At 42.3% G+C, this 288,358-nt stretch overlaps 1 protein-coding gene across 1 annotated transcript; it reads left to right on the top strand.

Annotated features, from left to right (window-relative positions):
• Positions 1-7,641: 7,641 nt before the first annotated feature.
• Positions 7,642-224,617, top strand: LOC149282318 (FERM and PDZ domain-containing protein 3-like). The gene is made up of 15 exons (XM_089498372.1): positions 7,642-7,765; positions 16,929-17,031; positions 37,752-37,797; positions 38,127-38,231; positions 81,856-81,972; positions 140,643-140,774; positions 142,116-142,235; positions 143,007-143,143; positions 147,339-147,462; positions 152,624-152,713; positions 182,081-182,260; positions 201,137-201,281; positions 221,132-221,971; positions 222,183-222,452; positions 222,825-224,617. The coding sequence occupies exons 1-15, from the start codon at positions 7,642-7,644 to the stop codon at positions 224,615-224,617; spliced, it is 4,326 nt and encodes a 1,441-aa protein (XP_089354498.1).
• Positions 224,618-288,358: the final 63,741 nt, after the last annotated feature.

A 288,358-nucleotide genomic window follows, 5' to 3' on the forward strand; every position in this document is an offset into this window, starting at 1 on the left:
CTCCCACTGCCAACCATGCCCCCAGTTTGTCAACTTACCTGACTGAAGACACACGGTCTGACAGTTTCCGCTGCCAAACTTGCTCCACCCACCTCACTGAACGGGGCTGGCATCGCCCACAAAGGTCATTGAGCCGTGCTGGCACCACCCATGAAAGTTATTGAGCGGCGCCGCCTGACTCAATTCTATTTCAAATCGACAGGGGCGTCATTTTAAGAAGCCGTCCCCGTCGATCCAAAATAGATTTGAGTCAGCTGTCCAGCGCCACTCAATGACATGCGTGGGTGGTGACAGCCCCGTTCAGTGAGGAGGGGGGAACCGCCAGAAGCAGCAGGGCTCTGGATCCTAACCCTGCTGCTGTAACTATGGGGTACTTACCTTTCGTCCCCCCGAACCTCCATTCTACTGAAGCCCCTCGCTGCCTGTAGTCGCTGGCAGGTTTCCTGAACGCAGACTGCATGGACTCTGGCTCTCTACACACGCGCGCCACCGTGTGGCCTCTTATATAGGCACTACACTTATGCGTTCCAAGCCTCCGTTTCATGCGGGGTGGGAAATACAATTAGTATGTCTATTTAACTCCTTCGTGACAGGCTGATTTTACTTTTTGTACCCTTCGGGACAATAGATGTTTTAACATTTCTGCGCTGCTTGTGTTTAGCGGTAATTTTCTTCTTTCTCGTTTACTGAACCCACACAAGTTATATATTGTTTTTTTCAGGAAAGAAGGGCTTTCTTTAGATGACATTGTTTTGATTATATCATATTATTTACTATTAAAAAGGTATAAAATATGGTGAAAAATTTAGAAAAAAAAATGACTTTTTCTAACTTTCAGTTGAAAAATCTTTTACTCATCTATAAAAGGTAATGTAAAAACCTGCTAAATAGATTCTACTATTTGTCCTGAGTTTAGAAATACCCAATGTTTTTTTGCTTTTTTCTACATGTTATGGGGCAATAAGTATTTGCTATTTCAAAGCCATTTTTTCCAAATCTGTTAATTTTTCCCCCCATGTGCCATTTCGGGTGTCTTTGAAGCCGGCCAATGCAATTTACCCCATCAAATCGTATATTTTTGAAAACTGGACACCCCAAGGTATTTCAAATGCTAGTATTTTAACTCTTTCCATGCACCATATCTACCATCAGTCTTTGTCAAACTTTGTGGTAGTCATTTTTTTGTATTTGTTTTTTCACACACATTTTACTTCAGGTATGAATAAACAGGTTCTGGTATATGTCACTATCATAAAACACCCCAATATGTGTTCAGCAACATCTCCTGAGTACAGCGATACCTCACATGAATGATTTTGGCTGGCTGTTTGGGGGCAAAAGGGCCACATTTGGCGCATGCGCGTTTTCAATGTTTAACTTTGGCGTTTGGTGATCAACTGCCCATGCCCTATTTGGTACATCTTTGAGCTGGGCCATTTCAGTGTGCCCAATAAAACTATATATTTTTGAAAACTAGACACCCCAGGGTATTTTAAATGCTGGTATTTTAACTCTTTGCATGCACACATTTTACCACCAACATTTTTTCAAAGTTTGCAGTAGTACCGTATTTGCTCGATTATAAGACAAGGTTTTTTCAGAGCAACTGCTCTGAAAAATACCCCTCGTCTTTTAATCGAGGTCGTCTTCTAAACAGACCTAAAAAAAATGTCCACTGGGGCCAGGCTGCTTACCAGTGCTTTGGTCGCGAGCAGCGTCTCTTCTAGCAGCAGGAGAACAGGAAAGTAGCAGAGTGTCACATAATTCTGCCTCCCCCCTCCTTCCTCTGGGGGCGGGGCCAGAGAAGTTGCTCCCACAGCCGGGCCCCTGCAGAAGACTTTGAGTGAGAGATCTGCAGTTCAGGTAAGGGGGTGGGGTAGGGTTTTTGTAATTAATGTGTGAAGTATGTGTGATTAATGGAATGAATGAGTATTTAAATGTTTGTGAATGAGTGTGTGTGTGATAGCATGGATGTGTAAGGTGGGTGGTGGTGGTAGCATGGCATAGGGAGGCTGTACACACACACTCCTATCATCCCCAGGTTCCAGCATGTACTAGCACTTATATATATACCTCCAGAAATGCCTTTTAACCCCCTATATGCCACTCTGGCATATAGGGGGTTAAAAGGCATATCATGGGGCAGAGTGGCATATAGGAGGGTATAAGACATTTCTGGAGGCAGAGTGGCATATAGAGGGTTAAAAGGCACATCATGGGGCAGAGTGGCAAATAGGGGGTATAAGGCATTTCTTGGGGCAGAGTGGCAACCCTGGGGGCAGATGTGCATAACTGGGGGGGCAGGTTGGCAAATAATTTTTACTAGTAAAACTTTTTTTCCTATAGGGTAGTCTTATATTCAGGCTTTTTGTTTTTTTCCTAAATTAATATTTAGATTTTGGGGGGTCGTCTTATAATCAGGGTCGTCTTATAATCGAGCAAATACAGTATTTTTTTGTGTGTATTTTTCTCCCACACGCCTACTTTATGTATGAATTTACAGCTCCTGGTCGCACGACACCCCAATATGTGTTCAGCAACATCTCCTGAGTACAGTGATACCCCACATGCATGGGTTTGTCATTTTTTGGGGTAACTAAAAGGCCACATTTGGGACGTGTGCATTTTCTAATTGGAAATTAGATGTGTGGCCATCCTTCCCCCCTCCCGTGTTAATTGGGACATTGTTGAATCCGGCCAATTCAATTTACCCCATCAGATCATACATTTTTTAAAAGTAGACACCCCATGGGCATTTAATTTGCCAGTATTTTAACTCTTTCCATGCGAGAATTGATTTAAGCTAATGTGCTAATTTTAGGACTTGCTTACAAAAATATATTTTTTATATATATATATATATATTATTTTTTTTTTTGCCTTTTTTTACATTTTTTTCAACTTGAAGGTTCCCCTGATAGTGACATCAGTGGGAAATAATTTTTACATTTTACAGTTTTTTTTAACTTTTTTTCTAATTATTCATTTTATTTATTTTTTTATTTTTTTTACTAATCACACTGTGATTAGAAAGCTGGGCTCCATTGACTTGCATGGTTGGATGCAGTACCTGTATTCAACCTGCAAGGGTCTGGAGACCATCTAGCGAACTATTTCATCTTTATTATTTTTTTTTTCCGGGCGGCCGCCATCTTCCGGATGGCGAAGATTACTTGCAGCTGCGGCTGTGACCGTCCTGGGGTAAGTGTTTGGTGTCGCTGAATGCCTCCTGATCAAGGCATTCCAGCGACACCATTTAAGTTTAGGAGGTGATCGTTGATCGCCTCCTAAATGCTTTCAAAACGGGCGCCCGCCGCCATACAATGTATGGCGGATGTTGACGCCCCGGGGAGGGGCCAGACATGGCCCCTAGTGCCAATCGTGGCGTTGCTGAATGCCTCGAGGTCGAGGCATTACAGCAACACCATTTTGGGTGCAGAAAGTGAACGTAGATCGCTTTCTGCACCCGTTTAAAGTCATGACGGTCCTGGCACGTCAATTGTCGTTAACCGTTCGTTTTCGGGTGAAGTGCCCGGACCGTCAATTGTCAAGGGGTTAAACCTGGCTGTTTCACTAGCTCATTTCCTGTGATAGTGCCTTCTGCATGTTGGCTGTGCTTATTAAATTCCTTACTTCGTGATTTTGGCTTTTGACGTTGGCTTGTTTTTGACGTTCCTGTCTATCTCCTGTGCTTGACCCTGCTTGTTTTGATTATCATGTCCTCGCCGACTCCTGACCTCGGCTCCGTGTGACGACTACTCTTTTGCCTGTTGCAACCAGTATACTGCTCTGCTCCTGTACCGGTGGATGGTACCAAGTTCCTGCACTGCTGGTCCTCTAGTCGTGACAGCTGCTTGGCTGCAACCCGACTGCGCTTGGGGCCCCCCTGACTGGCAGAACTTCAGGGCCCGGTCGCAGTCGCGACCTGTGCGACCCTGGATGTTCCACTGCTGCCCCTGATTATTTTTACATGTTACCACATTAACTTTTTTTCTTTCGCGTTGTGATTAGTAAGCTGGGCTTTATTGACTTGCATGGTTGCATGCAGTACCTGCTCAAAAAAAAGGTTCTTAGGGGGATCTGGACAGATACTCTTGGGAAGTTTATTTTTTTTTCTTGGGCGCTCCTATTTTGTGAAAGGCAACATCTCTTACTATGGTGCTTGTGGTTGCTCTCTGGAACAGTCAATATGTCCTGCGGTGGTTTTTCAGTGTGTCTCAGAAAACTTAGCCAGTGTTGTTGAAGTGCCTCGATCTAAAAAAAATAAAAAAAAAGTCAGGGGCCCCAAAGCTCATAGGTGCTTTAAAAATGCCATGTAAAAGAGGCATGCTGGATGCGGTATAAATGTCCGCCAATATGGAAAAAATTAGAGATAGAAAAAAGACAGAGAAATGGAGTGCTATTGGTGAAAGCGCTTAAAAGGAAAAGAAGGTGATATTGCTATAATTAGGGCTGAAACAACTAATCGATACGATCAACGATTTTCATTATCGATTAATCGAATAGATTTTTATCGATTAAAAAAAGAGGTTTTTTTCAGAGCAAATGCTCTGAAAAACTCCTCTCCTTATATAATCTGACCTCAAACAGAGATCGGATTATAACACTAGAATCCAGATCCCCCGCAATGCTGCAGGGGACCTGGATTCTCCTCACTGTCGGCCGGTCTCTCACTTCCATCTCTCTCCCCCCTCCCATCTGCCTCCTCCCCCCTCCCATACATCACTCTGCCTCTCTACCCGGCTCCATTACTGACAGGCACTTTCCCTGCAGCTTCATAGAACCCTCAGTGTAAGTGAAGGGCAGTAACGGAGTCTGTCTGTGCGATGCAGACCCCCACCGGCTGACAGAGGATGATCCTCTCTGTCAGCCGGTGAGGGTCTGCATCGCACAGACAGACTCCGTTACTCACCTTCACTTACACTGAGGCTTCTATGAAGCTGCAGTGAAAGTGCCTTCAGTAACGGAGCCGGGTAGAGAGGCAGAGCGGTGTATGGGAGGGGGAGGAGTCAGAGGGGTGTATGGGAGCCACCCTCCCATACACCACTCTGGCTCCTCCCCCTCCCATACGGCACTCTGCCTCTCTACCCGGCTCCCTGGTGTCTTGTCAGCAACGGAGGTTCACAGGAGGCAGAGTGGAGTATGGGAGGGGGGGGAGGCAGAGTGGAGTATGGGAGGGGGGAGGAGGCAGAGTGGTATATGGGAGGGGGAGGAGCCAGAGTGGTGTATGGGAGGAGGCAGAGTGGAGTATGGGAGGGGGAGGAGGCAAAGTCATGAATGGGAGGGGAGGAGCCAAAGTCATGTATGGGAGGGGGGAGGAGGCAGAGTGGAGTATGAGAGGGGGGGAGGAGCCAGAGTGGTGTATGGGAGGGGGAGGAGGCAGTGGTGTATGGGAGGGGGAGGAGCCAGAGTGGTGTATGGGTGAGTTATAGTGGTGTATGGGGGGTATTATGAATTTCAGGGCATATAGGCATATCAGGGGGCATAAACATATCTGGGGGTAAAAGGTATCAGGGTGCTCAGTGGCATATAGGGGGTATAAGGCATATCGATATTAGGCATATCAGGGGGGCATAAAACAAATCTGGGGGTAAAAGGTATATCAGAGGGCTCAGTTGCATATCACTGGCATATAAGGAGTATAAGGCATATCAGGGGCACAGCGGAATCTGGCATATAAGAGGTATAAGGCATATATGGGGGCAGAGTGGCAAGCTGGGGGTCAGATGTGCATAACGGGGCAGTTTGGTAAATAAAAAAAATGTAAACAAGGCTTTTTTCTCAGTTTTTATTAAATATGAAAAATAGTTAACATATGAATTAATATTTACTAATAACTTTGTATTAAAACCTAGTTTGAGAAACACTGTGTTTGGGTTCTTGTAGCTTTTATTATTATGTCAGTAAAATAAGAAGGTGAATAGAGAGAGGCCATTGCAATAAAGAGATGAAAGTGTAAATTGTACGTTTTTTATTGCAATTTTTCTTCAATTTAAAATAATGTATTTTTTTATCCGATTAATCGATTAATCGACAAAATAATCGGCCAACTAATCGATTATTAAAATAATCGTTAGTTGCAGCCCTAATACAATTTAGTGAAGAATCTCTGATCATTAAAGCTGTCTGTACTACTCTCCCCAAGTTTGGCACATTTGCCTTGGCATTGACACACTCAGTCCTATACAGGAAGCCCACCCATTCTAACAAAATTCAGCACATACATTGTGAAAAAGTTTCTTCTTTTTGGAACATATGTTCTCTCCCCCATTACTACCCTTCACACACCAACAGTAGAGTGTACTCTGCGAGCTGGGACCCTCTGAGGAAGCCTGACAGCAAAACGCGTCAGGGCCCCTGTGCCACAATAGGGCTTCACCCATTTGGTGTATTTGTTTTTCATACATCATATTTTAACACTGTCTTGTATATTTATTATTGTTTTAGATAGCCCTTTTATTTCATCTACTTGCCTCTTTTGTATTGTACTATAGCAGTATCACCTTCTTTTCCTTTTAAGCACTTTCACCAATAGTACTCCAAAAGAGGCATGCTGCATCTCTCAAGATGGTGCTGCCCATTCAAAATAAGAGTTCCCAGAGGTTCTGTCCAGACAGGTACTGCAGCCAGTCATGCAGGTCATTACAGCCCTAATCACTATATGATGCGATAAATATGTATATCCGACCGACTACCTCCGCTGACTTGTGCTCCCTTAGCCTGGGACAACACGCTTCTTCCCCGGTTTCCCAATGACTAGCCGAGACTCAGTGTAAGGTATAAACAAAATGAAGACTACTTTATTTTTCACACACACATTAACATAAATCAAGATATTGGGACACAATAGGTATACAACCGCCCCCCTTTAATCTGCCTCCCAGAGACAATAGAGTCAGTAAAGGGTTATTGGTAAATGTCTGTAGTGGTGGAACTGTGTGTGTGTGTGTGTGGGGGGGGGTGTGACTGATTTATACAACATATTATATACGGGCATTCCTTAAGGATTTTGGTCTGGTTTAAAATGAGACTTATGTTACAGAAAAAAGCTGTAATTCTGAGAAGGCGTTCTGCATCTGAACAGCTAATTAACTGAATTTACTGAGATATTCGTCAAAGGGTTCTTCAAGAGCTTGACAAAGCTATTGTATTGATTTGTATGGTTTATATTCAGGGACACTGTCCTCTGGCTCAGGATTCTATACTACATACTAAATACTATATTTTGACCTCCAAATGTAATAGTTTAGTAGTAATAGATAATATATTTTCATATATACATCTCAGGGGACATCTCTACCAGACAGATCAGACAACATATCATGATAAGGTATGATGCATTAAACAGAGAAGAGCATTTTTACAGTAAGGATGGTAAAGTTCTCAGCTGCTTTATATTTGGAGGTAAAGTAGCTTTTTGAATGAACTAGATTCTCACCTGGCATGTACGGGCATTTATTACTTTGTATTTTAAAATAAATAGTGGTTGATGCAGGGATTTCGTTTGTATGTTTTCGCTTAGACCAACGCAGTTAGGGGTATGTTTGAACTTAATAGATTTAGGTTCTTTTTAGCCATTACCCTAAATGATGCCATTCATGTATTTTCTTTCTACACAGTCATGTGACGCGAACGGGTGCTATGGAATGTGGTCAACTGACCCCTCAATCTGTACGTCAAGTCATCCTTCAGCGGCATCCAAGGGCTGGCTTTGGATTCATAGCAGGCAGTGGACAACCAGTTGTGGTGCGATCTGTTATTTCAGGTGACAACTGGAAACACCTATACTTTGCTGAACTTAAAATTACTAGAACATAATGAATGTATACATTACAGTTAGGTCCATGTATATTTGGACAGTGACACAGTTTTTATGATTTCTACTTTGTATGCCACCATAATGGATTTGAAATAAAGCAATCAAGATGTGAATGAACTGCAGGCTTTTAGCTTATACTTGAGGGTAAGCTGTTTCATTCCCAGGTGTGGGCTGTTTCATTGGCAATGAAGTGAAAAGGCTCTGGAGCTAATTCTGCATCTAGAATTTGCATTTGGAAGATGTTTCTGTGAACTCTAAATATATTGTCCAAGAAGGTGTCAATGGAAGTAAAGCAGACCATTATTACGCTAAACAACAAAACAGAGATCTAGCTGATACAAGTAGGAAAGGCTAAATCAACAATTTGGTACATTCTGAAAAGAAGAAAAACACTGGTGAGCTCATTCACACCAATATGTGGACAAACAGAAGGTAGGAGTGTCATTGTCTACAATCAAGAGAATACGTAAATACAGAGGGTTTACCACAAGGTGCAAACCACTGTTAAGTAGGGCTGCAACTAACGATTATTTTCATAATCGATTAGTTGGCCGATTATTTTTTCGATTAATCGATTAATCGGATAAAAAAAATGAATGTAAATTTTTCATTTATTTAAAATAATGTAATAAACAAATTATATTAAATACAAACAGCATAATAAAAAAACTTTGATAAAATGCATTTCTTGCCTTTATTTCGCAACCAGCCCCCCCAATTTATGCACGTTTGAGCCCAGGCTTGCCACGCTGCCTCCCAGACATGCCACGCTGCCTCCCACATATGCCACTCCACGCTGCCCCCACATATACCACTCCACGCTGCCTCCCACATATGCCACTCCACGCTGCCTCCCACATATGCCACTCCACGCTGCCTCCCACATATGCCACTCCACGCTGCCTCCCACATATGCCACTCCACGCTGCCTCCCACATACGCCACTCCACTCTACCCCCAGATACGCCACTGTGGCCCCAGATCTGCCTTATACACCCTGATACACCACTCCATCCTCCCCAGACATGCCACACTGCCCTCCCCACATATGCCACTCCACTCTACCCCCAGATATGCCACTGTGGCCCCAGATCTGCCTTATACACCCTGATTCACCACTCTGTCCTCCCCAGACATGCCACACTGCCCTCCCCACATATGCCTTATATACCCTATATGCCTTATACCCCCAGATATGTCACTCCGTCCTCCCCAGATATGCCTTATACCCCCCAGATATCTAATAGTCCCCTCATAGAGTCACAGACCATACTTTTATAAATAAGTACTGGGTTAATCTTCACTGCCCCCAGGATTTAGATTCCCCTTAGTTTGCCCCCCTTTATCTCTAACTGCACCTTAAGTTAACTTTAATAAATTAATAAAATTAACCCTCAGTCCTCATCATTAAATTAACCCTAAACACCCCATTAACCATAACTGCCCCTAAATTAACCCTAAAGACCCCATCAACCACAACATCCCCTAAATTAACCCTAAAGACCCCATCAACCACAACAGCCCCTAAATTAACCCTAAACATACCATTAACCAAAACTGCCTCAAATTAACCCCAAACACCCCATTAACCACAGCTGCTCCTAAATTAACGTTAAACACACCATTAACCATAGCTGCCCCTAAATTAACCCTAAACACCCTATAACCATAACTGTCCCTAAATTAACCCTAAACACCCCATTAACCATAACTGCCCCTAAATTAACCCTAAACACCCATTAACCATAACTGCCCCTAAATTAACTCCCACCTCCCCTAACTTTCAGTAGCCCAAATATTAATTTTATACTTACAGTTAGATGAGTGTCACAGCCATGTGGTTCTGGCCTTCTGGGAGAAGGAAGGGGGCGGGGCCAGTTGTCACAGTGATTACAGGGAGGGACTGGTAAGTAGGAGCTGCTGCTGTGAGTCACTAAAACGGATTATATAATGAGGGGTATTTTTCAGAGCGTTTGCTCTGAAAAAACCCTCATTTAATAATCGATAAAAATCGATTCAACTAATCGATAATGAAATTCGTTGGCAACGATTTTCATTATCGATTATTATCGATTTTATCGATTAGTTGTTGCAGCCCTACTGTTAAGCCTTGAGAATAAGAACGCCAAGTATCAAGGTTTCCACTGCCTGCCTGTACAGTGTCTATTGCATGCCTACTGCCATTGCTATTGCAGCCACTATTGGCTGCCCTTCCCTTTCAGGAACACCCCCATTACTTATTATTCGGGGCAGCCGAGGCATGTTGTCTGGATTGCTCTAGCTTGTGCCGTTCCATTTTGACGTATACAGCTCTGCTGTTTCTCTGTTTCCTGGCCCTGTGCTGTTCTGCCAAATTTTACCTGTTTTGACCTGACTTGCCCTGCTCTCGGCTTCCAATTTGGCCCTTGTTCCTGTGATCTTCTGGTGTTGACCTGGCTTGCCTGACTACGTGTGCCCTGCCTCAGGGCTCCCTGCCGTGTGCCCTGCCTAGAGCTTCCAGCCATCTTCCAACTGTCCCGTGTCAGGGGAGTTTCAGCCTTGTGTCCTGTCTGTTCCACAGTCCGTTATCTGAAGTCCGTATACTGACGTGGTGCATCTGTCTTTGTGCCCCAGTCCTGTTTCACCTGTTCTACCAGCACACTTTAATATAGACTGTTTCCTATATACATCCTCGTATATATAGCCTTGTCTTTTTTTTATTTTTTTTATTTGCTTTTTAATTGTATTAATTGTCTGTTACTACCTACCAGTCATGATGCATTGTGGTATACAGTCAGAGTCCCCGGTATCCCCTGCAACTAGGCTCCTACTCAACCTGCTTGCCTGACAATAAGACTTTGCCAGATAACATAAAAATGCCTGCCGAGACAGATGAAACTAGGATTAACTTATAACAGAATGATGGGAGGAAGAGAGTATAGAAAAGGGAAGGAACAGATCATCTTCTGAACCCTACAACATCAGTTGTAAAACATCGTAAAGATACTGTAAAAGGATTAGAATGTGTGGCAGTCGTTCCATTGGAATTAGGCCACTCCGGTTTATTGATAATATGGCTGCTGACAGAAGCACCAGAATGAATTCTCATAATCGGCCAAATGCTGCAAAACCTATAGGATGGTGCTTGACAGTATAGACAATGACACAAAATGTATGGCAAAAGCAACCAAAGAGCTTTTCAAGGCAAAGAAGACAAAACTGAAGACAAAGACCCGCAAACAAGACCTTTGCATTAAATGCCTGGCAAAGCAACTGAGTTTTGTGATGTCCGTGTTCCAGACTTCAGGCAGCCATAACTGCAAAGGATTTTTACCAAGTGTTAAGAATGATCATCTTGTTTTATGATCATGTTGGTTTATTCATTTACTTTTGCGCTCCTGAAAATGTGGAGTATATGAAAATTGCTCTAACTCATAAACCATTCACACAATTTGGATGTAAACACCCTCAAATGAAAACTGACAGTCTACAGTTTAATCACTTATTAATTGCTTATTTCAAATACATTGTGGTAGTGTACAGAACCAAAATTGTGAACATTTTGTTACTGTCCAAATATTTACAGACCTAATTGTAAGTGGAGTATCTCCCCAAACTTTGTAACAAACTTAATGTAGCATCTTAAGTCTAGGCCAATTGTAGAGATGAAGAGCAGTGCAGTAACATTAGGGAAATTCCATGTAAAAGTATATGTACTTTATTTTTAGTAACACACTAAATCATCACTAACATAATTTTTTGTCCAAAAAGAGGGAATAAAACCATCTTTACAATTTTTAGTATAAGTGGATTGATTGAAACTACCTATAACTAGTGTTTTAAGTTTTCATTTAATGTAACTATTTTAGAGATGCACTATATGGACAAAAGTATTGGGACACCTAAGCATTACACCAACAGGGATTTTTATGACCTTGCCTTCTAAATACTTAGACATTAATATGTAGTTGGGTCCCCCCCCCTTTGCAGCAATAATAGCTTCAAATCTCCTGGGAAGGCCTTCCCCTAGTTTTTGGATTGTTTCTGTTGGAACACGCCAAACTAATCCAACCATGCCTTGCCTTGTGCACTGGGGCACAGTGATAGAAATAGAAAAGGGCCTTCCTCAAACTGTTTTCGTAAGGTTGGAAGCATAGCATTGCCCCAAATTCTTCCAAATTGAAGGTGTTTTTCTTCTTGTAAGCCCCATTAATATTTAAGACTGCCCTGTAGGCATTTATTCATACAAATGTAGTTACACAGATCTTTTATTTGTATTTTTTAGTAACTTGTTAATTTAGCTTAACCCCTTGATGACAATTGATGGTCCGAGCACGTCATGCACTAACATCCGGTTAGTGACAATTGATGTGCCAGGACCGTCATGGCTTTAAACGGGTGCAGAAAGAGATCTTTTCGCTTTCTGCACCCAAACGGTGTTGCAGTAATGCCTGGCCCCTCTCCAGGGCATCAAGATCTGCCATACACTGGCGGCGGACGCCCGTTTATAAAAGCGTAGCTGAAATGCCTCAATAGTGAGGCATTCACTGACCCCGAAAACCCACCCTGTGGTGCGCTGCGACCGCTCCGGAGAGCAGTCACAACCGCCACTACGAGATGTTGCCACTCGCAAGATGGCAGCACGTCCTTCACAAAAAATAAGTTGAAAAGTTTCCGAGAGGGTTTCTCCAGACCCTCCTGAGAACTGTGGCTTCACTTGCAAGTTGAATTCAGGTACTGCATTCAACCATCACAATGCTATTAGTAAAATAAATGAAAGCAAAAAAATAAAATACTATAAAAATAATTTCCCACTGAAGGGCCCTCACAAAATAAAATGTGTGTGTGTGTATGTATGTATATGTATGTGTGTATATATATATATATATATATATATATATATATATATAATATATACCGTATTTGCTCGATTAGACAAACGTCCGCTGCAGCAGGAAGGAGGTGAGGCTAGCAGTGGGGGTTGTCTGCTTCCATCGCGCAGACCTTCCCCGGCTGTCAGAGATCAGAGTTCCCCGCACCGGTGCGGGGAACTCTGATCTCTGACAGTCGGGGAAGGTCTGCCCGATGGACGCAGACAACCCCCGCTACTAGCCACGCCTCCTTCCGGCTGCAGCGTAAGTGCGTGGGATCTACACGCTGCCCCAGCTACATGACAGGGAAGTCAGAACCACCGGTACGTTTGGGGGGGGCGGAAGTGTTAAATGGAGGGCATAAGGCATTTCTGGAGGCAGAATGCTCTGTGAAATGCCTTTTAACCCCCTTAATGCCACTCTGCCTCCAGAAATGCCTTTTTAACCCTCTATACGCCACTCTGCCTCCTGAATGCCTTAAACCTCCCTATATGCCACTCTTCCCCATAATATGCTTTTTAACCCTCTAAATGCCAGAGTGGCATATAGGGGTATAAGGCATTTCTGGAGGCAGAGTGGCACATAGGGGGTCAAAAGGCATATCATGGGGGCACAGTGGCATTTAGAGGGTTAAAAGGCATTTCTGGGGCAGATGTGCATAACTGGGGGGCAGGTTGGAAAATAGAAGGAATTTTTCTCAATCATAGCTTTTATTAAAAAAAAAATAGTTTAGATGAATTAACATTTACTGGTAAAACTTTTTTCCTATAGGGTCGTCTTATATTCAGGCTTTTTCTTTTTTTCCTAAATTAATATTCAGATTTGGGGGGGTCGTCTTATAATCAGGGTCGTCTTATAATCGATAATATAACATATAATCATATATATATGAAAATATGTTTTATGAGCAAGTCTTAATATTAGCGCTTTATCTTTACAATTCATACAATTCTTGCATGGAAAGAGTAAAAAATGTATGATTTGCTGGAGTAAATTGAATTGGCTGGGTTCAACAATGTCCCAATTAACACACGGGGGAAGGATAACCACGTCTAATTTCCAATTTGAAAAATGCACATGTCCAAACAACCAGATATGACAGTGACATATACTAGGAGCTGTAAATTCATACCTAAAGTACATGTATGGAAAAATACACACAAAAAATACAACTGCAAACTTTGACAAAGGCTGGTGGTAAAATGTGTGCATGCAAAGAGTTAAAATACCAGCATTTGAAATACCCTGTTGTGTCTAGTTTTCAAAAATATGTTTTTTTGGGCACATTGAATTGGCCAAGAATTGGCAGCGGATCACAATTGAAAATGCATGTGTCCCAAATGTGGCCCATTTGCCCCCAAACAGCCAGGCAAACCCATGCATGGGTGGTATCACTGCACTGTGTTACTACTGAACACATATTGGGGTGTTGTGTTACAGTGACGTATACCAGGACCTGTTAATTCAAACCTGAATTCAAAACACAAAAATATGACTACCTCAAAGTTTGACAAAGACTGGAGATATAATTAGTGCATGGAAAGAGTTAAAATACTAGCATTTGAAATACCTTGGGGCGTCTAGTCTTCAGAAATACCGTCTTTAGAAATATTTTGGTTTTATTTCCTTCTATTTTCCAACATGCCCCCCCAGTTATCTGCCCCAGAAATGCCTTATACCCCCTATATGCCACTGTGCCCCATGATATGCCTTTTAACCCTCTAAATGCCACTGTGCCCCATGATATGCCTTTTGACCCCCTATGTGCCACTCTGCCTCCAGAAATGCCTTATACCCCTATATGCCACTCTGGCATTAAGGGGGTTAAAAGGCATATTGGGGCAGAGTGGCATATAGGGAGGTTTAAGGCATTTCAGGAGGCAGAGTGGCATTAAGGGGGTTAAAAGGCATTTCATAGAATACTCTGCCTCCAGAAATGCCTTATGCCCCCCATTTAACAGTCCCTGCCCCACCCTCCTCCAAATTTACCGGTGCTTCTGACTCCCCTGTCATGTAGCCGGGGCAGCGTGTAGAGCTCTACGCGATTCTTGTAGACAACTTACGTTGCAGCCGGAAGGAGGTGTGGCTAGTAGCGGGGGTTGTCTGCGTCCATCGCGCAGACCTTCCCCGACTGTCAGAGAGAATTCCCCGCACCGGTGCGGGGAACTCTGATCTCTGACAGCCGGGGAAGGTGTGCGCGGTCGACGCAGCAACCCCCGCTACTAGCCACCCCCCCCCCGACCCCGATTATAAGACGAGGGGTATTTTTCAGAGCATTTGCTCTGAAAAAAACCTCGTCTTATAATCGAGCAAATACGGTATATGGTTTGATGGGGTAAATTGCATTGGCCAGCTTCAAACATACCCATAGTGCATGGGAAAGAATTACCAGATTTGGAAAAAACTGGTTTTGAAATACCGAAATGCTCTTTGTACTTATTGCCCCATAGCATGCAGAAAAAAGCAAAAAAACATAAAAACATTGGGTATTTCTAAACTCAGGACAAATAGTAGAATCTATTTAGCAGGTTTTTTCATTAGCGTTTATAGATGAATAAAAGATTTTTCAAGTAAAAGTCAGAAAAAGTATTTTTCTTAATTATACACCATATTTTATACTTTTTTTTTAATAGTAAATGATATGATACAATCAAAATAATGACATCTAAAGAAAGCCCTTCTTATCCCCCCAAAAATAGCCCAATATATAACGTGTGTGCGTTCATTAAACTGGAAACAAGAAAATTACAGCTAAACACGTGCACCACAGGAATGTTAAAAAGCCATTGTCACGAAGGGTACAAAAAAATAAAATCAGCCATTGTCATGAAGGGGTTTAAGTTTTCACATGGATTTGTGTTATAGGAGAATAATAAAATATAACAATGCTTTCATAGAAATATATACCCTTCATTCTTTATATCTGTGGCTTTGCATTTTGCATGTTGGAAATCAGGGCATTCTAATTTAGCTTAGAAAATTATTTATCAAGCTCCTTAGGGGATGGGGTGTGAGCCCAATGCCTCTCCAAATTGTTTATTAAACTCCCTCCTTTTTCATGTTTAGGTAACACGTGCCCCCTGGTTTAATAGTTTAATAACGTTGCTTAATTTTTCTTTGGTAAAGTAGGAATTGATGCCGTGTTTGCACTGTGTAGAAAATGTGCACACACACAAAATAGATACTGATAAAAACTTTTTGCACATTGAAACATTTTATTTCCAAGAGTTTCAAGATTAGCACAACCCTAATGTATCCATTTATAATCACTTAATTTTTTCCTGTTGCATGTTTTATTACCCAATATGCTCGATTATAAGACAAGGTTTTTTCCTTTGTTTTATATTCCAGGTCATCTTCTAATCAGACCTCAAATAGAGGTCTGACTACAAGACTAAGATCCAGATCCCACGCAGTGCTGCAGGGGACCTGGATCCTCCTCTCCGGCAGCCGGTGGAGGTCTGTGCGATCCCTCTGGGGCTTCTATGACATCACATCACCTTCCGGTGCTCATTCATAGAAGCCACAGAGGAAGCGCCGGCAGCAGCGGCAGCGGTTGTCTGCGCGCGTCGCAGACTGCCCCACTAGACACCAAGGATTCTGATGCACAGGGAAAAGTCTAGGGATGCACTGGTCAGGGAAGGGTGAGAGTGGGAATTGGGGGGTTAAAAGGAATATCAGGGAGGCAGAGTGGCATATGGGGGGTTAAAAGGAATATCAGGGAGGCAGAGTGGTGTATAGGAGGTTAAAAGGAATATCACAGAGGCATAGTGGCATGTAGGGGGTTAAAAGGAATATTGGGGAGGAAGACTGACATGTAGCGGGTTAAAAGGAATATCGGGGAGGCAGTGGCATGTAGGGGGTTAAAAGGCATATCTGGGGCAGAGTGGCAAATAGGGGGTCAAGTGGCATATCTGGCAGCAGAGTGTCTTATGGGGGGGTATAAGGCATTTCTGGGGGGCAGATGTGCATAACTGGGGGCAGGTTGGCAAATTAAAAGGAAATTAAAAACAAAACATACATTTTTCTCAATAATTTTCTTTTATTAAATATGAAAAAATAGTTTACATGTGAATTCATATTTACTAGTAAAACTTTTTTTTCCTATAGGGTCGTCTTGTATTCTGGCTTTTTCTTTTCTTCCTAAATTAATATTCAAATTTTGGGGGATCGTCTTTTAATCAGGGTCGTCTTATAATCGAGCAAATAAGGTATTTTGTTCCTGCCATTGCATAAATTTTCCTAATGCCTCATTGCAGGAGGTCCATCGGAGAATAAACTGGTCTCAGGAGATGAGATATTGGCAATTAACAAAGAAGATGTGAGTGAGGCTTCAAGAGAGAGATTCATTGAATTGGTGAGGTAAATATTTTTAAATGGACTGTAGAGTTGTGCAGATTTCAGATGTGAAAACCTATGCATTTTATGGGTTGTTTTTTTTTTTTTGCAATTTTAAATTCTTTTAAACCAATAAAATGCAATGTTTAAAAGGCTACTATGGTATTCTATAGGGCTGAAACAACTAATCGATAAAATCGATAATAATCGATAATGAAAATCGTTGTCAACGATTTTCATTATCGATTAATCGAATCGATTTTTAGCGATTATAAAAAGAGGTTTTTTTCAGAGCAAATGCTCTGAAAAACTCCTCTCCTTATATAATCCGACCTCAAACAGAGATCGGATTATAATACTAGAATCCAGATCCCCCGCAACTCTGCAGGGGACCTGGATTCCCCTCACTGTCGGCCGGTCTCTCACTTCCGTCTCTCTCCCCCCTCCCATACACCCCTCTGACTCCTCCCCCCTCCCATACATCACTGCCTCTCTTCCGACTCGTTACTGACAGGCACTTTCACTGCAGCCTCAGCGTAAGTGAAGGGCAGTAACGGAGGCTGGCTGTGCGCATCGTGCAGACCCCCACCGGCTGACAGAGAATCATCCTCTCTGTCAGCCGGTGGGGGTCTGTATCGCACAGACAGCCTCCGTTACTCACCTTCACTTACGCTGAGGCTTCTATGAAGCTGCAGTGAAAGTGCCTGTCAGTAACGGAGCCGGGTAGAGAGGCAGAGCGGTGTATGGGAGGGGGGAGGAGTCAGAGGGGTGTATGGGAGCCACCCTCCCACACACCACTGTGGCTCCTCCCCCTCCCATACGCCACTCTGCCTCTCTACCTCTCTACCTGGCTCCCTGGTGTCTTGTGAACCTCCGTTGCTGACAGGAGGCAGAGTGGAGTATGGGAGGGGGGAGGAGGCAGAGTGGAGTATGGGAGGGGGGAGGAGGCAGAGTGGTGTATGGGAGGGGGGAGGAGCCAGAGTGGTGTATGTGAGGGGGAGGAGCCAGAGTGGTGTATGGGAGGGGGGAGGAGCCAGAGTGGAGTATGGGAGGGGGGAGGAGGTAAAGTGGTGTATGGGAGGGGGGAGGAGGCAGAGTGGAGTATGGGAGAGGGGAAGAGGCAGAGTGGAGTATGGGAGGGGGGAGGAGGCAGAGTGGTGTATGGGAGCGGGAGGAGGCAGAGTGGTGTATGGGAGGGGGAGGAGCCAGAGTGGTGTATGGGTGAGTTATAGTGGTGTATGGGGGGTATTATGAATTTCAGGGCATATAGGGGGTATAAGGCATATCAGGGGGTATAAAACATATCTGGGGGTAAAAGGTACATGGGGGGCTCAGTTGCATATCACTGGCATATAAGGAGTATAACGCATATCAGGGGCACAGTGGCATATCAGGGGGCACAGTGGAATCTGGCATATAAGAGGTATAAGGCATATATGGGGGCAGAGTGGCAAGCTGGGGGTCAGATGTGTATAACCAGGGGCAGTTTGGTAAATAAAAAAAAATTTAAACAAGGCTTTCTTCTCATAGTTTTTATTAAATATGAAAAATAGTTAACATATGAATTAATATTTACTAATAACTTTGCATTAAAACCTAGTTTGAGAAACACAGTTTGGGTTCTTGTAGGTCTTATTATTATGTCAGTAAAATAAGAAGGTGAATAGAGAGAGAGAGAGGCCATTGCAATAAAGAGATGAAAGTGTAAATTGTAAGTTTTTTATTATATTATTTTAAATTGAAAACAAATTGAATTTTTTTATCCGATTAATCGAAAAAATAATCGGCCAACTAATCGATTATTAAAATAATCGTTAGTTGCAGCCCTAGTATTCTAGGCATATTGTTTTGCTTTAAAAGTATTTCTACATAGTAAAGATTTGAATTGTTACTTGATTTGGGGAATGTCTTAATTTGAGTTGGCTAAATCCAAGTGTGTTAACTTGAAACCTTAGGAGTCTGGTAATGTCTGTGCCCATGCATGGCCTCCAGATTACCTCGCTGGCTATGATTTTTCAGTTGGATGATGTTGAAAGTTTGGAATTCTATCAGGTTCTGTTTGTTAGCAAAAACATCAACTAACAATGCAAGTACGGTAGTGGATGATATTTATTTTCCTCACTGTTTTGTCTGGGGCCCAAATAACTTGCTCCACCTCCTCACCTTGTATAGTTAGAGGTGGGGTAAGACAATGTCTCAACATGTCATACTGTTGACAAGTTAATACCTTTTCCCACCCTGCTGCGCACAAGGTGGGAGAACAGCAGGCAGTACTGGGCATTCCTCCTTCTGGATGGACCCTTTCCCCACCGTCTCTTGAATGGCGTGGGGAACTAGAAGGTAGCAGATACTAATTCCATGCTGATTATGGCAGGGGTTAGAACAGGGTGAACTTTGAGAGAAATGCAAAACTATTGCTTAACGTGCACAAATTCAAACTAGAATTAAACTTGAGAGCTAAAAAAACCATTCTTATTGTTTTGTTTATTTTAAATATCCAGCCTTCAGGTAGCCAACTCAGAATGCTCTTCAAGATGCGCTTAGTGAATACAGAGTAGCTTTTTATTATACATGTGCCTGCATTTTCATTAGAAAGACCAGGAATGGGATTAATTTGTGACAACCTGGCCTTTATTGAATAAAGTTATGTTTTTCTATTTCCTGAAATATTTGAGGTTTATCATAACATTTACTTTAATTTTATAGTATCAAACATTTTGTAATTACTGGATCAAATTCAAATACCCATATTTTTACAAATTACTAACTCCACTGCTCCATGGGTTTGTCGGGAAGATAAGTGATGTCTCTTGTAACCAGCCCAGCCAACAAAACCTCCATAGTATCACTTGTTCTTAAGAGTATGCAAGTCGAGGTCAGCAACAGGTTAACAGGACAAATACATAAGCTAGTTAATGACAATTGACATGCTAGGACACTCATGGCTTGTTGTTGAAATGTCTCGATAGCGAGGAGAGGGGTCAAAACCGTCACTGCGAGTGATTTTGCCACTCACAAGATGGCGCGCGTCCTTTCAAAAAATAGACCCTCCTCTGGCTCCACTGGAGAGAACTCTGGCTCCACTTGAAACCATGCAAGTCAATGGAGCCCAGCTTTCTAATCACAATGTGATTAGTAAAATAAATGTAAACAAATATATATATATATATCTTTAAAAAAATAACAATAGTTAAAAAGAAAATGTAAAAAATGGTAACATTTTACCAAAAAAATGTTTACAAAGAAAAAAGGCCAAAAATCAGTAATAAAATTTGCGCTTTATTTTCTCGCATGAAAAGGGTTAAACTACCGGCATGTTATATGCCCCGGAGGTGTCTATTTAAAAAAGAAAAAAATAATTCGATGGGGTAAATTGAATTGGCTAGGTTCAACAATGTCCCAATTAACACAGGGGGACGGATGACCACATGTCTGATTTTCAATTTTAAAAGATGCACACATCCCAAATGTGACCTTCTAGCCCCTAAACAACCCGGCAAACCCATGCATGTGCACTGTACTCAGGAGATGTTGCTGAACACATATTGGGGTGTTGTGTGACATATACCGGGAGCTGTAAATTCATATCTAAAGTACAACGTGTGTGGGGAAAAATGCACACAACAAATACTACTGTAAACTTTAACAATGGCTGGTTTGAAATTTGCATGTTTGCAAAGAATTAAAATACCAGCATTTGAAATACCCTAGAGTGTCTAGTTTTCAAAAATATAGGGTTTGAATTGGCCAGGCTCAAAGATGTACTAATTAGGGCATGGGCAGTGCATCACCAAATGTCAAAGTTGAAAAATGTGCATGCCCCAAACGTGGCCCTTTTGCCCCCAGCCAGGCAAACCCATGCGTGGGTGGTATCGCTGTACTCGGGAGATGTTACTAAACACGTATTGGGGTGTTGTGTGACATATACCAGGACCTGTTAATGCATACATGAAGTAAAATGTGTGTGTGTAAAACAAAAAAATTACTACCACAAAGTTTGACAAAGACTGGTGGTAGAATTAGTGCATGGAAAGAGTTTAAAATACTAGCATTTGAAATACCATGGGGTGCCTTTAAACATATATGGTTTGATGGGGTATTTGATGGTTTGATGGGGTATTGCATTGCATTGGCCAACTTCAAAGATACCCGAAATGGCACATGGAGGAAGAATTACCAGATTTGGAAAAAATGGTTTTGAAGTAGCAAAACGCTACTTGTACTTATTGCCCCATAACTTGCAGAAAAAAACATGAAAACATTGGTGTTTTTAAACTCAGGAGAAATAGTAGAATCTACTTTTTTCATAATGAATTATATGATACAGTCAAAATAATGACATCTAAAGAAAGCACTTAACTTATACCTCCCAACATTTTTAAATGTGAAAGAGGGACGCTTTTTTTTTTTTTAAATTCTCACGGAACTCACCGATACAAGCGATTGCACTTTGCAATGTCGCGCTTGTATCACCACATAAAACACGCTTCATTTTTGTCAGCACAGTCATGCATATTAAAAATAACGAACACATTGAACTGAATTCCCATGAGGCTCAGCCAGACATACTGCTTCTATGAAGCTGGCTGAGCGTCATGGGAAGTGCAGCAGTAAAGCTGCAGATGCTAGCTGTGAACTAAAATTCCCATGATTCTCAGCCAGCCAGGTGTTCACCATAATGCTGGCTGAGCATTATTGGAAGAGTAGTCCACAGCAGCAGAGATTTTTTTTAATTAAAAAAAGGCTAATGTTAGCCTCCCTCCCAGGACAGGATCAATGCTCCATCAAAAGGAAGCTAGGAGTAATACTGGTATATAAAAGTCTCTGATAACATGACTGAGCAAACCTAAGCAATGATCACAGGGGACATTGGGAGACAGAAACCGCAGCTACTAAAGACCCTCCTGATGGCAACGAGGGTAGGAGGTGATTCCTGACATTATTGATATTCTGACAATATGTATGCAGCCCTGGGTACATTAACAGGTGCCTTGGAACAACATAAGTGGCCTAGTCCTGACTTAAATCTGATTAAGATGCTGTAGCATGGCCTTCTGTCCTTCCGGGTGACATCGGCAGTGACGTGACCCGGAGGGAAACGCGCGATTAACGTTTAAAAATGTAACAGTTACATCAGATCGGGCAGCAGAAAGCCGGCGATGCTGGCTTTTGCTGTCAGGGGTTTCCAGCCTGATCTCCCGTGCAGTGGCAGGGAAGTGTCCCTGCTGCTGCAAGAAGGGCGTACCGGTATGTCCATAGGGGATTCTTGGGATGTGTTTTTTGGGGAATTGGCCAGGCTCACAGGATCACCATTAAAAAATGTGCATGTCCCTAATGTGGCCCTTTTGCCCCTAATCAGCCAGGCAAACCCATGCATGGGTGGTATCACTGTACCAAGGAGATGTTACTAAACACATATTGGGGTGTTGTGTGACGGTGACATATACCAGGACCTGTAAATTCATGCTTGAAGTAAACTGTGTGTGGGGAAACACCACCAAAACATGTAAAAATACATTAACATACCGTATTTGCTCGATTATAACACAAGGTTTTTTCCAGAGCAAATGCTCAGAAAAATACCCCTCGTCTTATAATCGGGGTGGTCTTATAATCAGACCTCAAATAGGTCTGACTGTGAGACTAAGGTCCAGATCCCCCGCAGCGATGCAGGGGACCTGCATCCTCCTGTGTTATGCCCCCCCCAACTTACCGGTGCTTCTGAGTCCCCGGTGCTTAGTCCGGGCAGCGTGTAGAGCTTTACGTGTAGAGTTCCAGCAAGGACAAATGACAGCCTAATCAAAATTAGATCTTGGCCCCTAGTATGGACACTAGACATACTTCCTATCATTAGATTTATTCCTTCTCTGTTCATCTCAAGCTTCAAAGATGACCCAGAGTTGATATATGTGGAGTGAGGACGTGCCTATCTCGACATTCTGAAGTTATTATAGTTTAAAGGATTTAAAGAACCCCGTACTACCGTTGTCCTTTAAAATGTCGAGATTCTGCTCCTCTTAGTGTAGTTTAAATAACGGCCGTAGCAACAAAAGAATTAAATCAATGAAAATGTTTGTATTGTGCACATTTTTTTTTTCTTTTGTTGAATGTTGTATTTGTTTGGTATTCAGTTGAATGGACGAAATGGTAAAATTTGGCACAAGTCTAATATTAAGAAATGGGAAAGCACACGCTACAAATAGAGTACAAATATGGCAATTAAAGCCGTTTAGATGCAATTGTCAAAGTCTGAGGTATTGAGTCATAAGTAGCAAGTGTAGCATATCTATCTATTCCAAATAATTAATAAATGCAAGAATTATCTCTGTGGTGAGCACAGGAGAGAAATAAAGATTCTCTTTTTGGACTGGTATTGTTCCACAACACAAGGGGGAGGTCACTTATGGGTCCTATAGGCACGCCCTCACTCCCCCACCCCCTTACCTGAACTGTAGATGTCTCACTTGCAGACTTCCGCAGGGTCCCTGCTGTTTCCGTTGCGAACAACTTCTCTTGTTGTCGTCCCAGGGGAGGAAGAAGGAATGGAACAGAGTCATGTGCATGCATTCATGTGACTCTGCAAGAGGCGCTACTCGCGCACTGTGCGACCAACGCACAGGTAAGCAGCCTGGCCCCTGCGGACGATTATTTTTAGCTGTTTCTTTTTATTTCTGCATTTTGCCGATAATGCCCTTTTTTGGCTACCGATATATCGGTGAATTCCTCGAAATTCTTTATAAATTGGGAAGAGAGTAAGAAACCCAGGGAATATATGAAACTCTAAGTGATGTAAATTGTAAGCCTTCTCATCAAACCTTGCCTCATAGAATATTACTTAATATAACACTGTTATGGCACCTCATACACTGATAACTTTGGATTCATCAGGTCCTTCAAGTCATCAACTAGTGCTGCAACAATGAATCAATAACATCGAGAATCGATTATGAAAATCGTCCATAATTTTCATAATTGATTAGTTGAATTGATTTTTATTGATTTATAAAATTAGTTTTTTCAGAGCAAATGCGCTGAAAAACTCCTTCTATAATCCGACCTCTAATAGAGATCGGATTACAACACTAGAATCCAGATCCCCCGCAAAGCTGCAGGAGACCTGGATCCTCTCTGCCACCCGGTGAGTGTCTGTGCAAAACGCGCAGACATCCTCCGCTTCTCCCCTCCACTTCCGCTGGGGCTTCTATTATTGAACCCGGCGTCACGTGACCTTCCAGTGCGGCTTCCATCATGGAAGCCCCAACGGAAGTGGAGGGGAGAAGTGGCTGCCTGCGTGCATCGCACAGACCCCCACCGGCTGACAGAGAGGATCTAGGTCCTGCAGGGGCGCTGCAGGGGATTTGGATATTAGTGCGCGATGTGCGCAACCTCCGCTACTTCCCTTCACTGCCACTTCCACATGCCCCACCAGGGGTTAATATATCAACAGAAGAAAAACAGGACAAGTAAGTACCACTGGGTAAGCTAAGCCTGGAGTATTATATTTATTTTTATGCTTATTTGCCCCGTGTTTCTTTTGTTGATATATTAACCCCTGGCGGGGCAGGTAGAATTTTTTCGGGATCTATTAATTATGTGCATTCTTTAATTTGTGTTTTGTATTTTTTGATTGCTGTAATATTTGATTTATTGTTTATATTGTCCATATATTTTTATATATTTATATTGTATTGTGTATTGTTTGTTTTTGTCTATTTATTAAAGCATATATTTTCATGCCTATTTTAGCGATGTCAGTTTTTCTTATATCGGGGGGGCATAAGACATATCAGTGGGCACAGTGGCATAAAGGGGCTATAAGGAACACCAGGGGGCACAGTGGCATAAAGGGGCTATAAGGCATATCAGGGGGCACAGTGGCATAAAGGGGCTATAAGGAACACCAGGGGGCACAGTGGCATAAAGGGGCTATAAGGAACACCAGGGGGCACAGTGGCATAAAGGGGCTATAAGGCATATCAGGGGACACAGTGGCATAAAGGGGCTATAAGGCATATCATGGGGCACAGTGGCATAAAGGGGCAATAAGGCATATCAGGGGGCACAGTGGCATTTTAGAATTTGCCATATTTATCCCCAAACAGCACAACACGAGTCAACTTTGTCCCCAAACAGCCCAGCCTGTGCCATCTTTGTCCCATAAACACCCTGCCTATGCCATCTTGGTCCCAAGGCTCAAACACTCTGTTTGTTTCCAAAATTATACATCTGATACACGCAAACACTTTTACAGTCACTCACTATTTACATAATTCATTCACAGAGTGGCCTATAGGAAGTATAAGGCATATCTGGGAGGTAGAGCGGCATATAGGGGGTTAAAAGGAATATCTTATTTTTGTTTATGTGAATTAATACTCATTATAGTTGTAGGTTTAGATAAGCTCAAATAAATGTTCCCCATGTATAAAGATTTCTCTTATGTGGTTATGTGAGGTTATAGTAAACTAATATTATGCATTATTAATATTTATTCTATTTTTAATTTATTTATTTTATGTGAATAAAGTAACAATCATTATAAATGTAGGTTTAGATAAGCTCAAATGTCCTCCTTATATAAAAATGACTATTAAGTGATTATGTGAGGTTATATATAGGGCTGAAACAACTAATCGATAAAATCGATAATAATCGATAATGAAAATCGTTGTCAACGATTTTCATTATCGATTAATCGAATAGATTTTTATCGATTAAAAAAAGTTTTTTTTCAGAGCAAATGCTCTGAAAAACTCCTCTCCTTATATAATCCGACCTCAGAGATCGGATTATAACACTAGAATCCAGATCCCCCGCAATGCTGCAGGGGACCTGGATTCTCCTCACTGTCGGCCGGTCTCTCACTTCCGTCTCTCTCCCCCCTCCCATCTGCCTCCTCCCCCCTCCCATCTGCCTCCTCCCCCCTCCCATACATCACTCTGCCTCTCTACCCGGCTCAATTACTGACAGGCACTTTCCCTGCAGCTTCATAGAACCCTCAGTGTAAGTGAAGGGCAGTAACGGAGTCTGTCTGTGCGATGCAGACCCCCACCGGCTGACAGAGGATCATCCTGTGAACCTCCGTTGCTGACAAGACACCAGGGAGCCGGGTAGAGAGGCAGAGCGGGGTATGGGAGGGGGAGGAGTCAGAGGGGTGTATGGGAGCCACCCTCCCATACACCACTCTGGCTCCTCCCCCTCCCATACGGCACTCTGCCTCTCTACCCGGCTCCCTGGTGTCTTGTCAGCAACGGAGGTTCACAGGAGGCAGAGTGGAGTATGGGAGGGGGGCAGGAGGCAGAGTGGAGTATGGGAGGGGGGAGGAGGCAGAGTGGTATATGGGAGGGGGAGGAGCCAGAGTGGTGTATGGGAGGGGGCAGAGTGGAGTATGGGAGGGGGAGGAGCCAAAGTGATGTATGGGAGGGGAGGAGGCAGAGTGGTATATGGGAGGGGGAGGAGGCAAAGTCATGTATGGGAGGGGAGGAGCCAAAGTCATGTATGGGAGGGGGGAGGAGGCAGAGTGGAGTATGAGAGGGGGGAGGAGCCAGAGTGGTGTATGGGAGGGGGAGGAGGCAGTGGTGTATGGGAGGGGGAGGAGCCAGAGTGGTGTATGGGTGAGTTATAGTGGTGCATATAGGCATATCAGGGGTCATAAACATATCTGGGGGTAAAAGGTATCAGGGGGCTCAGTGGCATATAGGGGGTATAAGGCATATCGATATTACGCATATCAGGGGGGCATAAAACAAATCTGGGGGTAAAAGGTATATCAGAGGGCTCAGTTGCATATCACTGGCATATAAGGAGTATAAGGCATATCAGGGGCACAGCGGAATCTGGCATATAAGAGGTATAAGGCATATATGGGGGCAGAGTGGCAAGCTGGGGGTCAGATGTGCATAACTGGGGGCAGTTTGGTAAATAAAAAAAATGTAAACAAGGCTTTTTTCTCAGTTTTTATTAAATATGAAAAATAGTTAACATATGAATTAATATTTACTAATAACTTTGTATTAAAACCTAGTTTGAGAAACACTGTGTTTGGATTCTTGTAGCTTTTATTATTATGTCAGTAAAATAAGAAGGTGAATAGAGAGAGGCCATTGCAATAAAGAGATGAAAGTGTAAATTGTACGTTTTTTATTGCAATTTTTCTTCAATTTAAAATAATGTATTTTTTTATCCGATTAATCGATTAATCGACAAAATAATCGGCCAACTAATCGATTATTAAAATAATCGTTCGTTGCAGCCCTAGTTATATAGTTAGATATTATTATGCATTACTGGAAATTATAGACCTGTGAGCTTAACTTCTGTGGCCAGAAAAGTATTTGAAGGGTTATTTGAAGTTATTCCCTTTGTAATTAGTGCCTTGCTACAGATTAAGAAAAAAAGAGAGGGGTGGCTGTTCAAAATAATTTGGCTGTTAAAACTAGATACCAAGAATTAGATGAACATGCTAGGTTTATTGTTCTTATTGCGGGAATCAACAAGTTATATACAATGTAATGTATAAGCTTCCACAAAACGTATCTCAAAAGATCTGGATAAGGCAGGTGGTTTTGGGGGACTATAACTGTGTTATGGATCCCCCAAGGGACAAATCTCCTCCTGGCTTGGTGCACACGGAAATAATATTATCTTTATGATATATTTAGAAAAATAGCCCAAAGTTTTTTTCTTTTTGACACCTGACTGATATTTCATTCTGTAGAAAGAGACTTTTTTTGGTAAAATACACTGCTCCTATTCCAGAATAGACAATGTACTAGGAGACCTAACAGTTGTCGAAAATGTAAAGATCTTCATAAAAGAACTTATTTGATCAGATCATAATGCAGTCTTTCTGGATATAAGCAAAGAATTTGATCGACCGAGGCCAGGCTAGAGACTTATTGACTCACTTATGGTAAAAAAAAAGAGCTATGTAAATAAGCAAATGGAAATCTGGAATATTTAAAAAAATAGAGCATGACAAGTTGCTTACGAAAAGAAAAAAAAAAACCAAATGATCTCTATCAAAAATATACAAAGAAGCCAATCTGGTCCAGTCTCCAGAAAAGTTCAGTCAGTCCTTTAATTCCTTTTATAGTAAGCTATATAATTTAACCCTCACGAGTAGATATATGCAGTTACCTAAAATTACCTCTGCCCAATTGGACTCAATAAACGTACCCCTGAACTTAGAGGAAGTAGAACGTGTACTTGAAAAACTAATGACCAGTAAAATGCCGGGCCCAGATGGCTTCAACTATCTGTTCTACAAAACTTTGAAGAATTATATTGTCAAAAGTCTGACCGTGGCTTTCAATTTCATTGTTAATAGGGCTAGAGCCCCAGAAGAATTGTTGAGAGCAAATATTACACCTATTTTAAAGCAGGGTAAGGATCCACTCAAAGTACAGAATTATAAAAATAAATGCAGTTGTCTTGGCCAGCAGATTTTTTAAAAAGTGATTACCTCAATAGTGGACCAGGACCAGGACCAGGCGGGGTTTGTCCCCAAAAGATTCTCCTTTAACAACATTAGAAGAATTTATAGATGCTCTAGATCTGAGCAACAAAAATAAGACCCCTTTCATGACACTCGCCTTAGATGCCGAAAAGGACTTTGACTGAATCACTTGGGGCAATTGGCTTTGGGAGACTCCTTTCAGATTCAGTGATGGCATTTATACACCTTACCATCAACACGAGTAAGGTGCTCGGGGTTTATGTCGGAGAGATTTAAAGTTTAAACGGTGTTGCTGTAATGCCTCGATGTCGAGGCATTCAGCAACACCGAGATCGGCATGACGGGCCATGTCTGGCCCCTCCCCGGGGCGTCAACATCCGCCATACATTGTGTGGCGGTGGACGCCCGTTTTAAATCACCTCCTAAACTTCAATGGTGTCGCTGGAATGCCTCGATCAGGAGGCATCCAGTGACACAAAATACTTACCCCGGAGAGCGGAAAAAAAGCCCCAAAAAAGCGCACTTCCCAAATGTGGCCTTTTAACCCCAAACAGCAGTCAAACCCATGCATGGGTGGTGTCACTGTACTCGAGAGATGTTGTTGAACACTGTTGTGGTCGAGGCCTGTTTTATGCAAAATTATGCTAATATTTAAATACACAATTTAGACAAAACACATCTAACAATACAACAATAAATTTGAATCAGGAATACAGTTAAATTATGTAAAGACGAATACCAACAGATGTTATGATATATAATGATATACTTTATTAATACCTCTAGCGGTAAAAACAATATATCGAAAAAGGTTACCATAACAAAGTTACAGTTAGTCAACAATTATATTCTAATAACATTGTAATAACATATGTACTTAACTTCAGAGAGTATCAGCATTTCAAATGACTCCTTTGGTGTTCAGTTTCCAAAATGGCTCTAGATACCAGGATCATATAGAAGACTTTAAAGGATTCTTTCAGTAGTTGTTTTCTAATTCTTAGTTACAATACTAGGCACTAAACTAGTCCTAGCTTCTTGGCACTTAACTAACCCAAGATGGAAGAGCAGCTTTCTATTTCATACTTTTCTCTGGCAAACTTTCACAGCTCCCTTAGCTTCTGCCATGCTGCTTCCTTCCTGTCCTTCCAGTCTCCTCTGCTCCTCCCCCTTCTTCCTGGAGTTCCTGATATCCCATTGTTCCAGGTATAGCCCACATGGCTTTTCATGTAGGTAGCCATTATCTATGGTCTTAGATAAACAACAGATGTACACATCATCACTCACTCTCTAGTGCTACCTGGTGGTAGAGTTAAGGCACTTCTTAAACAATAGAACTAATTGGTATTGTAATGTATGCCACAGTTAGGGGAGTGGTTTATCCAAAGGGAGATACAGATATTGCGTCTGTGACGTGAATCACTAATAATGGACGACACAATCCATGTCCACTACAAACACATATTAGGGTGCTGTTTGATAGTGACGTATACCTGGAGCTATAAATGTATACCCAAAGTACAATTTGTGTAAAAAAAAAAGTGTGGCAAAGGCTGGTGGTAGAATCTCATGCATGGAAAGGGTTAAAATACTAGCATTTGAAATACCTTGGGGTGTCTAGTTTTCAAAAATATATGGTTTGATGGGGTAAATTGAATTAGCCGGCTTCAAAGATGGTCCTATTAGGACATGGGGCAGAATGACCAGATGTAAAAGTTCCAAGTTAAAAAATGTGGACTTCCTAAATGTGGCGTTTTACCTCCCAAACAACCCGACAAACCCATGCATGGGGGGGTATGACTGTACTCGGGAGATGTTGCTGAACACATATTGGGGTTGTTTGAAAGTGATGTATACCAGGAGCTGTAAATCCATACCTGAAGAGCAATTTTAGTGATAAAAAACACAAAATAAATTACTACCACAAAGTTTGACAAAGACTGGTGGTAGAATTAGTGCATTGAAAGACTTAAAATTAGCATTTGAAATACCTTGGGGTGTCTAGTTTTCAAAAATATATGATTTGATGGGGTAAATTGCATTGGCCGGCTTCAAAGATACCAGAAATGGCACATGGGGGGAAGAATTACCAGATTTGGAAAAAATGGTTTTGAAATAGCAAAACGCTACTTGTACTTAATGCTCCATAACGTGCAGAAAAAATAAAAAAAACACAAAAACATTGGGTATTTCTAAACTCAGGACAAATAGTAGAATATATTTAGTAGGTTTTTTCATTAGCTTTTTTGGATGAGTAAAAGATTTTTGGGGTAAAAGTCAGAAAATGTGGGTTTTTTTACATTTTTCATCATATTTTATTATTTTTTTTATGGGAAATTAGATAATATGATTAAAACAATGGTATCTGAAGAAAGCCCTTCTTGTCCTGAAAAAAACAACATATAATTTGTGTGGGTTCACTAAATGAGTGAAGAGAAAATTACATCTAAACACGAACACCGCAAAAGTGTTAAAACAGCCTCGCTCCCAATGGTACAAAAGGTAAAACACAGCCTGGTCCTTAAGGGGTTAATATAGCGATCGGCACTCTGCAAGGATGCCCATTATCCCCCATTCTCTATAGCCTTATGATTGAACCTTTGGCTATTGCCATATGAAATAACCGTAAGACCAGGGGAATTGTAACAACACAGGCTGATGTCAAAATACATATGTATGTGGATGACATCCTGATAACCTTGGAGAACCCACTCAGATCAGTGAAAGAAGTACTAGAGGAAACTGGAAGATACAGTAGGGTGTCTAGTTATAAACTAAATCTAGAGAAATCAATAGCAATGACAAGACGTGCCCGCTGAAGATAAAACTAAAATTGCTCAATTGTTTGGTTTTCCAATTGGCAAAAAAAAAATAGTATGGGTGTCAGACCTTAATAAGGTTGTAGAGGTGATTTTTTTGCCCTTACTGAAACAATCTAACAAAAACCTGCACGATTGGAGGAAAGCAGAAATCTCGTGGTAGGGGAGGATAATTAAACATCCCCCCGCTCTGGCTAAAAATGGTTCAAATGTAATTTTCCAACTTTATATGGTTGGGCAAGAGACCAAGGATAAATAAGACTGATTTCCCTTGAGCCCAACCAAGGCTGGTTGGGTACACGGAATATACAGGAACTTTCACAGGCCAGTATGTTGTCACATGCTCTAATAAAACAAAAGACAACTATGAGATCAGAGAGATGGTACCATATAAAACAAGACATATATGAATGTGATAAAGTCCTAGCAGTCTTTTGAATGACAAAGACAAAACTTCAACAGGAAAGAAAGAAGTGTCCAAGATCTTGGATCATATACTTTAGGGATTCTCTCAGTTCAGGCAATTACAGGCCAGTAAGCTTAACATCGGTAGTGGGTAAATTATTTGAAGGGTTGCTAAAGGACATATCTTGATCCAGATCAAAATTAACAGTCTCAAGAATTTTGGAATCGTCTAAAATATTGTGCTGGGAAGCAGGTAGAGAACAGGCAAATTTCCAGATTAAAATGGAGCGAGTTATAACAGCTGAGAACACACTATCCTTTGATAAATATAAAAACTGGATGAACTGGATCATTACATTGACAGACACTTATAACCTAAATAATCTATACAGAATGTTTTATAGACGTTTCATACAGGCACAAAAAGAGGGATGGTGCTCTCCCCATTTATGTTTTCTTATGACCAATGTTATATGTTGTATGTTGTTATATGTTTGGTGCAGGGGTATATCCTTTTAATAAATGGTATAGACCCTGGATAATATAAGATTAAATGTATAGGAATTTATATTATGTTTTACTGGCAGATATAAGGACTTGATAGTTTCTTCTGTTTCACTCTTTAGTTTGTTTTATATGCTATGCCAAGTGGTATTTGATGTATGTCTTTTTTTAATTAAAATAAATAAAATACCACCAGTTGAAGTACCCTGGGGTGTCTTGTTTTCAAAAATATATGGTTTGATAGGGTAACTTGAATTGGTCAAGTTCAAATATCTCCCAAATAGGACATGGGCACAGGCTGACCAGGTGTCAAAATTCCAATTTTAAAAGAAATTGAGATGCGCATGTCCCAAATGTGGCCTTTTAGCCCCCAACAAACCTATGCATAAGTATCACTGTACTCAGAAGATGTTGAACACGTTTTGGGGTGTTGTCTGGCTGTTACATATACCAGGAGCTGTAAATTCATACCTGAAGTTCAATGTGTGGAAAAAAACCCACAAATTTTGACAATGGCTTGTGGTAGAATTCATGCATGGAAAGTTTTAAAATACCAGCATTTGAAATACCCTGGGGTGTCTAGTTTCCAAAAATATATCGTTTGATAGGGTAAATTGATTTGGCCAACATCAGAGATGTCCCAAATTGTATATGGGAACAGGCTGACCAAGCTGAAAGTCTCTTTCTACAGAATGAAACAACCCAACAAACCCATGCATGAGTGGTATCACTGTACTCGAGGGATAATGCTGAACACATATTGGGGTGTTTGGCAGTGACATATACCATGAGCTGTAAATTCACACCTGAGCTACAAATATTACCACAAATTTTGACAAAGGCTGGTGGTAGACTTAATGCAATTAATTAATTCCATTAATGAAAATGGTTAAATTACTTAATTACATTTGAAATACCCTGGGGAAGTTTGATAGGGTAGCTTGAAATGGCAGGATAACCAGCTTTAAAAAAAAATGGTTTTGAAACAGCCACTAGCTACTTGTACATATTGTACTATAACTTGTAAAAAGGGGCAAACAAACATAATATTTAAATTTCTAAACTCAGGAAAAATATAAAAATATATTTAGCAAAAAGCATTTAGAATTTTTAAAATAAAAGCAGACTTTTTTTTTACCATATTTAAATCATTTGTTAATTTTTAATATTTTTTTTAAAATAAATTAGATATGATCAAAATAATGTTGTCTAAGGAAAGTCCTTCTTGTCCTGAAAAACCCCCAATATATAACTTGTGTGAGCACACTAGATGAGAGAGAGAAGAACATTATAACTAAACAGCAACACTGCAAAAAAGCTAAAATGGCCATTCTCATGAAACGTACTACAAATAAAAAGTCTTTTCATTAAGGGGTTAATGTTGAAACAAAAATCTACACTCCTAATAGTTACCCTGTAATTACCCAAAGCATATGTAAATTAATTATTTTCAAAATCAAGAATTATTGTGGGTTTTTTTAAATATATTTTTATAATATACACTCACTGGCCACTTTATTCGGTACACCTTGCTAAGTACCAGTTTGGACCCATTTTGCCTTCAGAACAGCCTTCATTCTTCGTGGCATACTTTCTACAAGGTGCTGGCAACCTTCCTCAGAGATTTTGGTGTCACCCGCTCCCGCAGATCCGCTGTCCCCCGTCGCCCTGTGTCCGTCCGGCCGGCTCCCGGTTCGCCGCTACACTTACCTCGTGGCGAGGTCAGGAGGAAGCGTCGGCTGGGTGCTCGGCATGGCGGTCGTGCTCCCCCTGCTGGACACGCGCGCTACTGCAGCTAGTTTTAGCAGCAGCTGCCGCGTTCTGGCAGGTAGGGGGCGCATGTGACGTCAGTGTTGGGGGGCGTGGTGGCTACAGGCGCCAAATTAAAAAATCCGGAAGCCCTGTTACCTGTACCCTGGTGTGGTCTTTTGCTGTTAACCTGTTCAGTAGCGTTCTATGGTGAATCTGACCTTTGGCTTGTCCTGACTACCCTCTGATCTGTGATTTGGCTGTGTTCGTTCCTCCACGTGTATGACCTGGATCGTCTGACTACCCGCTTTGGATTTGACCCATCTTCTGGCTGACTACCCGTCCTGTGTATGACCTCTGGCTCGTCTGACTCTGCGTTTGATTTTGCTCTCCGCCATTCCCTGCACTTTTGTACCGCCTCATTTAGTGAATTGTGCCCTGACCAATTATCTTCGCTTTCCCTATTTTGTGTGGATCTCTCCAGCTATACCCAGAGACTATCTACCTACTCCGGGGCCTCCTCACTGTTGGGATCATCGAATACCTGGGGGTTGCTTCTCAGCGCTCTCCTCCAGGAGAAGAACTTCAGCGGTGAGTGCTCTGGTTTATGGTAGACGTGACATTTGGTCAATATGGACATGATGACATCACGCAGTTCCTGCAGATTTGTCGGCTGGACATTCATGATGCGAATCTCCCGTTCCACCACATCCCAAAGGTGCTCTATTGGATTGAGATCTGGTGACTGTGGAGGCCATTGGAGTACAGTGAAGTGACAATGGTCACTGTCACGGAGCTGGCTAGTCCGACCGACTACCTCTGCTGTCTTGTGCTCCCTTAGCCTGGGACACCACACTTTCCCCGGTTCCCCAGTCACTAGCCGAGACTCAGTGTAGGGTAAAACCAAACGAAGACTGATTTATTTTGGACACACAGAGCTGGATATATCCAGCAAAACACACATTTACATAAAACAAGATATTGGGACACAAACCGGCCCCTTAATCTGCCTCCCAGAGACAACAGGGGCAGTAACGGGATTAACAATACAATAGGGGGGGAGACTGATTTATACAACATTAAACTGAAAGAATGGTGGTCACTCCCTGGTGGCAGATCCTGGCTGTCTGCCGGAGATAATCCCCTCAGCCAGTGATGAGATGATACTGCTGGGGGTAGCCACAGAAGCCTTTACAAACCCAGGGCCCATAGTCAATAGGGAGGAGGCTGGCAGTCAGGCCTCTCCAGTGGTCCCAGTGATGGAGGCTTCCGTCACAGTCACGTTCAAGAAACCAGTATGAGATGATGTGAGCTTTGTGACATCGTGCAGTATCCTGCTGGAAGTAGCCATCAAAAGATGGGTACACTGTGGTCATAAAGGGATGGGCATGGTCACCAACAATACTCAGGTAGATTGTCACGTTTAAATGATGATGAATTGGTACTAAGGGGCCCAAAGTGTGCCAAGAAAACGTCCGAATGTCGCAGCTGGAATCAAGATAAATCAGACCAGGCGACATTCTTCCAGTCTTCCATTGTCCACCACTGTCCAATTTTGGTGAGCCTATGCAAATTGTAGCCTCAGTTTCCTGTTCTTAGCTGACAGGAGTGGCACCTATTGTGGTCTTCTGCTGCTGTAGCCCATCTGCTTCAAGGTTCGACATGTTGTGTGTTCAGAGATGGTATTCTGCATACCTTGGTTACTGTTGAGTTACTGTTGCCTTTCTGTCATCACGAACCAGTCTGCCCATTCTCCTGTGACCTCTGAAATCAACAAGGCATCTTCGTCCACACAACTGCCACTCAATGGATATTTTTCTCTTTTTTAGACCATTCTCTGTAAGCACTAGAGACAGTTGTGCGTGAATATCCCAGTAGATCACCAGTTTCTGAAATCCTCAGACCAGCCCGTCTGGCACCAACAATCATGCTATGTTCAAAGTCATTTAAATCCACTTTCTTATCCATTCTGATGCTCGGTTTGAACTTCAGCAAGTTGTCTTGACCACGTCTGCATGCCTAAATGCATTGAGTTGCTGCCATGTAAGCATGTGCTGCCATTTGTGTTAACAAGCAACTGAACAGGTGTACCTAATAAACTGGCCAGTGAGTGTATGTTGTGCTATAGTTGTAAAAACGGAATAAAAAGAAAGCCCTATTTTTCCTGAGGAAAATACTATATATATATACCGTATTGGCTCGAATATAGGCCGCACTTTTTCCCCCCACTTTAAGTCTTTAAAGTGGGGGTGCGGCCTATATTCGGGGTCTAGCGCCCGACGCCCGGGACATGCAGGCAGCGGGGTTAGGATACAGATCCCCCGCAGCGGTGCAGGGGACCTGCATCCTACTCCCCGATACGCTCAGACAGCCTCCCCTGCCAGCACTTCCCACGGGGGGGGTGCCGGCACGGGAGGTTGTCTGAGCGCATCGTGCGGACCGTCCGCACGATGCGTTTTACCTCTGCCCCCCCCCCCCCCCGACTTACCGGAGCAGACTCCCGAGTGTCTTGCGGGGCCGGCGGGGGAAATCTACGCAATACGCGTATACAACTTCCGGTGCCGGCACATCCGCTGAGTGCCGGCACCGGAAGTTGTATACGCGTATTGCGTAGATGTCCCCCGCCGGCCCCGCAAGACACCCGGGAGTCTGCTCCGGTAAGTCGGGGGGGGGGGCAGAGGAGGACAGTGGCAGCATATTCCGGGGGGGGGGGGGGGGACAGTGGCAGCATATCTCGGGGAGGGAGGACAGTGTCAGCATATCTCGGGGGGGGAGCAGGACAGTGGCAGCATATCTCGGGGGGGGACAGTGGCAGCATATCTTGGGGGGGGAGACAGAGTGGCAGCATGTTTTTTTGGTGCTTTTTTTTAAAGAAAAAAACTTTTTCTTTCAAAAAGCACCAAACTTTAAGGGTGCGGCCTATATACGGGGGCGGCCTATATCCGAGCCAATACGGTGTATATATATATATATATATATATATATTTGTGTGGGTACATTAAAAATAGACATGAAAAATCGCAATTGAACAAAGATATTATAAAGATGGCAAAAGGGCTCTAGTCGCCTAGGGGCTAAATGCCTCTGTAACAAGGGCGTTACGGGGCCACAGAGCAAAGAGCACAAAGAATGAGCATTTTAAGTGTTAAGTAATTTAAATGGGAACTTTAACCATCATAATTCCTTTTAAAAGTTTGTAATTTGATGCTTCAGTCAATGTACTACTTTTGTTGGTATTCAATTTAAACGGGCCAGAGAAACATTTTTAGATTCTAAAAAGAAATCCTATCCTGAAGTTACAACTTTTCACATCACATCAAATGTTGCTAAGTCTGTCTAAACTAATCAATAGGCAGAAAGTATAGGCAGAAAGTCCAAGGCAAATAGATGGTACAGGGTCAGCGGCAGAGAGAACGCAATCAGGATATTCCACGGTCGGGGCAGGCAGCACAGGATCAAAGTCAGTACACAAGCCAAGGTCGGGGCAGGCAGCACAGGTTCAAAGTCTGTAAACAAAGCCAAGGTCGGGGCAGGCAGCACAGGATCAAAGTCAGGAAACAAAGCCAAGGTCAGGTACACGTAAATCAATCAGGAACAAACAAATGAGCTATAACCCAGACCTACACGCAAGTGACTCTTTGAACGGGCACATAATGGGACAGGAGGTTTAAATAAGAACAAGGGCGAGAAAAAAGCACAATGAACCAATAGATAACGTGTGTGACGTCAATTATTTAGTGTACCAAATGTAAAATTTGGGAAAAGTGACATTTTATTTAATAGAAATTCCTATTTTTTCTGTGCTACAGGAATGCAAAAGATTCCATCACTCTGACAGTGGTTCATCCACATCAGGCAAGTACCAATATGAGCAATTAAAAGTAGTTGCACACATTATTGTCTTGAGATATTTATTTTCCTACCTCTTTTCTGATTGCTGTAAATGGTATATTTTCTTATCTACTTATGTAAGTTTGCCATCCCCTTTTCCTCATTACATCTATTTAACAGCCTTTCTGCTCTAGCTTTATTTTAAACATCCTCACTATCTGTCCCTTCCCGGATCCTCGTCCAATTATGTTTAATTTCTACTTTGTACCATTCTTCAATTAATCTAATTTGAAATATTATTTTTCTTTAATTCATGCTTGCACACCATTGATTCAACATTTTTTCTATGTTAGTCTCCAAAGTCAGCATTCATCACTGCGGCCAAGAAAGAGAAATTACGCTGTAACCCGGGCAGGGTCCGTTTCTCCGAACTGGTGTCTGTTGGAGAGACAGAAGCAGTGAGTATTATTTTAAAAGCATTTGCTTATTTTACAGATACCCACTCACTGCTACATCAAACTTTTAAAATGGTATGTGAATACAGATAAACACCTTTTTAATGTAACCAAAACACTCTAGATGATGTAGTTGTCAAATAGAACTGTTTATGCACCCCTGTGCCTCTCAACTTTGCTGAATTTCATTCTTGCCACATCCCTCAACAAAGGTGTCCCAATTTGGACAGCAGAAATGTTGGGGATATACAGTGGGGCAAAAAAAGTATTTAGTCAGCCACCGATTGTGCAAGTTCTGCCACTTAAAAAGATGAGAGAGGCCTGTAATTTTCACCATAGGTACACTTCAACTATGAGAGACAGAATGGGGGGAAAGAATACAGGAAATCACATTGTCTCCTCTGTCCTCCACACGTTACCTGTATCAATGGCACCTGTTTGAACTTGTTATCCGTATAAAAGACACCTGTCCACAACCTCAAACAGTCACACTCCAAACCCCACTATGGCCAAGACCAAAGAGCTGTCGAAGGACACCAGAAACAAAATTGTAGACCTGCACCAGGCTGGGAAGACTGAATCTGCAATAGGCAAGCAGCTTGGTATGAAGAAATCAACCGTGGGAGCAATTATTCGAAAATGGAAGACATACAGGACCACTGATAATCTCGATCTGGGGCTTCACGCAAGATCTCACCCCGTGGTGTCAAAATGATCACAAGAACGGTGAGCAAAAATCCCAGAACCACACGGGGGGACCTAGTGAATTACCTGCAGAGAGCTGGGACCAAAGTAACAAAGGCTACCATCAGTAACACACTACGCCGCCAGTGCCAGACGTGTCCCCCTGCTTAAGCCAGTACATATCCGGGCCCGTCTGAAGTTTGCTAGAGAGCATTTGGATGATGCAGAAGAGGATTGGGTGAATGTCATATGGTCAGATGAAACCAAGGTAGAACTTTTTGATAGAAACTCAACTCGCCGTGTTTGGAGGAGAAAGAATGCTGAGTTGCAACCAAAGAACACCATACCTACGGTGAAGCATGGGGGTGGAAACATCATGCTTTGGGGCTGTTTTTCTGCAAAGGGACCAGGACAACTGATCCGTGTAAAGGAAAGAATGAATGGGGCCATGTATCGTGAGATTTTGAGTGAAAACCTCCTTCCATCAGCAAGGGTATTGAAGATGAAACGTGGCTGGGTCTTTCAGCACGACAGTGATCTCAAACACACCGCCCGGGCAACGAAGGAGTGGCTTCGTAAGAAGCATTTCAAGGTCCTGGAGTGGCCTAGCCAGTCTCCAGATCTCAACCCCATAGAAAACCTTTGGAGGGAGTTGAAAGTCCGTGTTGCCCAGCGACAGCCCCAAAACATCACTGCTCTAGAGAAGATCTGCATGGAGGAATGGTCCAAAATACCAGTAACAGTGTGTGAAAACCTTGTGAAGACTTACAGAAAACATTTGACCTTTGTCATTGCCAACAAAGGGTATATAACAAAGTATTGATATGAACTTTTGTTATTGACCAAATACTTATTTTCTACCATAATTTGCAAATAAATTCTTAAAAAATCAGACAATGTGATTTATGGACTTTGTTGTCTCATTCTGTCTCTCATAGTTGAAGTGTACCTATGGTGAAAATTACAGGCCTCTCTCATCTTTGTAAGTGGGAGAACTTGCACAATTGGTGGCTGACTAAATACTTTTTTGCCCCACTGTATAACCTTAGGGAGTAGATTGTAGAGTGGCAGTGAGATGTCACTAAGTTTATGTTTTGCATGCAAAATGAGGTATTAAATAGTTTCCTCACTATCTACTGACCTTAATATTATCGAGCCACTCTGGGGAGATCTCAAATGTGTGATCCATGCAAGACACCAAAAATTTGAGGGCCTCATAGACAACCATTACAAAAGACTGTACACTGTCATTAATGCTAAAAGGGGCAATACACAGTATTAAGAACTAAGGGTATGCAAACTTTTTAACAGGGGTAATTTATTTTTTTTCTTTGTTGCCGTGTTTTGTTTTATGATTGTGCCTATAACCTACATTTGAATATGAATCCCATATTAATTAAAAGAAAAGTTTTGCCTGCTCACTCATGTTTTCTTTAAACCCTTCAGTCCCAGGGCTTTTTGGTACCTCAAGGCCAGGAGCGATTTTGCCATTTTTTCAAGGAGATAGAGGGCTTTCTTTTAATACCATAGTTAAATAATTAGCTGAAAATGTAGGGTGAGAAATTTAGTAAAAACTAGCGAAAATTAGACATTTTCTGAATCCTCACAAAAGGTAAAGTGATGGAAAATCCCCTTTAAGTTTATCAATTCAGGTGTCCTGATTTCAGAAATACCTCATTTATATATAATTTCTATACTTTCCCAGCACTTATAGGGAACATACTATAAGGGGTACATTATTCGTAGAATTTTTACATAAGGTATGATGATGGGATTGCAACTAAACCAAAAATACCCACACAAGTATATATTTCTGTAAATGTTTGTATTTGTTTAAAAATCTATTTGTTATCAGTGCAGTGTGGTTAGAGGACCTCTTGAACATGTTATTAATGCCAGTGATGTCACTATATATATATATAATATATATATATATATAATATATATATATATTATATATATATAATATATATATATATATATATATTATATATATATAATATATATATATATATATATTATATATAATATATAATATATATATATAATATATAATATATATATATATATTATATATATATATATAATATATATACGCGTTGGACATGCATTTTGAACTACATAATATACCTCTTTGAAGTAAAGACCTTAAGGACCAGGCTGTTTTTTATTTTTTGTACTATTTGGGACCAAGGCTTTTTTAACACTTTTGAGGTGCTCCTGTTTAGCTGTAATTTTCTTCTCACCCATTAAGTGTACCCACACAAGTTATATAGTATTGTTTTTTTCATGACAAGAAGGGCTTTCCACAGATACCATTTTTTTCATCATATTGGGTGATAATTATCGATAATGAAAATCGTTACCAACGAATTTCATTATCGATTAGTTGAATGGGGTCTTTAGGGTTAATTTAAGGGCAGTTATGGTTCATGGGGTCTTTAGGGTTAATTTTGGGGCAGTTATGGTTAATGGTGTCAGAGAATTTCCGAGAGAAATCAGACACACAGACAGGAGTGTACGTATAATAAGATCTCTGTTTATTACTGCGCATTATGTCTGTATTTAAATGCTTATCACAAAGACCGGAAATAACATCCTATTCTAATCCAATCATTTTACATAAAGTAGCAGAGCAAATGGGACCTCCCCTGTTAGCCCCCCCATATTAAGAATTTTTACAAAAGATCATTGCATTTGTTAGAGCTTAGTTAGATCAGGTTTGATCAACAGTTTTTTTCATTAGATCTACTCTAAAATTGGCAATATTAACAATCTTTTTCAGGGGGGGCTAACCCGTAGCCAGCCCCCCTCAACAAAAACTTCAACAAAATGTTACTGATTATGATAGCTCTACGTTAGATCAGGTTTGATCAGACAAAAGTTTTGTTAGATCTAGTCTAATTACTGAGATACATACGAGTTGGTCCCCCTTCAACTGAAATATGGATTTTTTTTAATGGATTTTGGTAGATATTCGTTAGATCCGGTTAGATCAACAGTTTTTTTTCGTTAGATCTATCACGCAGGAGGTGGTATTCACAATCCTATTTTGTGTGCGGGGGGATGGGTATACATATGGGCTGGCCCCCCCCTCAACAGAAATTTTGAATTTTTTTTATGGATTTTGGTAGATATTGGTTAGATCCGGTTAGATCAACTGTTTTTTTCGTTAGATCTATCGCGCAGGAGGCAGTAGTCACAATCCTATTTTGTGTGTGGGGGGATGGGTATACATACGGGCTGGCCCCCCCTCAACTGAAATTTTGAAAACATTTTTATGGATTTTGGTAGATACTCGTTAGATCCGGTAAGATCCACTGTTTTTTTCGTTAGATCTATCACGCAAGAGGCAGTATTCACAAACCTATTTCGTGTGTGGGGGGATGGCAATACACACAGTTGCCCCCCCCTCAACTGAAATTTGGAAATGTTTTAATGGATTTTGGTAGATATTTGTTAGATCCGGTTAGATCAACAGTTTTTTTCATTAGATCTATCACGCAGGAGGCGGTAGTCACAATCCTATTTTGTGTGCGGGGGATTGGAATACATACGGGCTGGCCCCCCTCAACTGAAATTTGGAAATTTTTCAATGGACTTTGGTAGATATTCGTTAGATCCGGTTAGATCAATTGTTTTTTTTGTTTGTTAGATCTATCACGCAAGAGGGGGTATTGACAATCCTATATTGTGTGCGGGGGGATGGGAATACATATGGGGTGGCCCCCCCTCAACTGAAATTTGGATTTTTTTTTATGGATTTTGGTAGATACTCGTTAGATCCGGTAAGATGAATTGTTTTTTTTTGTTAGATCTATCACGCAAGAGGCGGTATTCACAATCCTATTTTGTGTGGGGAGGATAGGTTTTATTTCCTAAATGCTCTATTTCCTATCTTTTAGCTTTGTATAGGGTTTCCAGGGCCGGCCTTAGGTGTTCAGGTGCCCTATGCGGACCACCCCCGAATTCCACGGAACAGAGGTAGAGCTCAGCGGGACATAAATTCACAAAGTTCAGTTGGAGGGGCAACCCATATGTATTCTCCTCCTCCTGCATACAAAATAGGATTGTGAATACCGCCTCCTGTGTGATAGATCTAACGAAAAAACTATATTGATCTTACTGGATCTAACGAGTATCTACCAAAATCCATTAAAAAAGTTCAAAATTTCAGTAGGGGGGGCACCCCATATGTATTCTCATCCCCTGCACACAAAATAGGATTGTGAATACTGCTTCCTGCGTGATAGATCTAATGAAAAAAACAAATATCTACCTAAATCCATAAAAAAAAATCAAAATTTCAGTTGAGGGGAGGGGCAACCTGTATGTATTCCCATCCCCCGCACACAAAATAGGATTGTGAATACCGCCTCCTGCATAATGGATCTAACAAAAAAACCAGTTGATCTAACCGGATCTAACGAGTATCTACCAAAATCCATTAAAAAAACGTTCCAAATTTCAGTTGGGGGGGCAACCCATATGTATTGCCACCCCCCGCACACAAAATAGGATTGTGAATACCGCCTCCTGCGTGATAGATCTAACGAAAAAAACAATTGATCTAACCGGATCTAACGAATATCTACGAAAATCCATTTAAAAGTTCCACATTTCAGTTGAGGGGGGGCCAGCCCGTATGTATACCCATCCCGCTCACACAAAATAGGATTGTGAATACTGCCTCCTGCGTGATAGATCTAATGAAAAAAACTGTTGATCTTACCAGATCTAACAAATATCTACCAAAATCCATTAAAAAAAATTCAAAATTTTAGTTGAGGGGGGCCAACTCGTATGTATACCCATCCCCGCACACAAAATAGGATTGTGAATACCGCCTCCTGCGTGATAGATCTAACGGAAAAAAAACAGTTGATCTAACCGGATCTAACAAATATCTACCAAAATCCATTAAAAAAAATCCAAATTTCAGTTGAGGGGGGCCAGCCCCCCCTCATTTAATATGCAATATCTCAGTAATTAGACTAGATCTAACAAAAATTTTGTCTGATCAAAGCTGATCTAACGTAGAGCTATCATAATCAGTAACATTTTGTTGAAGTTTTTGTTGAGGGGGGGCTGGCTACGGGTTAGCCCCCCCTGAAAAAGATTGTTAATATTGCCAATTTTAGAGTAGATCTAACAAAAAAACAGTTGACCTGATCTAACAAATGCAAGGATCTTTTGTAAAAATTCTTAATATGGGGGGGCTAACCAGGGGGAGGTCAAATGGGTGGGCAATGGATACTTGTTGTTGCATCCAAAAGAACCTTTTACCTAGTTCCAGAATAATACTGTGGACGTGCACTACATTGTATCTGTTCTCTGCAAAAAAAAACAAAAGTAAAACACAATTATCGCTTACTTAAAGCACATAATAATTCTGGTATATCTATTTGCAAAAGCTGTTTCGTTCATTATCTAGCATAATAATACTTTTCTCTACAGATAGTTGAGCAAACGTTCAGAAAATTAGATATACATTGAATACAAAAACATAAACATATGCTTATTGTAAGGACTTACCTGCCTCTCCGGTCCTGTGGCGCTTCCTCCTCAGGCGGCTTCCCGGGCAGAGAGTACCACCGCTACCCGGTCGTTGTCTTCACCGCATGGCCGACCACACGTCAAACAGGTAGCACAGCTACCATAATATGGTAAAACATAATATTACACATTACATCTGTAACGTGTTCTTATAACCCCGGGTGACCTTTTAATGCAGGACACGCTTCCACCTTTCCCTATTTAAACCTGGACTTCCTCTTCTGGGTCACCCTTGGTTGGTGTATTCTGCTGTTTTCCTTTGCGAGTTACTGTGACCGTTTATTCGTTTGACCCGGCTTGCTGACTTCGCTCCTGTTTACTGATTTGGCTCCTGTTCTCTGATCATTTGGTATTGATTCGGCTTCCCACTTTACTGGTTGCCAGACCTGATTCTCGGTTCCAGCTCTCCTGGCTCCTCCTGGTTCCTGTTTGCCTGGCTCACTCCGCCATCCGGGGTCCTCCTCCTCCTACACTTATACCTATTATAGCAATTATACTACTTAACAAAATATTTACCCATCCTCAATTGGGCAGCTATGCAAATAGCCAATCCCACCATCCTTGATCTGCATCTTGTTATATTTCTTAAAAAGTTTTGTATAATATTGTATAGATTTAGAATGGTCAGTTAAATTGAAACAGAGACCAGCAAAATATTCACAACCGCGTTTCAATAAAAAAAAATCATCTATAGCTGCTCTATTTTGCAATACAGCTTCTTGTGTGCCTTTCAAGTCTAACAACATTTCTTCCAAGGCCATTGATATATAATTTAACCCCTTCACCATAGCACAGACTAAAACATTGAAATACTGTATTTGCTTGATTATAAAACGACCGGATTATAAGACGACCCCCCAAAATCTGAATATTTATTTAGGAAAAAAAGAAAAAGCCTGAATATAAGATGACCTTATAGGAAAAAAGTTTTACCAGTAATTCGTGTAAACTATTTTTTAAAATAAAAGCTATGATTGAGAAAAATATTTTGTTTTTATTTCCTTGTATTTTCCAACCTACCCCCCAGTTATGTACATCTGCCCCCAGGCTTGCCACTCTGCCCCAGAAATGACTTATACCCCCTATATGCCACTGTGCCCCATGATATGCCTTTTAACCCTCTAAATACCACTGTGCTCCATGATATGCCTTATTCCCCTATATGCCACTCTGGCATTTAGGGGGTTAAAAGGCATATTATGGGGCAGAGTGGAGGTATAAGGCATTTCAGGAGGCAGAGTGGCATTAAGGGGGTTAAAAAGCATTTCATAGAGCACTCTGCCTACAGAAATGCCTTATGCCCCCCATTTAACACCCCCCCCCCAAACTTACCGGTGCTTCTGATTCCTCGGTGTGTACTAGTTGGGGCAGCAGGTAGACGTCTACGCGATTCACGTAGGCAACTTCTGCTGCAGCCGGAAGAAGGTGCGGTTAGCAGCGGTGGTTGTCTGCGTCCATCGCGCGGACCTTCCCCGGCTGTTAGCGAGAATTCCCCACACTGATGGACGCAGACAACCTCCGCTGCTAACCACACCTCCTTCCGGCTGCAGAGGAAGTTGTCTACACGAATTGCGTAGACGTCTACACGCTGCCCCGGCTTCACACCGGGGAGTCAGAAGCACAGGTAAGTTTGGGGGGGGCATAAGACGGGAGGATCCAGGTCCCCTGCAGCGCTGTGGGGGATCTGGATCTTAGTCTCATAATCAAAAACAAACCAATCCCGTTCCCAGGATCAAAGATACCCTTATTACCCCACCCTAAAACATAACTTTTATTAATATGTATGTTAAAAGGTATAACCAAAAAAAGATTTTTAAAAACACCAGTGTCACCAGTCCTACCATGAAAGGTATATGTCACTGTAACATAAGGGTATATGCCCACAGCTGTGTAACACTAATAATATTAGATAATATATATTGTTGATGGCTGCAGTCCTAACAACAGAAATAATTGAATTCTGACCAGTGACACAGGCTTATTAAAAACTCAGACGAATAGCCCCCCTGACATGTTTCGCTCCTCAGAGCTACATCAGAAGTCTGGGCTAATGGCCGTTATATGATCTAATATTATTAGTGTTACACAGCTGTGGGCATATGCCCTTATGTTACAGTGACGTATACCTTTCATGGTATGACTGGTGACACTGGTGTTTTTTAAAAATCCTTAATGGTTATACCTTTTAACATACATATTAATAAAAGTTATGTTTTAGGGTGGGGTAATAAGGGTATTTTTGATCCCAGGAACGGGATTGGTTTGTTTTTAGTTGGAACTTACCCTTGTCCCCACTGGGGCATTATTTTGGAATTGTAGTCTCATAATCAGACCTATTTGAGGTCTGCTTATAAGACGACCCCGATTATAAGACCAGAGGTCTTTTTCAGAGCATTTGCTCTGAAAAAAACCTCGTGTTATAATCGAGCAAATACGGTATTTGTGAAATAGTAGAACAAAGTCTGTTGGGATGCTGGTATAGCTTCAAGACGAATACATAATAAATGTCTGGCATCTGCCATATTAGATAAATAAAGATGATACATTAACCCCTTCAGTCCCAGGGGTTTTTGGTACCTCAAGTCCCGGAGCAATTTTACAATTTTTGTGATATGTCGGTTTAGAGATTATTCTCTTTTCCTGTGAATAGTGTACCCATGTAGACTATATATTGTTTTTTCAAGGAAAATAGAGCTTTATTTTGGTACCATAGTTAGATGAGAAGCTTCACATGAGTTTGACAAATCACGTTCGACCCTAGCCAGGGTCGCTCCTGTAGGATTTGATGATGTAGTTTCTGGGTACTATAGGCTGGCAATGAAAACACAGCAAATCCATATAAAAAAGAATTGAAATTATGATAACATCTTTTCTGTATCACCAGGTGCGTTGACTCTTTTGCAATGGCTAGCGTGTATCCAATTGTCCTTTCCCTCTAGTACAGGGGTGTCCAAGTTTTTTCTGCAGTGGGCCACTTCATCAGAATTGTATAGGTGCGAGGGCCGCACTCATTCTTCACTGTGAGAAAATATGGCCTTTAATAAAATATGCAGATTAAAATAAAGTGAATGACACAAAACCTTTACTTTTCCTCTCACTGATTTCTGGGATTTCTGGGCCTACAAATTCAGGATTCTGGATAAGTAAAAATAAAATAGTTCTATTTATTTTAGGGATGCACTAAAATGAAAATTCTGGACCAAAACCGAAAATTCAGGGTTCACTTAGCCGAAACTGAGAGTGACCCTCCCCACACACACACTTTTAATAAAAGTAAGTTACACACCAAAATTGTACAAAAAAATTATATATTATGATTGTTAACAGCAATCTCAGGCATACTCAGATTCCAGCATGTACTGGTTGGCTGGGCATTGTATTTTTTGTCCAATTTTAGTGTGTAACCACACTTTTATGAAAAGTAACACACCACAATTGGACAAAAAAATCAACAATATGACTTGGCATGATAGGAGTGCGATTGCTAACAGCAAACACACTCTTTTTATACCCAGGCAACCAGTGAATGCTGGAACCTAGGCATGATGGGACTGTGATTGCTGTTAGCAGATTGCTGTTAGCTGTTAGCAATCACACTCCTATCATCCCAAGTCAGCCAATACATGCTGGTACAGGGTGGCTGTAAGTGCAGACCCCATACTGCTGGCAGCATCAATACACAAATGGGGCAGCTAGCCAGGTTTCAGCATGTACTGGCTGACTTGGCTTCATAGGAGTGTGATTGCTAACAGCAATCACAGTCCCATCACGCCTAGGTTCCAGCACTTACACATCCATGCTATCACACACACACACAAATTCATTAATTCCCAGATTCATTCCCTCAATCAGACATACTCATTCAAACACACTCCCCCACCCCCTTACCTGCTCTACAGCTCTCGATGCCTCTCACAGACTTCAGCAGGGGGCACGGCCTCCCTCGTTCTCCCCACAGAGGAAGAAGGACGGAAGCAGAGAATAGACCCTCCCACAAGTAAGCAGCGGGGCTCTTGTGATCCTGGCTGCCGATCTCACGCGGGCCGCACCTCGAGGTTCCGCGGGCCGCATTTGTCCCGCGGGCCACATGTTGGACGCCCCTGCTCTAGTAGAACTGATGTAGAGGTTGTTAACAGCACTTGATAAGGACCATCAAATCTGGGTTCAATGCTTTTCCTTGTGTGTTTCTTTATCACGACTCAATCACCAGGTTGCAAATCATTCGTGGAATTGCTTAGATCTGGGTCTGGAATAGAATCAAACACACATTTATATACCACATTAAGCCTTTTCTGCAATGCTTGAACATAGGTTGTCATACTACTATGTTGCATAGTTAACAACTGAGGGAAATACAGCCCTATCCATGGGGCACTGCCAAATAGAATCTCAAACAGAAACATCCATGTCTTCTTTTGAGGACTATATCCGATAGAAAATAATGCCAGAATGTTTACCTTTAGCATTTGAAGCTTTCCCTGTCTCTGCCATCACCTTCTAAATCTTATTCTTGATTTTTCTTTTTACCGTCCCACTACTCTGGGGATGATGAGGGGTATGAAAGGCCTGTTCTACCCCTAATTGTGACAAAAATATGTTGCATTACTTCTCCTGTATATGCATCTATCACTTTCAATCGTTTTGGGTACACCAAATCTACATACCAGTTCTTTCAGAAGTTTACTTGCCGTAGCCTTTGCTGTTGCCTTTGCCACCGGATACGCTTCAGGCCAACCTGAAAAGACATCTACACACACCAACACATATTCATATTCCCTAGATTTGGGTAGCTGAATATAGTCAATCTGCAATTGCTGAAATGGGTATAAAGGCCTGGGTAAATGCTTTTGGGGTGTGGTAACAGTTTACCCCACATTATACCTTGCACAGATCTTGCACCCCTGGGTAAACTTAGCAGCAGCAACTGTAAATCCAGGAGCAATCCAAAGCTTCTGGACCAAATTGATCATAGTCATCTTAGAACAATGAGTTCTTCCATGAGTTACCTGTGCCACCATTTGGTATAATGACCGTGGCAAACATAGTTTGTTGTTCTTTTTCCACAATCCATCTTCTTCTGTAGCACCAAGTCGAACCCATGAGTCCCGTTCTTCCATACCTACTTGCTTTAGTAGGCTTTTCAGGATATCTAGGGTGACTGGTGTCTCGACTTCTTCCTTTATTTGGGCCAGCAGCGTCTGCTTGAAATGGTTTCCGTGCAGCAACTTTATCCGCTTTATCCGCACGCTCATTACCTTGAGATCTTGGATCATCAGCTTTATCGTGAGCCTTGACTTTAATTATTCCTAATGCCTTTGGGATCATCATAAGATATTGAACAGCTTTTGCATTCTTGATCGGTCTTCCAGTGGACGTCAAAAAGTATCTTGCCCGCCAAATTGGTCCCAAATCATGTGCAATGCCAAATGCAGACCTGGAATCAGTATAGATATTAGCACTCTTACCCTCGGCCAATAGACACGCCTCACGATAGCTTTCATCTCTGCCTCCTGTGCTGAGCAGTGAGGAGCGAGTGGTTCTGCTTTAACTGCTTTGTGTGCGGAGACGACAGCAAAACCGGCATAGAAGGCAACATCCATCTATAAAATACTCAAGATGTGGATTAGATAACGGTATTTCAGTAATGTGGTCAATACCTGCGGTTTTCTGTGACATAATTGCAACACAATCATGTGTTTCACACACTCCACTATCATCCTCCACCCTATCACTCCCCCTTTTGAATCTAACAGAAACAATATGGCTGGATTCAACGTGAGACATCTTTTGAGAGTTACATTGGATGGCATGAGAAGGGCACATTGCATACACAAATGTCTGGTAGTATGGAGATGCTTTGGCTGCACCTGATTGAATATATTGTGAATATCATATAATATAAATACAGTAACTGGGAAATCAAGAATTATTTCAGATGCCCTGTTTAGGAGAACTGTAACAGCCGCTACAGCCCGTACACAGGAAGGGGCACCTTGTGCCACAGGATCCAGTGTAACAACAGCATTTTGTTCCATGCAATACAATGCAAATGGTTTGTCATAATCAGGGAGGCCCAACGCGGGGGCCGTAGTCACCAACAATTTTAGGGTTTAGAATGCATCTTCAGCTTCAGATGTCAGTATAAACGGTTCCGTTTTCAAACAATCATACAATGGTTGCATATATTCAGAGATGGAACATATCCAAGGACGGCAATATAACACTAGCGCTAGGAACATTCGTAGTTGTTTAAGACTACGGGCTAACAGAATATTTTGGATAGCCATTTTACAATCGTCTGTGAGATAGTCGACACCTGCTGAACTACAATGTCCCAGTAAAATAACAAAACTGTAGCTACAGATTATCCAGGGACAACAGTAAAAAAACTAGAACTAAAAACACACGCAGCTGCTTCTTTCTGCGTCAGATAAATATCCATACCCCCCCCCCCCCCCGCACCACCTTAACAAACACCTAATTAAAATATTAACGCGGGGGGGTTACGGGGGACGAAGCTGCAAAATCTCTCCCTCATTATTATTCCTCGCACAGTGCAGGCAAACTTAAATCTTACAAAACCAAAACTCCAGTGCCCCAGCACACTAAAAAACATCAAATTACGAGCAAGCAAATAAATCGCTTTGCTCTTTAGTTGAGAACGCTATATTAATTCAGAATCCTAGATAGAACCACCATCAGCTGTAGATTATTCAATATATCTACTACTCTTTAATATATAACAATTCAGATACAAAAATCCAACATTTTAATTTAAATTCTTAATATTATTCTACATGTGCTCCTTAGATTGTTCGAAATTTTACGGAACACAGTCATTCTCAAATATATTAAATTTAATAACAATTCCCCTTTGGACATATACCGTATTTGCTCGATTATAAGACGAGGTTTTTTTCAGAGCAAATGCTCTGAAAAATACCCCTCGTCTTCTAATCGGGGTCAACTTCTAATCAGACCTCAAATAGAGGTCTGATTATGAGACTAAGATCCAGATCCCCCGCACCGCTGCAGGGGACCTGGATCCTCCTGTCTCCCCCCCCCACACACACTTACCGGTGCTTCCTGCTGTATTGCCGGGGCAGCGGGTTGACGTCTACGTGATCCGCGTAGACAACGTCCGCTGCAGCCGGAAGGAGGTGTGGCTAGCAGCGGGGGTTGTCTGCGTCCGTCGCGGATACCTTCCCCGACTGTCAGAGATCAGAGTTCCTCGCACCGGTGCGGGGAACTCTGATCTCTGACAGCCGGGGAAGGTATCCGCGACGGACGCAGACAACTCCCGCTGCTAGCCACACCTCCTTCCGGCTGCAGCGGAAGGAGACGTCAACCCGCTGCCCCGGCAATACGGCAGGAAATTGGAAGCACCGGTAAGTGTGTGTGTGTGTGCGTGTGTGTGTTAAATGGGGGCATAGGGCATTTCTGGAATGCCTTATACCCCTATATGCCACTCTCGCACTTAGGGGGTTAAAAGGCATATTATGGGGCAGAGTGGCATATAAGGAGGTATAAGGCATTTCAGGAGGCAGAGTGGCGTTAAGGGGGCATTTAATAGAGCACTCTGCCTCCTGAAATGCCTTATACCTCCCTATATGCCACTCTGCCCCATAATATGCCTTTTAACCCCCTAAATGCCAGAGTGGCATATAGGGGTATAAGGCATTTCTGGAGGCAGAGTGCTCTATACAATGCCTTTTAACTCCCTTAATTCCACTCTGCCTCCTGGAATGCCTTATACCGCCCTATATGCCACTCTGCCCCATAATATGCATTTTAACCCCCTAAATGCCAGAATGGGATATAGGGGTATAAGACATTTCTGGAGGCAGAGTGGCACATAGGGGGTCAAAAGGCATACCATCGGGCACAGTGGCATATAGAGGGTTAAAAGGCATATCATGGGCCACAGTGCCATATTGGTGTGCAAGCCTGGGGGCAGATGTGCGTAACTGGGGGACAGGTTGGAAAATACAAGGAAATAAAAACAAAAAAAATATTTTTCTCAATCATAGCTTTTATTTAAAAAAATAGTTTACATGAATTAACATTTACTGGTAAAACTTTTTTCCTTTAGGGTCGTCTTATATTCAGGCTTTCTCTTTTTTTCCTAAGTTAATATTCAGATTTTGGGGGGTCGTCTTATAATCGAGCAAATACGGTATCTCTATATTTATTTCCACTTTGAACATATACATTAGGCATTCTTGTGAAGGTGGATATTCCTTCTCAAATTTGATAATTACTAAAAATATAGTACCAAAATACCATAGTTAAACCAGAATTAAAATTAGTACTGATTTCAGGTGCAGCAACCATGAAGAACGCCTAACAGCATTCCAAAAATCAAATACAATAACTACAAAACAAAAACTATTCTTAAACATTGTGCACATTTAAAACAAAAATTAAGAACTCTTTATTTCTTTCGCCTTTCCCTTCTTATAAGGCTGACATTCTTGATTTTTGCAATTTAGAGTCTCCTATCCAAGGGAGGTGTCATGATTAACTCATATAATATAGTGGATGCATGGAAGGGTAACCCAGCAGAGGTTGTTAGTTTCTTTGTTTAAGCATTCATTGAGTTAATCTGAGATTGATTTAATGTGTTTCTTTGTGCATGCCCTCTGTATCTGTTCTGGCAAGAGGTGTCATCTTCCCAAAGGACCCCTGTGGTGATTCATGGCCTAACAGATAAGGACCCTAAGTTATAGGAATTCTATTCCTATCTTAAGTGGAGGGTTTTCCTTTACCCCACCATAACTTATTGCCACATCAAAGATGGGAACCAATTCTTGGAAAAGGTGTCATATAATTGGACATGTGGTCAGAGGGGCGTTTTCTTGCAAAAGAGTCTGATTTTGGGACAATGCAGCGACCTCAAAGCAGAACTTCATGATATACTCTGATCGGAACAACATCATAAGAAACCGTCTGGACTTAAGGAGTTCCCACAGGCCTACTTATTGGAGAAACTCGTGAGTGAGGGTTCTGTCTTTAAGTCCCTTTGTTTTTAAGAACTGTTTGCTGTTTTATTTTTATTTTGTATGTCTTGTTTTTTGTAATTGTGGCACTGTGTAATCTTTGTCTTTTTGCTATTAAAATATTCATAATCCAAGTCTGTCTTTGGGCTCTAGTATTGATATCCACAAACCCTAAGAGAGGATAACACGTTACCATATTGTTATTAAGTTCTACAGGATATATATATGTTGTATGCCCGGGGTGGGTTGGTATATATATATATATATATATATATATATATTATAGAGAGAGAGAGAGATAAATGTTCTAAATTCAGATTTCTCACGAATCCGGTATCAAAATCGTGAGTGGTGGCAGACTACCTGGGAGGATACAGGCAGGATTTGGGGGTTAATTTGGTATAACTGATACCTTGTTAAGGGGTGAAGTTAGTAAATCCAGAGGCCTTGTGCTATTAACCCCTTCATGCCCACGCCCTCCACACAGTCACGGCTTGGCAAGTAGTCCTGACCGTGACAGGAGGCATTTACTGATTTTTCTCTATTACTTTTCACATAGACTCCTGCATCATATGCGGCATGTTGTCAGACCCGGCGGGGACCACCTACCTCGCTGCGGGGTCCTTCCGCCCGGACCACGATCCCCGTCGGCCGGCCTCCTCGCGACAGGGCCGCACGGTCCCAGGACCGTGCGCCACGCCGAGTCTCGGGTCTCGCGTCGCGGGAACCGTCAGGCAGGAGGTCTACTCCTGCCCGCGGACCTCCCGATCACGGGAGTGCCGCACACGCGCCGCGCTCTCGGAGAGGGGGGGCGGGGCTTAGCCCCGTGATGCAACCTCCCTCTCCACAGCCACCAGAGGGAGGGGGAGGAGATAGACACGGCTCTGTCTACCTCCCCTCAGGTGTAGCACTTAGGGTGGGAGGGGATCAGGTGACAGGGGTGGATAACTCATTACCTGCCCCTATATAATCCCCACAAGCCTCTGCACCAATGCTTCTTTGTTAAGCTTCCTCATAGCGTATGACCTCCCTGTATTCTTTGAATCCCTGGTATCTTGACTATTTGGCTTTCGTCCCACGTTTATGCTGTCTGCTGCCTGCCTTGACCTTTGGACCGTGACCCCGACTCTTCTATTGGATTTGCCCCTCTTTGTACTGCGTACTGGACTTTGTGTAGTGGTGCCTGCGCCACGCTCCGCACCCCCCCACCTGACAAAACAAAGAAGCCAATATGGAGCCTGCAGGCGCTGCTGATGCGCTCCACACCCTGACCCAGCAGATTGCGGCTATGGCCCAAAACATGATGGACCTACAGGAGAATCAACTCCTGCTCCGCCAACAGTTCCAAGTCGTCCAAGGGGCCATACCCCAACCACCTCCAGTAGGTGTTCTTCCTGGACCCATCGGGGAACCAGTGGCGGAAGGGCCTGGGGCCCACCCCTGAACCCCTGTTCGTTTGCCTGCTGTCTTTGACGGAGACCGCACCAAGTACCAGGCGTTCGTGACCTCGTGTGAACTGTTGTTTGCGTTGAAGCCCCGCACGTACGCTACGGACTTTGTCAAGGTGCGTTCGGCGATCTCCCTCCTGTCCAATGGACCCATGATCTGGGCCCATCACCTGTTGCTCACGCAACACCCAGCCTTAGAGAATTGGGTACTGTTCCGCCAGGCCATGGACGGCTTATATGCAGACCCCCACAGAAGGGGGACTGCTGAGAACCTCCTCCATAACCTCAGGCAAGGACGCAAGCCGGTGGAGGACTACATTTCCGAGTTCCGGAGTCTGGCCACAGAGACACAGTGGAATGAACCCGCACTGCTTCATCAGTTCCGGCTCGGGTTGGCGGAGTCCCTCAAGGACGAATTAGCCCGGGTAGACCCCCTGGCCACTCTGGAGGCCATGATCCACGCCGTCACTCAATTGGATCGCCGTCGAGTCGAGCGGAGTCCTCAACCTCTCTCTCGTCCTGGCTTCACCAACCGTCCTCTGACGGCGACTCCGGGTCCTTCCTCTTCTGATGCCGTTGAACCCATGCAAATCGGTGTGGCAAGAGGACCCCTGTCGACAACAGAAAGAACCAAACGGAGGAACGAGAACCTGTGTCTGTATTGCGGGAAGCCAGGGCACCTGGTTCGTGTATGCCCCCTAGCACCACCTCGAGGTAAGGCCACGTCTTTGCGTACCTCTCTATGTCTCAACGGTGTGGCCTCTCACCTCTCCCTTCCGGTGTTGTTGCAGTGGGGCAATAAGTCCGTACCCCTACGCGCCATCCTGGATTCCGGGGCCAGCGAAAGCTTTCTGGACACTGACCTAGCGCACCGCCTACACACCCCCACACGTCTCCGGGACCAACCCCTCGAAGTACGACTGGTGGACGGGAGAACGATATCATCCGGACCGGTTACCACCGGGACCGTCCCTCTTCGCCTTACCGTCGGAACGGCACATCACGAGACAATGGTCCTCAACCTTGTACACACCCCCACGTACCCTCTCATCCTGGGTCTTCCCTGGCTCTGTAAACACGATCCAGCAATAAAGTGGTCGTCAGGAAAAGTCACGTTTGGTTCGGCCTTTTGTGTGCAACACTGTATTGCGGGTGCTACGCTCTCTCTTCTCGAGTCTTCGTCGCCTCCTTCTGCTGGGGCTCCTATGCTACCAGCCCAATACCGGTGTTTTGCCTCCGTTTTCGACCCTAAGGAAGCCGAACGTCTTCCACCACACAGACCTTATGACTGTCCGATAGACCTCCTCCCGGGGGCCCCCATACCGTTCGGTCGTATCTTTCCCCTCTCGGAACCCGAACTCAGGATCCTCAAGGAGTACATCGAGGACAACCTGCGGAAAGGCTTCATCCGACCTTCCACTTCCCCAGCCGGCGCGGGGATCTTCATCGGGAAAAAAGACGGAGGACTTCGACCTTGCGTCGATTACAGGGAATTGAACCACATAACCATAAAAAACAAGTACCCCCTGCCGTTGATTCCCGAACTCATGGACCGCCTTCGGGGGGCGCAAGTGTACTCCAAGATTGATCTCCTTGGTGCCTACAACCTGGTTCGCATCCGGAAAGGGGACGAATGGAAGACGGCTTTTCGTACCCGATACGGACATTACGAGTACAGGGTCATGCCGTTTGGTCTCTGTAATTCACCAGCCACGTTTCAGCGTTTCCTGAACGACATTTTCCAGGACGTGCTGGACTCATGTGTTGTGGTCTACTTGGACGACATCCTCGTCTACTCATCCTCACTCACAGAACACCGAAAGCACATGGCACTAGTACTGACTCGGCTCCACCAGAACCATCTATATGCCAAGCTGTCCAAGTGCACCTTCGAAACCACCAGGGTGGAGTTCCTGGGGTTCATAATCACCCCTGGGAAGATAGAGATGGACCCAAGGAAGGTGTTGGCGATCCAGCAATGGCCTATCCCGAACTCTGTCAAGGCAGTCCAAAGGTTCATCGGTTTCGCCAACTTCTACAGGCGGTTCATCAAGGGGTTCTCTCGCCTGGTCCTCCCCATCACCAGTCTGACCAAGAAACACACCACGTTTCGGTGGACACCACCCGCACAAAAGGCATTCGACATGCTGAAACAGCAGTTCACCACAGCCCCCATCCTCGTACTCCCTGACCCGCTGAAGGCCTACTGGTTGGAGGTAGATGCATCGGAATCCGCTGTGGGGGCCGTTCTCTCACAGCGCCAAGGAGCACAAGACCTACTTCATCTGGTCTCCTACTTCTCCAAACGACTTTCCCCAGCCGAGAGTCACTACACCGTGGGGGACCGGGAACTCCTGGCCATCAAGTTGGCCTTGGAGGAGTGGCGGCACCTGCTGGAGGGAGCACAGTACCCCATCACAGTATTCACCGATCATCGCAACTTGGAATACCTTCGTACAGCCAAGAGACTCTGCCCTCGGCAAGCCAGATGGGCGTTGTTTTTTACTCGCTTTCAACTCCATATCACCTACAGACCCGGGACCAAGAACGCCAAGGCCGACACCTTATCCAGGTTATACGACCCCGTGGAGGAACCCGTCTCGTCACAAGACGGTATCCTGCAGTCCGCACACTTCTTGGGCATACAGACGTCCCTCATGGAGGACCTCCGCAGACACAGCCGAACCCTACGCTCCGAACCAGAGACAGCGACTTGCAGGGCCTCTCAGGGCCTGTTCCTGAAAGATGGGTTGGTGTATGTACCCCTCCCGGCGAGACATACAGTACTCCACGCGGTCCATGACCTTCCTTCCTCCGGTCATGGAGGACACCGACAGACCCGGGACCTCGCCCAAAGATACTTCTGGTGGCCGACTATGTCGAAAGACATCGAGCAGTACGTCCACTCATGCTCTGTGTGCGCCCGATCCAAGAAACCCACCACCAAAACAGCCGGCCTCCTGCAACCCCTCGCCATCCCCGAGCAACCATGGCAAGACATCACAGTTGATTTCATCGTGGACCTACCACCCTCACAAGGCCACAACACAGTCATGGTGGTGGTGGATCGTCTCACAAAGATGGCACATTTCGTCCCCACCACTGCGTTACCCACCGCGGCCAAGACGGCCGACCTGTTTTTGCAATCCATCTACAGACTGCATGGGACTCCCCACACCGTGTTGTCGGACCGCGGTACCCAGTTCACGTCCCGATTCTGGAAGGCGTTCTGTAAGGGACTGGGTTCCGTCGCTGTTTGTCCTCCGCCTATCACCCCCGTACCAACGGCCAGACTGAACGGGTGAACCAAATCCTGGAGCAATACTTACGCTGCTACGTCTCGCATCTCCAAGACGATTGGTTCTCCTTGTTGCCACTGTCCATAGGGATGTCCCCCTTCAAAGCGGTTTATGGGTACAACCCGTCCTTTCTCTTCGACCTCCCATCCACCGAGGGGGTCCCTCCAGCCCGGGACCGTATCCAGCGCCTACAACAAACCGTCCCAGTCCTCAGAGCCGCGCTGCAAAAAGCCCAAGCACAACACAAGAAACAGTTCGACAAGCACCACCGGCCACATGCCCCTCTTCAAGTGGGCGACAAGGTGTGGCTCTCCTCCAAATACATACCCACGCGGACACCCTCCAAGAAATTGGGTCCCACCTATCTAGGACCCTTCCTCGTCACCGCTTTGATCGGTCAAGCGGCAGTCCGGCTCCAGCTCCCTGCCTCCTGGGGTCTTCATCCCACGTTCCACGTATCCTTGGTGAAGAAATGGGTCCCTCCCAGGGACGCCTGTGGAAGCACCCCTCCTCCTCCTCCGGTCCTGGTGGACGACGACAATGAATATGAGGTGGAAAGCATCCTGGACTCACGCATTCGCAGGGGTCGTTTCGAGTACCTCGTACTTTGGAATGGATTCGGCCCGGAGCAACGGTCCTGGGAACCCCTGGCCAACGTTCACGCCCCTGCTAAGATCCGATCCTTCCATCGCACCCATCCGGGTCGTCCCGTTCCCCGTCGCGCCCGGGGGTCGCTCGTACGGGGGGGGTATGTCAGACCCGGCGGGGACCACCTACCTCGCTGCGGGGTCCTTCCGCCCGGACCACGATCCCCGTCGGCCGGCCTCCTCTCGACATGGCCGCACGGTCCCAGGACTGTGCGCCACGCCGAGTCTCGGGTCCCGCGTCGCGGGAACCGTCAGGCAGGAGGTCTACTCCTGCCCGCGGACCTCCCGATCACGGCGCGGCCCTGCCTCGTGGCAGGCCGCGCTCCCGGCCTCGCGGTCTGCGTGCACGGAGTGCCGCACACGCGCCGCGCTCTCGGAGAGGAGTGGGCGGTGCTTAGCCCCGTGATGCAACCTCCCTCTCCACAGCCACCAGAGGGAGGGGGAGGAGATAGACACGGCTCTGTCTACCTCCCCTCAGGTGTAGCACTTAGGGTGGGAGGGGATCAGGTGACAGGGGTGGATAACTCATTACCTGCCCCTATATAATCCCCACAAGCCTCTGCACCAATGCTTCTTTGTTAAGCTTCCTCATAGCGTATTACCTCCCTGTATTCTTTGAATCCCTGGTATCTTGACTATTTGGCTTTCGTCCCACGTTTATGCTGTCTGCTGCCTGCCTTGACCTTTGGACCGTGACCCCGACTCTTCTATTGGATTTGCCCCTCTTTGTACTGCGTACTGGACTTTGTGTAGTGGTGCCTGCGCCACGCTCCGCACCCCCCCACCTGACACATGTATTTCATCACCATTATAGAACATAATTTTGTTTCTTTCCTCTTTTCTCCATACTGACTTTTTCTGCCTTTTTATTTTTTCCTCACTTTCGACGTACCAATTAAAATATTCTCATTGTTTTAAATTTCTTTCTTTCACTTGCTATTTCCCCATCTCACATCCAATAATCCTTCACAAAAAAAAGAAAATGTTTTAAACATCATTCTTGATATTACTTCATATATTTTTGTGGGTTGACCATCATTCGTCAGATACCAGATAAAAACATTCATACAAGACTCAGCCGCGTCTCATAACTTCCTTGCATTCACTTCTCAGAACTTCGTCAGACTCTCTCTGCCAAGCATTCGTCTTTGATTCCAGACCATGGTCTCTCTGCCAACTCTTATTGTTTCAATTGAACTTTTCCCAAATCAAAAGATCTAGACTAGCAGTGTTTGCAGTCTTGTTTTAACAAAAAAAATTTCAACACCTTTTCTGACTCCCTTCCCCTCTCTTTCACATGCTATCCTCATAGCGCTTTTTACAACGGGACTGCCCTCACGGCAGCTACCCAGCATGTTTCCCATTGCACCAGTTTGTCTCTGACTCAGGACGACGACGTCTTAACACACACCCCTGCAGAGGACTTTTCTTTGTGTCGGCCGGAGAAGGTGTAATCTGCAACAATTGCACCACAATAATCAAAACGCTTTTCCGTCAGCCGGGTACAGTATAACCTCAGTATTGTCACTTACCTATGCCCCGAAACTCCGAAAAAGCCGCAACTTCACCCTGATACCGAATGGGAAGGCCCAAAAAGGACACCAAGAAGAGATAATAAGCAGCCAGAAGGCAGGGTGTAGGCAATAAATATAGGCAGTCTCTGAGGAGTAGATGGCTGTAGCGTAGACAGTGTAGGTAGCACTGGATCTGCCAAATGGAGTATAGAAATCAAGCCAGGATTCAGTACATGGAGGAGTTAATCAGACAAGCCAGGATTCGGTACACTGAGGAGTTAATCAGACAAGCCAGGATTCGGTATACTGAGGAGTTAATCAGACAAGCCAGGATTCGGTACACTGAGGAGTTAATCAGACAAGCCAGGATTCGGTACACTGAGGAGTTAATCAAACAAGCCAGGATTTGGTACACGGAGGAGTTAATCAGACAAGCCAGGATTCAGTACACGGAGGAGTAATCAGAGTAGGAGCTAACCGCAGTTTTTCAGACACAAAGACCACACAAGGGTAAAGTGCAGCAGACCAGCAGGACTTTTAAATTTGGCGCCACACCAAGCCACGCCCCCAGGGCTGCACTGGAGATTGCCCAAGCAGGAACGCCCCCAGTCATCCCCCAGCCTGGCCGCGCCCCCTCCTATGACTCACACACAGGTTGCTTGGAGACGTGCGGTGAGAAGCAGTTACACTAAGTCTGCTGCTTTGCCGCAAATGCGAGGAACGGCGTCGGGACGAGGCTTCTCCGGAGAGGTAAGTTGTGACATTTCCCTCCCTCTGAGGGCCGACCGAAGGTCGAGATGGCTCAGGTGTAGTAGGATATTTAGCATGAAAGTTCTTAAGCAGAATAGTGGCGTGTAAATCTTTATTAGATATCCAGGATCTTTCTTCAAGACCATAAGCTTTCCAATGGACAAGGTACTGTAAGTAATTCCGAACTCTCCTAGAATCAATGATAGACTGAACTTCGAATTCAAGGTGAGAATCAACAATTACGGGTTTAGGTCGAGAGACTCTTCTTGTGAATCTGTTACATGTAAGAAGTTTGAGTAGAGAAACGTGAAACACTCTAGAGATCCGAAGAGAATTAGGAAGCAATAATTCATAATTCGTCCACTGGATTGATACTTTTTAGAACTCGAATAGGATCAATAAAACGAGGAGCCAGTTTCATAGATGGAACTTTCAGCTTGATATTTTTTGTAGATATACAATATAGGAACTAGTTCCGAGGCGGTACGTAATTTGGATAGTGGAATAAAATGTGCCATCTTGGAAAAACTATCGACTATAACTAAAATGACAGTATCTCCATCTGACGGAGGTAGATCTACTATGAAATCCATAGCCAGGTGAGTCCATGGGCGAGTGGGGATCTTGAGCGGATGAAGAAGTCCCTGAGTGTGAGATGCTTTGCTAGTAGCACATGGAATACAGGATGCCACAAAGTTGACGCAATCCGTCACCAAGTCTGGCCACCAAAAGTGTCTGGAAATAATGTCTCTGGTGCGGCGAGCGGAAGGGTGACCCGAGGTACGAGAAGAATGAGCCCATTGTAACACGTTCAATCTCTCAGAACTCGGAACAAACAAGGAACCGGTAGGCCATTTGCTGTGTTCAAGCATGCAAGCTTGGTTCTTTAGAATTCGTTTAAATAGCGGAAAAGATACTCGAGTAGTGACTGTAGTGACGATCCGAGAGGGAGAGACAATAGGTTCATGGTCAAGCATTTCATTAGTATTATTGAAGAACTGCCTGGATAAGGCGTCGGCTTTAACATTTTTAGACCCCGGGTGATAGGATATAATAAAGTTAAATCTGGACAAGAACAAGGACCATCGGGCTCGACGAGGATTCAGGCGTTTAGCCTTACTTAAATACGCAAGGTTTTTGTGGTCAGTGAGAATTGTAATAGGGTTTCTGGCTCCCTCCAATAAATGTTGCCATTCTTGAAGTGCTAAAATTATAGCCAGGAGTTCCCAGTTGCCAACGTCATAGTTGATCTCTGGAGGCGTGAATCTCTTAGAGAAATATGCGCAAGGATGCAGTTTACTCTGAAAGTCCTTTCTTTGAGATAATACTGCCCCAACACCGATCTCGGAGGCGTCTACCTCGATCATGAAAGGTTTGGACATGTCGGGATAGACAAGCACAGGTGCTGACGAAAACATACTTTTAAGCTTGTGGAAGGCCTGTATAGCCTCTTCAGACCAGTGAGAACAATCTGCTCCTTTCTTGGTCATAGAGGTCCAAGAGGAGCCACTATTTTGGAAAAGTCTTTAATGAATTTTCGATAGTAATTGGCAAAGCCTAAAAATGGTTGGAGAGGTTTCAGAGCACCAGGCTGAGGCCACTCAGAGATAGCAGTCAATTTGGCTGGGTCCATCTCAAATCCATGTGCCGAAATAATGTATCCTAAGAATGAAATACGAGGAACTTCAGACATTTCTCAAGTTTGGCATAAAGATGGTTCTGACGAAGGCGTTGAAGTACAATGCGTACAAGTTTACGGTGGGATTCTAGATCAGGAGAATGGATCAGTATGTCGTCTAGGTATACAATCACGAATTGTAGAGCAATGTCACAGACGATATCATTAAAAAATTCTTGAAATACAGCTGGGGCATTGCACAACCCAAATGGCATGACAGTGTACCATGTATCATAGTGACCCATACGTGTATTAAAGGCAGTTTTCCACTCACCCCCCTCATGTATTCTGATCAGGTTATAAGCACCTTGTAAATCTAATTTGGAAAATATAGTAGAATTGCGTAGGCAGTCAAAGAGTCCAGGGATGAGAGGCAGAGGATATTTATTTTTTACAGTAATTTTATTGAGTCCACAGTAATCTATACAGGGCCTTAAACCCCCATCTTTTTTAGATACAAAGAAAAAAACGGCCCACTCAGGAGATGTGGATTTACGGATAAAGGCCTTGTTTAGGTTATCCTTTATATACCTCCTCCAAGGCAAGTGATTCCGGTAATGATAATGGGTAAGTCCTGCCCCTAGGAGGAATCGTGCCAGGATATATTTCTATATGACAGCCATTAGGGCAGTGAGGGGGAAGAACGTCCGCTTGCTTCTTGTCGAAAACATCTTGAAAATCAATAAATGGAGTAGGTATGAGTTGCTGTTGCATGGATCCAATGGCTGTCCTATTGGGTAAAATTTTAGGATGACAATGGATTTGGCAGGTCTTCCCCAGGACCTACTGTCGGAGAATTTCCGAGTACTTCTATACCTTGGGGTTCCAAATTATGTAGATATCTTTATCGAGCGGCCTGAGAGAAATCAGACACACAGACAGGAGTGTACGTATAATAAGTACTCTGTTTATTACGGCGCATTAAGGCTGTATTTATATGCTTATCACAATGACCAGAAATAACACCCTAGTCTAATCCAATCATTTTACATAAAGTAGCAGTATGTCATTATAAGCAGCATATCTAAAAAATAACAGAGCAAATGGGTGGGCAATGGATACTTGTTGTATCCAAAAGAACCTTGTACCTAGTTCCAGCCAAAACCGGTGTTATCGGATAATAGTGTGGTAGTACACAGGAGAACAAAATATGGAATAGAGTTCATGCTGTATTCTTCCACAATGGGGTTGTTGGGGTTAATTTAGGGGCTTTTATGGTTGATGGGGTCTTTAGGGTTAATTTAATGCTGAGGACTGAGGGTTAATTTAATTAATTTAATAAAGTTAACTTAAGGTGCAGTTAGAGGTAAAGGGGGGGGAAACTAAGAGGAATCTTAATCCTGGGACAGTGAAGATTAATCCTGTATTTATTAAGTATTCTGTCAATGTGCTATGAGGGCACTATGGCATATCCGGGGGTATAAGGCATATCTGGGGGTGTATAAGGCATATCTGGGGGTATATGAGGCATATTTGGGGAGGACGCTGTTTTAATTGGGGGGGCACACGGAGGGGCACAGCATGATGTAGGGGGGGCATGGCTTCCTCTGCCCCCCCTGCCGACACCACTGAATTATAACACTAAAGTGTGGGCCAATAAATAAGATACATCTGCCTGGACTGTTGCATAATGATCCTTACGAAAAGACAGCCCTTGCACAATACCCAAAAGCTTATTAATATCATTCTGGATTCCAGAAGGTCAGCGTAACTAGGAATATTGATTTTTTTGATGCTCAAAAAAGCTGTGTGATGTAAGAGGCTATATATATTATGATTTCATTACTGTAGTCCCTTTCAGATTAGATGAAGCACCTTATTATTAGATATAATTTTATATTTATATGATATAGGAGGTCAATTATCACTCTTCATCCATAAATATACACACTCTATTTGAGGTGCACGTATCAAATATGAAAGGAAAATCACGTCTTATTTGTTTTCTAAATCTTCTTTTTTTTTTTTTTTTTTTTTTTACTTTGTTGTTACATATCGTTCCTCGCCTCTTTGAGGCTAGGTTTCCACTTGGGTTTTTGTCCTGCGTTATTTTCTTGATGAAAAACGCCACTGCATTTTCCTGCGTTTTGCCATTTTTTCTGGAGTTTTTTCTGGCGTTTTAGCCTTTCTGTAGAAATTGCTTTTTTGACCTTAGGCAGTTTTTCCAGCCTTTACATGTTAGAATTTTCACTGAGCTAAAAGGGATTAGGATAAATGGCAAGTATCAGCCCCCTGCTGATGTCATTTCCTTGGTAGAGTTCTACTTAAACACGCCCCGGCGGACCCTTTTGCCTCTTTTCTGTGGTTTGTAAGGCATGCTTTATTCCGAATGTCTGCTCCTCTAGGAAGATTGGCCCCAAGTGATGGTGCAAATTGTTTGCTGTTGCTTTTGGCACACAGGATCCAGTTGGGTATGTTTGTTTGTAATGGAATGTTTGTTCCAAATGGTGTAAAGTTCAATATGAACTTTGTTTTGTGTGAAACTGTTTCCAGCCTATTTCTCGTAGGACACAGATACTCGGTCCATCCTCTGCCTGTTACAGGGTCACCGTACCCAAGGCTGGGTCCCCCTGTTTGAGGGCTGAGGAATCACCAGTCAGTCCCTCATACGGATAGCACTCAGCTATCCACGGATCATCCAGACCACCATTCGTAGTAAACCAAGAAGAACTCTCTTTATTACAAACACACAGAATTTATATACAATCTCAATGCAATGTGTACCGAACCCAACCCCCAATCCCATCAGCCACATCCCATCACAAATCCCATCAGTATACAGGGGATGTATCAGGTGAGGGGATTACAGAATACAATGGGTTCCCCCACCTGTGTTATCCCCCCTGTAGTGCGGGTGCCGTCTGGGCAGACAGGGCTGTGCTGGCTGATTAAGAGCCCCAGCCAGATTATAGGATTGTCTCTTTGAAGGCTGGGGCTGAATCCACATCAGTCTCTGGGCCGGTTACACAATAAACACAATATAATATATTACCGGGTCATGGTATACGGAACCGGACACAAAAGTGCTCCGTGACCCAGCTAAACTTCATATGACATATGAGCCAGCTAGCCTGGCCCTGTCACAGATCTCCCCCTTGACCAACGGTCCGGCAGACCAGGCAGATCCACACGGGTCTGCTGCAGGCTGTCCGAGTGGACAAAGTTCAAAGGTGCAGGCCTTAGTTCATGGCCCCCTTTGTCAGAATCATCCATTGAAGGTGGGCCAGGGCCCTGGTTGCCCAAAAGGATAGTCAGTAGTCCTCTGTGAATTGGAGGACGGTCCCAGCTCAGCCGGGGGCACATGGCTATCCCCCTCACCGGGGTAACGGGCACGTGGAGACTCTTGCTCCCTAGTCTTGGGAACTGAGTCTGGGGCAGCTGCCAGGCCAGGGTGGTTGCATGGAAGGAAAACCCTGCTGACCGGGACACTGGAGTGACCTAGGGGACACTCTGGGACAGGAACAGGTGCCCTTACAGGGTTATTGGGCGAGCTAAGCAGCTCTGCGGGGTACTCTTTGAAGGCTGCGGCTGAATCCACATCAGTCTCTGGGCCGGTTACACAATAAACACAATATAATATATTACCGGGTCATGGTATACGGAACCGGACACAAAAGTGCTCCGTGACCCAGCTAAACTTCATATGACATATGAGCCAGCTAGCCTGGCCCTGTCACACTGCCCTTGTAACTGTGGTAAAAAAACGCCATAAAAAACGCCAAGGCAAAACCCACATGGCTTTTTCATGGCGTTTTTTCTCTCCCATAGACTTCTGTTGGAGAAAAACGCCAAGATTTCCTTGCAAAAAACGCCAGAGTGTCAACATGCTGCGATTTTGAAAAACTGCCACAGAGCCCAAAAAAGCAGTAAAACGCAAAAGAGGACTGAAAAAACACCAAACAGAAAAACGCCAAGTGGATATGGCATTGTGCGATTCCCTATTGAAGAACAGCTAACATCTGGCCGCAGCGTTTTTTCACTAATAAAACGCCGTGTGGCTGAATTGGCGTTATTGTGGGCGTTTTTGAAAAAAAAAAACCCAAGTGGAAACCTAGCCTTATGGCTGTACTATGATTTCAGAGACACATAAATGTTCTCTGTCTTTTCATGGTGCTTTGGGTTCCATAATTTGTGTTTGTATGAGTATGTGTGATAGGAAATTAAATATTAATATGAGCTCAAATATCTTACAATATAAATTTTACATGGATTATGAAGGAACTGATTAAATTTTCTACACTAAATGTCCAGGGCCTGAATTCCCCTCAGAAAAGATATTCTTTATTTGATTACATGAATAAACAACATATTGATGTTTGTTCTATTCAAGAAACACACTTGATAAATGGGGATATTAATAGATTGAATAATAAAAAATACACAGTGATAGAATACTCTTCATCACCACATAGAAAGAAACGAGGGGTGGCAATTTTAATTTCGAACAACATCAAATTTGAAATAATATACAAACAGAAAGATAACAATGCTAGGTATGTCTTCGCTGTCTGCAAATTGGATGATAGATTATACTCAATATTAAACGTATATGCTCCTAATTCAAATGGCACCCTACAAAAGATTCAAAAATACATCCAGGGAACATTTTTGTGCATGGGAGACTTTAATTGTGTTATAGACCCTGAATTGGACAGAAAAACTAACGTTAAATCTAAAAACTATAGCAATCAGATTGTTCTCTCAAGGGCGTTTAGGGAAACTCTGCGAAAATACAAATTATATGACATACGGCGAACTATAAGGTCGGCTGACAAAGATTATACTTTCTTTTCCCATCGACACAAATCCTTTTCAAGAATCGATCTAATATTGACTAAATCCGAGTCAGTTAAAAATTGTAAAAATATTTCAATCAATAATGTAGCTTGGTCAGACCATGACTCAGTTAATCTTGAAATGTCAAAGAAATATAAGTACGGGCCTTGATCGTGGAGATTACAAGATTGGCAAGGAAAGATATTTGTGAAAATCTCATTTTGAAAACTGAACAATATTTTCAAGAAAATCTGACAGAAGATATTAGTCTAGGAAATGTATGGGGAGCATACAGATGCGTAATGAGAGGACTTTTAATTAAAAAAACTGCCTATATGAGAACTAAGGGAAAAAAAGTCTGTCTGAATTGTATATCTCCCTGAGTAACTTAAAAAAAGAGTGCATGGAACATCCCAACTATATTTCTATTGCAAATATGATTCGAGTTAAGAAAGAAATTAAAGAAATTCTTATTTCTAAAGCAAGCTATAACTTATTCAAAATGAAACAAAAGTATTATTATGTCGGCAATAGAGCGGATAAATTACTCTCTAATCAATTAAAACAACGAAATTTAAAAGCTCGAATACTTAAAATAATAGATGGGGATAATCATTTGTATAGTCCGGAAGAGATAGGGAAAGCATTTGGCGAATTCTACTCAACCTTATATAATATCCCTGATCAAAACCAGGATAGGGAACATATTAGAGAACACCTATCGAAATCTAAATTACCAAAAATTTCAAAAGAATACGCAGAACAGCTAGACAAACCCTTTACAGAGGACGAAGTCTGGAAAGCGATAAAAGCAACAAAATTAAATAAAGCCCCTGGCCCCTGGCTTCACAGCTCTATTCTATAAAAAACTTAGCAAATTGTTATCTCCCCAATTAACAAATATATTTAACCATATTAAAAATATTAAGACCTTTCCTAAAGATATGCTAGAGGCATCTATTCTCCTAATATTAAAATCTGGGAAAGATGGTACAAATATGGCTAATTATAGACCAATATCCTATGTTGATACAAAAATATATTCTGCTATCCTTGCTGATCGTTTAAAGATAATTTGTTCTCAATTAATCCATAAGGATCAAACAGGCTTTATTAAGGGAAGGCAATCTAATACTCGTAAAATAATTGATCTTGTGGAATACGTATCTTCATGTGAAATTCCAACTATGTTCCTGGCCCTGGATGCCGAAAAGGCCTTCGATAGAGTTAATTGGATGCTCCTAGATGAATCACTACGTTGCTATGGATTAGGCGAAGGGTTCATTGATTCTGTGATTTCACTATATACAAACCCGACTGCTAGAGTATTAGGTCAAGGACTCAATTCAGATTGGTTCAATATCAACAATGGCACTAGGCAAGGTTGCCCATTGGCACCTCTGCTATATGTCCTTACCATGGAACCTTTGGCATCCAGGATCAGGAACAATAGAGATATCAAGGGAATTAAGATTGGAGATATAGAAAACAAAATTAGCCTATACGCGGATAACGTTATGATTTACCTTTTATGATCCAGTATTATCTTTAATATCACTGATGGGTGAAATATCAAATTTCCGCAAGCTTTCCAACTATAAGCAAAACACAAGAAAGACACAAGCAGTGATGGCAGGCATTACAGATTTGAAAAAAAAGAAACTGGAAGAAACATATGACTTTTCCTGGGAAATAAATAAGATCGACTATTTAGGAATCATTATTCCACTTAAGGTATCTGACATTATTGAAATTAATTATAACAAACTCCGAGTTGAATTGTTACAACAAATTTCAGCCTGGAAGGGATTGTGTCTTGGCTAGGCAGAATAAATATTATAAAATAATATATACCGTATTTGCTTGATTATAAGACGACCCCCCAAATCTGAATATTAATTTAGGAAAAAAAGAAAAAGCCTTAATATAAGACGACCCTATAGGAAAAAAGTTTTACCAGTAAATGTTAATTCATGTAAACTATTTTGGTTTTATTTCCTTCTATTTTCCAACCTGCCCCCCCCCCAGTTATGCACATCTGCCCCAGAAATGCCTTAAACCCGCTATATGCCACTGTGCCCCATAATATGCCTTTTGACCCCCTATGTGCCACTCTGCCTCCAGAAATGCCTTTTACCCCTCTATGTCACTCTGGCATTAAGGGGGTTAAAAGGCATATTATGGGGCAGAGTGGCATATAGGGAGGTTTAAGGCATTTCAAGAGGCAGAGTGGCGTATAGAGAGTTAAAAAGGCATTTCTGGAGGCAGAGTGGCATTAAGGGGGTTAAAAGGCATTTCATAGAACACTCTGCCTCCAGAAATGCCTTAAGCCCCCCATTTAACACTCCCCCCCCCCTCAAACTTACCGGTGCTTCTGACTCCCCTGTGATGCAGCCGGGGCAGCGTGTAGATGTCTACGCGATTCGCGTAGACAACTTACGCTGCAGCCGGAAGGAGGTGTGGCTAGCAGCGGGGGTTGTCTGCGTCCATCGCGCAGACCTTCCCCGACTGTCAGAGAGAATTCCCCGCACCGATGCCAGTGTCGCACCGGTGCGGGGAACTCTGATCTCTGACAGCCGGGGAAGGTCTACGCGAATCGCGTAGACATCTACACCCTGCCCCAGCTACACACCGGGGACTCAGAAGCACCGGCAAGTGGGGCGGGGAGGGGGAACAGGAGGATCCAGGTCCCCTGCAGCTGCGGGGGATCTGGATCTTAGTCGTCTTATAGTCAGACCTATTTGAGGTCTGATTATACGACGACCCCGATTATAAGACGAGGGGTATTTTTCAGAGCATTTGCTCTGAAAAAAACCTTGTTTTATAATCGAGAAAATACGGTAATCCCCAAATGGTTATACACGCTAAGAATGATACCTATTAATCTTCCGAATTATTGTATACAAATGTTCCAAAAAAATATAAAGAAATTTATATGGGCAGATAAGAAACCTAGAATCCCTAGGAAAATACTATATGCAAATAAAATAAAGGGAGGTCTAAATGTTCCCTCCCTGGGGAGATATGTACAGGCCAGCCTACTTCTACTTATCTTAAAAATTAAATATAAGCATAGTATCAATGAAGATTGGTTCTGTATAGAACAAGAACTGATAGGGATGGCTAATCTGGAATGCCTGCTATGGCTACATCAGGACAAGTTTCATAAAATTCTAGAGTCCCTTCCCATTTCGCTTAAAAGTTCAATGGAATTTTGGTACTCTTTTAAACATCGAATAGAACTGAGAAACAAAATTATTCCATTAGCCGCGATAGAAACATTACACAATAATATTTCTTATTTGAATCTTAAGAAATGGTGCAACTCTAGAAATAAGAGTTAAAGATATACTGATTGGAAATAAGATGAAACCCTTTACTCAAATTTCTGAGGACTTTAATCTTGGAAAACAGGAGTTTTTTAATCTAATAAGGATTTCTTATCAGATTAGCTAAAATTAAACCAAATTAATCTCCCATATGCTGGAGATGTAATTTAGCACAAGGCACATTGACATATTTGGTGGGACTGTAGTAAAATCATACAAACTTGGCATGAAGTATTTGTGTTAATCTCTGATTTTATCAATAAAGACATTCTACCATCTCCAGATAAAGCACTTCTTCATTTGAATATGGTTAATATGTCATTTAACCAAAGAACCTTTATGATTCTGGCCATGAACATAATTATAGCAAGGAATTGGCAACAAACATCAACTATTAATATTGAGAAGGTGATTAATCAATTAAAATTCCAGTGCTTAATGGAACATGGGTATTATCAAGCACATCAGAGATTACATAAATTTAATTCAATCTGGAAGCCCTGGATAGATAAATTTCCAATTAATAATGCCTTTTATACATTAAATTATTTAATATTTGAGCTCTGTAGTGTGTGTGCGTGCGGGGTATGACTGTAAGTGGTAGTCTCTTGCCAAGTTAGGCCTGGGGATAAAACGTTGAATATCCCGGCCTATCTTAACTTCTGTAATAGTACTTGATATGATGTATGACTTTATTACAGATTTTGTTAAATACGAAGATATATACAAATGTAAATATCCATGTTATTTTGAGATTTACAAGTATCCATATTATTGTGTTGTACTCATGTTTTGTTACTAAAAAAAAAAGCTGTTTTTAGAGGTGCTAGGGAAGTATAGTCTGCTGTCCACAGTAGTTACCTCCATGATGAACACAAAGAATGTACACAAATATTCGCCCGAACCGAACACAGGAACGGGCAAATATTCTTGGAATACGAAGAATTTTTTCCCCACAAAGATGAACAGGAAGAGTTGGCTGGCGCCCCTATAGTCATCCATCAGCGCAGGTTGATTTCTAATCTAATCACAATCTCCAGTGGAACCAGACAGGGTTCTCTATGATGTGTTGTCTGTGGCCATTCGCATTAGGTCAGACCCTAGTTGCAAAGGGTTCCTTATCCAAGACAACAAGGCCATTTTCAGTATTAATTCGACCCTGGGCAAGAATTCCCTGTGCCACCTTTGTCTCCAAACAGCCTCTCTGTGCAGTCTTTGTCTCCAAACAGCCTGCCTGTTCCATCTTTGTCTTCAAATAGCTTGCCTGTGCCACCTTTGCCCCATACAGCTTGCCTGTGCCACCTTTGCCCCCAGACAGCCTCTATGTGTCTACTTTGCTCCAACCATGTATGTAATATGGGTGCTTTATCATTATTTACAATCTGGAATTCCTAGAATTGCAGGTTATAGCCCTTGCTTTGCAGATAGAAAGGATTGCTGCTGGACAGCAATAGCAATTCTTAAAAGAATTTTAAGAAAACAGGAACACACATTCATAATAATCAGTACCAGCTTTTATATCATCCATTTATATGCATTATATTTTACATTCCCTGTACTTCTAGAAATAATAACGCCTAGTTGTGTTTGTGTCTATTTGTCACGGTCTGAAGTGAGAATAAGGTCGTTATGTATGACAAAACCAACATTATTGATCGAAATCTACATTTGCAGTTCTTAAAGGGACAGTTCAATGCCCCAGACAGCCTGTGCAATCTTTGGCACGTAACATGACCCTACTGCGTTTCTGTGGAAATGATTGCAGGGGTCGCATAGGCTACCTAGAGTGGCGAGCCCGGTCGCGGTGACGTGATCCAACCTCAGGACCCTGAGCGACAGTGTCGGAAACGGGAATAGTCGGCACGGTAGCCGGCCAGAGTTCCCCGGTCCTAAAAATGGGTAATAAAACCTGGGTTCCCAAATGAGCTCTCTCTCCGTAACCACCATCGAGTGTTGCCCACCACGAGCATGGTGTAACCACAAATGAGTCATATGGTGAGACAACAGGTGTCGATAGTGACACAGTTCCAATTGTCAGTGAGCATCTCCGTGGTTCATAGCTCCCACACAGTTCCATGGATTTGCAGCTAGGGCCAGGCGTATGGAGTGTTTCCAGCCATGTAGGGAGTTCTGGTCTCCCTGTGCCCCCCAATCTGCACAGGGTGACTTAGACATAAGATGGGGCTGGGCAGGCAAGGGGTTGACAGGTTCCTCGACTTCTATCTGCTGCTGGGACGCCAGGAGCAGTGTTGCCAGCATTTCAGCTGGGGCTAAGGGATCTGCCGACTCAGGTGCCATGGAGAGGCCACCTTCCAGCAGATGCAAGTAGTCAATCTCTATGTACCATTCCCTGTAGACCAGCCCATCCCATCCCATTTGGCTGCCAGGGTCAGATCCTTGGGAAGTGGCAGCATTTCCTTGCGGTTTGCATACAGGTCCCAGAATCTATAGCTCTCAGAGCCACTCAGCAAGCAAAGCTGGAGCTTTACCAGCTCCCAGAAGCACTTTTGATTCCATACAGTTATATGACAAGCATTGCCCACCCAACAAAAAGTCACTATTTTCAAGATGATCCTTAAGGAGCGGTATCAATAGAGAGCTTGGGGTCTGAGGATGTTAAGCTCCAAAAATTGACTTGATCTGACCTCAATACCCTAAGTAACAGCATTGGAAATGTCCCTGGGAATAGTCCACACAGTAGCTAGGCCAGAGTTCAATAGCTGCTGCTGGGTAAACCCCTAAAGATGGGTAATAAAAGCAGGGTTCCCAAATGAGCTCTCTCTCTGTAACCACCACCGAGTGTTGCCCACCACAAGAATAGTGTAACCCCAAAAGAGCGACGACGTGGGACAACAGGTGTCTGTAGTAATGCAGTTCCAATTGTGCGTGGAGCATTTCCGTCGTTCCTAGCCAACACACAGTTACATGGATTTGCGGCTAGGTCCCAGTCAGGTGTATGGAGTGTTTCCAGCCTTGTAGGGCCCCTGGAGCCGGCTAATTCATGAGAGTCTGGTTAGGGCAGACCAGACAGGATTTTTCAGTCACCCTGTGCCCCTCCAATGAGCACAGGGTAACTTAGACATAAGAGGGGGCTGGGCAGGCAGGAAAGGGGTCTCCCTAGGAATCCATCAGTGCCGGTTGATTCACTCCTCCTGTGTATTTGGTCCAATAGCGAAAGAGAGAGCGATTAGACCAATAGCAGAACAGAGGAAGAGAGGATTCCTTGCTGTTGTGAGGAAAGATCAAAAGGGGAAGAGGTTGTCTGCATGGATGTTCCCCCTTGTCACTGAAGTAGTGTGTGTACTAGGTGCTATCTGTCATTGAAGAAGGAGATATGAAGTGGTAAAGAGGAGACATTCAGTGAAGGAGACATGAAGTAGTTATTGGAGAAAGCCTCTGTTCCTTAGCTCTGTGTTGTAACTCAACCAATGTCCATACACAAGCCAATGTCTTGGTTTTGCAGGAGTTTAGCTAGGTTTTTTGGAAAGGTTGTTGCATTTTCCTATCCCATATTGTCTGTAATCAACAATAGCTATAGCAGTGGCCAGCTCCATCAATGTTTTATATTTTTTGAGTGATCTAATTGGTGGTTAAGGGATTTAGATGGTCTCATGGCGCATGATTATTATTTATTGTTTTATATAGCACCATCAAATTCCGTAGCGCCGTATAATCGGTAGACATAGGGCATAACGAGTAGTGCATAACATAACAATTTGACTTACAGAAACAACAGATGAGGAGGGTCCTGCTCAAACAAGCTTAGAATCTAGAGGGAGTTAGGGTGTATTATACAATATATAAAAGGTAAAAGCGCCATTGTTAGGGATGGACTAGCAGCACTGCTATAAGAATTGCAGAAGGACTAGGAAAGGTAAGCTAAAGAAACATGGGAGAGCGTTAATGTGCAATGTTGTAAGCGTCCTTAAGGAAGTGGGTCTTGAGGGATTTTTTGAAGGAACAGGGGGGAAAGACGGATGGCATTCCAGAGAATAGGGGCACCCCTTGAAAAATCTTGTAAGTGCGCATGAGAGCAACAAATCGGAAGAGAGGATAGAAGGAGATCATTGGATGAGCGGATGGCCCGGATAGAAGTGTATTTAGAGATGAGTGAGGAGATGTAAGAAGGGGAACCACTGTCAAGAACTGTGAAAGAGGCAGGATTTTGAAGTGAATCCTGAAGCGCACAGGCAAGACACTGACAGAGGGGAGAGATGTTAGTAAAATGATGGGAGAGGATGATAAGTCTGGCAGCAGTATTCATGTTGGATTGTAGAGGGGTGAGACGGGTAAGAAGGAGACCAGCTAAGACATAGTTACAATAATCATAGCAGGAGATATTAAGGGCATGGACAAGAGCCTTAGTGACATCCTATGTTAGGAAGAGACGGATGCGGGCAGCGTTTTTAAGATGGAGACGCCAGTTTTTAGAGACAGAGGTCAGAGTGAAGGGTGAGACAGAGACAGCGAGCATGAGGAGACGGGGAGATGATAGCACCATTAACCTCTCCAATCCCAGGAGGTTTTGCTATTTTTGCGCTATTTTTCAGTGATTATTCTCTTTTCCTGTGAATAGTGTACCCATGTGATACCATTGTTGGATGATTAGCAAAAATTTAGAATGAGAAACTTAGTAAAAACTAGTGAAAATTAGAAAAAATCACCTAATTTTCTTTAGGTTTTCCCTCTGAATCCTCACAAAATTAGGTAAAGTGATGGAAAATCCCCTCCAAGTTTATCAATTTAGGTGTCCTGATTTCAGAAATACCTAATTTATACAGATTTTCCATACTTTCCCAGCACTTATAGGGAATATACTAGAAGGTGTACATTTTATGTAGAATTTTTATGCTTAAGGCTTAACGGGTTTGGGGGTTGTGAACGGTTTGGAGAGATTGATTTTCAGGAAACGTGCAGATAGAGACAGTGCAAGGCAGTTAGTGACATTAGATGGAGAGAGATCAGGAGAGGATACATCAATCTGGGTGTCATCAGCATACAGGTGGTATTGAAAGCCAAAGGGTGAGATTAGTTTGCCAAGTGAGGAAGTGTAAAGAGAGAACAGAAGTGGTACTAGAACTGATCCTTGGGGGACCCTGACTAAGTGTTACTGGAGACGGAGACACTGAAGGTAGGATCAGAGAGGTAGGAAGTGAACCAGGACAGAACAGTGTCACAGAGACCAAGAGCATGAAGAGTTTGAAGAAGAGGATGATCCACAGTGTTGAAAGCAGCAGAACAGTCCATTAGGATTAGCATGGAGTAATGAACATTGGATTTAGCAGTGAGTAGGTCATTAGTAACTCTAGTAAGGGCGGTCTCAGTGTAGTGTCAAGGACGAAAATCAGATTGAAGAGGGTCAAGTAGGGGCTTGGAATCAATTAACTTAGTTAATTGGGTATAAACAATTCTTTCAAGAAGCTTGGAGGCAAGTGGAAGAAGAGAGATGGGACAGTAATTGGACAGTCGGGTCAAGGGAGAGCTTTTTCAAGATTGGAGTAAAGGTAGCATGCTTGAAGGAGGATGAGACGCATCCAGTAGAGAGGGAGAGGTTGAAGATGTGAGCTACAGTAGGGACGAGGGGATGAAAGATATTGGGTAAGATGGGAAGGGATTGGGTCAAGGGGACATGTGGTCGGACAAGAGGAAAGAAGAAGAGCATGTACATCCTCTTCAGTGACAACAGAGAATTGATTTAATGTAGTGAAGGAAGAAGAGGTCAGTGGGTAGGAGGGCACATAGTCAGAGGGAGGGTGGGACTGTGATAGTTTCAATTTTATTATTGAAGTATGTGGCAAGGACAGGGGCATTAAGGTTAGTGGAAGGAGTAGTAGGGTTAGATCGAAGAAGGGAATTAAAAGTACTAAAGATTTGTTTAGGGTTATGAGACAGGGAGGTGAAGTAGGTTTCCTTGGCAAGGAAGAGTAGTAGGAACGTAACATTAATTTCAAATGCAGAAAGTCAGACATTGAATAAGACTTCTGCCGACTATGTTAAGCAGTGCGAGAACAACGTCATAGGTGTTGTATTACAGTTGTGTGCCAGGAGAAGTGGTCAAGAAAGATGTTAGCTGGGCCAGGGGGACGGTCTATAACAGCAATGCGTAAGGAGATCGGATTAAATAGTTGTATAGCATGGACTTCAAATGAGGAGAAAGAGTGATGGAGCAAAGTGAATAGGCTGAAAAGTACATGTTGGGGAGAGTATGAAGCCTACCCCATCACCCTTTCTGTCATCAGATGTGGGAGTGAGGTGGAGGCTACCATAGGAGAGAGAAGTGGGAAAAGTAGGATTACAAGAGGCTAGCCAGGTTTCAGTCAAAGCGAGAAGGTGTAGGGAACCAGAGGCAAAGTGGCCATGTAAGGCTGTTAGTTTGTTACATACAGAATGTGCGTTCCAGAGTGCAAAGGTAAAAGGGGGGTAGGAGGAGTGGCAGGGTATGTGGTTAAGATTGTTGAAGTTTCTGGAATGTTAACTGGGAGAGGATAGGGAAGAAAGCACCAGAGGAGGGCCAGGATTTGGGGAGATATCCCCAGCTGCTAAAAGAAGAAGAAGAGATAGTGAGAAAAGGTGGGAATAGGACTTGTGTGAGCTAAGAGATTGCTGGGAGTGAGGGAGGGTAGGGAAAATGGAGGAGGTAGAGTTGAAAAGTGCTTGGGATGAGAGAAGGGGAGAAGAAGGTAGTGATGGAGCAATACAGACATAGTGTGGATGTGCTGCTGGCTGGAGAGAGATTACTGTTTTACTAACAATAGAGGAAAGTGAAAGGAGGAACGAGCGGATTGTGAGCATGGTAACTGGAGAAAGATGGTGATGGAATGGAATGTTGGTGAAACACACAGTGAGCAGTAGGCAGCACTTGATGAGAGCTCAGTGGAGTATTGATTGCAGGGGGCCTCCATGTCCCTCTTTGTCCTTCCTTGTCTCCTTGGTAAACTCCTATACAGTGCCACTTAGAAAACTGGCCCTTGGATGGAATGTGACCTGTCAGTACTGATATAGGTATTCACCTATTGATTAATTACCCTGCAATTAAATCACATACATAAGAGGGAGAGGGGAGAGTAGCGAACACTGTACTAATAATTCAATATAGACAAAAAGGAAAAACAAAAGAATTATATGAATGCCTAGACAATTAATTAAGCAGGGCAGCCAGCAATGATGCTTATTACAGACAGGGTAAAGGCAAAAAAGTGGAATACCTATACAATTAATAAAGCAGGGCAGCCAGCAATGATGAAGATTACAGACAGGGTAAAGGCAAAAAAGTAGAATACCTGTAGATGAGAGAAGAGAGATGATAAATTAGTTCCTGATGATGTGTGTGGAATGAGCATCAGCAGAATAAGCAGTTGAATGAACCCCTTGGTAAACTCCTATACAGTGGCACGGATGGAATGTGGCCTGTGCCTCTAAGAGTGATGTGGTTTATTTGTTTTTAGTATGGGGCATTGAATTGCTACATTCACATTGTGTACCGGGCAACCATTATGTATTTTCTGGCTATTACTAGATTTATAAATAAAAAATAGATGGAAGGGCTTCCTTTGGGTAAAGTGAAATATATTGGAGCAGCTGCCTAACACACAAAAAGTGTATTATGATGTATATATAAAAAAATGACAGGAATTGTATTAAATATACAATTGAATAAAATTTAATAAACATAAGAGATATGTAAAATTGGTTGTACATATAAATATCAGATACAATAATAATAAAACGCATGTATGAATTGTTTCCTCTTTACATTTGTTAAAATGCCATTTGGTGGAAATCAATGAACCTGGCGCGTTTCGCCGTCTAAATGTGGCTTCTTCTAACAGAATAGCAGGATGAGACAGTGTATTAAAACTGCTTCTGTCCACAAAAAAAGTTGGTCCCTTTTAAACTTTGAAGGGTGATGTTTCCTTTCTGGTTAGTCTCTCAGACGGACTGATGTGGCTTTTAGTTTTCATTTTCGGAAGCTTCCTCTTCCTGATTGTGCTCACAGAAGTAAGGAAGCGTGCTTTCCCTGCTAGTATGAAACCACACTGTGTCTGGCCATCTTAAGGATTTATCTATTTACAATTGTTTCATACCTCTGAAGAAGCTGCATTTATACGGTGAAACACGTCAGGTTCATTGATTTCCACCAAATGGCGTTTTAACAAATGTAAAGAGGAAAAAATTCATACATGTGTTTTATTATTATTGTAATATGATATTTATATGTACAACCAATTGTGTTGAATTTTACATCTCTTATGTTTATTAAATTTCATTCAATTGTATATTTAATACAATTTCTGCCATTGTTTTATATATACATCATAATACACTACTAGTCTCAAGAGGAATCCCAACCTCCTTAGCGCTCCCACCATTATTATTTTTCTGTATTACTAGATTTAGGTTAATTGAATCAAGCCCAATGTGTATGAATATGTATACTGTATGCTATTTTAATAAATATTCCCCCAGTTAAAGACTATATATATCTATTAATATATATATATATATATATATATATATATATATATATATATATATATATATATATATATAGGGCTGAAACAACTAATGCTCTGAAAAACTCCTCTCCTTATATAATCCGACCTCAAACAGAGATCGGATTATAATACTAGAATCCAGATCCCCCGCAACGCTGCAGGGGACCTGGATTCTCCTCACTGTCAGCCGGTCTCTCACTTCCGTCTCTCTCCCCCCTCCCATACACTCCTCTGACTCCTCCCCCCTCCCATACATCACTCTGCCTCTCTCTCGACTCGTTACTTCACAGCGTAAGTGAAGGGCAGTAATGGAGGCTGGCTGTGCGCATCGTGCAGACCCCCACCGGCTGACAGAGAATCATCCTCTCTGTCAGCCGGTGGGGGGCTGCATCGCACAGACAGCCTCCGTTACTCACCTTCACTTACGCTGAGGCTTCTATGAAGCTGCAGTGAAAGTGCCTGTCAGAAACGGAGCCGGGTAGAGAGGCAGAGCGGTGTATGGGAGGGGGGAGGAGTCAGAGGGGTGTATGGGAGCCACCCTCCCACACACCACTCTGGCTCCTCCCCCTCCCATACACCACTCTGCCTCTCTACCCAGCTCCCTGGTGTCTTGTGAACCTCCGTTGCTGACAGGAGGCAGAGTGGAGTATGGGGGGGGGGCAGAGTGGAGTATAGGAGGGGGGAGGAGCCAGAGTGGTGTATGGGAGGGGGAGGAGGCAAAGTGGTGTATGGGAGGGGGGAGGAGGCAGAGTGGAGTATGGGAGGGGGGAGGAGGCAGAGTGGAGTATGGGAGGGGGAGGAGCCAGAGTGGTGTATGGGAGGGGGAGGAGCCAGAGTGGTGTATGGGTGAGTTATAGTGGTGTATGGGGGGTATTATGAATTTCAGGGCATATAGGGGGTATAAGGCATATCGATATTAGGCATATCAGGGGGGCATAAAACATATCTGGGGGTAAAAGGTATATCAGGGGGCTCAGTGGCATATAGGGGGTATAAGGCATATCAATATTAGGCATATCAGGGGGGGCATAAAACATATCTGGGGTAAAAGGTATATCAGGGGGCTCAGTTGCATATCACTGGCATATAAGGAGTATAAGGCATATCAGGGGCACAGTGGCATCTGGCATATAAGAGGTATAAGGCATATATGGGGGCAGAGTGGCAAGCTGGGGGTCAGATGTGCATAACTGGGGGCAGTTTGGTAAATAAAAAAAAATTTAAACAAGGCTTTCTTCTCATAGTTTTTATTAAATATGAAAAATAGTTAACATATGAATTAATATTTACTAATAACTTTGCATTAAAACCTAGTTTGAGAAACACAGTGTTTGGGTTCTTGTAGCTTTTATTATTATGTCAGTAAAATAAGAAGGTGAATAGCGAGAGGCCATTGCAATAAAGAGATGAAAGTGTAAATTGTACATTTTTTATTACATTATTTTAAATTGAAAAAAAATTGCATTTTTTATCCGATTAATCGATTAATCGAAAAAATAATCGGCCAACTAATCGATTATTAAAATAATCGTTAGTTGCATATATATATATTTTTTTTTTTTATTTTTTTTTTATAAATATATATAGTCTTTAACTGGGGCAATAATTGAAAGTTCAACAAATAAGAAGCCTTCTAGCAGTTTAAATTGGCTGGCATACCTATTAAACATTTTAAGAAGCCAACCGGCCTTAGGGGTGTGCGCCATGAAAACAGGGGCGCCTGCCCAGGACTTAAATTAAAACATAGTTTTCTTGTTTTGTTTTGTTTTTTTTTAACTTTATTTAACATCCTACATGTTAAATAAAGTTGTTTTAACTTTATTTAACATGGAGGATGTTAAATAAAGTAAAAAAAAACAAAAAACCCCGATGTTTTAATTTAAGTCCCGGGCAGGGGCGCCGAGCGGTTGCTCGTGAAGGTTTCAGCAACCGCTCGGCGACCCTCACTCTCCGTGACTCTGTCGCGGTGCTGCCGTTTCACGCTCAGCTGTGAAGCACGTACCGCGGCAGAACGGGAAGACGGACGCCTTCCGCTCCCACCGCAGGACTCAACAAGGTAAGTAAGGATAATGAGAAGTAGGGAGAGGGGGGGAGGGGAAGGTAGAGGGGAGGGGGGGCAGTGGGAGGGGGCAGAGGGGCAGTGAGAAGGGGCAGAGGTGGTAGATAGTGATAAAGGGGGAGAGGGGATAGATAGTGACAAGATTTTTTTCCTTTTTTTGGGGGTGGGGTGGGGGGGCACCAGAGGAGTAGTCTGCACAGGGCGCCAGAACACCTAAGGCCGGCTCTGTTTGTACTGTGTGTTAAAATCTATATATAGATGTTATATTAATAAAGTCTCTCATCAAAAGCTACTCAAGTAGCTAATACGAGGAGTCATTTCACCTACATCACAGCAGATTCATTTTACTGGAAATGTAATTTCAGTCATACGTCTCTCCTCTTCTTCCCTCAGGACATGTTAAAGATGAAGGATTCTCCACCTCTTCTCCTCATTCCCAATGTACTGAAAGTTTTCTTAGAAAATGGACAGATCAAGTCATTCACCTTTGATGGAAGGACCACAGTCAAGGTCTGTCACTTCTTCTCAACTGTTAGGTTTTATATCATTATAAAGCAGCTGCTGTGGAATGCTCATGATTCACAACCATCCATTTGGTTGGCTGAGAAATGTAATAACAGTACTTCGAGTTCCAAATATTTCCCACAGCTGCTGTAAAACTACTGTTCTCCTTTGGTTCCAAGCCCATTTTTACAACTACCCTCCTAACTACCCTTTTTTGTAAACCCTAAGAATGTTTGCTGTGAATCACAGCGCTTCACTACACAACATTGGTAGTGTTATAATGGAAAAAAATACCTAATAACTGATTGGGCTTTGGGGTGGGGGGTACACTAAATGTGAATTGTTATAGACTGAGTTAATCACTAACTTTATTGTTGTTGACTGCAGCTCCCATAATATACAGTCATCAATTACTGGCTAAACGCCATTGGAATTGTAGACTAGGGTAGTTGTGGCTAATTTTTAGATATGGTAAACTAAATTTCATATGTTGCTCAGGTACATATTGGTCTGTAAGCTACTAATATCATGGTCATATAATTTTTGCTATTAATGGGTAACTAACATTTGCCTGCCACCAGGAAACCCCTCTCCTGAGCCAACACATTTAGGCAATGGGAAGGAGGCATTGGGGTGAAAAAGGTGCATGGGGAGGAAACCCCCCCATATGTAAATACCGTTTTGCATGTATACTATATATTTACCGTCTGCATCATCTACAGCTTTGTGGCTGAGCCGCTGTTGCTCCTAGACACTTTGACTTCATATTAATAGGCATCACGGTGGACTAGAGCAGATCTAGCAGAGCAGAAATTTCACAAACTTCCCTGTGGCAAAGTTGACGTCTTATGATAGTACCATATTTAAAGTCACTGAGCACTTACGTACGGCCCGTTCTTCTGCCACTGTTGATCTATGGAGATCGCATGTGCTTGATTGTATAAACCTGTTAAAAGTGGCTAAAACACTTAAACTTAATAATTAGTAAGAGTGTCCACATACATTTGGCTTATATAGGTCATTATAGACTCTGTAACTGGAAGTTGGAAAAAGCAGGCACAGGGTGGGGCTCATTAGCTAGAGAAAACAGAGAAAGGGTCAAGGAAGCAGAAAATTAGTACATTTTGTTCTAAACAAGACGGCTTCATTGCAAAGCTCTCACTGATTTTTGATATGACTTGTCTAAAAAGTATGAGCTTAGTTAGAAACAATGGGAAAATATTTTTTCATGGTTTCACGAAAATAGTTAAGTTGACAAGAACACCCCAACATGTAATTATAAAGTCTTGATTTTGAAAATATGTAATTTAGAAAATGATAGTTGTAAATGTTTTACATTTGTTTTACATTTACTGTAGTATACTAGATTTCTAACATTAATAGTGTATCTATAAAATATTCACAAAAATGAATAATTTTGGTAAACAGACAACCCAGGGTATTTTCCAAGGAGCATCTGCACACTTGCCACAGATTTCTGCCAAAAATGTAACTTAGTATTGATTCTGTCCGCCTCTTTCACAAATATTTGTGTGTTCCTTAGGGTTCCTTGCAGTTTAGTGCAGAGAAATACACCAAAATGTATTTACATGCATCCCAATATTACAGAAATACCACATATGCATACACTTTTTGTGCTATTTGTACTATACAGCCACAATGTCACGTACTGGGTCCATACAGATGACTGTAACGACCCAGAGCGCCCGATGATATTGCAGGAGTCACTGTGCAAGAGCGGAGACACAGGAACAGATGCAGAGTAACCACACTTCCCTGTGTGTTGGGCCATCAGGATTGTGTGGCCGCATACCAGGAGGTATTCAGTACAGATAACAAGATATAGAGATATCTAGAGCTAAGAACAGAAAGGGCAGGACAGAGCTAGGGGACTAAAAGCAGGTTCTAGAATGAGGAATACAGGTTGCAGGGACAGGCTACACACAAATACAGGACTAGTCTAGGACTATATGATAACAATTGGAGATTTAGTCACATCTTATGCCCATAGTATGCTTAGCCCACCACTACGCCAAAGTACTGCAATATATCTTTTCATCTATATGGAATAGGTAATCACATATCCCAGGAAGAACCAAAATAAAGATTTAATTCATGCACGTGATGATGTTTATTATGTTCTGAATCTCGGGGGAACGGTGTTTGTTATATTCTGGATCTCGGGGGAACAGTATATAGGGAAATAATATTTGTATGAATTGTGTATGTGCTATTGATCTCGTATGGAAGTAGTGTATATTAGAGACATAAATAGGTAGATAAATTCAATACAGGGATATATATTCTTTTTGAAAGAGGGTAAATAGGGTTAATGGGTATGTATATGATTTAACAAGGGACATCAATACAAATGTACAGTGATCATTCGTATAGGGAAAAGTAAAGGAAGAAAAAAAGGAATGTGCAATGATCATTCATATCAAATAAGGTAGTAAAGTGAGTTAGATGTTGAAAAAACAGTATAAATTTGGTGAGTAGGTCATGCCCACATCTTAGAAAAGGTAGGTGAGAACGTGGAGAATGACATCTTAAAACAGGTAAGTGCAATCTCTAATTTTGTATATATTATTATATCTATTTTTTTATATATATTTGTGTTTTATGTATGTTGCTATCTTAATTTATGTAGGAAATTGAAAGACACCCCGATTAAAAACAGACTAAATTAAGGCCAGAGAATGGAGGTCATTATAAAAAGGACAAAATGTCTATTTCCAGATTTAGGCCGCCTTTTTTAAAAGTTTTTAATTTAAAAATCCATTCAGTTTCTCTCTTGGAGAGATGTTCCACATTGTTGCCCCCTCTCCAATTGGGGGGTACCCAATCTATGCCAATGATTTTTAATGTTTCTAGAGAGAAACGTGAACAAGAGTTACAATGTTTAGGTACACTATGTTTAGTGTTTTGGTTCCTAATATTTCCTATATGTTCCAGGATACGTTCTTTTAGAGGTCGAATAGTTCTCCCAACATACTGTAACCCACAAGGGCATTCTAGAAGGTAAACAACATTTTTTGAGTTGCAATTGATGAAATGTTTGATGTTATATGTTATACCTGTGTTGTTCCCTAAAAAGCTGTCAGTTTTTTTGGGCAGATGGGTACACATTTTACAGTGTCCACATGTAAAAAAACCTTTGGGTTTTGTGCCAAGGAAATTACCAATCATTTTTGGTTTGGTTATCCTAGGGAGTACGCTAGGGGCCAACAAGGTTTTTAAAGTGTCTGCTTTTTTATAGATTATCTGGGGTTTTTTGGGGAGTATTTTCCCGAGAACACAATCGTTCTTTAGTATGTGCCAATGGCTTCCCATAATCTTTTTTATCTTATGTGCTTGTGAATTATATTGTGTAAAAAAAGAAAAACTGAAATCTTTCTTGTCCTCTTCATTCCTGTCTTTTTTCTTTCCTTCCAATAACTGGTTTCTATCTATCTGTTGTACCTGCCGAAGGCTGCTATATAACCTCTCGGAGGGATAGTTCTTCTCTCGAAACTTCTGTGTTATTTCTTCTGCTTTCAGATTAAAATCTTCCTGCTTTGAGCAGTTGCGTTTCACTCTCATTAATTGTCCTTTTGGTATGTTGTTAAGCCACAATGGATGGTGGCAGCTTGTATATTCTATGTAGCCATTTTTGTCTGTAGGTTTTGTGTAATTTCTCGAGCAGATGATGTTATTCTCGGTAAATAATTCTACATCTAGGAACTCTATATGTGTTGTTTGAATGTTGGAGGTGAATTTGAGATTATAGTCGTTATTATTGACATACTGTACAAATGTGTTGAGTTCATCTAGTGTGCCTCTCCATATGATGAGGACATCATCTATGTATCTTTTCCATAGCACCAGGTTTGCACTGTGGGGGTTGTTATTCCAGATGGTATTCCTTTCCCACTCAGCTACGAACAGATTGGCGTAGCTGGTGCAAACCTGGTGCCCATGGCAGTCCCGCACATTTGAAGATAAAACTCATTTTCAAACCAAAAATAATTAAATTTGAGTATGAAATTGATGCAGTTTAAAATGAATTCTTTTTGTATGAGGTTCATGTTATCGTCACGAGAAAGTACATTGTCAATCGCTCGTATGCCTCGCTGATCTTCGATTACCGTATACAAAGACGATACGTCTAAGGTGGCCCAAATCCACCCCTGGGACCATTGTATTTCTCTCAAGATGTTAAGTAGGTGTGGGGTATCTTTAAGATAAGCGGGCATTTGAGTGACGTATTCTTGTAAGAAATGGTCTACATACTCTGAGGTATTGCATGTGAGTGAATCTAGTCCACTTATAATTGGTCTTCCTGGGGGTTCTTTCAGATTTTTATGCACTTTAGGGAGAAAGTAGAATACCGCGATTTTAGGGTGTTCCTTCTTTAGATAATTATATTCTTGTTTCGTTAGAATTTCATCCTCTAAGCCTTTGTCCAGTATTTTATATAATTGGAGGCTAAAATCTTTAGTTGGATCTCCCTTAAGTTTTTTATAAGTATTGGTGTCTCCTAGAATTCTATTTGCTTCATCTATGTAATAGGTGCGGTCCATAATGACCGTAGCACCCCCTTTATCCGCCTGTTTTACTACTAACTCATTCTTGCGTTTTAGGGTTTTAAGTGCTTTTCTTTCCTTATGGTTTAAGTTGGAAAATTTGTTGTTCCCTTTTAAGTTCTCCAGGTCTCTAAGTACTAGGTCTGTGAATACTTCTAAATGTTCGCTTTTTTCACTTATAGGGTAGAATTTAGATTTGAGTTTGAGTGAGGTATGTGTAAAGCTTTTTGGGGAAGTGGAATGGTTCTCGCAAATGACTTCTGGTTTATGATTTTCAGTCTTGTTGAAGAACCTTTTTATCATCAATTTTCTTTGGTATCTTTGTGTGTCCATAAATAGATCAAAATGATTTGGACCCTTAGTGGGTGCAAATTTGAGACCTTTTTTCAATAATTTGATTTCATCTTGTGTGAGCTCGGCTTTGGATATATTAACTGAAAAACGAAAAACTAAAAACACCCAAAAAACGTGTAAGGTGATGGTAAAAGAATAGGAACCAAAAATTACTTCTCTAATGTATCACTGCCGCAGCCCAACCAAAACGCTCCTCTCGGCGTTTAAACACGTAACCAGCAAAATTCGGAGCGCATGTGTACATAGAAAAAAGAAATAATCTTATAGTGTAATATTGTCAAGAACAATAAGCTATGTAAAAGGTGTGAAATGCACTCACAAACAGTGCCAGCACAACAGGCTCGTCTGAGGTATGAAGACTGTTCTTTATTCTTTAAAATCTCTAAGAGCATAAAATAAAGAAAACAACCATATGGTGCAGTATCTTCCTTAATAGTATATGCGCAAGTTAAAAAAAGCACTTACAGGATGGTTGAATTCAAGTCGCTATTCAAACTAAATGTCCATTGAAGTGGATCAGGAACATGCAGATTAAAAAACTTCTCAACGCGTTTCGCCGCTCACTGGGCTTCCTCAGGAGAAATAAATATCAATTGATGTCATCCGCTATGATAATCCGCAATCGTGGTGAGTAAAAATAGAATGAATGAATGAAATAGAATCTATTTTTTGCGCATATACTATTAAGGAAGATACTGCACCATATGGTTGTTTTCTTTATTTTATGCTCTTAGAGATTTTAAAGAATAAAGAACAGTCTTCATACCTCAGACGAGGCTGTTGTGCTGGCACTGTTTGTGAGTGCATTTCACACCTTTTACATAGCTTATTGTTCTTGACAATATTACACTATAAGATTATTTCTTTTTTCTATGTACACATGCGCCCCGAATTTTGCTGGTTTGGATATATTAATAATGCACCCATCTTCCGGTGTTAAATGTTTCGTGTGATTCAGGAGAGGTCGGTCGCGTCCTCTGGGCACTTTCACCGGTCACCTCACTGTCCAGGCTGGCAGATGGAGATGGCGGCCGAGGACAAGAGTCCCGGGAATCCTGGTCCGAAGAGGCGGCAAAGTAAGAGCGCACCGAGGCTAGCGAGCCCCTGTCCCTGGATCCCGAGGATTTCGGGGTGTTGTGCTGTTTATTAGTTTTGCCCATCTTGCAGATAGAGGCGAAATAAAAGCTGAAAAACGGGCCGGGTGTACCAGAGCTCCGGACTCACGCGTCCATCTTGTCTGCGAGCAGGCCACGCCCCTGTTTCATTCTCTAATGTATACTTTTATGCAAGAATGGGATAGCATATTAGATGAGTGTTCATTTAAACTTATGAAGCTCATAGTAGCCCAACAGAAAGAACAATTAAATAAAATTGAAGAAGAAATACACACTATAGAAGAAGAGATAAAGACCCAAGTAGACCCAAAAATAACTATTACCAAACATAAAGACATAGAGACTAAAATAAATAAAATAGAGGGAGACATCATGAAAACAAAAAAAGGAAATTTTTTAGAGACAAAATGGAAATGGAAAGAGGAATACACAGACTTACACAGAACCGTACAGAATCCAATTATAGACATTTCTCAAATGCTTTCACACACAGATACACCAACAGTAGATCTAGATCCAACACTAGAAGATTTATACGGGATACGAATTTTAGGCCACATTTCCAAAAACATACACATACACAAAGATTCAGAAATAATGAATATAGAACACGCTCTCCTGCATGGCGTCAACAAGATTATACATTAGAGAATGAAACAAGAACATCCCCCAAACCTAGAAATATAGACCTTAATAAGGATGATTTTTTAGACAGGGAGCTATCCCGAAAAGGGGGCACGAAAAGAAAAGAGACACCACCCAAACAGGACACACGGGAACTAAGAAGTCGTCTAGTCCCCCTAGAACAGAATCCATGGAAGAGGGGAAGGTTCCAAAGACAACCAGGGGACAAAGAGGAAGAGGGAAGAAGATAAATCACACAAAACATTTAACACCGGAAGATGGGGGCATTATTAATATATCCAAAGCCGAGCTCACACAAGATGAAATCAAATTATTGAAAAAAGGTCTCAAATTTGCACCCACTAAGGGTCCAAATCATTTTGATCTATTTATGGACACACAAAGATACCTAAGAAAATTGATGATAAAAAGGTTCTTCAACAAGACTGAAAATCATAAACCAGAAGTCATTGGCGAGAACCATTCCACTTCCCCAAAAAGCTTTACACATACCTCACTCAAACTCAAATCTAAATTCTACCCTATAAGTGAAAAGAGCGAACATTTAGAAGTGTTCACAGACCTAGTACTTAGAGACCTGGAGAACTTAAAAGGGAACAACAAATTTTCCAACTTAAACCATAAGGAAAGAAAAGCACTTAAAACCCTAAAACGCAAGTATGAGTTAGTAGTAAAACAGGCGGATAAAGGGGGTGCTACGGTCATTATGGACCGCACCTATTACATAGATGAAGCAAATAGAATTCTAGGAGACACCAATACTTATAAAAAAACTTAAGGGAGATCCAACTAAAGATTTTAGCCTCCAATTATATAAAATACTGGACAAAGGCTTAGAGGATGAAATTCTAACGAAACAAGAATATAATTATCTAAAGAAGGAACACCCTAAAATCGCGGTATTCTACTTTCTCCCTAAAGTGCATAAAAATCTGAAAGAACCCCCAGGAAGACCAATTATAAGTGGACTAGATTCACTCACATGCAATACCTCAGAGTATGTAGACCATTTCTTACAAGAATACGTCACTCAAATGCCCGCTTATCTTAAAGATACCCCACACCTACTTAACATCTTGAGAGAAATACAATGGTCCCAGGGGTGGATTTGGGCCACCTTAGACGTATCGTCTTTGTATACGGTAATCGAAGATCAGCGAGGCATACGAGCGATTGACAATGTACTTTCTCGTGACGATAACATGAACCTCATACAAAAAGAATTCATTTTAAACTGCATCAATTTCATACTCAAATTTAATTATTTTTGGTTTGAAAATGAGTTTTATCTTCAAATGTGCGGGACTGCCATGGGCACCAGGTTTGCACCAGCTACGCCAATCTGTTCGTAGCTGAGTGGGAAAGGAATACCATCTGGAATAACAACCCCCACAGTGCAAACCTGGTGCTATGGAAAAGATACATAGATGATGTCCTCATCATATGGAGAGGCACACTAGATGAACTCAACACATTTGTACAGTATGTCAATAATAACGACTATAATCTCAAATTCACCTCCAACATTCAAACAACACATATAGAGTTCCTAGATGTAGAATTATTTACCGAGAATAACATCATCTGCTCGAGAAATTACACAAAACCTACAGACAAAAATGGCTACATAGAATATACAAGCTGCCACCATCCATTGTGGCTTAACAACATACCAAAAGGACAATTAATGAGAGTGAAACGCAACTGCTCAAAGCAGGAAGATTTTAATCTGAAAGCAGAAGAAATAACACAGAAGTTTCGAGAGAAGAACTATCCCTCCGAGAGGTTATATAGCAGCCTTCGGCAGGTACAACAGATAGATAGAAACCAGTTATTGGAAGGAAAGAAAAAAGACAGGAATGAAGAGGACAAGAAAGATTTCAGTTTTTCTTTTTTTACACAATATAATTCACAAGCACATAAGATAAAAAAGATTATGGGAAGCCATTGGCACATACTAAAGAACGATTGTGTTCTCGGGAAAATACTCCCCAAAAAACCCCAGATAATCTATAAAAAAGCAGACACTTTAAAAACCTTGTTGGCCCCTAGCGTACTCCCTAGGATAACCAAACCAAAAATGATTGGTAATTTCCTTGGCACAAAACCCAAAGGTTTTTTTACATGTGGACACTGTAAAATGTGTACCCATCTGCCCAAAAAAACTGACAGCTTTTTAGGGAACAACACAGGTATAACATATAACATCAAACATTTCATCAATTGCAACTCAAAAAATGTTGTTTACCTTCTAGAATGCCCTTGTGGGTTACAGTATGTTGGGAGAACTATTCGACTTCTAAAAGAACGTATCCTGGAACATATAGGAAATATTAGGAACCAAAACACTAAACATAGTGTACCTAAACATTGTAACTCTTGTTCACGTTTCTCTCTAGAAACATTAAAAATCATTGGCATAGATTGGGTACCCCCCAATTGGAGAGGGGGCAACAATGTGGAACATCTCTCCAAGAGAGAAACTGAATGGATTTTTAAATTAAAAACTTTTAAAAAAGGCGGCCTAAATCTGGAAATAGACATTTTGTCCTTTTTATAATGACCTCCATTCTCTGGCCTTAATTTAGTCTGTTTTTAATCGGGGTGTCTTTCAATTTCCTACATAAATTAAGATAGCAACATACATAAAACACAAATATATATAAAAAAATAGATATAATAATATATACCAAATTAGAGATTGCACTTACCTGTTTTAAGATGTCATTCTCCACGTTCTCACCTACCTTTTCCAAGATGTGGGCATGACCTACTCACCAAATTTATACTGTTTTTTCAACATCTAACTCACTTTACTACCTTATTTGATATGAATGATCATTGCACATTCCTTTTTTTTCTTCCTTTACTTTTCCCTATACGAATGATCACTGTACATTTGTATTGATGTCCCTGGTTAAATCATATACATACCCATTAACCCTATTTACCCTCTTTCAAAAAGAATATATATCCCTGTATTGAATTTATCTACCTATTTATGTCTCTAATATACACTACTTCCATACGAGATCAATAGCACATACACAATTCATACAAATATTATTTCCCTATATACTGTTCCCCCGAAATCCAGAATATAACAAACACCGTTCCCCCGAGATTCAGAACATAATAAACATCATCACGTGCATGAATTAAATCTTTATTTTGGTTCTTCCTGGGATATGTGATTACCTATTCCATATAGATGAAAAGATATGTACACATCCGACACATAATTCGATCCCGATGAACGAAAGGTCTAAAAGGACGGATGAATGGGACACACTGCATGCACGCAGCGGAAGAAACACGCGATGACGTGCCGAGAGAGACGCACGACGCACCACGCATCAAAGACGCACGGAACGAATGAAACGCGAATGACGCGTCCGGGGGAACATAAAAGCAGAACACCACTGGTACATCACGAATATACCTCCTGAGGAAGCCCTTGATCGGCGAAACGCGTAGAGGACTGTTTACCTTGGACTTTACTCGATATATATTTTTTATGACTTTTTATCTATACGTTTTTTACTCTTTTAATTCATCTCGGACAGACTTTGTTAAACACTTATATAGTGTAGTTTGCCGATTATTAAATTGTAAGGGCATAGCCCCAAATTAAATTATTTTCTTTATTTCTTGCATTTATCCATTGTTTTCCATACTGATCTATTTACAATTACTGAACATACACCATTTATCACATTTCATATAATTTAATTAAATTACACAAGCACTTGCACTTGAAACATCTTTGTTGGATCCTGGGGTCCAGTACGACCACACCAGGAACTTCGTTTTGGAAACCAAGACCGCTTCAGGACAACTAATCGGATGCGCTTGATATTCTTCATCCAAATGTGAGTGCATTACTTTATTGCGTAAACACTGGTTTTAAAGATATTACCCTATTCGGATATTTCTTGTCTTCCATGCACCTGAGGTCAAGGAACCAACATACATACTGAAGGGTGGTTAAATATACGCGCTAAAGATTGATGAATATTGTGAGTGCAACCATTGAAGTCTTGTGTTTAAAAACTCCAGGAACATTTTTTACTGTATCACACTATTTTTTTCTTCTTGTTCTTTATTTATTTTTTATTTTTGAGAGATTTGCGATTGTGTGTTTTCAAGCGCCCCTAGACGGAAGTCAATTTTGGTATATCTTACACCAATTAAGCCATAACATGACCACTGAGAGGTGAAGTGAATAACTTTGATAATCATGTTATCATGTCACCTGTCAGTGGGTGGGATATATTAAGCAGCAAGTGAACATTTCATCCTCAAATTTTAATCCTCAAAGCACTAAAAATGCGCGTAAGGATCTGAGCAACTTTGAGAAGGGCCAAATTGTGATGGCTAGACGACGAGTCTCCAAGACTGCAGCTCTTGTGGGGTGTTCCCGGTCTGGAGCGGTCACTACTTATCAAAAGTGGTCCAAGGAAGGAAAAGCAGTGAACCGGCGACAGGGTCAAGGGCACCTAAGGCAGATTGATGCACATGGGGCGGGCGAAGTCTTGCCCCCTACTGTAGCTCAGATTGCTGAAAAAGGTAATGCTGGTTCAGGTGACAGAACACACAGTGCATAACATGGGGCTGTATAGCCGCAGACAAGTCAGGGTGCCCATGCTGACTCCTGTCCACTCCTGAAAGCACCTACAATGGGCAGGTGAGAATAAGAACTGGACTATGGAGCAATGGAAGAGAGTGGCCTGGTCTGATGAATCATGTTTTCTTTTACATCAAGTGGATAACTGGATGCTTGTGCGTTGCTTACCTGGAGAACACATGGCACCAGGATGCATCCACAGAGGCCTCACCTTGCAACTTAAGGGATCTGCTGCTAATATCTTGGTGCCAGATACCACAGCGCACCTTCAGAGTTCTAGTGGAGTCCATGCCTCGACGAGTAAGGGCTGTTTTGGTGGCAAATGGTGACCTACACAGTATTAGACAGGTGATCTATTGTAATGCCCCAATGTTAATCCAGCTCTGTTTAGTAAGGGCAAAATTAAATCTAAAACTATTTTGCCATTTGTGCCTATAGAGTCAGGGCAGCCTGGAGGATTCAGTTGTTAATCTTTTCCCTGATATATGCGCAAATACAGGGTGTAGCCTGGACTGCTTTCACATCATTTATAGAACTTTACCTGTGACATTTTTGATGGAATATACTGCTTGAAGTGGTTATATACATCTGAGAACCTTTTTGACTGGAAGGTTATGAGGGGTCTAATATTAAACAGTGTCACGGAGCTGGCTAGTCCGACCGACTACCTCCGCTGTCTTGTGCTCCCTTAGCCTGGGACAACACACTTTCCCCGGTTCCCCAGTCACTAGCCGAGACTCAGTGTAGGGTAAAACCAAACGAAGACTGATTTATTTTCGACACGCAGAGCTGGATATATCCAGCAAAACACACATTAACATAAAACAAGATATTGGGACACAAACCGCCCCCTTAATCTGCCTCTCAGAGACAACAGGGGCAGTAACGGGATTAACAATACAATAGGGAGGGAGACTGATTTATATAACATTAAACATCAAAGAATGGTGGTCACTCCCTGGTGGCAGATCCTGGCTGTCTGCTGGAGATAATCCCCTCAGCCAGTGATGAGATGATACTGCTGGGGGTAGCCACAGAAGTCTTTACAAACCCAGGGCCCATAGTCAATAGGGAGGAGGCTGGCAGTCAGGCTTCTCCAGTGGCCCCAGTGATGGAGGCTTCCGTCACAAACAGCCTGTCATATTTTGCATTACTTCTAGGGAGGCATTGGGCATTGTCAATTGTAAAAAAGCTGTGAAGGCTTTTGTAGTGTACCCTGTTAATAATGCCCGGGAAAAACAGGGTTGCTAAAACGAGATGTAATATTGAAGTAATATTGTATACTGGTTTGTTTTTTGTATAATACCTAATTTTGTTATCTCTATCTGTGAGGAACCACTGGACTTGAACCAATGACCCTGAACATGACAGACTATGCACCCATTAGTCTCGCCACAGGAGGCTCTGTGGTTGTTGGGATTCCTGTCTTCCCCATGTCTCTGTCAAGTGTGTGTCAGGATCCGTGGCCTGTTTAGGACCTATATAACCAGGGTTGCTCCCAGGCCCCTGGCTGGAATATTGAACTTCCTGGCCCTACTGTGAGTTTGCATGAGTGGTGTGTTTCCTGGTTTTGATCCGTGGCTTTAGACTTTGATCTCATTTCAGTTTTGCCATGTGTACATCGCCTAATTGATTATCTGGATAATCAGACCTTTGGCTTGGACTCTGACTATTCTATAGAACATTATTTTGTACTATGCATTGTTTTACCTGTGTATGACCTTGGCTCGTCTGCCGTCTCCCATCAGCCTACCGCCGTCTCCCATCAGTCTGCCGCCGTCTCCCATTCCTGATTCTTGAGATGGGCTTAGACAGAAACCTAAAGCTTTTTCAGACTCCCTTTTGCAATCAAGTACTTCTATACTGACCTGTTGAATGCAGGGTTCTGAGCCTGAACCTGTCCCTACACAGAGACTACTATCGGATTTGGACCCGCAGTCATGACAGAATGGTCAGCCACACTGGAGTCTGCAGGGAGAAACTCTGCACAGCATGAAAGTCCAGCAGCCACAAAAAAACGCTGTCAGGTCTGCCAAGAACCTAGGGCTACAGCTACATCCACTACCTGTGTTGGCACCTTTACAGCCACACATAAACTGGCCCAGAGGCCCTCTCTCCACAGATAAGTGGGGCAGATGGAAAAAACTGAATATTTGCATGTATTGTGGGGGGCAGAATCATTGTTAGTTTATGCCTAATCAGACCTCAAAGGGTTTCCCCTAGTCTCAAGAAAGAGAAGAATGTCCAGCAAAGTATGCCATATCTCTCATACTTCAGCATCCCAGATATCCTCACAACAAACAAGAGCTTCCTGTGTACAAAAGACTGTTAATACTTGTCAGGGACAAATCCTTACATTTGGTATCTTCTTAAGCACTGTACGCTGACCATGAGCTCTGATTTCTGTCTGCTTTTACCACAGGTATGACAAGGTGTGGTAGTAGCAGAACCAGACTCCATTTCAGAAGATGAAGACTCCTGGGCAGACTTAGTTGACTGCTCGATCCACAGACTGCTGTATGGTCCACTGTATTCTGTGGCGCAGCAGTAACTTTTGTGACTTCTTCCCTAGTTCAGCCCCCTCACTTGTCTCTGGGCCTCATTGTGACCTCTAATGGTTTGGAAGGCAATCAAAGGGTTAAATTCAGGGTTGGAATGTGTGGCATGTTTGCCGCTACAATGTAACACAATGTTCTGTTTCTCTGGCTTCAGAAGAAAATGTTGGTAGTGGCCCTCCCGGAGTCTTTAATCCTGCTGTATCACAAAGCTCTAACTCTGTCCAGTAGCAGAATATAGTGGCACTGTGCTGTCCAAAGTCGGGACTGTCCTGTGCAAAGCAGGACAGTTGGGGGTATGGTATTATTCCTGCATTCTCTATGAACATAGCCATAACCATTCAAATCCACAAAATACTGGTGGTTGGATAGAAGCATTGATATTCCATTCTTGTGAATGAGAAATTCATCCTGGTCGTGAACTGGTTCTGATTTTAATGTGTTAGGTATTTTCATTCAAGGGAGAAGTGCAAGGAGAAAACATTCCTTGTTAATCGGATCCTAATTTAAAAAGGTCCAATACACCAGCAGCAAAGTTGCAAGAATTGTGACCAGAGTGTGCGTCTGAGTAATGCACATATGCAGTAGAGGCATTATGCAAAAAATGTATATAGTGCCTACCATAAGGTACTAAAATAAATGAGTTAACTTTGCAATTTTTTAAACAGGCACAAAATGTAAAAGCTGCGGGCACCAGTGCCCCCCAAACAACTTGGAGAGAATATATGAGTTGTTTTATGACTGTTATCAGACAAGTTTAAGTTAACCCTTAACTCAACTGGCACCTCAGACAAAATATGTGATGCATGTAATTCAGAATAAAGTCCTCACAGATCACCTCTATGATTTTCTTTTTAAGAGGAGAAGTTGTGAAGGGACCACCAATTACAATCAAGAAATAGTGAGACATGTAAAATATATAATTACAGAGATAGAAATTCTATTTAACTCTCCAAAGTTAAAGCAGATAAATCAATGGGATAAACCCAAAAAAGAGCTTTAGAATTTGAACCAAAAATGTTATCCAGGATTAATTCCAAAAATTGGAAAACGGGCAATTACCGTATAGCTTTGGGGGAGGGGGGGGGAGGTAACAGGAAAGATGTCATTAACTACATAAAAGCAGGTGTTATGTGCACACTGGGGAAATTAATGGAAACATTTTTTAAATGAATAATTCTTGAAGTTAAGGTATGTCTTTTTGAGGACTAATTGGCTAATTATTCAAATTAGAAGAGTGTACAAGAGGGTGGCAGCTGCAGTTTAATGTTGATAAATGTAAAAAAGTGTCTGGGTAAAAATTGTTAAAAGGAATTAGTATCAGAAAGAGGTTATGCCTCATTACAGATCTCATTCAGATGTCATCTAGCACAGTTCATAGCCCCGTCTCTTTGATATTCTGAGTTAAAAAAAAAAAAAAAGGGGTAGTAAAATGCAGAGCAAACATTTTCAAGAAAGGATCTTATCTGATATCTGGCCAGCCTCCCATGCCAGGCCCAGTTCTTCAAAGAGATCCAGTCTGACTTGGGCCAGACAACTGAGGACAGGTCAGTGACATCACATAGCATGACTTCAAAGTAGCAGTGCAGCAGCTTAAATTGTGTCCAGTCAGTCTCCAGTTAAGAGTGAGTGTGTGTGTGTGTGTGTGTACGTATGCATATAGAGAGGCACAGAAGCATAACAGCGCTTTCCTGGTCAGACCTCATCTAGAGCAGTATACAGGTCTGGAGACCCTTTTTGTAGAAAAATATAGGTATCCTGAAGAGAATATGAGGTAGGGTACTAAATGCTTGCAGGACAAAATTGTACAAGTTAAAGTATTTCAACCTGAGCAGCTTTGAAGAGTCGAGAGAGAGGTGATGTGATAACAACACTTAACGTATATGTGTAAAAAAGAGGAAATGTTAGGACCAGAGGTCATGTTGGCCTATTCACTTTGGTACAAGTACTTGCTGGTTGGCTAAGTTTGTGAGTTTGCAGAAACAAACTTGAACACACATTTAACAAAGTTTAATATAAACCTAACAAGGGATCCGAGCACCCCCTTCTTCCCCTACCTTGTGAGTGATGTGGGGTAATTAAATCAAGTAGGGGGAATACTTTCTAAATATGCCTCCCATAGGGGTACCATGTTTCTTATGTTTAATATTGCTGGTGTTTGAAAATTTTAAGCATTTCAGGCGAGTCATTTGCATGTCCTTGTCAACAACTCGCATTTTAGTAAGTGTGAATTGATTTAGACCCCACTAAAGGGTAGAAAGGACTTTTTATTTGCTGAGATGGTGCTAGATCTTTGAACAGAATTCTAGCATATGTAGGTGGTTTAATACAGCTATGTTAAATATAAGACAAGATCAATAACCAATAAGGTGTAATTTTTTTACAGAAATTAAAAATAGGCAGATGAGATGAGCCAAATGGTTCTTATCGACCACCAAGCTCTTTTTTTGTATTATATGTAAAAATTTGGGGAAAAGGGTGGCTTGTAAAGTGTGGTTCTAAAGATGAGACTATTGTTTTTAAACAAGTAAAACAAAGAATATTATAAGATGACCCCCCAAAATCTGAATATTAATTTATGAAAAAAAGAGAGCCTGAATATAAGAAGACCCTATAGGAAAAAAGTTTTACCAGTAAATGCTAATTTATGTAAACTACGTGAACAATTTTTTTTTTTATAAAAGCTATGATTGAGAAAAATATTTGGTTTTTATTTCCTTTTTTTTTTCCAACCTGCCCCCCCCAGTTATGCACATCTGCCCCCTATATGGCACTGTGACCCATGATATGGCTTTTAACCCTCTAAATGCCACTGTGCCCCATGATATGCCTTTTGACCCCCTATGTGCCACTCTGCCTCCAGAATTGCCTTATACCCCTATATGCCACTCTGGCATTTAGGGGGTTAAAAGGCATATTATGGGGCAGAGTGGCATATAGGGAGGTATAAGGCATTTCAGGAGGCAGAGTGGCGTATAGAGGGTTAAAAGGCATTTCTGGAGGCAGAGTGGCATTAAGGGGGTTAAAAGGCATTTCACAGAGCACTCTGCCTCCAGAAATGCCTTATGCCCCCATTTAACACTCCCTCCCCCTCCCTCCTCCAAGCTTACCGGAGCTTCTGAGCCCCCGGTGCGTAGTCCGGGCAGCGTGTAGAGCTCTTCAGGTACACAACTTCCCGCAGCCGGGAGGAAGTGCAGTTAGCAGCGGGGGTTGTCTGCGTCCATCGAGCAGACCTTCCCCGGCCATCAGAGATCACTAAGCACCGGGGACTCAGAAGTACCGGTAAGTTGCGGGGGGGGCGGGAGGATCCAGGTCCACTGCATCGCTGCGGGGGATCTGGATCTTAGTCTCATAGTCAGACCTAGTTGAGGTCTGATTATAAGACGACCCCGATTATAAGACGAGGGGTATTTTTCAGAGCATTTGCCCCGGAAAAAAACCTTGTCTTATAATCGAGCAAATACGGTATATACGCCTCAGTGTTGCTCTAGAAAAAAGCAAAACATTGCACTTCAACAAACCCTGCAACTTCCTATTACTACAGCTGAATTTTGTATAGTTGCTTAAGATCACCACCAAATCACCTTCATGCCACCTCTTGATTACCTCAGAGTTATTTTGCAGTACACTTAGAAAATGCTGCACTTGTATAAATGCTGCGTAGCTAAAAGCAAAAACATTTTATATACTCACTCCATACTTTTATTGCCATCATGAGCTTGATACATACTGATCAGGCCGGCTTTATGAAGATGATACACGCAAAGTTTATGATCTTCATGCAGAAGTACACGATAAAAGAATTCTGTCAACCTTGGAAGCTGAAAAGGCTTTTGACAGAGTAAACTGGTGCTTTCTGTCAGATGCCTTAGACGCTTTTGGCCTGTTTGGTAATATACTATATATATATATATATATATATATATATATATATATATATATATACTATATACTCTATATTTATCACCTAAGGCTACAGTTAATATTTAAATTGATTTTTTTATAATAAAAAATGGTACCAGACAGACTTGGCAATTTGCACTCATACTGTATGCCCTCGCTATTAGACCTTTGGCTGCCTCCTTAAGAAATGATTTTGTTGTTAAGGGAATAATAATCAAATCCTGTTCATTTAAGATCACTTTATATGCAGATGATGTTCTGCTAATGCTACCTTCTTTTCCAGAGGTTTTATCTAAGATTTGTTTTGTAGAGAATTTTATATATTTTCAAACTATAAATTAAATTGAGCAAAACTCAATGAATATCCTGCTTTTTATCTAATGATTCAACAAATTCACTTCACCGCTCCTTCCATCTCAACTGCTCAACTGAGTGATAGATTACCTTGGGATTAAGATCTCTGCAGATTTGGGACAAACTGAACTCAAAATTAAGTTTGCATCCTGGAAAGAGATGGAGGTATCTTGGTGGGCACATATTAGAATTATTTAAAAAAAATCCCAAAATGTGGTATCCCTTTAGGGCATATCCACTGTGGGTTTCATGCAATTTAGCGTATTTGTTTTCCATTTTGCATGGGAGACTAGGAAACCCAGGATCCCAAGTAAGGTTTTGAATCCATGTCTGTATCAGGTCTTCGATTTCAGAAAACTTTAAATATCTTTAAAAGAGAGCAACGGAAACTTTAGATGACATTTCATTGAGAGTTCGGTTAGCAACAATTTTAATCCCTTTTGCCGGGCTGATTTTTTCGTTTTGTACCCTTTTGTGACCAAGGCTTTTTACCATTTCTACGATGCCCATGTTTAACTGTAATGTTCTGCTTTCTCATTTACTGTACCCACTCAAGTTATATATTGTTTGTTTTTCTTCAGGACGTCTTTTGATTCCATTACTTTGGATCATATCTTCTCATTTACTATAAATAAAATATAGTGAAAATGTTTTACAAGTTTTATGACATTTATTTGACACATATTTAGCTCATTTACAGAATCTAAATAAAACAAATTTTATAATTTATAACCTGCAAAATAATTATAATATTTGTCCTGAATTTAGAAACACTCAATATTTTATTGAAAGTTATAGGGCAATAAGTACAAGTAGCGTTTTGCTATTTCAAAACCATTTTGTTCTTTCAAATCTGGTAATCCTGTCCCCTTGTCTTATTAGGGACATCTTTGAAGCCGGCCAATTCAATTTACTTCCACGAAACCGTATATTTTAGAAAACCAGGCACCCCAGGGTATTTCAAATAATTATGTTTTAACACTTTCCATGCACAAATTCTACCACCAGCCTTTGTTAAAGTTTGTGGTAGTACTACTAAGAAGGAACTTTTTTCCCTGATGGCAGAATTCAAAGTAGCTTAATTAGAGTTTTTTTTCCCTTCTTTTGGATCAAGAATAGGAAGGTTAGGTAGACGGGTTGAACTTGATGGACTTAGGTCTTTTTTCAACCTTATGAACTATGTAACTGCCGTGGTCCCACGTCAGTCGGCCGCGGGTGGGTGAGGCTCGCTCGCTATGACGCACGCGCACCCTCTCCGAGTGACGTGCATACTGCACGTACACGGAGGGGCGTGCGTGTGGACGCGGCACGCATTCCTCTATGCAAAACACTCTTCCGAGAGCTGCCACGGCGTGCCGGCAGTACTCGCAGAGTCATAAGCGAGGTGCTGCGGCACGCTCGCGACGCTCTACCTCTGTTGGGTGCTAGACCCGCGGTACTTGCGGGTTTAGCACTTGTTTACATTTCTGTTTATTGTGCCGACGCCGTTCTATGGCGATGGTCGCAATGACGTCACGTCTTCTCCCATTGGTCCACAGTGCCCGTTCAAAGAGTCACTGTATGTTGCTCTGGGTGTTTGTTCTCTATACTATATCGCTCGTTTGCCTTCGTTGTGTACCAGACCTCGGATTGTTTCTTGACCTCGCTCCCGTGCTGCTTGCCCCGACCTCGGATTGTTTCTAGACCTCGCTCCCGTGCTGCTTGCCCCGACCTCGGATTGTTTATTGATCTCGCTCCCGTGCTGCCTGACCTGACCTCAGAATCTCCTGACCACAGTTTTCTTCCTCTGGCCCTGTATTGTTCCTCCGCCTCGGACTTTCTTCCTGTAAGCTCCTTGCCGTGAATACGTCTCTGCATAGTGGGTGCATTACCTGTGTTGTCCAGGTCCCGACGTAACTATGTACTACAAACTTTGGTGGTAAAATGCAAGGAGATTTTTAAAATATCAGCATTTGGTGTGACTAGTTTTCAAAAAAAAAATGCGTGGTTTAATGGGTACATCGAATTGGCAGCTTGTTCGCGGAAGGGCTGGAGAGTGTTACAAGAATGCGTGTTTGCAGGCAACAGTGAAGGATGGTGGTGTTTCCTTGCACGTCTGGGGCTGTCTTTCTGCAAATGGAGTTGGGGATTTGGTCAGAATTAACAGCCTCCTCAATGCTGAAAAGTACAGGGGGATACTTATGTAATACCATCAGGGAGGCATCTGATTGCCCCTAAATTTATTATGTAGCATGACAACAACCCCAAATATATAGCCAAAGTCATTAAGAACTATATTCAGGATATAGAAGAACAAGGCATCCTGGAAGTGAGCTGTCACGGAGCTGGATAGTCCGAGCGACTACCTCTGCTGACTTGTGCTCCCTTAGCCTGGGACAACACGCTCTTTCCCCAGTTTCCCAGTCACTAGCCTAGACTAGTAGGGTATAACCAAAATGAAGATTACTTTAATTTAGACACACATGGCTGGATATATGCAGCAAATAACACATTAACATAAATCAAGATATTGGGATACAAACTGCCCCCCTTTATCTGCCTCTCAGAGACAACAGGGGCAGTAAAGGGATTAACAGTACAATAGGGTCCCAACCTCCACTGTCTATTACTGCCAGAAATCAGTTCCAGGGATTGACCGGGGTAAATGTCTGTAGTGGTGGAACTGGGGGGGGCTGACTTATACAACATTAAACTGAAACAATGGTGGTCACTCCCTGGTTGCATATCCTGACTGTCTGTCGGTATTAATCACCTCAGCAAGTCATGGGATGATATACTGCTGGGGGTAGACACACAAGTCTTTACAAAGTCAGGGCCCATAGTCAATATGGAGGAGGCTGGCTGTCCGGCCACTCCAGTGGTCCCAGTGATGGAGGGTTCGGTCACATGAGCCCTGTTCTCAACATCGTTGAGTCTGTCTGGATTAGCCTTGCAAAAGTATTCACCAATAATAAAGTTTATTTTGTACAACCTGGAATTAAAATGGATTTTAATTTGGATTTCATGCAACGGACATACACAAATTAGTCCAAATTGATGAAATGAAGAAAATAACATTAAAAAATAAAAAACTGAAATGTGCGTGCATATGTATTCACCCCCTTAAAAAAGATCTAGTGCAACCAATTACATTAAGAAGTCGCATGATTAGTTAACTAAAGTCCACCTGTGTGCACCTAAGTGTCACAAGATTTGTCACATGATCCCAGTATATATATACCCCCATTCTGAAAAGCCCCAGAGTCTGCAACACCACTGAGCAAGGAGCACCACCAAGCAAACAGCACCATGAAGCTCTCCAAACAGGTCACGGACAAAGTTGTGGTGAAGTACAGATCTGGATTGGGTTATAAAAAAAAAAAAATACAAAACTCTAGACATCCCACAGAGCGCCATTAAATGCATCAAATGCACGTATACTCCACAGACCTGGGCCAGAAAAAAAATGACTTAAATATTGCTGTATACCAGCAGAACCCATCCAACTTGAAGGAGCTGGAGCAGTCTTGCATGGGCAAACATCCTAATGGCTAGATGTGCCAAGCTTACAGAGATGTACCCCCAAAATACTTGCAGTTGTAATTGCTGCAAAATGTGCTACAAAGTACCGTAATGCTTGGAAAAATACCCCATGTCTTATAATCACGGTCGTCTTCTAATCAGACCTCAAATAGGTCTGACTATGAGACTAAGATCCAGATCCCCCGCAGCGCTGCAAGGGACCTGGATCCTCCTGTCTGCGCTGTGGGGAATTCTTTTCTCTGGCAGCCGGCGAATGTCTGCTCGATGGAAGCAGACATAAGGCTTTTCTGGAGGCAGAGTGCCCCATGATATGCCTTTTAACCCCCTATATGCCACTCTGCCTCCTGAAATACCTTATACCCCCTATATACAGGTTGGCAAATAAAAGGAAATAAAAAACAAAAAAATTCTCAATCATATTAAATATGAAAAATAGTTTACATAAATTAATATTTACTAGTTAAACTTTTCCCTATAGGGTAGTCTTATATTCAGGATTTTTCTTTTTTTCCTAAATTACCGTATTTGCTCGATTTGCTTATAAGACGACCCCCCAAAATCTGAATATTAACTTAGGAAAAAAAGAAAAAGCCTGAATATAAGACGACCCTAAAGGAAAAAAGTTTTACCAGTAAATGTTAATTCATGTAAACTATTTTTTTAAATAAAAGCTATTATTGAGAAAAATATTTTTCTTGTTTTTATTTCCTTGTATTTTCCAACCTGTCCCCCAGTTACGCACATCTGCCCCCAGGCTTGCCACACCAATATGGCACTGTGGCCCATGATATGCCTTTTAACCCTCTATATGCCACTGTGCCCCATGGTATGCCTTTTGACCTCCTATGTGCCACTCTGCCTCCAGAAATGCCTTATACCCCTATATCCCATTCTGGCATTTAGGGGGTTAAAATGCATATTATGGGGCAGAGTGGCATATAGGGAGGTATAAGGCATTCCAGGAGGCAGAGTGGCATTAAGGGAGTTAAAAGGCATTGTATAGAGCACTCTGCCTCCAGAAATGCCTTATACCCCTATATGCCACTCTGGCATTTAGGGGGTTAAAAGGCATATTATGGGGCAGAGTGGCATATAAGGAGGTATAAGGCATTTCAGGAGGCAGAGTGCTCTATTAAATGCCCCCTTAACGCCACTCTGCCTCCTGAAATGCCTTATACCTCCCTATATGCCACTCTGCCCCATAATATGCCTTTTAACCCCCTAAGTGCCAGAGTGGCATATAGGGGTATAAGGCATTCCAGAAATGCCCTATGCCCCCATTTAACACGCACACACACACACACACACCGGTGCTTCCAATTTCCTGCTCTATTGCCGGGGCAGCGGGTTGACGTCTCCTTCCCCTGCAGCCGGAAGGAGGTAGAGTTGGCAGCGGGGGTTTGTCTGCATCCGTCGTGCATACCTTCCCCGGCTGTCAGAGATCAGAGTTCCCCGCACCGGTGCGGGGAACTCTGATCTCTGACAGTCGGGGAAGGTATGCGCGACGGACGCAGACAACCCCCGCTGCTAGCCACACCTCCTTCCGGCTGCAGCGGACGTTGTCTACGCGGATCGCGTAGACGTCAACCCGCTGCCCCGGCAATACAGCAGGAAGCACCGGTAAGTGTGTGTGTGGGGGGTGTTAAATGGGGGGGGGCAGGAGGATCCAGGTCCCCTGCAGCGGTGCGGGGGATCTGGATCTTAGTCTCATAATCAGACCTCTATTTGAGGTCTGATTAGAAGACGACCCCGATTAGAAGACGAGGGGTATTTTTCAGAGCATTTGCTCTGAAAAAACCTCATCTTATAATCGAGCAAATACGGTAATATTCAGATTTTGGGGGGTCGTCTTATAATCTAGCAAATACGGTATTGAATTTGGAGGCGTGAATAGGTATGCACATGCAAGCTTTCTGTTTTTATGTTTCACAATAAAACATATTTTGTTTAGCATGCTGTGTAAATCAAATGAATCCGTTTCAATTCCAGGATGTAATGTAACAAAATAGGAAAAATGCCAAGGGGGGTGAATACTTTTGCAAGGCACTATTCATGACTAGAGAAAAGCAACTGAGGCTGCATAAATCTATGGATAGTTCTCAACATGGGCATAGGAACCTCTAAAAATCTGGGGGATAGATACCCCCTTCTTTCTCCTTTCCTTACTATCCCCTACCCCACTTTCTCCCTATCTTTTTTTGCAAACACATACAATAATATATAACTTGAAACACTGGTAAAAATAATGTACGTGTAATACATTAAATATAGGGAAAAAACAGCGAATCTTTGTAACAAATTATTTTTTTTTAAATATTGAAAAATTGGACCCTAGGCAAGCATTTGCTTGGGCCACGCTCCCTAGCATATAATCACTCCCTCCGCTCCCGCACCAAAAAAAATATGTGCCACACTGACTGCAGGTTAGGGGAAGACCGTGAGAGTCAGTGCAGTCTTCCCTTCTTCTGACCGTGACATTGAGAGGTCCACTCCCCCATAATCATCCCCAGAGTCCCTTTGTCCCCTCATTCACTAAACCACACCTCTCTTTTACTTACTCCCTGTAAACTTTAGATCAAATAAACAACACATGAAACAGCACTTGCATGTATAGATAAACCGAATAAGACATACAAACCCTAAATTTGCAGGTATACATAAATAATGTAAATAATGGAAACATAGCATGGCAGATACAGATCAACAGAATAACACATAAACCCAGCTTTGCAGGTATAAATCAACTGGAATTCACATAAAAACTCAGCATTAAAGTTATAGATAAAACCCCCATAAATTACAGACATAGATCACAGGTTGCACAACCCAAAGCCAGCCCTGGCGTCCACATTCCCCACATAGAACCTGACCAGCACCCAGATTACACAAACAGATTACAGTCCAGCGTGAGCCAACTTTGTCCCCAAACAGCCCAGCGTGAGCCAACATTGTCCCTGTCAGGGCCCGAGTAATCAGGTTGGGTAGGAGCCTCATTGCAGGGGATACCTGGGGTTCTGTCTGCACACAACAGAAGGTGGTAACCGAAGGATACGACAGGCAAAAAGGAATACACCACGAGCAGAATTCCAGGAAATGCGATGTATTGTATATTATAGCAGGACAAGAAAATACAGGTTTAACAGTCTCGTACGTATGGCAGGAAGCCCACTGGACAGGGCACAAGGCAGGAAGCCCACTGGACAGGGCACAAGGCAGGAAGCCCACTGGACAGGGCACAAGGCAAGAAAGCCCACTTGAAAGGGCACAAGGCAAGAAAGCCCACTTGAAAGGGCACAAGGCAAGAAAGCCCACTTGAAAGGGCACAAGGTATGAACAAGTCAGGATCAGGTACACAGGAAGCCAGGAACAAGTCAGGATCAGGTACACAGGAAGCCAGGAACGAGTCAGGATCAGGTACAGAGCAACATGGTCCTATTACGTCAATGCAAATGCACTGACTGAAGGGCAGAGCAGGATGAATTAGGCAGGCTCAGTCCAGTCAAGGAGGCTCAGCTGGTTGCACCGATTAGTGAACTAAAGCAAAAATATTGTGAGGAGAACTGGTGTGTCCCAAAAATAGTGTGTGCTAAATAAGTAAATCTCTTAAAAATACTTCCTTTTCGTTTTCTCACAGCTGCCGCCTCAAAAACACCTCTCTCCAGGTCCAGTATAGGTTCAATTTCAATAGGGGGCGCTCATGTAAAAAAAACAAACAAAACAACAATAGTGTAGACTGTTCAGATGATACGGTGTTAATTATATTGCGTTAGTTGTACTCACAATAGTGCTGAAGATTTGCGTGTGTTTCTCATTCCCCTCTCATAGCAGGATTAAACGTCACTGAAGAGAGAGAGAGAGAAGGCACAAACAATAGTGTGATACTGTTTACAAAAGCTTGTGAATAAGGTAGTAAATGGTGTTGCACTCACTGGATCCAATGCACATAAATTATGTGCAAGGTGCGCTTGGAGGGGGGGTAGCCCCACGGTGTCCAGGATCTCTCCTACAAATGTCGTGGATGTTCAGGTCTGATCCCCCGAAAGCTGTGATACAGTGCAGAAATGTCTTCCATCCAGAAAACCACCCCCAGAGGATAAACAATTGCTGCTTATATTTGAAAATATAGATTTATTATTGGAATATCCCTTTAAAATAATATACATTTTAAAAAAGTACTTTATGATATATAAAATATAAATCTGTAAAAGTCAAACGATTAAGTGAAATAGTCATTCCTCAACGCGTTTCGCCTTTAATGGCTTCCTCAGGAGGTAAAAGTTCTTTGATCGCTTCTTCCACTCTTTTTACGTGTGTTAATTCGTTGTATTTCCTTCCATATACGCTAGATGGCGATATAACGTTATTTCCCAGAACATGAGGACTTGCTGTACGTCTCCACATGTACACTAGATGGCGTTGTTACATTGTTCCACAATACGTAAGGACGTATTGGAGGCTGGATGTGTGCGCTAGACTAGCGTCATTCTGTTTATACGTGTCTCCATAGAAACGCCACATTCTTTTGTAGATACCGGCTTCTCCTTCTCCGCAGGGCTGTCTCGTGTTGCAGAGATGTAGTCCTTTCTTAGTGGACGCGTTGCATCCGGTCCTATTGTCCTGCTGTGCAGTGAAGTGCAGATGTTAAGCAGTGACATTTGAAGACGGATTAACATGAAGGTGAGAAAATATTAAACGTGGATATACAAAGACACCCTGGAACCAGGAACAGGTTTGTACCCCTATATCACAGTGCAGGAAAAAAAGAAAAATCCAAAAAGAATCAGAGGACAGAGAGGGAGAAGGAGACAGATACCATGCACTCTAGAAGGACAAACGGAACCACCAGGGATTGCAAATCTTTCAGGCTGTGAACTAGATCATAATGAAATAAAACTACTACAAAGGGGATTCAAATTTGCACCAGCTAAGGAGCCCAGTCAGTTCGACCTCTTTATGGACACGCAGAAGTATCTGAGGAAACTAACTGTCAAAAGATTTTTTGGAAAAACAGATCAACACAATCAGAAAGGAAAAGAGGAACCTAAGGACGAATTTCGACATACCACATTAGGACCAAAATAGAAATTCTATCCACTCAATAAAAAAAGTGAATACATTGAAGTTTTCTCCAATTTGATTCTTAAAGATTTTGAAAGTTTAGGAACCAAACAAAAATCATTTAATCTTTCCTTAGCAGAACAAAAATCACTTAAGGATCTTAAGAAGAAACATGATTTTGTAGTAAAGCCGGCAGATAAAGGGGGAGCTACGGTTATCCTCAGCCGCACATACTACATACAGGAAGCAATGATCATTCTAGGAGACACAAACACATAAAAAATTAGAAGGTAACTCAACCAAAAATTATAGCACCCTCTTACATACAAAACTACAAGAAGGTTTTAGGAAGGGAATTTTAACAAAACAAGAATTCCTATATTTAAAGGAAGAACATCCCAGAATTCCAGTTTTTTTATTTCTTATCCAAAATTCATAAGAACAGAACAACACCCCCCGGTAGACCAATTATAAGTGGGATTAAATCCCTAACGTTACAACACATCGGAATATGTGGACCACTTCCTACAAAAATTCATACCCAACAGTAAAAGATATTAAAGAAACTACACACCTACTCAGTTTATTAGATTCGATAGTGTGGTCAGAAGGTTGGCTATGGGCCAAAGTGGATGTATCTTCTTTATACACGGTAATAAGACATGAACAGGGAATTGAAGCAATTAAGAAAACACTAACAAGGGACATAGAAATTAACACAATACAGGATTTCATTTTGGAATGTATTGATTTCATTCTGAAATATAACTTTTTCTGGTTTGAACACCAGTTTTACCTTCAACTATGTGGGACAGACATGGGTACCAGGTTCGCTACGAGTTACGCCAACCTTTTCGTAGCCGAATGGGAAGCAGAACAGATATGGCACAACAATCCATTTGAAGCGGACCTGGTACTGTAGAAAATATATATCGGTGATGTGTTGATTATATTGAGGGGAACACTGGATAAATTACATCAATTTATAGAATACATCAACCAGAACCAATACAACCTAAAATTTACTTCAAACATACAAAAGGAAAGTGCTGAACTCTTTGATGTGGAACTATTCACAGAAGGCAACAAGATATGCTCCAGAAATTATAAAAAAAACTACCGATGCCAATGATCTCATTGATTACACAAGCTGTCATCACCCAGCATGGTTAGATAACATTCCCATGGGACAGATGATGAGAATAAGGAGGAACTGTACACAGGACCAGGACTTTATTAAACACACCACAGATATTAAAAGTCAATTTAGGGAGAAACACTATCTAATAGAGTTATTAGAGAGAAGTCAACAGAAAGTGGAACAAATGGTCAGATGTCATCTACTAAAAGGAAAGCCCAAAGATAATATGAACAAAAAAGTTTTTTATTCATGACGGAATATAATACCAAAGCTCACCACATTAAAAAGATATTGCGGAAACACTGGCATGTCCTGAAGAGCGATGACATTTTAGGTCCCCTCTTACCGGAAAAACCTCAAATCATATACAAAAAAACATAATTTGAAAAACATGTTTTCCCCCAGTGTCCTCCCAACAAAGAAAACAGAAATTAATTCTAATTGTTTTTTTCCCATCCAGTAGGTGCAAGATGTGCACCTACCTACCAAGGAAAACGAATAGTTTTATCAGTAATAGGACGGGGACTACATACGAAATTAAGAAATTCATCACCTGCACCACCAAATTTGTAATTTATTTATTACAATGTCCATGTGGTGCACAGTATGTGGGAAGAACTATCAGACCACTTAAAGAAAGAATTTTGGAACATCTTGGGAACATTAGCAATTCAAGCATTAAACATAGTGTCCCGCGACACTGTAATTCATGTCCTGTTTTCTCAATTAATCGATTTTTAATCATGGGAATAGGCATTGTACCCCCAAATTGGAAAGGAGGGAATAGCACAGAAAACATTTCAAGGAAGAAAACATTGGATTTTTAAATTAGGAACATATAAAAAAAAGTAGGCTTGGGGGTTACAAACGCAGACGGGATGACGTGAGACGCTAGGTGGGCGGAGCGTCGAAAGTTCGCGGGCAAACGGAGGCTGCGGCTGTGGAAACGATAGCGTATACAGACAGCGGCTACAGATAATGTAGGAGTCCGACGAAAAAGTATGAAAGACTGAGACCCGTATCAACAGCTTGACGCTCAAATAATCGGGTGAAATTCCCGTATTCTTATATTCATATACCCCCCGAACAAGAGAGAGAAAAAAAAGAGAAAAACTGACTGAACCTACCTGCAGGACGCTGTGGAGAGGTGACTGGGGAGATCCTCATTCTGCGGTGTGGAGCGAGAGATACGGGACGACCGGCTTGCCAAATTTTACCGGTGAGGTCACTGTACTGCTACTGTGAATGAGATGACTCTTCCTGTGGGGAGGGGGGAAAAGCCAGACATCAGTTTGTCAATGCTGTTTGAGTAATGACTAATGAAGTGAATTACAGAACCTAAACGGACTATAGGTTTGATGCAGTCCTGATACGGGGACAAAAAAAAAAGAAAACCTAAAAGAGGCTCCGTGTAAATGTTTCAAAGGCGGCTTATGGAAGGAGAAATACAGGAGAAAAACAGCTAAGCTATTTCCTTTAGGAGACTCAAAAAGGAAAAGAAAAGAAAGGACAAAGAATAAGGTAGTTGGGAAGGAGGAAAAAAAAAAATGAAGCATAGATATTAAAACATCATACTAATATACACGCTGAATACAGATATAAAACTGAATGATTACTAGACTTGAGCATTCGTCTTCGGGCGAACATGAAAACGAGCACGAAGAGGCCGTTTTTTTGTTCGTTCCGAAGACACGCCGAAGAGAATACAGTGCCGGCAAAACGTAGGAGAAGACGAAGACTCACAACCACGAAGAATCGAAGATTCTTCGTGATCGTCTTCGTTTTTGCCGCGCAGCCGCCAAAATTTCAAACAGGAGTGAGCTGATCTCGTCTGTCCAATCAGCTCACTCTTGTGACGTCAAGCTAAGGGTCTCGTCCAATGCCTGTGCTGCTGTTTTTTGAATTCTGAAGGCGCCTTTATAAGACCAGAGCTTGCCTGAGAGATCCATTCATTTTTCGCTGTGACTGCTTTGGCAACACTGCTGTGCTGCATCCGAGCGTTACAGAGAGATTGTTCTGTTCTGTGTGAGACTGGTAAGCCTTAGCCTGCCATTTCTCACAGTGTACTTCATCCTCACTTCAGTGCTACTTAATATAATTAATAATAATAATTTGATTAATTTAAATTTTTTTTTATTTAATTTGTCATCAACTGTAGTGTAAGTGCTGTTGAGTTGACAGTGCACCCAGTGTCTCAGTGGCACTGGGGTGCCCTTGCCCTGGGCTGGCACTAGTGCCTACTGCCTGTCCTGCTTAAATAAATTAAATAGAATTTATAAATAATAATTTAATAGAGTCTATAATTTAATAGTTCATTATAATATTATATATATATATATATTTGTCAGTCATATATATATATACTATAGTATACTAGTGTAGAGTGTACTGTAGACATTCATCTACTAGTGTCTAATTTAAAATCAGTAATATTAATTAATATAATTAATAATTGAATTCATTATAAAATTATATATATATTTGTCAGTTATAGTTAGTAATAGTATACTAGTGTAGAGTGTACTGTAGACATTCAAGACATCTACTATTGTCTAATCTAAAATCAGTAATATCAATAATTCTATAATTCTTTCTTATCTTAATAGTTAATTAAATTAGCTATAAATAAAAGTAATATTATTAATTAATTACTAGTGTATAGTTCAGCTAATCTTATTAGTACTGGTGCTGCAGCTCTATAGTTTGTGCTTTGTTTTAGCAACAGCAAGAGACCAAGTCAATTTTTCTTAATTAATAATCTTTCATTTTATTTCATTTGTTTTGCTCACCTCAGTCCATCAGTGAAGTGAACTTGTTGGGCTAGTGAGTGCAGCCGCATAAGTGCTGTGTTTTTTTTTGATCAGCAAGCAGTGACGTTAACTGTTTTGCAAAGATTTTCTCATTTATTTTACATTTTATTTCAATTTTATTAAAAGTACCCTTAGTGTTTTGCTCACCTCAGTCCGTCAGTGAAGTGAACTTGTTGGGCTAGTGAGTGCAGCCGCATAAGTGCTGTGTGTTTTTGTTCAGCAAGCAGTGAAGCTAACTGTTTTGCTGTGACATTTTATTTTATTTCTAATTCTTTTCAAGAAAAATTGACTGTGACGAGCTGTACTAAGCAAAGCTTCAAGCTACTAGCTGTAGTACTAAAATAATTCTAATCTTCTTTAATCTTAATCTATAATATATTATAAATAATATATAACAATATACATTCTAATTCATAATCTATAATATAAGTAATTCTAATTCTAAATTCTAATTCATAATCTATATTCTTCTATCTATAATACATAATATATAAGTAAATTATTTCTAATCTATTAATATTATATAACTTAATATTAATTAATAAATCATACTGAATCTGATTTAACCTCACTTTAGCTTAGTGGGTTTGAGAGCGTCTGCCTAGAGGTAGACTTATAGTAAGGAAATATAGCTTTAGGCTAGCATAGTAGTAGGCTAAGCTCTTAGGCCCGTGTAAATTCAAATTAAAAATAAAATACTGCTAGTTATTAAATAGTTAATCTTGAGTTAATAATTTAAATAACTTTAGCACTTTGCCAGATTGCACACAACAGCACAGTGCAGTAGTGCATAGTTAAACTTTTTAAGCAGTAGCACTGAAGAGAACTTCCTCTAATTTTTTTGTCTTTAATTCGTTTTTTTTTTTTGGTTTTTTTTTATAGTTTTTTAAACACTACACTACACTACACACACAACACAAAATTTGAAATGGATCCTCCTTTTGGGACTAAGGAGGGACAAGCTCCATCTACCACCACCACCACCACCACCAGTTCTAAGATGCAGCCTTTGCGTCAGTCTAGTCGGCCAAGTAGGCCAAGCTCTCGCTTATCATTTGGGGAAGCATTGCTTGAAGGATCATCAAGTAAAGGAAAGGCACCAAAAGCAGGCAGTAGTAGTGCGGCTAGACCCACAAGCTCTATGGTTTTTTACGGAAAGCCTAAAGCACCAGAAGCACGTTCAACGTTAAAGGGTAGCACAAGTAGTACCAGCCCAGTGACTAAAAAGAAGTGCCTTTTGCCCCAAGCAGCATCTTCCCCATCCACAAGCAGCATGCAAGGTACCAAGCAGAGCCAAATTAGCAGCAAGACTCAGAGGGGTCCCAAACAAAAGCGATCTCATTCCTTTGTAGGGAAAACCACCACCCCCACCGCCTCTACCACCACTAGTGCTGCGCCTACTGTTCCCACTGGTACCGCCACGCCATGTCCTCCTAGTACCTCAACAAGCCACCAAGTCCTTACAAAATTTTTGTAAAGACAGTTAGAGAGAGGGCTACACATAGTGGAACTCCACCTAGCGAGGTAGCAGAGGAGCTTGAGACTGAGAGGCCAAGTGCAGAGTCTATTCTTCCTGCTCGCACTACTACTAGTCACGAGTCTCACGACGATATCAGTCTTAGCTCCAGCCTAGCAGGAATTCCATTCGATCTGGCTAATGAAGAGCTAGACTATGAGCCAGAGGAAGTAGAGGAGATGAGTGGTCAGGAATCAGATTCCTCAGGGAGCAGTGTCCAAATGACTAGTGCACAATTTTCCCCTGAGCCTCCACCTTCTCCGCTACGATAATCACCATCACCACCACCACCAGCAGCAGCAGCAGCAAAAGCTAGCAAATCTAAAGCATTTACCAGTCCCACTATGGCCAGTACTGTTACCACCAGTCCCTCCACCACTAGTTCTGCCTCTGTTCATCCACCCCGAGCAGTAGGAGCAGCACCCAAGGCACACTCCAAGGCTATGCGCGCCCCAATTTGGGAGCACTTTGAAAATGTTGAAGAAGGGCGCTATGGAAAGTGCAAACATTGTGGGAAGCTAATAAGCAGAGGGAAAGTGTCTGGCCATTTTACCAGTGCTAGCATGAAGCATCACCTCAGCACTCAACAATAGCTGTGCTATTGGGGAAAGATGCAGAAGTAAAACTTAGTGCAGGCAGCATAGCTGGTGGCCGTGGAAAAACCCCAACAGCTTCTTCTTCTGAGCCAATAGCAGCAGCAGCAGCAGCTAGTGCTGGCAGCCAGAGACCAAGGCAGGTTGGAGCACTGCATGTCCAGCCCACCCTGGAACAATTTGTGGCATTCCAATCCAAAAGGTCAATGCCCAAACAGCAGGCCAATAAAGTAACGCGACTGATTGGTCAGTTCATTGCTGTTGGAGGGGCATCCTTCTCTATGATCGAAGGGGAGCCTTTCAAACAATTGATGGCGGCTGTGGCTCCACAATATACAGTTCCGTCACGTTCCACTTTCAGCAGGAACATTGTCCCCTCATTGTATCGGTCCTGTGTTGCAGCAGTGAAAGAGGAGCTTTCCAAGGCTGCTGGTCAGTGTGTTCATTTCATTACAGATTTGTGGAGTGCACCTAGCGGCCAGCATGCCTTTCTTTCTTTGACAGCACACTGGTGGCAGCCCGGTGTGTCGAAGGAAGCTGCTGCAGCAGGCTACCGATCTTTCCTTCTCCATGCAGAAGTGATGGATGAAAAGCACACTTCCCAAAATATTCTGAATGCAATGAGGAAAATGTTTAGCCTTTGGGTGGGAGCAGAGGCGGGCACCAATGTTGAAGTTGGTTTTGTGGTAACTGACGGAGGTGCCAATATGGTGAAAGCACTGCGAGATGGTCATATTGTTGGTGTGCGCTGTGCAGCCCACATCATCCATCTTGTAGTGAAGGCAGCAATGTCAGAAGGAACTAATGTGTCAGCAGTAGTTCTGTCCCGCTGCAGAAAGATCGCTGGGCACTTTCACCATAGTGTTAAGGCTAGCCAACTTTTGAGGGAAGAGCAAGAGAGGTCAGGTCTTCCCGTACACTGCCTACGCCAGGATGTCAGTACACGGTGGAACTCCACGTTAGACATGCTGGAGAGGATTTTGGAGCAGCAGAGGGCAATCCATAATCTTGCCTCAGAGCACAATATTGGGATTACCTCTCCATTGAATAGGGAGGATTGGACAGTGATCGCCCAGCTAGTGGCAGTCCTTAAACCATTCAGGGATGCCACAGAAAATTTAAGCTCAAACACTGCCAGTCTGGCCCAGGTAATCCCAGTGTTCTCCCATCTAGGCAGCAAGATGGATGTGTTCCTTGGAAACCGTGAGGCTGTTCAAGGTGGCACTCTACATCCTGACGTAGCAGCCATAGCCAGGAAGCTGAAGGATCTGCTAAAAGTACACCTTCGCAAACGAATGGAAGAGAGTCCCAAAATGATGCTAGCGTGCCTTTGCGATCCAAGAATTAAGGGAAAGCTAGCTTTGAAATTTAATGTTCTCAGTAGCTACCGGGAGCAATTGGTCAACAAGGTGCGTGACTGGCAGCGTAAAATGGGAATGCTGTCCGAGGAGGGAGAGGTGCAGGAGGAGGAAGAGATGATGTGGTCTGCTACTCCTAGCAGCAGCAGCAGCAGCAGTGCCACAAGCAGCACAACACAGCTGAGTGGAGCAGCTGCGTTTTGGGAAGAGGCACTTGGGAGTATAGTTGGACCATCTGACAGAGCTAGCAGCAGAAAGGAGAGTAGTGCTGCTGAAATGGTCAAACTTTACTGTGAAGTTCCTTCTGCGCCTAATGTTGATCCTCTTAGCTACTGGGATGAAAAGAAGAGTGTGTGGCCTGCACTCTCATGGGTTGCGCAGCAGCTACTATCATGTCCGCCAACCACTGTTCAAAGTGAGCGCGTGTTTTCTATGACTGGAAACATACTGAGTCCACAGCGCTCACGCATGGCACCTCATCTGATGGAGCAGATTGCCTTTCTTAAATTCAATCTGCCCAAGTTGGGTTACCCAGCTCTTAGCTTGGAAAGTTAATTTTTTTTCTCTGTAATGTTTAAGGTAGTTTCTCCCCCTGGTTGCACGTGTTTGTGGTGTGGCAACGTCTGCTACCTCCGCCGGTGTAGCCAATTTACGCTAGGGCCTAGTGTCTGAGTTCTGGAAGTCCGCTCCCAAACGCCATGGACTGACAGACTTTCATGCTTTGCCCTGGGGTGAAACAGGTGAGCGGGTCGTCAATTGCCCACTCATTCACCTTTTTCCTTTTCCAACGCTGCTGCTGGTGGTGGTGCCAGCATCTTTTGCCAGTTCGTTTCCTGGCTGAAATCATGCCTCAAATGTCCCTAATGGAGAGGGTAGTTTCTCCCCCTGGTTGCACTTGCTGCGGTGTGGCAATGCCTGCTACCTCCGCCGGTGTAGCCAATTTACGCTAGGGCCTAGTGTCTGAGTTCTGGAAGTCCGCTCCCAAACGCCAAGGACTGACAGTCTTTGGATGCTTTGCCCTGGGGTGAAACAGGTGAGCGGGTCGCCAATTGCCCACTCATTCGCCTTTCCCAATGCTGCTGCTGCTGGTGGTGGTGGTGCCAGCGTCTCTTCTCTGCCAGTTCGCTTCCTGGCTAGTGTCATGCCTCAAATGTCCCTAATGGAGAGGGTAGTTTCTCCCCCTGGTTGCACTTGCTGCGGTGTGGCAATGCCTGCTACCTCCGCCGGTGTAGCCAATTTACGCTAGGGCCTAGTGTCTGAGTTCTGGAAGTCTGCTCCTAAACGCCAAGGACTGACAGTCTTTGGATGCTTTGCCCTTGGGTGAAACAGGTGAGCGGGTCGTCAATTGCCCACTCATTCACCTTTTCTAATGCTGCTACTGCTGCTGCTGGTGGTGGTGCCAGCGTCTCTTCTCTGCCAGTTCGCTTCCTGGCTAGTGTCATGCCTAAAATGTCCCTAATGGAGAGGGTAGTTTCTCCCCCCTGGCTGCGTCTGTTTGCGGTGTGGCAACGCCTGCTACCTCCGCCGGTGTAGCCTGCTTACGCTAGGGCCTTGTGTCTGAGCTCTGGAAGTCTGCTGCCAAACGTCTAAGACTGACAGTGTTTGGGTGCTTTGCCCTGGGGTGAAACAGGTGAGTGGGTCGCCAATTGCCCATTCATTCGCCTTTCCCATTTTTCAATGCTGCTGCTGGTGGTGGTTGTGGTGGTGGTTGTGGTGGTGCCAGCATCTCTTCTGTGCCAGTTCGCTTCCTGGCTAGAGTCATGCCCAAAATGTCCCTAATGGTAAGGGCAGTTTCTCCCCCCTGGCTGCGTCTGTTTGCGGTGTGGCAACGCCTGCTACCTCCGCCGGAGTGGCCAGCTTACGCTAGGGCCTAGTGTCTGAGCTCTGGAAGTCTGCTGCCAAACGTCTAAGACTGACAGTGTTTGGGTGCTTTGCCCTGGGGTGAAACAGGTGAGTGGGTCGCCAATTGCCCACTCATTCGCCTTTCCCATTTTTCAATGCTGCTGCTGGTGGTGGTGGTTGTGGTGGTGCCAGCATCTCTTCTGTGCCAGTTCGCTTCCTGGCTAGAGTCATGCCCAAAATGTCCCTAATGGTAAGGGCAGTTTCTCCTCCCTGGCTGCGTCTGTTTGCGGTGTGGCAACGCCTGCTACCTCCGCCGGAGTGGCCAGCTTACGCTAGGGCCTTGTGTCTGAGCTCTGGAAGTCCGCTGCCAAACATCTAGGACTGACAGTGTTTGGATGCTTTGCTCTGGGGTGAAACAGGTGAGTGGGTCGCCAATTGCCCACTCATTCGCCTTTTCCATTTCCTTTTCCATTTCCATTTCATTATTTTCCTTCTGATACACAACCAACCAACCAAACATAACACACACAATAACACAAATAACACAGTGACATAACACATAACACATATAACACACAGTGACAACACACATAACACACATAACACATACATGTACAATGCACAAATCACAAGGACCTTTCCTCTTGTTATTTGTCCTGGCCTTCACTTCTACACTCACTAGCATTAACGCTATAACTCACACTTCATACTATAAAATTTTTCCATCCACATACCTGCCAACAGACCCAACTTTTTCAGGGACAGTCCTGCTTTTTTCCAGTCCTGTCCCATCTAATTTAGCTATCTAGGTATGCAAATACACGTTGGTAGTTATAGCTCGGTAGGTAGCACTAGTATAAACATTAAATAAATATAATAAAGTACTAAATAATAAATCTAACTTTAAAATACATTTAAATAAACCCCTTAATTTTTTAAAACCCATTAAAATTAAAATTAAATTATTATTTAGACATAATACATCTTTAACCAAACCAGTACACTGCTACTAATCTTAAACATAACCGTACATTAACCCTAAACTATTTTTTAGTTCTTGTCCAACATTTTTCCATCCGCATACCTGCCAACACACCTAAGATTTTGGTGGACAGTCCTGCTTTTTTCCAGTCCTGTCCAGTAAAAGTTGGGTTGTTGTAAAGTATGCCATTGTGAATAGGTATCTAATGTTAGGCATGTATTACAAGTGGAGTAGTTCACAAGGGGGTTAGTGGCTGCGCTCTCACGGATGTGTATGAGATATATAAAAGAGAAAAAAAAAAAAAAAAACCACAATAGTGCAATATGTCTCAAAGCTTATTTTTGTTTGAAATAAAGGCCAAAAAGGGCTACTCACATTTGGTAGGGGCTTCTTCAGTTAGCCCCAAAGTATACGCTTGGGCGATATAATCCTCGCCTTAAAGATTTCTTTGGCAGCACTATGTAATATGGGCTTCTTCAGTTAGCCCCAAGATGTGCATTTAGGTGATATAATCCTTGCCTTGGAATTTCTTTAGCCTCAGCCTTTGAAGCAGTCTGGAGTGTCCACAGTTCCTTTTTGGTGAGCAATGATAGAGTTGCTCACTCCTCAGCGCATAGGTGGTAAAATCCCCACCAAGGATATAGTTGTGGCTGACAAGATATTTTGTCTTATAAATTAAAAAAGGTCCAGGAGCAAGATAAAGTTTTTAAAAAAACTTATTTATTTTAAACTTTTGATAATAAAAAACAATAAAAACCAACAAAGGGTTAATATAAAATAATACACAAACGCGTTTCGCCTAGCACAGGCTTCCTCAGAGTGTATAGAAAAGCTCCTGATACATTGAATGTTTTTATGCAGTTTGAAATGTCTAAAATGGCGCCAAATGACGTCATCAACAGGGGGTGTGGCTTATCACAATTTTTTTTTTTTTTTTTTTTTTTTTTTAATAAAACAAGCATAATTGGAACATTACAGAAAGAGGTGCATATCAAAATCTATATTTAACCCTTCAGGGGTTAGGGTTTTTAAACAATATATCCAATACAATTCAGTCTTTCCTAAAATCTTCACAATATCCCCTCCTCTCCAGGGTATGGATATTTTTTTTATAGCAGTAAATTTTAGTAACTTTGGATCTTTATTATGATTTAAAAAATGTTTAGAGACGCTATGGGTGACAATTCCATTTCTAATATTGCGACAATGTTCTGATATTCTAACTTTTAGACATCTTGTCGTCATACCTACATACTGTAAGCCACAAGGGCATTCTAGTAGATAGATTACATTTTTAGAATTACAGGTAATGCATTCTTGTATTTTATATTCTTTATTTGTGATATTTGATTTAAACATTATTTGTTTTCTTTGCGTGTCAGTAGTTAATCTACATGCTAAACATGAATTGCATTTATAAAAACCTTTGTCATTAATAAAAAACATCCCTTTCGTATCCGTATGTTTGCGTGTAAAATTCTTTGTTAATAACATTTTTAAATTAGGTGCACCTCTAAAAACAATTTTTGGGTTATCTGGGAGTATTTTCCTTAAGATGTCATCCTCTTTTAGAATATTCCAATTTTTTTTAATAATTCTTTTAAAAATGTTATTCTTATTATTAAAATCGGTTACTATGGGTAGGATAAAATTTGTATTTGTTTTATCTGGCTTTTCTTTATACTTTATTAAATCTTTTCTTTCCAGGTTTTCTATGCTAGCTATTGTGTGTTGAATTTTCTGTGCATTGTAGTTTTTTTCTAAAAATTTGTTTTTTAAAAAATCCGCTTGTGCTTTAAAAACAGGGGTCTCTGTGCAATTCCTTCTAATTCGTAGCATTTGACTCTTGGGTATTCCTTCCAACCAAGGACCATAGTGGCAGCTAGATTGTTCAATATAAGTATTTGTGCATACTTTTTTAAAATGAGTTTTTGTTTTAATTTTATTATCCTCTATATAAATATCTAAATCTAAAAAATTAACACTGTCTTGACTAAAATTAGAGGTTAAGATTATTCCCCTATTATTGTTATTTAAAAATTTTAAGAAATCATTAAGATCTGGTATAGAGCCTCCCCAAATAAAAAACACATCGTCGATGTATCTGCTATAGGTGACCAAGTTTGCACTCCACTTGTTATTGGTCCAAATTACGTCATTTTCCCAGTCCGCCATGAACAAATTGGCGTAACTGGGCGCAAACTTGGTTCCCATAGCAGTACCTGTTAATTGAAGATAAAAAGAGTCATCGAACCAGAAATAATTATTTTCCAAAATTAACCTAATGGCTTCTATTAGAAAATCTATAAAAATAGGAGGAAAATTTCCATCTGATTCTAAAAGATTTTTTACTGCTTGACAGCCCAAATTATGGTTAATTATCGTGTACAAAGACTGAACGTCACATGTCACCATCATATAATTGGGATTCTACTTAAAATCCTCTAAAATTTGCAATAAATTAATTGTATCTTTTAGATAAGCTTTTGTTTTTTTTACTACTGGTTGGAGGATAATATCAATATACTCAGATAAGTTGGACAGGATAGAGTTAACGCCTGACACAATAGGGCGTCCTGGGGGATTCTTTTCATTCTTATGGATTTTTGGTAAAAAATAAATCACTGGTGTTATTGGATTGGTGTTGTTTATGTAATTCAATTCTTCTTTTGAGATAAGTTGATTTAATAGTCCCTTTTCCAGCAAAACCTTAAGTTTGTCTTTTATTTGTTCAATAGGGTTATGGCTCAGTTTTCTATATACATTGTTATCGTTTAACTGCTTATATGCTTCGTCCTCATATTGTTTTTTACTTAAAATAACCAGACCTCCGCCTTTATCGGCAGGCTTTATAACGATTTCTTCGTCCTCATATAATTCTTTAAGTATTTTTCTTTCTTTATTAGTAAAATTATTAAAATCATATTTATTCTTTTTAATTTTTTCTAAATCTTTAAGGACCAGCCTCTCAAAGGTTTGTATTGCACTAGATTTATATTGGTATGGATAAAATTTTGATTTGACTTTTAAGTTTGTTTTTGAGATATTTTCACCGGTACTTCTATTTTTTGTCGTGCCTAAAGCTTCATCCTCTTTAATTTTATAAAATCTTTTTAATGTGACATTTCTCGTGAATTTATTAAGGTCAATAAAGGCTTTAAAATGATTAAAATTACGAGTGGGCGCATATTTGAGACCTTTACTTAAAACGGATATTTGTGTGGGGTTAAAAGATTTATCTGTCAAATTAAAAATACCTTGTTCTTTTTCTGTTTTGTTTTTTATAATTATTTCTGTGGTGATGGGCCTATTCTTCCTTTTTTGTACTCTTCTTCCACCTCTATTTCCTCTAGCGTAGTATTGCACTTTTTCCTTTTTGTGTCTGTGCGTATCTCTAAAAAATGTTCCTCATAGTCTGATTCACAGTCAGAGGACAATGGATGAAATCTGTTATTTTTTAAAACTTCACTATAGGGGATTGTCAGTTTCTTCCTTAGTGGTGACCTACTCCTTAGTTTGTGGGTGATTGTATTCCGAGCTTTTGGTGATTGTTGAGGTGTGTCATAAATTGAAGGTGCTCTAGTGGGATATTTGTTTAGGAGCTGATGAGTTCTGTATTCTTTATTGTGATGAGTTTTCCATAAAGGTGATTTATTTCTGTGTATTTGTGTTTTTGGTGATTCAGGTGAACGTGGGATTTTCATTCTGTATTGTGTCTGATTTCTTGTCTTATATTGTTGTCTGTTGCTATAGTGTTTTGTGAAATCTTGTTGATCTTGGTTTTTCCTTGGTATCCTCCGTGTAAGGGGTGGTGCATTTTTTCTATATCTTTGTGGTGAGGATGTGTCTCTGAAGTAGGGTTTTTTTACATAATTTGTTTGATATCTTATTGGTGTTCTTCCCCTAGGTTGAAAGGATTTGGATTTTTGATTAAAAGTCCTAACTTCATTTTTAACATAATCCTGTTTGTCTCTTATGTATTTTTTAATTTTAATGTGTTTTGTTTCTATCTCTACCTTCTCTACCTTACTTTGAATTAATACAGAGTTCTGCTTAAATTCCTGAGTGTCCTCAAATTCAATTAATTTATCTTTTAACTCATTGATTTTTTTATCAAGTAGTACTAGATGGTGTTTCTTTTTTTTAATTAACAGGTTCATGAGGCCAAAGGTACAACTTTCTAATAGGTGCAATACAAACCTTTGAGAGGCTGGTCCTTAAAGATTTAGAAAAAATTAAAAAGAATAAATATGATTTTAATAATTTTACTAATAAAGAAAGAAAAATACTTAAAGAATTATATGAGGACGAAGAAATCGTTATAAAGCCTGCCGATAAAGGCGGAGGTCTGGTTATTTTAAGTAAAAAACAATATGAGGACGAAGCATATAAGCAGTTAAACGATAACAATGTATATAGAAAACTGAGCCATAACCCTATTGAACAAATAAAAGACAAACTTAAGGTTTTGCTGGAAAAGGGACTATTAAATCAACTTATCTCAAAAGAAGAATTGAATTACATAAACAACACCAATCCAATAACACCAGTGATTTATTTTTTACCAAAAATCCATAAGAATGAAAAGAATCCCCCAGGACGCCCTATTGTGTCAGGCGTTAACTCTATCCTGTCCAACTTATCTGAGTATATTGATATTATCCTCCAACCAGTAGTAAAAAAAACAAAAGCTTATCTAAAAGATACAATTAATTTATTGCAAATTTTAGAGGATTTTAAGTGGAATCCCAATTATATGATGGTGACATGTGACGTTCAGTCTTTGTACACGATAATTAACCATAATTTGGGCTGTCAAGCAGTAAAAAATCTTTTAGAATCAGATGGAAATTTTCCTCCTATTTTTATAGATTTTCTAATAGAAGCCATTAGGTTAATTTTGGAAAATAATTATTTCTGGTTCGATGACTCTTTTTATCTTCAATTAACAGGTACTGCTATGGGAACCAAGTTTGCGCCCAGTTACGCCAATTTGTTCATGGCGGACTGGGAAAATGACGTAATTTGGACCAATAACAAGTGGAGTGCAAACTTGGTCACCTATAGCAGATACATCGACGATGTGTTTTTTATTTGGGGAGGCTCTATACCAGATCTTAATGATTTCTTAAAATTTTTAAATAACAATAATAGGGGAATAATCTTAACCTCTAATTTTAGTCAAGACAGTGTTAATTTTTTAGATTTAGATATTTATATAGAGGATAATAAAATTAAAACAAAAACTCATTTTAAAAAAGTATGCACAAATACTTATATTGAACAATCTAGCTGCCACTATGGTCCTTGGTTGGAAGGAATACCCAAGAGTCAAATGCTACGAATTAGAAGGAATTGCACAGAGACCCCTGTTTTTAAAGCACAAGCGGATTTTTTAAAAAACAAATTTTTAGAAAAAAACTACAATGCACAGAAAATTCAACACACAATAGCTAGCATAGAAAACCTGGAAAGAAAAGATTTAATAAAGTATAAAGAAAAGCCAGATAAAACAAATACAAATTTTATCCTACCCATAGTAACCGATTTTAATAATAAGAATAACATTTTTAAAAGAATTATTAAAAAAAATTGGAATATTCTAAAAGAGGATGACATCTTAAGGAAAATACTCCCAGATAACCCAAAAATTGTTTTTAGAGGTGCACCTAATTTAAAAATGTTATTAACAAAGAATTTTACACGCAAACATACGGATACGAAAGGGATGTTTTTTATTAATGACAAAGGTTTTTATAAATGCAATTCATGTTTAGCATGTAGATTAACTACTGACACGCAAAGAAAACAAATAATGTTTAAATCAAATATCACAAATAAAGAATATAAAATACAAGAATGCATTACCTGTAATTCTAAAAATGTAATCTATCTACTAGAATGCCCTTGTGGCTTACAGTATGTAGGTATGACGACAAGATGTCTAAAAGTTAGAATATCAGAACATTGTCGCAATATTAGAAATGGAATTGTCACCCATAGCGTCTCTAAACATTTTTTAAATCATAATAAAGATCCAAAGTTACTAAAATTTACTGCTATAAAAAAAATATCCATACCCTGGAGAGGAGGGGATATTGTGAAGATTTTAGGAAAGACTGAATTGTATTGGATATATTGTTTAAAAACCCTAACCCCTGAAGGGTTAAATATAGATTTTGATATGCACCTCTTTCTGTAATGTTCCAATTATGCTTGTTTTATAAAAAAAAAAAAAAAAAAAAAAAAAATTTGTGATAAGCCACACCCCCTGTTGATGACGTCATTTGGCGCCATTTTAGACATTTCAAACTGCATAAAAACATTCAATGTATCAGGAGCTTTTCTATACACTCTGAGGAAGCCTGTGCTAGGCGAAACGCGTTTGTGTATTATTTTATATTAACCCTTTGTTGGTTTTTATTGTTTTTTATTATCAAAAGTTTAAAATAAATAAGTTTTTTTAAAAACTTTTTTATCTTGCTCCTGGACCTTTTTTAATTTATAAGACAAAATATCTTGTCAGCCACAACTATATCCTTGGTGGGGATTTTACCACCTATGCGCTGAGGAGTGAGCAACTCTATCATTGCTCACCAAAAAGGAACTGTGGACACTCCAGACTGCTTCAAAGGCTGAGGCTAAAGAAATTCCAAGGCAAGGATTATATCACCTAAATGCACATCTTGGGGCTAACTGAAGAAGCCCATATTACATAGTGCTGCCAAAGAAATCTTTAAGGCGAGGATTATATCGCCCAAGCGTATACTTTGGGGCTAACTGAAGAAGCCCCTACCAAATGTGAGTAGCCCTTTTTGGCCTTTATTTCAAACAAAAATAAGCTTTGAGACATATTGCACTATTGTGTTTTTTTTTTTTTTTTTCTCTTTTATATATCTCATACACATCCGTGAGAGCGCAGCCACTAACCCCCTTGTGAACTACTCTACCTGTCTAAGCCAAGAAGAGGAAACCTTGGCAAGTGGTTCTGCTGCTACATCATCATCTATAATAACTTTGTTTTAAAAAGGACTTTTTTTTTTTTGTTGTTGTTGTTGTTGTTGTTGTTGCTTTTAGCGCTTTTATCCTACCCCTTTTAAATGTATTACAAGTGGTCCAAAATCAATTTAAAAATGTAAAATAATCCCTATTCTTTTATTAAACATCTATGGATGATGATCTTGTGTATGATAAACGGAGGCCAAGTTCCTTGGAGCATTTGTCTCTAGGTCATTTTGTGTACAGTACACCTCAGTACGTGTGTGCAACTCTATTGGTCGTTTCGGCAGGGGGCTGGCCTGCCATCAACGAATGAAGTGCGTTCTGCAATTCACTCGTTGTTGCCAGACCAGCCCCCTGCCGAAAGGACCAATAGAGTTGCACACACGTTCCTTCACGGCAGCTGCTGCTGCTCCGATGTGTTGTTAACCCCGTATTAACCCCTGCTAGGCAACCGGGAAGGAAACGAAGATTAAACGAGCACGAAGAATGTCCGCGAATATTCGCCCGAAGAGAAGACAGGAACGGGCGAATATTCGCGGAACGAGCACGAAGACGAACACGAAGAGCCCCCTGGTGCCCAAGTCTAATGATTACACATTATATATTGATGTGTTAACTTTCCCAAAGATATAAAATCCTTTAAACTAAAGAAATAGAAGAGTAAAAGAAAAGATAAATAGTAAGCAAGAAAAGAAGGGAGAGAAGAAGAGTGAAAAAAAGAAAAAAAAAATGTCTCGAAGGAAAGCAGCAGAGGAAAGAAGAAAAGAAAGAAAGAATGAGCAAGAAAATAAGAAGGAAAAAAAGTTGGTTGCACTCTTCTCACCAGCTCTCCAAAAGAAAAAAACACTGGATCAGACCTCTGATGAATTAGATCAGAGCTCCTTATTGTTAGCAGGAGAATCACTAGAAGAAACAGAAGAGATTATTATTATTATTAGAACATAACGAAAACAAACACAAAACAAGAGGGAATAATTACTCAGGAATATCTGCAGTCATGTATTCAAACTTGTGCGGAGCATCAACTCAAGCAAATAAAACAAGAATTGAAAAGTTATTTTTTAGATATAAAAACAGATATATCAAATATAGCTGAGCGCCTTACAGGCGTAGAAAAGAAGAATGAAGAAATTAAGGTTGAACAAGACCAAATTAAAGATAAAATACTAGTATTAGAAGATAAAATATCCCTTCTGGAAGGCAAAATAGAAGAGGCTGAAAATAATTTTTGGAATAAAAATCTAAGAATCAGGCGTCTACCTGAAAAAATAACTTCAAAAGACTTGATTTCAACGCTTTCACTCCTATTTCAAGATATGGGCCTGAAAGAAAAACAATGTAAGAAAGTGATAGATAAAGTATACAGGATACAGAAACCTAAGTCTATTCCAGTTGAAGTACCCAGAGACGTGATTGTCCAATTTACAACTTTTAGAAGTCGGCAATATATTTATTCAACATCAAGACAATATAAACCAGGAGACTACCGATTTAAAAATGTAACCTTCTATCAAGATTTATCACAGAGAACTCGCCAACAAAGAACTCAATACAAAGATATCACAGATCATACACTATTTATTGCCTTTATAGTTTATACACACATACTGTAATATCACATAATGACACACATAACTTCACACATTTAACTCTATGTAACAATCACAACAAGGGAATTTGACGTCTTAGATCAGGGGCGTCCAAGTTTTTTCTGCAGTGGGCCACTTCATCAGAATTGTATACGTGCGAGAGCCGCACTCGTTTTTCACTGTGAGAAAATATGGCCTTTAATAAAGTATGCAGATTAAAATAAAGTAAATGACACAAAACCTTTACTTTTCCTCTCACTGATTTCTGGGATTTCTGGGCCTACAAATTCAGGATTCTGGATAAGTAAAAATAAAATAGTTCTATTTATTTTAGGGATGCACTAAAATGAAAATTCTGGACCAAAACCGAAAATTCAGGGTTCACTTAGCCGAAACTGAAAGTGACCCCCCCCACACACACTTTTAATAAAAGTAAGTTACACACCAAAATTGTACAAAAAAATTATATATTATGATTGTTAACAGCAATCTCAGGCATACCCAGATTCCAGCATGTACTGGTTGGCTGGGCATTGTATTTTTTGTCCAATTTTAGTGTGTAACTGTTACTTACCTGCCCCTGGCTCCCACGTTGCCGCCACGGAGGAGAGGGAGACCCCCCTCCAACACACGACCACCGGAGCCGCCACGGAGGAGAGGGAGACCCCCCTCCAACGCACGACCCCCGGAGCCGCCACGCAGGAGAGGGAGACCCCCCTCCAATGCACGGACACCGGAGCCGCCACGGAGGAGAGGGAGACCCCCCTCCAACGCACGGACACCGGAGCCGCCACGGAGGAGAGGGAGACCCTCCTCCAACGCACGGTTACCACCGCTGCAGCCTCCTCGCAGGAGAGGGAGGCCGCCCTCCAACGCGGTGCCGCTTCCGCCGTCATCTGCAGGATTGCCGCGCAGGAGAGGCAGACCTCCTGGAACACGGCGTCCGGCACTCGTGCGCCCTCTAGTGGTGAACTCCCAGACTGCAGGCATTTATGAGGGGAGATTGCGCCACACTCATCATGGTGGCGATTCCCGGACATTGGTGGTGACGTCATGAGGTTTGGCGGGAGATTTGAACTTCCTCTGCGGTTCCTATTTAAACCTCCTCAGTTCTGTCTTACTTTGCCTTCTGTTGGTTGTCTATGCCTTGTGCTAGTACCCAGATAGCGTTTTCTGATTCCGTATTCCTGTGTATGATCCCGGCTTGTCTGACTTCGTTGATTTCCTGATTCCTGACCTCGGCTACGTTTATGTTTATCCTGTTTTCCTGAATCCTGACCTCGGCTCCGTTATATGACCATCCTGCTCTCCGGAAACCTGACCTCGGCTTGTTTGACCTGTTCTGTCCTGGAGTCCTACCTGACCACGGTGTCTCCTAACTACTTGTACGTGACAGTAACCACACTTTTATTAAAAGTAACACACCACAATTGGACAAAAAAAATCAACAATATGACTTGGCATGATAGGAGTGTGATTGCTAACAGCAAACACTCTTTTTATACCCAGGCAACCAGTGAATGCTGGAACCTAGGCATGATGGGACTGTGATTGCTGTTAGCAGATTGCTGTTAGCTGTTAGCAATCACACTCCTATCATCCCAAGTCAGCCAATACATGCTGGTACAGGGTGGCTGTAAGTGCAGACCCCATACTGCTGGCAGCATCAATACACAAGGGGGGCAGCTAGCCAGGTTTCAGCATGTACTGGCTGACTTGGCATGATAGGAGTGTGATTGCTAACAGCAATCACAGTCCCATCATGCCTAGGTTCCAGCACTTAGACATCCATGCTATCACACACACACACAAATTCATTAATTCCCAGATTAATTCCTTCAATCAGACATACTCATTCAAACACACTCCCCCACCCCCTTACCTGCTCTACAGCTCTCGATGCCGCTCACAGACTTCAGCAGGGGGCGCGGCCTCCCTCGTTCTCCCCACAGAGGAAGAAGGACGGAAGCAGAGAATAGACCCTCCCACAAGTAAGCAGCAGGGCTCTTGTGATCCTGGCTGCCGATCTCACGCGGGCCGCACCTCGAGGTTCCGCGGGCCGCATGTTGGACGCCCCTGTCTTAGATGTTATTTATATTATTTACATACACACTTACACGTATATATCTATACATGTAGATACACATAAAAGGGTATTCTTGTTTACTTTATAGGCACTTAGAGCTTGTGTTCACTTGTTTTTTGGTTTTTTTTCTACATACACATATACATATTATATATCCATATATGTAGTCATACATATATAAGTATTTACTGTTCACTTGATTATTTTTTGATTTTTTTTCTCTCTTCTTTATACATTTTACATTCTATTACATATCACAGATTATACACTATTGACTGTTTTTACAGTTTAAATACATATATCGTACATCACATATTGAAACATACAACTTCACACATTTAAATTTTGCGTAATTAATCACAATAAAGGAATTTGAGGTTTTAGATAAATTTATATATGTAGACACATATATACAGGTATTCTAGTTCACTTCATAGCCACTGCGTGTTTGTGGTCACTCTTTTCTTATACACATACACACACATACATATATATCTATACATGTGGAAACACATGTGTAGCTATTTTTGTTCACTTTTCAATATACTCGTGACTTTTTTATTATTATTTATTTATTTATTTATTTTTATTTATTTATTTTCTGTATACCGTTTGCCCGCGAATCTTATTACCGTATTTGCTCGATTATAAGAAGAGGTTTTTTCCAGAGAAAATGCTCTGAAAAATACCCCTCGTCTTATAATCGAGGTCGTCTTCTGATCAGACCTCAAAAAGATGTCTGCTGGGGTCATGCTGCTTACCGGGCTTTGGTCGCGAGCAGCGGCTCTGCTACTAGCAACAGGAGAACAGGAAGCTAGCACAGTCCTCACATAACTCTACCTCCTTCCTCTGGGGGCGGGGCCAGAGAAGTTGCTCGCACAGCCGGGCCCCTGCAGAAGTCTGCGAGTGGGAGATCTGCAGTTCAGGTAAGGGGGTGGGGGGTTTGATCAAGTATGTGTGATTAATGGAATGAATGAGTATTTAAATGTTTGTGAATGAGTGTGTGTGTGATAGCATGGATGTGTAAGGGGGGTGGGGGTGGTAGCATGGCATAGGGAGGCTGTAATCACACTACTATCATCCCCAGGTTCCAGCATATACTGGCTGCCTTGGCTTGATAGGAGTGTGATTGCTGTTAGCAGTATATATATATATATACCTCCAGAAATGCATTTTAACCCCCTATATGCCACTCAGCCCCATGATATGCCTTTTAACCCCCTATATGCCAGAGTGGCATATAGAGGTATAAGGCATATCATGGGGCAGAGGGTCATATAGGGGGTTAAAAGGCATATCATGGGGCACAGTGGCATATAGGAGGGTATAAGACATTTCTGGAGGCAGAGTGTCATATAGAGGGTTAAAAGGCACATCATGGGGCAGAGTGGCAAATAGGGGGGTATAAGGCATTTCTGAGGGCAGAGTGGCAAGCCTGGGGGCAGATGTGCATAACTGGGGGGGGCAGGTTGGCAAACAAAAGGAAATAAAAAAATATATATTTTTCCCAATCATAGCTTTTATTAAATATGAAAAAATAGTTTACATGAATTAATATTTACTAGTAAAACTTTTTTCCTATAGGGTAGTCTTATATTCAGGCTTTTTGTTTTTTTCCTAAATTAAGATTTTGATTTTGGGGGGTCGTCTTATAATCAAATACGGTAGTTTGCTTCCATTGAGGTATTCCACATCATTTGATATGTGGTTCTATGCTAGAAGGTCCAGGAAGTTGGGCAGGACCTTTAGGTTCTATTCAGACAGGTTGTCTGAGTCGAACACAAAGAAGAATATAGAGTATCTATGTTCTGACTGTATGTTTGTTATATATATGTTTTTGGTTGTTTTTTTTCCGGTATTTTTTATTTTTGTATTAGATGGTAAATGTCGAAGCCCGGTATTTGTGCAACCAAAATGTAAAATGAAATGGTACGTTTTCCAGCATTAAACACACAAGGTTTAAACAGTCCATATAAAAGAGTAGGTATACTGAAGTTAATAAAAAAGGAAACAATTGATATTTGCTTTATCCAAGAAACACATTGGCTTAAAACCAAAGAAAATTATATTAAAGGATAAAATATAACTAAGGTGATTGCTGCTTCTCTAGCAGATAAAAAAAAAAAAGGAGTTGTGGTGCTGTTTACATCCAATATGAATGTAGATATTATATTCCAGGAGATTGGTCAAGAAGCTAGATACATAATTATTGTGTGCACGATACAGAATGAATTCTTTACTTTAATTAATTTGTATGCACCGAATAATAACCCAGTAACTTTTTTAGAAAAATTAATTGCTAAGATAGAGAAATATGCTAAGGGTACAGTTGTTATTGTGGGATATTTTAATTGCATTCCTGACGCAACGATGGATAAGATGACAATGAGAGGCAAACCAGTTGATAAAAGAGTGATTAAAACAGCTAAATCACTGACAAATTTTTTGAAAAAATATCAATTATTCGATATTTGGAGAATATTCAATCCTTCTGTGAAGGAGTTTACACATTTTTCTGCCTCCCATGTGTCATATGCACGTATAGACTTGATTGTGGGTAATAAGTATTTAGTTGAACGCATTAAGAAAGTGCTAATTAAAAATATTGTATGGTCGGATCACAACGCAAATATTTGTGATGTATACTCAAATAAGCGATATTCTACAATGAGAGAATGGAGATTAAACCCTATTCTTATGAGACAGCAGAAACATTTAGAATACTTAAAATAAATTACTAATCTATACTTCCAAGAAAATTATGATAAACAAATATGACGCACAACTCTATGGTGTGCATACAAGTGTGTTATTAGGGGGCATTTGATTAAAATAAGTGCTACGGAAAATAAAAAAAGGGGTATGGATTTATCTTCTCTTTATATACATTTAGAGGAACTTGATGCAATAAATAAAAGATCACCAACCAAATTTAGATCTAATAAAATAAGCCAATAAAAAAAAAGAATAAATGAACTGGAAATAGAGAAAACCAACAAAAACTTAGAAAGATTGAAACAATATTCGTATTTTATGAATAACAGAGCAGATAAAAGTCTAACAAATAAACTAAAAAAAAAACAAGCAAAAGAACGTATTTATAAAATAATAGAAGAAGACGAGATCTGTATGACTCCAGAAGCTATTGGCAAGATATTTAACGAATACTACAAATCACTATATAATCTAGAGACTAATGCAAATTCGGAAGAGATAAAAAAATATTTAAAGGAGTTAACTATCTCAAAGATTAATAAGGATCAACTAATAGTACTAAACAGACCTATTGAAGAAGTAGAAGCGGTTAAAGCTATAAAAATCTGATAGGAAATATTAGCAAAATATTAACAGATATGTTTAACGAAATTAGTATACAAGGGACAGCTCCGGAAGAGCTTTTAAGAGATAATATACTCCCAATATTAAAGAACAATAAAAATGCAGAGGATGTTAGAAGTTATAGGCCCATTTCTTTGATTAATGTAGATATGAAGATTTTTGCTGCAGTTTTGGCAGAGAGACTGAAATCGGTGATAATAAATATAATTCACCCGGATCAGATAGGATTCATTTCTGAAAGACAGGCATATGATAACATCAGGCGCACTATTGATACTCTGGACTTTGTAAACGTAGAAAAAATACCATTATGTTTACTAGCACTCGATGCAGAAAAGGCCTTTGACCGGGTAAACTGGAACTTTATGTTCCAATCATTATGTGAGTATGGATTTAAAGGCCAAGTTCTGTCAGCCATTCGGGCTCTGTATTCGAATCCTACAGCAAGAACAATTGGTCAAAACATTAAAGCTGACTGGTTTGATCTAAAAAACGGGACTCAACAAGGTTGTCCCTTATCACCTATGCTCTATATAATATCTATAGAGATATTAGCTATAGCTATAAGAAATAACGAGAAGATTAAAGGGCTTCGTTTTTTACAGGAAGAATTAAAAATATGCTTGTACGCTGACGATGTCCTCATAACAGTAGAGGATCCTTATAAATCAATTAGGAACTTAATGTCAACAATAAAAAACTATTCTGATGTTTCTAATTATAAATTAAATATAGAAAAATCTGTAATCCTACCATTTAAACGTAAAAACATATGTTAAAAAAACAATTCAACAGGATTACAATTTTAGATGGAAAGAATCAGATTTAAATTAGCTAGGATTAAAAATTACAGCGAAAATCGAGGATATGGTAGAAAAAATTTCTATACTCTTCTATCTGAAACTAACCACTCATTGAAAGAATGGAGGAACATGCAGTTATCATGGATAGGAAGAATAAATGTAATAAATTCTTAGATTCTCCCAAAATGGTTGTATTTTTTTTAGACATGTACCCCTTAAAATCCCGAGACCATGGATCCATATGATACAATTTAGTTTTAATAAATGTATTAATAATGGTAAACGTCTCAGGTTAGGAATAAAGTACTTGACAAAAAAATGAACAGAGGAGGTTTAAATTACCCCAGAGTGGAAAGTACGTACGAAGCATGTCTTCTAATTCATATATATAATATGCAACTTCAAAATAATGATCAACCTTGGTTTAAGTTGGAAAAATAAATGACAAATAATGAAAACTTACCTTTATGTATGTGGCAACTGGATAGAACGATGAAATGCGATCTTATTGAAACAAAAAATCACATAGTCAGAGATATTCTGGGGGAATGAAAATTAATTAAAAAAACCTTAATCTTCGGGATAAGATTTTAGACAATGCGGATCTTAATCTTATAGAAAATAATGTACCTAATATGAATCTTCAAAACTGGAGAAGAGTAGGAATAACAGCAGTAAAAGATGTTATACAAGAAGAAAAAATAAAATATTTTAACCAATTGGTTTTAGAATACAATCTACCTAACTCTAAAAAATATCCACGTACCTAAGAATTAAATCATTTCTAAATCAAGCACGATTTAAGGGTAACAGAGATATTCAGGGGAAATTGGAAGGTATATTTAACAAACGCAGTATAAAAAAAGCTATGGCTAAATCCCTTGAAGTGATTAGAAATATAGATGAGACTGATCCAGAAATAATTTGGGCTAAATGGTCAAGAGATTTGAGATCAGAGATTCAACAACAAGATTGGTATACAGCAATAAAGTGAACATACGATATTATACATTCCATAGCAATTAGGGAAAATTATTTCAAACTCATACATCGATGGTATTTGACACCTACAAAGTTGAAAATTATGTACCCAAATGCATCGGATAATTGCTGGAGGTGTAATAAGGAGACAGGTGATTCTAAACATATTTGGTGGTGTTGTAAAGAAATAAGATCCCTTTGGAAGGTTACGTATGAATTATTGGAAAAAATAGATAATATAAGATTTAAAAAAAACCATGAAGACCGCTTTGTTACATATTCTCCCTGTAAATCTATCTCTGGAAAGAAAAATAATAATAATACATGCATTTGCGGCTACAAAAATATTAATTGCACGGTCATGGAAAGAAATTAAACCGATAAGTAAGATACAGCTGGAAAAACAATGTTTCAGCTGCAAATGGAGAAAGGTATGAGTTGGATAAGTAAATCTCATAAAAGAAAGTCAGATATATGTGAGGACTGGATTAAAAAATTACAAGAATTACGAAATACTTGACTTGGGGGTTTTCCCTATACCTGGCTTCATTTTATATATATATATATTTTATTTTTTTTATTTATTTTTTTTTAATCATATGCTTATGATTTTGGTATTGTTTTTTTTTTTTGTTTGGCAAATTTGTAAAATATGTTATGTTGTGTTATATGAAAAACCAATAAATATGAATAAAAGTAAAAAAGGAGGCTTGAACGTAGACTTGGATAGTCAAGCTTTCACCTAAGGGATCCCAAATAGGGGTTTAGGATATGCAGGGCAATGCAAAAAAAGAACCACACCAGGGTACAGAGACAGCACCCCTCCACTGATATCATGAGTGTCCCCTCCCTGCTGAAACACGAGAACGTGTCAGCTGCTGCTATAAACTAGTGGCAGTGGTGCGTGCGCGCGCCCAGCACGGGGAGTTTTCCGATGCGAGGACTCCCCGGCCGACACTTCCTCCTTACCCCAACGTGAGGTAAGTGTAGTGGGGAACTGGGAGCTGGGGCAGATGAAAGCGGGGCACCGGGAGCAGGTGACACCACATATTTGGGTCCTAGCTTCTGAGGGACAGGTGAGACGGAGATGAATGTTTAATAGCCACATTTTATCACCCATGTTGTGGTTTAGGTTAGGGTGGCGTGGTAGATCTGTTCTTTTATACGCAGCCTATGCCTTAAGGAGGTTTTGCTGTAGTAAGGTGAATCCTTGGGTCAACAGGCATAAGCGTTCAGTTGTGGAAGGAACTGGACACTGGATACAGAGTCCAGGTATTGTAGTGGGATGTTACCCTTAAGTTGCATAGAACCTGTTAGAATATTCTTTGTCTTGAATATCTAAGCTTCTCCAGTGATCAAAAGCAATCAAGACCACAGCTTCTATGTCTATTAATCAGGTTTATTCCATAACAAATTATCAATTCATACAATACCGATGCTGGAACAAATGTTGATAAAAGGTACTGTAGGCTAAATATCTTGGTGAGATGAAGGTGAGAGCGTGGAAAGAGACTTTGTCTTCGTAGTCATGCCAATTTATACCCCTTTACATTTGGTTAGGGTATACGTAAAGGAATCCTATTGGAACAGTCATATGATACACCGGCATTCCACAGAAGACCCTCTAAACTACGTCACTTAATTGATACCATATGTTCCTAGCACTCAAGTTGCATTCAGGCCTAAAATGTGCAGAACAAAATAAAAGTATAAAAATGATTTCTTACAGAACCGAAAAGGTTTGGTGACGCTACAGGCTTGGTTGTTGTATATGAATTCTGTCAAAGGAAGGAGAGGGACCCAGTTGTCTTGCAATTGAGAAATGTAGCATCTAGGGTGTTTTTCTAATATTTGGTTGGTCCATTCAGTCTGGCTGTTTGTGGGTGGAATGCTGAATAAATCTACTATTGTATATGGAACCCTTGACAGAATGTTTTCCAGTATCTGGAAGTGAACTGTACCCCACTGCCAGACAATATGGAGGCAGGGATTCCATGAAGGCAAAAGATTTCCTTGATGAACAGGTGGGCAATTTTGTCAAAAATAATAAAATAAAAAAATTATTAAAAGTTTATTATTATGAGCAAGTGCTAAAATTACTGCTGTATCTTCCCAACAATCTTCACACAGAAAGAGTTAAAATATAAGTCAAATACCTAAGGTGGCTTGGAGTGGCCAGTTTCAAAGATAGGGCATAAGCACAGACTGACCAAAAAGGAATAAAAGCCCACTTCCCAAATGTGGCCTTTTAGCTCCCAAACACCAGACAACCCCATGCATGGGTGGTATCACTGTAATCAAAAGATGTTGCTGAACACATATTGGGGTGTTGTTTGACAGTGACATATAGCAGGAGCTGTAAATTCAGACCTGAAGTACAATGTGTGCGATAAAAGAAAATAGAAAATACCGTATTTGATCGATTATAAGACAACCCTCCAAAATTTTAATATTAATTCAGGAAAAAAAGAAAAAGCCTGAATATAAGACTACCCTATAGGAAAAAAGTTTTACTAGTAAATATTAATTTGTTTCCTTTTATTTGCCAACCTGCCCCACGGCTTGCTACTCTACCCCCAGATATGCCTTATACCCTCTATATGCTGCTCTGCCCTCCAGATATGCCTTATACCCCCCTATAAGCCACTCTACTGCTACCCGAGACTTCCACCGGGGCTTCTATGACTGAGCAGCGGAAGGTCATGTGGCAGCCATGGCAGAACCAAAATTAGTGAAATCAGAGGAGTCTGTACAACAGAAACATAGAATTTAATGACATAACCATTTGGCCAATCTAGTCTGCCCATTTCTTCTGATGTAAAGGGTTTAAACCCCTATCAGTCTTTTGTCAGATCCTATAGTGAGTAAAGCTTTATGTCTATTCCATGCTGAGACTGCATTGCTAAGATTACTAATGACCTCCTCACAGCTAAAACGACAGGCCAATTCTCACTGGTTGTTCTCTTGGACCTCTCAGCAGCCTCTGACACAGTTGACCACCCTCTTCTCCTACAAACTCTCGATGCTCATGGCATCCGTGACATGGCTCTTTCATGGCTTAAATCCTACCTTTCTAACCGTACTTTTAGTGTCTCATTTACTGGAACTTGCTCCTCTCCCCTACCGCTGTCTACTGGTGTTCCTCAAGGCTCAGTTCTTGGGCCTCTGCTATTCTCCATCTACACTTCTTCCCTCGGAAAACTTATTTCTTCCTTTGGTTTCCAGTACCACCTATATGCAGATGACACCCTACTCTATATATTTCTGCTCCTGACCTTTCCCCCTCTCTTCTAACTCTACTACTACCCTCAGTCCCATTCTACCTGTGGGGTTCATCTGGAGATTCCTTCACCTTATCTACTCAGTACCTATATCTACCTGCCCGCACTTGGCCTCCTTACTGTTGGGATCCTCTAAGTCCGGGTTCTCCGTTACTAAGGGCCCCTCCCTTGGTATCAGGGGATTTGGCAGAATAACTCCTGCGGTGAGTGCCATTGTGCCGGTAACACGAGTAACATGAAGGCAGCCTTGCAGGACTGCGCGGGAAATCTGCAGTTAAGGTAAGGACGTGGGCATGATTGACCACACGTGTGGCAGGAGTGGCCGGGATTGAACACATATGTGGCGGGAGCGGGTACTGGACACACATGTTGCACGGGCGGAACATACACATTGCGAGAGCAGGCGAGATTGGACAAAAAAATCAGCGGGAGCGGGATTAAAAAAGCAGTCCCCCGCAGGGCTCTAGTGTGCAGCACCTGGCTTTGGCCAACATTATTTGAATCTTGTATCTAAACACTTAGTGGGATATGTTACAGTGTTTGTAGTACCTAAAAATAACTCCTGAGGTATACTGTATGCGCTTATTCACACCGTTCTACACACTATTATGTATCTACAAGTACCAGAACTAGCCACCAAAGCATTTAAGGATTGAGTTCATTTACAACAGGCATTTGTACTTGCCTATACATGCATATTTCACAAGATTTTTTTATCTCCGAGTTTCCCTTTATTTAAAAAAAAAGTGTATATATGTTTTTATGAGCGCTATGTCTTCACAAAAATTCCTCATGGAAAGAGTTAAAATATTGGCATTATAAATGCCCACAGGGTGCCTAGTTTTAAAAAAAAATGTATGATGTGATGGGGTAAATTGAATTGGCCGGCTTGAAAGACGTCCCAAAATTGGGACGTGGGCACAGACTGACCAGATGTCTAAATGGCAAAAAAATACACACCTCACAAATGTGGCCTTTTACCTCCCAAATAACCCAACCCATGCATGTGGGGTATCACTGCGCTCAGGAGATGTTGCTGAACATATATTGGGGTGTTGTTTGGCAGTGACATATACCGCTCCGGTACCTGAAGTACAAAGTGTGTGAAAAAAATACAAAATGTTTTACTACCATAAAGTTTGACAAAGGCTGATGCTAGAATTAGTACATTGAAATACCAGCTTTTGAAATACCTTGGGGTGTCTAGTTTTCAAAAATATATGGTTTGATGGGGTAAATTGCATTGGCCGGCTTCAAAGATATACCCGAAATATCACATGGGGCAGAATGACCAATTTCAGGGGAAAAATGGTTTGTAAATAGCAAAACACTACTGGTACTTATTGCCTCATAATGTGCAGAAAAAAGCAAAAAAACATAAAAACATTGGGTATTAGGACAGTACATATAGTAGACTCGATTTAGCAGGTTTTTTCATTAGTATTTGCAGATGAGTAAAAGATTTTTCAAAGAAAAGTGAGAAAAAGTATTTTTGTAACGATCACTGTATTTTATCATTTTTTAATAGTAAATTAGATATGATAAAAATAATATGTAAAGAAAGCCCCGTTTGTCCTGCAAAAAAAAAAAATATAATGTGTGTGGGTGCTGTGACGGAACACCCTGTACCCGATTGGGTACTCCCGCCAAACGTTGCTTCCTCCTGTCGGGACACCAGTGCCAGGCAGAACCAGCGTTGTAGATACAAGGGGGGACGTTGCTGCACCGGAGCTGCATTGACACTGTGGCTAGCCAAAGCTTAGCTACACAGCGTGGCTATTGTCCTGAAAAGGACAATAAAGGATCATAGAAGCCCACCCCAAGCATCGGGCAGCACTCATACTGAGGTGAAAACAGGACTCTATTTAAACCAAATACAGAGCTTATATATACAAGTAAGAAAAGGGCAAGACAAATATCACAGGATCTAATTACCATGTCTGGAAGGAAGCAATTAGATCAAATCATGTAACACAATATCCGGGGGAAGGACAGAATGACATGAGACATACATAATTACATTAGTTGGGGACATAGACATGGAATGATGATAGACCTATAATTGGATTGAGACAGACAATGGCTAGTTCACAGAGATAACAGGTGCTCACAGGATTAACAGCTACCTGTTGTGTAATTGATAATTAGGTATTGTAGTGACACCTAGTCATACCTACAAGGGGTTATAATACAAGGGCTAACTCACACAATAACAGCTATAAAATCAACACTGCACCCAATGCAAAGACAATCGGCCTTCTTCCTACAACAGGATGTCCAGCTGACATTACAGTTTTAAGACTATGAGTAGTAAAACATGTACCTGGGGAAAATCAGTAGAAACTGACCCCCTGTATCCACACACAGAAGTCTCTACAAGGCCTGAGCCCATAGTCGGTAGGGAGGAGGCTGGCTCTCAGGTCTCTCCAGGGGCCCCAGTGATGGAGGGTTACATCACAGGTGCACAAAATGAGAAAGAAGAAAATTACAGGTAAACAGCAACACTGAAAAATGTTAAGAGAGTAAGAAACGGTCTTGTCATTAAGGGGTTAAAAAGTTGCCTCTTTTTATGTTGCACATTTTTATTTTGAATATATATTTTTAAATTCAATAATACAATTATTACATTTCAAGGCTGAACTTATTATCTTACAGGATGTGATGGTTACACTACAAGACCGTCTCTCCCTTCATCACCGTGATCACTTCTCTCTTGCCCTGGAGTATTCTGCAGCAGATCAAAGCCAGAAGTTACTGCTGCTACAAGACAAGCAACCACTAGCTCATGTGAGATGAAAGGAAAAGAGATGGGGACGAAAAGTAAAAAAATAAAACTTAGTAAAAGAAGACTATGTGTAGCTAAGTTAGGTAAAAAAAGACGAAGCTTTAGGGAAATGAGACATATACCGCAGAACAGTAGAATCAAATATGGGTAGAACACTTAAACAGTAATAAGCTGTGCTAAAATGAGATCCGTATGCAATGCTTGATTTGTGCAAAGCAATGCTGGTTTAGAAATGTTGCTTTATATAGTTAGAAATGCTTATCTTCTTTGGCCATAATTAGCCAGAGTGATGTTACTGAACCGATTCATCCGGATCACTGAAAAGAATAGGATCAAAAGAACAATTCGTTCATGATCAGGACATCAGTAGTTCACATGTGCTCAGACTCCATCTTAGAGTTGCCTTGCTATAGTTGACTGAGCTTCTAGTAGCTATCCAAAGAATATTATTTGACTATTCTGCTTCCATCTACTGTGTAGCAAGATGGCAGTCCTCTGATGCATGAAATAATTTGAAACCAGCTTAGTAGACTCTTACAGTAGTTGAACTCAAACATCACCACACAGGGGAAAATGGATCCTATTTGAAGTCCTTTATTGTCAGGCACAAGCATAAACAGATGTGGATGTCCTGAAAATGGTTCTGTTAGGTCAAAGAATATTCTTTGGATAGCTACTAGAAGCTCAGTCAACTGTAGTGAGTCAACTCTAAGATGGAGTCTGAGCACATGTGAACAGGAGTGGGAGGGGCCATGAAACAACATTTAAAGAAAGAGATAAACATGACACTCCCTGTCTGGTATCAGTAGATGCCACCATATAATGATAAGATACATAGGTAATACTGTGCCGGTGTTCTTCTTTTGGGAACCTGCAAAACAAGAAAAAAAACATAATATGCAATAACAGTTTAATGTCCATGGAATTTCCACGTGAGCAGTCTTGCAGAGAAGACTAGGATGCCGTTTAGAGCTGGCACTGTCCCCTGTGGTCATCTAGGTCTGCAAATTCTTTGTGATAACCAGAATTTGCGGACCTAAAACTTCACCATAGAACATACAACACATATATAACACATAAATAATACACCCAATAATTTAGGACTAGCTCAGTCATGGTAGGATTATCATATTTAAATAGCGATACTAAACTATACCTATAGAGGCCTGCTCATGAGCACAGATAACCCTGTCCCAGGCTTCTAGGGATCCAGGTGAATTTAGGATGTTGTGCTAGGATATGTGAGCAAACCATTTTGTTTATTTGTGTGCAAAGAGCCATGGTCATTTTTTCTTTTTGTGTACAAATCTGTCAATTTTAATTCATGCATTCATTCTCATCAGGTTGTTCACCGAACTCACTATCAGGGGATGAGGTGTTTGTTTCGAGTTTGTTTCTTCCCCAAAGATCCAGCTGAAATTCTGCACTCAAATCCAGCTGCTTTTGAGTACCTGTATATTCAGGTAATAATACACAGTGTTGTAAGACCTATTCTAATGTTATTCCTACAATATTATATGTATTACACATATACATCAGACTTGTGCAAATGAACAAAAAATTATTTGGACCTTTTTTGTTCTGCTTCTGATATATTCCTTTTTGGACAACTAATTTTGTTTATTGCCCTTTCAGTTCTGGCAAAATTCAAAGGACTTTTTCCATTTGGAAAATAAATTCTATGTGACTCTACCCTACTCGACCACTTTCTCATGCTCTCTCACACTCTCACTCTCTCTCATACTTTCATTCACTCACACTCTCAATGTCCCAATTCCTTTCATGAAGATCTCTTCTGTGTCTTCTTTATTTTGTCTTTTTTTCATCTTCCTCTTCTGCCAGAACCCCTACGCAGGGGAACAGATGTCCTTAAAGGGCGTGCTGTGGTTCTACCGTTTTGCGGAAGTACTCCAAGAAACCAAAATAATGCAGACTGATTTGGGGAGGAAAACACAGTGTGAGTAAGCGTGAGAGAGCATGAGTAAGAGTTAGGGAAAGTGAAAGGGCAACAAAATGCAAAGGAAAGTTTGGTACTCTCTTCCTTTTTGTTACATTGAGGTACCTCTTTGTTTTTGGATATTTGTACAAATAAAAAAAAATTGGCAAATTTTGTTAAAATCTAAATTTGTATGAATCCAAATGCACAAGTCTAATAATATATATATATATATATATATATATATATAAATTAAAATTATCTTTAGACTTAAACTTACTCTTCTTTTTCTCCTTAGAGTCGCAATGATGTCATCAGGGAGCGACTTGGAGCAGAGCTGAAGCCAGAGCTGCTTCTGGGTCTTAGCGCTCTTCATATATACATCAGTGTCAGTTCTTCTCGCCCAGGGCAAAAGATCTCATTGCGTGGAGTAGAGTGAGAGCATTGTCTTTAACACTAATACCATATATCATATTGTCCTATCTATATTTCACAACCCTTATTTCTCACTTACTACCTGCTTCTCACTTCTTTCATTGTTTTCATACCCATTGTTCTGTATCCTCACATTCTCTCTCTTCAGTTTCATGCAGTGCTTTTTCCAATGCTCATGTTGCTGCAGGAGCCAGTGTTATTCAGCTAGGATACCTGGCCTTCGTGTTGTTGTCTTCTCACATCCTACAAAAGCAACCATATAGCAGTACTTTAAGAGTAGAAAGCAATATAGCTTATTTGCAGGGCTTGCTATCTGTTTTTTAAGCCAATAAAGTAGATAACTACTAGTACTGCGTGTAACTAAACAGGCACTCCTTTATTTGGGACAAAACAACCTACTTTATTCAAAGGGGATTGACACCCATCGAGCCTGCCTTATCAGTAACACTGGCCTTCATGTTCTCTTCTCTGGCCATCATAATAAAAGAATAGTGTTGATGCATCAGTCACACCAGTTGTCGCAGTCAAGCCATTTTAACGTTGTTTTCAGTTTTGAACTCGATGGACTGAAGTCTTTTTTCAACCTACTATACTATACTATACTATTTTAACACTTAGAATTCAGACAACATAGCAAAATAAAAAATCTATGATTTTAACATTTTTTGTAAGTTTATAGTATGGAGCTGGGACTCAGTGGAAGGCAAAGCTCCAAATGATTGCAGGGACCACACTATGACATGTGTGGTATGGGCAGAGGAGTAATTATGAAAGCAGGCTTCACCAAGTATGTTTGACCTGAAACAGGAACTTTGTGGGACTTGTAGTCTGCAACCAAGAACTTTGGATGCAGAAGACAGGAATTAAAAACACTAGACAGCAGGGACAATGCCCCCCCCCGGGCCGCCCTGAATCTAAACAAAATGGCCGCATGACCACCGGGCCGTCTTTAATGCGGGGCAAAAGCCCGCAGCACCCACGGTGGGCCGGCCAGTCCGTGGGCCAGCATACCAAGGTGCCAATGCGGCTGTGAGTTTTAAAGCAGCCGTAAGACCGTTTCGGCCGCCCGCTTAATGATTTTAAAGCGGCCGGCGTGCCTGCACCATGCCGCCCTGTGCCTCAGTAAGGCTCTTTGTCCCGCCCCTTTGAAGACACATCATGCCGCCCAAGGGGGTGGAGTCACACAGAACAGCTCCTCGTGACAGCTGGAAGAACACGTCGGAGGAGAGCAGTCTACAGGGAAGGAAGCCACCAAAAAAGTAAGTATTAACAAAAATAAAAAAAAAACAGTTGGGGTGATAGGTGAAAGGGGACCCCTATTTAAAGGGGGGGGTGCCTTGGGACAACAATTGAATACAAAAATGGGGTGGCTAGGGGGTATAAGTACACAACAAGGTGGTTGGGGCATCACATAAACCAATACACAAAGAGGGGTGGGTGGTTGGGTGCAAAACACATGGGTACATTAACCAGTACAAAAGGGGGCATCAATACGCAAGGGAGGGGGGCTGGCTGGGGCCATCAGATAAATCAATACACAAGGGTGTGGGGGCATAAATGCACAAAGGGGTGCAACTGGGGGCAAAAATAAACATGGGGCAATACACAGGGATGTCGGGGGGGGATACATTAAAACTAAAGGGGGGCCCTGGCTGGGGAATCAATATACAAGGGGGAGAAAACACAAACAAACCCGTGTGGAAAGCATTTTTTATGCTTTGTGTGGGCTAACCCATACTGATGTGTGTGTGTTTGGGTTTCGGTGTGGCAGTGCCTGTCCTGATGTGTGTGGGTTTTTGTGTTGTTGTGGCAGAGCCTGTTCTGGTGTGTCTGTTTGGGTGTCGGTGTGGCAAAGTTCCCAGAACATCTAGGCAAAGTTTCAAGTGGTTATGCCTGTTAAGCTTTTATAGCTCAAAGAAATGTAGCAGGAAAGCAGCTAATTAACTGTCAGGAACCAGGTAAGCAGGTCAGGTAGGAGCCCAGTCGCAGGGGATGCTTGGAGTTCTGTCTGTACCCCACAATGCATTTTAGCTGAGGGATGACACAGACAGGTGCAAAGAAAGACACCACAGGCAGAATATTATGATACAGTCTGTTTTGAGGAAGATGGCAGGACAAACAAGTATAGGTAATAAGTCTCTTGGCAGGAAGCCCACTGGCAAGGGCACACAGCAGGAACAATACAGGGTCAGAGCAAAGCGGTCCAAACACGTTAATGCAAAGGCTGTGACTGAAGGGCAGGGCAGGTTTATATAATCAGGCTCAATCCAGGTAACAAGGCACAGCAATTTGCAACCATGAGGTCTGGGTGTTCCAGAGTGAGAAGGGCAGCCACTAGTGGTTGTAGAACAACATGAGCATAACAAAGTTTTGAATACTCCAGGCTGAGTAGGGTGAACCTGACAAGCAGCTCCAGTTCTCAAGAGTAAACATGCTCCTCTGGAGAAAAGTGGTCTTCCAAAGAACCGTACCACCAGTCACAACATGACACACCGTTCATGATGCAAGAAAACATTTTGTTGGGACTGGACATACAGTCACTTTACCAGGAATGGGGAAATTGACAAGCACAGGAAACAGGCACATATTAAAACAAATAACACAAAAAACAATGGCAAGAGATTACACAGAATATTTGCACCAGACTAATCCTACAACTCATACAACAATGACAAATACACAACAGAGGTAAAGGGATGATGAAAGGAACACTTAATTGTAGACTAGACATGGATTCTTTCTTCACACACATGTGAAGCAAGAGGATGAAACTACCATCTCAGAGCTCTAACTAAGTTAAAAGTTACAGTTCTAATAATCTTCTTAAATTGGGCAGAGTAATGCAAATTGACAGTAGTACCTTTGCAAGCTTGGCATTCTGAACTTGTAGCTCCTACAAAAGTGCCTTCACAGATCAGATTCACTTGACCTTTAGTGAATAAACCCAGTTATGCGTCCATGTTTTACACTTCGCAACTGCATGATGGCTGCACAAATACATTTTTTTGTATTATGCTGCTTTGTGACAATATTATGTAGTTGAAAATCTACATAATACTGCTGATCTACTGGGATTTTCACACACAACCATCTCTAGGGTTTACAGAGAATGGTCTGAAAAAGAGAAAATATCCTGTGAGTGGCAGTTTTGTGAACGAAAAATGCCTTGATGATGTCAGAGGTCGGATGAGAATGGGCAGACTGGTTCGAGATGACAGAAAGGCAACAGTAACTCAAATAACCACATCTTCTGATGGCTACTTCCAGCAGGATAATGTGCTATGTCACAAAGCTCACATCATAGTTTCTTGAACATGACAATGGCCTCCACAGTTACCAGATCTCAATCCAATAGAGCACCTTTGGGATGTGGCGGAACGGGAGATTCGCATCATGGATGTGCAGCAAGGGCGTGATGCCATCATGTTTATATGGACCAAAATCTCTGAAAAATGTTTCCAGCACCTACTAGAAAGTATGCCACGAAGAATGAAGGCAGCTCTGAAGGCAACAGATGGTCCAACCCTGTACTAGCAAGGTGTACCTAATGAAGTGCCAAAAGCATGCATCTTCTGGTCTGTATGGTATAAATATAATTGGTCATAATTATTGAGAACATGATCCACCTTCTATTAACCAGATCAATGGTTAAAAGCCAGACAGATATACAGAACCTATACCTTGCTCAAAGCACCTTCGTTGAATTAAGGTTACTTAAAAGTAAATGTTCCAAAATGTAACAAAAAAATAAGAAATGAAAGGCAAAAAAGGTTAAGACCAATTGCAACCAAACAGTGAAAATCTCTATTGAACACTTCTGTAAAATTGATAGTAATACCATTACTTACAAATGCAATTAGTAATAATGTAGCTATGTCTGAATGGATGTGTGATGAGTATTTTGTCATATATACAGTACCAGTACTATAATATTTCCAGATCTTTAAGAAACTGGACACTATTTTCTGTATGTATAAAAAAATAAAAATAATAATTGTCATTACTAAAAACCATTGTCATTACAATATATAGTTTAAATGCATGGTTCTAGTACCATCAAAACTTCAAGCAGTTATGTCCATTAACATCTTAAATAACCATGATTACGCAATAAAATAAAGTTGGCAGTGCTATATTTAGCACAACATGTTGTATTCCTTCTCTTTAACCTTTTCTGGGTTCTTTTTTACTGTAGGAAGGAATGGGGTCTTGAACCATTTCTCCCACCCTCCCTCCTGCAAGGGTATAAGGAGAAGTCTTTGCGGAAGGTTCTTTCTCAACACCTTAAAATTCACCAAAACCAACTATCTGGAAACAAGGTGAGATATTATACTACATTACATTTATAGAATGCCAAAGTATTCAATAGGATTATTACAGAAAAGAAAGTATAAAGTTTGTGAAAATATTAAAGCATAAACACAAGCATTGGCTCCATTGAATAACAGAGAAACAATAGGAATATTGGGTGCTAAACCCTACTAGCTGATAAACGCTTTGAAAAGAAACCACCCTATCTGATAAAACATAACATTTATTAATATACAACTAAAATAGTTGAAAGACAATTTTTCCCTCATTAACCTCCATCTGGACAAGGCATAGTTGAATGCCTAGTGGTTGCTAATTAGTCCTGCAGAGCTGCAGCTACAGGCCGTATAACGAACTACGATGAATAAAAAACAAATTAAATCCAATGTAATTGAAGATTATGCTAGTTTTAGTATATTTATAATCTTCATTTTAATAATGACAGGAGGCGAATATTTTGCTTCTCTCTCTTTACTAACTCCCAACAGCAGCAAACAAAGAGTTAACGGAAAGAACCAATCACAAAACCAGTGACAGTCTATATAGGCTCCTGCTTCCCAAACTACTTCCTCTTTCTTTGCAGCGAGCGATAATAACATGAACCAGAGAACAAAAAGTCTGAATAAACAAGTCCAAACAGAAGAAACAAAGAAACTGTAATCCGAACATCTGGAAATGAGTGCAGTCGTCCAATAACAAGGCAACTTCAACTCCCCAAGCATGAGAACAGCAACCAGATCCGATTAAGCTGAAAGATAAAACAAATCTTGAAAGGCAGCTAAAGAAAAGTAATGTGTGTAAGCAAAAACAAACACAAATGTTACTGACAAGGATACAACCCCATAATAATACCGTAACAAGAACAAAAGATAGAATATATATATATATATATATATATATATATGTATCACAGGTATAACAATACAATAACTGAATAATAATAACCCTAAATACTCCATTAACCATAACGGCCCCTAAATTAATTGCATGTACTCCAGATAAATTACGTAATAAATTGGTATGGTTGATGGGGTCTTTAGTGTTAATTTAGGGGCAGTTATGGTTGATGGGGTGTTTAGGGTTAATTTTAGGGGCAGTTATGGTTAATAGGGTGTTTAGGGTTAATTTAGGGGCAGTTAGGGTTAATAGAATGCTGAGGACTGAGGGTTAATTTAATAAAGCTAATTTAAGGTGCAGTTAGAGGTAAAGGTGGGCAAACTAAGGAGAATCTAAATCCTGGGGGCAGTGAAGATTATTAACATATTTATTTATAAAAGTATGGTGTCAGTGATATTCTCTGAATGATTTGAATCCCTGTAAGATTCGAATCTATGTAAGATTCGAATCTTTGAACGATTCTCTGCCTTCAGTGACATCACTAGAGTAGGCAGGCAGGAGGGTTCACGCTAATGAAAGGGGCAGGGCCAATCGTTAGTGTGACTGCAGGGAGGGACTGGGAAGCAGTAAGTCCTGTGAGTCACACTGAATGATCTGAAGATTCGGATCATGAATCGGATCATTTCAATGAACGACTCGAAATTATCCGATTCACTTTACTGATCCGAACTTCCCATCACTAGTCAGGAGCAGCAAAGAAAGAGGAAGTGGTTTGGGAGCCTATATATACTGTCACTGGTTTTGTGATTGGTTATGGTAACTGCTGCTGTTGGGAGTTAGTAAAGAGAGATAAGCAAAATATGAAGCCTCCTGTCAAGTAGTAAAATTAACCAGCCAGGGGTGGCGTAACAAGTCAGCAATCACTAGAGATGCAATTTTGCCCTGTCCAGATGGAGATTATGGAGGGACAAATAGTTTTTTTTATATCATTTATGTGTATTTATCTCTATTTTAATTCTATATTGATAAATGTTATGTTTTATCACAGTGTTCTTTCTTTTCAAATAGTTTAATATTAAAACACACAGACTAGGGCAGACTAGATGAGCTGATTGGTTTTTATTTGCCAAAATTGGGGATTACGCTAGCCTTGTTGTAGCGATAATAAAAATTTTATGGCAAGACAGGAGACTTCATATTTGCAATTTTAAAGCTACCCCAACAGCGCAGAAGCAACATGGGCCCAAGGATGATAATGTACTGCACGAAAGAATATCCGAGAGGGAACCGACCAAGTCAAGGGCCACCGAGGCTGCAGCTCCCCGAACCGAATGGGCCCCAAAAGACCCATCTACACCGGCTAAATTAAGGATCCATTTGATCTATCTAGCCACCGTAGGGACCCAAACCGGCCGAAAAGTAGAAACATAGGAAACAAACAAAGGACCCGGTGATGATTAGTGCAAGCCCGCCATGGACGATAGATAACGGCAACAGCGCGCATCACTCAATCTAGGATGCTCTGGAAAGTAGGGGTAAGACACCGAAGAGGACAAAGATTTAGTCCTATTAGAAATAGAAACCACCATGCCGTTGGGCGAAAAGGTAAATTAATCGGTGCCAAATGCGGTAATATTAGACATCTGGTAACCAACTGAAGAAGGAAGCGAATAGATCCAATGCCAATGGGCCCCGAGCCAGATCCAGGGCACAGAAGACATCGGGTCGGAGATGCCAATCACTCGCATAATTCCAATGTCTGGAAAACCAGTCTGCGACCAGGTTCTCCTTCCCAGGGATGTATTCTGCTCTGGTAGAGAGGTGATGATCCAGGCAGTATTGAAATAGCTCCTTGATGATGTTGGACAGAAGCTTCGATCTCGATCCGCCCAGACGATATAGCGGACGGATGACACATTGTCCATCCGAAGCACTAGGGAACAGTGCGACATATCTTTGGTGAAGCTGCGGATAGCGAAGCATCTAGCTATCAACTCTAAACAATTGATGTGGAAACCTTTCTCCTCTTCCATCCAGAGGCCACATGTGACTCAGTCTTCGCAGGCTGCATCCCCAACCCAGGAGGCTGGCGTCTGATTCCAGGTAGAAATCTGGGGCGTGCCCAAAAATGGCCCAACCGTTCCATGCCTCCGTGTGGTGCAACCACCATCTCAACTCCAGATGCACCTCGTCTGTTAGGCAAATGACCTGGTCCCAGGAGCCCGAGCGACGGAGACGGAGTGCATCGCCCGATAATGAAGAGAGCCTGCAAAAATAGCTTGAATGGATGCCAAAATCATTCGTGCCAGGTCTTACAAAGACACAGCTGAATGTGGGAGGAGATGCCGAATGTCCCTTTTGATGTAGGAGAGTTTCGCCCGAGGCAGGCACACTGTCAGGTAAGCGTCCTTCAGATCTAACTCTAACCTCGAGAACCAATCCCTTCTCTCATCAGGTCTTGTAAGAGGTGATGAAGGAATTGAACGCACAAAGATTTATAACGGAACTCTCCAGTCTCCAGTCACAAGAAAGGTATTGCTGACAAAAACTGGAGCTCCTGACGCATCGATCGCCTGCTTGTTGTGCATGGATACCAGTTCCGCATGTACCAGCGCTAGCACATCCCCCGTCATACGGATAGGGCAAAGGGGACAAGGTTGACACGGATGGGAAAGGAATTCTAAATGAATACTTTGACACATTGAAGGACCCAGGGGTCCTGAGTGAGACATTCCCAGGCTGGGAAAAAATGAAATAACCTGCCCGATACCCGAACATGAGGAAAAATTGAAAAGAGTCTTAACTGATGAGCCTCTGGTCTTGAAGGAGGAGGCCCCTAGCGGCGCCTCTGGAGAATGATGATCGGTATTGGAACCGCTGTACCCTCCTGGAATCTGGGTCTGTTGCCATGGAGGGCAACTCTGCTAGTGGCACGGCCCCTCTGCCGACCAGCCCTCACCAAAAGGGTGCGTGGGTCAAACATCAGGAGGCCCATGGAATCCAGGTTCTCCGTGGAGGACCTGGGGATGGAGGTAGGCTGAAAGTCCCCCAAGACTGTCTCCCGAACCAACGCAGATTGCTCTACTGGAGAAGCCAGCTGAGAGCCTTCAGCGGGGTGGAGGCACCTGGGCAAGGGCCGAGCGGTCCAGGGAAGCCAGGGCAGGGGGGAAAGATTTCAGCCAGGCCTGGAGAGCATAGGTAGGATGGCGTCAGACATGTCCACTTGATATCTGCCAGGCATACAGTAGACAAAATTGGTCTCAGGGGTACACGGGGTCATCCGTTGGCACAAATGAAGGTCACCCAGAGGGCCGAGATTCCAGGCCAGAGGCCAGTCCCAAATTCAAGGGGGTCACCCTAAGTGGGTGCTGCACCAAGTAAACTCAAGCCAAGTGAAAGTGACCTAGGTCACTAGAGGATAGAAAACTACCAAAGCAGTTTAAATAAATCCACACAGGCTGTGTAAAAACATATTGTTTTATTTATTATTTTTTTGTAACTTAAACCGGCTAAAATGTTCACCAGAGGGCTCATAATCCCAGCAGACAGCCAGAAAAAAAAGGGGGTCACCCCCAGGACATGCAGAGGTGGTCACCCTCAGGTAATGCAGAGGGGGTCATCCTCCACGGTAAAACTGAAAAAATGCTCTGCAGCATTATGAAGGTGAAGGCTGGGCCGCATAACAGCAGGGAAAGAGACCAGGAAGCGCGCAAGCACAGATGCCCAAGTCGGCCGCAGTGAGGCCACACCAGCGCACGTCTTCCCGTGGGTGGAAGAAATCCTGAGGCCCAGCACGAAGGTTTGGGAAGGCAGACACACTGGATGCCTAGACGCAGCAACACAGAAGAAGGAAAAAGGAGCAAACACTAAATGGTGAAGTCAAAAAGAGGCCTAAACACACGGAGACTGTAGGCCAGCAACACAGGGGTTAAAAAATGGTAAGAGACAAACACACACATATAAAAATATTAACAACATAAATACCATCACAAAATAGGATAAAAAAAACAATAGGTATTTTAATGAAATCCACCCAAAATAAAGTCAAGTGTGAAGCACACTAGTAAAGAGGGTGCTCATCTGGAGGCTAGCAGCAAAGAAGAGGAAGTGGAGTGTTCTGTTATTAACCATTTCTTTGCGGCATTTCTTTGCTGCTGGAGGTTTTCGTAAAGAAGATGATGCAAATATGAAGCCTCCTGTCTTGCCATAAAATGAACAATAACATGAACATGTGTGAGCTTGTTACCTAATAGAGCTATTATTTAGACTGCGCTATGTGGAAATTTCTGAAAACTGCACAGATGTCACACTTTCCCTTTCTATTACTTTTAGGCATCTGTCACTCAAGCCAAGCTCCGTTACCTACGTATTCTAAACGAATTGCCAACTTTCACTGGAGTATTGTTCAACACAGTGGGCATGGTAATGTCAGATGATATTTTTTATTTGCTAAGACAAATTTGTGCCCTATTGCTCATATAACCTTATCGAACCATTGAAACACAGCCAACTCGTGGTGGCAAAGTCACGTAATGTTGCAAGCTGCCATGAAGACATGAGAAAGTTTGTGTGGATATATGTACATATTGTACAGTAAGTGTGTGTATGTCTGGGTGTTACAGTGAGTCAATGTACAGTGAAGGAAAAATGATTTGATCCCCTGCTGATTTTGTACGTTTATTCCACTGACAAAGACATGATCAGTCTATAATTTTAGTGGTAGGTGTATTTAAACAGTGAGAGACAGAATAACAACAAAAAGATCCAGAATAACGCATTTCAAATAAGTTATAAATTGATTTGCATTTTACTTAAGTATTTGATCCCCTATCGATCAGCAAGATGTCTGGCTCCCAGGTGTCGTTTATACAGGTAAAGAGCTGTTACCTGTATAAAAGACACCTGTCCACAGAAGCAATCAGATTCCAAACTCTCCACCATGACCAAGACCAAAGAGCTGTCCAAGGATGTCAGGGACAACATTGTAAACCTACACAAGGCTTGGTGAGAAGGTGACAACAGTTGGTGAGATTATTCACAAATGGAAGAAGCACAAAATAACTGTCAATCTTCCTCAGTCTGCAGCTCCATGCAAGATCTCACCTCGTGGATTTTCAGCGAACATGAGAATGGTGAGGAATCAGCCCAGATTTTATCAATGATCTCAAGGCTGTTGGGACCATAGTCACCAAGAAAGCAATTGGTAACACACTACTCTGTGAAGGACTGAAATCCTGCAGCAACCGCAATGTCCACCTGCTCAAGAAAATCGAGCTATTTGTTATCAACTTAATTCGCAGTGTTTGGAGGAGGAGGAATGCTGCCTGTGATTCCAAGAACACCATCCCCACCGTCAAACACGGAGGTGGAAACTTTATGCTTTGGCGATGTTTTCCTGCTAAGGAGACAGGGCAACTTCACCGCATCAGAGGGACGATGGATGCGGCCATGTACCATCAAATCATGGGTGAGAACCTCCTTCCCTCAGCCAGGGCATTGAAAATGGGTGGTGGATGGGTATTTCAGCATGACAATGACCCAAAACACACGGCTAAGGCAACAAAGGAGTGGCTCAAGAAGAAGCACATTAAGGCCCTGGAGTGGCCTAGCTAGTCTCCAGACCTGAATCCTATAGAAAATCCCTGGAGGGAGCTGAAGGTTCGAGTTGCCAAACGTTAGACTCAAGACCTTAATGACTTGGAGAGGATCTGCAAAGACCAATGGGACAAAATCCCTCCTGAGATATGTGTAAATGTGGTGACCAACTACAAGAAACATCTGACCTTTGTGATTGCCACCAAGTACTAAGTCATATTTTGCAAACTTATTTGAAATGTGTTATTTTGGATTTTTGTGTTGTAATTCTGTCTCTCAATGTTCAAATAAAATTATAGACTGATCATGTCTTTGTCAGTGGGCAAAGGTACAAAATCAGCAGTGGATCAAATAATTGTTTCCTTCACTGTATGTGTGTTTTACAGTAAGTGCATTAGTGTGTTTTGGTGTGTGACATAGATATGTACAGTATATAGTGCTATGTTTATTAGTGCATGATAGCCCAGAGTGTGTCACATAACTAAATGAACTAAAGTTTAGATGAAAATGTTAATATTGACACAAACACCCTCTTAAGAAATGCTTTCACAGGTCCATACCCTTTTATTAAATGTGTCTTGAGCCAAAAAAGACACTCCAACCAGGGAGCATATACATAGATCGGAAAAACAATGTATAATACTGTATTAAAAAACATTTCAATAAAAAATGGTATTCTGAATATGTTTTACTGGAGCGTGAAATTTTACTAAACCAGATTGAGACTCAGCAGAAAGCAGAATAAGAAAGGATACAGTTAGATCCCCAATTATTAAATAAGTATAATTCTAATGGATACCATATCACATTTTTGTTTTGAGATTATTGTTCAATTTTGTTAGAATACCACACGGAGTGGTTTTCACAAATGTGGTTTATGTAAATTGTGTAAATGTGTACCTTGAAAGTATGCAAAGTATGATTGTTCCAGCTATTGAATGCTGACTTTAAGAACTCTAAATCAAAATATATGGCCAGGTGTTAAAATCACATGAACAATAATACAAAGCCAACACCAGGAACACCCAGATCAGGGCAAGGATATAATGCTCCAGCACTGGAGGCTTGGGGAAATTTGCTATTTCTTGCCAGAGTCACCCAATTCCATAAACCGTTACCTGTATACTAAGTACTCCTGCAGTCATCTGTGTACTTTTACCTCAGCAAGCCAAGCGACTTCGAGGGCTCAAACACTAGGCGCTAGCGTAAGCTGGCTACCGCGGCAGAGGTAGCAGGCGTTGCGACACCACAAGCAGACGCAGCCAGTAGAGCCATTTTGGGCATGACGTTTAGCCAGGAAGAGAACTGGCAAGCAAAACACACTGGCGCCACCACCAGCAAAAGCAGCATTGGACAAGGAAAAGGTAAATGAGAGGGCAATTGATGACCCGCTCAGCTGTTTCACCCCCAGGGTGAAGCGTCCAAACACTCTTAGTCCTTGACGTTTGGGAGCGGACTTCCAGAGCTCAAACACTAGGCCCTAGCATAAGCTGACTACTCCGGCGGAGGTAGCAGGCGTTGCCACACAAACAGACGCAGCCAGGGGGAGAAACTACCTTTACTATTGGGGAAAATTAACTTTCCAAGCTAAGAGATGGGTACCCCAACCTGGGCAGATTAAATTTAAGAAAGGCAATCTGCTCCATGAGATAAGGTGCCACATGTGAGAAAACAAGCTCTTTCTTTGAACAGTGGTTGGCGGCATGATAGCAGCTGCTGCGCAACCCATGAGAGTGCAGGCCACACACTCTTCTTTTCATCCCAGTAGCTGAGAGGGTCAACGTCAGACATAGAAGGAACTTCACAGAGGTAAAGTTTGACCATTTCAGCAGCACTACTCTCCTTTCTGCTGCTAACTCTGTCAGTGGGGCCAACTATACTCCCAAGTGCCTCTTCCCAAAATGCAGCTCCTCCACTCAGCTGTGTTTTGCTGCTTGTGGCACTGCTGCTAGGAGTAGCAGACAACATCATATCTTCTTCCTTCTGCACCTCTCCCTCCTGGGACAGCATTCCCCATTTCTGCTGCTAGTCACGCACCCTTTGGATCAATTGTTCCCGGTAGCACTAAGGACATTGCCAGCTTTCCCTTAATCCTTGGATTGCAAAGGCACGCTAGCATCATTTTGGGACTTTCTTCTATTCGTTTGAAAAGGCGAACTTTTAGAAGATCCTTCAGCTTCCTGACTATGCCTGCTACACCAGGATGTAGAGTACCACCTTGAACAGCCTCACGATTTTCAAGAAACACATCCATCTTGCTGCCTAGATGGGAGAACACTGGGATTACCTGGCCCAGATGGGCAGTGTTTGAGTTTAATGGTTTAAGGACTGTCACTATCTGAGCAATCACTGTCCAATCCTTCCTATTCAATGGAGATGTAATCCCAATGTTGTGCTCTAATGCAAAATTATGGATTGCCCTCTGCTGCTCCAAAATCCTCAAAGTGGAGTTCCACCGCAAAGGAAAAACATTTTTCTTATTGCATGCAGAATATTTTCGGAACTGTGTTTTTCATCCATCGCTTCTGGGGGGTCGTCTTATAAATCGATCAAATACGGTATTACATTCATGTCTCAATATTATGAAAGGTTTCTCTAGTACCACCACACACACACAATGTGGAATCTCTCAAAAAAAATCCTTCAATTTAAGGCAATTGAGGCTGTATGAAGTAAACTTGTGCATTCGCATTCGGGCGAACATGAAAACGAACACGAATAGTGCGTTTTCATTGTTAAAACCGAATACCGAAGAATGGAACATGGTGGCGTCAAAACGTACACGAAGGCGCATAAAAAGAAGATTCTTCGTTTCTTCATGTTGGTCTTCTCGACGCGCCCGCCAATTTTTTAAAGACAAGGAGGGACATTGATTGAGTGAGCTGATCTTCGTTTGTCCAATCAGCTCACCCTTGTGACATCATGCTGAGGGCTTGTCCAATGTCTGTGCTGCTTTTTTTTAAAATAGGAAACAGCCTTTATTAGAGCAGAGCTTGCATGAGATCTATTCATTTTCGCTGTGACTGCTTTTGTAACGCTGCTGTGCTGCATTACAGAGAGGGGAGAGATTGTTCTGTGTGAGACTGGTAATAGCCTCAACCTGCCATTTCTCACAGTGTACTTTACTGAAGTAGTTTTTTTTTCCCAGTGCTTCTGTGAATCTGTCCCCTGGCCCTGGGCTGACCGTGCCTACTGCCTTCCCTTAGTTTTTTTAAATCATTTTTAAAACTTTTTGTAATTTCAGTTCAGGACAGTCAGTCAGTCAGTAAGTTAGTTAAGCTGCACTGTTGGTATTAGAATATTAATTAAATATCATTTAATAGTAATATAATATATAAATATCAATCATAGTATACTAGTGTAGATGACTACTAGTGTGTTAATTAATTTTAGTTAATATTATAATTCATTTTAGCTAGCTAAATTAGCTGTATTATATTAGCTTAGTGTGCTTGAGCCATTCTGTCAGGTAGAAGACAGAGTTAATTTATCACACATAATGATTAATCAGTCCACTACTACCCTTAAGCTTAAAATAGAAGTTCAGAATTATCCCCAATATGCCTTTAACCCCCTATATGCCACTCTGCCTCCAGAAATCCCTTATACCCCCCGACTTACCAGTGCATCCAGACTTGTACTCTGTGCTTCAGATTCCCTGGCGTCTAGTGGGGGCAGCCAGTGGAGGTCTGCCCTATGCACGTAGACTTTTGCCGGGGCTTCTATGACTGAGCCCCGGAAAGGTCGTGTCACGCCGCTACTCTGTCATAGAAGCCCTGGCGGAAGTGCCGGCAGCCACGGAGACTGTCTATGTACAGGTCCCCTGCAGTGCTGCAGGGGATCTGGATCTTAGTCTTGTAGTCAGACCTCTATTTGAGGTCTGATTATAAGATAACCTGGAATATGATGAGACGAGAGGTATTTTTCGGAGCATTTGTTCTGAAAAAAACCTTGTCTTATAATCGAGCAAATACAGGATTTTTCATATTTCATAAAAAATATGATTGAAAAAAATGAATTTCTTGTTTTTCTTTCCTTTTATTTGTCAACCTGCCTCCCAGTTATGCACATCTGCCCCCCAGATATGTTGAATACCCCCTATATGCCACTCTGCCCCCCCAGATATGCCTGCTGCTGTCGCTTCTGTGATGGAGCACTGTGGGGGATCTGGATCTCACTCTTATAGTCAGACTTCTACGTGAATGGCCAGGTGCATATGCGTCGCTTAACTGGGGAACACATGGCACCAGGATGCATCCATGGAGACCCCACCTCGCAACTTACTGTACTAACGTCCTGGTGCCAGATACCACAGTACACCTTCAGAGGTCTTGTGGAATATATGCTTTGACGGGTCAGGGCTATTTTTGCGGCAAAAGGATGACCTACACAATATTAGGCAGGTGGTCATAATGTTATGGTGTATGTGTCTGGAATTCACATTTGTGAATATCTGTGTCTTTAAACTTTGGTATTACATTTGTGATTTTGTGGATACTGTAGGATACCTTATATTCAGAATTTATGAAGGATCTGACATTTATTGCTGCAATTACCAACATCCAAATCAGAGGAATGATGTTCCTGTTAAATAAATAGTTTTCAATACACTTTGAAATATTTAGGTTTTTTTTGCTGGTTATTGAATGTACGTAGGGATTACCGGCAGTTGTTTTTAATGCAGTATTTGTACTAACTAGTACTGGCAGTTATTTTGAATTTGTGATTCACATCTATGATATACAATTCCATGTTAGCATGTCCAGTTTAATTGTAAATGGATGTGATTTTAAAAGATGATGCACAGTAAGCAATAATATCTTCATCTGCATGTCCACAGACATATTCATCTGGTGAACCTCCACAAAAATGGCGTTGCTTCCGGTGACATCTTCTCCCTCAATTAGAGGATCGAGGGAGAAGGTGTGCCCAGAAGCCATTTTGCCCGAAGATGACCTCCCATTAACCTCTGCAAAAGTGACATTTATGTTATCAGGGGTCCAGTGGTAGTTCCTGCCGAAGTTAATGGTCTAAAACATTACCTGTTGTGTATGGTGATTTACATCTCCTTCTGAGTCAAATGAGGACTCACCAGAACTGATGTTAATAGTTTGTAAACGTCTTGTTTTAAATATAGATCTCTGGCGTGGAAGTCGTTCATTGGGGACCAGAGGTGTATCTACTGAAAATAGCGCCTATGGCAAGCACTGAAATTGCGCCCCTGTCCAAATATCTAAAACCCATTTACTAGCCCCTGCTGCCCATATATATATATAAATATTAGTCCCTGCTGTCAATAGCAGGTATAGATCGACACACAAACCCAGATCAATTGAAATTCACTTGTGATCTCAGCACTGAAGGTATATATCAAATAAACAGAATCAGACATAAAAATCCTGTATTTGCAGGTATACAATAATATATGAAACGTAGCATCGCAGGTATAGATCAAATAAATACATGGAAACAGCATTGCAGGTATTAATCAACTGAATAAGATATATTAACCCTGTATTTGCAGGTATACATAAATAATGTATAGAAACATAGCATAGCAGATATGGATCTACAGAATAACATAACAACCCAGCTTTGCAGGTTTTGCGGCATTAAAGGTATATTTAAAACCCCCTAAATTACAGGCATAGGTCACAGGTTGCACACCCCAAAGCCAGCCCTGGCGTCCTCACTGCCCACATAGAACCGGACCAGCACCCAGATAACACACATAAGATTTGCCATCTTTGTCCCGAAATAGCCCAGCACAAGTCAACTTTGTTTCCAAACAGTCCGGCCTGTGCCATCTTTGTCCCATATACACCCTGCCTGTGCCATCTTGGTCCCCAAGGCTCAAACCTCCTGCTAGTGCCATCTTTGCCCTTCCACAATTATACATCTATGATATACACAAACACTTTTACAGTCACTCACTAATTCACACTTTAATTCAGACAACTCATCCACACATTTACTCATGCTCTCTCTCATTCAGACAGTTCATCCACACATTAACGCATGCTCTCCCTCATTCAGACAGTTCATCCACACATTAACTCATGCTCTCCCTCATTCAGACAATTCATCCACACATTAACTCATTTTCTCCCTCAGACAACTCATGCTGTCCCTCATTCAGACAACTCATCCACATATTAACTCATGCTCTCCCTCATACAGACAACTCATCCACATATTAGCTCATGCTGTCCCTCATACAGACAACTCATCCACATATTAACTCATGCTCTCCCTCATTCAGACAATACATTCACATATTAACTCATGCTCTCCCTCATTCAGAAAATACATTCACATATTAACTCATACTCTCCCTTATTCACTCAATGCATCCACACATTAATTCACACTCTTTACTTATATGTACCCCCTCTCCTTTCCTTATCACTTTCTAACCCCTCTCCTTCCCTTATCACTTTCTAACCTCTCTCCTTCCCTTATCACTTTCTAACCCCTCTCCTTCCCTTATCACTTTCTAACCGCTCTCTTTCCCTTATCACTTTCTAACCCCTCTCCCTCCCTTATCACTTTCTAACCACTCTCCCACTGTAGTTCTCTCACCTTGAGGTCCAGCGACTGGAGAACGAGGCTTCTGTCTTCCTGCACTGCTGCAGAGCCCGCTGCTTCACTGCTGAGTGCCATAATATGATGTCATATTTCGGCGCTCAGCAGTGAAGCAGCAGGCACCAGCGAGCGGCTTTTAAACACTGTCTTTTTTTTTTTTTGATGCGGAGGAGAACGAGGGGCGCCGAGCGGTTGCTTCATTCACCTTGATGAGTTTCTATCTCTTGTCCCCTTAAAGACCAATGACATGCATGGCACAGAAAAAAAAAAACGGTCAGTTAACGACCCACACCATTAAAAAAAAGCTTAGAAAGCGATCAAAAGTCGCTTTTGTCTCTTAAACCATGTTGCTGTAATGCCCCGATTACAATATGATGGACAGATGCCTGATCTGAAAGAACTTAGCCGGTTAACAGAAATGTTGCTGAAATGCACAAAGATAGCGGCCCCAATTAATAAATAGACAAGTTTCCAAGAGGATCTCTCCAGGCCCTAAAGAGAACTCTGGGCTCCCCTTGCAGGTTGAATGCAGGTACAAGTCAATGGAACCCAGCTTTCTAATCACAATGTGATTAATACAGTATATTAAAAAATTAAATAAAGGAAAAAAGGAAAAAATTATTATAAATGTGGTAACAATAAAATCTATAAAAAAATAAAAAAGTCCAAAAACATTAAAATAGTTTAGTTTTATTTGAAATACCCTGGGGTATCTAACTTAAAAAAAAAATGTATGGTTTCATTGGGTAAATTGAATTAGCCGGATCCAAAGATGTTCGAAATGAGACATGGGGGTCAGGATAACCAGATGGTGAAATTCTAAGTTGAAAATATACTTCCCAAACAACCCGACAAACCCATGCATGGGGGTATCACTGTACTCAGAAGATGTTGATGAACACAAATTGGGATGCTGCATGGCAATTGCATATATCAGGAATTGTAAATTTATACCTGAAGTACAATTTGCGCGACAAAAAATCCTAGTAGTCTAGTAGAAGAAAGTGCATGGAAAGTGTTAAAATACCACTATTTGAAAGACTCTGGGGTGTCACAGTTTTCAAAGATATATAGTTTGTTTTAAAGTGACATACCTGGGGCTGTAAATTTAAATCTCAAGTACAATTTGCGTGAAATAAAAACACAAAGTAAATTTCTACCACATGGCTGGTTTTTAAAATACCAGCATTCGAAATAGTCGGGGTGTCTAGTTTTCAAAAATATATTGTTTGATGTGGAAAATTGAATTGGCCTGCTTCAAAGATAGAATTACCAGACATAGCAAAACCCTACTTGTACTTATTGCTCTATAACATGCCAAAACAGTCTGATCCTTAAGGGGTTAAAATGCATAAGTATTCTTGAATTTACTGATGCCCTGCTCCAGCTTACTTAGGGAGGTTATTATGTAGGTGATTGGAAGATGGTAATCTAATTGCACATAAATAACAACTAGGCCGTAACACGCAGCACACATACTACCTAATGGCTAAGGCATTGACCCGTGCTAGACGCTTGTCCCACAAAGTAAATCACAATGAAGTCAATGTATTTACTCTACTTGCGGGGATGGGTGTTGACCCGGATTGATCCTGACTATTCTGTCTCCTGGCTACCTGACCTCGGCGGTTATACAGTTTAACCTGAACTCCAGCTTCCTGACTATAGCTTGTGTTCACTATTCTGTGTGTGTGTACCCTTAGACTCTCTCCCCAGTCTCAGAGGATCAACAGAAAGTCCCTTGGCTGCTCAAACCTAAAAGGCTCAACGCATGGGGGAACCCGAACCTGGTGTGCTCGCCTTCTTTTCATATATCTTCATAAGCCTGAGGCAGCACCCAGGTAACTCTTTCTGAGTATTGTGTTCAGGGTTTTTTTTATCTATCATATTGCTATATAGTATTTACCTCTATTAAAATGAATATTATGGTATTATTGTTATCTTTAATGTATTATTTTGCATTGTACTTGTGTAAGATATATATCTTAAACCAGAACAATAAAAAATTGTATATTTATTATAGATAACATAATACTCATTTTAATAGAGGTAAATCCTAAATGTTATAACAATGTATAACAATAACATTTATTTATTTGTTATGGAGTTATTATGCAAATACTGTGACTGTTTGTTTATGGTAATTGTAATAAAATGTATAAGGGCCAATACAAACTTCAAATAATTGGATCACATATAAATGTATGTGCGTCAAAAATAGGCAGAGTCACTTAGATGCAAACAAAGGTGAAACATTTAATACGAACAAAAATAGACGAAGAATATAAAAAGTAGATAACAAAAATACGAAACAAGTCTTACAAAACCTTGGAGAGGAATTTAGTTCATGACATCTGTCCTATGCATTCCTGAGGATGGAGGGAGGGAGTGTTGGGACGAGAAGAGTCCGTGGATGGCAAGTACATCTTCTCTCGACCTCTCTTCCCATGCCTCCCCATGTCTTACAAAAGCCTAGCTTATATGTGCCTTGGATAGTGATGTCAGTCTATTGGTCTTCACCTAATTGGGTAAACATGCTCACTAAGATCTTTACACGTCGAAACCCTATTTTAGGTGGTCACTGTACGTATATTGTAATGCCCTTTTAGAGTTACAACTATACCCTGCATTAGCAAGTTACTATCCTATCTATAGAATGCCTGTTCAGCAAATCCTTCATTCCATATTTTAAGGTCAAGGAAACCTTGAAGCCTATCATTGAAACATATTAATATATCTTAATAATCATTTATTTATGAACAATGATTACATATCTTTGACTATTGCCTATACCAATAATTATATATGGTCCATTTCATATTACTAGGGTTAAAAGAGATGTTTTAGAAATGTATTAGAATCTTTTACAGTAATATTGCATTGCCTTGTACTTACTGTTTTCTTGGTCCAACCTCTGACCTGGATGTAGTTATACAGTTCAACATGATTCCTCAAGTTTACAGTGTCTTGATTTATTCACATGAAACAATCATATCTATCGCTACTATAATTACACAATTAAAACATTTTGGGCTTTGTTGTTATCTGTGACATTATGTAAGAATGTCTGACATCATGATTATGTATGCATAAGCGTGAAATGTGCTAACTACATTTGTGTTGGTACAGTGCTGTTTGCTTGTCCTCACAAATCACATTGGGTTGTATGACATACTGTATATGTAAGGTTTGTGGGGTTGGAGCACGGCGCAGAAAGACACCAGGTGAAGCAGCAGACACAAAACCAGTAGATAATGCAACAGCAATGATTTATTTACTGAAGCAAAAAGGAATAGGCAAAAAGCAGTACCGTTAAGCAATCCGCAGTCAGGGGTAGAGAGAATCAGCAAAGTCCGTATAATCAAGCCAAGGTCAAAGTCCGTAGAATCCAATAAACAAGTGTCCAGCAATAAGGGAGAGGGCTATAGCAGGTAACCAGAACAATCAAGTAATGAATGTACAGGGCTGCAGGTTTAAATAGCCCGCTAAAGACTGACTCCTCCCATAAGCCCTCCTTCCCCAATATACCATATTAATGGTGACTGTCCGTCACCTCTTTGTCCCGCCTCTCTGCCTGCCCACCTGCTTCACTGGACCGCAGGACACGCCTCACCGCTGTCAATCTCCTTCTGGCGTCCGCCCTACACGGCGTGCGCCGTAAGAGAGGTCGGGGATGCGGCCTATCCTCCATGGATGCGGTCCGCAGCCGCGTGGTATGCGACCGCGTGGGCCGTGGACAAAGACACCGGAGTCCAGCGATGTCCCCGCCGGGCGAGGACACACGCGGACAAAGATGCCGACGGCCAACGAGGTCCCCGCCAGGCGAGGGAGAACGGTAAGTTCCTGACAGGACCCCCCCCCGTAGACGCGACCTCAGGGGGCGTGCAGGAGCTGGTTTTCCAGGGTGTGTCCTGTGGAACGCACGTATCTTCAGGGGTGCATGGAAGTTAGATGCAGGTTCCCAGGTACGTTCTTCAGGACCGTATCCCTTCCAGTTCACCAAGTATTCCAGCCTTCCATACCGTAGACGCGAGTCCAATATATCTTCTACTTCAAATTCGTCAGATCCCTGCACAGTGATGGGAGGAGGAGGTGTTTGGGGCTTCCTGTGGTGAGGATCTGGAATCCATCGCTTCAGAAGGGATACATGGAAAGTCGGATGGATTCGCCAGGTGCCAGGGAGATATAGACGAACCGCAGTTGTACCGTATACAGCAGTGATAGGGTAAGGACCAATGAACTTGGGATTCAGTTTCTTTGTTGGTCCGGGAAGTTTTATATGCGCTGAAGACAGCCACACCTTGTCCCCTACTTGGTATTGTGGTGCAGGTCTTCTATGTTTGTCTGCATATTGTTTATAGTCCAGTTGTGCCTTTCGTAAGTGGTTCTGTAGGGTGCGGAATCCCTGTTGAATGAGTTGGAGCCTATTGACAGCAAGAGGAACCGTGGAAGACCGAGGCAAGTCAATGTGGAACTTTGGGTCATAACCGTAATTGGCCTTAAAAGGAGACATCCGAATAGAACTCTGTAAGTGATTGTTGTAAGTAAATTCGGCCAATGGTAATATCTGATACCAGTCGTCCTGAAGGTGTGAAATATAGCAACGGAGATATTGTTCCAATATTTGATTGGTTCTCTCGGTTTGCCCGTTGGTTTGTGGATGATAACTGGAAGACAACAGCCTTTTGAGTTGTAAGCCTCTGCAAAAAGCGGCCCAGAATCGAGACGTAAATTGTATCCCTCTGTCAGATAGAACGGACCTTGGAATACCATGAAGGCGAAATACATGACGAATAAATATATCAGCTGTTTCCATAGCGGTTGGTAAGTGGCGAACCGGTATGAAGTGGGCCATCTTAGTGAGGCGATCAACCACTACCATGATGGTGTTGTGTTGTTTGGATACAGGCAGATCAACTATGAAATCAACTGTGACTTCCTCCCATGGCCGTGTTGGAATGGCCAGAGGTTGCAAGAGACCAGTGGTTTTGGCCGTCTGTGTTTTCGCTCTGGCACAGGTATCACAAGACTTAACGTAGGAGATGATGTCTTGTCTCATCTTAGGCCACCAGAAAGACCTACTGGCGAGTTCATGGGTCTTTCTCACTCCTCCATGTCCAGCCAACGGGTGGTCGTGTACGGCATTGAGAACATCAGTTCTGACCTGAACCGGAATATAAATCAGATCATCTTTATAAAGGAGTCCATTCTCAGAACGGAGGGAAATGTTTGGTATGGAAGGAGATACAGTGTCACTGTGTTTCTGGATATCCCTGAGGAGGGTCGTCTGAACCGCAAGGAAATGACCAGCAGGAAGGATAGTGTCTCTTGTCTCTGGGCTTTTTTCTTGGTCTTCGTAGAGCCGGGATAAAGCATCTGCCTTACCATTGCGGTTGCCTGGTCTGTATGTAATGTGTAATTGGAAGTGAGTGAAGAAAAGGGCCCAATGAGCCTGTCTGAGACACAATCGTCGTGCTGTTCGGAGATATTCCAGATTACGATGATCTGTGAACACCGTTACAGGGTGTTGGGCTCCCTCCAACAAGTGACGCTATTCCTCTAAAGCCATCTTGATGGCAAGTAGTTCACGATCACCAACACTGTAATTACTTTCAGCAGGACTGAGCCGTTTGGAATAGAAGGATACGGGATGCAGGGTATCCTTATCCCCGTGCCTTTGTGACAGCACAGCACCCACTGCAGTCTCTGAGGCGTCTACTTCCAGAAAATAGGCTTTTTCGGGGTCAGGGAGGACGAGAATGGGTGCAGTGGTGAATCTTTGCTTCAAAACCTCAAACGCGTGTTGTGCTTGTGGGGTCCATTGAAACTGTGTCTGTTTTTTGGTCAACTGAGTGATGGGTTGTACAATCCGGGAGAAACTGTTAATAAAACGTCTGTAGAAGTTGGCGAAGCCTAGGAATCTTTGTACTGCCTTTACTGATGTTGGTATGGGCCATTGCAATATGGTTTCTACCTTTTTTGGATCCATTTCGATATGACCAGGAGTGATGATGAAACCAAGATATTCTATTTTTGTTGTTTCAAAAGTGCCTTTCTCCAATTTAGCGTATAGATGGTTCTCCTGTAGACGTGTAAGCACCTGGGTCACATGTTTCCAATGTTCCAGTAGTGAGGATGAATAAACAAGAACATCATCTAGATAAATGATAACACAGGTGTCCAGTAGATCTCGGAAGATATCATGAAGAAAGTGTTGGAATGTGGCTGGGGCGTTACAGAGCCCGAATGGCATGACCCTGTATTCAAAATGGCCATAACGCGTACGGAAAGCCGTCTTCCATTCATCCCCCTTTCTCATCCGAATCAAATTATAAGCACCCAATAAATCAATTTTACTGTAAATCTGTGCCCCACGAAGCCTATCCATCAACTCAGGTATCAAAGGAAGCGGGTATTTATTTTTAATCTTGATTTTATTGAGTTCTCGATAGTCCACACATGGTCTGACACCACCATCTTTTTTCCCCACAAAAAATATACCAGCCCCAGCAGGTGACGTAGAATGTTTTATAAATCCTTTACGTAGGTGTTCTTCTATATAGTCCTTTAGCACTTTAAGCTCAGGTTCTGATAGAGGAAATATCCTACCAAATGGAATAGCGGCACCTGGCAACAAATCAATTGGGCAATCATATGATCTGTGGGGTGGTAATTGTTTAGCCTCCTTCTTATTGAAGACCTTAGTGAAGTGCTGGTATGGAACAGGTATGCCAGGGGTGTCGGTAGAAGGTGAGGATTCAATGGAGGAAACGGTGTGGACTGATGGCAGCCTTGTGGAGAGAAGGCAATGTCGTCTACAAAGAACAGAAGAAAAGGTTAACGCACCTGTAGTCCAATTGATGTAGGGGTTGTGACAACGAAGCCAGGGTAAACCCAAAATAACAGGGAACATGGGTGATTGTGCTAGATTGAAACAAAGTGTCTCTTGATGTCCAGTCCCAACTGTGAGGGAAATGGGTATGGTTTCCTTGGTGACTGGACCCGACTGTATAGAGCTTCCATCTACTAGACGGATGGTTAGTGGTTGTTTCTTGGTTTGGGTAGGAATGTCCAGTTCTCGGGCCAGTGTGAGATCCATGAAGCTTTCGCTTGCTCCGGAATCAATTATGGCGTTATGCTGTATCGTTTTTCCTTCCCACTGTAAGAAGACAGGGATAGACAAGTGAGTAGCCAGACCCCCAAAAAACGCAGGAGACGGTGGTGGGGCACACTTACCTCTGGAGGCTAGTGCAGGGCAAGTGTATGCTGTGTGACCTGGACCCCCACAGTAGAGGCAAAGGTTAGTGTTCCTCCTTCGTTCCTTTTCAGCCGCTGATAGTGGACCACGAGCCATTCCTATTAACATAGGTTCTTCGGTTGTTTCCGCAGTGGATGTTGGAGTGAAGTGGCTAGCAGGAACAGAGCAGGGAGGATGACCTGAAGTACTGGAGCGTTCTAGGCGTCGTTCCCTGAATCGTCTGTCCATCTGGGTTACTAGTTGGATTAGACCTTCAAGAGCCTCTGGTACGCCAACTCTGGCCAGTTCATCTTTAAGGATTTCAGAAAGACCCAGGCGGAACTGGTTCGCCAGAGCAGGTTCATTCCATTGGGTTTCAACCGCCACTCCTCGGAATTCAGCGATGTATTCCTCCACAGGCCTTCTTCCTTGTTTGAGAGCTCTTATGGTGGTCTCTGCTGTTGCGGTCCTGTGTGGATCCTCGTACAAGGTATCCATTGATTGACGGAATTAGTTCCAGTTGTTCAGCGACGGATGATTAACCTGTAGAAGGTGATGAGCCCAGGACATCGGGGCTCCTGTTAGGAGAGAAATGGTCGTTCTCACTTTAACAAAGTCCATAGCATAGGTTCTGGGTTTCAAAACGAACAGTAGCTCACAAGTATTGATGAAGGCTCTGTATTTGGATCGATCCCCAGAGAAACGGTCAGGTAGAGGAACTTGGGGTTCGGGTGCCTGAGCAGCCATAGCGTCTCCGATGGGTGGAGGTGCAGCTGGTGCAGGAACGGGTAATTCGGCTGGAGGAACCGCTTGCAATGCTTGTACCTGTGCTTGTAACGCCTGTTGGTTTTCTTGCATCCCTTGCATAGTGTGGGATGGAGTAAGGAGCCGGAATCCTCGGCTAGGACATCTTAACTGGGACATGGGGAGAGGAGAGAAGAACCGAAATCCTCAGATGATTAAGGGAAAAAAGGGCAATGATACATAAGAGACAGATTAACGTGAATACAGGAACTAGCCTAGGACTATGTGATAACAATTGGAGATTCCGTCACATCATATGGCCATAGTATGCTTAGCCCACCACTATGCCAAAGTACTCCATTATTCAGTGGGTCCTAGCACTAAACCCTGCCTACTGAATTACGAATAAGCTAAAACTTTGAACCTAAACACAGAACCAAGAAGGATATACCTCTAGACTGCAGACTAAGACAAACATAACAAATGGGTGGGGCACACCTTATGAAGGAAACAGAGCTGAAGCAAAGAGCAGAACTGGAATCAAGGAATCAGAAGCACAGAACAGAGAATATGGAAATCCAGGAATGGATTACAGCAAAGGGGAAACTCTAGCGAGATGGGTGGAAACGCTAGCGAGACGGGGGGGGGGGACAAGAGAGAAGCAGCTCCGCAGCCTGAATGGAGCCTGACAGACCTCCTGATGATTGAGTTTACTTGTTTCAGCCACACCCATTGTTAATAGGTATATAAAATCAAAAGCGTAAGCATACCATCTTCATAGAAACACATTAGCAGTAGAATGGGTTGTACTGAAGAGCCTAGTGACTTTAAATCTGCCACTATCATATGATGCCACCTTTACCACAGGTCAGTTCCATGGCTGACCATTGACTGGAGTAGTGTAAATCTCATTGCTACTAGACTCTGGTGCTGTGAAACCATGTGCTCTAGACTGATAAATAATGCTTCACTAGCTAGAAACCTGCTGGACTAATCTGGGTTTGACAGACACCAGGGGAACGCTACTTACTGGATGCGTAGTGCCTACCTTAAAGTTTGGGATAATGGTCTGGGTCTGTCTTTTAGGTTTAGGGCTAGCAGCTTATGCTGGTGGGACAAAAAATCTTTCAGGCATCCATACAGGTGTCTGATAATGGCTGGGTTAATTTCTGAAAGAGCTTCATGGTAGTAATGCACTGGGAGTATGCGCACCAGCTCCCCAAGTGCTTGTGAATGTTTGTGCTCTTTGTGTGCACAGTGAACCAAACATATGTTTAATTAAACCCTTAACGTCCGGTGACGTACCAGGTACGTCATACCCAAATCATGGTGATTGCGGGGGTACTGCTGCTGCTGCTGTCTGCTCCCGGTGTGTGGGCAGACCAACACAGACACTCCGAGCCCCCCCCAAGCCTTCGATCACTCATATATGAGTGAATCTACAGGCTCAACATGCAACCGCTGGTAAACCGGCTATCGCCTTCCCAGCTTCAGAGAAGGGGGATTTGTGTTCCTTTGGTCCCCACACAATTGTGGGGATCTGCCATAACATTCCCCAGCTGCATGATCGCTCCTGCAGCCGGTGGAGGTCTGTTCGATGTGCGCTGACAACCTCTGCTGCTGCCAGCACTTCTTAGCCTAATAAAATGCTATGTGACCATTGATTAATTACCTTTTTTGGTCACTAATTATTGATCCATCTCACTTCAATAGCCAGGGACCTACTCCGATCATCATCTCTAACACTATACAGTACTGTAACCTAAAATCTAATTCTACTGATAACTATCCACCAACACAATCCTAATGTTACCCCTTATGCTATCAGCTAACCCCTGTTTTAACTAAACTGAAAGGTAAGGGCACAACTTGTGCTTTCTGGGAATATATAGTTTTATAAGGTTAAATTTATATATAGGACCTTTACTGTCTGAAATGAGACATGGGCCCCATTAAGTGTTCTGTCAAAATTCTAAGTTTGAAAACTGAAATGGGCATGTTCCAGTTTTGACGTCACAATGTCTGAGAACATGACTTATCCATGCATGTGGGGTATTTCTGTACTCGGGGGGTGTTATTGAGCACAAATCAAGACATTTTTTGTTCTTTCACATATGCACTCAAAAAAATAAACATGGTGAAACTGCAAAGTGGATGTTAGACTAACTTTTCAAGAGGTTGGTGTGGAATCAGCTGTAGGGGAAAGGCCAATATGCTCCTAACTAGGTTCCCTGAGCTGTCTAGTGATTGAAAATGTATAGTTTTAGGGGGTTAAAATGAAATATGGGACCTATACTGTGTCTCAAATGAGGCATGGACCCAGCAAACTGATCTGTCAAAATTCCATGTTTGAAAACTGTAATGCGCATGTTCCAATTTTGAACCTGCAGGGCCTAAAAGACATGCCCTACCCATGTATATAGGGTATTCCTGTACTCAGGGGTGTTTCTGAATACAAATCAAAAGTTTTTTTCAGTAATTTCAGGGAAATAAATGTACTGAAATACTCTTTTTGGATAGAATGGATTTGTTAAAAATAAAATTTTACTGCAATGTTTAGAACTGACTGGTGCTAAAATTGTTAAATAAAAAGTGTTCAAATGCCCCTAGTAAAATACTCTGGGATGTCAACTTTCAAAAAAATACTTTTGTTTAGCAGTTTTTCTTTTCACAGACATAGCAAAAGCACAAAAACTGCTCTGGTCATTTAGTTCAAGCATGGTAAAAAAAAACCAAAGAACACCTGGTCCAGAAGGGGTTACCAGATCCCCTTTGTCCCCCTTTAACTCTTCTTTAGGTAAGCACATAATCAAATTATGAAAGTTTTTTATTTTTATGAAATACCAGCCTCGTCTCCCACTTGTTCCCCCATTACCGCTGGAGAGGGAGGACAGGTTTCTCAGCTCCTATCTGCCTCTGGGGAGATGTGCCAGCTGCCCTGTGGCCATCACTTCAGCTGAGGCTAAGGTATCTGTTGTGTCGGCCTGCCGCTCGGGAGGGAGGAGAGTTTCCTCAACTCCCTGAATTGGGATCTGCTGCTGGGGAGATGGGCCCGCTGCCCCTCCTCCCAGGTCCTCAGTCTGGGGAGTGAAGCCACCTGCCTCCCCTTCCCTGTCCTCTGGCTGCCGATGGGGAGTGATGCTGTCTGCATCCCCTCTCTGGTGCTCTGACTGCCGCTGGGGAGATTGGCTCTCTGGCGCATCTTCCTGGATCCCTGTAGCTGTGGGGGGCAGAGGACAGCAGAACCCTATCATCTTGCTGAAATGCCATTAGAAGTGCCCCCTGTTATACTGCTGTTCATGTAACAATTGAGCTGGTTCGACATTTTCTCCGATCAATATCCCCACTAAATCCAGGCTCAGTCTGAGTTTAAGACCATTTTTAACCATATTCTCTGACATAGGGATTTGCTTCTCCCATATTTCATTCACCATATCAAAGATACCCCTAGACTGCCTGTCATACAGTCACTGAAACTGTGAAAATAATGTTGAACAATGCAGAACTTCTCTAACAGCAAATCAGAGAGAAGGAAGCAGTTTATCCCGATACCATACATCTGTGGATACAAACTTCTTAAAGATAGCCTTTAGGTTCTACTAAACCTCTCCACTATGCCATCTGTTTGAGAATGATAAACAGAGGTTCTTAATGTTTTTATTTTCAATAAGGTACAGACTTCAGCCTTCAAGTTGGATATAAAGTTAGTTCCCTGGTCAGTCACAATTTATCTAGAAACACCAACCCAGAAATATAGTTTCAGTAGTTCAGTGGCTATCACTTTAGCCATCATAAAGGAATGGTCTGGCTGCATAGTCAACCACAGCCAATATATCTGATAACTTATGGTACTTTTTTCAAGATGACCACCTATGTTCACCTCTATTCTTTGGGAGCTCTTTTTATGCCTTTAGGGGCAACCATCTGGCAATCTGGACAGGAAGAGCAAAAGTCAGCTACTTCCTTATAACTCCCTAGACAAAAGAACCAGACTAATAACCTAGCCAGAGTTTCTCTGTCCAAGGTGACCTGATAAGGGAATAGTATGAGCCAGTTTCAAAAGCTCTTGTCTGTCAGGGCCAGGTACTAATAATTGTTGGTAGACTTCCCTATTGCCTTATACACCTGATAAAGTAAATTACCTTTAATTTCAAAGTGGGGAAATCTGAGAATCCGTTGTGGATAATTCACATTACCCCAGACTTTGCCTAGGGATCTGTGCTCATTTTGCATCCTCATAAACTCAGATAACCCAGTAAAAAATTCCTTTTCTGATGGTGTATCCTGTAAGTCACTATTCATCTCCTTCCCATCAGACATCTTGTTGTTCTTGCACACACAGGTTATCTTGTCACATTTGCTTTTTCTGGGTAGTATATGAGTGAGGAATATATTAGAGCCTCTAAAAGGGAAAATGTCACCAATATTGACATGGTCCAGAGCAAGGGAGTAACTAGAAACCCCAGGGCCGTGGTGCGAAAATTGGCCTGGACCACCCCAATTTCACAACTTCTCTGTGCGTTCTTTGCCCCCCCCTTCCAACATATACTCTGGCACATATATGTAAACACACACAAATTACACACACTTAAGTATACTCACTAAAATACACATTCATTCTAACACACACTCCATTTCACCCACTTACACATACATGCTCACACACAAACACCAACGCATACATGCTCACACACAAACACCAACACATACATGCTCTCACACAAACACCTACACATACTTGCTCTCACACAAACACCTACACATGCATGCTCTTACACAAACACCTACACATACATGCTCTCACACAAACACCTACACATCTATGCTCACACACACAATTACACATCCAGGCTCACATACATTGTCACGAACCGGGCCCATACAGACGACTGTAAAGACCCAGAACGCCCAAAGATTGTGTGCAGGACTTACGGTGCAGTAGCGGAGTTGGACAGGGCCTGGTGCAGTGCAACAGCACTCTCCTGGTGGGCATCTACGGTTGCGCAGCCACATACCAGCACCCTGACATAGCAGCGGATGATGACAGAACAGAACTTGGAGAAATCCTGCGGGCACCCTGGAGCAGGCATGAGACATAGCACTGGAATCATGTGCAGGATGCTGCAAGCTGGGAGTATGGAAGCTAAGCAGAGTATATAGCAGAAACATAGCGAGCAAGGGATAGGGAGACCAGGCAAGAAACATAACAGACAAGATATACATGATACAGGGCACAACAGGGAACAAGACAAGGAATACTCAGGATCTGACATGAACAAGACAGGACACCCGCCTAGCGGGGTTACAAGGCAGGACACCCCTCTAGCGGGGTTACTAGACAGGACCCCCTCTAGCGTGGTTACAAGACAGGACACCCTCTAGTGGGGATTCAAGACAGGACACCCCTCTACCGGGGATTCAAGACAGGACAGGACCGCAATGCACAGAACTGACAAGACTTACCAGGTGACACATGACAAGAATACACAGAAATCACAGGACCAAACAGGACTAGCCTAGGACTACAAGATAACAATCGGAGATTACGTCACATCTTATGGCCATAGTATGCTTAGCCCACCACTACACCAAAGTACTCCAATGACGGTGGGTCCTAACGCTAAATTCCTGCCTACAGAGGTACTAAACAAACCAAACATGAAATCCAAACACATAGCACTGAGACATACATTTAGACTGCTGACTGAAACAAACAGAACATGGGTGAGCACACCTTATAAAGGAAACAGAGCTGAAGCAAAGAGCAATCAGAGGTTTAGGACAGAACATACAGAAATCCAGAAATGGATCACAGCAAGACAGGGAACCAAAAGACATTCAGCTCCGCATCCTTGGTTGATACATATATAAAAACACATTTACACATATATGTACATCCCGCCCGCCCCTGCTTGCCTCTCATCGCTCGTGCCGATTGATGTCCAACTGCTTGCACACTGTGCAGGCAGCCTCAGTTTCACGTTCCTGTCTCCCTGTGTATAGTATAGGAAAGGCCCTTATGACCTGGAGCGGAGCGGTCCAGGTCAGAAGATCCCTTTCTAAACTTTTCTTAACCGGTACAAGGAGACAGGAAAAATGCAGGGCACCCTCAGATATCCTAGAAAAAAGAACCCAGACAGGTGAGGTAGATGTGGGTAGACATATAAATATTAATAAATCGTTCCAGGCTAATCAACAGAAAATTACTCGCTGCTTTGGAATTCACGAACTTCACCTTAAAATACTATATAGGTGGCATATGGTTCCAACCCAAATCCATAAATTCAATAAAGATATATCCAAACTCTGTTGGAGATGCTCCAAATATTCAGGTACTTTTTAGCATATGTGGTGGCAATATGAGGAAATTGCCTCTACATGCAAGTAGATATCAGATTTATTCTTAAAGCTATTTGGGGTCAGAATAAAAATCTCCTCTTATATATTTTTGTTTCATTTCGATCTTCTCGTCCTCACCTGGTCACAAAAAAGTTTAGTCATCCAAATCCTATTAGCCTCAAAAATCTGCATTGCAATCCACCGGGAAGATTTATATTTACAAATTAACTATCAATGTAGAATGTAAGAAGGCTTTTTTATTAGTAAGGGAATCCGTACAACATACTTAAAAATTTGGGAACCCTCCCACAGACCAGAAGCTTTTTCCCTTTTTAATTTTAACTGTTATATTTAATTTCAGCCCAGTATGGATTTATGATAGAAGTATGTCTGGGATATATATATGGCCAGAGAATGACATTCTTCACCTAGCTGTTTGTCCTTGTATGTATTTATCTATGTATTCTTCTTCTCCTCAAATTAACATGCACACAGTGTAATGTTTTATTTACAGCACTAATGCTAATGGGTTCTGCCAGCTGAGTTTAAGTCGTGTTGTCTAATACGCTGTTCCAGTCTTTGTCTTCGAAGTGTGATGTCTGATAAAACTCTGTAATTGTAAGTACGCAAACGAGGGAACTCCGATAATGGGTAGAGTTTGTTTAATGTCTGACGTGATAGGATTTTATTTTGGGGAAGGTGTAAGAATTGTAACGTGGTGTGGACCCCATGTTGTGTAAAGTTTTCCTCCCTCCCCATGTTGGATCGTTGGATTGTGTACAATGGGTTGAAAGTATATTGCCAATGCAATCTCAATTGCAGCCTTGTAAGTTTCCATGCTTTGATTGTGGCTTAGAAGAGTAATAAAGGAGCAATAAGAATAGGGTATGGAGTAAGGCTAGCACTGCAAGTCAGTCAATGAATTGCTGATCCAGATTCAATGTTACCCAGTCTGCCACATGTCTGTAGAGGGCAGCCTTGTTATAAAATTTGAGGTTTGGAAGGTTTAGTCCTAAATTATACTTTGTGTGTTGCAAGGATTTCAATGCTGTTTTTGGATGTTTCTCTCTCCATACGAAATATTTAAATGCTTTGTATAGTGATTTTTATCAGATTTTGTGGGAACTAAAGGAAATATCTGGGGAAAAAATACAAAAGTCCTTGAAAGGTGGACATATTTAGCAGTGCAATTCTGCCACAGATCTTCCCAGCCACTCAATTCTTTCAATATTTTTTGAATAATAGGTTTATAGTTTTTTATGTAGAGGAGATTTTTTTTTTGGAATCTAAGTACCTAATTATCCAATACTGCTAAGGGGCCAATGAATCCACATTTTGGGTAGGTAAGGGGGTCGGCTGGTGGAGTCCAGGCATAGGGCTTTGGATTTAGTGCAGTTGATGCAGAAGCCCGTTATTGTCCATATAATTCCAGTATGTTAAACACCAGGGCCATCATGATCTGGGGATAGGAGAGATAGCGAAGGACATCATCCGCAAATGCCTCATCCCGTGTCTCATGATTGGGGCAGAGTCCAGGTTGTTGGTTGCAACTACCATAGCAAGATTGTAATATAGTGCCCAAGCAACCTGGTCAAAAGCTTTCTCAGTGTTAACGCTTAGCAGCATGTTGTAAACTTTGGTGGCATGTGATTTAGCCAAGATTATGGCTACCAATGCATTTGACAAAGTGTCGGCCCTTAAGGAAGCTTAGTTGTTGAGGATATAAGATTTTAGGCAAGATCGTCTGTAAACGATCAGCATAAACATTTTTATGTCAGTGTGATAGGCCTGTAGAATGCTTTGTGAATAGGGTCTTTCCCTGGTTTGCGGCTCAAGATGGTTTGCGCACTCAATGATTGTGTGTCCAATGCCTAAACTTGATTGTCTAAGTCTGTGCAAGCACGGATGTCTTTGTGTAAGTGTATGTTTGTGTGTTCATATTTGTTGGTGTGAGTGTGTGCAAATGTGAGTGTGTGTAAAAAATGTGGTCCAGTGTGTGTGTGTGTCTTACTTGAGGAGAGGCTAAATATTATAATAAATAAGGGGATAGATATGGAGAAAGGAAAGTGATGAGCAGAACGTGGATAATGAGACAGGTGAGAGGAGGATAGAGGGTATGTTTTGAAAGTGTTTGCATGCTAGGCCAAGTGTGTGGATGCAAGGGCAACTGTAAGCCAGGATGTCTGTGTGTATGTGTATAAAGCCAGGTCTGTATGTTTATTGACAGGCATTTGTAAGAGTAATGCATATGTATGTATTGTGACATTTTTGATATTGTAATCTATCAATTACCTAATTCTGGCCCAACCATTATTACTAACCTTCAGGGATTCTTTCAGTTCAGGCATAGTTCCATTAGATTGGCGCAAGGCAGATGTTGTGCCCATATTTAAAAAGGGATCAAAATCTCAACTGGGAAATTATAGGCCAGTAAAGTTAACATCGGTAGTGGAGAAATTATTTGAAGGGTTGCTAAAGGTATACATTTAAGATCATATCTTGATCCATAATCCAATTAGTAGAAGTCAACATGGATTTGTGAAAGACCGGTCTTGTCAATCCAACCTATTAGCATTCTATAAAGAAGTTAGTAAAAATATAGACCTGGGTGTGGCTGTAGATGTGATTTATCTGGACTTTGCTAAGGCATTTGATACGGTTCCACATAAAAGGCTACTCTACAAATTAACAGAAATAGGCTTAGGGGCAAATGTCTGTATTTGGATCGGAAATTGGCTAAAATATAGAATGCAGAGGGTTGTTGTGAATCGATGTTTCTCAGCCTGTACGCAGGTATTAAGTGGAGTAGGGCTGCAACAACTAATCGATAAAATCGATAATAATCAATAATGAAAATCATTGCCAACGAATTTCATTATTGATTAGTTGAATCGATTTTTATCGATTATAAAATTACGTTTTTTTCAGAGCAAACGCTCTGAAAAATACCCCTCATTATATAATCCGTTTCAGTGACTCACAGCAGCAGTTCCTACTTACCAGTCCCTCCCTGTAATCACTGTGACAACTGGTCCCGCCCCTTCCTTCTCCCAGAACCACATGGCTAAAACACTCATCTAACTGTGAGTATAAAATTAATATTTGGGCTGCTGAAAGTTAGGGGAGGTGGGGTTAAGTTAGGGGCAGTTATGGTTAATAGGATGTTTAGGGTTAATTTAGGGGCAGTTATGGTTAATGGGGTGTTTAGGGTTAATTTGGGGCAGTTGTGGTTAATGGTCTGTTTAAGGTTATTTTAGGGGATGCTGTGGTTGATGGGGTCTTTAGGGTTAATTTAGGGGATGCTGTGGTTGATGGGGTCTTTAGGGTTAATTTAGGGGATGCTGTGGTTGATGGGGTCTTTAGGGTTGATTTAGGGGATGCTGTGGTTGATGGGGTCTTTAGGGTTAATTTAGGGGATGCTGTGGTTAATGGGGTGTTTAGGGTTAATTTAGGGGATGCTGTGGTTAATGGGGTGTTTAGGGTTAATTTAGGGGATGCTGTGGTTAATGGGGTGTTTAGGGTTAATTTAGGGGCAGTTGTGGTTAATGGGGTGTTTAGGGTTAATTTAGGGGCAGTTGTGGTTAATGGGGTGTTTAGGGTTAATTCAGGGGTAGTTATGGTTAATGGGGTGTTTAGGGTTAATTTAATGATAAGGACTGAGGGTTAATTTAATTAATTTAATAAAGTTAACTTAAGGTGCAGTTAGAGGTAAAGGGGGGCAAACTAAGGGGAATCTAAATCCTGGGGGCAGTGAACATTAACCCAGTACTTACTTTTATAAAAGTATGGTGTCAGTGTGATGCAAACGGGTCTGTGACTCTATGAGGGGACTATGAGATATCTGGGGATGGCGGAGTGACATATCTGGGGGTATAAGGCATATTGGGTATATATATATATATATATATATATATATGTGGGTAGGGCAGTGTGGCATGTCTAGGGAGGATGGAGTGGTGTATCGGTGTATAAGGCATATCTGGGGCCACAGTGGCATATCTGGGGGTAGAATGGAGTGGCATATCTGGGGAGGGCAGTGTGGCATGTCTGGGGGTATAAGGCATATATGGGGCCACAGTGGCATATGTGGGGGTAGAGTGGAGTGGCATGTCTGGGAGGCAGCGTGGCATGTCTGGGAGGCAGCGTGGCATGTCTGGGAGGCAGCGTGGCATGTCTGGGAGGCAGCGTGGCAAGCTCAAATGTGCATAAATGGGGGGGCTGGTTAGGAAATAAAGACAAGAAATGCACTTTATCAGAGTTTTTTTTATTCTGCTGTTTGTATTTAACATCATTTGTTTATTAAATTATTTTAAATAAATGAAAAATGTACATTACACCCCTCCCATACACCACTCTGGCTCCCCCCTCCCATACACCACTCTAGCTCCTCCTCCTCCCATACTCCACTCTGCCTCCTCCCCCCTCCCATACTTCACTCTGCCTCCTGTCAGCAACGGAGGTTCAGAAGACACAAGGGAGCCGGGTAGAAAGGCAGAGTGGCGTATGGGAGGGGGAGGAGCCAGAGTGGTGTATGGGAGGGTGGCTCCCATACACCCCTCTGACTCCTCTCCCCTCCCATACACCTCTCTGCCTCTCTCCCGACTCCCTGGTGTTCTGTGAACCTCCGTTGCTGACAGGCATTTCACTGCAGCTTCATAGAAGCCTCAGCGTAAGTGAAGGGCAGTAACGGAGGCTGTCTGTGCACATCGTGCAGACCCCCACCGGCGGACAGAGAATCGAGGTCTCCTGCAGAGGATCATCCTCTCTGTCAGCTGGTGGGGGTTTGCATCGTACAGACAGCCTCCGTCACTGCCCTTCACTTACACTGAGGCTTCTACGAAGCTGCAGTGAAAGTTCCTGTCAGCAACGGAAGTTCGCAAAACACCAGGGAGTCGGGAGAGAGGCAGAGTGGTGTATGGGAGGGGAGAGGAGTCAGAGGGGTGTATGGGAGCCACCCTCCCATACACCACTCTGGCTCCTCCCCCTCCCATACGCCACTCTGCCTTTCTACCCGGCTCCCTTGTGTCTTCTGAACCTCCGTTGCTGACAGGAGGCAGAGTGAAGTATGGGAGGGGGGAGGAGGCAGAGTGGAGTATGGGAGGAGGAGGAGCTAGAGTGGTGTATGGGAGGGGGGAGCCAGAGTGGTGTATGGGAGGGGGGAGGAGGCAGAGTGGAGGATGGGAGGGGGGAGGAGGCAGACTGGTGTATGGGAGGGGGGAGGAGGCAGAGTGGTGTATGGGAGGGGGGAGGAGGCAGAGTGGAGTATGGGAGGAGGAGGAGCCAGAGTGGTGTATGGGAGGGGAAGGAGGCAGAGTGGTGTATGGGAGGGGGGAGGAGGCAGAGTGGTGTATGGGTGAGTTATAGTGGTGTATGGGGGTATAATGAATTTCAGGGTAGCAGAGTGGTGTATGGGGGTGTAATGAATTTCAGGGAGGCAGAATGGCATATCTAGGGGAGTTAGAGTGCTGTATAGGGGGAGGTAGAGTGGTGTATGGGGGGTATAATGAATTTCAGAGTGGCATATCTGGGGGAGGCAGAGTGGTGAATCAGGGAGAATTTCAGGGTGGTGCAGGGCATTTATGGGGAGCGGAGTGGCATATCAGGGTGCACAGTCGCATATAGGGAGGTATAAGGCATAAATGGGGGCGAGTGGCATATTGGAAGTTATAAGGCATATCAGGGGGCATAAGACATATCTGGGGGTAAAAGGTATATCAGGGGCCTCAGTTGGATATCACTGGCATATAAGGAGTATAAGGCATATCGGGGCACAGTGGCATATCAGGGGGCACAGTGGAATCTCTGGCATATAGGAGGTATAAGGCATATATGGTGGAAGAGTGGCAAGCTGGCGGTCAGATGTGCATAACTGGGGGCAGTTTAGTAAATAAAATAAAATATAAACAAGGCTTTTTTCTCAGTTTTTATTAAATATGAAAAATAGTTAACATATGAATTAATATTTACTAATAACTTTGTATTAAAACCTAGTTTGAGAAACTGTTTGGGTTCTTGTAGCTTTTATTATTATGTCAGTAAAATAAGAAGGTGAATAGAGAGAGGGCATTGCAATAAAGAGATGAAAGTGTAAATTGTATGTTTTTTATTACATTATTTTAAATTTAAAACAATTGCATTTTTTTATCCGATTAATCGATTAATCGAAAAAATAATCGGCCAACTAATCCATTATTAAAATAATCGTTAGTTGCAGCCCTAGTTGCAGCCCTAAAGTGGAGTCCCTCAGGGGTCTGTCCTCGGTCCTCTTCTTTTTAATTTATTTATGAATGATCTCCCAAGCCACATTGAGAGCCATGTCACAGTTTTTGCTGATGACACAAAATTAGGCAGGGTAATTCAGACTAATCTTGATGTTTCTTCTTTGCTGGAAGATTTAGACAGCGTTGGGGACTGGGCGCGCAAGTGGCAGATGAGGTTCAATATAGAGAAATTATATATAGAGAAAGTTATGCATTATGGTAAAAATAATAAAAATGTAACCTATTCTTGAAATGAAATATCCTTGGGGACAACTATTATTAAGAAGGATTTAGGAATAACGGTTGACAACAGGACTTGACAACAGTGCGCAATGCCACCAAGCAGGTGCGAGGGCCAGTAAGGTTTTGTCATGCATAAAAAGAGGTATTGATTCAAGGGAGGAGGATATTATCTTGCCTCTTTACAGGCCATTGGTAAGATCTCACCTTGAATACGCGGTACAATTCTGGGCACCGGTCCTTACAAAGGACATTATGGAACTAGAAAAAGTGCAAAGGAGGGCTACAAAATGAATACAGGGATTGGGAGATACTAGTTATGAAGAGAGACTAAAAAAGTAAAAAATATATACGCTAGAAAAACGGCATCTCAGAGGGGATTTGATAACATTATATAAATATATGCAGGGCCAATATAACAAGCTCTTCAGTGACCTCTGCAGTGTGTGTTCCAGTTGTGACTTCACAACATCTGAGACTAGAGTAATTCTATCGGCCATGTTTTCCAGGACACATGTATGTTTTTCTTATTGATGACAATCACAGGTAAAGTGCTCCCCGGCAGTATGTGGGATGTATAGACTCATGGAAGGGAACCAATTAGTCACTTGTACATCCTCCATATTTGTATTATATGTGTCCTGGAAAACATGGCTGATGCAGTCACCCTATTTGAGATGCATACCATAACCATGCATGTGGGGTACTGCTGTACTTGGGGGGTTCTTAATACTCTGGGAAAGAAATGTACTGTAATACAATACCTGTTACTAAGTCACTATCTTTCAGGGTGAAAAGACACCAGCAACAACACTTCTAGTTGGTCCACGTCACGGCATCAGTCATGTCATTGACCTGAAGACCAATCTGACCACAGTCTTGTTTGAGTTCAGTCAGGTGACAAAGGTTCAGCTGTTCCGTGAATCACAAGGAGTAGCACGAGTAGAGACAAGCGTCACTGATAACAAGGTATGGACCAACAAGCTATGTACTGTATATGTTTATTTATATGACTAACATATGTACTTATTGCTTTAAATATGTACTCATTGTTTTAGGCTGAAACTCATCTTCCCAAAAAAGGGCTTTGTAATTAACAGATATCCTATTAGAGAGGCTAGACACAAAGTGTTTGCAATGGTTAGAGCAAATGATCCCAAGATGGGGCCATACATGCTCCTCAATCTAGATGTTGAGGCTTTTGATTGGCTAGCTTGACCTTACTTCACAAATAAATTACAAAATGTTGTCGTTGCTTTTACAAAATATTTACAATCGGTGTAAAGCACCCTAGAAACATTTATTACTATAAAAAAAATCTTTTTTCAGCTCACTTCTACCTAGTTAAGGGCACACATAAGGTATATGATATGGTTCCACACAAAAGGTTACTGTACAAATTGTCAGAACTAGGCTTAGATCCAATGTACTTGGATTTGAAATTGGTTAAAAGACAGAATGCAAAATGCCTTCCAGGCAGACCAGCAACACCAAAAAGGAGCCCAAACAAGCCTTTTGATCACTCCTACAGGAATAACGGAGACTGTGTCCCAGAGGCATCTGCAGGGACAGGGAGAAAGGGTTCTTCGGTCTCCACATGAGTAAAGTTAAAGTTTTTCCATTAAGGAACAATTTACCCGATCAAAGTGCTAAAAAAGCGGCAGGAGTTTATGTAGAATGTACTTCGTAAATAAGGTTTAAGATCCTACGATTGTACTAATTTCCCTATTACTCCCTTCAATCTCTTAGCCAAGATTTTTAGAAGATTTTAATGATATATGTCTATAATTTGTTACTTTACTTAAGTATTTCCCCATTTTAGGTATCAGAGTTATTATTGCCTGTAGCATTTCAGTTGGAATTTTTTTCTTAGATGGGATTTCTCTGAATACTCTCAACAGTAGTGGAGAGATGACCGGGTCTAATAATTGATAAAAAGGAGCAGAAAAACCATCTGGGCCAGGGGCTTTAGCTTTTTGCAGGTTTTGAATTATATTTTTTATTTCAGACAATTGTATAGGCTCATTTAGTCGAGCCAGCTTCGCACTAAAGAGTTTTGGCAAATGTAAGGTATTAAGAAAAGATCCTATCTGTAGTCTATTTTTTGTTATATCTGGTATATTACACAGTGAATTGTAATATTCCCTAAATACCTCACGGATTTGTTTGGTGGCCGAGTAGGTCTTCCCATTTGAAATAATCTTAGTTACATTTTTGCTAGCTCTATTGCTGCTGCAATACCAATGTGGTTTTAATGTTATTAGACATCTATTAGTTCTCTCTGTTAGTTTTTCTTTGATCCTTATTTGGATTGCCTTTATATCTTTAGATATCGAAACTGTTGGATTTAATTTGTGACTGGCTTCTAATTCTGCCAATCTGATATACAAGTCTGTAAGAATCGGTCTCCTCGATTTCTTGATAATTGCACCCTGTTTTATAAGATAACTCTGCATAGTACATTTAAAAGCGTTATGCTTTTGCATCTAAACCTGTCCCATTGTCATTATTTAAATTATTATCTAAATTAATAAGTTGCTTCCTAAATGTTGAGAAGAGTAATATAGATTCATTCAATCTCCATTTTGATCTTATTTTAAACTCCTCATTGTTCTTTATCTTAATAAAGATTGGTGCATGGTCAGATTTTCTATTGATGCAGAGTTGCAAATTTCTATAGACTTATTATCCAACAAAACATATCAATTCTAGAGTATGATTGATGGAGTTAAGAGTAATATGTAAAACCTTTCGAAGATGGATTGTGCATTATCCAGATAAATAGTTTATTACGTGCAAGGCATAAAGAAAATGATTTAGATTTTATTTTTGCGTCTGGATGCAGTCCATGCATCATACTTTTCTCTAGATTTACATATTGAATACTAATCTCCACCAATCAAAATGAAACTTTTTGCAATTTCTTGGGCTCTATCAAATATTTTCCCAAAATAATTTTACTGCAGACACATTTGGTGCATATATGTTAACAAGAGTGTAGGTCACATCATTTGATTTGCATCTAAGAACTACATATCTGCTGAAAATGTTTCAACCCTTCTCTTATGGGGGACGCCTATCTTGAGCCGAAAGCCTCCCGGGAGCTCTTGAGTAAATCTGCAGAACCTTCAGAGTGGCAAGCGCAGATATCTGGGAGAAGTAAATAATTCAGACACACACAAGGTGTTCGTTCTCAGTCACTTCTCAATTTATTCATTGTTGCGAGCAGGTTTAAATACTATTACAGGGGGACTGCTACAAAACCATTCACAAAGAAAAATGTAACACTCAGCATATAGTGGGTACAACTAATCCACATCAAACATAGACTAAGGTAAAAAGTTCCTATTTACACAAGAGTAAATATCTTCCTAGCATCCAGACAGGTAAACATATGTTATCTCGTTACTTAAGAATGAGAAAGAAATCATTAACAAGACTTGTCTACGTTGGCAAAAGTGTCTACAACAACATGTATATTTAATACAAAATGGTGTTCATTTAAATTTCATATTTACATCTGCCTTCATAATCACACCCTGAATGCAACGCTTCAAATTTAACTTTGTCACTAATAAAAATCACTGGGACAATAGGATATATGTCCAATGGTAAGGAGTTCCCGCTTTCCAATGTGTTTCCTACAAAAAACATATATCTACTTGTTCTCGAAATTAGCATATTGTATTAATATGGCCCTTTTATATGGAGAATTTAATCCTTGGCAATTTATAGATGCAAATCTAAGTGTCATATAATTGATACAGCTTCGCTTTCTCTCCACCTTGAGAGCTCATATTACCACCAAAACAAAGACAAACATTCATCAAATCCATTCCATATTTTCGACTTTCCCATGTGTATAATCTATGCGGTTCTTCCCTCGTCAAGTGATTAAGGCTGAGTCATGTGTAGGTGCCGACTCTATTGGAGACCCGCAAAACAGTCCAATCACAAAAAAAAAAGTAAAACTATAGATTATAAATTTAAAAAAATGTGAATATTAAGTGAGTGTGAGAAAAAAAATATACCTTGTAAGTGATAAATTATAGTTCAAGATTTTCTAAATTGAAAAAAAATAATGCATTATAATTTAAAATCAAGAAAATTAAGTATGCTCATTGTGATTAATGCGATTATCGTTATGAGTAACGGGCTGCGGAGCTGCATGTCTTTAGTTTCCCTAGTCCTTGCTAACATGTCCCTAGTCCTTGCTACAGTTCTCCCTTTGCAGTAATCCATTCCTGGATTTCTCTATGCTCTGTCCTGTACCTCTGATTCCTTGATTCCAGTCTTGCTCTTTGCGTTAGCTCTGTTTCCACCTGTGTGTTCTGTTTGTCTCAGTCTGCAGTCTACAGGTATGTCTCTCTGATATGTGTTTGGGTTTCATGTTTAGTTTGTTTAGTACCTCTGTAGGCAGACCCACCGCCATTGGAGTACTTTGGCGTAGTGGTGGGCTAAGCATACTATGGCCATATGATGTGACGAAATCTCCAATTGTTATCTTATAGTCCTAGGCTAGTCCTGTATTGATGTTTGTCTGTCTCTTATGTACCTTGCCCTCCTTTCCCTGAAGCATCAGAGGATTTTGGTTCTCCCCATGTCCCAGTAAAAAGTCCTATCCTTGCTTAAAGGAGAAGCGTCCGAGGATTCTGGCTTCTCACTCCCCTGTGTTCCTTGCCTTGTTCCCTGTCCTGTATTATGCCCTGTATCATGTATGTCTTGTCTGGTTATGTTTGCTTGGTCTCACTGTCCCTTGCTCCTTGCTCTGTCCCCCTTGCTCGCTCTGTCCCCCTTGCTTGCTATGTTTCTCCTGTACTCTACTTAGCTTCCCTACTCCCAGCCTGCAGCATCCTGCACATGATTCTAGTGCTGTGTATCATACCTGCTCCAGGGTGCCTGCATGTCGGGGTGCTGGTATGTGGCTGAATAACCCTTGGTGCTCAGCACCCTGGAGGGTGCGGTCGCCCTGCATCAGGACCTGACCACTCCGCTTCTGCGCAGTAACCCCTGCACACCATCTTTGGGCGCTCTGGGTCATGGTAGCCGCCTGACTCAGGACCTTACAGTGATACCAAGAAGTAAAAAAGTATAAGTGAAGATAACATTTCCTAAACAGGAGGGAAAAAAACAAACAAAAAAATATGAGTGTGATAAAGAATATATTACTAGATCCAGAATAACACAGTGTAGGTGATAAATGTGAGTGTGATAAAAGGAATATTACTGAATTAAAAGGGAAGAAAAAAAGATACTTAAGATTAAATAAAAAAAATATGTTCGTTGTGTTTCATCATACAAAAAATTCTAAATCATGAGGAAAAGATTATATGAAATTTATGTGAACACAACATATCCTAAATCACAAAAAAACCCAAAGAAAAATATTGTCACGGAACCGGGTCCATACAGACAACTATAAAGACCCAGAACGTCCAAAGATTGTGTTCAGGAGTTACGGTGCAGTAGCAGAGTTGGACAGGGCCTGGTGCAGGGCGATAGCACTCTTCCGGTGGGCATCTAGGGTTGTGCAGCCACATACCAGCACCCTGACATAACAGCGGATGATGACAGAACAGAGCAGAACTTGGAGGTATCCTGCAGGCACCCTGGAGCAGGCATGAGACATAGCACTGGAATCATGTGCAGGATGCTGCAAGCTGAGAGTATGGAAGCTAAGCAGAGTACAGGAGAAACATAGCAAGCAAGGGGGACAGAGCAAAGAGCAAGGGAAGGGAGATCAAGCAAGAAACATAACCAGACATGATATACATAATACAGGGCACAACAGGGAACAAGACAAGGAATACTCAAGATCCGACATGAACAGGACAGGACACCCCTCTACCGGGGATACAGGACAGGACAACAAGGCACAGAGCTGACAAGACTGGACCAAACAGGACTAGCCTAGGACTACAAGATAACAACTGGAGATTCCGTCACATCTTATGGCCATAGTATGCTTAGCCCACCACTATGCCAAAGTACTCCAATTTACGGTGGGTCCTAACACTAAACCCTGCATACAGAGGTACTAAACAAACCAAACATGAAATCTAAACTCACATCGGGGAGACATACCTTTAGACTGAAGACTGAGACAAACATAACGGGTGGGGCACACCTATAAAGGAAACAGAGCTGAAGCAAAGAGCAGAACTAGAAGCAAGGAATGGAAAATCAGAACAGAGCATAAGGAAATCCAGGAATGGATTGAAGCAAAACAGAGAAACTGAAGCAAGACAGAGATATGCAGCTCCGCAGCCTGGGTAGAACGTGACAAATATGTAGTGTCACCAAATACGCAAAAACATAGTGACAGTGAGCAAGCAATAGACTTTTACTATCGTAAAAATATATATATATAGGGTCTGCGCGAAGGACTCAGACAACCCCCGCTGCTAATGGCACCTCCTTCCGGCTGCAGCGTAAGTTGCAAACCGCACAGATGTCTACCTGCTGCCCCGACTACACACCAGGGAGTCAGAAGCACCAGCAGCGGAAGGTTACCAGACAGGAGGATCCAGGTCCCCTGCAGCGCTGCGGGGGATCTGGATCTTAGTCTCATAGTCAGACCTCGATTTGAGGTCTAATTATAAGATGACCTCGATTATAAGACAAGGGGTATTTTTCAGAGCATTTGCTCTGAAAAAAACCTTGTCTTATAATCGAGCAAATACGTCTTTCAGCCTAAATTAGGTTCCATTTAGCATTAAAGAAACTATAAATTCTGCGGCTTGATGATATTATTATAAATATAACTGACACACTAACCTCCTTAACAAGCTTAATGACTTTCTAATTATAAACTGAACACTCAGAAATCAATGGTACAATATAGGAATATAGATAATGCTACAAAAGGATTAATTAAAGAAAAATATCAATTTAATGATCTAAAAAAAGAAATAACCTATCTAAGATTCCCAAAACAATAGATAAGATCATGGAGGTAAACTTTTTAAGCCTGATAAGATATACTAACAAAATGCTAAAAGAGTGGAGACAAGTGGGTATTTCTGGGTGGGGAAGAATAAATACTTTAAAATCATAATTATTACCTTAATGGACATACTTATTCAGATTAATCCCATTAACAATACCATCCAGTTGGTTAGCTATGATCCAAGCTAGTTTTAATAACTTTATATGGAAAGGGAAAGTCCCTAGCATAAATGTACTAGCACACAAGGCTTCAAAAGGCGGGGCGGGAATTCCAATTCTTAAACAATATTTTGAAGCATACACTCTTCTCCACGTTCTAAGGATGCAGCTAGATGACTTCAAGTAGGAAGCGTGATATAAAATAGAAGAGGAATCCTGTGGTCGGGGTGATCCAAACTTTACTGTTGGAGAAAACATAAATAAAAAAGTATAGATAGCGATAATTTGATCCTGAAACAGCTAATCCCCACATGGCTACATTTACAAAAAAACAGGGAATAACATATATTAGAGATTTACTTTGCAACAATACAGTTAAGCCCTTTGCTCAATTAAAAGCAGAATTTAAATTATCGGATGATAATGTAGTGAAAAACTTTCTAAAAACCCATGGATAAATATAAATATAATGATAAATATAAAAGCAACTTCATTATTAAAACAAAATAAAAAAATGTGCATCTAGATTTATTGACGCCCTCCAAACTGATAATAGAGGAGAAAAAACATAAATACATAAAAAAAATGGGAAAATCTGTGGAAAAAAAATGACTGGAATAAAGCTTTTAATGATATAACTAAGATTGCAAGAGATATGTCACTAAATGAAACACGTTTTGAAATGTGTAATATTTGGTATTTAACGCCCAACCGGCTGGCCCATATCTATCCTCACCATTCTAACCTATGTTAGAGATGTAGTTCGGCTGAAGACAACTATATACGTATGTGGTGGAAATGCAGGAAAATTAAGAATTTATGGGATATAGCCTTTGATGTATTAAAAAAAAATGCAAACATTTAAATAAAAAAGGATCCACTCTCAGCTCTATTACTCCAGAACTGGCTACCTGGAATTCCCCTCCTATTTTATTTTCTGATCTATTTAAATAGATCCTCATAAGAGACCATTTAAGGTTTCAGGGAAAAAGAGTTCTATATAGTTTAGATATATATTTCTCGAGTATATATTACAATTTCTCAAGCGCAAGATAAGGTTCAAAATGTTTGGAAAGTCCCCCAGGACTACAGTTCCAATATCTTCAAGGAGCTCTTACTCAATAAATATTAAAACTCTATAGCATATTGAATAAAGGGTTTAATGTGTATAAGAGCAGATATTTCCTTTTGTGTCTTAATTAATTTTTATTACTTCAGTAGCCTGGTAAGATAGGTGTTTATTTGTTTAAGTTGAAATTTATCAAGTAGAGGATCAATAGCTTGAGCTAACAAAATACATAAAAATGTATAGATATTTGCCACAGCTTGAGGAGAAAACATGTTGGGTGTCTTTTCCGCTATTTTCATGCTATTCTGTTCTGATAGCTAGTCAAGATGGTTCCGTCCATTTCGTCTGCTGGGTGTCTCACTGGAGGGGTTAACCGGCATGGGAGAGGGAGAGGACTGGCAGCATGAGGGTGAGTTTTAAATTCCTTCTTTCCCTCCCTCCTCCATCCTCCCTCCCTATGCAGACATGGGGGAAGATGCTTGGTGGGTCCGGCGAGCATTCCGCTCCCGTGACCGAAGCTTCGACAGGGTACTCACAATAGTCTCACCGCGCCTCCAGGATCTTTGTCCGTGGTTCCCCATGAGTAGGCACCAGCCACGATCGCAGTACACAGCGGTGGCTATGTGCTACGTCATCACATGCTACCAACTCTCTTCACTACTATTCAATATAACCTTAGCCATTCTCTCCTCAAAATCCTACATTCGTGCTCTTTTAGGAACATTAATGTTAAGGTTTTTAAAAATGACGATTACAGTCTTTGCTGATAATATGTTTCATGGACCAACGAGAGACAATTCCACTGATCCTGAACTATTTATACAACTCTTCCGGATGGGGCGCACATCCACATAGGGGAAAAAGATTTTTGACAAAAAATAGTGTAACTTCCTATGCAAATGGGGCTTAGCAGTATTGCAGGTAAGTAATGCACTCACATTTCCAAGGACATAAAAGAGCTCATCATAAAATATTCTTAAATTCTTCACAGCTAAAAAATATAAAAACACAGGAGCAATGGCACAGTATCACTCAGTTAATTGGATAAGGTAAGGTATTGCACTTACAACAGATGAAATGTACAAAAGCATGTACAAGGTAATTAGCATAAAACCAGGCACAGGAAAGTCCACCATCCAGCAGCAAGAGTTTCCCCAAAAGTCTGTACAAGCAACTCTATTGGTCACCAGCAGGGAGCTCCCTGCTAGCGACCAATAGATTTGCTCACACGGACAATTAAACTCCTGGCGCCAGAGCTGCTGCGGTACGCGTTAACCCCGTATTAACCCCTTATAAAAAATGGAAAAACGAAGAAAAAACCAACGCGAAGAATGTCCACGAATATTCGCCCCAAGAGAAGACGGGAACAGGAGAATATTCGCGGAATACCAAGATTTATTTTTGCCGAAGACGAACATCGGATGGTTAGCCCCTTCCAGAAGATGACACCATTTTTATGGCCAATAGTTCTCTGTCCCCCACACTGCAATTAATCTCTGCTGGGGAGAATCATCTGGAGAAGAAAGACACAGGATGAAGCGTCCCTCCATCACCTTGTCGTTGGGACAGGATAGCACCTGATGCAGTCTCTGAGGCATCTACTTCCACAAAAATGTTTTTTTTTTTAGTGTTGGGTAGGACGAGAATAGGGGCCGAAGTGAAACGTTGCTTTAATTCATCAAAAGCTTGCGGTGCTTGAGGAGACCAAACAAACGCTACATGTGTCTTGGTTAACTGAGTGATGGGAGCGATGAGCCTGGAGAAGCCTTTCATGAATTTCCTATAGAAAAACCCACAAATTTCTGTATGGCTTTAACGGAGGTAGGAATGGGCCAGTCCGAGATGGCTGATACCTTTTTAGGATCCATCTTGATGCTGCCTGGATTTAACACAAATCCCAAGAACTCGACAAAGGTGGTTTCAAAAATACACTTCTCTAATTTAGCATAGAGTCCATGTTGCCGGAGACAGGAAAGGACACGTTCCACATGTTCACGATGAATGGTAAGAGATGGTGAGTAGACCAGGATGTCATCGAGATAAACCACTACAAAAGAGTCCAACATATCCCGGAACACGTAATTGAGGAAGTGCTGAAAAGTGGCAGGAGCGTTGCAGAGCCCGAACGGCATGACTTGATATTCAAAGTGACCATACCGTGATCGGAAAGCCGTTTTCCATTCGTGTCCATTTTTCACCGGAACCAAATTATATGCACCATGTGAGTCAAGTTTTGTGTATATTCGTGCGTCTCTAAGTCTGTCCGTTAATTTCAAAATTAAAGGCAGAGGGTACTTATTTTTGATAGTGACCTTCTTGAGTTCCCTGTAATCCACACTTGGATGAAGCCCTTCGTCCTTCTTCCCAACAAAAATTTGCCAGCTTTGGCAGGAGAAGTGGATGGTCTGATGAATCAATTTCTTAAATTATCTTCAATGTAAGTCTTTAGTGTCTTTAATATGCGTTCAGAGAGGGAGTATATGGGGCCCAGGAAGTAGGTCTATAGGACAGTCGTACGGACGGTGCACGAGGTAGTTTATTAGCCTCTTGTTTGTCAAAGACTTTACTGAAAGCTCGGTAGGGTATCGTATCTCGGGGGTCTCAGAGGATGTGGCATGAAGGGTAGAAACGTATGGAAGAAATAGGGGTCTTTACAGTGTGGAGATGCAAAAGTAACACGTCCCGTAGCCCATTTTATGGTGGGGTTGTGAAGTTTCAGCCAGGGAAGTCCAAGGATCAAAGGAAATAAAGGTGATCGGACCAAATTAAAACTAAGCATCTCTTTATGCTTCTCTCCAATGCATACAGTAATAGGTGTTGTCTCCGTGGTAACAGGTTCAGAATTGATGTTGCTGCCATCAACGAGAAGTATCGTGAGGGGTTCCCTCTTGGGTCGTGTGGGTATGTTAAATTTTTTTGCTAAATCGTAGTCCAAGAAACAGTCACTGGCCCCAGAGTCGATGATAGCATTTTGTGGACTCTTGTTATGTGTTCATTGTAGGGAGACAGGGAGAGATAAATGAGGACCACCCAGGAGTAAAAATACTAAACAAATTTGTTTGTGGATGCTCATAAGTTTCTTCATAAATTAGCCATTAAGAGACTGTTTGCCATTTTTCAGTGTTGCTGTTTAGCTGTGATTTGCTTCTTTCTCATTTCGTGCTCCCACACATATTATAAATTGGGTTTTTTTCAGGACAAATAGGGCTTTCTTTAGATACATTATTTTACCATATCATATAATTTACTATAAAAAAATGATAAAATATGTTTTTATGTTTTTTTGCTTTTTTCTGCACGTTATGGGGCAATAACTACCAGTAGCGTTTTGCTATTTCAAAACCGTTTTTTCCCCAAAGCTGGTCATTCTGCCCCATGTGCTATTTCGGTTATCTTTGAAGCCCGCCAATAAAATTTACCCCATCAAACCGTATATTTTTAAAAACTAGACACCCCAAGGTATTTCAAATGCTGGTATTTTAACCATTTCCATCCACTAGTTCTACCATCAGCCTTTGTCAAACTTTATGGTAGTAAAAAAAAATTGTATTCCAGGTATAAATTTACAGCTCCTGGTATATGTCACTGCCAAGCAACACCCCAATATATGTTCAGCAACATCTCCTGAGCGCAGTGATACCCCACATGCATGGGTTTGTTAGGTTGTTCGGCGACTAAAAGGCCCTTTTTGAGAGGTGTGCATTGTTCAAATTGGAATTTTGACATGTCAAAAAGTCTGCCCACATACCCTATTTCGGGTATCTTTGAAGCCGGCCAATGCAATTTACCACATCAAACCAAATATTTTTGACAACTAGACACCCCAAGGTATTTGAAATGCTGGTATTTTAACCCTTTCCATGCACTAATTTTACCACCAGCCTTTGTCAAACTTTATGGTAGTAATTTTTTTTTGTATTTTTTTCACGTAGTACTTCAGGTATAAATTTACCGCTCCTGGTATATGTCCATGTCAAACACCCCAATATGTGTTCAGTAACATCTCCTGAGCACAATGATACCCCACATGAATGGGTTTGTTGGGTTATGTAGGAGTTAAAAGGCCACCTTTGTGAGGTGTGTGTTTTTTTTGCAATTTAGACATCTGATCCTACTGCCCCCATCTTTGAACCCGGCCAATTCAATTTACCCCATCAAAACATTTTTTTAAACTAGACACCCTATGGGCATTTATAATGCCAATATTTTAACTCTTTCCATGCGGGAATTTTTGTGTAGATAAAGTATTGTAGGACTTGCTCATTAAAACCATAATTTTTTTTTTAGTGACAGTGGGGATTTTTACATGTTACCGTATATATTTTTTTTAAAAAAAAACATTTTTTTCATTTACATGATGGCACTTGTGGTTGCTCTTCGGAGGGTTGTGTTGCTACATGCCTCAATATCATTAGTAACCAGATCCACCCAACTGGTTACTAACTAAAGCACTTCCTTTCTATAGGAAAGTATTTACCTCCCCCCCTTTCCTAGTATAAAATCTCCTCCGACCGTCTGGCCATCCTCTCCTCCACTTCAGCCATGCATTTGGCTGCCTAATCTCCTGATGTCTTTCTGAAGTAACTCTCCTCATGATTATGGAGGTTAAGGACTCCCTTTGGTTGAGGATGTGACACAAGAGATGAGCCGAGAGAGAGAGAGAGAGGTCAACATTCATCTCTTTCAGCACGCTACATGACAAATTGACTATGGTTAGTAGTACCTGAGCCAGGTTGTTGACTTATTTTGTTAATTGTTTTGTTCACTATTTATTTCTGTCTACTATTTTAACCCCTTTGTGACTGGCCGATTTTTAGTTTTTGTACCCTTCATGACAATGGCTGTTTTATCATTTCTGCTGTGTTTGTGTTTAGCTGTAATTTTCTTCTCATTTACTGTACCCCCACAAATTATATAGTTTTTTTTTAGGACAGGAAGGGCTTCTTCGTCTTCTTTTTGATACAATAAAAATAATGGTATCATTTATTTTACTATAAACAAATATAGTGAAAAAATTACTTTTATTTGAAAATAATTTTACTTATGTACAAAAGCTAATAAAAAACATGCTGAATAGATTTGTCCTGAGTTTAGAAATATCCAAGTTTTTTGCAAGTTATAGGGCAATAAGTGCAAGAGGCATATTGCTACTTCAAAACCATTTTTCCAAATCTGGTCATTTTGTTCCCATGTTCTATTTGGGACATCTTTAAAGCCAGCCAATTAAATTTACCCTATCAACCCAAATACCGTATTTGCTCGATTATAAGACCCCTCGTCTTATAATCGGGGTCGTCTTATAATCAGACCTCAAATAGGTCTGACTATGAGACTAAGATCCAGATCCCCTGCAGCGCTGCAGGGGACCTGGATCCTCCTGTGTATGCCCCCCCACACACTTACCGGTGCTTCTGAGTCCCCGGTGCTTAGTCCGGGCAGCTTGTAGAGCTCTACGCGATTCGCAACAAGAGGGGATCCATAGAAGCCCAGCGCAAGGGCCGGCAGCGGAGGTTCTCTACGTGCATCGTGCAGACGACCACTGGCTGTCGGAGTGGAGAATCCGGGTCCCCTGCAGCGCTGCGGGGGATCTGGATCGTAACCCTGCTGCAAGAGGGTCTGCACCGCAGTACCAAGGGATAATCTAGGAGAGTGTCACTAACGGTGGTTCAGGCTGTGGATCCACGCTGCAGTACGCTGAAAGGCGCCCCAAGCGGTGATGACGAGCAATGCAGGAACAAACAGATGGTACTAGGAGCAGACAATCGGATAGTCGGGGTCACGAGCAGAGGTCAGGACAGGCAGCAAACACGGATAGTCGGGGTCACGAGCAGAGGTCAGGGGAGGCAGCAAACAACGGATAGTCAGGTACAAGCTGAGTTAAGGTAAAGGCAGGCGGCAAACAACGGGTGGTCAGGTTCAAGCAGAGTTCAGGCAACAAAAAGGCAAATAAGATTCAGAAACGCTAGTGTAGGCAATAAAGGCTCTATATCGCAGGCAAGGGATAGCTCTAAACTGAGGGTTTAAATATCCCACCATCCCTAGATCCTCCTACCCACCTAATTAAGGGGGAGGAGGAAAAAAGATAAAAGGTCCCTTTAAGCCCCTCATGAATATTCATGAGATAGCCGTTCGCGCATGCTCTCATGACGTCTCGACGCGCGTCCCGTCTAGATCTCTCGATCCACACGGGGCGCGCATCCCGTGGCAGGACGGACCTCGCCGCGTTTCCCGCGAGCGGGACGAGCCGGGAGCTGCGTCTCGGCTCCCCTGCACGAGGACACCGCGGATCCGCCGGCGAGGTAACAGTACCCCCCTGTCCACAAGAGCCATCCTGGCGATCAGAAGCCGGCTTCAGAGGGAATTTTTTATGAAAAGAACGAATCTTGGCTGGAGCATGGACATCCGAAGCAAGAACCCAAGAACTCTCCTCAGGACCATATCCCTTCCATCTAATAAAATATTGGAGCCTCCCTTGTTTCTTTCTAGAGTCTAGGATGGTCTGTACCTTGTATTCTTCTTCGCCTGGAACCATTACAGGATCGGGAGTATAAACCGTAGAGGAGTATTGATTTTTAATTACTGGCTTTAATAAAGAAACATGAAATGCATTATGAATGCGCAGCGTCTTGGGAAGCACAAGCGAATAGGTAACTCTGTTAATCTGTGTCCTAATTTTATATGGACCAATATATTTAGGGCCAAGGGTTCTGGCAGGTTGTTGGAGATGAAGATACTTTGTGGAAAGCCACACATAGTCCCCGGGGTTGAGCACCGGTCCTGCAGATCGATACTTATCAGCTGTTTTCTTTTGCAACCTTTTAGTTTGCTTTAACTGTTCTGAAATAAGTGCCCAATGGTCACGTAAGACCTGGAATTGGGCCTCGGCTACTGGAACCCCCGTGGTACTGGTTTCTTGAGGCCACAGTGACTGTTCATAACCATGAACCGCTTTAAACGGAGACATCTGTAGTGACTCGTGATATGAGCTGTTGTATGACCATTCGGCAAGATACAAAAGCGTTGACCAATCAGACTGGTCCTCTGACACATACATTCTCAGGTATTGTTTAAGGACTTGATTCGTTCTCTCTGCTTGACCATTGGATTGTGGATGGTGGGAGGAAGAAAAATTTAACTCAATTCCTATAAGTCTACACATTGCTCTCCAGAACTTCGAGATAAACTGTGAACCTCTATCAGAAATAATTATTTGAGGAACCCCGTGAAGTCTTATGATTTCCTTCATGAAGATGTCAGCTAATGTACTGGCCGACGGAAGTTTAGCGAGAGCGATAAAATGTGCTTGTTTGCTAAACAAATCTACCACTACTAAAATAGTTGTAGGTCCACGAGAAGGAGGTAGGTCCGTAACAAAGTCCATGGCTAAGTGCTACCATGGTCGGTCTGGGACAGGTAACGGACATAATAACGCCGCTGGTCGAGTATGCGGTATCTTATTATGACCGCATACAGTACATGCTTGTACAAAGTCAGATATGTCATGATTCATAGTAGGCCACCAGAAGTTCCTCTCCAGAAGAAATTTTACATTCCGAGTTCCCCGATGACCAGCTACCGGAGAAGCATGACCCCAGGACAGAACAGCTTTACGAAAGCGTGGTTGCACATAAAGTCTCCCAGGAGGTGGAATTTGCCCTCGGGGACGGGGCGTCTGAGATTTAGAAATGTGCCACATGAGGGTACTGTGTATGGTGGCAATTATCTTTGTAGGCGGTACAATCGGTTCGACAGAAGTTTCCACATTAGACGCCTCATGCTGTCTAGACAGTGCATCGGCCTTAGTATTCTTTGAACCCGGTCGAAAGGAAATAGAAAAATTAAACCGTGTAAAAAGTAATGCCCATCGAGCTTGTCGAGGATTGAGTCGTTTGGCTTTTTCTATATACACTAGGATTTTGTGGTCGGTAAGTATAGTAACGGGAGTTACAGTCCCTTCAAGCAGATGTCGCCATTCTTCCAACGCTAAGTTAATAGCCAGTAATTCTCGGTTCCCTATATCGTAATTTTGTTCAGCCGACGAAAAAGTCTTAGAAAAATAGGAACAAGGATGAAGGCGGTTAGAAATCTGATCTCGTTGAGACAAAATAGCTCCAGCCCCGGTTTCTGACGCGTCAACTTCCAAGATAAATGGTAAATCAGGATTGGGGCGTTTTAAGATAGGTGCTGTAGTAAAGGCCAATTTTAGTCTTTCAAAGGCCTTACTTGCTTCAGGGGTCCAAGATTTAGGATTTGACCCTTTTCTAGTCAGCGCAATGATTGGAGCGATAATCTGAGAGAAGTTCCGAATGAAGCGATGATAATAATTGGCGAAGCCTACAAATCGCTGAATACCCTTAATATCCGAAGGCTCCTCCCAGTCTTTGATGGCCGTTAGTTTGTCAGGATCCATCTCTAATTGTCCAGCAGATAGAATGTATCCTAAAAACTTCACCTTGTCACAATCGAACTCGCACTTCTCAACTTTAGCAAATAATGAATGGAACATTCATTATTTGCTAAAGTTGAGAAGTGCGAGTTCGAAGCACAAATTAACCTTTGTAATACTTGACAGACGTGTTGCCGATGTTCTTTCAAATTTTTTGAGTAAATGAGAATGTCATCGAGATAGACCATCACATGGGATAACAGCATGTCATGAAAAATATCATTCACGAAACTCTGGAACACTGCCGGGGTGTTTTGAGCCGCAGGTGACGCAGGAACCAGTGAGGTGTCATCTCCATGGTGAGGTAGAATGTAACCTAAAAGCCACCTGGTGGTGAAACTATTAGGTGTGCTACCACTAGAGACTGATTCAAACCACCATAGCTCCTAAAATTATGCACCATCACTTAAATTTGGAAATGTGTTTGTAACTGGAACCATGGGTCTACCGGGACATCACTAACCATTGTTGCTGCCTTTCTCACACTACAGAATGGTAGCCGCTCAGATCTTTGGGAATAAGGTATTCTTTCGGGCAATAGTCTCTGAATGAAGCACCAGAGTAACAATACTCAATCTGATGCAAAATAGACTAACATTTATTGGGTGAAAAAACACTGAGTTTTTATATACAAAATGCAGAGCCACCATAGGTAAAAAGACAAGACGCAAAACCCTTCAAAGTGGCCAATACATTCAAACATGGACAGATGGGACACAGGGACATTGTCTATTCTCCCACAGAGGTGGTCACATAGACACCAAGGGGCTCAAGGGAATAAGGGAGTATAGTTACTGGGTGTGGGACATAGCTACAACCAACTATACAAATATACCTAAAAAACATATCCAGGATCTGAAATGAATATATACCGTATTTGCTCGATTATAAGACGACCCTGATTATAAGACGACCCCCCAAAATCTGAATATTAACTTAGGAAAAAAAAGAAAAAGCCTGAATATAAGACGACCCTAAAGGAAAAAAGTTTTACCAGTAAATGTTAATTCATGTAAACTATTTTTTTTAATAAAAGCTATGATTGAGAAAAATATTTTTTTTGTTTTTATTTCTTGTATTTTCCAACCTGTCCCCCAGTTACGCACATCTGCCCCCAGGCTTGCCACTCCAATATGGCACTGTGGCCCATGATATGCCTTTTAACCCTCTATATGCCACTGTGCCCCATGGTATGCCTTTTGACCCCCTATGTGCCACTCTGCCTCCAGAAATGCCTTATACCCCTATATCCCATTCTGGCATTTAGGGGGTTAAAATGCATATTATGGGGCAGAGTGGCATATAGGGAGGTATAAGGCATTTCAGGAGGCAGAGTGGCATTAAGGGAGTTAAAAGGCATTGTATAGAGCACTCTGCCTCCAGAAATGCCTTATACCCCTATATGCCACTCTGGCATTTAGGGGGTTAAAATGCATATTATGGGGCAGAGTGGCATATAGGTGTATAAGGCATTTCAGGAGGCAGAGTGCTCTATTAAATGCCCCCTTAACGCCACTCCAGAAATGCCCTATGCCCCCATTTAACACACACACACACACACACCCTATACCCCCATTTAACTAACACACACACACACACACACTCTCCCCTCTCAGCCCTCTCTTACCGGTGCTTCCAGCCGGGGCAGCGGGTTGACGTCGCCTTCTGCTGCAGCCGGAAGGAGGTGGAGTTGGCAGCGGGGGTTTGTATCCGTCCGTCGCGTATACTTTCCCCGGCTGTCAGAGATCAGAGTTCCCCGCACCGGTGCGGGGAACTCTGATCTCTGACAGTCGGGGAAGGTTTGCGCGACGGACGCAGACAACCCCCGCTGCTAGCCACACCTCCTTCCGGCTGCAGCGGACGTTGTCTACGCGGATCGCGTAGACGTCAACCCGCTGCCCCGGCAATACAGCAGGAAGCACCGGTAAGTGTGTATGATGGGGGGGGGGGTGAGACAGGAGGATCCAGGTCCCCTGCAGCGGTGCGGGGGATCTGGATCTTAGTCTCCTAATCAGACTCTATTTGAGGTCTGATTAGAAGACGACCCCGATTAGAAGACGAGGGGTATTTTTCAGAGCATTTGCTCTGAAAAAAACCTCGTCTTATAATCGAGCAAATACGGTAATAACAGCAATTTTAATAATAGTCACTCATGTGCAGTATTTATTTGTTCACTATAACAGGAACCGGGTATAGAGTCCCTGGCATGTCATTGTCACCCTTTTTACAGTCTAAGACAGCTACAAGTGGTTAGCCACTGCTGTTCCCAAAGTCAAATATGACGTTGCAGTGAATGTCTCCCAAAGAAGCATACCACCAGTTGCGACACAACACACTAGTCAGGATGGAAAGTAAAACACATTTTATTGGAATGGAACACGGTTTATAAAACCACATTGCCAGTGAAAGTGACCTACCAGAAGAAGCCAGAACAGATGAATACAATTAGCTCATAACACAATAACAGTATATTACACAGACAATAACAGCATCACGCTAATCTCCTCACGCAGACAACAATGGTGAATATGCAATAGTGGTAAAGAAATTAGGGAAGTAACAATTAAACACAAACTAGACAGTGACATATCTTAAAGACAGATGCAAATGCATACAAGGTGGTCCATGTAATAACTCCAGTTATAAAATTGTTTAATCTAACACACCCCCTAGCCGCCTAAAAGAATGTGTAGGGGGATAATTCATATTTACTATTAGTAGCAGCTAATAACATTTATGCTATGTGATCCCCAATGTTTCGAATTGAATGATTGAATCGCAGGTGTAGGAATGACCAGAGTAACAGGTATTCTCAGGACATTTTGCTGAGATGTAAGCATGATGGTTGAGTTATTGGAGCGAGTTCGGGGGTAGAGACAGATGAGGGTGGGAGAAATGAAAAGTTTTGATTTAGATTTTATTATTTGATTAGATTGAATAGGAGGACACCCAGAAAGAGACTACAAATAGAGGCAGCTGATGACACAAGCAAATTTAGTCAGCTGATGAATCATAAAAAAGGTATGGTGATCCATACTATATCAGAATTAAATGTTCAAAATGCTAATGTATAACCGAAAAGAAGTGGGTGATGACATATAATTCCCATATGAATAAGTCAACTGAATAGCAAATATGTTTTATTTGCATCCTCTAAATGAGTAAAGTGACCTAAGAAAGTAATTTAACTTAATCTGGTCATTTGTCTATTTTTTTCTTCTAGTCACTTGTGTTGCTTATGGATTGGCCTGAGGCTACCAGCTTTGCCTGTTTGGTTGCTGGATATTATAGGCTCCTGGTGGACCCCAAGAAACCCATCTTCCACAGAACAGCAGGTCACATGCCTCCTCCCCAGATTATCAAGGCAGGTATGGCTCCTATCTCCCATTCCTCTAAAACAGGATCAGATTTCACCTGCGGTGCTCAAAGGCACAAATGTTAAAAAAAAAATTAGTAATAGCAATTTTATGTGGGACTTGCACGTATCTGGAATAGGTTTTTCATACAAAGGCAAATGCCAATAAGAAAACAACATGGATTCATAAACTTGAAACCCAGTGGAAGAGGAGTTTAAAAAGATGTAGCTGTATTATGAACTTATTTTGACCAGACATTTTCCTTATGAGTAATTTAACAGGAAACTCTGCATACTCTGGCTGCTGCATGCCAGAAGTGGAGAACGGTCTTCTGACTGAAGCACCATTTCTTTCACTGAACAACAGTTATTAGTGAGGCAAACGGTATGCTTCACATATACCTTAGAAGACAGAAACATCACTTTTCATTTAATCATTAAAGTGGTCTCAAATTTTATCTTATGGTGTAACTGAGAATTCCTGCATATATTTTTCGGTTTCTACTGCATATTCTTATTCCTAAAATGCGTATGTGGAAAGATTCAGAAGTGTTGGGACCCTTTTCACTGAGAAGAAAAAAAGCAGTTAACTCAGTTTACATTGAATAAAGGGTCTGAAGAGGCCAACTGGTTAGCCTATTAGATTCTTTCCCAAGTGTCACGGTTCTATGATTTTAAACGAGAAGCCTTTCCTCCCTGTGTCAGGCTGAACCAGCTGATTGCTAACAAGCAGTTTTGCATTCCCTGTGTCAAGACTGACTCAGCTGATGTCTAACTAACTGCCTCTTAAGTACCATAGTTACCCACCTGGCTGCTATCAGGAAACTCCTTTCAGGCTATTTCAGTAGCCAGTTCCATTTCCTCTTTGCCCTTGTGTCTGTTCCTTCTTCCAAGTGCATTTTTTTGTATCCTGTATTTCTTTGCATGATCTGGCTTCTCTCCTGGCTCCTGATCTCTGGCTATTGTATACCAACTAGACTTGGACGCCAGCCAACTCTTCATGTTCGTCTTCATATGGAGAAAATCTTCGTATTTCATGCATATTCGACTGTTCCTGTGTTCTGTTCGGGCGAATATTCATGTACATTCTTCGTGTTTGTGTTTTTTTCCTTCGTTTTTGCCGTTTTTTGTAGAAGGCGTTAATACGGGGTTAATGCGGTATGCACTACGCAGCAGGATTTTAAAGGTCCGTACGAGCAACTCTATTGGTCGCGGGCATGGGCCTCCTCTGCCATCAACCAATGAGTTAACCTCTGCGATGCTGCGTAGATAAGGTAGGCTAGATGGGGAAGGGACCAGGGAGATTAGTAAACAAACACAAAGATTGCTTGTGTGTCTTCGTATATGTTTTGCCGCCGCCATGTTTGTTTCTTCGGTATTCGGGCTGAACAACGAAAACGCACAAGTCTAATACCAACTTCGCTGATCTTCGTATTCCTGAACCCGGCTCATCTGACTACCTGTCCTGGCTACCAAACCAGGCTTTTGATTACGTTTTGGACCACGATTCTGTACTTATTGACCCCTTCACAAAGCTGCCGTTGATTAGCTGCAATGCCACTTTTCGCCATGATCGGCGGCTTTGCAGGATCCACAGAAGCCTCACAAGTGAAGCTGGCCGTGGATTATAAAAGGAAAGCCCTCCCACGAAAAAAATAGCCACCGCCTTCTTTTAGGATCAGTTTGGCGTCCGCAATCGCTTCCTAAGCATAATCAGTGTTACTGACATGCCTCAATATCGAGGCATGTCAGTAACACAGCCCCCTACCCCGATCGCCTTGTGGCGGGGCCAACTTTCACATCAATGAGTTCATAGGGTTTGCATTCAACCATGCAGGTCAATGGAGCCCAGCTCACTAATCACAATGTGATTAGTAAAATAAAAAAAATAGTAACATGTCAAAAAAGTCCATATATATATATTGGCATTTTAAATGCCCATGGGGTGCCTAGTTTTAAAAAATTATGATTTGATGGAGTAAATCAAATTAGCCGGCTTCAAAGATGTCCCAAATATGGGACATGGGCACAGACTGAACAAACCCATGCATGGGGGTATCGCTGTACTCAGCAGAACACATATTGGGGTGTTACGACATATACCAGGAGCGGTAAATTCACACCTGAGGTACATTATGTGTGGAAACAATACAAAAGACATTACTACCATAAAGTTTGACAAAGGCTGATGGTATAATCAGTGCATGGAAAGGGTTAAAATACCAGCATTTGAAAAACCCTGGGGTGTCTAGTTTTCAAAAATATATGGTTTGATGGGGTAAATTGTATTGGCCGGCCTCAAACATACCTGAAATTTTGGACCCCCAGATTTCGGGAAAAAATGGTTTTGTAATAGCAAAACGCTAGTTGTACTTATTGCCCAATAACTTGCAGAAAAAAGCAAAAAAACATAAAAACATTGGGTATTTATAAACTCAGGACAAATAGTATCTACTTAGCAGGTTTTTTTCATTAGTTTTTGTAGAGTAAAAGATAAAAGATTTCAAATAAAAGTGAAAGTCCTTTTTTTAACAAAAAACTATTCTATCATTTTTTTATATGATAAAAATAGTGGTATGGACAAAATGTGGGTGCATAAAATGTACCGGATGCCCTGTACACTGATTGGGTACGCCCAGTCAGCTGTTCGTATTGCTTTCTCCCGGAACTGCAAGGGTTAACCGCTTCCAGCACTATACGATACTACGAGGAATGGATCGGGAACCGGCTCTGTATCCTCAGTGTAGTAGCACCGTAGACTGCCGAGATGTAGCAAAATACGGTGCTGTAATTGTCCTGAAAAAGACAATGAGTGATATAGCGGGTCCCTGAAGCATTAGACAAGACTAATGTCCAGGTGAAGAACAACAGTGTTTATTGAGAAACACACAGCCTTGTATACACCGCTCTAACAATGAAAGGATCATAATCATATTAACATATCAATGCCCTGCCCAGACAGCCTGGCGCCCTACTCAGGCCACCAAGCTCAGCAAAGGCGATATAACACCAAACTGTTGTTTTTGGGATGATCCCGAGGGAGCAGCGGCAATCCCGGGTTACTGATGGATAGCTCAGGGTCCCTAGAATATTCTGTCCAAAAAACAACACGATCCGCTGTTGGGACCCCGAGCGTCCCCGGGACAGACCCCGATATAGCCAGGTGTGCGTTCCATAACCGTGGTGGCTAAACCCCGCTCTCCTGGAAGTCATAGAAACTAGGGTTCCTCTCCCTCTCCAAACCACCCCTGGTCTGTACCCCACCACCCGCGGGTTAACTCTAAAAAAACAAACAGATCTTTGCAACCCAGGGTTGTGACAGTTAATAGGTGTAATTTATATATGATTCACTGGAATATAATATAATATACATTATTATTATTATCATCTTTTTTTATATAGCGCCACCAATTTATGCAGCGCTTAATACAATACATATATTCAAGGGGTATGACAAGACGAGAATTGACAGACTAAGACAAACCGATACATTAGGAGGAGAGAGCCCTGCTCACAAGCTTACAATCTTGAGGGAATGGGGTGACAAACATAAGGCACAGAGAAAGTGTGAGAGGTAGTGTGGTGGTTGTATCAGTGACAAGTACGTTCTAGCAGCTAAAATGTTATGCTTCTCTGAAGAAGTAAATTTGAGATGTTTTTTTGAATGTTGAGAGGTAGGGTGAATTCTGTGGTTTTCTTGGGAAAACTTTTGCATTTACGTAAATATATTGGCGGACCCTGAATGACAATCTCAATAGGAAACAGTCTCAAATATTTGGCATAACTAAATGGATTTTATGTTTCTACAAATGTGTGGTTTATTTTGTTATCAGTATACTTCCTTTGCAGATATTTGGAGTCTATTTTACTTTATAAAACCAAACCCATGACACACAAAAGATACTGTCCTGATGTAGTTTCACCTTCTACCCCCACACTAACCAAGGCGGTCCAAACAAATAGATATAAAGTATATTCATCTATAGGCTGATAGTAGAATTGCAATGCACTCTTCTGTGCAGTTGCGCAAAAATGATGGTGCTTCGATGACGTCCTCTCCCTCGATCCTCCAATTGGGGCATAGGATGTCACCATAAGCTCCTCCATTATGGACAAGAAGATGTGAGACACGGACCTTCAAAAAGGTAGGAAGACATTCAGAGAGTGGAAGTGAAAGATCCTGCAAATTTCGAACGGAAACGGCAAATGGGCCAAAAGCAATTCGGACACATATTTTGTTTCATTTTTGGCCTGTTTGTTTTCAGGCAATAACTTATGTTTCCTGCCCATTTAGTTCGGACGGAAACTGGGGGAATTTTTAATTCCGGAATTTGTTGTCTGATGCAGAGTCTGAAATGTAATTCTTGGGTGTTTTGCAATTACACAGTCTGAGCTTGAGGTGAATTTGCTGGGATGTCCACCCCTGGGAAGATTGGCAGCTGTCAAGTGTTTTCCATTTTTAAATAATCTTTCTCACTGCAGAATGATGGACATTAATTTGTTTGGGAATGGCTTTATAACCCTTCCCAGATCGATTGTCAGATTGTCGATTGCTACACAAACACACCAATGCCCATTTGTGTCACTGCCACTGTGTAATGCCAACTGAGGGTTTAAATATCCCTCCACACTACTAGATCCTCCTACCCACCTAATTAGGGGGAGGAGTAAAAGAGATAAATGACGTTGAGGCTCCCGCCCGTCAAGATTCCCCGATTTTTGCGGGGACGCGCGTCTAGCAGAAGGACGGCCCCGACGGCAGCTCCCGCAGACAGAACAAGAAGGGGGCTTAACGCACAGGGTGCATCTCAGCTCCCCTGCCCGCGGAAGAGCCGGAATGACAAGGTAACAATATGCATAGGTTTGGCAAGTTTTGGGATAGTTTTGCACCAAAATTGAAACAGGCCCTTTTTGTGAAAATATTTTTCATAGCTGTTTTAGGTGAGGGGAATGGGGTGATGTGAATATTTTGTTATAACACCTTTCATTTTATATTTATACATTTTTGGTATATGCTTTTTCACATTTTTTGGTGACCATGTGGTATTATGGAAAGCCACATTGGTAGTGAATATTTTTTTTATTACTTCTGTCACTGTTTCTGCTTGCATGTCCATTGAATACTGGTAGTTAAATATCTGGAAGTCATCTTTGATTGAAACAGTTGCTGCAGGCAAGCTCTCCTCCCAATATATCACAAATAAAGTTGCTCACCACTCCAGTTAAGTGAGTATATACTCCTCCCAATATAGTCTTTAGCAGCAAAGGAAATACATTTTATAATAACATCTATAGGTGATGGCAGTGGTGTGTGTTTAGGCTTTAAAGCCCCTGTAGACTCTGTCCAGAAAGGGTGCCCCCATAGAAATTCACAGAGGCTCACAGAGTAGCATCACGGGAGGGAGAAACAGTAGACTGTTTAGAGTAAGTTAACCAAACAAAGGGGCAGAAAAAACACCTTGTAGTTGGCAAAAAAGGTTTTATTTAATTATGTATACCCATCTGGTGTTAGAGTGGCTTGGTCTACTCTGTACTTCTAGCCGGTGATTTATTTTAATCACTTGCCATTTGGCTTGTTCCATCCAGAAAGTCTACCCTGATGCATACCTTTGTATCATCTGCAAAAAAGCATACATTACAATTAAGACGTTTAAGACTTTAATATCACTTATGAAAATATTATGGATTATAGAGCAATACTGATCCCTAAGGTACCTCCGTAGTACACACAATTATATGCAAATATACTTGCTACACGTGAAACACAGCCTCCTATAGCAATCTCTAATGTCTTCCAATAATTCACAATATACACAGTTAAAATGTTGTAGGGTTACTTGTAAAACTTAAATAAAACCAATAAATAAACACCAATGTGTGATCCAGTGAAGTAGAAAGCCTTTCAATCAATGCAAATGTACTTTAGATCTTTATGGACATGGAAATATTTAATATAGTCTAAAACATGTGGTGCAGAACAAGTTAAAGTAAGAAATATTGCCCCTGTGATAAAATTCACGTACCAAATAAATATGCACACTAAAAAAGTAGGGCATATACTTCATTTTCGAAGCATGGATCCATCCTGTCTTGTATCAACGGTTCAGGCTGGTGGTGTAATAGCCCCTTAGTACCAATTCAGCATTGTTTAAACGCAACAGCCTATCTGAGTATTGTTGCTGACCATGTCCATCCCTTTATGACCATAGCGTACCCATCTTCTGATGGCTACTTCCAGCAGGATAATCCACCAAGTGACAAAACTCACATCATCTCAAACTGGTTTATTGAACATGAGTTCCCTGTACTCCAATGGCCTCCACAGTCACCAGATCTCAATCCAATAAAGCACCTTTGGGGTGTGGTGGAATGGGAGATTCACATCATGGATGTGCAGGCCACAAATTTGCAGCAACCACGTGATGCCATCATGTCCATATGGACCAAAATCTCTGAAGAATGTTTCCAGCTCCTTGTAGAAAGTATGCCTTGAAGAATGAAGGCAAAAGGAGGTCCAACCCAATACCAGCAAGCAGGTCCGGACTGGGTCAAAAAATACGGCCGGACATTTAAGACTGAGCAGCCCATTTTTATTTATTTATTTTTTGTTAAACGAAATTCTGACAAATTTAATATACCATTTCTTGTTGTCTATTAGTCATATTTCAGCATGCTTTTATCACTGTAATCAATTAGCATTACATAAATATATAATAAATGAATCATAACGTCATGCAATTTATAAATCGCTATATCTTTAACCCCTTCGTGACAAAGGCTGATTTTATTTTTTGTACCTTTTGTCCTAAATGTTTTTAAAACGGGCGTCCGCCGCCATACAATGTATGGAGGACATTGACGCCCCAGGGAGGGGCCAGACATGGCCCCTGGTGCCGATCACGGTGTTGCTGAATGCCTCGAGGTCAAGGCATTACAGGAACACCGTTTGGGTGCAGAAAGCGAACGTAGATCGCTTTCTGCACCCGTTAAAAGTCATGATGGTCCTGGCACGTCAATTGCCGTTAACCCTTCGTTTTCAGGTGACGTGCCCGGACCGTCAGTTGTCATTAAGGGGTTAATGAAAGATTCAAAACAGTAACTAATCTTTGACCGTTTAGGTGGTACTTAGAAAAAAAACTAGTGGCAGTGTGGCACTCCTTGGGCCTTGGCTGGTCAGATCACCCTCATGACAAGTGAGTCTGTCAGTCACAGATGAACAGCACAGCACAGCATGGAAGAAACTCAGACCACCCCAACTGAATTGCGGCGCTCAGCCAATCCTCTAGGCGGAGCAATGTGACTAAAGTCATCATACATGGGACCCCTGAAGCCACAATTTTTAATAAGGTACGCAGGTTGAAATAGAGTAAATAACACAATACTTTTACTCTCACTGATTTCTGGGCCTAGAATGTTTTGTCCTCTGAAGTGCATATATAGATACAGCACTTGGATGTGTAGATCACATACAAACCCTATATTTGGAGGTATGCATAAATGATGTATGGAAACATAGCAGGTATAGATCAACAGAATCAACACAAAAACCAAGATTTGCAGGTATAGATCAATTGAAAATAACATGTTAACTCAGTGTTGAAGGTATAGCTCAAATAAACAGAATCAGATATACAAACCCTCTATTTGTAGGTATACAATAATAATGTCTGGAAACAGAGCATACCAAATACAGATCAACAGAATAACATACACCCAGCTTTGCAGGTATACATCAATTGGAATTCACATATAAACTCAGCATTAAAGGTATAGATAACCCCTAAATTACAGGCATAGATCACAGGTTGCACACCCCAAAGCCAGCCCTGGTGTCCACATTGCCCACATAGAACCTGATCAGCACCCAGATTACACACATATTACAGCCCAGCCTGAGCCAACTTTGTCCCCTAACAGTTACTCACTCATTCACACAAATCATTTGCACATATTCATTAATGCAGTCTCACAAATCATTCAAGCAATTCATTCATTGTCGTACGTATTCACACAATTCATCCACATATTTATTAATTCATTCTCGTACGCATTCACACAATTCATCCACACATTAATTCATTCTCTTACGCATTCACACTACCCCCTCTCCCCATCTGCCCCTCCCCTTCTTATCTGCCCCTTCTCACTATGTACTCCCCTCTCCCCCTTTCTCACTATCTATCCCATCTGCCCCTCCTCACTGCCCCTTCTCACTATCTACCCCCTCTTCCCCTTCTCACTATCTACCCCCCCTGCCCCTTCTCACTATCTTCCCCCCCGCCACTTCTCACTATCTACCCCCCTCCTCACTATCTATCCCCTCTGTCCCTTTCTCACTATCAACCCCCCTCTCCCTACTTCTCATTATCCTCACTTTCCTTGTTGCCGGAATCCAGCAGTGGGGGCGCGAGGCGTCCGTCTTACCAGTCTGCCGTGGTGCACACTTCACAGCTGAGCGCAGGAATATGCCCTTACGAAGAAATTACTGCAGTTTTTCTGAAGTAATACTGCAGTTTTTTGGACATGAAAAAGCTGCAATACTGCACTTTTACTGGGATATTACTGCACATTTACTGCAGTTTTACTGCATTTGTACTTCACTGTACTGCAGTTTTACTGCAGTTATTTTTGTAAGTACAAATGCATAAATAAATAAATGTGCAGTAATACTGCAGTAAAAGTGCAGTAAATGTGCAGTAATACTACAGTAAAAGTGCGGTAATACTGCAGTAAAAGTGCAGTATTGCAGTTTTTTCATGTCCAAAAAACTGCAGTATTACTTCAGAAAAACTGCAGTAATTATTTCGTAAGGGTGATATCATATTCCGATGCTCAGCATTAAACGCCGGCACCACGACAGAGTCACGGAGAGTGAGGGGTGCCGAGCGGTTGCTGAAAACTTTACCAGCGACCGCTTGTGCCCCTGCCCAGGACTTAAATTAAAACATCGGGGTTTTTTGTGTGTGTGTTTTTTGTGTGTAATTTAAGTCCCGGGCTGCCGTAGCGCCCAGTGCGGCCGCACACCCCTAAGGCCTGCCCAAGCCCCCTGAAGTGGCGGGCCCGTTCGCAGTTGCTGCGGGCTTAAGGGGCAGGTGCCCCTTTTGCCCTGGGTTAAGGACTGCCGTAGAGGCCGCATAGGCCCAGTCAGTCCGGTGCTGACTGGGCCTATTTTAAGGTAGGGGCCTAGAGCTGCAGCTCCATCAGCCCCTACGTCAATCCGTCCCTGTTTGTGCCCGATGGCCAGTCCGGGCCTACCAGCAAGGTTTACCTAAGAAAGTGGCCAGTGAGTGTATATAGATATATATTTTTTTTTACATTTTTTGGGACTGGAAGGTTCCCCTGATCAGTGACATCAGTGGAAGATCAATTTTACGTGTTGCCATTTTTAACTATTTTTAACTATTTTTATTTTTGCTTGTTTTTTTACATTTATTTTACTAATCACATTGTGATTAGAAAGCTAGGCTCCATTGACTTGCATGGTTAAATGCAGTACCTGTATTAAGCCTGCAAGGGGAGCAAGAGTTAACTTTGTTAAGTTCTCTATTTTTTTAAAGGACGCTCTGCTATCTTTTGAGTGGCAAAATCTTGCAGTGGGGGTTTGGACCGCTTTCCAAAACGGTCACAGCGCGTCCTGGGGTGGGTGTTTGGTGTTGCCACACTATCAAAGAATTTCAGCTACACCATTGAACTTTTAAAACGGGCGTCCTCCACCATACAGTGTGTGGCGGACGTTGACGCCCCGGGGAGGGGCCCCCAATGCCGATCTCGGTGTTGCTGAATGCCTTGACATCGAGGCATAACAGCAACACTGTTTGGGTGCAGAAAGCGAATGTAGATAGCTTTCTACACCCGTTTAAAGCCATGACGGTCCTGGCACGTCAATTATCGCTAACTGAATGTTTTTTCAGTCCCACTACGTCAATTGTCGTCAAGGGGTTAATATTGGGAAAATCCAGTCCTGTTCATTGATGTGCCAGTGTCTGCCTGCCCAGGCTCTACTACTTCTGCTGCTGCACCTCTTTGACTGTCGTATCTCTGAGGGAACCTTTTTTATTTATATAATGAGAGGTGAGTCCAGAAGTTTAGTAATGCAGAAATGGCAAAGAGGTAAAGGATCTTGAAAGGCAAAAAATGTTCAATGATCGAGGAAAAGGAATTGATGGCCTCTCTATGCCTTTCACGGAACATATGGCACCGCTTCCTCTGAAGAAATTGGCGTAACGGTAAGTAGTAGACTTGTGCATTCGTCTTCGGGCGAACATGGAAACGAACACGAAGAGTGCGTTTTCGTGTTCGTTCCGAAGACACGCCGAAGAGAAGACGGCGGCGGTAAAACGTAGGCGAAGACGAAGACACACACCACCAAGATCTTCGTGATTGTCTTCATCTACCATTCTCCCCCCCTCTTCTAACTTACCTTGTCTTCGCGGCTTAGCAGCAGTTCCCGGAGGTGGAAATCCGCAGGTTCGCCGTCACGGGTTACAGGGCAGTGCGAATGAGCTTATTGGTCGCCTACAGGGACCTCCTCTGGCATCAACCAATTGGTTGATGCCAGAGGAAGACCCTTCAGGTGACCAATAGGCTCACTCGCACAGTCTTTGTAACCCCTGACAGCGAACCTATGGATTTCTGCTCCCGTTAACCCCTTCGATGCTGCGTTATCTAACACAGCATCGAAGGAGTTAACGGAAGCGGAAATCCATAGGTTTAAGGGCCGTGCAAGCGACCAATAGGCTCACTTGCACGGCCCCTTAACCCTTTAAAAAACTAAGTTAACCCCTAACTAATTGAACAGGGAGGGAGACCAGTGGGATCTGCCGGGTAAGTTGCAGCATTGAGGTTTTAAAACCCAAATGCTGCAACTTACCCTGCAGATGCCACTGGTCTCCCTCCCTGTTCAATTAGTTAAAGACCAGTGGCATCTGCAGGGCAAGTTGCAGCATTGGGGTTTTAAAACCTCAATGCTGCAACTTACCCTGCCGATGCCACTGATCTCCCTCCCTGTTCAATTAGTTAAATGTCCGTACAAGCGACTTTATTGTTCGCTCGTGCGGACATTTAATTAATTGAACAGGGAGGGAGACCAGTGGGATGTGCCGGGTAAGTTGCAGCATTGGGGTTTTAAAACCCCAATGCTGCAACTTACCCTGCAGATGCCACTGGTCTCCCTCCCTGTTCAATTAGTTAAAGACCAGTGGCATCTGCAGGGCAAGTTGCAGCATTGGGGTTTTAAAACCTCAATGCTGCAACTTACCCGGCAGATCCCACTGGTCTCCCTCCCTGTTCCATTAGTTACATGTCCATACGAGCGACTTTATTGTTCGCTCGTACGGACATTTAATTAATTGAACAGGGAGGGAGACCAGTGGGATGTGCCGGGTAAGTTGCAGCATTGGGGTTTTAAAAGTCTGTACGAGCGACCAACAGAGTTGCTCGTACAGACTTTTAAAATCCCAATGCTGCAACTTACCCGGCAGATCCCACTGGTCTCCCTGTTCTATCAGTTAATAAATGATAGAACAGGGACACCAGCGGGATCTGCCGGACAATTACAGCACCAGGAGTTTAACAGTCTGTACGAGCGACCCTATTGGTCACCAGCAGGGGGCTCGTCTGCCATCAACCAATGGCAGACGAGCCCCCTGCTGACGACCAATAGAGTTGCTCATACGGACATTTAAACTCCTGGCGCCAGAGCGGCTTTAACCCCGTTTTAACCCCTTAACCGGGGAAAACGAAGAAAACCCGAACACGAAGAATGTCCGCGAATATTCGCCCGAAGAGAAGACAGGACCAGGCGAATATTCGCGGAATACGAAGTTTTTTTTTTGCCGAAGACGAGCACGAAGACGAACACGAAGAGCCCCCTGGTGCCCAAGTCTAGTAAGTAGTGTGAATGGTGTCACGGAAAAACAGTCACTTAAAAACCAGTGATGTACCTGGCACGTCATGGCATTAAACAAGCTTAGAAAGTGATCTATGATTGCTTTCTTTGCTTAAACTGAGATCGGCATCAGGGGCTCTGTGTAGCCCTCCCCGGGGTGTCAACGTCTGCTATACACTGTTTTAAAATAGTTTATGAGGGGATCAACTCTGGCTACCCCTACAGTTTGAATACAGATTCTGCGTTTTAATACCATGCAAGTTAATGAAGCCCAGCTTTCTAATCGCAATGTGATTAGTAAAATATTAAAAATAAAATTTAAAAAATGGGAAAAAAATGTAATAGCTTAAAAAACAATAAAAATGTGGTCATATTTAAAAATAATTATGCAGTGATGTCACCATCATGGAAACCATCCAGTTCTAAGAAAATGTAAAAAAAAAAAAAAAGTCCAAAAATATATTTTTAAAAAAGTTTATTTTTATGAGCAAGTGATAAAATTAGCTCTGTATCGTCTCAAAAATCCTGATATGGAAAGAGTTACAATATTAGCATTACAAATACCCAAGGGGTTTCTACCTAAAAAAAAAAAATATGATATGGTATATTGGACCCAGATGGGAAAAAAAGCACAGTTCTTAAATGTGGCCTTTTAGCCCCAAACAACCAGACAAATGCATGGGAGGTATCACTGTACTCAGTAAAAGTTGCTGAACACATATAGGGGGGTGTTTGACAGTGACATATACCAGGAGCTGTAAATTCACATCTGAAGTACAATGTGTGTGTGGAAGGGGGAAATACCACCAGAAATTTTGACAAAGGTTGGTGTTAAAATTAGTGCATGAAAAGGAATGAAATACCACCATTTGAAATAGCCTGGGGTGTCTGGGTTTCAAAAATAAACGTTTTGATGTGCTAAATTGAAATGACCAGGTTCAAAGATGACCCAAATAGGACATGGTGGCAAAAGGACCAAAAGTGTACCTCCCAAACAATCCAACAAGCCCCTGCATGGTTTATATCACTGTACTCAAGAGATGTTGCTGAACACATATCGGGGTGTTGTTTGACAGTGGCATATACCAGGACCTATAAATTCCTTAAGTACAAATTGTGTGGGGGAAATTTTTTAAAAAAATTACTAGCACAAACTTTAGCAAAGGCTGGTGGTAGAATCTCGTTCATGGAAAGGGTTAAAATACCAGCATTTGAAATTCCCTTGGGTGTCTGTTTTTTAAAAATACATGGTTTGATGGGATAAATTCAATTAGTCGGCTTCAAAGATGGCCCACTTAGGACATGGGGGCAGTAGGACCAGATGTGAAAGTTCCAAGTAATAAAATACACACTTCCCAAATGTGGGACATTACCTCCCAAACAACCCGACAAACCCATGCATGTGGGGTATCACTGTACTTGGGAGATGTTGCTGAACACCTATTGGGAGGTTGTGTGACAGTGACATATACCAGGAACAACACCTGAAGTACAATTTGTGTGATAAAAAAATAAAATAAATTACTACGACAAAGTTTGACAAAGGGTGGTAGTATTTGAAATACCTCAGCCCGGAGATGGCCAGGGGGCCCGCCAGAAGACCCAGACTTTCAGCTTCCCCCGGGGCTCACAGGGCTACCCAGTCTGATGTAGCGTCTCGGAGGTCTTCTGCCAGCAGACGAAAATCTTCTAGGAGCGTTCCTCCGCCTGCGGCTGCGGCGGCGCCGTCAGCGCGGGTGGTTGAAAAGGCTACGGAGAAAAGTTCTGACAAGGCTGAAAGGGTTGGTGATTCCGCACGTGGGGAGGTTTATGTGTGCTTTGAGGGTCCGCTTGGGTCGCATCTCAAACAAGAGGTGAGGCGAGTATATTGACATTTTTTTTCTTCCATTGGAGAAATTTAATTTGGATAGGTGCTCCAAAGGGGATGAGAGTAAGAAGGAGAAGGAAGAAAAACAGCGCTATTGCCTCATTCCTCGCACATTTACCAACTGGTTGCAAGCTTTTGCCATCTTGGCGAGCTTTATCGGCGAGAAGACCCCAGAGCATTGCTCGGGGTTGTTCTGCTACATGGATAGCATAGGCGAAGCTTATCGGGTGTATGGAGGTATGGCATGGCTCCGTTATGATGAACAATTTCGGCAGCGTATGTCGGTCCAGAAGAATATTCGTTGGGACCACAAGGATATTGCCTTGTGGCTCTGGGTTACTGCCCCAGCCAGGTCTTCTAGTACTCCCTTTCCAGGGGCTGCCGGGGGTGCTTCGGCGGCCGCGTCTCCGGCAGGCAACAAAAAAGGCTGTTGCTGGCAGCTCAACCAGTGCCTGTGTCGATGGGGCGCTTCATGCCGATATAAACACGAGTCTTCTGTCTGTGGGGGTGCCCATGCGTCCTCTAAATGCTTTAAAAAGGCAAAATCGGCTTCAGCCACAAGTGCTGTTGCAAAAGGGGACAACGCCGGTGAACGCTCGCGTGATGCACCGTGGCTCCAGCGTTATGAGGATGAGGTGGCTACGGAACTGTTGTGGTTTGGTTTTACGGAAGGTTTTCATATTCCTTGTCAGGCTACACGGAGTTCACTTGAAGTTAAGAATTTACAATCTGCGTTGGCCTTTCCTGAGGTGGTCGCCGAGAAATTGGGGAAGGATATTGCCTTGGGGAAAATAGCGGGCCCCTTTCGGTTCCCCCTATTTCTGATTTGATTGTCTCTCCATTAGGTGTTGTCCCTAAAAAAGAGGCAGGCAAGTTTAGATTGATCCATCACTTGTCCTATCCGAAGGGCTCTTCGGTAAATGATGGGATAGATAGGGAATATTGCATGGTTTCCTATACGCCCTTCGAGCCGGTACCTTGATGGCTGCTTTTCGGCTCCTTCCGGTTCACCCGGACAGTTTCAGGTTGTTGGGTTTCAAATGGGATGGACAATTTTATGTGGATCGTTGTCTCCCCATGGGTTGCTCCATCTCATGTTCGTACTTTGAAACTTTCAGCAGTTTTTTGGATTGGGTCATTAGGACGGAATCTAGGATTCCCTCCCTGATCCACTATCTTGATGATTTTCTGTGCATTGGCCCTCCGAATTCCTGGGTTTGTCGCGTTCTGTTACAAACTACGCAGTGTGTCATGGATTCTTTTGGGGTTCCTTTGTCTCCCGAACAGACAGAGGGTCCTTCTGAGGTTATTAAATTTCTGCGTATTGAGATCGACTCGAGGGTAATGTGTTGCCGTCTCCCGTTAGACAAGGTTGTCGATCTGAGGTCTACGGTACGGGCTGTGGTTTTTCAGAAGAAGGTCACCTTAAAGGAATTACAATCCCTCCTTGGTAAATTGAATTTCACCTGTAGAATTATCCCTATGGGGCGTATTTTCTGTAGGCGTTTGTCATTAGCCACGGCTGGGGCGCGTGCCCCCCACCATTTTATTAGGGTGACTGCTGAACATAGGGATGACTTGCGCGTGTGGGATGTTTTTCTGCGTGATTTTAACAGACAAACCCTGTGGTTGGATAACAAAGTTTCGAACTACGATCTGTGCCTCTGGACTGATGCGGCAGGTGCATATGGTGCGTACTTTTGTGGGCACTGGAGTGTTGGGGCTTGGCCTCAGTGCTGGCGTGACGAGGGGTTAACCAATAATTTTACCTTTTTGGAGCTTTTCCGGATCTTGGTCTCTGTTTACATTTGGGGCGATTTGCTGCGCAACAAAAAGGTGCGTTTTTATTGCGACAATTTGAGCGTAGTTCATGCCATTAAGAGCATTACTGCTTCCTCTCCTCCGGTTAACCCCTTAAGGACCAGGCTGTGTTTTACCTTTTGTACCATTGGGACCGAGGCTGTTTTAATACTTTTGCGGTGTTCGTGTTTAGATGTAATTTTCTCTTCACTCATTTAGTGAACCCACACAAATTATATGTTGTTTTTTTCAGGACAAGAAGGGCTTTCTTCAGATACCATTGTTTTAATCATATTATCTAATTTCCCATAAAAAAAAGTAATAAAATATGATGAAAAATGTAAAAAAACCCCACATTTTCTGACTTTTACCCCAAAAATCTTTTACTCATCCAAAAAAGCTAATGAAAAACCCTACTAAATATATTCTACTATTTGTCCTGAGTTTAGAAATACCCAATGTTTTTATGTTTTTTTGCTTTTTTCTGCACGTTATGGAGCATTAAGTACAGGTAGCGTTTTGCTATTTCAAAACCATTTTTTCCAAATCTGGTAATTCTTCCCCCCATGTGCCATTTCGGGTATCTTTGAAGCCGGCCAATGCAATTTACCCCATCAAATCATATATTTTTGAAAACTAGACACCCCAAGGTATTTCAAATGCTAGTATTTTAACCCTTTCCATGCATGAGATTCTACCACCAGCCTTTGCCACACTTTGTTAGTATTTTTTTGGTATTTTTTCTACACAAATTGTACTTTGGGTATACATTTATAGCTCCAGGTATACGTCACTATCAAACAACACCCTAATATGTGTTCAATAACATCTCTCGAGTACAGTGATACCACCCATGCATGGGTTTGACTGCTGTTTGGGGTTAAAAGGCCACATTTGGGAAGTGCGCTTTTTTTCCCCTATTTTGGTTAGTCTGTGCCTATGCCCTATCTTTGAGCCTGGCCACTACAATTTACCTCATAAAACCATATATTTTTGAAAACTAGACACCCCAAGGTACTTAAAATGGTAGTATTTAACCCTTTCCATGCATCAGATTCTACCACCAGCCTTTGCCACACTTTGTGGTAGTATTTTTTTTTTATTTTTTTTTCACACAAATTGTATTTTGGGTATAAATTTATAGCTCCAGGTATACGTCACTATCAAACAACACCCTAATATGTGTTCAGGAACATCTCCCGAGTTCAGTCATACCCCACATGTATGGGTTTGTCTGGTGTTTGAGGTTAAAATGCCACATTTTGGACGTGCGCTTTTTTTTCCCCCCATTTCGGTCAGTCTGTGCCTATGCCCTATCTTTGAGCCCGGCCACTCCAATTTACCCCATCAAACCATTCATTTTTTTAAATTAGACACCCCTTGGGTATTTGAAATGCTTTTATTTAAATTTTTCCACGTCAGGATTTTTGGGAAGATACAGCGCTAATTTTAGCACTTGCTCATAATAATAAACTTTATTTTTTAATTTTATTTATTTTACTCTTTTTGGACTTTTTTTTTACATTTTGCTGGAACTGGATAGTTCCTCTAAAGCATAATAATTTTTAAATGTTACCATGTTTTTTTTAAGCTTTTTCTTTTTTTATTTTTTTTTTATTTTTTTATTTTTTTTTTAAATATTTTACTAATCACATAGTGATTAGAAAGCTGGCCTCCATTGACTTGTATGGTTGAATGCAGTACCTGTATTCAACCAGCAAGTGGAGCCAGAGTTCTCTAGAAGGTCAGGAGACCGACAGTCTAGCGAACTTTTTCAACTTTATTATTTTTTTTCCCGGGCCGCCGCCATCTTGCGGATGGTGAAGACTGCGTGCAGCTGCGGCTGTGACCGCTCTCCGGAGCGGTCACAGTCCATCAAGAGGTAAGTGTTTGGTGTCGCTGGATGCCTCCTGATCGAGGCATTCCAGCGACACCATTGAAGTTTAGGAGGTGATCGTTGATCGCCTCCTAAACGCTTTTAAAACGGGCGTCCGCCGCCATACAATGTATGGCGGCTGTTGCCGCCCCGGGGAGGGGCCAGACATGGCCCATCATGCCGATCTCGGTGTTGCTGAATGCCTCGACATCGAGGCATTACAGCAACACCGTTTAAGCTTAGAAAGTGATCATTGATCACTTTCTAAGCTTGTTTAAGTCTGATGACGTGTCAGGCACGTCATAGGTCGTTAAGTGACCGTTTTGCATGACGTGCCTGACCCGGCAATGGACGTTAAGGGTTTAAGTTATTGTGCGCTCTGCTTTTTCTTTGTTTACGTTTCAATGTATACCTTAGGGCTCAGCATCTCCCTGATGTTGAGAACGAAATTGCAGACTGCGGACAGATGTGGGAAAGGTTTTACGGTGCATTTAGCGTGTTTCGAGGGCAGCAATCTCTGCCCGCTGCTTTTCTTGCAGAACTACTTGGATGTCAGGCCTCACAGCAATGAGCCGTTGCTGATTCACGAGGATGGCTCTTTCCTTTCCTGTTTTCAATTCCTTGCCGTGTTTCGGCGCTGCTTGGCTACTCTGTCTCTTCCCCCTCGTGAATATTGTTCTCATTCCTTCCGTATTGGGGCAGCCACGCAGGCGGCTACATGGGGCCTGAGTGACTCTGTTATCAAGAGGATCGGGCACTGGGAATCGGCCCGTTTTAAATCATATATTCGCCCCCTTTTGATTTAAAAAAAAAACAAAAAAAATTTAAGGAATAACTTTCTCTACTGCTTGCAAAAAAAAAAAAAATTAAAAAAATAAATAAATAAATTCCCTCCCTTCTCAATAGAAAACCTAGCGGGTCCCCTTGCTACCAGATCCCTTCAAACCTAACAAAAACACATTTTGTGTTTTCAGAGGTTGTTCTCTGGAAGCATTTAGCAAATTTGAGGAAAGTCCCTCAAATCAGAGGACTGAAATGACAGTAAAGTACGCAATCAAATAGTACCTCAATTCAACTTTTTTACTGTCACAGTTTTAAATGTATCTGGGCAATTGACCCTGGGGCTTTAATTAAGAATCAGTCCATGAGAGATGCCGTCATAAAGGCCTTTAAAGAAGGCAAGTAGTCTAAAATAGCATCTGACCTTTTAAGCCTTACCCACAAAATTTGGCTTTTGGATTTTCTTGCGATTAAACCAGTGAAAAATGTAATCTGTGAAACATAGAATTTGTGACTGTTAAATGCCAAGTATATCTTTGTTGCACATGTATCCATATTGTAACGGATGCTAGACCACCAGTCCATTTGCCTCTGTTGTGTATTATCTATTGTTATCTGTGTGAGGAGATTTGTCTGGTACCATTGTTTTCCGTGTAATCCCCTGCCATTTACGTGTTAATTATGATAATCTGTTCCTGTTGTATATCAACTCTATTTCCCCCTTGTAAAGTGGCTATATAAACCTAGTCCCAATAAAGTGTGAATAAATAAATTTAAATAAATTACATTTACAGAACAGATGTGGTACAGCTTAATTCCCACCATTATACACTGACATGTAGACATTGACGGCAGTGCAGCATAACGCCTATTACTATACACTAAGCCAGACTTGGTAGGCCTCTGCCCCTTTAGCAACCTGCCTGTGCCACCTCTGCCCCTGATGCAGCCTGCCTGTACTACCTCTGCCACTGAACCAGCCTGCCTGTACCAACTCTGCCCATGAAATCCCCTGCCTGTGTCAACTCTACCCCTGAACCAGCCTACCTGTGCCACTTCTGCTCCCCTAATCAGCCTGCCTGTGCCACCTCTGCCCCCTAATCAGCCTACATGTGCCATTTCTGCCCCATAATCAGCCTGCCTGTGCCACCTCTGCCCCCCTATTCAGCCTACCTGTGCCATTTCTGCCCCTAAACACTAACTTATTTACTACTAACTTCATTCATTCACCCACCCACTCAACCATTCACCGGGTGCCTTGTTTGAGTCCTTACAGCAGTAGAAAAATTGGCTTGCAAGGTTCTTATCTGTTTTTTATTTATTTTTTGCATACAGCAGTGAAGGAGGCTGGAATTAAGGATACATACATAGGTACTTTGCCTATTATGATGCAATTTGCAGGGCACTGGGAGGATGAAAGAACAAAAGGAACAGTGCTACTGTAAAGTAATATGCCTGTTTTCATTACTTAATTTCAGATTGGTTTAACATTGTCACTTCTGTCACCTATAATGATCTCATGTCTTCAGACCTTGGCAAAAAAATGTAAAAAGACGTTCAGCAGCAAATTTAGAATGGAGTTATCTTAAAGTAGCCACTGAAAACATGATAAATATCAATAAACTCACTGAGATATGTGTCTTTATGTTTCAGATCACCTCAGTATGCCCACAGTGTCACGCATACCAACATCTGTCAAGACACCACTCACCTCCGGCCTTTCTTCAGAACTCCCCAATGCAAAAGTCACAATTACTGGTTCCCCTGCTACCTCCCAGGGCCCGAAGCCTATCAGTCTCTGCTATGTCAAACTACGAGGAAGGGACAGAAGAGACATCAACCAAAACACAGTCACAGAGGAGGCCCGACCAAGAACAAAATCTGATCCTACGTCTAAAGGGTCATCAAGTGAGAATGGTACATCTGAGTTCAGGGATTCGACCGAGGTCAGCCGCTCCCGTTCCTTCACTATGGACACCAAGGTGAAATTGGAGGCCACCCAGTTCTACTGTGATTCCTGCAAAGCCAAAATGAAAAGCCGCCTTGTGGGTATTAGATGTGCAAATTTATGTAGTTCCTCCACCTGCAGTGATAACATAGTGGACCTAATTTCTTTGCCGCCTCCCGAACATGAGAAAGAGGAAGAAAAAGATGAAAGGGAAAATGAGAAAGATGGAGACGTAAGGGAAAAAGAGGTTCAAGAGACTACATCACTTCTGCCGTCTGCAGCCCCACCCCCACCAGGATTTGAAGACAACATTTCTGATGAGGAGGAAACCAAGCATGAGGAAAGTACAAGACAAGAGATTGGTAACATAATCTCAGGATCTAGGTATGAAGACTTGCCTGTAACATTAATAGACAATGTCCAAACAAGGACAATGAGAGATCATGCAAGGGATCTAGATGATGCTCTTGTGTCTACTTTACAAGCTCTGGAGGCCCTTGCTGCTTCTGAGGATTTCCCTAGCCCAGCACCCCAACCCACAGCAGGTAACCTTAAGGTGTTTTTTTTTAAGATTCTGTTATATATACATTTATTTTCAGAACAGTTATTTAAGAAGACCCCATGTTTTGCTGGTTGTGCTGTCATGACTATGTATAGACACTTATGTTATAGATTTATTACTGTGGTTAAATGGAATAGATGGCAAATGCCAGGTATTTAACAAATAGTCATTTTCTGTTACCCAATCTCTTCTAGGCCTCATTGTACTTGCTGCAATCACACCTGAGTCCTCTCTAGACTCTGGACATGAAACATATTCCTCAGAGCTGAATGATGTATCAGAGGTGGTGACCGCTATGAAGCAACATCACAACACAGCTTACATCCTGACTCACCTTAACAAGGATAATCTCCTTTCAAGAAAGGACCTTCCTTTCAGAATCCAGACTTGTACTGCTCAAGCTGTTCTTACTTCCCCTTCCTCTTTGAATACTAACCAACTTTGCAAATCTATCATACAACAAAGTAGAGAAACGACTGCACTCAATCAGGAGTCAACCACTCCACTGTCCGATCTATCACATAATCTTAACAATGGTATAATTAGACTTTCATCACCCGCCAAGCCCAAAGACCATCCAGATGGCATCTCAGTACCTGTAAACCCTGAACAGTCACTAACTGTTGACCCACCAACTTTCACTGAGGGATCTACTGAACCTATGTTACCTATGTCCCTTCCTAAGATGCCTAAAACTCCATCATGTAGTGAGAAAAAAACAGCAAATTGCACAGAGAGCCCTTGTGACCATCACCTCTCAAAAGGAGAGTCATCACCAAACATATTAAACGAAAGTGGCAGTGAAGGTCATGGTGTGTTTCGTTTATCACCAACAGATGATGAGAGGCTTCATGCTAAAGCATGTTCTGCTAGAAGTCAAGAGGAGCAAAATCAAAACCACAAAATGAATGAAGGACATGAGATAAGAAGTACTTGTGTGGATCCATCAGCCTCTCCCAACCTTGGCAAACAACAAGAATTATCAGGAAAAACTATCACAGTAGAAGAGGTATCTACAATGCCAAACAGCGTCATGTTTAATAAAGAAAGTTCCAAAATTACAAAATCAGGCAAAGATATCACTGTAGCCTCATTTGTCATGGAAAAGTTGGCTGCCCCAGTTGAGCTGGAGGATTGTGATGTTCCAGCCAAGCCAAGAGCCCGTGTGCCCTTCAAGCTGCGGAACCTATTTTCTGCCACTTTCCCAACCCGCATGAGAAGAGAGACTGATGAGCGCCAGGCACAATTGCGCAAGGTTAAGCAGTATGAGATGGAATTCCTAGAAGAACTGCTGAAACCACATGGAAAAGTAAGCACCCAACACAAAGAAACTCCTAACCGCCTAGTGCCTGGGCGCTGCTCCTGCCAGGTGCGTAGCAGTCCCCTTCAAAAAGTGCCAGGCATGTCCCGTGAACAGCGACGCAGCTGTGATTGTAAACGCATTATAAGGGGCATTCGAGGGTTGTCTAACCCTCCGTTGGCGCAAGAACCAAGAAACAGAGAGCAGAGAGGCACAGATACTTCAGTACTCCGACTGGTACGTTCATCCAGCCTGGAATCCAAAGGTGCAGAGAAGATGACTTTGACCACCTCTGCTCCACAAGCAGAACCTTATCTGCAGTACACAAAGTTGACAGAAAAACATAATGAAGAAGAATGGGAAGAGATGTCCCCTAAGCTTCATCCTACCAACATCCAGAAAAATGATAGTGAGCCTACTGTAGTTAAAGGTAATGCGGTGGAGATGTTTAGGGGTAGGGAGGAAAATACGACTACAGCTATCCTTCCACAACAACAAGAAATATTTTCAATCCATGGTAAATTGCCTAAAGAGGAAGAAGCAATATCAGTGGAGAAATGCTGTTCTATTAGTCACTGCTTCAACTGCCATAGGCGCTCATCTTTGGAAGACTGTAGTGAGAAGGATGAACTATCATATTCCATTCCTATGCAGATCTTGCCAGGCATAATACTGAATGCAGAGGCCAACCCAGTAGTGAGCCAGACTCTACAGGCACTGGATTCCACAGTATGCAGTGGTACTGAAGATTGTCATACTCAGGAGATTGACCTTCGTACAGCCACTGTCGAGGGTAGCCTAGCCAAGGTTAGTGCCTTACGTGGCCGTTCCTACTCATTACCTGATGGTTTCCTGTCAGTACAACTAGACACAAGTGAGTTACTAACAGTCCTACGTCAGTGCTTATCCAGTTCTGAAGTTGGAGAACCAAAATTGGATGATGTTAATCTAGGCCAGCAAAAACAGGAACTGACACTGCGTTTCAAGGAGTTCCGGGCATCCTGTAGAAGAATGGCTGGAGTGGATAAAAGTCCACACCATATGCTAACTGCAATTACTTGCAGCTTTCAAGTTCTATGTTCTCTGATTGAGACATTTGTAAGACTGGTGTTTGTTGTCAGATCAGAAAGTCAGAGGCAAGAACTCCTAGGAAAAGTAGAAGAGGTTGTTAGGAATTATACCTTTCTGCTTAGGGCAGCAGAGGAGTCAAGCACACGGACAGCAGGCCAGAACTTGACTGTGGTGGGACAGTTAGCCAAGCAGTCAGCTACAGTAGCCACTGCAGTGAGCACTTTCTCCCGTTCCATCAAGACCCTTATGACCAAATGAAATGGAGAAATTGTGTTGAAAACCATTTAACCATTATTTTGGAGCCTTACAGTCTTCAGAAACAATAATAATTATTAATGATAAATATATGGAAATCAGTTAGACATCCCTAAGCAAAAATATATTACTGGCATATTGAGTTCCAAAGCAAATGGTTTACATTTATTAAAGCTCCTGGTGATTAGGATTATACGTGATTAAGCTCTTCCACTGATATGAGGCAGAAAATAATTATTAAAGAACCTGTATGTTAGGGCTACTTTCTACATGTAGCTACCAGTCCCACTGTGACTAATTAAGCTTCTCCTATATTCTCTTGAAATCTATGGAGAATTAATATATCAAGAGAATATCAAGATAAAAAATGAAGGTTTGCAGGAATATATCCTGAATTCTCAAAAGGTTCTCTTGAACCTGAAATGCTGCCATTTACATATTGCTTTCTATTCATCTCATGGCTTTCCTGCAAATGGTTTTCCCATCATCTGTTAATTGATGTCTGAGTGATCATAGTACGTGGCATTAATATACCCAGCATGATTAGTTCCTTCTGTGTTAAATCTAATATAACACGTGATCTAGGAGCAGCATGATAGTGGTGGGGTTAACTAATGGAAATATTTATTTAAAATGTAGACCGATATATTAATGTAAATATGACCTTGTGATGTACATGATCAGTAACATGATTCTAGGTACATGGATGGACAAACGGGTAAGAGGGAGAAACAGTAGGGTAGGAGTTAGAGTAGGATAACTTGACATAGAGAGCAGAAAAAACACCTGATAGTCACACCTAGTGTGCCAAAGGTTAACATTGATATCATCATGGATTGGTACTGCAGCTGCTGTGGATTGCCCCTCTTATGTTTCTCAGCCATTCATTTGGTTAGCTGAACATCATAAGATATGTAATAACAGCACTTTGAGTGTCAAATGTTATCCATAATTGCTGCAAAACTACCAAAACCTTATTTTGGTTCCACGCCTTTGTGTCCATTTTTTACAACCCTCTAACAAACCTTTTTTTTGTAATATCTCAGAATGTTTCCTGTGCATCACAGAGCTACACTACACAAAATTAACTTTCCTTGAATGCAAATCTCAAGATGTTGACCACCAACATTGCTAGTTGGTTATTATGGTAATAGCTAGAAACTGTAGCCTGAGCTTATTTTTTAGGGGGCTGCATTAAGTATACAGTACAAACACTAACTAATATTCCCAATTGTAGTTATAGACTGAGGCTGTCATGGCCTACACTATACACTATTTATTTTTGTTGTTGACTGCAGCTCCCATGATAAACAATCATTACACTAAAAAAAAAAAAGTCATCATACACAGGATGCCTGAAGCCATTTACTGCCACTAATCCTTTTTAATAAAATATGCAGATTGAAATAGAGTAATCCTCTCACTGATTTCTGGGCCTAGAACGTTTTGTCTACTGAAGTGACTACAAATTCAAGAGGGCGTTTTTTCTCGGGATAAGTAAAAATTACATAGTTAAATTTATTCCTACAGAAAGTAAAGTGCCAGGAAACAGATGACTAAATACACACACCAGCATGGGCGTAGGAACCCCTACAAATCTGGGGGGATAGCATTTTTCCCCATCAGATACCTCTTTCCTCACTTCCCATCTTTTTTTTGCAAACAAGTACAATATATCACTTGAAACACTGGTAAAATAATGTATGTTTAATACATAAAAAAACAGTTAATCTTTGTAACAAAAACATTTTTCATATATAGAAAAATTGTACCCTAAGCATTTCCTTGGGCTTCCTAGCATGCAATCACTCCCTCTGCTCCTGCACCAAAAAAATATTTGCCACACTGACCATAGATTAGGGGAAGACTTTGAGAGTCAGTACAGTCTTCCCTTCTTCTGACCCTACCGTGACTTTGAGAGATCCTCTCCCCTGTAATCATCCCCAGAGTCCCTTTGTCCCTGATTCATTAAGCCATACCTCTCTTTTACTTACTCCCTGTAGTTCAGGTATAGATCAAATAAACAAAACATGTAAACAGCACGTACATGTATAAAACAACTGAATAAGAAATACAAACCCTGCATTTGCAGGTATACATAAATAATGTATGCAAACATAGCATAGCAGATACAGATCAACAGAATAACACATAAACCCAGCTTTGCAGGTACAGATCAACTGGAAATCACATAATAACTAAGCATTAAAGGTATAGATAAAACCCCCTAAATTACAGGCATCGATCTCACAGGATGCACACCCCAAAGCCAGCCCTGGTGTCCACACTGCCCACATAGAACCCGACCAGCACCAACATAACATTAACAAATTACAGTCCAGAGTGAGCCAACTTTGTCCCCAAACAGCCCAGCGTGAGCCAATTTTGTCCCCAAACAGCCCACCTGTCGGGGTTGAGGAGAGGAACCCAGTACACAGGACAGAAGCGTAGTAGTAAAACAATAGCCAAGGGTCGGGACTGGAGACGGCAGCAAAGTCGTGGTACAAAAGCCAAGGGTCAGGACTGGAGACGGCAGCACAATCGTAGTACAAATAGCCAAGGGTCAACACCAGGAATAGCATAGAACAGGGGCGTCCAACATGCGGCCCGCGGCAGCCAGGATCACGAGAGCCCTGCTGCTTACTTGTGGGAGGGTCTATTCTCTGCTTCCGTCCTTCTTCCTCTGTGGCGAGAACGAGGGAGGCCGCGCCCCCTGCTGAAGTCTGTGAGCGGCATCGAGAGCTGTAGGGCAGGTAAGGGGGTGGGGGAGTGTGCTTGAATGAGTATGTCTGATTGAGGGAATGAATCTGGGAATTAATGAATTTGTGTGTGTGTGATAGCATGGATGTGTAAGTGCTGGAACCTAGGCATGATGGGACTGTGATTGCTGTTAGCAATCACACTCCTATCATGCCAAGTCAGCCAGTACATGCTGAAACCTGGCTAGCTGCCCCCCTTGTGTATTGATGCTGCCAGCAGTATGGGGTCTGCACTTACAGCCACCCTGTACCAGCATGTATTGGGTGACTTGGGATGATAGGAGTGTGATTGCTAACAGCTAACAGCAATCTGCTAACAGCAATCACAGTCCCATCATGCCTAGGTTCCAGCATTCACTGGTTGCCTGGGTATAAAAAGAGTGTTTGCTGTTAGCAATCACATTCCTATCATGCCAAGTCATATTGTTGATTTTTTTTGTCCAATTCTGGTGTGTTACTTTTAATAAAAGTGTGGTTACACACTAAAATTGGACAAAAAATACAATGCCCAGCCAACCAGTACATGCTGGAATCTGGGTATGCCTGAGATTGCTGTTAACAATCATAATATATAATTTTTTTCTACAATTTTGGTGTGTAACTTACTTTTATTAAAAGTGTGTGTGTGGGGGGGGGGTCACTTTCAGTTTCGGCTAAGTGAACCCTGAATTTTCGGTTTTGGTCCAGAATTTTCATTTTAGTGCATCCCTAAAATAAATAGAACTATTTTATTTTTACTTATCCAGAATCCTGAATTTGTAGGCCCAGAAATCCCAGAAATCAGTGAGAGGAAAAGTAAAGGTTTTGTGTCATTTACTTTATTTTAATCTGCATATTTTATTAAAGGCCATATTTTCTCTCAGTGAAAAATGAGTGCGGCCCTCGCACGTATACAATTCTGATGAAGTGGCCCACTGCAGAAAAAACTTGGACACCCCTGGCATAGAAGGAACAGCAAACAAATAGCTCTACGTGGCACAATAATTGAGCACTGAGTGAAACTCAGTGCTGCTTTTTAAAACCACCACTAGGTGTCGCCCCGCCCCTGTGCGTGGCCTCGGTGACGCGCGTTCCCCGCCTTCTCCATTCAGGAATGAGAGGTGGGGGCACGCGCTCTTAGTTTCAGCTGCATGAGCAGCCGTCGGAGCAGGAACGGGGATGGGACACCCAGACACACACACCAGGACAGGCTCTGCCACACAGACAGCCAAACACGCAGACACCAGGACAGGCTCTGCTACGCCGACACCAAAACACACACACCAGGACAGGCTCTGCCACACCTATAACCAAACACATATGAGGACAGGCTTTGCCACACTGACACCCAAACACACACACACACACACCAGGACAGGCTCTGCCACACCGACACCCAAACACACACACATACACACCAGGACAGGCTCTGCCACACGGACACCCAAACACACACACCAGGACAGGCTCTGCCACACCAACATCCAAACACACATACCAGGACAAGCTCTGCCACACCTATACCCAAACACGCACAGGACAGGCTCTGCCACACTGACACCCACATTAGTACGGGTTGATCTACACAAAGCATCAAAAATGCTTTCCACACTGGTTTGCTGTTTGTTTGTCTCCCCCCTTGTGTATTGATGCCCCAGCCAGCCCCCTTTGGTTTTAATGTATTCCCCCCACACCGTTGTGTATTGCCCTATGTGGATTTGCCCCCTTTGTGCATAATGCCCCAACATCCTTATGTATTGATTTATATGATGTCCGCAGCCAGCCCCCTCCCTTGTGTATTGATGCCCTCCTTTCCATTGTTAATGTCCCATGTATATTGCCCCCAGCCACCCACCCCCCTTTGTGCATTAGTAACATAGTTCATAAGGTTGAAAAAAGACCAAAATCCATCAAGTTCAACCTATATACCTATTGTGTCCCTACTGTGTTGATCCAGAGGAAGGCAAAAAAACCCTTATGAAGCAGATGCCAATTGCCCCATACCCGGGGGAAAATTCCTTCCCGACTCCAAATATGGCAATCAGAATAAATCCCTGGCTCAACGTTCTGTCCCTATTAATCTAATATCCATAACTTGTAATATTATTGCTTTCAAGAAACACGCCCAGGCTCCTTTTGAATTATTTTATTGAGTTTACCGTTACCACTTCCTCTGGCAGAGGGTTCCATAGTCTCACCGCTCTTACTGTAAAGAACCCCCGTCTGTGCTGGTGTAGAAACCTTCTTTCCTCTAGCCGTAGAGGATGTCCCCTTGTTATAAATACAGTCCTGGGTATCAATAGGTCCTCGGGGTGATCTCTGTACTGTCCCCTTATATATTTATACATAGTTATTAAGTCCCCCCTAAACCGTCTTTTTTCTAAACTAAATAACCCTAATTCTGATAATCTTTCTGGGTACTGTAGTCCTCCCATTCCCCATCTTTGAACCCTCTCCAGCTCCACTATATCTTTCTTGTACACTGGTGCCCAGTACTGCACACAGTATTCTATGTGTGGTCTGACTAGTGACTTGTACAGTGGTAGAATTATTTCCTTGTCGTGGGCATCTATGCCCCTTTTGATGCACCTCATGATTTTATTTGCCTTAGCAGCAATTTATTTGCCTGACACTGGTTGCTACAGGTACATTTACTGTTAACTAAAACTCCTAAGTCCTTTTCCATGTCAGTCGAAAAATTGTTTGTTTTTTTTAATTCCTTTTTTGCTGCCTTCCTTCCCTGCTGCCGTCCTCCGACATGCTCTTCTAGCTGTCATCACAATAAAGATATGATGTGACGCTCAAGGGGGCGGAGTCACACGGAATAGGGCACTATTTAATGATTTTAAAGTGTCTTACCGCCGCTTTAAGACTCGCAGCCAGATCGGCTGCAATGCCATCTTGGTGTGCTAGTCCACGGACTGGGCAGCCCACCGTGGATGCTGCGGGCTTTTGCCCCGCATTAAAGACGGCCCTGGCATGGCCGAATCGGCCACTTAAATGGGCAGCCACACAGCCATTTAATGTAGATTTAATGTAGATTCAGGGCGGCCTGGGGGGCAATTGTCCCCCGACCCAGCCCGCCCCTGATGTTAATCATTGAAGTTATATGGTTATAAGGATGCAGATAATGCCATGTTGATAAAATGTTTTTTGTTTTTTTTTTTATTTAGATATGTATCCATGTTCCTCTTCTACTTACATATATAATGGGCTGATGATAAGTGAGCTGTGAAAACCCTGAGGATAAATATCTGTTCAGAACAGTGTGAAATTTTATATTTAGAGACTTTTTTTATGTTGCAGCACTGTTTTCACAGTAGATGGATATGTTATGTGCTATTATGTGTAAAGTGTATCCAGACAGTGCCAGTGTGTCTGTTATATCATGATCATTCTGCCTAAATTGGTATATTATTGAGCAACAAGATATGTCCTGCCTAACAGCAATCTGGTCTCATTTATTTATAGTTCTTTGTTTTAATTATGTTTTTGTTTTTAACTGGTCACAGCCCATTGGGAGATTTTTATCATTTAAACAGGTTACACTTTGTATTCCATATTTTTAGGTGTTTCATATGAATGAGTGTTACACGTGTAAAGTTTTCTGCTTTTCGATCGGACAGCAACACCGGGTCTTTTTTCCCCCCGATGTTTTGGCTTGAACAGAAAAACACAATTTGAGTGTTGTAGAGATATTTTTTATAGTTGTTATCAGCATTTTGTGTGTACTCATTTATACTTTGGTTTGGTATGTTGCGTTTTTTAACAATGACTGCACACAGTAAAATGCATTGGAATTAACAGGCAATGGACCCCAATGTGTATTTAACATAAAAAAGGGCTGGAGCACTCCTTTAATACACTAAAAGCAGCATGGTTTCACTTGGCAAACATTGTAGAGAAAGAAAGTATGGAAGTCAGAATAAAAGAATACAGTACCGGTATGTATGTAACAAGAAAATAGGGATGGTATGCTCCTTTAATACAATAAAAGAAAACTGGCATGATATCCCTCGATGAAAATAGTAGGGAAAGGAGAGTGTGCAAGTTATTAAGATGCATTGTTTGTAGTTAAGTAAATATAAAAGAAGTTTACAGTAAATACTTTGAAATCTAGGCACATTAACACATATTGTCATCAAACAATAATGCTTTTTCCCTAAAGGTGGTGTACACTTGTTACCCAGTCCCTGTAATTTGAATGGGCCTTTCTGAATTCCCACTCACGTAGATAACTAGGAACGCCTTCAATTTACCCCAGATATTTTAGATATCCTGGTTGATCCTCTACAGTTGGAGGATTTACAATTGGTTCCACCTACTCTCTGTAAATTTACTGATAAGTACATAAGTAAAGTGTTAACCTGTAGTATATGGAAATTATTTGGACTCAGAAGTAAGTACTGTTTGTGGCACTGGTGCCTGGAAGAAACTCCAGTCATTAGCGCCAATTAAGTTAGGCTTATTGTGCTTCCTCCTTATTTTCGGTTTATGCAGTTTAGTATACTAGTGTATGGCATATATTTTCAATATACCAGATTGTACATATGTGATGTGCATTATGTGAGAAAGTTGGGAAACTACACAGTCTGACATTGTAGTTAATAAGGTGCTCCCATTTATTTTACATCTTGCTGATACCCAGCTGTACTGCAGATATTTTTGTTGTGCACTATTGCACTGAAATTTGTTTGGTCTGTCAACTGTCTAATATAAGAAATATACAAGTCCTTGTAGTTGAAATTGAAAGGATCACATTATGTTTGCAAGATTTTCTGAAAGCTAATAGTTAATGCTGTGCCGTTCTTGGCTTCCAATAATTAAATTCACATTGATTCAAATAGTTGAATGATCTCAGGGTCATTATTCATGGACAATTGTGCACCTCACAATTTTCCATGATATTTTTGTTAGTGGAATAACTCAACAGCAGCAGCACTAGACCTTGGGTCAATCACTGACTTCCGACAACAAAAAATAGTTAATAAACCTGCAGGAGTTAGCTGTGTCTGAAACAGCATGTGTCCCCTACAAAGTTGGCCTTTCAGTCTTGTTAGTGAATATAAATGAAACCTTATAATGTATGATTGTCAACCTACCTCTGGCTCCCTTTAATCCACAACTTAAGTAATGAAGAGAGGGAAACAAAACACAAAATGTCTTGCTAGTATCATATTAAAAGTATGTTTTTAAAAATATTGCTCTGCTTTTTTTTTTTTTAAGCAGGTCTAGTTTTTTGCATAATATATTTTCAGACAGCTGCATATTAACCGCGTGTATATTTTATAGTTTTCTTAGCTTGGCCCAATCTACTAAATAAACACCCTCACTCCTTATACTGCCTGGGGTAAACAATACACTGGCTCATTGTTAATCGTCCAGCCAAATACTATGACCATGAAAGCTTATGTAGGAAAGGACTCCATAGAATTGGCATAAAGAATCAGTTCAGAATAGATTGTGACTCACGACAGCCTCTATATCTGCACATAAAGGATGTGCCAATGCTAATCTATATTACTTTTGTATAACCCCTTAATGGTTAGGTATGTAACAGTATACCAATAAAATGTCAGTTAATGCGGGTGAATCAGGCAGGACTGGCAAGAGCCACCATGGTCAGACAGGCCGGGACAGCAACAGGACAATTCTGAGTATGCCAAAACCAGGAGATAAGGAGCAGGTCAAGAACAAGTTGGGTCGGTAACAGGAGAGCATGGAATAAGCCAAAATCAGGAAACAAAGAGCAAGGTCAAGCAGTCCGGATCACAACGGGTTAACAAGATCAAAATCTCAACTGGCAATTACAGGCTAGTAAGCTTAACATTGGTAGTGGGGAAATTATTTGAAGGGTTGCTAAAGGTATACATTCAAGACCATATCTTGATCCAGAATCCAATTAGTAGAAGTCAACATGGATTTATGAAAGACAGGTCTTGTCAAACCAACTTATTAGCAGTCTATGAAGAAGTTAGCAAAAATATAGATCTGGGTGTGGCTGTAGATGTGATTTATCTGGACTTTGCTAAGGCATGTGATACAGTTGCACATAAAAGGTTACTTTGCAAATTAACAGAAATAGGCTTAGGGGCAAATGTCTGTATTTGAATTAGTGATGGGAAGTTCGGATCATTAAAGTGAATCGGATCATTTCGACTCGTTCACTGAAATGATCCGATTCATGATCCGAATCTTCGGATCACTGTGTGACTCACAGGAGTTACTGTTTTCCAGTAACTCCGTGCAGGCACACTAACGATTGGCCCCGCCCCTTTCATTAGTCAATGAACCCTCCTGCCTGCCTACTCGAGTGATGTCAATGAAGGCAGAGAGTCGTTCAAAGATTCGGATCTTACAGGGATCCGAATCTTACAGTGATACAGTGAGTCATCGTTCCTCTGTGAATTAATGAGCTGTAACCTGATCCCAGAGTCTGTGTCTGAGTGCTCTGCCGATGACTCGCTCTAGGATAAGGTTACAACCGCATGATTCACAGACTGAACTGCTACAAATGAATCGTTCAGTCTACTGAACCGATTCATCCGGATCACGATTCGTTCATGATCCGGACATCACTAATTTGAATGAGAAATTGGCTAAAAGATAGAATGCAGAGTGTTGTTGTGAATGGATGTTTCTCAGACTATACACAGGTATTAAGTGGACTGCCTCAGGGATCTGTCCTGGGTCCTATTCTTTTTAGGGTAAATCAATGTTTAAAAAAAAAAAAAAAAAAAAAAAATAAAGTAACAGGGTACAAAAGGAAATGGAGGACAATGGTAAACAGTACAGAGAGTAGTGACATGTCCATACAACAGCATAATAACATTTTGAGTAATGGTGGTGTCGCCAGAGTGGCATTACTTATGTTAAATAGAGAAGTATGAATTGACCGCAATCAGCCCTGATAGAAGCTCATCTGGGCTGGAATGGGCTCCAAACATGCATCTGAGTGGAGGAGGAGGGCACCCTCCGTAATAGGAAAGGGAAGGGATAGTGGATTGGGCAGGGATAGGACAACATAGGGGAGGGAGACGGAAGGAAAGGAAAAAGGAGAGGAAAAAAAGGGGGGTAAGGAGTATTAACAAATCACCATACTCACAACCACACATGAGGGTAAGGGGTAAAAACAAATCGCCATACACACTACCACACGCAAGCGTAGTCACATATATTCTGAGATACATTCCCTGATATACACAATAATATAGAGACACACACACATAGAGTCATTCTCATACAAACAGAATGGGGGGGGGGGGGGGAGTGTGGGGTGAAGGGTGGAGAGAGCACGGTAAGCGAGGAAGTTTCCAGTTGGCGACCCTCTACTACTGCTCTGGTAAGGGCGGGGGGCAGAGAGAGACGCCACCCAGTGAAACCAGATTTTATGATGTCTGCTGCATTGGTGCCTCTTCTTTTTGATTTATTTATAAATGATCTCCCAAGCTGCATTGAGAACCATGTCACAGGTTTTGCTGATGACACAAAATTAGGCAGGGTAATTCAGACTAATCTTGATGTTTCTTCTTTGCAGGAGGATTTAGAGAGAGTTGGGGACTGGGCGTGCAAGTGGCAGATGAGGTTCAATATAGATAAATGCAAACTTATACATTGTGGTAAAAATAATAAAAATGCATCCTATACTATAAATGAAATATCCTTGGGGAAAACTACCAATAAGAATTTAGGAATAATGGTAGACAACAGACTTGACAACAGTGTGCAATGCCAGCAAGCAGCTGCAAGGGCCAATAATGTTTTGGCATGCATAAAATGAGGTATTGATTGAAGGGAGGAGGATATCATCTTGCCTCTTTACAGGTCAGTGGTAACACCTCTCCTTAAAAAGGACATTATGGAACTAGAAAAGGTGCAAAGGAGGGCTGCAAAATTAATAAGGGGATTGAAAGATACTAGTTATGAAGAGAGACTAAAAAAGTTAAAATTATGTACACTGAAAAAACGGTGTCTTAGAGGGGATATGATAACATTATATAAATATATGCAGGGCCAATATAAAGAGCACTTCAGTGACCTGTTCATTAACAGAAATGTACAAAGAACAAGAGGTCACACAAGAGGTCACCCTCTGAGACTGGAAGAGCGCAGATTTCATAGACAACAAAGGAAGGGATTCTTTACAGTAAGGACGATAAAGGTATAGAATTCACTGCCAAAGGAAGTAGGTGTTATCAAATACATTAGATGCCTTCAAAAGGGGTCTGGATATTTTTTAGAGAAAGGCATGACATACAGGCTATAAATAGAATTTAGATTGCCTTTTGGAGTCAAGAAGGGATTTTTCTCCCTGATGGCAGAATTTGAAGTAGCCTAATTAGGTTGTTTTGCCTTCTTTTGGATCAAGAGTAGGAAGATTAGGTAGAATGGTTGAACGTGATGGACTTTGGTCTTTTTTCAACCTTATGTACTATGTAACTATGTAGAGCAGCAATACAATAGACGTCTTACATCAACCAAGGGTAAGGTAATAGTGAAGGTCCAGTGTTAAAATAGGCAGCATGGATCGAGAACGAGGTGCAGGAGGTCAGAAGGGGTCACCCGAGATCACAAACGCGCATCAGTCCAGTACGCGGGTAAAGGTGCATTCCTCGATCGGAGGCAGTGTGGTCTGCGGCGAGGTCAGGGAGGCTGCTTCATGCTTGCAGCCGCCAGAGAAGAGGACGTCGTGGGACGCAATGGGAGGTAAGTCCTAACAGTGCCCCCTCCTCAAGACTCGCCCATAGGGTGACAATTGGTGCCGCTGGGTTTATCAGGATGGAGATTAGGGAATTGACAAAGAAATGGACTTCATTGGCCAGAACCCAGGATCTCTCCTACGGTCCATAACCCATCCAATGTACCAGGTATTGAAGAGACCCTTTAAAGAAGTGAGAATGGAGGATAGTTTGGATCGCATATTCTTCTGAGGATTCCACCGCTACAGGACCGGCATAAACAGGAGCACAAGGAGAATTTGTTGTAGATCACAGGTTTTTTCGGGGAGACGTGGAAGGAGCAGGGCATACAGAGGTTGTGGGGTAACTCCAATTTGTATGTTACCTGTTAATACGCCTACGAATAGGGTAGGGACCTATGTAACGAGGTGCTGGCTTCATGAGAGGTACCCGTAGATGGATATGGTGAGTGGATAACCATACTTTATCCCTGGGCATATAGGTAGGGGCTGGTATTCTCTTAAGATCAAAATGTTTCTTTTCAGTAGAGGAGGCTTTGGTCAATGCAATACGTACACAGTTCCGTACAGAAGAAAGGTGTTGAATATGTGAATTGAGTGCAGGAATCCCAGACACAGAGGTTTCGGACGGAAATGAGACAGGATGAAAGCCATAAACGCAGTAAAATAATGACGTTTGAGTGGCACTTTGCAGAGACGTATTGAGGGAGAACTCGGCTAGGGGGGAGTAATTCAGACCAATCATCTTGAGAATCATTCACAAAAGTTCTTAAATATTGTTCCATGTTTTGACTAGCTCGTTCAGCAGCTCCATTAGACTGAGGGTAATAAGCTGATGAAAATGACAGGGTAACGCCCATTATATTACAGAAGTTTCTCCAGAATTAAGAAAGGAACTGGACCCCTCGATCAGAGACTATTTCGTGTGGAAAGCTGTGAATCCGAACTATTTCCTTTATGAATATACTGGCAAGTTCTTTAGCAGAGGGGAGCTTCTGTAGGCGAATTAAATGAACCGTCGTGGAGAACCGATCAACCACAGTAAGGATGGTGATAAATGAATGTGAGGAAGGTAGGTCAACTATGAATCCATTGCTATATGCCTCCAGGTTTTTTTAGGAATGGGCAGAAGTACTAATTGCCCAGGAGGTAATCTACAAGATATCTTGGTGGTGGCTTTAACGTCCTTCCGCCAAAATGGTCACCAAAGAATGACCTGCAATCTTGGAGGAGTGATGCAAATTTAATAGAGCTTTCCTGTACTTGGAGGGCACAAACAGTTTTCCAGCCGGCGTGTTGGTGGGGGCCAAGGTTTGACTTTGACGTATGTGTTGAAGAGATGGGGAAGAGATAACAGTGGTAACAGCAGAGATGATGTCATTGCTGGGTACTATGGGTTCTAGGTTTGTTTCTCCTCGCCAGCGGTGTAGTGGATGCAAGAGAGGTTGTTGGCCTTGATGTTTTTGGATACAGGACAGTAAGAGATGATGTAGTTGAATCGGGATAAAAACAGGGCCCAATGAGCTTGGCGAGGATTCAGTCTTTTAGCATCACTGATGTAGATTTTTATGGTCAGTAAGTATAGTGACATATGGGATCCTTCTAGATAATGATGCCGTTCAGTGAGAGCTAAAATGACCGCAAGGAGTTCTCTGTTGCCTATGTTGTAATTTCTCTCTGCAGCAGTAAATTTCTTAGAAAAGAAGCCACATGGATGAAGTGGCTTATCGTATGATTTTCTTTGGGAAAGAACAGCCTTTGCTCATATTTCAGAGGCATCTACCTCCAGCAGGAAAGGTTGTGACAGGTCAGGGTGAATCAGAACTGGAGCAGAAGCAAACAGTTTCTTCCACTTGTCAAAAGCCTTGATGGCCTCAGAAGGCCAATGGTGGGTGTCAGCTCCCTTAAGGAGAGAGCAGTCATGGGAGCCAACACCTTGGAAAAGTCTCTGATAAATCGCTTATAATAGTTGGCAAAGCCCAGGAATCTCTGGAGGGGTTGGGGCCATTGTAGAACAGCTTGGAGCTTAGCTGGGTCCATTTCAAAGCTGGTGCTGCTAATAATATATCCGAGAAAAGACACTCTGGACACTTTGAATTCATACTTTCAAGCTTAGCATAGAGTTTATTCTCTCTCAAGCAGCGTAACACTTTACACACATGTTCCCGATGGGAAGATAAGTCTTGGGAATGAATCAGGATATCATCAAGGTAAACAATAACAAATTGTTGTAAATAGTCTCTGAAAGACTGCCTAGTAGGCCGAGTGAGTGTTAAAGGCTGTCTTCCATTCATCATTCTGACAAATTGTATGCTCCTTGTAGGTCTAGTTTAGTAAAAACCTTGGAACCCTTGAGTCTATCAAATAATTTGGATATCAGTGAAGCGGGTGGGTATTCTTAATGGTGATGCGATTCAGTCCCCTATAGTCAATGCAGGATCTGAGGCCCCTGTCCTTGGAGATGAAGAAGAAACCGCCTCCTGCCAGTGAAGTGGAGCGACGAATGAAACCTGAAGGTTCTCCTGGATTTATTGGTCCCCGAGGTGGGATAGTACCTGGCAGCAGATGGATGGGACAGTCGTAGGCACGATGGGGGAAGGGAATCAGCCTCCTTTTTATTGAAGACAGTCGCAAAGTCTTGATATTGTGGAGGTATAGCTGAGCAGTCAATAGAGGCGATCAGTCTCGTGCATGGTTGATCCGGAATACAGGCAGAGCAACACTAGGAGGTGATGTCTCTGGAAGACAAATTGATAACAGGGTTGTGCTGGAAAAGCCAGGAGTATCCTAGGACAACAGGAGACGATAGAGAGGAGATAACATCGAATACAATAGTCTCTTTATGGAGAATGCCCACCTGGAGGGATAGAGGCACAGGTTCAGTCTTTTTAGCGACCAGTGGTATGTCGTGTATGCAAAACTGTAGGTCGATAAAATCCCTGGCTGCACCAGAATCAATGAGGGCCTGGACAGAGATGGACCTATCCTGAATGGTGAGATAGGTACTGTCATCCTGGAGACTTGTATATTAGGGAGGCAGCAGATACACCTACAGCAGATCCTGATCCTCTCTAGGCATTGTAGTTACCCGGCTTATTGGGCAAGCACGAGCAAAAGTGACCCTTATGGTCAAAATACAAACACAGTTCTTGTCTACGGCGAAGGGCCTTCTCTTCCTCTGACAGTTCAGTAGAACCAATCTGCATGGGTTTTTCGGACACAGGGGGGTGAAGCGAGGAGCCAGGCGAGGAAGGGGTCTCTTTAGGCGATCACGGTGAGTCTGGCATTCTTGGAGCGGTAGACCAATGGGGTTCACGAGGGTAACTAATTGCTCCAAGTCAAGGGGTAAATCACGGATAGCCAATTCGTCCTTCAGGCTTTTTGATAAACCATTGGTAAATGAGGCCACTAATGCTTCATTATTCCATGCAACCTGGGCAGCCAGGGTCTGGAATTCGATAGCCTAGTCTGACAAGCTATGGGAGCCCTGGCTGAGAGCAAAGAGACCGGACGAGGCAGTATGACTATGCCCAGGCATATCAAATACCTGCCTCAAGGCAGTGACAACGTCATTATAGTTGTTTATAATGGGGTTATTACGTTCCCACAGTGAAGAGGCCCAGGCCAGGGCTCTGTTGGTCAGGAGGCTCATACCCCATACGGTCAGAGTCATACCCCACTCTGGCTCTGTCAGATGGAAACAGTTGAGGGCACATCTCAAAGTGAATAGAGCACTGGAAGCCCCTGCAGACCGATGGGTTGCCCCCATATGATGGAGGAGGTGGAAGTCTTCTGGTCTGTTGAAGTCTCAGAGACAAAGGAAATCAGGCAGGACTGAATTAGGCAGGACTGGCAAAAGCCACCAAGGTCAGACAGGCCAAGTTAGCAACAGGACAATACGGAGTACGCCAAAACCAGGAGACAAGAAGCAGGTCAAGAACAAGCCACGTCAGTAACAGGAGAGCATGGTATAAGCCAAAATCAGGAAACAAAGAGCGAGGTCAAGCAGTCTGGGTCACAACGGGTTAACAAGATCAAACTAGAGCAGCAATACACTAGACGTCTTACACCTACCAAGGGTAAGGTAATAGTAAAGGTTCCCTGGTTAAACAGGCATTAGGGGTCGAGAATGAGGCACAGGAGGTCAAGCTGGGTCATCTGAGGTCACAAATGCGCGTCACTCCAGTACGTCTACGCGCTTTCCTCGATAGGCGGCAGCGTGGTCTGCCGCACAGTCGAGGAGGCTGCTTCATGCTGGCAGCAGAGCAGAATGGCGTGGGATGTGATGGCAGGTAAGTCCTAACACCCAAAGGGCCCAACCAATACTCTTGAAAAATGTATCTATAACAAAGGTGCATAAACAATGCACTTTTGTTCAGTTTTTTTAGCTGTTTCTTTTCCAGAACACATGCCAAACCTATGCACATGGGCCATCACTGTACATGGAAAACATTTGAATACAAACTGATGTTTGTTTTTTGATGATGTGCATATTCTGGGCACTTTTTTAACTGCCAACTTTCGATGAGATTGGTGGGGAAATAAATGCACAAGGCATGTCAAAAGGACTGGATAGCCCTTTCTAGACTATTTTGAACCGGCATGGGGAGACAGGAACATATTGAAGTCACGTCACGTGACCCTGTGGTGAAACCGAGGCTGCTTGCAGTGCAAGCAACCAGAGAGAAAGCTGCTGGAGAGGTGAGAAGTGAAAGGGAAGTGGGGGCAGGAGGGAGGGGGTATTTATTTGTTTATATGTATGTATGTATGTATGTATGTATGTATGTATGTATGTGAGCATAAATGTGTATCTGTAAGTGTGTAAGTATGGATGTGTAATTAGCATGAGATGGAGTGTGTGAGAGGGAATGTGTGTGTTAGAATGAATTTGTATGTTAGTGAGTATGAGTAAGTGTGTTTACATATGTGTGCCAGAGTGGAGGGGGGGGTGCAAGGGGCAAAGAAGGCACAGACAAGTAGTTTGGGGTTGATGATGGCACAGACAAGCTTTTTGAGGGAAATGATGGCACAGACCAGCTGTTTGGTGCAACAGTGGCACATTTAAACTGTTTGCGGCACTGACACGCTGCAGCAAAGATGGCACAGACAGGCTGATTGGGGGGTTGGATGATACTGATAAATTGCTTGGCGCAAAGCCACTCAAACTGTTTGGGGCAAAGGTGGCGCTATGGGACATGTTGCTTGGCAAAGTTGGAGGACCCCGGCTCAATTTTTGCACCAGAGCCCTGTGGTCTCTAGTTAAGCCCCTGATAATGTGCGCTGGTACACTAAATCAGAAAGAGGGAAATTACGGTTGAACAAAGAGATAGCAGAAATATTGAAAGTGCTGTTGTACTCAAGTGTAGAAATGCCTTCGTCCTTAAGGGGTTATGTCTAAATAGTTTATATGGGACCTCCCATGTAAGAATTTGTTTTGCTTTCAAAGTGAGGTAGTCCATCAGCGCACCCAGTTTATTTGCCTAAAAAGTATTTGCATTTTTAATTTGGAGAATGTATCGAAGAAATGTAGTCTTTAAAGAACAAAAATGTTAAAGGTCAACATAGTATGAGAATTTAAACATACATGGGATAGGCATATGGCAATTCCGAAATGAGACCAAGGTTTATGTCTGTAAAGCAGTACAAAATGGGCAGGCTAGATAGGCCATCAAATTCTAAGTATCTATGTATGTAAGAAGACTTACACGGTCAATTCTAACATAAATGGTAAAATATTAGCAATATGTATACACAGACAATACAATATTATAATAAGGAAATAAAAAAATAACAGTGACAGGAAAATATTCTATGTTCTTTGTTACAGCACTATAATATAAAATAAAAATGCATTTCAAGTTCTGGAATAGTTTCAGTCAGCCTGTTTGCTAAACGAATTGATTGACTTATACAACATTAAAGTAAAACAATGGTGGTCACTCCTTGGTTGCAGATCCTGACTGTCTGCCAGGGATAATCCCCTCAGCAAGTGATGGGATGATATACTGCTGGGGGTAGCCACAGAAGTCTTTACAAAGTCATGGCCCATAGTCAATAGGGAGGAGGCTGGCAGTCAGGCCTCTCCAGTGGCCCCGGTGATGGAGGGTTCCGTCACACACACCATGTCAACAAGAAAACGTCTAGGCATGGGGAAATTACTAATTATATTATAAAAATAACAACATTTACCATTATTATAGCAATGCTGCAAAATCTCCCTTGTTTCTCCATGATCTAATGCCCTGCCCCCGATTGATAACTTAAGCAGACAATAGATGTATCGATGGGAAGACTTTACGCATTAGCACCGGGGTCTAAAGACCCCTGCAGTGTTGCAGAATGGATCTTCTGCAAGTCATTTAGTTGGGGTAGATAAAGGAGTCTTTGTATTGGAAAGTCCTCACCTTGAACAATTAGTGCAGTTCTGGGCACCGCTTCAAAATATTATGGTAACTGAAAAATTGCAGATAGAGCCTTGGTGTAGAGGCTACCTCCAGCAGCAAAGGAGTGGTTAACAATAGAAAACAAAACAGCCAATCAGGAGATGGTCAGCGGTCATAAGAAAGCCCGCAAAGCAGACCACTTCCTCTTTTTTGATGGGCCGAACGGCAAACAACAAAAAAAAACGGAAAAGGAAAAACATCCAGGAAGAACCGAGGCACTTTGAATGCAGATGATGTCCCGGTAGGATCAAACTAAAAGAAGAAAGAGTAACCTGCAAGGTAACGGCAGTAACTTGACATGGAGCAAAATCACTCCCCAGCAGCTGAGTGAGGGCCTGGGAGAAGGCGCAGTAGACCTATCTCCCCAGCGGCAGCTCACAAGTCCGGAAGGGGAGGAACCCGTCCTCCGTTCTCACCAGCAGATCCCAATTCAGGGAGCTAGGGAAATTGTCCTCCCTCCCCAGCAGGTGACTGAGGGCCTGGAAGATGGCACAGCTAGCCCATCCCCCCAGCGGCAGCAGGAGCACCAGGAAGGGGATGCGGGCGGCATCACTCCCCAGTGGCTGAGTGAACTCCAAGGAGAAGGGACAGGTGGCACTTTTCTCCAGCGGTGGGTATGTTCATCAGGAGAGGCAGAAGATGGCCAGGTGAACCCCACCCTTGCAGGGGCAATTGGGCTAGGAGAACAGACTATGGGCCCTGGCCTTGGAAGGGGTTCTGTTTTTGGGGAGGTGGGTACAGGGGGTCCATTAGGACTACTACTTCCCCCTGGTACGGAGTGCCACATTACCTCAAGTACCAGAGACTCTATAGACTGTGGAGCCTGGATACAGATTCGGGATTACTGCTTTTTGGGTGGGTTTATGTGTGGTGTTACTCTCCATTGGGTCAGGGCTTATAGGACAGAGACCTCCATGGCCAGTATTTGCACCTGGATCTGATATCCAGCAGGTTTCAGACAGAATTCAGGGAACCAGCCGTGTTAACCATCCTCCCCACAGACTACAATAGTGACCCCCTACTGGGCTGCGGTGGGCTGAGTGAAAATACTGAGCCATGCACAAAGGAGGACCTGATGAAGAACTTTGTGTGATTTGTTGTGTCTATTGGATGTAAAGGACCCCCTTTGTACTGTTTAAATACCTTGTGTTTCAAAATAAACTCCTGTTTTCACCTCAACATGAGTGCTGTCTGATGCTTGGGGTGAGCTGCTATGATACTTTATTGTCCTTTTCAGCTCCGGTGCAGCAGCGTCCCCCGTTCTCTCTACAACTCTGGTTCTGTCTGGTGCTGAAGGGGCTGATCGCTGGTGTCCCGGCAGGAGGCAGCAACGTTTGGCAGGAGTACCCAGTCAGGGTACAGGGCGTCCCATCACATCACATGTTGGTTCAGCGATTATTCTCTTTTCCTGTGTAAACTATATATTGTTTTTTCAAGGAGAGATAGAGCTTTCTTTTGATACCATAGTTGGATGATTAGCTGAAAATTTAGAATGAGAAATTTAGTAGAAACTAGCGAAAATTTTAAAAAAGCACCTATTTTTTTAAAATTTTCCCTCTGAATCCTCACAAAATTAGGTAAAGTGATGTAAAATCCCCTCCGAGTTTATCAATTCAGGTGTCCTGATTTCAGAAATACCTAATTTATATAGATTTTCCATACTTTCCCAGCGCTTATAGGAAACATACTATAAGGTGTATATTTTTTGTAGAATTTTTATGCTTATGGCTTAACGGGTTTGGGGGTTGTGAACAGGGACAGGAGGGTTATACTGGGTAGATGTTGTGCTAGGGCAATGGGATGTAAGGTTTTTTATTTTTTTTTTATTATTATCGTCTTTTATATATATATATATATATATATATATATATATATATATATATTTTATTTTTTTATTATTTTTGTTTTTGTATTTTTTATATATATATTTTAAAAAATGGTTAGAGGTCTTCTTAGGGACCTCTTGGGCATGTTATTAATGCCAGTGATGTCACAATGACATCACTTAGCTCACTTTATTGTTTTTTTTATTATTATTTATTGTATTTTAATTTTATTTTATTTTTTTTAAATGACTAACCGTTGTTTTTTTTTCCTTTTCATTTTGCAGCATGGGAGGAGGGTGAGAGACATGGCGATGGTGGCTTCTGCTGTCAGGGGGGAGTCCAGGCTGACAAACGTCAGCCTGATCTCCCAATAAGGGCAGGACATACCGGTATGTCCATATGGGATTCTTGGGATGCGTTTTTTGGACGTACTGGTACGTCCATAGGGGACTGAAGGGGTTAAATAGCACACAAGAAGGGATGTCTAAGTGAGCTTACCAGCCCCAACCTACGCAGCAAAAGAACACCCCAAAATTCCAACCACAAAATGAATCATTGGTAATAGTTACTGCTAACTTTTTTAAACACATAAATGGACTAGGGACTGGGCTCTTCCCTCCTTTCATTGTTTTCTTACAGAATGAGAAGGGGAAATGGAAATACGCCTATTCATCTGCACTGAGGAATAGTGCCTGAACTGCCCCACAACATGTGATAGACTATAATTCTTGTCTACAGCCTCATGAAACCTGGTTAGGAATGTGATCTTTGCCTGTACTTGATGCTTTGCATGCCCAATCTTTTCACATGCCTAGTCTTTTCACAAAAGCACAACTGATTCTACCAGCATTAGACCAAAGACTATCAGAATTCAAACTCTCATAACACATTACAGCAGCTGACAAACACAATGGACATTTGAACTCAGTTCATTAGAGAGCTCCCATCCATGTACGGTTACTAAACTACATCGACAAAGTTAAAATACTGGAAACTTGCAAGAAAAAGCAATCTCTATAAATTGTTGATTTTGCAGCACTGGTAACAGCCAAGTGCAAAGCATTTGCATCTATATGAAAGCAGCTGGTGGAAAGGACTGTGCTCCTTGCAATGAGGTACCCAGCTAGACTGAGATTTACCCCAAACAATAGAACCATAACTTTTGAGGACCTGCAATTATCTCAGGTGGGTCTTCAATACAATTTGAAATGACTTTGAAGCCGATGGGTAACAAAAGGTTAGGTGATATACCATAATGCAATAAGTGAGTACAGAGTTATTTTGATTCCCTGATATATTTTTAAAAAAAAATATAAGACCCCAATAAAGTACCCAATAAAGCACCACAAGATCATTCACCAACTTAAAAAAAAATCCGCATATTGTCTTTTTTTGCAAGAGAGTTTTTTACCCAATGACATAAGACTACACACATATATCCAGACCACACTCTACAGGCACTAGAATAGACTCACCTCATCCAACATGATGCCACTTGTAGTAAACATGCCCATCTGGCATCAACCGCCACTGAAAATTTGCAATTTGTTGCCCGAAAATGAATGGGACAAAAACAAACTTAAACATTTGTCCAAATCATTTTTAGCCCATCTGCACATCTATAATGCTCACAAGTGTTATACTAAGTATGTCCCTCATAATTTAGAAAGTGATTTTTGAAATCTTGGAAACTATTATATCTAACCTTTATGGGAAAAGGTCTATTGATAAAGATAATGGCCCTGATCTACCATGACATTGATTGGATAGAAATGGGGACCAAATTCACAAATACTACATTGGATGTTCAAGTGACTCCAAACAAAAAGTGTCCCCAAACCAAATTATCATACTGTTTACATATGCCGTCCGTGAGTCTGAACAACCAGGTGAAAGAAAAACCCTAATTTATGCAACAATAAAGTGCTGGGGGTGGTGTGACTTGGTCATGGTATGCAATGGAGACATTGGAGATTTCCAGGAAGAGGCCTCACTGGCACCTTTTGAGACATGGCACAAGGCGGGCATCACCTCAATATCATATTATTTAGACACAAATGCTGGGCAGATCTTAACTATGCAATAATGTCAAGAAAAATATCTGGGCAAAGAGATGAGGTGCTTCAAGTACATGGAAAACTCTGTACATGTCTCAGGTCTGTAGTATGCCACCTCTCCCCTACGGCCTGGTCAAATAATATAGATAAGGGGATACCAGGATAAAACATACTCCATCAGTAACATATACTCACTGGTTAGGCTCAAGGGAGACATCCATTTCTGGAGTCAGGTATTGTACGACAACCATGGAGCGCATATACTATTACTATATTATATTATTAATATTACAAGTTATGGATATTAGATTAATAGGGACAGAACGTTGATCCAGGGATTTATTCTGATTGCCATATTTGGAGTCGGGAAGGAATTTTCCCCCTGGTATGGGGCAATTGGCATCTGCTTCATAAGGGTTTTTTGCCTTCCTCTGGATCAACACAGTAGGGACACAATATGTATATAGGTTGAACTTGATGGACTTTGGTCTTTTTTCAACCTTATGAACTATGTTACTATGTTACTATACATGGGGAGAAACAAAAAACATCAATAGTGTAATATGTACACAAAATGAAAATAAAAAAGGGGTGTAAGATCCACTCACAAACTAGTTGGACAAATTAGGCTCATCAAGGTTCAGTAGGGTTTCTGCAGAATTCGAATATCTTCTAAAATCTATAAAAACAGAAAAGACCACAAATGGTGCAGTATCTTCAGAGGTCTGAGGAAAGGGAAGTCTGGATACACTTACAGTTGTGAAGGGCACAGCTATATACAATAGTGTGCAAAAACGCAATGTAAACCAAAGTCCCAAGTCCAGTTGAAGGTAACTCTCTCAAGCAGTGGCGGATCTACCGGGGTCGCAGGGGTCGCGACTGCGACCGGGCCCCGGCGGCAGGGGGGCCCAAGCCAAGGGGCCGCCCGAAATCTTTTTTTTTTACGTTTTTTTTTTTTTAAATAAGGCAGGGGCGTCCAAAATGCGGCCCGCGAGACCTCGAGGTGCGGCCCGCGTAAGATCGGCAGCCAGGGCAACCGATCTTACGCGAGCCGCACCTCAAGCCCTGCTACTTACTTGTGGGAGGGTCTTCTGGACAGCACGGAGGAAGAGGAGTTCACGTGACTTCCTACTTCCTCTGTGCTTTAGCAGAGAAGGCAGAGGGAGGCCGCGCCCCCTGTTGAAGTCTGTGAGCGGCATCGAGGGAGCTGCAGTACAGGTAAGGGGGTGGGGAGGGTGTTTGAATGAGTGTGTGTGATTGAGGGAATGAATCTGTGAATTAATGATTATATGTGTGTGTGTGTGTGTGTGTGTGTGTGTGTGTGTGTGTGAGATAGCATGGATGTGTAAGTGCTGGAACCTAGGCATGATGGGACTGTGATTGCTGTTAGCAATCACACTCCTATCATGCCAAGTCAGCCAGTACATGCTGAAACCTGGCCAGCTGCCCCCCTTGTGTAGTGATGCTGCCAGCAGTATGGGGTCTGCACTTACAGCCACCCTGTACCAGCATGTACTGGCTGACTTGGCATGATAGGAGTGTGATTGCTAACAGCAATCACAGTCCCATAATGCCTAGGTTCCAGCATTTACTGGATGGATGTGTAAGTGCTGGAACCTAGGCATGATGGGACTGTGATTGCTGTTAGCAATCACACTCCTATCATGCCAAGTCAGCCAGTACATGCTGAAACCTGGCTAGCTGCCCCCCTTGTGTATTGATGCTGCCAGCAGTATGGGGTCTGCACATCACTTACAGCCATCCTGTACCAGCGTGTATTGGCTGACTTGGCATGATAGGAGTGTGATTGCTAACAGCAATCAGAGTCCCATCATGCCTAGGTTCCAGCATTTACTGGATGGATGTGTAAGTGCTGGAACCTAGGCATGATGGGACTGTGACTACTGTTAGCAATCACACTCCTATCATGCCAAGTCAGCTAGTACATGCTGAAACCTAGCTAGCTGCCCCCCTCGTGTAGTGATGCTGCCAGCAGTATGGGGTCTGCACATCACTTACAGCCACCCTGTACCAGCATGTACTGGCTGACTTGGCATGATAGGAGTGTGATTGCTAACAGCAATCACAGCGAGCACAGTCCCATCATGCCTAGGTACCAGCATTTACTGGTTGCCTAGGCTAACAGCAATCACACTCCTATCATGCCAAGTCATATTGCTAATTTTGTCCTATTGTGTGTTACCTACTTTTATTAAATATGTGAGTTTTTATTATTATTTTTAAAGGTGGGGGTCATTTTCGGTTTTGGCTAAGTGAACCCTGAATGTTTTGGTCCAGAATTTTCATTTTAGTTCATCCCTAGAATAAATCTAGGGAATCCTGAATTTGTAGTCGCAAAACTTTCAAGGCCCAGAAATCAGTGAGAGGAAGAGTAAAGGTTTTGTGTCATTTTACTTTATTTTAATCTGCATATTTTATTAAAGGCCATATTTTTTGTCACAGTGAAAAATGAGTGCGGCCCGCACACGTATACAATTCTGATGAAGTGGCCCACTGCAGAAAAAACTTGGACACCCCTGGATTATGCCCTTTGTACATGCGCCCCTTTTTCTTTGATTATGATTCAATATGTAAATTGAATTTGTTGAATTAGTTGAAAAAAAATTGTTGGGTAAAAATCATGGTTTTTGGGGGGGGTGAGGGGGTGGGGGGGCCCTTAACAGATTCTCGCACCCGGGCCCTGAGGCGTCTAGTTACGCCCCTGCTCTCAAGGTAATGTTCTCGTTCTCAACGCGTTTCGCCAGTTATGCACTGGCTTCTTCAGGAGAAAAAATCAAATTGTACGTATGTTTGCAGTCAAACAAAATCAAAGTAAAGTGCTTCGTGTCCGTGCCTCGGTTAAATACGCTTATTTCCGGGTTTCGGGCGTCTTGTGTCATCACGCATCCAATCCGGCTGTTGGTCTGCCTCCACGTAATTGGCGTCGTGTACGCGATTGCATAGTCGCGTGCATCGTTTCTCCGGCTCTCGGTTCGTCCGCTCTCTGCCCACATCGGATGCGTATCTACACGGTCGCATTTGAAGGATAAACGAAGTAGCGACTCTGTTGTTCCTCGGCAAGTCCATCGGCTGATTTTATTTGGACATCTTCAAGTCGCGGTATTTAGCCGCGACGAGAGCATATAAAGTACAATAATGAATGAGGGATATATCGTGTTTTTACTGTATATTACACGTCTATTCAACATATTTTAACATATTTTTATTTTTAAATATTCCTCAATAAAATCAATGGACCCAGAAATCGTCTAGCTGTTCTGTGATTGTATATTAATTATTATATCTTTAAAAAATATATTGTATGTAATATATTATCTTTAAAAATGGAACAAGCATTGGAACAAAAGGATATGTATATAAAATATATATAGAAGATCGAATCAACAAAATTAGATCAAAGGGATTATCTTTAGATGTCTTAGATTTTAAACCATGATTTTATATAGAGAAGAATATTTAATAGGTGCTAAAAATATCTAAAGACACACTCATAAGATTCCATTAAAAGGGGAAAAAGAAAAATAGAGAGGACTAGCAATTCTCTGAGAGAGGCAGGGATTCCCTGAATAAAATGTCAGATTAAAGTGCTATATCAATATTTATATTAAATACAAATATTATAAATTAGTAATTTATTATTAAAGTGCCAAATAATAAGGTGCTATATAGTTTGCTTTAAGTGCAATTATTATAAATTATTGATTGCCAATACATCACTTATAAACAAGATACTTATACAAAAATACTTATATTAGCTCATAACTTATTACCTTTAAAGTGCAATGGACAACATTATTGTCTTAAAGTGCAATAATTATACATATGGAAAAGTCCTAAAGAGTGCAATGAAAAATGGAAAGTGCATCTCTATATAGAGAAAAGTGCCATGTGTAGGTAAGTATATAATTTTTTTTTAATTTTTTTTTTATGTCATGAATGCAAGGATGTCTAAGTCTGTGTTTAATCCTCCTTTCTTATGGGTTTGAAACTTAAAAATCCACTCTGTGCTAATTATTGTTGGAGATCTCTACCACTGGGGGTGATGGCAACTGGAAAAATCAATATAACTATTCCCATCAGTGGGCTTGAAGTACGTTTTTGACTGTATTTTGTTATCTTGTATGTAAAGTGTAAGATCCAAAAAATTAATTTGCATTTTATCGATAGAGGAAGTGAACTGTAAATTATAATGGTTTTTATTCACAAATTGCAAAAATTAACTCAGCTCCCCCATCGATCCCTTCCAAATTATTAGAATGTCATCGATGTAGCGCCGCCAGGACCAAATTTGCACCAAACGGATTGTGGGACCAGATGGAGTTGGCTTCTCAGTCTGCCACATATAAATTGGCATAGCTTGGTGCAAATTTGGTCCCCATGGCGGTGCCACAAAGTGGTAAATAAAATGAATGTTCAAACCAGAAAAAATTATGTTTGAGAATAAAGCTAATACAATTTATAATAAATTGACTTTGTAGATCATCCATATTAATATCACTTTGTAGAACCTTATTTATAGTTTCAATTCCCAGATTATGAGGGATAACAGTGTAGAGCGACGACACGTCAATCGTTGCCCATAAATAACCCGGTTGCCACTGAACCTCTTGAAGTATACTGAGTATGTGTTTTGTGTCTTTAATGTATGATGGGATCATACGTACATATCTCTGTAAAAAAGAATCAACATACTGAGAGAAGTTGCTAGTCAAAGAATTAATCCCACTGATAATGGGTCTACCTGGTGGGGAAGAAACGTTTTTGTGTATTTTTGGTAAAAAATAAAATACAGCGACCTTGGGTGAATCTATTTTCAAAAAATTATATTCATGCATATTTAAGATCTTATTATCTTTTCCTCCTTGCAGCAATTTTACAATCTCTGCTTGGAAGGCTTTAGTTGGATTCCCTGATAATTTTTGGTACGTAGTTTCATCTCCCAAGATGCGAAACGCTTCTTTTAAGTAATAGGAGTCAGGTATTGGGCAGAAAAACTTTCTCTTACCTTTCTTCATCAACAAATCTCCTAAAGACTATTACCAAAATTGTCCCCTATGGCCAAATCAATTCACCTACAGTGAATATTGGTTTCGAGTTATAAGGTTTTGGGGGGCAATTTTTCACATGGGTTTTGGTTAACGCTGCAGAATTTTGCATCTACTAAAGGGACAACATACAAATTTAAAGGGACCATGCAGCTATCATATGCATTAAAATGCCCCTTTAATCTTACAGGGAACAATACAAAAAAAGTTTGGGATATTAAAAAGCGTGATATTACTTATACATTTCACCACATACTCTTGGTTTGTCAGGGAAGTTCGCCTATCAACTAGTGACCCCTCTTGAATATATTAATGAATTGCATTTATCAAGTTACCCATGTCACATGGATAAAACTTAAAAATGTATGAGTATTTCAAAAACCAGAGTGACTTTATGGCTTATGACAGAAGATAAAAGAGCAACCACTCATTTACTGTAAAATGTTTAAAGTGTTCCAAGGGTACAACATTAAGAATATTCATAGAAATCCTTATATGTCCATACTAGTTTTTTTTTAAAAACTACTACTGTATATTATCTGTCTGTCAGGAACCGGGCTAGATGGTCGGGTAGGAGCCCAGTTGCAGGTCTGTACCTTGTGATGCATTATGATGCAAAGAAACACACCAAAGACAGAATACTCTGAAATGGTTTGTATTGAAGAAACCAACAGGACAGGCAAGAACAGGTGTAGTGAGTCACTTGACAGGAAACCTGATATACGTCAGGGTACGGGGACACACGGCAAGAAGCCCATTCGGCAGGGCACAAGGCAGGGAACCCACTTGGCAGGGTTAAAGGCTGCAAATCGGATATGCCAGGAATGGAAGACAAAAAGGGAGGTCAGTATAACACGCCAAGTCAGGTGCAGAGCAAAACATCCCTCACATGCAAAAGGCCCTGACTGAAGGGCAGAGCAGGATAAAATAGGCAGGCTCAGTCCAGGAAACAAGACTCAGCTGGTTGCAATGATTAGGGCTGGTTGCAATGATTAGGGCTGGGTTAAACCCAGGTAAGCAGAGGCAGCTGCTCGTTAGCCTACAGGGTATTGTGTACACACAGGTGGCCTCTAGGGCCTGCCACAGATATGACATACAAATAAATACAGGGTGGAATCCTGACACTAACCTGAGATACTAAGTTGCTCATATCCCTACAGAATGTTTTTACAAGTATAGTGATAGAGACTAGACTTGTGCATATCGACCAAACATGATTTGGATGATTTTTTTGTTTCATTTTTGGTACACTAATATTCAGAGAAGTAATTTTTTGTGTCCTTTTGTCTAAATTCGGGGGGGCTTTGTTTATTTGGAAATACATGTTGTCACTCGCCCTCACTCACTCTCTGTCATGCTGTGTCACACTCTCTCACAATCTCTCTCACACTCTCTCTCCCTCCCTACCTTCTCTATAGCTCTACTTCTTCTCCTTCTTTTTTTTCTTTTTGTTCTCCTCTTCTTCTTTTTTTTCCAGTAATCGGCTTCTCCCAGTGATCTGCTCCATTACTCTGGCCTCCTGGAGCACTTCCGCATCAAGATGGAGCCTCTGTGCACACCACAGGTACAACCACTCCTATGATTGGAAGTGGTCCCCATGGCGTGCTCCAAGGCTCTGTCCTGATACAGAAGTGCTCCTAGAATACAAATCTATGGAGAAAGAGAAGCTCAGAAACTGTCACGTTTTCGCCCTTCGCTGGCTGGACTTGTTCTTACTTTGTGTGGCTCATTCCCGTTGTCAACCACTAGTGGCCGCCCTTGCCACTCAGGACCTCTCTGGCTGATTATCATGTCCAGGTGCACCTTGCTATCTAATTAGCTCAGCCTTTATAAGCCTGCCCAGCCCTGCAGTCAGGGCCTTTGCATTGTAGTGTGATGACTGCTCTGCTTTGGCCTTGTACCGTGAGCATCCTGCCTGTACCGTGAGCATCCTGCCTGTACCGTGAGCATCCTGCCTGTACCGTGAGCATCCTGCCTGTACCGTGAGCATCCTGCCTGTACCGTGAGCATCCTGCCTGTACCGTGAGCTACCTGCCTGTACCCGTCAGCCCTGCCAGTGGGCCTGCGTACCCGTCAGCCCTGCCAGTGGGCCTGCGTACCCGTCAGCCCTGCCAGTGGGCCTGCGTACCCGTCAGCCCTGCCAGTGGGCCTGCGTACCCGTCAGCCCTGCCAGTGGGCATCCTGCCTAGAGACTTTCTGCCTTTACTTGCTGGTCATATCACCTATAGTAATACAGTACCTTTCCACGTCTTCTGTTTGTACTGTGTTTTATTGCGCCTGTCCGTACCACCCCACTTTCCGTCATGCATCGTGGGGTACAAACGGAACCCTTTGTATCCCCTGCTACTGGGCTCCTACCCGACCTGCTTACCTGGGTCATGACAGAAACGCTACTCCATTCCTCCAATCAGGAGAAAGGTTGTCCCTATGGTGCGTGCCAAGGCTCCACCCTGCCGCGTAAGTGAAGTGGAGAACACGAAGAAAGAGACAAAGTGGAGAACAAGAAGCAGAGATGTGGAATATGAGATGGAGAAGGCAGAGAGAAATTGAGAGACAGTGCGAGAGAGAGTGTAAGAGAGTATGACAGAAGAAGGTGACAGAGGGAACACGTAGAAGACAAAATTCATATGAAAATTTGGAGCTTTCAGCTTTTTTCATTTGTTTTGTCTAAAATGGATACTATTATAGAGTGTTGCGCAGGTAGTTTAAAAAAAAACAGGATTGATCAAGCAGTGGATGGCACATATGCTGTAAATCCAAAACATTTCTAAATGCCTCTATGTACAGACATTCAAACATCCATCCCATGATGGATACTACTATTTCTCCAATATAGAAACATAGAAAGTGACGGCAGATAAGAACCAGTAGGCCCATCCAGTCTGCCCAACCTCTGAGTACTTTCCTTTAGTACCTGCCCTTATCCTAGCTTGGCCTTATGCCTATCCCATGCTTGCTTAAATGCCTTTACTGTATTTACATCTACCACTTCTGCTGGAAGGCTATTCCATGCGTCCACTACCCTTTCCGTAAAGTAATATTTTCTGATGTTACCATTAAACCTTTGCCCCTCTAGCTTATGGCTATGTCCTCTTGTTGTGGTAGTATTTCTCCTTTTAAATAAACTATCTTCCTTTACCTTGTTGATTCCCTTTAAGTATTTAAATGTTTCTATCATATCCCCCCTGTCACGTCTTTCTTCCAGGCTATATAGCAGGGGTGTCCAAGTTTTTTCTGCAGTGGGCCACTTCATCAGAATTGTATACGTGCGAGGGCCGCACTCATTTTTCACTGAGAGAAAATATGGCCTTTAATAAAATATGCAGATTAAAATAAAGTAAATGACACAAAACCTTTACTTTTCCTCTCACTGATTTCTGGGATTTCTGGGCCTACAAATTCAGGATTCTGGATAAGTAAAAATAAAATAGTTCTATTTATTTTAAGGATGCACTAAAATGAAAATTCTGGACCAAAACCGAAAATTCAGGGTTCGCTTAGCCGAAACTGAAAGTGACCCCCCCACACACACACTTTTAATAAAAGTAAGTTACACACCAAAATTGTACAAAAAAATTATATATTATGATTGTTAACAGCAATCTCAGGCATACCCAGATTCCAGCATGTACTGGTTGGCTGGGCATTGTATTTTTTGTCCAATTTTAGTGTGTAACCACACTTTTATTAAAAGTAACACACCACAATTGGACAAAAAAAATCAACAATATGACTTGGCATGATAGGAGTGTGATTGCTAACAGCAAACACACTCTTTTTATACCCAGGCAACCAGTGAATGCTGGAACCTAGGCATGATGGGACTGTGATTGCTGTTAGCAGATTGCTGTTAGCTGTTAGCAATCACACTCCTATCATCCCAAGTCAGCCAATACATGCTGGTACAGGGTGGCTGTAAGTGCAGACCCCATACTGCTGGCAGCATCAATACACAAGGGGGGCAGCTAGCCAGGTTTCAGCATGTACTGGCTGACTTGGCATGATAGGAGTGTGATTGCTAACAGCAATCACAGTCCCATCATGCCTAGGTTCCAGCACTTACACATCCATCCAGTAAATGCTGGAACCTAGGCATTATGGGACTGTGATTGCTGTTAGCAATCACACTCCTATCATGCCAAGTCAGCCAGTACATGCTGGCTGTAAGTGCAGACCCCATACTGCTAGCAGCATCACTACACAAGGGGGGCAGCTGGCCAGGTTTCAGCATGTACTGGCTGACTTGGCATGATAGGAGTGTGATTGCTAACAGCAATCACAGTCCCATCATGCCTAGGTTCCAGCACTTACACATCCATGCTATCACACACACACACACACACTCATTTATTCATATAATCATTCATTCACAGATTCATTCCCTCAATCACACACACTCATTCAAACACCCTCCCCACCCCCTTACCTGCACTGCAGCTCCTCGATGCCGCTCACAGACTTCAGCAGGGGGCGCGGCCTCCCTCTGCCTTCTCTGCTAAAGCACAGAGGAAGTAGGATGTCACGTGAACTCCGCTTCCTCTGTGCAGTCCAGAAGACCCTCCCACAAGTAAGTAGCAGGGCTTGAGGTGCGGCTCGGGTAAGATCGGTTACCCTGGCTGCCGATCTTACGCGGGCCACACCTCGAGGTCTCGCATGTTGGACGCCCCTGCCTTTTTTTTTTTTTAAAAAAAAACGGAAAAAAGATTTCGGGCGGCCCCTTGGCTTGGGCCCCCATGCCGCCGGGGCCCGGTCGCAGTCGCGACCCCTGCGACCCCGGTAGTTCCGCCACTGGGTGAATTCTTATATTCTTAAATGTAGTGTGTTGCCTGTTGGCTGTACGTGCAACCTTGACACAAAGACATTAATATTCAGAAAATGTGAATTTAATTAGATAAGCCTGGTTCTTTTTTGATTTTCAAAATATTTAAACAAAACTATTTTTCTAGCAAAGATATGTATGCAAGTTGTATTCACTAATATGTGAGTTGTTTGCAAAGCATGCAGTTTGAAATATTTGTTTCATGTGAAACCATTCAATTCAATGAAAACCTGCACTTCCAGGATTCAAAGAATGAAAACAATTGAGGGACTTGCCCATACAAAAATGATTTGCAAAGCCTCATTTTTGACCAAAGGAAAAGGCTGCCAAGAAAAAAAAAAAGCTAACAATAAACAATGCAAAAATGTAAATAAATACAGGTAATTTATCTTCGTTTGGCAGCAGTTTGAAAAATGACCCTGCCTGCATGGAAGCATGTATCCACTACTGTAGCCCTCTAAAAACAAAACAAAGGTGAAAGCTTGATGCAAAAAATATGCAGCCAAAAAACAAAAAGGATCAAATATTTGGCTGTGGTAGCTGATTGTAAAATGGTCATCGGTTGCACAGGAGAGTATATATTTATGTGCACCAGCAGCCCCAGGTTTTGGAAGCTACATTGCTTCCTCTATTTGTATGCATACACTCAATCTATCAGAGATATTAATATCAAATACAAAGATTGTGTTATATATACACATATATAGTACTTTATTGTATATACAAGTGATAATATATATATATATATATTTTTTTTTCTTTTTCTGATAACAGGAAACAATTATTAAACTGTGTTGGTCTCTTGCTATCCAAACTTTGGTATGTTGTGTTTACTATATCTGTTTTCACATTTTTATATCATCTTCTTTGCATTCTACCTGCATTATACTTGTTACTCTTATTTTGGTACATGTGATGTTATTCCATTTTTTATTACATGATAATCAGGTCCTCCTGAAGCATTTTAAGTCTCTACTCACAAATATTATGACAAGGTATATTTAAAAAATATTCATCACAAAGATGTTCCAAGACAACACATGAGAAATCTACATTTTCTAATGGAAAAAAGAATGCTTGGTCAACTAGTTTATTGTTATTCATGTAAATTATTCCATCATAGGGTACACAGATGCCTAAACGCAACTGGGATCTTGTCAAAGTGTTTCCTAGATTCATGATGGGTTTTATAGCTTAAACGTTTTCTTTAAATTATATATGATAAATAATCATAATTATACCTGTAACTACATAAATGGAAATGAGTGACTAAAGCTTACTTTTCATGTAGAAATAAAAGTGGCAACATGTGCACAATGCTTGAAAGACATACTATATGTAGTGCTGATTTACATTGGGACATGTACATAGACACATGGAAAAACATTTGTCACCATGATAAACCAGCTTGATGAATAAGGCACAGAGCAACATAACCTACCACCACCACATTTTATAGTAAAAGTATTTATTTTTTTAATTGTTTTTATGTAAGTTTTTCTCATGTATAAAAGAAAGTAGAAAAAGACATAGATATAAATATACATAGTGTTAAGCAGAAAATGTATATGATTATAGATCTTTTTGCACAGATAACCAAAACACAAATACATAGAACACAACTGTCACCAGGAGAGAAGGGAGCAAGAGCTCGTATTATGCTTTCTTTCTTTAACCCCCTTTGTGACAATGGCTGATTTTATTTTTTGTTCCCTTCGTGACAATGGCTGTTTTAACATTTATGCTCGTGTTTAGCTGTAATTTTATTCTTTCCCGTTTACTGAACCCACGCACGTTTTATGTTGTCATAGAAGGGCTTTCTTTAGATGTCATTGTTTTTATTGTATCATATTATTTACTATAAAAAAAGTATAAAATATGGTGAAAAATTTAGGAAAAAGGGCTTTTTCTAACTTTTACTTGAAAAATATTTTACTCATCTACAAAAGCTAATGAAAAAACCTGCTAAATAGATTTTACTATTTGTCCTGAATTTAGAAATGTTTTTATGTTTTTTTGCTTTCTTTTGCACGTTATTGGCCAATAAGTTTTTTCCAAAACTGGTAATTCTTCCCCCCATGTGCTATTTCGGGTATCTTTGAAGCTAGTGATGCCGGATCATGAATGAATCGTTCTTTTGATCCAATTCTTTTTAGTGATCCGGATGAATCGGTTCAGTAGAATGAACGATTCATTTGTAGCAGTTCAGTCTGTGAATCATGCAGTTGTAACCTGATCTTAGAGTGAGTCATCTGCATAGCACTCAGACACAGACTATGGGATCAGGTTACAGCTCATTAATTCACAGTGGAACGATGACTCATAGATTCAGAGAGTAGTTCAAAGATTCGAATCTTACAGAGATCTGAATCTTACAGGAATTCAAGTCTTACAGAGATTCGAATAATTCAGAGAATAATCACTGACACCATACTTTTATAAATAAATACATTAATAATCTTCACTGCCCCCAGGATTTAGATTCCCCTTAGTTTACCTCTAACTGCACGGAGAAGTTAACTTTAATAAATTAATTAACCCTAAGTCATCAGCATTAAATTAACCCTAAAGACCCCATTAACCATAATTGCCCCTAAATTAACCCTAAAGACCCCATTAACCATAACTGCCCCTAAATTAACCCTTAACACCCCATCAACCATAAGGGGCCCCTGATGACGATCGCGGTGTTTGTGTGCAGAAAGCGAACGTAGATCGCTTTCTGCACCCGTTTGAAGTCATGACGGCCCTGGCACATCAATTGTCATTAACCCTTTGTTTTCAGGTAACATGCCCGGACCGTCAATTGTCATTAAGGGGTTAATACCCTCAGCAGCCCAGTACTCCGGTGCTGATTACGATGGCTCGGATACAGATTTTGTGATGGGAGAAGGTAACAACCCTCCGTTTTATAAACACACCCTGCTCGACCCACAGGGAGAACCCCTGTTTGATCCCGACAACCTCCAGCACCCTAGATCTGCGGAGTGGTTCCCTACAGAACATGTGGCCAAATACTTGTAAGTAGTGTGCATAAGCCTTTGGATGAGGCCATGCGGAGCAAATTGAGGGCGGAGTGCCCTAGACCCAGATGCAGTCTGTAAGACACCAGAGGTCGACCCCAAAATCAATCAGTTCCTGGGGAAGACGGGCTGGAAACCCGGGAAGGGTCTGGATTTTTCCCTCAGGAACTGCCAAGATAAAGTACTGGACGTGCTGGGCCCATGTACAAAAATGTTTGAAATGGTGGAGGAGGCTATCTCCGGAGAGACACCAGTGGACCTTAGGTCCAATGGGCCATCTGCCTTATCGGCAATGCGTCCCGTATCATACTCCCGGGTTTGCAGCAACCTTTCCTTGGTCCCCAAGAAAGGGGGAGGTGTCTGGCCAATTATCAACCTGTGTCCACTGAATGCCTTCATAGCGTATTAGCACTTCAAAATGGAGGGTATACATTACCTCTGGGATTTAATACGCCTAAGGGATTGGATGATCAAATTAGATCTCCAAGACGCATACCTGACGATCCCTGTAACACGTATACATCAGGATTTCCTGCATTTCCAATGACACAGTCAAAAGTGGAGGTTTACATCCCTCCCATTCGGCCTATCCTCGGCTCCTTGGTGCTTCACTGTCAGGGTCCATCCAGGCCGCGGAGCTGCATATCTCTGGTTTTCCCTGCCTTGCCTCAGTTCCCCTGTTTTGCTGTGGTCCACTCCTGGATTTCCGTATGCTCTGTCCTGAACCTCTGATTCCTTGATTCCAGTCTGCTCTTTGCTTCAGCTCCTGTTTCCTTTATAAGGTGTGTCCAACCCGTTTGTCTCAGTCTGCAGTCTAAAGGTATGTCCTTCTCGGTTTTGTGTTTGGATTCAATGTTTAGTTTATCAGTACTTTCGTATGCAGGGCTTAGCGTTAGGACCCACCGTCATTGGAGTACTTTGGCTTAGTGATGGGCTAAGCATACTATGGCCATATGATGTGACGGAATCTCCAATTGTTATAGTCCTAGGCTAGTTCCTGTATTCATGTTTGTCTATCTCTTATGTACCTCTGCCCTTCTTACCTGAATCATCTGAGGATTTCGGTTCCTCTCTCCTCTCCCCATGTCCCAGTTAAGATATCCTATCCTTGCATAAAGGAGAAGGGTCCGAGGATTCCAGCTCCTCACTCCTTCCCCTGTGTTCCTTGCCTTGTTCCCTGTCCTTTGTTGTGCCCTGTATCATGTATGTCTTGTCTGGTTATGTTCCTTGCTCGGTCTCCCTGTTCCTTGCTCCTTGCGCTGTCCTCCTTGCTATGTTTCCATTATATACTGCTTAGCTTCCATACTCCCAGCCTGCAGCCTCCTGCACATGATTCCAGTGCTATGTCTCATGCTATGTCTCATCCAGGGTGCCTGCAGGATATCTCCAAGTTCTGTTCTGTCATCATCCGCTGCTATGTCAGGGTGCTGGTATGTGGCTGCTCAACCCTAGATGCCAACCTGGGAGAGTGCAGTCGCCCTGCATCAGGCCCTGTCCAACTCCACTACTGCGCAATACCTCCTGAACGCCATCTTTGGGTGCGCTGGGTCATTACAGTCGTCTGTATGGACCCAGTTCCTGACATATGGCCGCAGGCAAAAGGCCAGGAGTTTGCAGAGTGGAGACTGCAGCGCTTTCAGTCCGTCTGCTTCTGTGCTATGCTGGTTCCGGTGTTCTGTCAGCTCTTCCTGCCTGTTATGATGCATACCTGTTTCTGGACCTGAGTCTGCAAGAGTCGGCTTCCTCATCCCTGTTCAGTGAACCTGATTCCTGTCCTGAGCCCCGGCCCAGGGGTGTCCTGAGCCCCGGCCCAGGGGTGTCCTGAGCCCCGGCCCAGGGGTGTCCTGAGCCCCGGCCCAGGGGTGTCCTGAGCCCCGGCCCAGGGGTGTCCTGTCCTGAGCCCCGGCCCAGGGGTGTCCTGTCCTGAGCCCCGGCCCAGGGGTGTCCTGTCCTGAGCCCCGGCCCAGGGGTGTCCTGTCCTGAGCCCCGGCCCAGGGGTATCTTGTCCCTGTAACCTTTGTTCCTGATTCCTGTCTTGGAGGAGGTCCGTCTGCTAAGCACTGTTCCAGTCATCTGGTGGTCTCTTCTTCTGGTCTGCATGGGTTCCCTTACTATGAGAGTACCTTCGCTTGAACCTGAAAGTTCGCTAGAGACAGCTTCCTCATTTCCGTTCAGATATGCTGACTTCTGTTTCAGAGGCGGTTGGTCTGTTAAGCGGTAGTGCTGGTCGCCAGCGGTCGCTCTTTAAGGTGGCTACGAAAAGTTCCACCAGGCCCTGTCCAACTCCACTACTGCACAATACCTCCTGAACTCCATCTTTGGGCGCTCTGGGTCTTTACAGTCGTCTGTATGGACCCAGTTCCTGACATTCACCAAGGTTCTTAAACCCATGGTGGGGTGCTTGCGCAGACAAGGGGTCCGTATTATCATCTACTTAGACGACTTACTGATTATGTCACAAGACGTGTCGTCATTAACACTACACCTGACTTGGACCACTACTCTGTTACAGGTACTAGTAGTATAAGAGAGGTACAACACCATACCGCCAGTAAGTTGATATTGCATATTGGTGCTAAAGTGGCATATATAGTGTTGACGTCTCCCACTGACCTGAGACATAGTGATCACAGACTAATAATAAAATAATCTAAACATGAACATGAAAGGACAAGAAGTCCCATCCAGTGGGGCAACATGTATCGACCAAGCGGGGTAATGAAGGAGAAGTAATGAAAATAAAATGATGGGGTTGAGTACCGAGAGTACCGAGGGGTTGTGACATACATCTTCCAATTGTAGGCGACGTGTTTGGTGTAAGTGGGATGACCTAAAGGGGGATATGCATTAATCACTGGCGCAGTCTCGTAATAATGTGGGAAAGGATGCGGACACAAGAAAGGACTGCCATGGGAGCCATCTCAGGCCGTTTTTAGATGCTGAGCCTTTTGATGGTGTGGCAAGCTCTTAACCTTCCTCAACCACGCTGAGACTGGTGGGGTTCGAGGTTGTTTCCAGTATCTAGGTATGATTGATTTAGCGGCATTAAGGAGATGGATGGTGAGGTAACACTTGTATACCCCAACTGAAGAGCCATTAATGTGCAGGAGCACACAGGATGGTTCAAAAGTGAAGTCCGGGTCAGCAACATGTGGGATTACCCGAAGGATAACCTCCCAGTAAGGGGTGATCAAAGGACACTTCCACCAGAGATGTAGATAAGTTCCTGGAGAGGAACCACACCTCCAGCATACAGAAGAGACATTTGGCATAAACCGATGCAGATCAGACGGGACCCTGTACCAACGCTTGAATATGTTTTCTTCTTCCTCTAGCATAAAGAAGGCGATATTGATCCTTTGGAAGTTTTTCATTCAGCGATCCTGTCATGATTCCACCCTGCTAGCCTGGACCATGCATAATTATTTCGCGGTCATGTCCGTTTCCAACCACTAGTGGCCGCTCTTGTCACTCTGAACCACTCATAGTGATTATCATGTCCAGCTGCAGTGTATCACCTGATCAAGCCAGGCTTTATAAACATGCCCAGCCCTTCAGTCTGGGCCTTGTCATTAATGTTTTAGGACTACCTGTTTGGTTCCTGATCTGTTCCTGCTTTGGTTCCTGATCTGTTCCTGCTTTGGTTCCTGAGTTGCAGCCAGCGCCCCACTAAGTGGACTCCCAAGTCGAGTGCCCTGCAAGTGGGCAACCTGCCGTATGCCCTGCAAGTGGGCAACCTGCCGTGTTCCTGAGTTGCGGCCAGCGCCCCACTAAGTGGACTCACAAGTCGAGTGCCCTGCAAGTGGGCAACCTGCCGTGTGCCCTGCAAGTGGGCAACCTGCCGTGTTCCTGAGTTGCGGCCAGCGCCCCACTAAGTGGACTCCCAAGTCGAGTGCCCTGCAAGTGGGCAACTTGCTGTGTGCCCCGCAAGAGGGCTTCTAGCCGTGTGCCCCGCAAGAGGACTTCTAGCCGTGCCGTGTGCCCTGGAAGAGGGCTTCTAGTCGTGTGCCCCGCAAGAGGGCTTCTAGCTGTGCCGTGTGCCCTGCAAGAGGGCTTCATGCCGTGTGTGCCCCATCCCGAGGGCTTCCTGCCGTGTGTGTGCCCCATCCCGAGGGCTTCCTGCCGTGTGTGTGCCCCATCCCGAGGGCTTCCTGCCGTGTGTGCCCTATGCCGAGGGCTTCCAGCCAAGAGATTTTCCTTGCTTCTAGTTCTGCTCTTTGATTAAGTTCTGCTTCCCTTATGAGGTGTGCCCAACCTGTGTGTTCTGTTTGTCTCAGTCTGCAGCCTAAAGGTATGTCTCAGTGCTATGTGTTTGGATTACATGTTTGGTTTGTTCCGTACCACTGTCATGCAGGGATTAGGAGAGCTTTGGCGTAGTGGTGGGCTAAGCATACTATGGTCATATGATGTGACGGAATCTCCAATAGTTATCAAATAGTCCTAGGCTAGTTTCTGCATAGGGGTGTCATGTCTTGTTCATGTCTGTAGTATCCCCTGCACCTGGACTCCTTATCTACCTGTGTACCCGGTTCGTGACAGATCCTGTTGGATTTCGTTGAGAAGTGACGTTTTTTGTTCCGGTTTTTCCAAGATTTAAGATTTATTGGAATTCCAATTGTTTACGGGACGTTTGTTATATTTGATTGGCTTTTTACAAAGAAAGAGGAGGAGTTTAGCTGTTGAGGGTATTTCTTTATGAATCAGGACTTCATGTCATGTTATTAGTAAAATCTAGGAATTTTTTCGACTTAACCATTTTTCAACAGTAATTGATCTTTTTGATCTAAGCCCCATGGATCTGTTTAGAGCATGCTCTGCTCTCAGAAAAGTAATTGAGTTACGAGACTGCCATAGAGGGCACCATACAGATTTCCATTCACAAACTGTAACTAATTTTGCTGCCAGTAAGGAAAGGACAATCAATTATTTCTGTTCTTTGCTTTGTTTCCAGAGTCCTTCTTAATAAATTAGACTCCTTATTATTGACTCTTGTTGATTTCTCAGGCAGTGTACATTTCTCCAAATATCTTCTAACATCTCATAGTCAGATCAGATTGACAAAATGAATTACCGTTCCTACTTCAGACAGGGCCTAGCACAACTCTCTTGCATCTATTTTGGACTTCAGATCTTTCTCTCATAGTTGACAAGCCAGGACTATCTTTTTTATCTAAACTTCTCAGGGCGTCTAATCCTGTAGCCATTGCTCTCTTTACTTCATATTGCAATATAGGTAGAATTCTATTCTTTCTTTTATTCTTTTTTTCCGACAAAGTTTTTTTTATTCATAAAAAATTTAAATAGTTCTGTTTTTGGAACATTAAACTCTGACAATTTAAGGGAATGTCTTTTATTTATTTTATTTTGGTCTATATAGAATCTATATATTATTCAGTTTAGACGGGGGTACTCAGGAATCCTACTGGTCACTTCCACCTTACTTTCCAGTTTATCTCAATCTTTTAGTAAATGGTCAAGGATTAAATTGGAATCTCTAGCTTATTTGACTTCTATTATATATATATATATATATATATATATATATATATATATATATATATATATATATATATTCTGATTGTTAACAGCAATCTCAGGCATACCCAGATTCCCGCATGTACTGGTTGGCTGGGCATGATAGGAGTGTGATTGCTGTCAACAATCATATATAAATTAATATTATATTTTTTTGTCCAATTGTGGTGTGTTACTTACTTTTAATAAAAGTGTGGTTAACACACCACAATTGGACAAAAAAAAAATCAACAATATGACTTGGCATGATAGGGATGTGATTGCTAACAGCAATCACACTTCTTTTATACCCAGGCAACCAGTAAATGCTGGAAACTAGGCATGATGGGACTGTGATTGCTGTTAGCTGTACTGGCTGACTTGGCATGATAGGAGTGTGATTGCTGAGTTCCGCTTCCTCTGTGCAGTACAAAAGACACTCCCACAGCTCACACGGGCCGCACCTCTAGGTGTCGCGGGTCGCATTTGGCCCGCGGGACGCATTTTGGACTCCCCTGGGTTAGTGGAACACAGGACTGGTCTTGACTGGCAATACGGCTGGAAAGCCCTCGGACCGGGCACACAGCTGGAATGCCCCAGAAAGAGCCCACGGCAGGGAGTCCTGATGGCAGGGCACTGGACACATGGCAGGGAGCCCTCAGGCAGGGCATACACAGTCAGGCAAGCTGGGTCAGAACCAGAAAGACAAACCAATAACAAATCAGAATCTAGGAGCAGATCCAGAACAAGCTGGGTAAATACCAGGAGATCACGAATAGGAGACAACTCAGGAGCCAAGAGCAAGGTCAGGACAAGCCGGCTCAAAACAGGTAGACTCCATCAGGGAACAGCACAGGGTCAGGAAGCAGAGAAATAGCAAAGCTAAATACACTACAATGAAAAGGCCTGGAATGATGGAATCAACAGGTATTTAAGGGGGAGGGTTGCACCCAGATAAGCAGATGCAGCTGGTCAGTTCGTTAGCATACTGTGATCTGACAGGTGAAATCTAGAGGCTGCAACGGACATGACACCTCGACTACAGACTCCAGGCTGACTGGGTGGAATTAGTGTGACCACCTCGGCCATGTTTTCAGGGACACGTATATGTTTTAGACATTGTGGACCAGCCCAGATAAAATGCTGCCCTGCAGTATGTGGGATGTATAGACTCATGGAAGGGACCCAGTCAGTTATACATTCTCCATACTACAGGGCAGCATTTTATCTGGGCTGGTCAGCAATATGTAAAAAAAATACGTGTCCTGGAAAACATGGGCGATGTAGTCACCACAGATGGATTCCTGACACGATTTTGCTCAATTCTGGGTTTTCTGCCATTCCATATAAAGCTGGTTCTTTGTACCGAGGGGAAAGACTGATAAAGGGCATTTCGCCCTTATCTAAGATGGCTGCACGCATCGTGAGGCGCGTCCTTTGACAGACTATACGAATGACGCAAGAACGCACGCACCTGGCATCAACATCGCGACCATCTTTTAAAAACCGGCACACGGAACGAGGAACATTCGCTTTTACTTACCACGTTCTCCTGAAGAAGCTAAAGAAAACCTTTTTACAACATTTGAAGAGCCTGATATTCATCTATTTTTTTGAGTGCAATCAGAGTATCTCTAGTCTGCCTTTCCTAAACATACTACACTATTGTGGAATTTGTTTTTTCTCCCTATGTATATGCACCCTTCTTCTGATTATATTTGATTTTGGAGTATTTGGAGGAATACTCAGGCTGGGTGCTGCAGTGCAATATTGGGGGAGTATTATATATATTCTGTTCACATTTAAAATTGAGCACATATATCACATGTTAAGGAATACTCTTTATTGATCAGTAAAACTGCTTTGTGCCAGATTCAGCCAATGATCTTCTTCAATGATTTTCATAGGGATCATCTCAAATAAGTATTCCCATTTCGGGACACTATAAAAAAATAAAAATCTGTTATTGATTCTTCCCATCGATGTCTAACTTCCTCCATTCTTTTAACCAAAAATTGACCTCCATTATTCTGGTGATATCTTCAGTTAGTTTTATACCTAAATAATCCAAATCACTCTTAGCTCAAGTAAAATGATACCTAGTTTTAATCTTAAATATATATATATATATATATATCACTCAGCCATAACATATTTTATATATATATACACACCACTCAGCCATAACATTATGCCTCATATTGTGCAGGTCCTAATATTCGAGACATGGACTCCACTAGACCTTTGAAGTTGTGCTGTGGTATTTGGCACCAATACATTAGCAGCAGAGATATACCGTATTTGCTCGATTATAAGACGAGGTTTTTTTCAGAGCAAATGCTCTGAAAAATACCCCTCGTCTTCTAATCGGGGTCGTCTTCTAATCAGACCTCAAATAGAGTCTGATTAGGAGACTAAGATCCAGATCCCCCGCACCGCTGCAGGGGACCTGGATCCTCCTGTCTCACCCCCCCCCCCCCATCATACACACACTTACCGGTGCTTCCTGCTGTATTGCCGGGGCAGCGGGTTGACGTCTACGCGATCCGCGTAGACAACGTCCGCTGCAGCCGGAAGGAGGTGTGGCTAGCAGCGGGGGTTGTCTGCGTCCGTCGCGCAAACCTTCCCCGACTGTCAGAGATCAGAGTTCCCCGCACCGGTGCGGGGAACTCTGATCTCTGACAGCCGGGGAAAGTATACGCGACGGACGCAGACAAACCCCCGCTGCCAACTCCACCTCCTTCCGGCTGCAGCAGAAGGCGACGTCAACCCGCTGCCCCGGCTGGAAGCACCGGTAAGAGAGGGCTGAGAGGGGAGGGGAGGGGAGAGTGTGTGTGTGTGTGTGTGTTAGTTAAATGGGGGTATAGGGTGTGTGTGTGTGTGTGTGTTAAATGGGGGCATAGGGCATTTCTGGAGTGGCGTTAAGGGGGCATTTAATAGAGCACTCTGCCTCCTGAAATGCCTTATACACCTATATGCCACTCTGCCCCATAATATGCATTTTAACCCCCTAAATGCCAGAGTGGCATATAGGGGTATAAGGCATTTCTGGAGGCAGAGTGCTCTATACAATGTCTTTTAACTCCCTTAATGCCACTCTGCCTCCTGAAATGCCTTATACCTCCCTATATGCCACTCTGCCCCATAATATGCATTTTAACCCCCTAAATGCCAGAATGGGATATAGGGGTATAAGGCATTTCTGGAGGCAGAGTGGCACATAGGGGGTCAAAAGGCATACCATGGGGCACAGTGGCATATAGAGGGTTAAAAGGCATATCATGGGCCACAGTGCCATATTGGAGTGGCAAGCCTGGGGGCAGATGTGCGTAACTGGGGGACAGGTTGGAAAATACAAGAAATAAAAACAAAAAAAATATTTTTCTCAATCATAGCTTTTATTAAAAAAAATAGTTTACATGAATTAACATTTACTGGTAAAACTTTTTTCCTTTAGGGTCGTCTTATATTCAGGCTTTTTCTTTTTTTCCTAAGTTAATATTCAGATTTTGGGGGGTCGTCTTATAATCAGGGTCGTCTTATAATCGAGCAAATACGGTATCTAAAATGTAGCTACATACAAATACAATCCTAAAAGATGATACTCTAGTGCTACAACAGAAAAAAGTTGGTGGTCCTCCAAATGGGCCCATTCCAGGGTCCAAAGCTGCTGTTAGTAAATTGTGCAGTGAAAACAGCAAGAATATGCTATATAATATATATATATATATATATATATATATATATATATATATAGTTGTGTGCAAAAGAAAAGACACCTTCTTTGAATTTGGCTTTGGTATTTCATATCAGGACATAATAAAAATCATCTGTTCCTTAACATTAGGTAAATACAACTTCAGATGAACAACAACTCATGATATAATATACAGTGTCATGATTTAGTCAACAAAAAATAAAGCCAAAATGGAGAAGCCATGTGTGAAAAACTAAGTACACCTTATAATTCATTAGGTCTTAGAGACGCCTTTTAGAAGCAATAACTTGAAGTAAGTGTTTTGTGTATAAATTACAAGCATCTCCATATCTACTGGATTGTGTCTGCTGAAATCTTTATGCCTACCTACATCTACCTCGAATGTTTTTGATTACATTTCTATATTATACTACATTCATTGTTGTCTATATATCTTTCATTCATTATTTCAAGATTACTTACCTTGTAATTGTTGGAGCATTTTATACTCAAGGCGCAAAAATATCACCTGTTCCTGTGAGTACAATATTGTGTAGTGGGGGTTTCTCTGTTTTGACATATTACACTACTGTTTCTTCTTTATGTATTTTCGTTTATGTTACTCCTGGAATGAAGTCTGAAAAGGATCTGCTTTACACATGATGTTATGCAGACTTGGGGACTGTATAATTTTGTATTTTATTTTGTTTTTTGAGCTCTTTTACATTTTTTTCCATTACACTGTATCTTTGGTAATTTAGGGTTATTACAGTACTTTTTGATGTTCCACACTGAGCGATGTGGTCACTACCCCTTTTGTACCTTGTAATTGTTTTCTGTACGACTTTATTAATTTCGACCCACTCTTCTTTAGAACATTGCTTCAGTTCATTAAGGTTTACTGGCCAGGGGCATCTCTAGGAACAATATATAGAGGGAGGGCACATATGATACCACAGTCAAAACTGGGCCAGCACTAATAAGTTCCACCACTAAATCATGCCACTGAAAAAAACTCTCTCTCTCATATATATATATATATATATATATATATATATATATATATATATATATATATATATAATGCCAGAGAATTGCTGTATGCAGTGATACCCCTTTTATTGGATTAACATAATCCTTAAAAGACAAGCTTTCAAAAGTTTTTTCAGACCTAAGAAAGCTTTTTGTAATAGTTTACATATAAGTGCAGAGACAGAGCAACAGGCTTGGCTGTGAGTAGAGCTGTAGTTGGCTCCTTTTGCGCCCACGGCAAGAATGGAAAGCAGAAATCCTATTTTATGTATATAACAGGACAAGCAAATAAGGGTAATACAGTCTAAGCAAGAAACCGGATGTATGGAAAAATAAATACCAGTAATAAGTCTTTTGGCAGGGAGCCCACTTGGAAGGGCACGAAAGGCAGAGAGCCCGCTTGGAAGGGCACGAAAGGCAGAGAGCCCACTGGGAAGGGCACGAAAGGCAGAGAGCCCACTGGGAAGGGCACGAAAGGCAGAGAGCCCACTGGGAAGGGCACGAAAGGCAGAGAGCCCACTGGGAAGGGCACGAAAGGCAGAGAGCCCACTGGGAAGGGCACGAAAGGCAGAGAGCCCACTTGGAAGGACACAAAACAGGTAACCAGGAACAGTACAAGTGCAGAGCCACAGCAGAAAGGTCCACAGACTTCAATACAAAGGCTGACTGAAGGGCAGGGCAGGTTCATAAAGGCAGGGTAATCCAGGTAACAAGGCCCAGCTGGATGTATTGACTAGGGCTCAACCCAGGTAACAAGGTACACCTGATCCTAGTAATGAGTTCTGAGTGCTCCAGATGGCGGAGGGTGGCCACTAGTGGTAGCAGATTTAAATGCCACAGGTATAAAAAAGCCATGGTTCAGGCAGCAAAAAAGCGGTTCCTGATGCCTTTACACACGCCTGCCCATAAACACACATATACACATAAAAAAACTAAACAGGAAGTGAAATACAGTGCTAGCAAAACAGCAAGAAAAGCTCCAAACCAAATACTCAAGGTGGTCTCCCTTGAACACACCCAAAAACAATAAAGTGAAAAAAGAAACTCAGAGTAGGTGAGCTGTGGATAATAAACTACTAAATCAGTATAAATCAATATGTAAAACGTGTTGTTCACACCCTGTGATATCAAAAATTAATATAAAAAATAGATACATATACTTATATCCGAATGTGGAAGGATCTTCAGTCCGAGTATTTAAAACTTGTAACATGAAACATAAAAAAAAATAATACCGTATTTGCTTATAAGACAACCCCCCAAATCTGAATATAAATTTAGGAAAAAAGGAAAAGCCTGAATATAAGACGACCCTATAGGAAAAAAGTTTTACCAGTAAATGTTAATTCATGTAAACTATTTTTTTAATAAAAGCTATGATTGTTCCCTTGCCCCCCTATGTGGGTAAGTGGGAACGGGCATTGAATGTGTCATTGTCTAGGGCTGAATGGGAGAAGATCTTTGTGCTGACGCATGGGTGTTCCATTAGCACTAAAACCCAGGAGATGTCATACAAACTTCTCTCATTGTGGTATCACACGCCTTCGCGTCTGCACGCTATATTTCCTGACTGCCCCGATGTCTGTTGGAGGTGTGGGTCGCAGGGTGGGTCCGTCCTCCATATTTGGTGGGACTGTCCCCTTATTGTCCCATTTTGGAAAGCCGTACATGCCACTTTACACCATTTCACTGATTTTCCTCCTCCTTTTTATCCTGTTAATTGTTTGCTGCATCACACTTCTCTGTCAATATCGGATTATAAGAAATCGGTGGTTCGGCATTTGTTAAATGAGGCCAAAGCTTTAATTCCCCTGCACTGGGGTTCGCCGACTCCGCCATCGCTGCAAGAATGGGTCGGGAGAGTGGAAAATGTACGCCATCTAGAGGATTTGGTGGCTAGGTCTACTAACCGGGTTGATAAGCATGAGCGTCTCTGTTTCTATTGGTCACGCTTCTTAACTGACCCTGCGACACAGGCCCTGAGGTGTTAGGATGTGTGGGAGATTTGTGTTCCTACTGCCGATATTTTCTGTGCCTTACTTGGGTAAAGTAAGGCACAGAAAATATCGGCAGGTGTTTACTGTTCACTGTATGTTTTCTGTGTACCCTCCCATCCTTATGTCCCCCCTCCCCCCCCTTTTTTTTTTCCTTTTTCTTTTCCTTTTTCTTTGTTCACCTTCCCTTATCTTGTGTGTACTTCTATCTTATGAAACAATAAACATTTTGATTTAAAAAAAAAAAAAAAAAAAAGCTATGATTGAGAAAAATATTTTGGTTTTATTTCCTTCTATTTTCCAACCTGCCCCCCCAGTTATGCACATCTGCCCCAGAAATGCCTTATACCCCCTATATGCCACTGTGCCCCATGATATGCCTTTTAACCCTATATGCCACTGTGCCCCATGATATGCCTTTTTACCCCCTATGTGCCACTCTGCCTCCAGAAATGCCTTATACCCCTATATGTCACTCTGGCATTAAGGGGGTTAAAAGGCATATTATGGGGCAGAGTGGCATATAGGGAGGTTTAAGGGATTTCAGGAGACAGAGTGGCGTATACAGAGTTAAAAAGGCATTTTTGGAGGCAGAGTGGCATTAAGGGGGTTAAAAGGCATTTCATAGAACACTCTGCCTCCAGAAATGTCTTATGCCCCCCATTTAACATTCCCCTGCCCCCCCCCAAACTTACCGGTGCAGCGTGTAGATGTCTGCACGACTGGCGCAGACAACCCCCGCTGCAAGCCACACCTCCTTCTGGCTGCAACGTAAGTTGTCTACGCGAATCGTGTAGACATCTACACACTGCCCCGGCTACACACCAGGGACTCAGAAGCACCGGTAAGTGGGGCGCGGGGGGGGGGGACAGGAGGATCCAGGTCCCCTGCAGTTGCGGGGGATCTGGATCTTAGTCGTCTCATAGTCAGGGGCGTACATAGAGTATTTGGCACCTTGGGCGGATCCTGTATGTGGCACCCCCCCCCACACACACAAGCATGTACTAGCAGACTTGGCATGATAGGAGTATGATTGCTAACAGCACTCACACTCCTATCATGTCCAGGTTCTAGCATGTACTGGTTGCCTGAGCATGATAGGAGTGTGATTGCTGTCAGCAATCATATATATATATTAATATTGTTATTATTGTTCACATGTGAACTCAGCACATGGAGGCATAGAATCAGACATACAAATCCTGTATTTGCAAGTATAGAATAATAATGTATGGAAACATAGCATTGCAACTGGAAATCATATAAAAACTCAGCAATAAAGGCAGAGATAAAACTACAGGCATACAGGCACTGCCCACATAAAACCTGACCAGCACCCAAATTACACACAAAGTACCTGCCATCTTTGTCCCCAAACAGCCTAGCATGAATCAACTTTGTCTCCAAACAGCCCGGCCTGTGCCATCTTTGTCCCATAACCACCCTGCCTGTGTTATCTTGGTCCCCAAGGCTCAAACATCCCGCTTGTGCCATCTTTGCCTTTCCACAAATCAATTATACATCTATCATACACACAAACGCTTTTACAGTCACTCACTAATTGACACTTTCATTCACATAATTAATTCACACAATCATTTATTATCTCACTCATTCACACATTTTCCACACATTCATTCATTCTCTCACTCATTCTCACTGTTTATTTATTCCAATATACTTACTACCGTCTTTCTCACTATCTACCTTTCCCCCTTCTCACTCCCTTCTGCCTGTCTACCCCTTCTCACTCCCTTCTGCCCTATCTACCCCTTTAGGGCTGCAACTAACGATTATTTTAATAATTGATTAGTTGGCCGATTATTTTTTCGATTAATCGGATAAAAAAATGCAATTTTTTTAAATTTAAAATAATGTAATAAAAAACGTACAATTTACACTTTCATCTCTTTATTGTAATGGCCTCTCTCTCTATTCACCTTCTTATTTTACTGACATAATAATAATAAAAGCTACAAGAACCCAAACACAGTGTTTCTCAAACTAGGTTTTAATACAAAGTTATTAGTAAATATTAATTCATATGTTAACTATTTTTCATATTTAATAAAAACTATGAGAAAAAAAGCCTTGTTTATATTTTCTTTTATTTACCAAACTGCCCGCAGTTATGCACATCTGACCCCCAGCTTGCCACTCTGCCCCCATATATGCCTTATACCTCCTATAGGCCAGAGATTCCACTGTGCCCCCGATATGCCTTATACTCCTTATATGCCAGTGATATCCAACTGAGCCCCCTGATATACCTTTTACCCCCAGATATGTCTTATGCCCCCTGGTATGCCTAATATCGATATGCCTTATACCCCTATATGCCTTATAACTTCCAATATGCCACTCGCCCCCATTTATGCCTTATACCTCCCTATATGCCACTGTGTACCCTGATATGCCACTCCGCCCCCCATAAATGCCCTGCACCACCCTGAAATTCATTATACTCCCTGATTCACCACTCTGCCTCCCCCAGATATGCCACTCTGAAATTCATTATACCCCCCATACACCACTCTACCTCCCCCTATACACCACTCTAACTCCCCCAGATATGCCATTCTGACTCCCTGAAATTCATTACACCCCCATACACCACTATGCTACCCTGAAATTCATTATACCTCCCATACAACACTATAACTCACCCATATACCACTCTGCCTCCTCCCCCTCCCATATACCACTCTGCCTCCTCCCCCCTCCCATACACCACTCTGCCTCCTCCCCCTCCGATACACCACTCTGCCTCCTCCCCCCTCACATACACCACTCTGCCTCCTCCCCCCTCCCATACACCACTCTGCCTCCTCCCCCTCCGATACACCACTCTGCCTCCTCCCCTCCCATACTCCACTCTGCCTCCTCCCCTCCCATACTCCACTCTGCCTCCTCCCCCCTCCCATACTCCACTCTGCCTCCTCCCCCTCCCATACTCCACTCTGCCTCCTCCCCCTCCCATACTCCACTCTGCCTCCTCCCCCCTCCCATACACCACTTTGCATCCTCCCCCCTCACATACTCCACTCTGCCTCCTCCCCCTCCCCGTCCCATACTCCACTCTGCCTCCTCCCCCTCCCATACTCCACTCTGCCTCCTCCCCCCTCCCATACACCACTTTGCCTCCTCCCCCTCCCATACACCACTCTGCCTCCTCCCCCTTCCCATACACCACTTTCCTCCTCCCCCCTCCCATACTCCACTCTGCCTCCTGTCAGCAACGGAGGTTCACAAGATACCAGGGAGCCGGGAGAGAGGCAGAGTGGCGTATGGGAGGGGGAGGAGCCAGAGTGGTGTTTGGGAGGGTGGCTCCCATACACCCCTCTGACTCCTCCCCCCTCCCATACACCGCTCTGCCTCTCTCCCGACTCCCTGGTATTTTGTGAACCTCCGTTGCTGACAGGCACTTACACTGCAGCTTCATAGAAGCCTCAGCGTAAGTGAAGGGCAGTAACGGAGGCTGTCTGTGCGATGCAGACCCCCACCGGCTGACAGAGAGGATGATCCTCTGCAGGAGACCTCGATTCTCTGTCAGCCGGTGGGGGTCTGCATGATGTGCACAGACAGCCTCCGTTACTGCCCTTCACTTACGCTGAGGCTTCTATGAAGCTGCAGTGAAAGTGCCTGTCAGCAACGGAGGTTCACAAAATACCAGGGAGTCGGGAGAGAGGCAGAGTGGTGTATGGGAGGGGGGAGGAGTCAGAGGGGTGTATGGAAGTGGAGAGGAGAGACGGAAGTTGTCTGTGCGTATCGCATGGACACCCGCCGGCCGACAGTGAGGGGAATCCAGGTCCCCTGCAGCGTTCCGTGGGATCTGGATTCTAGTGTTATAATCTGATCTCTGTTTGAGGTCGGATTATATAAGGAGAGGAGTTTTTCAGAGCATTTGCTCTGAAAAACCTCTTTTTATAATCAATAAAAATCGATTCGACTAATGTTGTCAACGATTTTAATTATCGATTATCGATTTTATCGATTGGTTGTTTAAGCCCTATACCCCTTCTCACTCCATTCTGCCCGATCTACCCCCTTCTGCCCTATCTACCCCTTCTCACTCCCTTCTGTCCTATCTACCCCCCTTCTGCCCTATCTACCCCTTCTCACTCCCTTCTCCTATCTACTCCCTATCCCCCGGTCTCACTCCCTTCTCCCTATCTACCCCCTCCTAACTATCTACCCTCTCCCCCCTTTGAAGTTCACTTACCTTTCAGGAGTCCTGCGGTGGGGGTGCAAGGCCTCTGTCTCCCAGCTCTGCCACTGTATGGAACAGTATAGAGTGATGGGAGTTATGATGTACTTTAGAGCATAATTATATAATGAAAAAGACATTGGAAATGGTACAACATAACACCCACACATTTACCAATCCACACATTCCAATCCACACATATACCAATCCACACATACAGAGCCGGCCTTAGGTGTTCTGGCACCCTGTGCGGACTACTCCTCTGGCGCCCCCCCATCCCAAAAAAAGAAAGGAATAAAAACTTGTAACAAAACCCCAATCACTATATACAACGCCAAACATTGATGTGGTGTAGGCCTACCACTTCATTGTCTGGCTTAGTAGTAGGGATGCACCGAAACGAATTCTGGACTGAAACCAAGAGTGCAGCATTTACCTGGCCAAAACCGAATATGACCCCCCCCACACCATAAAAAATCTAACACTTTTATTTAAAGTAAGTAACACACCAAAATAGGACAAAAGAATTAAATAACAATATTATATATATATATATATATATATATATATATATATATATATATATATATGATTAACAGCAATCACATTCCTATCATGCCCAGGCATACCCAGATTCCAGGATGTACTCGCAGACTTGGCATGATAGGAGTATGATTGCCCTATCTACCCCTTCTCACTCCCTTCTCCCTATCTACCCCCTTTCCCCTGTCTCACTCCCTTCTCCCTATCTACCCCCTCCTAACTATCTACCCTTTCCCTCTTTGAAGTTCACTTACCTTTCAGGAGTCCTGCGGGGGGGGGGGTGTAAGGCCTCTGCCTCCCAGCTCTGTATGGAACAGTATAGAATGATGGGAGTTATGATGTACTTTTAGAGCATAATTAGATCATGAAAAAGACATTGGAAATGGTACGGCATAACACCCATCACTCTCACACGCTTACCAATCCACGCGCATGCCAATCCACGCACATGCCAATCCACGCACATGCCAATCCACGCGCATACCAATCCACACATACACACTACGCCACACATGTATACCAATCCACACATGTATACCAATCCACACATGTATACCGATCCACGCTTACTAATCCACACTTATACCAATCCACACATATATACCAATCCACACACATACCAATCCACACACATACCAATCCACTCTCACTCTCACTGAATGCTTTTCCTACCTTTCCTCTTTTCTCCTTACAGCTCCTTTTCCTTCTCTTTGCTCCTCTTCTTCAGTTCTTCTGTCTTCTTCCGGGTCAGAGGGCACGGACAGCGGTGGGCGTGGCTTCAGTGTTGTGCGCCGGGATCTGACAACAAACCCCGGCGCACAGCAGTTGTTGCCGCGCGGATCACAAGGGAGCGGTATCGGAGGTCTTTAACAGACCTCCGGCTCCCTTGAGTGATTTTAAGCCGGGTTCAAGGGAGATCCTTGAACCGGCTTAAAATCACTCAAGGGAGCCGGAGGTCTGTTAAAGACCTCCGATACTGCTCCCTTGCGAGCCTGCTCCTCCAGCGGCGGACATTACTGTCCGTCTCTGGAGGGGTGCCGGGTGCCCCCCTGATGAGCGGCACCTGGTGCGGACCGCCCCCCCCCCGCTAGGTACGCTACGGTGGCGTCGGACCCTGCGGCGGCGGACCCCGCGCCCCCCCCCCGGAGTGTGGCACCCTGTGCGGTCGCACAGGTCGCACACCCCAAAGGCCGGCCCTGCACACATATACCAATCCACACATATACTAATCTACACGTATACTAATCCACACATATACCAATCCACACATATACCAATCCACTCTCACTGTCACTCTCACTGAAACTGAATGCTTTCCTACCTTTCCTCTTTTCTCCTTACAGCAGTCAGCTCCTTTTTCTCCTCTTCGTTCCTCTTCTTCAGTTCTTCTGTCTTCTTCCGGTTCAGAGGGCACGGACGGCGGTGGGCGCGGCTTCCGTGTTGTGCGCTGGGATCTGACAACAAACCCTGGCGCACAGCAGAAGTTGCCGCGCGGATCGCAAGGGAGCGGTATCGGAGGTCTTTAACAGACCTCCGGCTCCCTTGAGTGATTTTAAGCCGGGTTCAAGGGAGATCCTTGAGTCTATCTTGAGCCTATATATATATATATATATATATATATATATATATATATATATACAGGCTTTATAAGGACATTTATACATATACATGTTGTTTTTTGTCTTTTAGGTCCTTTTTATTGGCTTATATTTTATTTTTCATTTTTTGTATGTAAAATTAATATATATTTAATAAAATTTTAAAACAAAAACTTTTTAGGTAAAAATGGGGCTGCTACCATATATAGAGACATATATATATATATATATATATATATATATATATATATATATATATATATATATATATATATATATATTGTGACAGGGAACAGGGCATTGTGGTGGATAACATGTACATTTCCCACAAAATACTGCAGTGCAATGTATTCGATAACCCCAGGGAGAATGTTTTGTTACCAGCAAAGTAATGGTAATGTTGTAGTTATGGTTGGGTCCCTGGGGTGGAGCATTTGGAGAGAAGGGAGGGCCAGTGCTCCACTCCACAGTTTACTTGCAGCAGGTGATGCAGCCAGTCCAGGAGTTCTGGTTCAGAGATTTACTCACCTGTTACCAATGAGCAGCAGGGGGCTGCTACAAAAAGGAGCCCTGTAAGTTAGTCAGGTGAGAAGCATACAAGCAGTGAGTGAGACTGCATTTTCTCCTAAACAAATCTGCTGAACGGTTCCTAAACGAAAAAGGTCTGTGCTAAATGTTTTTTGTTGGTAGCGGGTAAGCCGTCCAACGATAGTTAGTTTGTTTGTCAGTAAGTGCTCAGAGAGCAAGGCTTTTCTTTTTGTTTGTTTTATTTATGTTTGTTTACAGACCTTTTAATAAAAAGGACTACAATTCTAAAAATAATTCAGCCTTATGTGGTATTTCAAACCTTAAGACTGTGTGGTTACATGATCCCAGCTCACAATATATATATATATATATATATATATATATATATATATATATATATATATATATATACACATTATTTATGTATTTTTTATATTTTTAGATAGAAGAAACTATATATTTTAAAACTATATACCGTATTGGCTCGGATATAGGCCGCCCCCGGATATAGGCCGCACCCTAAAAGTTTGGTGCTTTTTTAAAGAACCCAAAAAACATGCTGCCACTCTGTCTCCCCCCCCCCTCGAGATATGCTGCCACTGTCCTCCCCCCCGAGATATGCTGCCACTGTCCTCCCCCCCGAGATATGCTTCCACTGTCCTCCCCCCCCGAGATATGCTGCCACTGTCCTCCTCCTACCCCCAGAGATATGCTGCCACAGTCCTCCCCCCCCCGAGATATGCTGCCACTGTCCTCCTCCTCCTTCTCCCCCCCCACGAGATATGCTGCCACTCTGCCCCCCCCCCCGACTTACATCTACGGAATACGCGTATACAACTTCCCGTGCCGGCACCCCCCCGTGGAAAGTGCTGGCAGGGGAGGCTGTCAGAGAGCATTGGAGAGTAGGATACAGGTCCCCTGCACTGCTGCGGGGGATCTGTATCCTAACCCCTCTGCCTGCCCGGCGCCCGGGACTTCATGTCCCGGGCGTCGGGCGCTAGACCCCGAATATAGGCCGCACCCCCACTTTAAAGACTTAAAGTGGGGGGGGGAAAGTGCGGCCTATATTCGAGCCAATACGGTGTATGTATATATATATATATATATATATATATATATTCCTTTTTAGATATATTTTTTTTTCTTGTATGTGTATATACTCTCTCCATATAGTATGGATAATAGCTCCATTTATGTAGGGGTTAAAGAACCCACCTTTTGATGTTATGTAGAATATATCATAGGTATGCGAAAGGGTTAATCTAATTTACATATTCAATTGACAGGACGGCAGACTTCGGTCGCCTTGACGAGGACATGGATGTGGTATCAGAATTCCAGGGGCTACTGCGGGTCATCCTCTCCTGCTACACCACTGCACTGCCTACAGAACAATACCAGAAACTGAGGCAAGTGGTTCGACGGTCACTATGGCAGAGGGCTGTTATACGACGGGGTCAGTGTCTTCCAAGCTCCGAACAAAAGATTAGAGACCAGGTGGAACTACGGATGTCAGTTCTGGGACAGCGACCCCAGGAGCAATGGGTATCCGAATTGGACAAGCTGGTCCAACAGGAGGTAGAGCTGGAAAATCACTATAGGGCTCTGCAGTGGTATACAGAGCAAGCATATTGGGGAACTGCGAAAGAATGTTCTCCAGAGGGCTATGACTTTGCTGGCCTGGGATTATTATGGGATAGTCTTCAGGAGGATCCGGACTTCGGCAGTACAGCGGAGTGGCGGATTGAGGACATCCGGGATTAGAGGGAATTGGACCTCCCAGTTGCACTAGGACTGAGAGGTGATTTAGACTTTTTAATTACACAGGAGTGGGAACTGGAAAAGGCATGTAAAAACTATTAAACAGGGTTCAGCAGTATGTCCCAGTGTCCATGGATTCTGTGGATTGAATTGATTTTTCATCCGAGGATGTTAACCCAGGATGGGTGAATGAGGCTGCGGTCTTCACACCTGGGTCCTCCGAATGCTGGGTAGTTCGCCCAGATCCACAAACCCCAGCTGAAGTGCTGACAACAGGGCTGAGAGCCGCTGGCCTCTGTCCAGCACCTGCAACAGGCATCCAGGGAGATTGCCGGCCCATCTCCCCAGCAGCAGCAGGGGCACGAGGGAGTGGAGGGTACCGTCCCTCCTCCCTAGCGGCTGTTGAATGACCCGGGAGACGGCGCAGCTGGCTCATCTCCCCAGCGGCAGATGGAGCACCAGGGAGGGAATGCAGGCGGCATCACTCCCCAGTGGGTGAGTGAGTGTCCAGGAGATGGCGCAGCCGTTCAGTCTCCCCAGCGGCAGCTCACAACTCTGGGAGCGGAGGAACCTGTTCTCCGTCCCCAGCGACAGATCCCAGTTGAGGGAGCCGAGGGTGTCGTCCCTCCTTCCCAGTGGGTGACGGATGACCTGAGAGACAGCGCAGCCGGCCCATCTCCCCAGTGGCAGATCCCAATTGACGGACCCGGTCATCATACAGGTCGGTCCCGTCACAACAACATTTTTTATAAAAATATTGAAAAAAAATGGACTCTAGGCACGCATTTCCTTGGGCCCCCACACTCCCTAGCATGCAATCACTCCCTCCCCTTTCACACCAAAAAAAAACCAAACATTTGCTACACTGACTGCAGGTTAGGGGTTGACTGTGAGAGTCAGTGCAGCCTTCTGACTCTACCATGACATTGAGATGTCCTCTCCCCCATAATCATCCCCAGAGTCCCTTTGTCATTCCCTCATTCACTAAGCCACGCCTCTCCTTTCCTTCCTGTCTGTAGTTCAGGTATAGATCAAATAAACAACACATACAAACAGCATATTACATAAATAATGTATGGAAACATAGCATAGCAGGTATAGATCAACAGAATAACACACAAACCCAGCTTTGCAGGTATAGATCAACAGAATAACACACAAACCCAGCTTTGCAGGTATAGATCAACTGGAAATCACATGTAAACTCCTCACCGAAGGAATAGATCAAATAAACAACACATGGAAACAGCACTGCAGGTATAAATAAACTGAATAAGACATACAAAGCCGGTATTTGCAGGTATACCTAAATAATGTATGGAAATATAGCAGATACAGATCGAAAGAATAACACACAAAGTCGGTTTTGCAAGTATAAATCAAACAGAAATCACATGTAAACTCAGCATTAAAGGTATCGATATAGATGGAGTGTTGACGTGATGACGTGCTGACGCTCCCGGAGGCAGATCCTAGGAGCGGTCGGAGCCTCGGTAGTAATGGCGCGTAAACGCCGGTCTCGCCGATCCCGCGGACTTGACGCTACTCGTCTATAACTCTTGTAGCCAGGGACTGGGGCAACGGAGAAGGGAGAACTGAGAAACTGAGAATCACTATACCTCAATAACACACCTCTTGAAGCTGAATGATCTACCTTGTTCTCCGGCAAGTAAGAATTCCTTTTTTTTTTTTTTTTTGCTTTATTAACTGCACAAGTGGACAGACACACTTCATCGTGGTGGATAAGGAGGGGAAGGGTCTGAGGTGAAGGACTTATGAACATATTAAACAGCTTAAAGGGGCTTTTGAAGATAAATTGCCCTTGAAGTCTAATACAAGTCTTTTTTTTCTTGTTATACATGCATATGTAAGAACTCTTTACAGTTTTACAGTATTACTCCCTGCTCTAGATGTTACTCTCAGAATTCTCTAAGTGAAAAGGACATCTAAGAGAGGAGAGTGAGAAGGGGAAAAAAATAAATAAAAAGGGAAAAGGGGATTGATGTGTAAACTTGATGGCAACAAACATATTTCCATAAAGTGCTAATTAAAGCCCTGGACCTAAATATAAATTGGCCTGATACCATACAAAGAAGAAACTATTGGGAATCTAAAATGGCCTCAAGAAAGCAAGATCCCAAACTCCATCCTAAACGCGGTAAACAGGATACAAAATTGGACAAAAGACTGTCTTTTTTTTCACCTCAAAGCTCAAAAGAAGCAACAGATAAATCATCTTCTGACTTGACAGATGAACACCTTTCCCCAGACCCCGGCCCTGCAAAATCTCAAGAATTAATTACAGCAGAATTATTAACTTCAAGCTTACAAGACGTGGTGGCTGAACTAAAAAAAGAAATGTCTAACAATCTAAGTGACTTCAAAAAAGAAATGAATACAGTAGTTACTAAAATGAAAGAAATGGAAAACAAACTCAGGTCAATGCATTACTTGAATATAAACATCTTTCTACAAACCAAATGGAATCAATGGAATTTAAGATTGGCAACCTAGAAGATAAAATCAACAAAAAGAATCTCCGTTTTAGGAATATTAAAGAAACAGAACACCCGGAAGATCTCTTTTTAATTTTAAAAGAATATTTTCAATTCCTGGGGGTAAACTCCAATAATTATGAGGAAACTATTGACACTTGCTTTAGGATTCCCAGACCAAAATCCCTTCCTAAGGAAGTTCCGAGGGATATATTGGTCTGCTTCCACTCTTACTACTTTAAACAGCAAATTTATATAGTTAACAGAAGAGTACATATGAAGGTAAATTTAAAGGCGTGATTCCACTAGCAGACATTTCATACACCACAAGAATAAAGAGAAAATCATATTCAACTGTCACGACTATATTATGGCGAAACAAAATAAGATTTAGTTGGCGCCCATTATCAAAAATTGCAATTTCTTTTGATAATTCAATAGAACAATTTTCTATTGAAGTGAATGATTGGTTAAAGCTGAAAAATTTTAAATAGAATACGTATATGTATATAAATATAAGTTTTTGTTTTGTTTTGTTTTGTTTTTTTATACATAAGGCCCCAAAATGGGATAGATAAGTAATTTACAAGAACTAAATTATAAGGTGAACAGCTAATAATATTATTATCTAGTGCTATTATAACTAAACCATGGCAGGGACATATTGCTATATATGAAATGAGATAATATTATTAAGCTATTTAAGAGGGATACATTTGACACATATACTCTGAAACGTTGTAAACTGTAATTTTTTTTTTATTTATTTTTTTTTTTTTTAGGTATTTAATACTTACAATTTATGCACTTGAATTTGACACTAGAATTTGTTCTTTCCTTGCTTGATCATATATAATTAATAACACAAGAGTTATAGCACAAGGTTCAGAGTTATTAGATTTTGTCTCCTTCTCAAGTTAAATTAATTAGTGCTATTACAAACAAACCATTCTAGGGTCACACTGGTTTATATTTATATATGAAATGGGGAATACTAAATATGCAGTCAATAGTGCTGTTATTAAGTGTTACTATACACAAAAAGAAAGGTTGGAATGCAGCACTCAGCAGTAAAATGGTGCACGAGCCAGGGTACCACCAAGTCCCTCAATAAATCCAAAATAAAGAAGCAAAGGCTCAGCACTCAAATGATAAGGTGAGTTTATTTCACACAGGCAACGTTTCGACGCACATGTCTTTCTCAAGCTTGAGAAAGACCTGTGCGTCGAAACGTTGCCTGTGTGAAATAAACTCACCTTATCATTTGAGTGCTGAGCCTTTGCTTCTTTATTTTGGATTAAGTGTTACTAAACTTAAATCACTGCAGGGACACACTTGCCATACCTATATAAGAAATAGTATGAAAGCTTTTGCTTAAGCACTTTAGGGGGACACACTAGACACTTTTATATTGAAACTTAACATTATTGTCAAATTATTATTAATTTATATATTTTTTTCTTTTTTGGCAGAGTGGAGTATAGGAGGGGGGAGGAGCCAGAGTGGTGTATGGGAGGGGGGAGGAGGCAAAGTGGTGTATGGGAGGGGGGAGGAGGCAGAGTGGAGTATGGGAGGGGGGAGGAGCCAGAGTGGTGTATGGGAGGGGGAGGAGCCAGAGTGGTGTATGGGTGAGTTATAGTGGTGTATGGGGGGTATTATGAATTTCAGGGCATATAGGGGGTATAAGGCATATCGATATTAGGCATATCAGGGGGGCATAAAACATATCTGGGAGTAAAAGGTATATCAGGGGGCTCAGTGGAATATAGGGGGTATAAGGCATATCGATATTAGGCATATCAGGGGGGGCATAAAACATATCTGGGGGTAAAAGGTATATCAGGGGGCTCAGTTGCATATCACTGGCATATAAGGAGTATAAGGCATATCAGGGGCACAGTGGCATCTGGCATATAAGAGGTATAAGGCATATATGGGGGCAGAGTGGCAAGCTGGGGGTCAGATGTGCATAACCGGGGGCAGTTTGGTAAATAAAAAAAATTTAAACAAGGCTTTCTTCTCATAGTTTTTATTAAATATGAAAAATAGTTAACATATGAATTAATATTTACTAATAACTTTGCATTAAAACCTAGTTTGAGAAACACAGTGTTTGGGTTCTTGTAGCTTTTATTATTATGTCAGTAAAATAACAAGGTGAATAGCGAGAGGCCATTGCAATAAAGAGATGAAAGTGTAAATTGTAAATTTTTTATTACATTATTTTAAATTGAAAAAATATTGCATTTTTTTATCCGATTAATCAATTAATCGAAAAAATAATCGGCCAACTAATCGATTATTAAAATAATCGTTAGTTGCAGCCCTACAATTAAAACACTATATTCTTCTCCTATGGCAAGAACTACTGGCCCAAATATTTGCTCGAATTGGTTTAATCTAACTAATGGTACAAGACAAGGATGCCCCCTATCTCCTCTCCTTTATTTAATCTCGATAGAACCCTTGGCAATAAGAATAAGAAATAACACTGATATAAAAGGTTTCCCAACTAGTAAAAGAGAATTAAAAATCTCTCTGTATGCGGATGATATTTTAGGGTAAATCAAGATTTCTTTATTTTGTAATTTTTCGGGAAAAAGGGATACAGAAGAAAAAAAAGGGGGGGAGGAAGGGCGGGGTAAAACAGAAAAAACAATGGTCAGAACAAGAGACCCACAGTAACATAGCTCGATACAAGAGGCAGAACGCATTAGGGTAGCTCACAGTACGCATAGAGGGAGCTACACATCAAAAGACGAATATAACATTACATCGTAAAACGGGCAGATCACATAGCAACAGCGTACGTCTGCACGGGAGAACCATATGACAAGAGGCAAAGTGGCATACATAAGAACCCCTGGTATAAGGGTCTGCAAGGTAGTGCAAAGGGCACAATGTTGTCGCATACACGGCCGCTAGAGAAGCTCCCGTTCCAGTAGCCCCGAAGCTGAAGGGGAAACACTAAGGTGGGAAAGGGAGGGGGGAAACACAGAGGGGAGGGGAGGGAAGGGGGAGAAGGAGAGTGAGAGGGAAGAAGAGAGGGGGAGAAGGAGAGAAGAAAAAAAAACAAAAAAAAAAAAACACCACTACACACAAACACCACGACAGAAACCACCACCCCACCGGGCCACCACACCAAACACAAAGGGAAAACATCCCTGTGGGGCTAATCTAGTAGAGGGCGAACAAGGGGGCCTGCAATAAACTCCAGCCAGTGAAACCAAGTCTTCTGGTAGCGCACCTCCGCACCCGTGGCAAGCAGGTGCAATTCCTCCAGGACCCTTATTCGCTCAACTCGGAGGACCCACTCCTTAAAGGTAGGCGGGGCCGGATCACCCCAATGCAGCGGGATGAGCGCCTTAGCCGCCGTGAGAAGGTGGCGCGTAATAGACCTGCGGAACCAACGTTCCGAGAGAGGGGTATGAAGGAGAAGGCAAAATTCCGGCGTGAACGGAACCACACGGTCCGTGAGACGTTGCAACTGGTCATGAACAGCTTTCCAGTAAGGAACTATACGAGGGCACTGCCACCACAAATGCAGGAGAGAGCCTGGAGAGGCGTCGCATCTCCAGCACCTGTTCGGCACGTCGGGGCGATATACAGAAGTCAAGGCAGGGGGTCGGTACCAACGGGCCAACAGCTTGTATGACATTTCCTGATCGCTAGCACTCCTGGAGCAGCAATGAGTGAAGACACAAATCTTCTCCCATTGGTCCGCCGTAAAGACAACCTGCAGCTCGGATTCCCACCGCCCCATATACACAGGGGGCACTGGGTTAAGTGCCTCAAGGAGCAAACCATAAAGCCGTGAGACGCCATGCGGCGGGAGCTCAGCAGCAACACACAAGTCTTCAAACACCGTGAGCGCACGCGTCATGTCATGTCTCCGGGGGAGGGACCGCACAAAGTTACGCAGTTGAGCATAGTGGAAAGCGTCTAGAAAAGAGGGGGGTGAGCGGGGGGAAAGCTGATCCAAAGGCTTAAGACCCTCACTGGAGAGGAAAGCGCGGATCTCTGACCTCCCGCCCCCAGACGAAGCCGAAAAGAGGGCCCCGCTCATCCCAGAGGGGAAGTCAGGGTTATTCCGAACAGGGGTCAGCGGCGATGGCACCGAGGACAGACGCGTCTTCTTAAGAACCTGGAGCCAGACATCAAGAGTGGCCCGTATAAAGGGGTGAGGCAGAGCCACTCCCCGGGCAGTAGGAGGCAGAAGCCACGGCAAAGAGCGCGCAGGAAGGCCCAGCAAGGCGGTTTCAACAGCCACCCATTGTTTGTGTGCCGGACTATGGGACCACTCCAGCACACGTAGCAGATGGCACGCCCTGTAGTAAGTGCTAGGGCAGGGCAGGGCCAGACCGCCCTTAGATTTAGGGAGGATTAGCGTGGCAAGACGTACCCTAGGGGCCTGGGAACCCCAGACAAAGCGAAGAAATGCCGTACGCAGAGAAGCGAAGAAAGATGGGGGGACAGCGATAGGGAGGGTCTGGAACAGATATAGAAAACGAGGCATGACGTTCATTTTGAGCACATTGATACGACCCAACCAAGAGATCGTCAGCGACTTCCAGGACCTCAGATCAGACCGGAGAGTAGTCAGTAAGGGTGAGAAATTATAGTGGAAGAGTTGAGAGAAATCTGGCGACAACCAGGTCCCGAGATATTTGAGCTTAGAGGGGCACCAAGCAAAAGGGAACGAGGTCCTCAAGGGACCGACCACCTCATGGGGAAGGTTGATGTTCAATATTTCGGACTTGGAGGCATTAATTTTGAAGTTCGTAAGGGCACCATAAAGGGCGAACTCACGAAGGATATTGGGGAGAGAGATCTGGGGGCGAGACACAACGAACAGCAGGTCGTCCGCGTAACCTAAAATCTTATGATGGGTACCCCCAGCCTGCAACCCACAGATATCCGGGTTCATCCGCACGGCTTGGAGTAAGGGCTCAACAGAAAGCACAAACAGCAGAGGGGAAAGCGGACAGCCCTGCCTCGTCCCATTACGGATAGCAAAAGAATCCGAGAGGGAGCCATTAACCCGGACGCGAGCGGAGGGAGTGGAATATAAGGACCGAATCCAGGTCAGCAGACCGGGACCGAAGCCCATATGGGACAGGGTGGACAGCATGAACAGCCAGTCCACCCTGTCAAAGGCCTTCTCAGCGTCCGTGGAGAGCAGCATGGTCGGGGTGGAGGTGTGCTTGGCGTAGTGCATAAGCGAAAGGGCTCTGATAGTGCTGTCCCTGGCTTCACGCCCAGGGATGAAGCCCGTCTGGTCCGGATGAACTAGCGAGCGCATGAAAGGCTTGATCCGGTTGGCAAGGATCTTGGCCAGCAATTTCAAATCTGCGTTAAGCAATGAAATTGGGCGGTAGCTGCTGCATTGCTCCGGGTCCTTGCCCTCCTTTGGAATGAGAGTAATTGCGGCAGACAAAGTATGATCCGGAATACGGCCACCCGACAGAATAGAGTTAAAGGCACTCACAAAGTGGGGGCCCAAAAGATCTTTAAATTCCGAGTAGTAGCGTAAAGGAAGCCCATCAGGACCTGGGCACTTCCCCGCCGGGGAGGACTTAAGGGCAAGGAGAAACTCCGGCAGCGTGATTGGGGAGTCTAGAGCGGCCGCCTCATCCGGCGTGATCTTCCGCTTAACGGTCCTATCGAGATACGACCTGATGTCCCGGGACTGACTAGGAAGCGCG

Source organism: Sceloporus occidentalis, unplaced genomic scaffold (assembly GCF_023333645.1).
Source record: "Sceloporus occidentalis isolate IW3139 unplaced genomic scaffold, rSceOcc1.0.p SCAF_119, whole genome shotgun sequence".
Taxonomy (NCBI): Eukaryota; Metazoa; Chordata; class Lepidosauria; order Squamata; family Phrynosomatidae; genus Sceloporus; species Sceloporus occidentalis.

What these genes read in the sequence shown, in the direction of transcription:
- LOC149282318 (XM_089498372.1), top strand. Translation starts at nt 7,642, where the DNA reads ATGGAATGTGGTCAACTGACCCCTCAATCTGTACGTCAAGTCATCCTT. An exon ending in TGTTCAACACAGTGGGCATG is followed by an intron (nt 152,714 to 182,080) that starts GTAATGTCAGAT and finishes ACTATCTTTCAG; the next exon opens with GGTGAAAAGACACCAGCAAC. An exon ending in AGCACCCCAACCCACAGCAG is followed by an intron (nt 221,972 to 222,182) that starts GTAACCTTAAGG and finishes AATCTCTTCTAG; the next exon opens with GCCTCATTGTACTTGCTGCA.